The sequence below is a fragment of the Aptenodytes patagonicus genome, chromosome 4 (assembly GCF_965638725.1).
Source record: "Aptenodytes patagonicus chromosome 4, bAptPat1.pri.cur, whole genome shotgun sequence".
In the NCBI taxonomy this organism is placed as follows: Eukaryota; Metazoa; Chordata; class Aves; order Sphenisciformes; family Spheniscidae; genus Aptenodytes; species Aptenodytes patagonicus.
Genome location: NC_134952.1, coordinates 57108697 through 57397054, shown reverse-complemented (window position 1 = coordinate 57397054; position 288358 = coordinate 57108697). Strand labels below are relative to the sequence as shown.

Sequence of the window (288358 nt, the reverse complement as noted above, 5' to 3'; positions counted from 1 at the left end):
AGACAAATATGTTTAAATCTCACACAGCCCAAAGAAGTGGGGAAGTCTCTGCAGGTTTAGGTATGAATACAGCCCTTTCTTCAGCCAGGTGTTTTGGAATTAGAAGTTTCACTAAAATCACTGGCATAATGCCGGTTGCAAATAGTCTCTGTTTCTTCTCTGTACTGGTAAGGTACTACTCCCAGTGTATAAACAAACGGTGATTCATTAGCACAATGACATAGAACAACAGATGACCTTGCATATTATGAATGGCTTATTATTCTACTTCAGTTATGGTAATGAATCATTTCCCTCTTGCACTCCTCCCTTCACTTCTGCTTGAATACATTTCTTATTATTCAGAATTCTCTTCTTGAAAGAACAGTTGTCCCTGGAGGTCGAGAGGGGAAGGATCGTTACTCGTAGAAAGTACAGAGGAACACAACTCTGCTGAGTTATCAGGCAGCCTTCTGGTTATCAGTGCCTCTATTTACTGTTTTACATTGGACCATACTTTCCTCTTAACAGTTTGTGTCCTCCTGACATGAGATGTTTCACGTGTGCAAGCGTAAGTTCTACATGAAAATTCTTATTCTTTCTGTAGAGATCTCATTGAAATTTGGAGACTGGGTAAATGTAAATTCTGGGTGAGAACTTCAAGACTGTTCATTGGAAAATCCATTAGAATAAATCTCTTTTGTCAGTATTTAGAAAGCAGTTAGCATGTTTCAGTTTTCTTATTCTCCAGCCCACTTGAATACAGGGAAGCCTTGTTCTGAACTTGCTACCCCCACAAGCTCTTCATGTTTCTTAAAATACTTCAATATGCAGATTTCCTGAAGGGCTTCCACAAACTGGTACTTAGGAATCTCTGGAAGTTTTTTCTGGAACTTTGTTGCTTAGGTAAATCTTATAACCATAATCTTACATTTAAATAGTCCTTTTGGCACTTGGCCATTTGTCCCTGTTGCCTATCAGTGGTAAACACCTGAGTTGGCTGACTTTTAAATACTAAAACATTATGTTCTAGCTGAAGCTGTTAATGAAAAGACTACTGAAAAGACCGTTGGTGGAAGTTGGCAATTGCAACAGTCCTGTTCCTAGAAGTACAATGTCTGATATTAACAATGGCTTTGTAGGTCTGAACACTCCCTTTGGCAAAGGGATATGTGCGGTATACCACCCACTAAGTAATTTCTAAAGCATGGGTTTACACACCTAAACTGTTTACATACTGCTTGAATTTGAGGTGAGAAGAGTGGAGACTCACTGACATTCTTCAAATGTTTAATAACTTGCTGGAAAAGAAGGAAAATATTTCCGAGTCCATGGTGGATAAGACGAAAGTAACAGGCTTAAATTGTAGTAAAGGAGGTTTAAGCTAGACATCAGGAGAAAAAAAATCTTCCTAAAGATAAGGATGAATTAATCACAGAAATAGACTGCCTAGAGGTTTTAGACCCCCAGTCACTGAATGTTTTCTAAGAGCGTTTAGACAAACCTTGGCAGAGATGCAGCTGATCCTGCCTCAGGGCAGATAGATGGACCTAATAACCTCATGAGCTCTTTCCTAGCCTAAGCTCCCTAATTCCATCACTGCTCAAAGTCACACCAGAACTGTGTGGCAAAACAGGGAACCACACCTTCTGCACCAACTCCTGCTACCATTACAGCCACGTTTCATGGCTTGAAAAGTCCAAATGTGCTTATTTACTTTGATCAAGATACTGTGTTACTGCTTACTTTCCTAGTGCTTGCATTCCCCCTGGGCAGAAAGTGACTTTTAGTCAAAAGGCCAACATAATTTGTCACTTATATCCTGCATAGTGTCTGTGCAGCTGGAGTCAGGAATAGTACATCTGCATGGGTAAAGGTAGACAAAGATCTTTCCTTACTGGTGCACCAGATATACCAGTTATGAGCTGCAATAGCAATAGGCAAAGAGAAAGTTGTGACCTCTGCTTCTGCAGATACAGCAGTCCTAATATTTCATACAAGTATGGATTGTAGTCAGTTGTCCACACCAGAAATGAAGTAATGGCCAAGGGGCTATGTAGGTCAGCACCATACTTCATGATGGCAGCATGGATTTGGTCACTGTATCTTTTATACAGGCTTCCCAAACAATGAGGACACATGAGTTGTCATCAGGCCAACTTAAAAAATTTTTAGATTCTAAATAAAATGGTTATCCTGACTTCCTTTGTCTAGCTGACTCTTCTCAGTATTCTCATGACTAATTAAAAAAAGCCAAACCCACAATTTAACAAAAATAATAAAGCACATAATAACATGGCTATACAAAATAAGTTCTATAAGATTTGATAATGGTGCAGCTCCACTCAAACTTTCCTGAGATAGGATCCAGCCAAAGGGTTTCTCTGAGTTCTTCACTGATCCTCATTCATATTTTTGCATTTCTGTTTACTTCATATTGATTTTTATGATACTGCAACTACAAGCATGTAAACCCTGAGAAGAATGAAGTGCATCTGAAATGAAATACACTGCTGTTGTATTTTAATTACTGGTAATAAAAATTATAATGATTTGTTGTAACTGTGGGTGAGTATCTGTCTATAAAAGATCATAATTGCCTACTATAATGCAAAAATTAGAAGGAAAAAGTAGTTCCTCTTTTCTACATTTCATAAATATGAGGTAAAGGCTATGGATTTATGTTGTACATATTGAAACCATTTTTCCAGACTATCAGGATATCATTCTAAGCGGTTTAAACATGTGGCTACATAAATCTATGAAATTCTTCTGAGAGAAGATGAGATGTAACAATTTTTTACTTTTCAAATCTTGTGCAGCCTTTCCAAGCAAAAGAGTCTATTTAAATCAATAGGACTTCTTGCATTACAGGATTGCTGTGGAGAGAAGTACATGAAGAACCTGAGGAGAACAGACTAAAGAAATGCTACTTTAATTGCCAGCACTAGGTCCAAATTCACATTGCAGTGTTTTTGTCATCATCTAAAGGTTTCTATGATCATATGGAGAGCCTCTAGGCAGCTGCTGAACCTGAGATGTGTGACAGAGAGTTAGACCAGTGGGTGGACTCAGTCAGAAGAGTCTTATTCTGGTGATATGTATAGTTTCCTAAAATATCTGCATCACAGCTTAGAGTCAACAAATCCTTAAGAGAGAAATTCCAATGTGTTCAGATAAACAGACAAAAAGCAGACAATCCGTCCTAATGACATCTCATAATGATCAATAAAAGGCAGCCTTTGACTCTGCCATTTGTCTCTTTTTCTCATGAAAAGGGATTGATGGAAGAAATTACAGACCGGACTGAAAGTATTGACACCACCATGTTTGTTTCTGCAAGGTCATATCCACAGATATCTGAAGGAAGAAAAAAGTTAATTAAAAAAATGAATATGAGAGAAGTCCTGAAGGTGAAGCTAGGAAAGCCACTGAGGAATATAAGGCGAAATTATGAAGAGAACACAGAAATATCCCAAATTCTGCTTTGACTTGCACCCCAGAAAAGCAAAATGATTTAGTGGAATGTGAGTGGCAGGTTTGTCCCTAGAAGTAAAATTTATTTCATCTGAGAAAAACACATATAAATATTATGTAAGTGTTCAAGAAAGAATAGGAAGTTGTTTTGGTTTTTTTTCCTTTTTCCTTAAGCTGCCATTTTGTGCTCTGTAGCAAAGGAGTACCTTCAAAAGAGAAACATGCTCTAGCAAGCATGGAATCAGTTTAAAAGTGAACTTGAGTCATAGCTTCAGTTTTAATAGGGTTCTGATTTAAAGTAATTTGGCATTTGCTGTGTTTCCAGGTGAAATATAAATACAAAATGTTATGAGATGCAAAAAAAGATTGACCATAGGTGCGTCAACTAGATCTGCTACATTTTGGAGGTTTCACAGTGCTCACCCAACTCCCGCTTACAGCTAAGCAACACTTACTACATGCATTCCTTAAAGTAACTTGTCAAATATTCAAACTCTCCCTTTGGTTTTCAAATGCTCTGTACATTTTCCAACTTCTATGACCCAATCCATCAGTTCCCAAACCCGTGGTTTCATCCCTTTTGTACTTCCACTTTCATCACTCTTTTTTGTGGATTAAATATTCACCAAGTCACCTGACTCTTGTCAGATGAGGAGTTCATTAGTTATAGGATCAGTAGAGTATACAAACTCCAAATGCTGACCATGGTACAGGTAAACTGAAAAACTTCAGAAGATATGCATGACTCGGTGGATGACAATTGGAGAGGGTGCTGGGTTAGGAAACGAGCATGGCAGAGCAATGGCCAGCAGATCCATCCTCTTATCTTTCTCCCATGATGGAATGCAAGAAACTACAGCTCAGAAGAGGTTCATATAGAATATTTGGTCATATAGAGTATTTGTGGCTCTACCAAGCCTCTAGGAAGATAATCAAGATATCTAGGAAGATAACCAAGCGTTAATGTAGGAACATGAAATGTGTGGGGAAAAAAAAGCACATTATTGTGACAAAAGAATTGGAAAAATCTGAAGTAGATAAATATAGACTCAGCGCTGCAGTGGAATAATAGGTGTCATTCTAGGATGATGAACAGCTACTCGGGGTGCTGCTTAAGCTCAGAAAAATTAGAAGAAACTTGCATTGTTTGTCATATCCAAGAGGAGATCAAAGTATATGCTTGGATGTAATCCAATCAGCAATAAAATCATTACAGTTCTTTTTCTAGCAAATCCAGTCAATATGTCGATCATACAGATTAACACTCCTACGATAGCAGATGACAAAGATGCAGTTGATGAGTTCTATCAACAGCTCAAAGAGACAGTCATTAAAAATGAAGCAAAGCTATCACCCTTGCAACTGGGGACCTAACTGTGAAAGTTTGGCTGTTGGATGTATAAGCTCTCCAAAAGAAGTAGTGGGAAATGACTACTCGTCTTGGTTTACTGAATGAAAGAGCATCTGGTCGAACTTTGTTGCTTTCATGTTCATTCATTCTTCATTTAACACCTAAATTGAATGTCCAAGATATTTGTACAGATGGGTATGGCATCGTGACTAAGAGCCAAGTGATGCTGAAGGATGAACAGGTAGCAAGCAAAGAACACCCTGAGTCGGAAGAACAATTGTTGGCTTTTAGAACATCAAAAGACAGATATTCAGCAGCCCATTGCTTCTTGTCTAGCGGCAGAAAAATCTATGGGATGTCTGTCCAGAAGAGGTTGGTGGTATTGGCACGGAGGAGTAGTCAGTTAACCCAAATGGGCTATGGAATAAGACTGCCAAGTACAAGCTACTGATAAACACATCCTGATAAGTCAGTATTGGGCTCTGAACATCTGTGAACAGCAGCAAGTAACCATGAATAGTGGGTTTTTTTCATTAGAACAGTGTGTAAAACGGTAACATATGCTGCCCAGAATTTTTCAACTTGTATAGAGAATTTGCTTTGAGAGAAGCTCTGAAAGGATTTGCAAACTAAAAAGGAATGGCATGTCCCACCCCCCCACGCCCCAGGGAACAAGTCAGATGTGCCGATGAGATAACAAGGCAAGCTGCAGTCCTAGATAATAGGCAGCAAATGCTGGAGTTAGTGAAAACCACGAGTGAAAACCACATTAAGGACCTTAATGTGGGAGGGAATGAAATGCCTATACACTGACTCAGTTACCACAGATAGGATGCAAGCAAACATTACCTAGTGATCAACTGCAGAAGCAATAGATAAATTCAGTTATCTGGAAACTTTTATATCCAACCATGAAGATACTCAAAGGAAGTGGAGGCAGAATTCCAGTTCAGCTGTATCTTCTGACAGAGAAAAACATGAGAAACCTTAGAAACATTTGGAAAGTACAAAGGTTCAACAGGTGAAAAGCTTATTTTTTTTCAATACTGGCATGTAGAAGCAAATTGTAGGAAACTAAGCCTGACCACAGAAAGAAAGCTGAAATGTGTAGGCTTTATGCATATTGTAGATAGAAAAGAATAAAAATGCTTGTTATAAATATTGAAAGATAGAAATAGTCTCCTGTAAGAAATCAGCAGGAGCAACTTAGGTATCTTGGTGCTTAAGACATAAAGAAGAGAGAATGAGAGATTTACAAAGGAGGGAATGACTGTGCTTTGTACCAGATGGGAACAACTAGAATGATATGGAAAGGTGGGGTGTACTGTACTGTACTCTGCATTTCAACAATGCATTCTCTCAAGAAGGCTTCTAAAAATTCTGTCAAATATGTTCCCAGCTAAATCCATTGCTTTTTCTTTTACTGTTCAATCTGAGTTGACCAGTCCTGAATTCCCTTGCATTTTTTTGAGCCCCTCAGTGGCTTACTTTCAATGCCACCTTAAAAACTGCTGTTTACAGATCTTCTTTGATCAAGATCATATAGTGGCCTGTAAGCAAATGAATGTAAGAAAAGCAACTTATTGCCACTTTGGTCATTTGGAACAGTAAAAGGGTAGTGACTGTTCTATTTAAGACTTTTTTCAACGCATTTTAAGTCCAAGGTAATGAAGAAAACAAAAGCAGATAAAAAGCTTATTCTTCACCTAATTTTCTTCCCATTGTACATGGATCAATACTTTGTTAGCTTAACCTGTGTTCCAGGCATATCTTCTAGAACATTAGCAAAAGCACCGCCACCAGCAGTATCTGCACATAATTTCTGTAGATCTCATTCCAAATTACTTAGGCTGGTACTAGAAGGAAGTATTAATGTCATTAGTGTGCAGTATCCACCTTTTGGCAACTGTCCTCCCTAAGAAGATCAGGTTAGTTATATGCTACGTGACTCTAATGAAGTAGTACTGAGAGACAAACAGTAGTTAGCCTTAATATGGATAAACCTTCTGTAATTTTAGATCTTTGAAATCCAGTTATTCTGTACTTTTTACCTCACTACTTTCACAGCCTTTCTATATTGCCCACTTGTATTTTTCTGAGTCATGCCTACAGTAATTGAAAACTAGTTTTGCTTATTTGATGGAAAATCTAGACAGATTGAAATACAGCACATAGTGTCTCTGCTCTCTGCTGCTCTTATGTCCAAACTTTGAACAACAGCCGTGCAGTTTATCATGCTCATTACCTTTTTACTGTGTCTACTGCCATGCAGTTCTTTTCTTCAAGACTTAGTACTTTAGAAGAAAATGTAGGTTATCTAACAGTTTCCTGGGCCATTTTCAAATACTATGTTGCAAAATACTGTACGTAAGTGCAAGGAACCACAAAGATATCTGCACTCAGAACAACAGATTTGATAGGATAACTGAACTATTTAGTACTTTTTTCCCTTTTTTTCCCCCCAAAAAAACCCCTCCCCAAACCACCTATCCTACTTCTGATTCCTGCAGTATCTCCATCCACCCTTTCTATCTTTTATATATTTAGTTGTACCATTTCCCTCCTTTGATGCACAGAGCGATCAAGTTAAACTGGACAGTATGTAATCAAGATAATGTTGGACTTTGTTCATTGTTTCAGTTAAAGCTGACCCCATATTCATCGCTTATGGTCTTATTTAGACCATTACTGTTATTTTTCTTTAATACAAACTGTGCTCTCATGCTGTGAGGAAGAAATTTGGAGATTGGCATTCTCCCTTTCAATCCTTGTTTTCTACATTCTAAATTGCAGGTTTTGTGCTGATATTACAGAAATAGTTGGAGAAGGCTTCATGGACTCCAGAACCTAATGCAGGAGATGATTAATTCTCTGCCCCTTCCTCTTCCATTTATAATTTTTACAGTCTGTGAAATTCAATGCAGCTTTGCAGTCATGCTAATGGTGTTCAGCCTCCCCTCTTGTGTATTTTATAGGAAAAAACCCCAACTGCTTTTTCTGGATTTACTCTTAAACAATTAAGAACAGCGTAAGACCAGAAAAGGGAAAAAAAGATGATGTTTGATGAGCAGATCAAATGCACAAAATGATAACTTGGGGTTTATCCAAAGGACATTTTCCTTTACCCAGACATGCTTTTTCTCCTTGTTGCTGTCATGATTGATTAGTGAAGCAGCAAACAATCCATGTAATTATTCACCAACTGCAGACCATCTGGAGTTAGGAATTTGCAGTCTCTTTCTAGAAATGTATCTGCACTGGGTTTGCTGTATGCTTTTGAGCCTAGTACTTAATCACCACATGTGGGAGGTGTTAACTAGGGAATTGCCTTTCCAGTCTAACTACATTATCATTTATATTGTGCTGTAAATGTCTATAACATTTAAGATGCTCTACAAAGGGTTAGAAGTGCAACACACATAACAGCTTGTACCCCAAAGAGCACAGAGTTGAAGTGCGCAAGTGGGTACCATAAAATAAAAGGCAAATGATGAGGGGAGAGTGGCTGCTAGAGAGGTAAAGGAACAGATGTCAGAAATTTTTTGGAGGAGGAGGTGAGTGAGGAGGAGGGAAGCTGTTCCCATGTGAAAGATGATCTAAAATGGGGAGTGGGCGAAGGAAACAATTTGGAGTTTCTTACAAGCATGTCTGCTGTCCTATCAAGAAGTGTTTGCGCTTTTGAAAGCATAGCTAAATTTGACAGGAAAAATAAACATTTTAAACATGCTAGCGTAAAAAGAAACGTAAAAACCCTGCCCATTGCATGTTCTAGACATACTATGTATTACAAAAGTAACTCTTTCACCAAAATAATGCATGTCTTACAACCAGAATCTCTCCAAAATCTCTTCTCCTCCAGAGACCAGGCAAAACAACCCAGCCTGAAGAAAGACCTGAAGGTCAACAACTTGGACGGGAAGGTCAACAGTCTGGCTTTGTGGACATGAGGCAGGAAGGCAGAAGGCTTGTTCCTCAGCTGGGAATAACGCAGTGGGTGCCAGACTGTGGCCATTTTATAGTTAAACCAGGGATTGCCCACATCTTTCACTGTGGTGCTTCACATATGCCCAGTGATGACTGGGAATGACACACCTTAGCGATATGGTGTTTTTGGTTGAGACTTTAGAAATTTATTGTTTCAAGATCCAGCAGAGAGAGTTCTATCATTATTGTTGAAGCTACAAATATGTGTTCATAAGGAATCATTAAATATGAAAAGACATCTGTGTTTGGGATAATGTCTCTTGGCTGGGGGAACATCCATACTGCTTCATGCGCTAGTTAGTTTCTGCAGGGCTAGTTTCTACAGCTCTTATGACACATATAGTGAGACTATTGTCTGTATAGGCTGACGTAACAAAAGCCAACTCATTTATCAGTATTTCTGTACAATATTTGGCCCTCCTTCCAGGACACAACAACAACTTTATTTTAAAGAGGGGAAATGGATAGATTTGTTGCATATGCAGTTTTCCTCCAAAGGCATGCCACAATGCAAACATATGGGCTGCATCTCTTTATGCTAATTAACATTATAATGCCATGGCCTGTTCTCTGGTAGAGACAGGGGCATGTCAGAGCTTATAACTGTATGACTAAGGTCTTCTCCTGGTACAATCTGTCCTTGCTACTTACAGAAAATGGACCTTGTCCTGCTGCTGAGCCATGCTGTGGCAGTGTCTGGGGGAGCACTAATTGGTATGGACCAAGTTCATGCCAGGCAGCATGCTAACAATTAAACAACATAAACGGTCGTGATCTAGTGCTGAAATTCATGCTCTGTTTAGACACATGGTACACTTGTACAGACATAATAACAGCATCTAGCTAATTCAGAACCATTTTTAGACAGCAGATAATGACTAGAAAGCCTCCCTAACACACCTGACTTTCTCTGGTTTCTCACAAACTCTGAGGAATAGGAGCCACCAAGCAGGCTGGAATGCTCCATCTATTGGGATGTCAGCTACTACCCATATTTTGCCCCACTGATTGTGTCTGGTTCTTTCATTCATTCACAGTGATGCACTTTAATCTTATCCTTAAATAATTTGTCATCACTTCCCAGTTTATAGCATCTTGAGTTTGTTCTTAACAATCTCCATCCTATATGAAATTAATTAAAAATAGTCATTAATATTAATTTCAGATCCCTGTGGAATCAGTCTTGATGCTGGGCCACAGATAGTTACTTAGTGAGCTGATTTTTGTAACCAGCTGCATACGGCAAATGAAGGGGCAGGAAAATTAGGTGAGGAATGATTCTCTCTACTGATCCTGTAATTAAGAAAAGGTGAGAGGCAGTAAATATCACCAAAGTTGTCATCTAGACTTAGCAATGTTTTACATTCTATCACACTTATTCCCATTCTGTCTCTCTGAGCAGGCAGCTGCTAGACTTAACTACAGTAATATAATGTCAGAAAACAGACGCAAAATATTTTGATCTGGGGACTGCAGAGCTGTGGGTGGTGTAAACCGTGGCCTCCTTGTAGATCAGAGACGAACCAGGAAGAACTTTTAGAAGAGTGAGAAGCTAAACTATGCTGTTACCAAATTAATGTGCTATTCTTGCTTAACTCAATGGGATGTTCATCATAGTTTCCAGTGGAGTCAGAATTTCCTTCTCGGTACTTAAAACTCTAACAGGTTAACAGAAAAAGACTCAAAAAATCACTTGCTGTACATTTTTGGAGACTAGATATATATAGTTGGTGTATCCCATTTAGCCACATCCCAGCTGCATATTGGCTAAGACTCAAGCATTCATTAGGTTCTCCACTCCTTGGTGCCTTGATTTCTACTAAGAGGGAATATTGGCATATGGAATGGATAGAAATCCTGGTCTGCTCTGAGCTTGTCTCTAGGCTGGATGATTACAGGACGCCTGAGAACATCATGGTACATATCCATACATCACTTTAGATGCAGCCTAAGAAAATCTCTGTCTTCAGAATGAAAGAGGTAGATACCAATACATGGAGGAGCCCATGTACTTGCAATAACAATTCAGTCTTTCTACCTGGAGATACTGCTGTTTCATAAATGGTCTAATAATGCTCATTGTCTTAGATGTCACAGAAAGTTATTCATTCAACACATTAGGAAAGTGCTTTAACCAGGCTGAAGAGGGAATAGTAGAATGACGTGCAGTAGAAAGATAGTGGGAACCATCTTGTTTGATTCAGACCATTCTTCCTTTGTAATTCATACTATTTTTTCATTAAATTAACATAGGTCCAGCACGAAAAGGAAAGAGGGGAAAGAGAAGGGGAAGCAGAAAGAAAGGAGAGTCTCTGCCTTGGTCTGCCAGGTGAGAGGAGTCCCACCTCTATTACTTACCCCTCTGGGATGTTTCTTCCCTAATGCATTTAAAAGTCCCATATGCTAGGGAAACGGACTGCTGTTGGTGCCATATCTGGGTTGTGTATCTGCCAAGTTGTAAGAAAAGGGATTTTATAACCAGCTCTACCAAAAACATGTTTTAGAGGAAACCTTCATTACAAGTAAATGAGGTAATGAGGGGGAAATGCCCTCATGTTTTCCAGAAGCACCCAGCACAGTCTTTAAAGCAAATCCCATAACTTGATCTTATTCATAAAGGAGAATTTTTCTTCCCAGCACACAGTAGTATCCCTGGGAAGAAAGAAGAGTTTGTGATCTGACCTGGAGTCAGTAGGTCTATACTGCACCTTTTGTGTACCCAGTGAGCTATACGGTCACCTTGGCAAGCCATGATGAAGCTGTATGACCACTGACATTTTGTCTGTGCGGTCTCTTGTAGGAGTCTGTAGTTTTCTGTGCCATGCTGATCCAGACACATCAGAGATGATTTCATGAATAAGGGGGCAAGGAAGGTAAGGAAAGGTTTTTAAATTGGGACATTCTCCTGCTACAGTCTAAACCAAGAGTAGTTATCAAATTAATTCATAAACACCACCAGCCACTGGCAGTTCTTTGCTGCTTCCAGATTAAACAGAATTCAGACCAGTGATCAAGAGGCGAAGGGTCTCTCACTTATTAACAACCCCATGAGCCATCAGTTTCCTAAGAGCACTAGGTTTTATAGGAGTGTTAGGAAATGTGCAGTAGTTGTGGCATAGTGTATGCTTAAAATGTTAATGACCTTTCTAGCTTAAATGTCTTTGAGTTACTATAATTAGACAGCAGAAGACTTTTTAAAGATGCGTTCCTGGAGCAAGTTAAGCACTGTTTCTGTTACGTGTCATTCTTCAAAGACAGCATCTGAAATGCATATCTGAGGTGTAGCATCTGAACAGTTTAGTTTAACCCAGATTGCACTGTAGCAGCCTTCCCTGAATTTATAAGGCTGCATTAGAATGAGCAGTGCCCAGGATAACCTGAGTCAATGAAAAGCAATTTAATTTAGTTTATGGAAGAGGCACATTGTGTCTTTCTCCTCCCCCCCCAAAGTACATTAAATGAAAATCTTTCTTATGTATTGAATGAATGTTTTCAGGATTGTGTATCATACTGTGATCTATAAAATCTTGTGTAAATTTGTATATTTGGGTCACTGTGTATTTGGTCTACGATGCAAAGATGAGCTGAGCATAAATGAATACACTTCTCTAAACATACATAAAGACAACTATTTAATTCACTGAAATAAAAAAAAAATAGGAACAAAATAGCTGAAGCACAACTGGTATAAACAGGATGGCTATGATAATCTATGTGTATATGCTTTTACTCTTTGCAGTTCAGTAACACCTCCAATGCCATATATACAGGGCACACACTAGGAAATCCTGTCACTACTGCACAGAGTTTGGCTCTTTGGTGACATGGCACAGTGAAATATCCAGGGCTAGTGTCTAAAAACACAGAAGGGTTGTGTCCTGTGCCATGTGCTGATTTGAATTTCACACTGATGCCAAGGGCCAGTGTATGATGTGATACATTATATGTTGGTAATGTGGAAAGTGATGACATCCCAGAGACACCCTAACCTCTCAAGCCAAAGAGTGACCTCATTAGGCCACAGAGGAAGACTTTGAAAAGACTTCTGCATCCAGGATCAGAGTCAAGATAGATACATGAGACATGTTATTTAACATAATAGTAAATACTGTCTTTGAATACTGTGCATGAATCAAGACAACAAAGGGCGGGGCTGTACCTCACCATACAGGCATATGGCACAGCACAAATCAGTGTTCACAGCAGAGGTCACTAGCAGAAACCATCCTTTGCCAAAGGTACAGAAGCTGTGTGGTTTAGTCTCCTTTGAACTATAAATACTCAGAAATTGCACCAGGATGTATGTTGCACTTTTATTTCATGTTTCTATTTAATCTCATCTTTCAAGTCTATTTCCTAGATTCTGTTTTTCATGTTAAGGTTTCTGCTAGCAGTTTGAATCTTCTTGAGGTGTAGATGTTAAAATCAAATGCCTGAGTGTGGAGGACAGCATTTGTTATTCTCTGCTTTGGACTGTATGTATTAACATTTAACAGCAAAACTTAAGCGTACGGGATGCAGCACTATTAAGAGTTTTAGTTCTTCTGGCCTTAGAGGGCATCTGTACTTCATTTTTTGCTACCAAGGCAACAGTTTAGCTTCAGGCAACAACTCATAAAGTACCTGTATATGCTAATAAGAGATCAAGCTTCTTCAGAAAATAAAACTATGTCACCCTGTGATTAGTTGTAAGATTGAATTAATACCAGAATTGCAAAACTAAACATAATCTCTGTAACACCAAATTTACTTCTGTCTCTAATAAACTGAGTTAATGTTTGAGAGACAAATTAAAAACCAACAAGCTTACCTTCTCTAGCAGTAGAAAAAAGGTCAGGAGGAAAGTGAGATTTATTCAAACAGATGTCCATACTTTTCTTATAAGTAGGCTTAGAGGGACAACATATCACAGCTGTATTCAATGTTTGTTCATCAGAAATTATCTCACAATTCAGAGTACTTAATTCCAGGTGTTATTAACATCTGTACATACTATAAACAACTAATATATAGTTTAATGGTACCTTCTGCTGTTTGGAATTGTTATGGATTAAGTTTGATCAGCCATTTTGGAAGACATACAAGTTTCATGCATCAGATATGTCTGGCCTGATTCTCCATTCTGCTGTGAAATTCATGGATTGAAAATGCCAAAAAACTGTACAGTGTGCTGGGAAAAGATAAATGAGTTAAATAAGAAATAATGGGCTGGAATACTGCACTGTGTACGTGCATGAAAAAGATAGCATTACTTATTGGGGGAAACAAATCCCAATAGGTATTTACTAATGAAATTGGTTTGTGAGTCAGTCAGAGCTTTCATTGCTAGCATGCCATACAGCCACACTGCTCATGAGTCTCAAATGTTTTTCTTTTCCATTTTATTTGTGAAGGTGACCTTCCAAAGCACTCCTGTGTGTCCTGTGCAGGACTTAAGCAATATCTGAGAGATGCTGTGGGCAGCCCCTAGGGAAGACTGAGTACTGGGGGGAGCGCAACAATGGTGTGTTCAGTGGTGGTGGTATGGGGCTACTTGTTGTGGGATGTGGAAGGATCCTGGTGCCGTGACAAAACCCCAGGCAGTGTGCTGGTGGGGACTGTGAGCTAGTGCTGTGCGCTGGCTGGATTCTGGAGGCAGGAGGCTGGAAGGCCAGGGCACAGCAGGGCTGCGGGCCATGCAAGATCACAGTGTAACATGGAGAGCTGCAGGGAGCACTGGGAGGCTGGACTGCAGGGAATGGGGAAATAAGACCGAGATGTAGCCTTATGGTTGACCTGCAGGAAGGTACTTGAAATTCCTGTTTGGCTTCCATTAAGGAAAATATTTCCCAACCCTGCTTTAAAGAGTGTATTTCCATGGCTAGACAGAAGTATTAATGAAGAGCTTTCAAATTTCTGAAGCCTAGTTATATCATTCTAATAGCCATCAAAGGTTATATTAGCAGCTATTCTGTGTGAAGAAGCAACTCTCAGTAAAAGAAGGCCATAATACAAACAAACTCACATCCACCCCAAATTACACATGAGCAGAGCAGTGACATCCTCTTAGCATTAGCAAGTACGTCAAAGTTGGAAGGCTTCTTGTGAGTGCAGATTTGGTAGAGCTTCTTATGAAAAAGGCCTTTAAGCCATCACACCAAGTGTGGTGGTACAGTCAATTCCTAAGTCAATGACCCCCTGGCCTCTTACACAATAATTGCAGTGCCACTGCCTTCTCCTCTTTTAACCCAGCTGCTGCTTCCTTTTGCATACTTCTGCCTGCATATTCCATGGAAGAAGGTCTTTGTGATTTGTATTTTTCATATATTATTTCAGGTAGAGCTAAGGCAAAGATAGCAGTCATAAAATGAAAGAACATTGCTGTATATATGTGTATATATACATATATATAATATTTTCTTTTTAGACACTGTATTGAGCTACTGTTGTCTAGAACTAGTATTCAGCTTAATGGCTCCCACCCTTTCTTACTTTGCCCCATGTCTTCTGTGATGAAAGTGCAAATTCTTTCAGAGACAAGCAATATTCCCATCAATAAAACAATTGGGACAACTCTTCAGTATGCCCAATTCTTACCCTGGTTTACTGGCCACTAGAAAAAAAACAGGAAGACGTGTCTGGGTCATCCCCTTTGGAGCTCTTTTCCCATCCTGTTTTATCTAAGAAACCTGAGTAGAGCTTTGTAGGAGTAGGTAGACAAATATAATAAAACTTAATAGCACAGATACAACAGGGACAGATAATGCAGAGTGTGGGCTGAATGTTCATGCTCCCTTTCTTCTTTGTGGGAAAATCTTTACAGTCACCAAATAGCAGAAAGGTACTAAGAAAGTTCAACAGCAAAAGGGAAGCAACCAACTTTTGAAAATATACTTGAAATTTATAATTATGTTCAACCAGCATCTCAGTATACATACTCATCCTGGGAGCCCTACCATATTACTTTCTGAATAATCATCCATCTCGGCCCGACCGCTACAGAAGGATCCAAACCCTGAATAATTCACCTTCCCTCCACATTAGAGTCTGTGCTAATGTTTTCATCATGATGTTTATATGAGAACATCTGTATAGAAGATCCACTGTTCTCCTCATCTGGGATTTCCCATGCAGAACCTTCTTTAGTCAATTCAGCTTACAAACATATTTTCCAACTCAGTAACAGAAGCCTATCCTAATTTGGTTTGTGTTTCCTTCTGGTCAAAGAACAGTTTTAGGACAGATATTCATTAAAGACTCTTTGCACCAAATACTGTCTCCATTCCATCAGACACAACTCTGTGGACCATACTATGCGACAATTTTTTTCAGATTCCTTCTGCTGTCCTTCCAACCTTTCCTTCTTTTTAGAGTCGAGTTTAAGCACCACCTTTTATAAGTACTCCATGAAGTCCCAGACACTCTCTGTGTACTCTGGTAAACAGAAAGTATCCCACTTTTTAATCTCTGAAATGAATTCCGGATTCTTAGGTTTGATTCTTCTAAAAATTCTCATAGTCACTGAGTCCTACACAAAATTTTAACAGGAAGCACGTGACTAGTATAATTTACAATGCCCTTTGGTCCTTGACAAAACGTGACTACAGTAGAGAGATCATCAAAACATTTGCCTGTGTTTATTTCTGTTTTACCCCACAGTAACTAGATTAGAGGAATTTGTCTTTCTTGTTAGATCCATCTCTGTAGCCAAATCAGTTGTTCCAGACACGACCGCTCTGAGGATCATAAGCAATGATTCAATTAACCTTCCTTTGAAAAGTTTGTTGGTAGCATTTGAAATTAACCTATAACAGCTAAATTTGGCTGTTTCTCTTTATCCTATTCTAGTTTTGACTTCTAATGAGTCAGAAGTGGCTCTCCTAAAAAGAACCTATGGATTCTAGATGAAGAAATACTAAAGTATTTATTTTTCCTCTTTTTGGGAAATACATATTTCACCTACCTCTTATCACAAATCCTTTGCCAAAGAAAATAATGCTTTCATTTCAGTAGGAAAAAGAAGATAGCTTCAAAGAGGGGACATGAAGTTGACTACCAGAAGAAAGCTAATTATTGAAATAAACAAAAAAGGTCCTTGTTCAGAAGCCAAAGTTTTTTATAATATGTTCTATTGAGTAGGCTTGGCTTGGGGGTTTTGTGGTTGCTTACTCTGTCTTGATTACAAGACTCTGGACAATATGCATATATTATATATAATGTATTTATACCTCATTTTTTAACTGAAGGGGGATGATCTTCCTCATTTAGTTCTTTATGTATATATTCCTCTTAATATATAGTAATACATCTGTTGTTTTGGGGTTTTTTTCCAAGAATTAAAATTTTCCATAATGTTAAGCAAGTGTCTTGTTGTTTTTTGCATCATTGTCCAGTTCAGAATTGGACCAGTGCTGAGAAGTCCTGTTTAGAGATGAGAAGAGTATCGAATTTTGGCCATGAAGGTTTTAGTAATTTCAGTTGCTACTGATTTGCATGCAGAGACAAGATTACTAGAGAAATGAAAATTTGACATTCATCTCCTCATATAAACAGAATGATTTATTCTTTAAATCAAAGTAACCTACTTGGTTACTTTTAAAGTCTTTTTTCATCTTTTTTTGGCATTGATTGAGGTGGGTTTTTTCTTTAGCAAAGGTATTTTACGTCCAGTGAGTTCAAATTTACTCAGTCCTGACCTTAGAAACTGCAATTTCTGCCTAGAAAATTGTATTTCTGAAAATAAAGGTTGACTGCCAGTAGAAACCATGGGTAAATCTTAACAGATGGCAATACGTGCTGCAATTTTATGAAATTTCTGCCCATGACTGTATATACAACTTATTCTGCATAGTTGGTGGGATCTGTGCAATTTAGTATGAATATACATTATGTGGGATTAGTTCTGCCTAAAAAGAAGAGCTTGTGTGGACTGACATGGTGACGCAAATGCATGTTTTCTTACATGTGTCTGAACCTTGGGCAAAACTCCACTAAGCCTGATATTCAATACAAGCAGTGTAAGCGTACAATGCTTCCTGACATGGCCCTAGTGATAGCGGCTGGCATGTCTCTGAGATGATTCATGTACACATGTACATGAGCTGAGCCTGTTGCAAAGGTAATTTATACTGAGATATATATACAGATGGACAGAAGCATCTGTGGAAGATTTGGTCAAAAGAGAGCAAGTAAAGACCAACACATAATTTGGTACTGAGTTATTTGCCCTTTTTAAGGAATATGACTTGTTCTGTGCCACTAGGATTCTGTTGTGTTCTGTGTCCCCAACACAACGTTGGGGTAGTATAAAATTACCTTATGTGGCCTCTGAAAAGATTCTTTTGCAACAACTTTGCTACCTGATTCATTGGCAAGATCCTACTCTACCAGGTATTGTGGCAGCTGGACCAGAACAACCATGTTTCACTCGCTTTTGTTCTTTGGGAATGATTTCTGGCTGGCCATGGAAAGAGTTGGGTCTGAATTGCCAAGCTAAAATATAATCAGTCTTGAACTCCAGAGGAAGCTTGGGTGGATTTTCAGAATATTCTCAGTTCAGCAGAGCCAAGTGTGTCAAACTTTTTTGTTTCATGAAATATGAGGGAACACTGAATACAGAAAAACAGGTATTAGTTGAAAATAGCATGAAAATTGTAATGTGTATGGAGGAGAAAACGTTTAAAGTGTTTAAATAACCCCTCCGCAAACTAAATAGTTGCTGACTAGCATAAAAGAGTTAATTACAGCTTGCTTTCCAGTAAGTAAGACCTTTCGAATACCTGCAGGTGTCCAGTAGATTCTTTTGTATCAGCTAGCCATAAGGGGTAACATGATCCTCCACCATTTCCTTTTGAGTGGAAGTAGACACATTTTGTAAGGTAATATAGAAGATGAATAGCTAGATCTTTACTGAAAAGAAAACGAACACCACGCTGAAAAGCCTTTCAACTTTTTGGAAGTTCAAACTGGGTTTCAGCAGGGCTCTAATCTGCCTTTGAACTCAAACTAAAACACTCAAATCAGAGCCGCTTTGTATGTTTGGATCATTTCTTCACAACTGAGTTTTGGCCCCATCCTGTTGGAAATCCCCATGCCCTGTTGCTCTCTGCCTGGCGAGGTCAGGCATGGGATCCTCACTGCCAGATATGGCAGTCAACCTTTTCTTGGCAGCTCTCAGTAAAAGCTAGCTACCAGCTGTTTCCTGTGACTGAATGAAGCTGCTGCTTTCATTTGGGCTTTAATGCCTTTTATCAAGAGTTTTCTTTTTATTAAAAAGACTACTATAGCAGTGCATGTAAAAAATTCAAAAAGCTTTAAGTAAGGAAGAGACTTCAAATGTTCGGTGTCTCAGTGTCATAATGAGAACAACAATGGCCAATGCATTCAGAGGCTACTCTGAGGTAATGCTTTTGCTGTTCTACTAGTGGGCCCATTAAATCATTTGCAGGGGACTGCATTCCCTCCGCTGTATCCTCACTTGCACTTTTGGAGAAAGAAGGGGTTGGGTGAAAGAGGCCCTCCTCCCCCTCAGTTACACTTTTCATGCTGAGATATCTCTGAATAACCTTTCATTTGTAGACATTTCTGACCACAAGAAACTCTTCTTGAATCCTTAGATGTCCAGTGTTCTTAGAAAATGGGTTAATAGCACTAACTAAAATGCTGCCAGTACACTTTGGTTCAAATATATATTCAGATATAGCATTGCTAAATTGGACTATAAGACTCAGTTTGAGAGCCTTCTATCAGCAAATGGCTCGATGTAGAAATCATGGACCTAAAAGCTACAAAAGGTAATTTTATCAGTCATTAAGCACTTCTAGGAAGTGATCACATAATAAAAAACTGTAGCAATGCTAGGATAGCAATCCTACGTAACAGTGTGGAAAACTATTAAATTTCCTTATGAAAAGTGCAAACTGAAAGCCAAAAACAGAGGTGCTCTTTTACTTTGGGGGTTTGCTATCCTTCTGCATTGATTTTTTGGCCTTTGTTCAGACAAGATACTATTAATTATCTTGTCTTATCTGTAAAGTATATACTGAAATACAGAAGGTTGCAGAAGCACTTCTTAAAATACAACATTTTATGTAATTAATAAGCTAGACTTACACATGCTAATGCTGTGTGTATACATATATAGGTATATATATCATATATATGGTATATATATCATATCATATACTATGATATATGACATATCTATCATATCATATACTGTGAAACGCTTCAATAAAAATGGGACCTATGATCAATATCCCAGGTATGTTCCCTTTATTGACCTAAATAGCTACCATGAAAAATCTCCAGACAAATCTACAGCAATGCTCCCCTTTTTGAATGTCACGGTACCATCTAAAGACAGGAAACCTATGAGTAACCAGGACCTGACCCACAGAAGGCATCTAAACAAAGAGTCATACAAAGTTCTCTGCTCGAGGGTAGGAGGGCTCTGCAGAGGGACCTGGACAGGCTGGATCGATGGGCCCAGACCAATTGTATGAGGTTCAGCAAGGCCAAGTGCCGGGTCCTGCACTTCGGCCACAACAACCCCATGCAGCGCTACGGGCTTGGGGAAGAGTGGCTGGAAAGCTGCCTGGCAGAAAAGGACCTGGGGGTGCTGGTTGACAGCCGGCTGAACATGAGCCGGCAGTGTGCCCAGGTGGCCAAGAAGGCCAATGGCATCCTGGCCTGTATCAGAAATAGTGTGGCCAGCAGGAGTAGGGAAGTGATCGTGCCCTTGTACTTGGCCCTGGTAAGGCCGCACCTCGAATACTGTGTTCAGTTTTGGGCCCCTCACTACAAGAAGGACGTTGAGGTGCAGGAGCGTGTCCAGAGAAGGGCAACGAGGCTGGTGAGGGGTCTGGAGAACAAGTCTGATGAGGAGCAGCTGAGGGAACTGGGGTTGTTTAGCCTGGAGAAAAGGAGGCTGAGGGGAGACCTCATCGCTCTCTACAACTACCTGAAAGGAGGTTGTAGCGAGGTGGGTGCTGGTCTCTTCTCCCAAGTAACAAGCGATAGGACGAGAGGAAATGGCCTCAAGTTGTGCCAGGGGAGGTTTAGATTGGACGTGAGGAAAAATTTCTTTACTGGAAGAGTGGTTAAACATTGGAACAGGCTGCCCAGGGAAGTGGTGGAGTCCCCATCCCTGGAGGTATTTAAAAGACGAGTAGATGAGGCACTTAGGGACATGGTTTAGTGGACATGGTGGAGTTGGGTCGACGGTTGGACTCGATGATCTTAGAGGTCTTTTCCAACCTCAATGATTCTATGATTCTATGATCTAGCTGATTCTTTAATGTAAATACAATGATCTGTAGATTACAACATCAGAAGCGGTCACAGAGACTCCAGCTTGTCTTCCTCCGTAACACTGGTCTTAGAATTTCCCCAAACTTATTGCTATTAGAACCAAAGCATAATTTTTATGAAAACCTCAACTCCTTTTTCAAAAACTGCCAGCCATGGAAAATTCACCACAACCCTTGAGAAGTTGTTCCAGTGCTTAACTATCATCACTTACAGAAAAAGCACTTTATTCCCCATCTAGACCAGTCCATCTGCACCTTTTAGACAGTTACAGTCATGTCTGCTAATCCAAAGGGCCTTTTACTCCTCATGTTATTATTCACAGAGAGGGGTTAAATTGCTTCTTAACCTTTTCCATTGTAAGCTAAATAGACTAAGCTTTTAGTTTTTCACTGATGCAGGACTTTTTGCAATCCTTTAAGCATTCTCATGGCTCTTCTCTACATTTTTTGTATCATTTTCATTATCCTCCTTGAATTGTCAATACCAGAATTGGAGATAATCAGCCCATAACTGCAGCAGGAAAGCCAAATGAAGGGGTTATGCAAGCTTTCTGCTCCTACGAGGTTCTCCTTTTTACTGATCCATTATTTTGCACCTGGTGATGCTTTTTGACAGAGGGAAGTTAGAAATACGGAGCTTTGTGTTTCTGTCTGGAAGATGTCCCTCTTCCATTATACTGAAGGCTCTCAATGTGCCTGAACCACTACTTAGTGCTGCGTGCTTTGCTCATAAAATGAGATAGGGAGTCACAGGCTTTTGCAAATGGAAGCCACCAACAGAGAAGGACCCATTTCTGGCATGTCTTAAAGAAGCAGTTGTTTTAGGCACTGACGATTCCTCTTTTTCTTTTCCCGTTAAAAAGCCTGATGACAAATATGAATTAGGCACTGTCGTGGTTTAACCCCAGCCGGCAACTAAGCACCACACAGCCACTCATTCACTCCCCTTCCGGCGGGATGGGGGAGAGAATCAGAAGACTAAAAGTGAGAAAACTCGTGGGTAGGAGATAAAGACAGTTTAATAGGTAAAGCAAAAGCCGTGTACGCACAAGCAAAGCAAAATGAGGAATTCATTCACTACTTCTCATCGGCAGGCGGGTGTTCAGCCATCTCCAGGAAAGCAGGGCTCCATCATGCGTAATGGTTACTCGAGAAGACAAATGCCATCACTCCAAACGTCCCCCCCTTCCTTCTTCTTCCCCTAGCTTTATATGCTGAGCATGACGTCATACGATATGGAATATCCCTTTGGTCAGTTGGGGTCAGCTGTCCCGGCCATGTCCCCTCCCAACTTCTTGTGCACCCCCAGCCTACTTGCTGGTGGGTGGTGTGAAAAGCAGAAAAGGCCTTGACTCTGTGTAAGCACTGCTCAGCAATAATGAAAACATCCCTGTATTATAGAATCATAGAATAGTTTGGGTTGGAAGGGACCTCTAAAGGTCATCTAGTCCAACCCCCCTGCAATGAGCAGGGACATCTTCAACTAGATCAGGTTGCTCAGAGCCGCGTCCAACCTGACCTGGAATGTTTCCATGGATGGGGCATCTACCACCTCTCTGGGCAACCTGTGCCAGTGCTTCACCACCATCATCGTAAAAAATTTCTTCCTTATATCTCATCTAAACCTACCCTCTTTCAGTTTAAAGCCATTCCCCCTTGTCCTGTCGCAACCGGCCCTGCTAAGAAGTTTGTCCCCTTCTTTCTTATAGGCCCCCTTTAAGTACTGAAAGACTGCAATAAGGTCTTCCCAGAGCCTTCTCTTGTCCAGGCTGAACAACCCCAACTCTCTCAGCCTTTCTTCATAGGAGAGGTGTTCCATCCCTCTGATCATCTTTGTGGTCCTCTTCTGGACCCGCTCCAACAGGTCCATGTCTTTCTTATGCTGAGGGCTCCAGAGCTGGACGCAGGACTCCAGGTGGGGTCTCAGCAGAGCAGAGTAGAGGGGCAGAATCACCTCCCTTGACCTGCTGGCCACGCTGCTTTTGATGCAGCCCAGGATACAGTTGGCCTTCTGGGCTGTGAGTGCACATTGTTGGCTCATGTCAACACTATGTATTATGTATTATCAACACTGTTTCCAGCACAAATCCCAAACATAGCCCCATACTAGCTACTATGAAAAAAATTAACTCTATCCCAGCCACAACCAGCACAGGCACCTAAGGATCTGATGGAGCTTTGATATGGTCTGACACCAAGCAGTGCATTGCAATAATGTGAAAGGTTGAGCTTGAAAGCAGACGGTGAAGAACACACGCTGGAGCCAGCCTCGGTTCACCCCACCATGCAGGGGGGCAGCTGACCAGGCGTGCCAGACACAAACATCCAGCATGCCTGCCGTGTAGGGAGCTTGCCACTAGATGCATCGTGAGGTCGGCTGGGGTTGCCTTTCAGCCCCAGCTGGGCGTATGTCTCTCAAGGTTATAAGTCAAACATAGATTCCTAAACATGCATCTCATATGCACAAGCTTGAAGGCCAGTAATGCTAATGAAAAGTCAACAGCTGTTAACAGATAAACCTCACACATTTAGAAACAAGGATAACAAACCCATACTGTGCACTGCCATGTTCTGGTAATTGGCCTTGGCGATGAGCTGTACTATTATCCTGGAGCAGCCTATATACTTGTCCGTTTCAAATTGTGCTGATGCTTTGCAAATTCAGAGCTTTTGGAAACGTTCTCGAAGCTGGAGCAGAGCCTGTGGTTTGAAAGGAGGCAGTGGGAAGCTAAACAAGAGATGGAATAAAGTAGATTTTTGGTTCACTTGGCAGTTTATTTTTGTTTGTTGGTTGATTCACCCTTTTTTTTTGGAGCCCTTTTGCCTTAGTTACTTTTTTGTACCTCCTACAATGTGGCATCTTCACAAACATAAGACAAATTGTTAAGGATAACACAGCAAAGAGAGTGTGTGTGTGTGTGTGTGTGGTTTTAAACAAGTTCCAGAATCTTACCTTTAACTTTCCTTCTATGGTTTTCTGTAGAACCACAATTGTTTAAGCAATATTTGGGAAATGTTAACTTGTGTTATTTGGGAAGAAGCCACGAAAATAATCTGATGCATCTAGAGCACAAATAGGAAGTCCAATACTCCTCTGCAGTTAAACTGGGCTGAGGTGATGGTCTAAGAAAAAGCGTTTAAAAACCCTAGGGAGATATTCCCTGCAGTAAAAGTGACTAACACTAAGTTTGGGGAACGAGGCTGAAATGAAAATCAAGAGGATAGGTTCAGTCTCCTAAGAGGATAGTACTCAGGAGTTGAAATTAATTCAAATAAACTGATCAGGTGGGAATTAATTATAAAGAGAAAGGGATATAGATCATACTTATGAAGGGTTATGGCTGTATAAGCTATTTAGAAGTTTCTATTCCTCTTTCTAATAGGGAGGGAATAGGTGAAACTGGCAAGAGAATTGCTAGAATGAAGCCATTTGGAAAGGGAGAGAGATACAAAAATCATTCTTCAGCTTTTATCACAGAAATTGGCAAAAAGTCTGGGAAAGTGTCATTGTAAATAACCTGAAAGCTCCAGAGTAGATTGTTTTTCTCATGGACTTATGGATTTTAGAACTTCCTTTCATCCTTTCAGTTTTTGGTCATCCCATAAGCATTTTGGTTTCTGGTTTCCCTGTTATGACATTCTTACCACATCTGAGAAGGAGCTTTTAATAATGAGTTTTCTCTTGAATTTTGCAAAGATGGTCTTTGAAGAAATATTAAAAAAAAAGTCAATGTAGGTGTCTGACTGCAGTAAATGAAAGAAATTGTGATATGAGAGAGGCACATGCAGACAGAGGAAGCATGTAGCACAACCACCCTCCTTCTGTATGTCCAATTTGTCATTCTGATGCTAGATGTCTTTTAAGAAGGATGTTTATTAGGAATAAATCTCATTCTCCTTTCCACATCCACAGCAAAAACAATGTGTTTACATTCTGTTGCTTGCATCTGTGTGCTGAATGGGCCTGAATGAGCATTACTGAACTAGTGCATAACCTTTGGGAGCTCTTGCTGTAAAGAAAGACAGGCCTTTAACTTTTACATTGTAAAGACAGCCTGAGTGTGAGTTTAGGACGAGTTTCATGAGGTGGGTTCTGCCTGCACAGAGCAGAAGCAGGCTCTGCAAAGGTGAGTGTGGGGAAAAGCCAAAGCAGCTACTGCTGCTGCTGCTGCAGAAATCTTGAGGTGATCCGTGTGCATTGGATTCAGTCCACCGTGGAAGGGCCCCCAGTTCACCCCATTCCCTGTCTGTGGAGGAGGGCTCCTTGGACTCTCTTGCCACGTGGAAATCTTGCTGGACTTACCATTGAGGACTCTGCACACAACTTTTTTTAAAAAGTCCCTATTAAACAAAAATGCAGACAGTGGGAGTGAGGATGAGGAGACTGGGAACAAAAGACCTGAAATACCTTCAACATGTTAATTTTTTTTTTGTTGCAGTTCAAATTGCAGAAAAGCTGTTGTCTTTTTTTTTTTCAGAATTGATTGTTGTTTTTTTAAAAATGAGTGAGCTTCTGCAGAAAACTACCTGCATGCATAAAACCCATTAGCACTGCTAATGTAGGTGCCTTATTGGCAGCCTCAGTGGGAGGGTCTAACGGGAGGGCAGAGCTGCAGACTCAGTCTGACCATGGTTCTTCCTCAGATGTTGTCTGTGCTGCTTGTGTTGTACCCACCTGATGAACAGCATTCTCCAGTACTTTCAAACCAACCCCTCCAAAAACACCGTGTTTAAGTCTAAAAATTACATGGAATTAAATACAACCAAATTCCAGCACTGTACAAAATATACGTTCTCACAATTATAACCCAAACTGTTCCAGATGTATATAAAGTTTGATTTTAAGTGGCTATAACTTCAAGAAAGTTGATACGGTTTGGTTTGTTATGGTATTTTAGAAAACAAATACAAAATGTTTATTTAACTTTAAGCAGCTCTGAAACTTGCCTACTGTAACCCATAATCCTCTGATATTTTTAGAGAAATGTTTTTAGACCAGACACCATGAATGCAATAGATTCTACGTAGCCTTCTGTGGTTTCTTAGCATAAAAATAATCTAGGACTAAACAAACAGTAAGGGAAAAAAAACCACCCCAAAACCACAGAACAGAACTATTTCTACAACTTGAAGAATTGTGTCATGACGTTAAAAAAGCTCATGCTTTCATTTTTACTTGTCATATGGAACTTTTCTTAGCGAGGATCATCTAACACTACTAGAACTAATGTGCCATCTTGCCTGTATGATATTAAAATATCCCTGAGTAGCTAAGTACAGCTGCTTCTCACAGAGATTCACAAAAAAACCCAAGTGGATCCTTTATCCAGCTTACATTTTAAAAAGGCTGGACTTGCTCCCTTGAATAACAAGAAGAGTATCTAGCAAAATAGGACAAAAATTTATGAAAACACTCTCATTGCCTATAATGCCAAAAATCTGGAGATGCCATCAATAACTCTGTCATCACTGACATGAATCAACAATTCAGAATATTAAAAGATACATTTTATACATTTCTGATCATCAGTCTTCTGTGCCCTATTACATATTTTTCCTTTCTTGAAGTTTTTTGTTCTTTTCCCCCCTGCTTCGCAGCTCTCAGAAATGATCCAGTCATCATAACATGCACCTTTTTTTTTTTCTTTTCCCAAAACCTGCATTTCTACTACAACTCTTCTGGATCCCTGTATCTGTATAATTGGCTGGAAGTCTCATTTTTCATTTACGAAAGCAAAATAATGTTTCTGCGCATTATGGTTATCAAAGTTGTCTTAAGAATATAAAACCCAAAGGCTATGAGTCCAAAAAGAATGTTAAAAAAAAATTCCAAAGTTCAAGAATTCTCATGTTTTTAAGCCAACCTTTGCATGTTAGGCACCTTTTACTCATGTTTTGAATGTTCGTATTTAGTGGTACTGCACTCAGCAAAATTAAAGGTTGTCAGAGGAGCAGCCCTATGAGTAAATATGGGAAAAATGGAATGCAGAAACATATAGCTAGAGTTATATCAACCCTGGGACCTGGAAAGGAGTTTCTTTTTTCCCCTCTAGATTTCTGTTTGGGAAACTCCATCCTCCAGAAAAAACAGGTGTAGAAACAGAAGGCACTCTATGCAGAAAAAATTGCTTTCTAACCTAATACAACTATTGGTGAATTTAAAAGCTACCAAAGTTGTGGATCAGTACATACTAATACAAAAGGAAATTCAATTATATATACTCCAAAAAGGGAGTGGAAAATTTTCCTTTGAAAAGAGAAAATATGAACAACTTTATCAAATATGTAGAACTGAGAAACTGTTTCAATACTGTCTCATCACAGCCTATCTGCATGGTATAATATGCATCTATAAATAACCTCACTTATACTGCTATTGTATCTTGCCTATTTATGTTGAAATCTCCCTAGAATAGCCACACAGTTTTTCTGGTTCACTGTCTAAACCATGCATGATTTCATCTTTCAGTAACATTCACTGGAAACACACGTTTTCAGTATAAAATTGGCCTAATGTACCTCTTCCATGCATGGAAGAAAAATATAATTACAGACTTCAGGTCTATCATATGGAATGCAGTGAAACATTTTAATTTCAATTAAAATATATTGGAATGCAATTGTAAATTAGGTATAAATGCAAATTAAAGGTATATAAGAAACCTTAGGTAGGATGATTATACAGTAGCATGTTCCAATTTTTACATGGTTACGTGTTCATGGTATAGTTAGCAGAGGGCTGTAACACGGTAGCTGATTAAGCTGCCAGTACTTCAGTACAGTGTCACGTATCCCAAAGAACTGTAAGGTACTTCACAAGCTACTAAGATTCAAAAACCTAAGGAAATATACTTGCCCCTGGCAAGACAGAAGGCAGTGAGTGGCCATGCAGCACAGGCACAATGCTTCTTATTCCAATGCTTACAATGTCGTGCACAACGTCAAAAGCCTTTCGTTTTGATTTCCGTGGCACAATTTTTTTTCCTCATAATTAGCTCCACTGGCTATTTAAAATTTTAGCTTGATTTACTCTGGCACAGAACCAGACTCAACACAGATTTGACTGAACAATTACTCCCTTAGTTACCCATCTGGATTACAACAGTGTAAAACACCAGCCGAATATGGATCAATACTATACTCAAGTCCATTCTGATGCCCAGCCTGACGACACAATGTATTGATTGAGCAGAAAACATTGACAAAATAAAGCAATTCATGTTTGGATGGGTTTAATGGATTAAATCTTGGAATAAAATTTCCAGTGTCTTTCCTCTCATCACTCTCAAACAACTCACTTGTGCGTCTTTTCTGTGGAATAGGCTCAGAGTCTCCAAAGTGTTTAGGTGCTAAAGTCATCGTGAGAAAACACAGTGGGCCTCTGGGCCCTGGAGCTCTTTCCTGGGCTCTTCCTATCCATAACCAAACATCTACACATAAAATATTAGAAACCCAAATAAAACACTTCCAGTAGTCATATTTTGATTATGCCTAACTGAAAATGTACCACTGTAAGTTTGATCTGCAGAACCAAAGTCCAGCTCTTGTCAGGTCAACATTTGGTTTACTAATTATTTTTTTAAGAAAATGTTCACATCAAGTTCTTAGAATGGTTTTAGGCAGTAGAACAGGAATTCCAATGTACTCTGGAATACTGGTGAGGCATGTAAATACCATTAGTAATGCTCTTACACTTACACAATGTATTAAACTTAAATTCAAAAGAACATACAAATAAATCATAAGTTTGTTTATTATGAAATTACTTGTTGACAAAGCTTAGAATCGTGTAATTTTTTACCTATTTTTTTCTCAGCTGATCATGGCATTCACATCCTTTGAGTTTGAAGTGGCACACAAAATTGTCCCAAAGCGTTTAACACTGTTTATAGGACAAGGAAAAAGAAAAAAAACCAAGATACTTGATCTGACACTGTTATTCTGTGCTTGTTTTTAATACTTGTGCATCTTCCAAGAAACAAGGACAACAATTATTCACAATTTGGAGAGGGTGATGGCAAAATCCACCCTCAGTATCTCTTAAGATTTGACCACATACTTTCAGTTCTACTAGCATTGCCTGTCTTCGGCTGTGTTGGAGCAGGCTAGCTCCATGACATACCCTGCAGTCCTGCCTCTATCACCAAGCTCCTTTCAGTTACTGCCTGCTGCTTGCACCTGGGTTTCCTCCTCAGGTAGTCAGGGTGCGAAAGGCTGGGAAGAGGGTGTGAGTCTGAACATCATATTGGGTCAGCACACTGTTTGCCCTTGCAGACCTGGTGGCTGGGGAATAGCCTGGTTCCAATAGGAGAGAGGGAGATTTTAGTCTGTTTATACAAAGGCTGACATTTTTAGGACAAAGTAGCATCAAGTTAGGAAGGAGAGGGATGCAGAGATACTAAGAGGCAAGGACTGAATGAATTACCAAAAAGCAACTAAGAAAGGATGACAATTATTATCTCCTATTACTGAGAGATTATAATGGCCTAAAGACAAAGATTAAAAGAAAATGTTCACAGACATCTTTCCTTGGTGTGATGGTGATTCTGCTGCATAGATCTTACTGAGTCTAGTAGGAGTTAGGCAGCTCTGGGGTGTGGAGCTCTTTGAAGCAGTATTTTACCGGCTCTCTTGAAATATGTATAGAAACGTATGCTACAGAAATCTTGCTCTTGTTATATAATTTTAGTGTTAAAATTTAGCAGTCACCCTTCTACCAAATGCAATGTGACTGACTGTTCTTTGATGCCTACAGACCATCAGACAGACCAATGCACTCAGGGGCTTTGCGTGAAGAATTCCCTGGCCACAGATACTTCTGTAATTACTGCCCTGCTGTAAAATGAGATTGTGCACACCTGTCTGACATGTGAGCCACACAATCTTCTTTGACTTTTCTAGGCCCTGATGAAAAGAGAGACACATACTGCTACAGTTCCCATATCTAAAGGATTAATGAGGTTATTTAGTAAGTGTTACACAAGTTATGATTGATCTGGAAAAGTAGCATAGAAGTATCACCTTATTTTGCAAGGAACAGGGTAGGGCAGGAGCCTGGCTTGCATTTACAAATATTATCTTTATTGTGTTGGAAATTTTATTTCAGTTGGAAATACATTGATGTGATAAGAAAAAAAAGGGAAAACTCTGACCTCATTAACAGTTGTAGCGTGGTTGCCTTCATTATGAAAAGGAGGTGACTAAGGGAGGTATGACAGGTCTCAAACGATATATCGTTCAGAGAAAGCAGGTAGGCAGTGATTACTCACTATTTCTTACAGTTCAAGGCTTCTGCTACACTCACACAATCAAGTGACTTCAGGAGGTAGTTGTGCAGGCAATGCAGAGTGAATTGGTGCAGCTTGTTAATTCATGATGTTGTGAAGACAAAGAGTGCCAAAGAAAGGACTAGGCATTCCTATGGGAGACAGGTCAGTCAATGGCTATTCAAAGTTTTTTCAGGTGCAGTTTTCAGCTTGGGAAGTTCTTAAACGACTGGTTAGGAAGGTGGTTGAGTATTTAAAAGAATGGATCGTTTCATAACTGTTCTTCTCGCATTTCTTCCCTAGATAAGTGCTAATAGCCACTGGCAAAGAGTGGATAGTGGAGCCGGAGGGATTTGCAGCCAAATGTAGCTGCCTTTATGTCCCTTTTTCCTGAACTTTGTGGTTTTCCATAACATAAGCTGTTCATAACACTGAGAAATTACTCATTTTTGTGGCATTTTCTTGGCTTTTACCATCTGATGGGATTCTCATTTAGACCAGCACATGGGTTCTCATTTTGCCTATGCACTGGCATTTGTGATGAGGTAGAGGGACTGTCCTGTCAAAATCACTCTTACCTTGAGCAACTGTTGGATACTTGCAGTTCTAGAGTAAGTCTTCTCATAGAGTGAGAGCTGTGTTTAGTAGCAGGAAACACTGACTCAGATTAAAAAAGCCCACCTTAAGTGGGCTTAAATACCAAACTTTCTGCAGACACTGTGATTTTTAAATTTGTGCTATAAACTGGAGTCATTTCGTCATCACTTCTAATCCAGGAAGGACTTCAGGATTCCTTCCTGTGATGGTGAATCGCTAGTGATGGATACATTTTCTAGTGCTGTAACTACGTTGCTAGAGTGGATAGAATATTTTTCCCCACTTCTAAGGACAGCTCCATTTGCAGCTTAAAGAACTCTTTCAAAATGAACTGAATCACTTGGTAGTTAATAATAGCCTGGCAGTAGGTAGTAGATTTTAGAATGAGCAATGGCAGAAAAACTGAAGGGAAACTTGTTTTCACCTATAGGGCTTTCTGCTCCCTGCTCCTTAATTTAGGTACAGAAAATTAAATGTTGACTGACCATGAAAATGTATGGTACAAGCTAAATATTGGGTGCAGGCTGGACAGAAGATACGTTAAGTACTTACTTCCTGGAAGGTCGATTTTTAGTAAATATGCATGCTTAAATATGAAAGTTAATTCCTCAGCATCATATACTTTAATGCGTGGCTGACCTTCCTCAAAGCTCCAAAAGCAGCTCTGGGTAGCTTTATTAGGTACATGTTCCCCAGCTTCAAGGTTTAACGTGAACCCAGCAAATGATCAATCTATGTAGTTACATCAGTTTTGCATGGCCATTAAGCGTTAAATGGATACAAGTGACTATAACTCATTTGCTGCCCAATTTATACACCCTGTATACAAAGTCTTTTACTGCATTTCTGTCACCACTGTATTTCTCCAAGCTTATGCTTATATTTCACCAATTTCAACAACATGCCAATAGAACGGAGCAGAATGGAATTCTATTTGATGTTGTGCCTGAAAGTCTGGAGAGACATTATATTAGAAAGCCACGGAAGAAAATCAATGCAGTGATCGGTAACTATACAGATTAATTAAGGCCAGAGGCAAGGGATTAAGCCCAGCACAATCCTTTATGCAGTCTGATTGCAAACACAGTTGTAAGCAAACTTCTCTAAGAGTGCTCAAAGTTGAAGGTCACGTTGTGTGGCATTGACAAGGCTTTTCCCCCCAGAATTTCAGAGAGGACTCAAATTTCTCTCAGTCTCTGTATGTAATAAGGTACTGGTGACACTGTGGCCATGTGCATGAAACCTTCAGTGTTCCCTGTGCTGCTGTGATGTGGAATGGCATGTCATTTGTTTGGTCATTTTCTCCAGATTGGCAATTGCATTTTAGATTTTTTTTTCCCCCAGATTTGTATCATGATAAATCATTGTTATCAATGCACAGATTCCTTATGAGGGGACCTTTGCCTGCTGGAGCAAGTTCTACATTATTACTTGTCTGTATGACTTCCTATGATAATTAGAAGAATAGTGCTAATTAAGTAGTACTGAAAGTGTCAGAGGGATTGATTTGGTTCTGCCTTGGACTGTAATCAACATAATCTCTTCTTCTGCACCCTACATGGAATGTCCTACTCTCATCTTGTTGCTCAGATGTGGCAAAACTACTTGCAGCATTGTAGCCCAACGACCAGTAATATTTTTAGTTAAGGTAGCAAACTTTTGAGGTTAGAAGCTTTTTTTTAAATTAAAACCAAAAAAGAGTTGAAGACTTTTCCCAACTTCAGTCCCTTTGAAGCAATGCTCAGTTGGCAGAGTGGCCAGAGTCACTAGAGTAAGGAAAAACACATATGGTGAGAACATGAAAATTCTGATAAAGCAAGTAAAATCCCAGCTGCAAACACATGGCAAACCCTTCATTACTGACCCGATCATCTTCATTTCATGGAAAACACCAACTGCTGCAAATCTAGTTAATTAAAGTGCGTAAAGTCATCTATTGTTATAATCCCATCACAACTAGGAGTAACTCCTCTTTGGTGCTCTGTATATGTAACATATTCAATGTGTCACTGAAAATGATGTATCTCAAAGCAAATGCAGTTCCTTAATGCTTGAAATGCAGCTTTCCAGAACTGTGTTCTCTGCTGAAGGTTTTCCGTAATCGTGGAACCAAGATCTCTGATTTGAAGAACTTTATCAGCACATCCTTGTGCAACTTTAGTGCATTGCTCACCCTCCATATAAAGTAGAAGCACTTCTATCTTTACACATCCCACATCTACTGTAGCTCCAAAATATCTCCCATTTACAGAGCTTCTGTAACAATTACTCTTTGTACAGTGTTTTCCAGGTCAAACAGTTCTTTTTAAATAATTGATTAGCTCTGTTTTGGTTATACAGTTATTCATGACCTACTCTCAGTTTCCTCTGATTTTTTTCACTATTTGTAGTGCTTACCCAGGTAGTCCCAGTAAAAACCTATGGTTTCTTTGGGAATCACTCACCTTTACTGTGCTTTTTTATTTGTTATCATAGCTAGTCACCTAAATCTTATAGGATTATTTTTATTTTCTGATTAGGTAGTTGACACTTTTTATGCAAGTGTTTCACAAATGAGCTCTGCTGTGAAAGATGGGGATATAATTACGCTACTGTAACTATGGGGAGGCTAATAGTCACAAGCATTTAATTAGCATCCAGAAGTAGCTTGAATGCTTCAAAAGAAGTAATTATTGCATAGCTTACTCCAAACAAAATACATCCTTTTGTTAAAAATGCATTAGCAAATTGAGGATTAGATTTGTGCTTTTGGGGGGGAGGTTAGGGTTGTCAGTCAGACCTGTGATAGACACTGGTATCACAACATTACTGTGTTGCCCAGTGACGTCTGAGGACAACACAGAGAGTACTGAACAAATTGTACCTGCAGCACAGAAGGTGCCAGAAACCACTCTCAGCTTAACTGAGTGCATAAACCCAGAAATGCTTGAATATACGGGAAAGGAGCAGCATAAATAAAATGTTATTTCCTAAGAGAGAAAGTGGAATAGATCAAACAGACTTCGAGTGAGAAAGAAACAATCATACTGTGGAATCTCCCAGGAAAAGAAAGGGAATTTAGCTTCCCAAGATTGTTCCAGTATATGGTGTTAAACTTCTATTACAGAACATTGTTTTACCCAGCTCTTTTCACAAGTGAAGCAGCTCTCTAGCTTCTTAGGATCCAGTCTGACTGATCTAGAAATACCCGTCTCTCGCGCTCTGTCTTTTTTTAATTACACAACGTGCTTGGCAGTAGTCATCTTCATTTACAATAGCTCACTGGAGACCAAGCACCATTAACATCCCTTTGTGGTTTGATTCCAGGAGCTTGTGTCTGTCAGTTTGGTTATATAGACTTTGCTGTCACTTTTGCAGTTTTGTCTGTCTGCCCCTTTGCCTTTCCAGTCTCCAGCCACTAAGGAGCCTCTGGACTTCAGAATTAATTTTGCCATGCCCCATTAAACACAGTTATTTTATCAGTCTTGTAATGTTTTTACTGAGTCTGTTTGCAGCTGATGTAGAAGGATCTCTTCAGATACTTGCTGATTATGTCCCGATAGCTTTTGTTGGTTTGTTTAAGTCTTAATTGTAAAGTTCTAATGTTGGGCCGTGCATACGGTGCAGGGCAGCTCAGGGCTGTGTCAGGACAGCAGGCTGCAGGGCCTGTGCCCAGCTGGGGTGGTGTGGCCTTTGCAGCCAGGGAGCGCAGCTTTCTCCCGAGTCTGTCCCCAGCCACAGTAACCAGTGCATGTGTGCACCTGAGTATCTCTGTGTAAGGCTTAAAGGGCATGTGCTGTTCCTAATAGAGTGAAGGGCCCTTTTATGCTATGGAAAACACAGATTTTGCAACATTAGGGACTTGTCAGAACTGTGAGGATGAGACCCAATTTGCGTGTTCATCCACATAAATGTGCATGTATTTTCTACTTGCATGTACAATAACGGATACTGTAAAAGTGAAGCTATTTCATGGCTTCCTTTGGAAGGTACCATCTGCTTCAATGTAATATTAAACATTCAGGACTCTATTTATAAACAAGAAGAGGTGTAGACTTCAAAGCTGGATTTGCTCATCCCAGCGCTATGGCCACCTCACAAGCTATATATATATATTTAATATGATACAGATCTACAGACCAAGCCCTGTATGTTTAAGTGAAGGAACAGAATGTGAAAGTGAAGGCTTATACACCCTCCTCCCCAAGCTTAAACTAGAAGCAATCAGTGGGCGATAATTCTTCTTATCATTCTACTTTCATTAAATAATCAGCAGCATGTGAAAATATATTAGAGAAATAGAAATTGCATAGCTGCTTTGCTATGATACAGATGTATTTATAAATAGATACTGCAAAAGAATACCTATTATATTGATCTAACAGTTTAGCTTTAGTCTTGCCACTAGAAATTGTTTACTGGTCAAAAGATAAAATTGGTTGTCCATGACACGTTTGCACATATGGTATTCGGATTTGATCCAGTTTCTGCCTGAACCAAGTAGCCAAACCCAGGCATATGAAAGAGTGCAGAGAGGTTTGTGGCTATCTGTCTGAGCTAACCCATGGAGCAAAGCAAGCCAGGGTTTATCTGTTTTCTACATGAAGGCAAGAGAGGAAACCACTTAAAGCCAATACTTATCAGTTGAGTAGTTTTGGTTTTGTATTATGTCTTTGTATTCAAATGATAAATTGTTCTGTGAAGCAAGGACCTTTAAAGGACACAGTCGTGGTGTTTGCTTCCCTACTTTGGGAAACAGCCCGCCAGGTTACAAAGTGGTTTACAGTTAAAGGCAGGTTAACATATCCACTGAAATAGTTAGCAAATTCTTTAATGTTTTTTAGTAATAATGATGATTTCATTACTGAATTCTCAGAATCTACTTTTGTTTTTTTATACACTAGCTTTGAATTGGGAAACATAGTGTTTCAAATATGATCCAAAGAAAAATGAGTAACTTGTAAGATAGGTTTACAAATAAAAAGTTGAATCTTTCATAACCATGCTCTCACGGTTGCCAGGAGTATCATCTGCCAGCAGTATTGGTTTCAACCATCTTTAGTCAGACAGAACTCCTGGATCCATTTGAAAAGTTTAAGCTGTCTTTATTATAAGTTCAAATGGGTTGCAGATGTGAAAAAAACCCACCTTTTTGATACACCCACAAATAAACTTGAGATGAAATCTAAGTGCAAACAAATGGAGTACTTTTTGTGATAGAGAATATGAAAGCACAACTAGCCGAATTGTAAATTGATTTATTTTCGGAACTTATGTTTGACATTCTGGGCTGACAATGAAAAGTCATTTTGACATTTCACATTGAAAAGCTACATTCACTTCCTGCCATGGTTGGCTTACACTGCCATCGATGTGTACTGCATTTTCCCCCAGGAGGCAAGGTACAGTGCAGACTTTCTGCTCCAAACCTCCCTCTCATTAGACCCATGAATTTGGGCCTTTATGTGGATTTGGGACAGGAAATGACATAGAACTTCTTTGTTAAAATATTATGTTTTGATGGGTGTTTCATCAGAAACATTACATGGATGTTTAATCAAAAGTTTACAGGGGAGAGGAGGAGAAGGCTATAAACTTACTCATGTGTGTGCTTGTTTTGTATGTCATTGGATTGCAAACCAGAGAAGAACAGATCTGTGTTCCTAGGAGTTCAAATGTTTAGTAATGCAGAATTTAATCATTAAGATGGGGTAGCCTCTCCAAACTGCATATATTCTGTTTGTCCTGACTGAACCATGATATTTGACCAGGAACACATCCAGCTGTAAAACTGATTTCCTTCAGCATGTAAATAAGGTGTGTATCTTAAAGACAATTGTGACATGATTAAAGACTATAAAATCACTGCTAAATGTGAAGATAATTGCCACCAAGCTAGAAGATAGAAATACCCGTAGCCTGAAACACTTCAGACTTACTTTCCATACATTTGAAAGCACAGGTTATTTATTTATCTCCTATTTTATATGCCAGAATCGTGCATGTGCATATGTTTATAGGTATGTACTTGTCTGTTTATAAAGAATGAAAATTATTTATTGCCACTAAAATGTACATAAATAAAGATGAGATCCCTGCTCAGTGACTCATAGGTTTTATCCTGCAAGGTTTTGAATGCACAGAAGAGATGATGAGTGTCTCAAAGTCCCTCCTATTGAATCAGTGGGAAGGGATTTTTTTTACCTGTCTTGGAATTGGCTCAGGATGTAGCAGATCCTAATAGGAAAGACATTAAGAGTCATTCAATTCCACAGGTGTATTAAGTCTGTAGATGCATTGGCTGAGGAATAAACCTTTGCACAGGTTGTTTTTTATTTGTCTGGTGGTAGACATTAGTGAGACAAGGTAGGTGGTTGACTGGATTGTTACAAATAATTTCTGAAGGAGATTTGAGTCTGCTGAGTGAGAACCGGGTACAGAAATTTTTTGGAAGAACATTCTGCATACTATACATAATTTTGGGAGAGGGTTAGAAATGCTCTTTTATTGAAAAAATAAAAAGCAACAAAGAAAATGTTGATTGCATTCGGATAAGACATTTGTACTGCCTTTGCCTTGTCATTGCTAGAACCAGTGGAGAGACAGAATGTTTAGACTTGAGACATTTATACTAGAAAGAAAACAAATGCATGGATGTATAATTAAAAAAAAAAACGTCTACAGAAGGCAGATAGAAAAATTTCAATTCGCCGGGCCAAGGGGTGAGCAGGGTTCACTGTAACTGAACAATTGTAAATGCAGAACTGACGGAAAGACTGTTCTTTCCATGTAAATATTTAGACTATTGGATTCAGTGGTGGAAGCTACATTTGGGGTCAGCCTCTTTATCTGGTTACAGAAAAGAATCTTCTAAAGTACCTGGAAAACAAGTATATCCAGAGTTATAATATTAAATGCACAGAAAGTACATAATCATCAACTCTCAAGTTTCAGAGAACCAATGAATTTCAAATAATTAAATTTTGGGAGGGAATTTTTTCTGGAGACATGTCTCAGAAATCGTCCACTGTGTACTTTTTTGTCTGTATTAATAGCAAAATACTAAACTAGATGGACAACAACAGTATGTCTTGATTTCTCATGGCCCAATGTTTTGAAGTAGATGCGTGCCTTAATGTTTTTAAGTACTTGGGAGTCGAAGACTCTAGTGAGATTTTCTAAGCTGCTGAAGCATCCAATTAATACCAAAATCAACAAAAGTAAAAGCGGTTTTCTGCAAGTCTTAATGTTACGGCTCTGGGAATACCTAAAACCAGATTAAAAGCTGATGTAAATTACCAAAATACTATAAATTGGCCACGATTCCTGCTAGAGCTTATAAATTACTATTTTTTTGGTCATGGTCCTATTGTATCTAGATTTAAGCCTAAGGTATCCACATCCATACAAATATCATGCATCATTTTACTCGATTCAGCCCTTTTCAAATGCTGCATGAAATCCTTTCCCCTTTCTGAGGCCCAGGGAAAACCTCTGACACCAGTAGACAAGGAATTTACCCAGTTCATTAGTGCAGGATTGCTACTGAATGTGTAAGTTCTATTAAAAAAAAAAAAAATTTAGCTCTACCATGGAGAGCATTTCATTCATCTCACCTGCAAACTTAAATCAGGGACTAGCAGCTCAACTTCATGGGCAGAAAGCTCAGTTTCCTCGGGGTAGAAGGGAGAAATTGGTACCTAGGTAAAATTCTGGGGTTAAGGGACTGTATCGATGCTGTGGTCTTCTCCAGTGCTACTACCAGAGCGAGCCTTGCTCCCTTCCAGACTTAGACATATACATGCAGACGTAAATATCACATGTAGGTAGAGATACATGCAAAAGGTTTTGTGTAATTTGTTTGTATACCCAGCCTTTTCTCTTTTAATCGATACTTGATCACGAGGCAGATATTACAAAAGTTGTATGGCTGTAAATAATGATCAACTCATCTCAGTTCCACAATGATTACACTTCTAGGGTCTATGTACGGAAAGCATGTATAATTCCTCTCTATAATCACTTTTCCTTGCATCCATAGCTATCCTTTTTTCAAGTTTTGGCAGCTGGGTAGCTGGTAGTAATTTAAAATGAGGACTAAGAAGGAATCCCATGTACAAAGAGACCTTGAGTAAGATTTAAATCTGAAACACAAGCAGAATGATGAATAATTCTGGCCATCTATAATTTCTTATTTTAAAATTAAATCAGTTGCTAATTCGGTTTGACATAATAGGCCCAATCTTACCTTCCTTATTTATCCCATAGATGTGAAATGTGAAATCTGAGTAGCAATGAATGGAGAAAGGCTAAGTTCTAGGTGAGATATTGTGCAGTGTTTCAGTCTATCTTTACCTGAAAGAGATGGTTATGGGCCTTCCATGAAATAACACAGATTTATGAACACTCTGTACTTGGATTTATAACTTTATTCATGTTTATAAACCATATTAATCAATAAGCATATTTATGAACCATATTAATTCATAAAAATGTTTCCTTGCTCCATCATGTAATATGTTCAGCTCTCACTCATGGTTTGTTTGATCAGTTGAGAGTCACTAGCATGGGAGTGGACTATAGCAGATGCACATTTGGTTTAGTTTTATAGCTGCACGCTCTCTGATATACATGCTCCATTAAAAAATCCTGATTGCTAGAGTTACAATACCATCTGATCCTGACAATTATTTTTGCAAACACTGGCCCTTGAAGCCAGTCAGCCTCCTCTGTCCTACCCTTTCTGGCTGCCGAGTCCCTGTTCTTTGCAAAATGTTGACAAAACACTGGTGCTACTGAGTGTCTATTTAATTTTTGACTGATTTTCCTGCTGCGTGAGATCACTGGCAACTGCTAGAACACACTCTTGCTTTCTCAAACTTTGTGTTTATTTCCCTGAAGATCTTGCCATCTGCTGTGCTCAGCTGCCCAAATAAGTAAAATTTTCCATGTCTTATATTTTTTTTCCTGAAAACATTATCTGTTCCCTCGATCTTTCCAGTTTTCGTCAGGTTCTTTATGATCAGTTCATCTCTAAATAACATGTATAATAACAGGCCGTGTTACCACAAACAGGAGTATTGATTTTGGCAGAAGGACAGAGGTTGCTGAAGCAACGTTCAGTAAGTAGCATTCCAGATCCTATCTAGACATCAGCCAACAGATCTGTGGGCAACAGATTCATATATGATGCTCTTCGTGCAGTGTATATTTTGTTGGCCTTACTTAGCATTTACACTTTGTTCCAACTTGCTTACTGTTGCCAACCCCAAGTGTTCAAAATCATGAAATTGGCTTGAAAGCGATAATGCTTTAAGCAATAATACATTTAGAAGTTCTTAACCCAGAGTGCTTGCACTTTTAAGCATTTTCCTGTAGCTAGCAGGAAATGTGCTTTCTTGCAGGGCGGGCAGAAGTGACAGCAGATATTCACACAAAATACTGTGACCCCCTCTGAGCTGAGAAAACATCAGATATCTCACTTTTGAGAACTCCTTCATGCTGGCTGAGTGGCTGAGTTACTCTTGATTTATACTACCATAAGTAAATGAGAATGCTGCATAAGTAACTTATAAAATGACTGTGTGCAACAAAAATAATGTATTTTTTCACCTGTTAGAACTTTTATGATCACTGCCCCTCCCTACTGGTTCTGTATTATTTCTCTTTAAGAATCAAGTAAACAAAAGCTCTTGGAGATGGAAGGGCATGCTGTGCAATTAAATAGAGAACTGAAGCAGTGAAGACATCCATGCTGCCAGACTGGTTAGTTCTTATGTTAATTGGTTTATGCCTATCATCTGTACTGCTCTGTGATATCACAAGATCAGTCTGAGCATACCCTGGGTCAGCCTGAGCCTCGCTAGAAGTCATCACATTATCAAATGGGAATTGGGCTCGACTGTATGGAAGTACTCTCTTCCTTTGCCTTGAAATGTGTTCAGAAATAGAAATGTGGCAAAAAAAAAAAAAAGACCCCAAAAGCTTGAATACCTCAGAGTCAGCTCTTTGAAAACTAGAACTGGGACACAGAGCAGAGATTTCTTGTGAATTTTAACTCCAAATCTATTTTGTCTATAGCTTCACCAAGCAAGCTCTTCACATTCTTATATCCAGGTCCTCATTTATTTTTCTCTCTTAGGTGATTTCTAGTGGGATGAGAGTGGGAGGTTGAGGGAAAGAGCAGAATGAAGAATGAATGAGTGTTGTTCGCATGCGGATCCCGGGGACTCCCATAAAATCTAAAAAAGAAACAGTGGAGGAGGATGTGACTGGCTGCTGAAAGCTCTGTGGGCTACATCCTGCCTGTGGCTAGGCCAGAACTTGCACACCCTTTTTGTTTGTTTTCTTTTGTGTGTCCGCTAGGTCCTGAGACCACGCTTGCCACAACGGCGTATCTATCTAATACAAAAAGAGAGACCGTGCCTTGGCACCACATCCTTACTGTCGGTACACACGTACTGTGCACGCTTGGTTTGCTAATTATCTGCTTTATACAGATAGGAAGCTAATGTGAACTAGCACGATGTTACAAGGACAAACTTTCACTGTGGGAACCATGTTAGGGTTTTTTCTCCAACACAATCTGAATTTTTGTCCCACAGTGCAGTGTTTTTCCCCAGCTCTGTAAAAATTCTCTGAAATGTCTTTATATCACTTCATGTAGTTCAGCAGAGTGTAAAATAACCTCTTGGCATTTGCTTTAGTTCTGTCACATTCTGTTTACAAATTCAAAAGGACCTAACATAAATAGCTGTCAACACTTACATATTACTGTGATTCACTGACTTCACCACAAGAATTTTGGTACAGCGGCAGAAAGAGCATCAGCATAAAAATCTTATCTTGAAAGCCACTGCAGTTGTTCATCTCTCTCTCAGTGAGTGTGCACAGTGAATCTAATTGTGCTACTTGAGATGTAATTACACAGTTGCCAGAAGAGGACATCAAAATGGTACCTCAGCATTAGTGTGTGGGCCTGAACCACTCAGAGTGAAGGGCTTTCTTTTTCTTGTTCTGCTACAATAGGTACTGCTTTGATCATCTAGATTTAAAAACTCATGTAAATAAGGGGAAAAGGGAGAAAAGAGAAAAAAGAGAAGAAATCAGTAAAATCAAAGCGTGTATGTCTCTTCTTCTGTAACTTTTGTTTAGTCATAGGTCAAAATTTCTAAAATTCTATTGAATTTTGGGGGGGGATAAATTCTGACAGAATACTACTATGCAATTTTCAGGCCCGAGGAGTGCAACTTTAAGGAAAGACTATTTGGGGTCTCTTGTTTGTAATAGCTATTTAATATCTAGCCATAGACTAGGAAAGACTTGCAGCACTGATAGCTAGCTGCCTACCTGTGGTCCTGTGGCCTATGAAATCTCAAACCTTTCATGTGAAAAGCCATGAGCACACAGCAAACATTGCAGACCGGGATTTAAATCATGTCCGCTGTGCCACGGGAAAGGAGAAGCAGAGAGACTTGTTGATCCACTCTTGCATAACTGTGTGGTGGACAAATACGCACCTGGCATGTGTAAGATTTTGAAAAAGCACTAAGCTCCAGGCTTTCCTTTTCAATTCTTGAAATAAAAAATGTAGAAACGCTGGAGGAGAGTTTGTATTGCAAAATGTCAAACAACTAACTCATTTGTGGCTACAGGAGGTCTATGCAGGCAGGACTGTGATGTGCCCAGCTAGTTCAGTTTAGCCTTACTGTCTGGAAATGCAGTCCTGGGGACCTCAGTTTGACACCCCACCTAAGAGGCCTGGTTTCTCTGAGACCACCATGTTACCTCACTTTTGTGCTGGCTCAGGGGGCTCTGAATTGCACAAGGACTATTCTGGGCAGCAGAAATATCCTAGGAGACATATTTAGCTCTTGTGAAAGCTTGTGGAGCTTCACTGAAATAAATGGACTAATTGACAAGTAAGGTAAAACCACTGGCTTTAGTGGTTTTCATGCACAGGCTGAATGGACTGAGTGTTGTCTTCTCTTTTTTTTTTTTTTTTAACAAAATTGTAAACAAGGTGCATTGTAGGGCACAGTTCTGGCTAAAATGTTCCATCTAGCTAGTCCGATTGATGAAATTCATCTGGCAATCAAATGGATAACTGGATAAAGTTGAGCAAAGTAATGATGGACTATGAGCAATAACTTGTACTAGTATCACTAGAAGGATGTCCCATTGTGTCAGTGCCATGAAGCAGTCAGGTAAGAGACTTTGTCACTGGGCTTTTAAGAGAAACAGTTCTGTGTTTTCATGTATGGCATATTTTACTTGCCTACAGGTACTCAGTGTGGAGTATTTAGGAAAAAGACTCACATAGTGAGCAGGTTGGATTGATAAATTTGCTGGCATGAAATGCCATAAAGAACTTTCTGAATTAATTGGAGGTGGCAGGATGATACAGGGCATCCAGCATTCAAATATGTGATTCCTAGAAATGAGAAGCTGCCATGGATTCTAGCTCTTTGGATAGAAACTAAATTTTTATGCAAAGAAACAAGGCATGAGCTGTCGAAACTGCTGCACTGTTTTCTTGCTGCCTGGTCTGGGTGACCAGCGCTCCAAGAGAAAGCTCCATCAGTGGGGGATGAAGTTTCTTTCTGGCAATGGCTGGTGAGAGCGGAGTGGAGTTTTTCTCTTTATTCTCTCTGACCCCTCTTTGCAGGGCGCTAAGACCGTCTGCCAGAACTTTAATTATGCTCAGGTTTACTGTGGCTTAAACAAATTAAATGATGAAAACATATAGGTGTATCAGAAGAAATCCTGACTGCAGTGCCTTGGGAGTCTCAGCAGCTTTGTCTTGGTCAATGCAGGGTTAAGTGGTGTGACTTTGGCGAGCTGCTACCCTTTTGTTCTCTAGCTGTAGCTAGTCACTATGTTATTTTTACTGGAATACAGTTCTTCATTTTCAGGCTATTAAAAAGATCTGATTAAAAAAAAAAACCAAACATTAACAAAAATGTACAAACACAGGGTTCACATTTTATGGGAATTTTGCTTTGGTTGCACTTGAAGCCATGCTCTCTTCCACTTGTACACATTCTGTTGTATACATTGTATATTCCAGTATGACTGGTACACCCACAGAAAGCTAATTTTAAGTGCTTGATATTCTCAACAAAAGTGAATTCATAAATAGTGTGCATTACCAGTATTTGTGCAAATTGTTTTACACTTGACTGTGTTTCTGAGTGTATTTCCTAGCCACTAAAGCCCTTAGGACCGTCTAGTCTAACCTTCTGCATAACAAGGCCAATGGTTTCTACACCAAGTTCAGTATCTTGCAATTGAAGCAGACAGCATCTTTTTATAGACATCCAGACTTGATTTAAAAGCTCCAAGTGTCACAGCATATTCCAGGGCAAGCAATTCCAATGGTTAATTACCCGCACTGTTAAAAATGTGTGTCTTGTCTCCAGTTTGAATTTTGCTAAGTTCAGCTTCCAGGCTCTGCATCTTTGAATGTGAAATGTGAAACTCTCTTGTTGTTGATTACTTATATAGCTTATCCGCACAAGAAAAGGAAACGATTCTCTGCGGTTGGTGTGTAGGGTGGACAGAAGGGTGTTAGCATTCCTGCCCTTCTGCACAAGCAATTATGAAAGATGCCAAGCGGTGGCTTTTAAAGCCCTAAAAGGATAAGCCCTAGCAGGAAGAGGCAGGAGCAATAGGAGAGGCCTTGAATTAAAATAAATATATACTTTTAGTCTAGCATAAAGTAAGTGAAAGGCTAGAAAGCATCCGTTTACTGCTAAATACCAAGAAATTACAAACCTTCTCTCTTCTTCCTCCCTCATTTGGGCATTCAGCATACTCTTAGGAGAAAGTCAATGTAATTCTTTTAGCATTAATTCATATAAGTTTTCCTGTATAATCTTCATGTAATGTGAACATTATATATGAATGATACACAAAATATGCAGAACTTTAGAGTAAAAGGCTGGTGTCTGTCCCTAGTGGCTCAGCAGCTTCTTCCTCAGCTTTGTGCTAATATTTATTTCATTGGCCTGCCTGATTAACTTTATCCAACGTCTCTGCAGTGTCTCCCCACCAATCTTTTGATTATTGCCAAGGCTTAGCAGTTTCTGGAGTGATATTGTACAGCTTGTCTGGGAAATCTCAATGCAGATGGAAGCTGGCTCCTATGTGTGTTACTGTTGGCAGTGACTATATATTTAGAGCAGTATTAGCAATTTATTTTTTTCTTAATGGGAAAACAATAGATTTACTAAGTTCACCTCTGTTTGTGAGTGACATAGTCAGATTTTACCCTAATGTATTTAGGTAGATACTCAAAGACAGTGGCCAGAGAAAGCTTGAAGTCATGCAAAGTACACGCTCTGATGGGGAAAAATTGGAGACCACTTGCAGTAATGGAGTTTAAGATTAAGAATCTCCAGAATACTTTGGAAAGTGTTTCTGGACACTGTGAGAGTATATTCTGGGAATGCTGTGAAATGGCTCCTTCCTGGGAAAGAACCACTGGAAAATGTCGCATCAGGGACTTATCCATCCCTCCCTATCACTCCGTGCCATGGGCTACAACAGAGCTAAGAAGATGAGGGGAAAGAGAAAAAGGGAGGGAGGAGAGGGAGGGGGGGAGAGAGAGAGAGAAGGGCCAGTATTGGGTATTACAAAGGTTCTTCTAGGAGAAAGGGAGTGTGTGTGGTACTGCAAGGTGCAATCTACATCATTAAGAGGAAACATGCTGTTATAAAACTTTTCTGAAATGTTGTTCCATGTACTTCTGAAATGAGGGGGGAGGGGGAATAAAAAATCCAGAATAAAAAGAGAGAAAAGAAGAAAGGAAAACAAAGGAGGAAAATTTTGAGGACACCGAAATGGAAGGAGGTGAACCAATCATTCCCCACTGCATATTCTCCATCTGAGCCCATGAATATGCAAGTGAATATCTGAGCAAACATTATCACTGACACAAATTCCCTTCCACAGCATATTTGTGTTGCCATGCGTATGAATAATTGCATTAGTAAGGCAGAAGGTCTGGTTCCCATATTTTACATGCATCTATATTTTATCTGTGGCCATGCTTTGCACTCTAATTATATGGTGCTGGAAACATCCATTCGTCTTGTTTCTTTTCAGTATGAACAAGACCTTTTTTCCAGGTGACCCAGCGCCTAAAAGAAATTGGAGCAAGAATAAAAGGTGTCAGCTCAAGCTAAGTCTGGACAAGACAGAGGCAAAAGGAAAGCATTTTAGTGAAGTGACGGAGGTCAGGTCATCTGCCATCTGGTAGGATCTCAGCGTATCGGTAGACCGTGTTTAATTGTATATCTGCATAGCAGCAATCACTTTCTTCTGTCTTATCTCCTGCCCCTTTCTCTTTGATGTAAGCTTCATTACTAAAAGAGGTGGACACATAGATGAGATGACATGACTACATCCTCTAGCACCCTGTTTCCCAACTGGGGGGAACATGACGCAAGCACATGGTGCTAACGCTCTCTGTGACTCTCGTGTTCGGCACCAGTCACAGTGTCAGGGCTGCTCCCAGTCTTCAAGTCTCCAGGGACCGACGTATTGCAATGGCATCCAGATCCTCCACTGGTATAGTTGTGATCAGCCCTCTGCCAGCTGACGTATTTAAGTGGAAAACTCCTGAGAATCTGCCAGAGCATGCGTCTCCTGGGCTACTCAATTTTGGAAGTCTCACCAATTCCACTCTGAGGTCAGGATAAGCCCTTGTTAATTTTTAACTCAGAGCAAACCCATTTTTGCAGATATTAGATGAATTCACTACTGAGCAGAAGGCCAGCACTGTAGTACTTAAATATCACTTAAGCCTTATCTGAAGATTTTAATGGGACTTATTTGGTATATGATCTTGGCCTGGCCTCGGCAGAAGGGTTATTTTCACCCGAAATGAACTACTGAGGGCTGACAACACCCTTTGGAAGACGACCAGCAAGAAGTCATTACTCTTGGGATAGCTGTGAACTCCAGGAGAGTGAGAGAAATATTTCCTTCTTAGGCAGAAAGCAGTGTCATATAAAGCAACTAACACAAGTGCTGGGCTTATTGGCAATGCTAAGATAGCAAGAGTAACTGAAAAATATTTACTTACACTCAATAAGCAACATCTTCATAGTTTTGAGTAATGTTAATGTCTGTTCCTTGCTTATGGTTTAAATTATTTTCACAAACCATTAAAGTCAAGATGATGAAATCGTCCCATCCTGTAGAGCACATCTATTTATAGAATGGATGTGCCCTGTACCAATAAGGATCTTTTAAAAGGAAAATATATTAGCTGAGTGCTTTTCAGCTACGTTCTCCAGTCCTGTGCACTTGATTGTCATCATCTAGAGCCATACCAGCCTCTGGGTAGCACTTTTTTAGCAATTCAGAAGATTTATGTGTCTGTTTGCTGTGCTGAATGCCATTCTTTGAATAAGCACAGAGCACTGAAACTTTCTTTTGAGGAGTGAGGGAGGAGGAGGAAAGATTAAAGCAGCTCATGTGCTTCTTACATAAAACTTGAGAAGTTGAAAAGCAATTTGATTAAAATATGATTGAAAGGATGTTCTGTGGCATGTCTGAGGCCGATGTTTTTAAATTATATGTGTGCATGGGGAAGAAGGGGGGAGTTTGGTTGTTGATATTTCTGTTGGTTTTTTAAGGATATTAACACCTAATCTTGCAAGCTGCCCTGCAGGAAAGGCTTGTGGGACTAGTAGGGCACTGCAACAGTGAAGGACTCCCTTTGCAGCAGTTCGTTAAGACAGCAGCCCTGAATTTGCATCCTTGATTGAGAATGTTTGTAGTCAATTAGAAACCTGGTTCTGCCTTACATTAGGGCTCCTCTTCATCACCCCGGGAATATAAAATGGATTTTAAGTGAGTGTAAGTGTAACTTATAACCATTATAAAGCAGCTTTGTATCTTACAGTGGTTTAAAGCCTTGGGGTAAATGAGAATCTGGATTCCCAATGTATAAATTATGGCCAGTCTGACTGAAAATTAATTGAAGATTTTTATATTTTGTAATGCTCCCACTAAGCCAACTTGAATAAGGTAGTTACATTTAATTCAGTATAGCAATTGTATTCATTAGAGCTCCTTAAACTGTATGGTAATCTCTGGGTTACAGTGTTTTGCTTTGTAAATATCTGGGAATTTTACAGACACACATTCAGAGATCAGGTTGTTCTGGCCTTTTTTTCCATTCCAAAGTTCCTAGGAAGAGACATAGCACAGGAGGTCAGTATGGAAAACACATTCTAGTCCATTGTTCCTTTTCATATTCACTATGCTTCTTTAAATCATGTATCACAAGACACTTTATATTCTGAGAGTTTTTGGCAATTAAATTCAAGTTTTCAGTGTTTGTTCCTTGGGTATTAACTTATTGTGATTAATTATCTCACCCCTAAGACCAGTTATGGTCTGTTTGTTACCATTGAGCCCTCAGTTGGCACTGATGGCACTTGAATAAATCATTTACTCCAGGATGTGTTCTATGTATGTTACCTTTAAAGTAGGAGGGATTTAATCTATGCTGTTTTCTGGCAATAAAGGCAGCAAAAATAAATAAGTCGTGGCATCTATGAAAACAAATAAGACTCTATTCTTGCAAAAACAATTACACACATTCCTCTTTGTTCTTGTGTCTCTGACAACGGCACTGCTCCTGGAAAAAGGAGGCAGAAAAGCATCCTGGGTATTAAACATACTGAGTATCACATCTGACTTCAGGATCTCTTCAGCTGCTCCTGCCACTAGTAGTTTTTAATACCACATGAGAGTTAAATTAGCTATATATTAGATACATGTTCATTTTGTATTATAAGTATCTTGTTATTTTGCTGTTCGCATTTCCTTCAAATACTGTTCCTTTCTCTCTAAACAGGCATCGGTCTGTCATGTTTGCTACTGCAAGAACATCTTAAAAAAGGAGCAAGCTTTCCTTCCATTCCTTTCTTAATTTATATCTTCTGGAAGATTTTAATATTCAGTGGGATAGCATCTTAAGGCCCATTGCGAAATCTGTATTCTGTAGTCTCCCATTAAAAGCAACGTCTAATTAAGAACCAAAACCTGCAGGATGAACTCTCTGGGAGCGGATGACTAATTCTTGATAGCAGGACTGTGGTTTTAAGCTGTTGCCAGCATCTTGAGAACAGTTCGATGCTGGAAGCTGCTCCCAAGGGTCCTTTCTTGCAGTTTCACAAAGTACTGGCATAGGCGAAGCAGACGAGGTAGATGCTCCTCGTCGCTCTGCAGAGGCTTGGGGATGTGCAGACCAGTAGGGGGAGATGAGGGGATGTCTTTCCACTTCTGGGAGCCTTGGCACTGTTGCCTGCCTTCAGATACATCTATTTGTTCTACACTAAGGCATTTCCACTGCACAAACTTGCAGTGCTTAATTAAAACTATAATTTTAAACATATTTAGGCAAATCAGTGCAGTGTTCTACTGGATACTTAAGTTGAGTTACATCTGCTGCTTGCACCAGTAAATTTATAGGGACCAACTACTACTGCAGGTCAAGTTTTAAACCAATGCACATTTATCCACACTGTTGGGCTCTGCCTGGGCTACTGGCCCTGCAGCTGGATGCAATAGGGCAACTGGGACTGTGGCCCAGCTGTGCAGGAGCTAAGGCTTGGCTAATTTCCTCTAATAGCAGATGTGTCAGGCAACTCCACCAGTTGCTCTTGGCAGTCTGCAGTGCCATTTGGCTGTAGTTTTGCTTCTGACTCTCTTGCTTTTCATTCTTGTTTGCTTAGTCTTGATCCCTGGTTCCCGTCTCCTTTGTGTTATGCTCTTATACCTCACCTTCTTCCAGCCCTGACTTATAACAGGGACTCTTTGGTCTTCAAACTTCTGGCTCTATGACTTTCTGACTATGCTCTTCAGTTTGGTATGACTCTTTGTGTCTCTGGTGTCTTGATTTATTCTCATGCTGGCTTCAGTACTTGTCTCCAATCTTATTTCTAACCTGGTCTTCACCTTTGGGCTTACTAGGGTAGTCTGGTGAAAGCATATGCCTCTTAAGAAATCTGAAACTGCAGTGTAGGAAACTTGCATTACCTGGCTTCTCGGCAGTATTGGAAAGGGGGCAGATGTGGAAGTCCCTTGCATGTCTTCTCTTGAGTCTGCATACTGCTAGGGATTACAGGCATGACTTGTGGATCAGTTTTGCACCAGAGGCTTAGTTTGAATGCAAATATTCATTCGCAGCCTTAGATGACCATAGCTGTACTTCTTTTATATTGAAACCTGTTGTAAGCAGGCCAGTTTTGGCAGGGGGTATAACTATTTCCAGGGTTCAAGGTTATTTTCTTTTACTTGTGTTCTTTTCTTTTACTATCATCTGTTGACTTTTCAAATGTCATTCAAGCTCTGTATAATTGCTCATGGCACCATTTGTTACTGTTCTCCATGTTGATTCAGCATCTTGGAATTTGGAGTTAACCTGCTTTCCCTCTCCAGTATTCCAGGTGCCATTGCTTGCATTTTATTCCAGCACAATTCATTTTGATATAATCTGTTCCATGACTCTCTGTAGAATTATCTATTTTGCTTTGCTTTCTAAACCAGGCACAGTATCATTAACAGTGTGTATAAATTCTGCTAAAAGCTTCAGGACCAAATCCAGAACCTGTATAAATAGCTGAGCCAAAAGACGAACAGATGCATGCAAGGGGAAAACATGCAAAGCTCCAGAGAGGCTGACGATGCAACAGGTTAAGTGCCTGCAGTGGATGCATGAAGACCACACGTGGGGAAAGGAGAGAATACATTTGGTGATGGATTATGTGGCTATGTTTTGCCATCTGAACTTTCCATCCCTTTGCAAGCATAGCCAGAAAGCGTTCGGATGATACAAAGAATTGTTACCTGCTACAGGCCCTTTATCTAGCTCCCCCTTGTGTACTGAGGTAGAATAAGTGTGGGAAACCATTTGTCAAGAAAATCCTCAGACGGGCCCCCTTGATGGTGATCTAAATTGGTACATGGTCCTTTGTATAGGCTTTCTATGCTGGGGTGAATTTCCTTTCTTGGATATGATGGAGCCAAATGGCATGTGGAGTACTGATAAATTACATTGGCTTTCCAGGGCTAGTATACGGCACTTGCTATCAAATTTATTTTGGTCAGATGTAGACGAATGTAGTTCTTTTGGAAGTTTTAGGTGCTTGTAGTCAGCACTGTGAGTGTGGGCTGTAGCAGAACATTGATTCCACTACGGAGCATCTCCTGAAGACGCGCTGTCAACATAGACTAGTACGTGGTGGTTTTAATCTTGTAGACAGCTATGTTATAGAGATTATGGCCTAGGCAATGGACTTAGATGCACAGATGTGAAGAATCCCCATTAGTTTTTATACTGAAGGGAAGTAAACTGAAATAATTGCAAATCTCTCTTAAAAGAAAAATCAGGAAAATAATCAGTTAAGGCAGCACCAATATCCAGACTAACCTCGTTGCACATATTTTCCATGCAGCCATCATAATACTCGAGCACTCTCTCACTCGCCTTTACTTCCAAGATACTGTCAAACTTACATTTATTACATGTGAAGCCAGAACTTCCAGGGGCTAAAAGCTAATGTGTGTAGGACAGACTCCCTGTAGTTAAACAGTTTTTTTCTAATAATAATGATTAAAATTTTAAACGCTATCTCTTACAATCAATACTTTAAAACAGTATCTTAATTGGTTGAGTCAGTGTGCAAACATATGGTTACATTTCTAGAAGATAATCTTCATCTCGCTGCTGAAATAAAGTCCAAGCAACTTAATCGCTAATTTTTCATGAGACCTACGACAAAGTTTGGAATCTGTTAGTCTGTACGTCTTTATGAAACTCTGGCTTAAAATTACTGCCTTCTCATTGTATGGGCATTTATTCCTCCCTCCACTTCAGCTGGATGCTGCTGCTTTCTGGAGCTGCTGGGTGCTTAAAAGAATTGTCATGTCTCAGCTAAAATGGAAAAGAATCGCTCATCTGAGGCAAAGAGGTGGGGACTGACTTATTTCAGACTTGAAAAAATTCTCTCTCCCCCAGCACTCACAGACCTTGTCTCCAAAATCTGTAATCAGAAATGACTGCTCCTCAGAAGATCAGAGCTTCCAATGTATCATGCTGGGCTTCTATTCTACTAGGGGATGAAATGACTAACGACGCTACTAGGCATTGGTGATGCAAGAGGTCAAGTGTGTTAGAATTTTCCCAGAATTCACGGACTGTGTTCTTTCCATTCAAAGATGTGATCTTCATGTTCTCCTCCTACTGTTAAATGAGAAAAAGGAATCTAGTAGGACTCGAATCCCATGAAAAAGAAATCCCTCTATAGTAAAGGAGGTCTTTGTGAGGAAAAAGCTGAAGGACCACCTGTGTAGATTGGGAAAAAGGACCAATTTAAGTAATAAGAAAGTTATACAACCTTTACTACTAACATAGGTCTGAAATACAGAATTTTTCTAGTCTGTTACCATTACAAGAGAACAAAGGTGTTCGGGGATTTCTCTCTCTTCCTTTTCCTCCCTCATAGCAAGGATAAGGATTTTGCAAATGCTCCTGAAACAAGTCATGGGGTTAAGACTGCACCACACCATGACAGAGTAGTCATGAGGTCTTATACCTGTGATCTGAACCTTGGCTGTATCATACCTTGCAGAAGTGGCACGATACGTGGTATTTGGCAGCGGTACTCACCTTTGTCTTATGAAAGCTTATCTGAAAACTCCTAAAGAAGAAATTACCTGAAATGGGGATTCTACCTTGGAAAGGAAGGCTAAATGCATTCAACAGATGCGTAATCAAGACCCTCCACAAGATAAAATGAAAGAACTTTACCTAGCCTGGATGGCATATTATAATTGAAAACTTAGAAGCAAAGGAAAACTGTTAAAAAAAAGACCTAGATAGCTTTCAGAATTAATACAAACATGCTGGAGTTGTGACACTGAATGTCCTTATATAGCAGCAACAATAATCATACTTTCTTGTTAAAAAATCAGAGCTGAAGTCTTGCCCTGTGACTAATGGGGGAGCAAGTGCAAGCTGGAGAGACCCAGAGTCTCTGTTATTCCAGCCTGTCAAGAAGAATCCAGATGACTCATGCAAACAGCCTGCAGTCACAGAAGAACGGATCCAAACTGGTCCTCCGCGTCTCACGAAGTTGTGGCCCACAAGGTGTAGGCAATACCTGAATTTACTGGCCATACTGCATTCCTAACATGCTGCTTCTCCTTCCGTGTCCAAGCACCGAGTGCCGCTAAGCAGCGCTTCCTGGCAGTGGGGGATGAAGATGTAGGGTTTTTTCTGTCCAGATTCTTCTGTGCACTCGGTGCTTCATGAAGTATGCCTAACATATGGGGAGCCTTCTGCATACTTGTCATGGGCTTCAGGATTTGTTTGGGCATATATAAAATACCCTTGCTTGAGCACTAGCTCTGTTTCACATTCTTGTGTTACCGTCGCGATAGGAATCTCAGATGGGAACTTTGTTACCCAGCTAGTTTGTGCTCATGGGACAAAAGGATGGTCACACCACATGGAGCTCACCACGGTTGTCGGAACAAGCTGAGAACTCATGCTGTTGTACTGAATGTCAGTCGCATACAATGTCTTCCCATGTTCAGTGAAAATACCACAAGGACAGCCAACAAAATGTCCCCTAAAAATGTCAGGCAAATCAAAGCAGAGAATATGTGTCATAACTGCCATCTTATTTTCTTTGTGGCTTTCTAAAGCAATAGTATCTGCTAAGCAAGCAACTTGTACATCACCCTGGAGGGAAATGGGAAGCCGGGTTAGGTGTCTGTTGATTCTTGGCTCATCTACACAGAAGGTATTCAACAACAACTCTGTAAACATCCCTCTTCCAGAATAGGTGTGCCCTATTTTCCTCTTTAATTAAAACTCACAGCTTTAAACTAAACCGGAACAGCTTAGCCTTATTCTGGAAATCAGTCATGAAATTAGTCAGGAATAGCTCCTCCTGAACAACTGCATGTATAAACAAGCCCTAAACAACATTTATGTTGTCTGAACGACGGGGGACACCGTCACAGATGTGATTTACTTTCCAATCCCCAAAGAAAGATGAAGTAAGAGTTGTCGTCTTCCAACTGGGGACAACAAACACTTCACACCCCACGCTTGACCGTTGCGTTTGTCCTTGCCGGACAGTTTGAGGAGACGGTGGGGCTGGACAGGCCCCAGCAGCAAGGCCGAGTGCTGCAACCTGTGCCGGCCTTTTCGGCAAGTTGACCAGCGCCAGATGCGCCGGGCAAGATACACAGCTAGGGGAGATGGGTTTTTTTTGTTTTCTTTTATCTGTAATGGAGAGTCTCTTACCCGGCAGGTATATTAGCAACCCCCCAGACTGAAGGATGTTATTTAAGCAGTTTCCCTTTCGTGCAGGCCAGCCCCGGCTGTGCGTGTGTGGGTGCCTGTGCCTGCGTGTGACCGCGGCGGGGGACGCCCCCCCCCCCTCTCGGGGCAGGCACCCCCTCGGGGCAGGCGGCTGGAGCCGCCGGGGCTCGGCGGCTGCCCGCGCCCCCGGCACGAGCGCGGGGCGGCCCGGCACGCAGGCGCGGCCACCGGGCGCGGTTCCCCGGCGTGCGGCCGCCGCAGCCACCGTGAGTGACAAGTGGCGGCCGCCCCCGCGGCCACACGCGGGCTCCCCCGCTCCGCCTACGGCCCCGCGGTACCTCCGCGCCTGCCGAGCCGCGGCCCCGCGGGGAAGCGCGGCGGGGCGCCGCGCGGCGCGGCCCCACCGGTCCCCACGGCGCGGGTGGGCGCACGCGGTGCACCTGGGCGGCGCGGCGGCGCGGAGCGGGGCTACCTGACAGTGATTGGCAGCTCGGCGGCAGCCAATGGCGGCGCGGGGGAGCGGGAGCCGGGAGGGCGGGGCCGGGCGGCGCGGCGGGGCGGGGGGGCTGCGCCGCGGAGCGTGTGCAGCGCCGCGGGGCCGCGGCCGGTGTCGGTGCGAGTGAGGGGAGAGACCCTGCGAGGGGCGGCGGGGAAGAGACGGATCCGGATCCCGATCCAGTGCGGCGGCGGCCGGTGGCGGCGGCGGCGGGAGGAGCCGGAGCAGCCGGCGGCGCGCCGCGGAGGAAGGAAGCGCAGGGCTGGCCGCTGCGTGTGCAACCTGGCTGTTCCTGCTGCCCGCGTCCACTCGCGGCTTTTCCTGCCGGCGCTGCCTGACAGCCGCCCGCCGCGGGTGTTGTCGCCGGGGTCTTTGGCGGGGGGGGGGAAGAGCGAGCCGTCCTAAACAACCCGGAGGCGTGATTGAAAGCGAGCAATAATTAACTGGAGGAGGAAGAGGAGGAGGAGGACGGGGGTGGAGGAAGACGAAGGAGGAAGGCACCGCGCGGCAGAGCCCAGCCGAGCCGAGCCAGCGAGCGGCGGCGGGACGCGGCAACTTCGGCCGCAGCGGAGAAGCCGGAGCCCTGACCGCAGCGGCGGCCGCCGCCTCAGCCCGCGCCTGCCCTGCCCGAGGGGGGAGAGCCCCGCCGCCTCCCCGGCCGCCGGACATGTCGGAGCATAAGGCCGTTGATCCCAAGTTATCGACGACGGACAGGGTGGTGAAAGGTGGGTGCTGCGCCCCCGCCGCCCTTTCGGCCGGGTCGTCCCCCCGTGCCCCCGGCTGGGATCGCGTCCGTCCCCCCCTTCCCCGCCCCGGGCAGGTACCGCGGGGCTGCGGCGGCACGGCCGCTGGAAGCGGTGGGCTCGGCCCGGGGGCTTGCGCCGGGCCCCAGTGGAGGGTTTGCGGCTTCCCTCGCCTGCCCGCCCGGCGCTACATTGCAGCATTTCCCCCCCTTCCTCCCCCCCGCCGCCTCCCCCTCTCCGCCTTGAAGGCGCTGCACAGGGCTGGCGTGAGAGAGAGGGGGAGCCCCAGCTTCCTCACCCGCCCCGGTGCCTGGGGGAGAGGGGGGCAGGGCTCGGCTCCCTCCCCCAGCCCGCCTGCTCCTCCGGGCATCCCCCCTTCCTCCTTCTTCGGACTGCGCTCCCCGGAGCCCCCCCGCAGGCTGCGCCGCTTGTCACTGCCCTTCGGCTCCCCGCATGCAGCAGGATGCCTGGAAACCTCCCCGCGCCGACAGCCGGGGCTCCGCTCCCCCCCCCCCCCCAGACCAAAACCCCCTGCCGGGGGACCCGCTGCGCTGCCCGGGCTCCCCCCCTCCCCCCCTCCCTGCAGGGCCGCCCCCGCGGCACCCGCGGCGGGGATGCCGGGCGAGGGGGGGACGTGGCCGTGGGCGCAGGGGGGCGGCGGGGCGCGGGCCGCGGGCGCTGTGGGAGGCGGCGAAGGCTGCTTCCTCCTCCTCCTCCTCCATCGCCGTCTCTTATGGACGGCCCGGCCTGCGTGGATGTGAAGTTATCCAGCAGGCGTACCGTGGCCGTGCACCCGCGTGTGCGTGCAGATGTGCGTGGGGGTGCTCGGCACAAACACATCGGCTCCATGATTTTTGCTCGGTTTCGGAGGTATGCGTGTACTGCGAGCCTCGGCCATATAAACAAATTAGAGTTTGGCTTAACAACACATTGTGCCCTGCAGTACAGACCAAGGTCTTATTTACTGGGGTAGTGCCTGATTTAAATTGCACATGTGCATTTCTCGGTACGTACGAAGTGCGTGTGTATTTAGTGGTTTGGTTTTTTTGGTGTCCGTCCCCCCGCCACTGGCCACATAGCTGGATACACTCGGATACAGCGTATTTCATCCGGTGAGGTTATAACCTGTATACCAATACAGAGCGTTATGGTGGAAGGCACAAACCCTAGATGCAGTATGCATCCTTCCAGAAACCAGGAGGCTGGAAATTGAAATGGCCTTGGAATATATACACTTTCGGATTTACATAAGTGTACACCAAAACTAAACATTCAATGTAAATATTATTCAGAGAGGCATGTTATTTATATTTATATTTACACTTACCTTCATAGAATCGTAGAATGGTTTGGGTTGGAAGGGACCTTAAAGATCATCTAGTTCCAACCGCCCTGCCATGGGCAGGGACACCTTCCACTAGACCAGGTTGCTCAAAGCCCCGTCCAATCTGGCCTTGAACACTTCCAGGGATGGGGCATCCACAGCTTCTCTGGACAACCTGTTCCAGTGCCTCACCACCCTCATAGTGAAGAGTTTCTTCCTTATATCTAATCTAATTCTACCCTCTTTCAGTTTAAAACCATTACTCCTTGTCCTATCACTACATGCCCTTGTAACAAGTCCCTCTCCAGCTTTCCTGCAGGCCCCCTTCAGGTACTGGAAGGCTGCAATAAGGTCTCCCCAGAGCCTTCTCTTCTCCAGGCTGAACAACCCCAACTCTCTCAGCGTGTCTTCATAGGAGAGGTGCTCCAGCCCTCTGGTCATCTTCGTGGCCCTCCTCTGGACTCGCTCCAACACGTCCGTGTCCTTCTTATGTTGGGGGCCCCAGAGCTGGATGCAGTACTCCAGGTGAGGTCTCACGAGAGCCGAGTAGAGGGCCAGAATCACCTCCCTCGACCTGCTGGTCACACTTCTTTTGATGCAGCCCAGAATACGGTTGGCTTTCTGGGCTGCAAGCACACATCGCTGGGTCATGTTGAGCTTCTCATCAACCAACACCCCCAAGTCCATCTCCTCAGGACTGCTCTTAATCCATTCTCCGCCCAGCCTGTGTGTGTGCTTGGGATTGCCCCGACCCATGTGCAGGACCTTGCACTTGGCCTTGTTGAACCTCATGAGGTTTGCACGGGCCCACCTCTCAAGCCTTCTTATGCCTTTTCCCCTCTTACTTAATTATTTTTTCCATCCAAATGAAATTGTAGATCTTCAGATGTTGTAAGAAACGTAGTTACAAGCATGATAAGAATTTTTAAAAAATGACTTGGGAATTTAGCTTTACCTTCTAATATCTGGAATATTTACTGCTTGTTTAAGTAGTCAGTCTGTTACATCACACCAAGAGTAGGCTTTAGAAGCCTGAAACAGCTCTATTTAGCTGATGCTTATCTTCTGTAGAAACAACAAATGACCATCCTATTGGGAAGACTTCTTCACGATTATGGGGTGGGTAACTTTTTTTTTTTTTTTTTTTAAATCTGCCTTGGTCCTAACACATGACCAAATGTCCTGATCTTTGCTGTGGCAGAACTTCCACTGGCTTAAGTCGATGTTCATCATGAATAGGAATTATCTCTATATTTACAAAACCCTCAATGGTTTCAGCGCACCTTAATGTGTTTTGTCAGTAATTGCTCTCTGCATTTTTCACACATACAAAGTCTCAAACATCTGAAAGCACCAGATCTAAGAAAACTTAGCAGTATGTATAGTTAAATATTTTTATAATGCAACTAAAACAAAAATCAACTTTGTTAAACTGAGTTAAAGTATTGAACAAAAAGAACAAAACACATGCTGCTTAGGTGTCCATCTCACCTGGTAACTGCTGTCTCATAACGTCAGTGTTTTACTGGAGATGTGAAGATTTGTTTAACTGGTTCAGTCCTTTGTTAAATATTGAAATCCTTTTAAGGTCTTAAAATAGCATGTGAAGAGAGTAGTACACAGTAAACTGATTCTTAATAGGATTATTCTTTGCTGTATCATGGGTACTTCACACTGCCTTCGTATAGACTGTAAGGAAATCAAGTAAGAAAACAATTGGTGGTAATAATAATAGAGATAGGAAAAGATTTCTTTGTTGTTTCTTTCCTATAGGACATGATTTGTACCTTCTTGAGATAAACAAAAGAAATAGGCTTGCAATGTTAAATGAATAAGGAATAATTAAAAAAAATAAAAAGGCACCTTGTAAGCACCTATGCAAGTAGTTGGAGAGCCTTGGTATTTTAGAGAGGGAAAACAGATATTCTGATATTGTCGAGATATAACCCGTGAAAACAACTTTTTATTTTTTTTAAGTTAGAATATCATATAAAACCTTACTTGGAAAGGAAATGTTTTTAGCATGTGGATGTAGGCTCTGGATTAAACTCTCTTCTGTTTGCAATGTGGGTTTTTTTTGCTTGTTTTTATTGTGTTTGGTTGGCTTCTTTTTTTTTTTTTTTTAAACCCTTTTGATTTGCTGGTGCATGACAGGAGATGTCTCCTTCTAACAACAATTCTGGGCTGGCTGGTGAAAATCCTGGCTCGGCACCGTTACGTAACGGCGGGGTGGGTTTGCGGAGGCTACAGTTCCAGCAGCTTCGTGCAGATTGCTTGTGGCAGAGACCTGTCTCTTCAGGGGGTTGCTGTTGGCTTTTTCTTTTGTCTTCTCATGTTTCAAATCCTCAAATATACTGAGAAGTGGGGTATTTCCATAGGCGAGGACTTCTTCTCACACTCATTTTGCTTTGCTTATTGAATTGTCTGAACTGTGCTTAAACTGATTTGAATCAAAAATAAAACATGCTTTTGAGAGAAGGGGAAAAAGGGTCAGGAGCCCCTAATGCTTATAAGGTCCTGGTCTTCTCCCACCTCTCTTATGTAGCTTGTGCACAATTGCATTTGACGCTTGGAGTGAAATTTTTGGATATGACACTGTCGTGCAATGAGCAGTGTGAAGAAGAAATTCAAGTCTGTGTGTAATGTTAAGTTTTCAGAAGTAAATTAACTCTTGGTAAAGTCGGCAAAATTGTGTTCTGTTGAGTTAAAGGGAAAGAAGATCCTATGTTTGAATCCAGAGGATGCAGTTACAGTTTGAGAAGTACTTTTTTGATTTACTCTTGTGCTCTCCTTAAGATGGCACGTATGTTATGATGCAAATTAGACAATTCACCTTTACTCTCTGGATTTTGTGAGCCTGTAGAGGAGCAACGCTTTGAATGGACTGTTGACTGCAAATAAGATAACCTGTACATTCAGAGGTTTGCAGGATCAAGGCTCAGGACAAGATACTGTTGCAGCAAATGCTGACTTGATGTATTTACAAGTTGAAATTCCTTGCTTTTCTGTTAGAGGTATGATGCAGCCTTCACCTGGACAGAACTGTCTCTAAGTTCTTGTTCTCCTTCAGGACTGAGAAAGCTACTCCTTATCCACACTGATTTTTAACTCCTGAGACTTGCCAGCAAGAGTATGGGCTTGGTTGTTCTTGTGAAGGTAGGAATACCTGTCCAGTAAAAACTGGACTGAGGATACTAGCTCATTCCTCATGGGTCACATAACAGCTGTCTGATGTCAACAGCTTTTGGTCACTACTGACATTAGCAAGATTTGAACCCCACTGACCTGGAGGGAAAAGCTGTGTATCGTGTTACTTGACCTCCTCAAAATATTCAGTGTTGCATTACTGCCTTCTAGAAATACTGCTCTAAAGCAGAGTAATCATAAATAAAAACCTTGAGAGTGAACTGGAGTAGTCGTACAAAGAAGTAAAGGCAGTATTTCTTGGAAATCTTGCTGTTAGCTAGGTACAATGATTGTTTTGATTCTTCTGGGCAGGTCAGATGGTTATGTGCTTTTGAGTGGTTTGTTTGTGGGGTTTTTTTTTGCCCTCCCCCTTTTTTTTTTCTTTGAAGGAAAGTGGAGTTTTAATGAAATCCTTCCATCTCAGCTGTTTAGATGGGCTGCTGCCATGGCTCGTGAACCTTGGTGTTGGCAATCTCCTTTCCTCTTGTGTGTTGTGTGCGGAGGTGTACACAGTTATATCAACAATTGACAACACCCAAAAAAACTATACACCGGTCTCTGCTGTCTCTGAATTTCAAACCGTGTCATTGTTAATGGTCTTCTAATGTTCAGGCTGTCGGTTGTTGGTAATATAATATGAATGTCAGCTCATGATCAATATGTTAGCCATCAGCGTTAATTTCAGATTCATGAAAGGTAAAATCGCTGTCAGTGATGGGAATTAGCAATGAAGTTTAGAGTTTCCGTTAGTCCAGGGAGACTTGTGTGTACTCGCCAAAGGCTTGTGCTCCAGGCTGGAATCCAGCATCGGTGTATTGCAGAAGCCTCCCTCTGTCTGTGAATCAAATGCAATTTTTCCAGCATAGGTGTATACTGCAAGGCTGGGCTGCCCTTCTGTGGTTTTTGAGTAATTGTGTGATGACCTGAATGTCAGTAGCATTGGTGAATTTGTTATGTATTTTGGTGTAAATTTGAGTGTTAGGAAATGTATGACAAGGACCAGTGTTACTTGGATAGTTATAGCTGTCTAATGACAGTAGATTAAATGGTTATGTGCCCCTCTTCTGAGGGTGCTGAAGATTCAGTATCTGCCTGATCCTCATGAAGGAAAGGAAGGAGTTGCTTTGTAGCTGTTCCTATTGGCATAGGAAAGCTGACTCTATTTTTCTTTTAATTAATTTATCCTTGTAGTACTTAGGAATGTATTCGCTTGCTCTGGGGAAGCCTGCATCTGGGTTTAAGGAGTGTTATTTACTAGAGAATCCAGCTTCAACTATGTCAGAAAGGTGGCACTGGTACAGCTGGGGATTATCTGTTCTCCTCCATCCACTTTCACCTTCATTTGAAGGGATGGGTGTTCCTCCACCTCAGCTTTGGTAGCTCTGTAATCACAGATCCCTTGGTACCTTCACGAAACAAGCCATATGAGATGCAGCTGAGAGCAGAAAACAACTGAATATGCTTGCATAGGCTTTGTGGTTACTTAGGAAAGAAAATTAGTTATTTTCTTATATGTAACCGCTTTGTTCTTATCTCGTGGTCAAAACTAAGTTGATACTTGTAAGACCAGTGGATTCTGTCAGCTGGATGCTGCTTGGGTATCGCAGTCTTTGTGTGTTTCTTACACTGCACAAACCCATATGTATGTGTGATCGGTGTATAACACTTGTAAAGGATTGTGAATGTAGTAACGAGAAACTGAAACAAAACCAAAGTACAGTGCTTGACAGTTATGCTTGTGTAATAAAGCTGGTGATTTATTTTGATTTGTGGACTCACTGAGCCTCTTAGTCATTAAGATCATTTTGTAAATAAGGCCTTTAGCGAAACAAGTCTTTTGCTGTATAGGCAGAGGGAAAAAATCGTGCTCACGCTGAAGGGCGCCTTTCTGATGTAGTTATTGCTGCACTGCATAGGTGGGAGGCTTTTCTCATGCTCTGTGTTATGGAGATGGCTTGCTGAGTGTGCCGAGTCTCAAGACTGATGTAAGGTGAGGACAAAATTGCCTTATTTACGTGTTAAAAAACTTTTGTATGCTTCTGAATTCCACATTGGCTAAAGCTGTCTTCTGTTACCTGCTCTGTTTGGCTGAGCCTAGCAAGAGAGCTGGTGCTTTTGATACCCCTGGTGGTGGTGAGAAACTTGAAAGAGTAGTTCATGCTGGATGTTATCAGCATTTAACTTAGTTGGAAAATATGAGCCAGTTGAGGTCATTTTCCATAGGGGATGTTGTAGAGAACAGTTGTTTCCTCTCTGCTATCCATTCCCAAATTGAATGGTATCTACTTCCATTGCGTGCATCCCACTTAGAGATGATAAGTGTTGAATGGTTATGCTTGCTTTTCTGTGCAGGTCATGACAGGAAGATCAAATGCAAAATATATTCACCTTTGATTATATAACTTGATATTTTAAATTATTTTTTTGTAGTTCCATGACTTCCAGAACTCTCACATTCCTTCCCATCTGGTATTTCTAAAGGGATTTTCTGTCAAAAGTCATTTTGGGTAATGTCAATAAATAGGTACCTGTAGCTTGGATAGTCCAAACTCATCATCTTCTTTTTTTTTTTTTTTTTTTAGTTTCTTCTATTTTACTGAATGGCTCCTACTTAAAGTACAAAAGCAGAACTATAACTTAAATTTGGTACTCCATTTAAATATGAATATTAATTAGTCCAAGGCTTCCCAGTAATGTTGAAGCAGCATGTTATGGGGGATAGTTCCCTCTTTATAGCTTTAAAGAATATGGAGAAAAGTACTTCCTTAAGAGTATTTTAAGATACAAAGATACTGCTTAACACTTTTCTCAAGCGTGCCATAAAAGAAGCCACAAGTTTCTGAAGTAAAAGCCACTTCAAATCATCTTCATGAAAAGGTGCCTTCTTATATTCTTTTGTATGTGGTTTCACGAGTCAAATGCAAGTTACAATTGCATAATGTTTCTTTAGCTGAACACTTAAATAATTTCCTGCTCTGATAATCAGTCATTTACCTTGACTTTCCCCCATAAAAGATCATTTTATGGCTACTCAATCAATAATGGTGGAAAGTATCATCCCAGTTCTGAAAAATATTACAGTGTATGTGCAGCTTGGTTCACGTAAGTGCATGGCTTATTGAGCAATCTGCCACTCAGATTGTAGATTCAGGTGTATTATTGCTGGAGGTTGTACCCCAGGTACCTTCTTGTGGTTTTTCTTTAATTATTGAATGGAGGAAGAGATGGAAGATCGTATGTGGAGAAACAAGGAGACAATAAGTGCTATGATGGTAAATTTTACTTTTAAAGATAAAAATCTGAACTACTTATTCCTACCCTACTTACTCCTCCACCAGAAAGCTGCTACTGTTGATATAACACCTCCAGAGTAGTACCTCCTTGACAGTCATTTACGTGCATTTTAAACTGACTATGATTTCTATTTTTATAAGCGAGGTTAGGCATGTTAACGTTGATATGGCAACACTGCGGTATGAGGAGAACATAACTGTCTTATTTAAGAATGAATTATGATGCCAGCACAATCTCCAACTAATTTCCAACTAATACCATTTATGTTTGGAGCTGGAGAGGCGAAGGAGCAGAGTGGTAAGGCATGAGAGGTCAAAAATGGTGGTTTTAGTTATAAATGAATTCCTGGGTGTCTGGGGGTTGCATGTGCTTAAGGCGTGGATGGCAATCTTTCCTTTTAGGGTGTGTTTCATGAAGTTTTTGAAAACATTTAGTTTGAGCATTATCTACCACTTAAACCTCTTTCTACTTAGAGATAAAGCTGTGCCGTACTGAACTTCTGTTGCAGCTTCCTTTTGTTTTCAGTGATTTTTTTTTTTTTTAAATATTTTCTCCCTCTTGTGTTTCAATATACCCTTTCTTTTCCTGTCTATTCCCTTCCTGCATTTCTGCAAACTCTTCTCTCCTTATTGCTCTCATACTTATTGCTAAGTATGTCGAGCAGCCTAAGTGCTGCCTGGTAGCTGTGATTTGGGTGCATGTACCTAATGCAAGGGGTTCACTGAACACTGAGTCTTTCCTTTGGTGCATCTATAGGCATCTGTAGGTGCCTGGGGAAGCATGTAAGAATAGGGGAAGTATATTCTGCCTCTTCCTCAGACTTCTGTTGTAATTCTGCAGCCAGATGCTGACTCCGTAGCTTTCTTTTCAGTGAATAGCTCCACTATCAGTGTGCTGCTCCAGCTCTACCCCACTTGTCACAGGAGGATGTCTCTATTTTGCAGTTCAGCTGCTGCTTGCAGGTTGCTTAGCAGTAACGTTGAAAACTCACAGCGTGACTGTTAGTTTTAACTCATGTAGCTTGCAAAAAGCTCTGAGGGCTAGCATAGATGGTGGTGTTTTTGGTTAACTTTAGAAGAGAGGTGGTAGAAGCACTCATGCTTTGGTGTCTTTGCAACCAGACACAAGTTAATTAGCAACGGAAGGGAAGATTTGGTGAAGCTGGTAATACTTGCTTGAAAAAAACCTGAGGTTCACCACAGATGAGTGAACTTCAAACCCCCCACCTTAAACTCTAAGCATAAAAGGTGCAGAACCTAGTCTGCATAGAGATTGTACAAAATCTTTGAGGTAAAGAAAGGCAAAACTATGCTAAAATATGGTTGCGTTAAATCTTCCGATAGTAATAGCTATTTTTCTATCTTTCAGATAGGCATATATGGCTTAATAAAATAATTTAAGTCTGATGCATTACAGGGCTTTTAAAATTGAGAAGTGCAGTAATGGGATTAAACATATACTGATGGAGACAGGTATCAGTATAACAATGCCAGTATTTTACACCATATTCTTTTTCTCTTTTAGAGGCATGCAGCTTAGGCATTTTATTGCATCAGATTCATGTTGGCCAAAATGCTTTCCTTGAGTCATCCTGACTGTTGCACAAAGCAGAGCTGATGGAGTGGAGTGAAAAAGTATAACTAACCTGCTAGGGAGCAAATTCTGCTATAATGTTGGCTCTGATACTTGCTAATTATACAAAAAATTCAAGCCTGCACAGTGTTGCCACAAGAAAGGAAGTGCACTTCGAAATTCTGATTGGAATGGTGAAAATAACATGTGTTAATAATGGGTTACACAGATGTGATGCTGCAGACAGTCTTTAACACTCACTCTGGGCATTGTTCAATAGGCTTAATTAACAGAATCCAAACTACAGGTTTTTGGCCTAATTTAGTGTGTGATTAGATTTTAATTTTTAATTTAAGCTTTTGTGAGTGTCTTTGAAGGTAGGTTGTCTTTTTTTTTTTTTTTTTTTAACTTGCTGATAGTGACAGTTTAGTAATTGTGTGGCCGGATAAAGCAAAGTTCCTGAGTTGTTCATGTTTTGAAGTAACCATCATTTGGAAAGAAATCCCTTGCGGTCTAGATAGATAGCCCAAAATGAGAAAAAGAGGCTCAGCTTCTAACATGTTTTCCATTGCTGTGTTTGGTTATAAGTACATGTTTAACAATTATTGCTCTCTTTCTTTGGATAGGGATGCTTCGTTTTTATCATTCTTTTGCTGTGGCTGTATTTGTTACTTGTTATTGAGTCCCAGACTGGTTCCTATGAAGATGGGTGTATGCTGTGTATGATTAGATGGTAGTCTTTCTGAAGTGTTTGGAATTCCTCTGGAGGTGTTTTTCTGTCCTGAAGTGGAGAAACTGGTAAAATGAATGGTAGCTTTCTTAATAAATTAGTGATTTCTTTGGTAACTGGGGAAAAAAAAGCCATGCGGGAGCTTGTGACTTCTTTCTGGTCTATAGTTCTATATGGGTGATTTTGGAGGGGAAGACACAGGGCTAGAGAGGAACATGTACTCTTGTATTTTCTCTAGAAATGACATGAAATTACTTGAAATAGTATGTTCCAGGTTCTGTGGAGATTTTCTGTGGGAAGACATGCTAGCTTTTTCTCCATCTGTCAAGGAGTAATGCTCCAGTAGAGACAGTTGTATCTGAAAATTCTTTCTGCATCTATATATGTGGGTTTTTTCTACTTTAACCTTTTCTTTGCATTCGTATATTTGAATCCTTATGAAAAATCTGATTTGGTTCACATATAGTAAGTTAACAAAACAATTACAAGCTTCTAGATGGGGAAGCCCACCCTGTTGTTGGCTCCAGAGAAAAGATGTTTCTCATCTTTTTTTGATGATGTTTTTGTCATCCACTTTGGACTTGAGATAGTTTTACTCAGCACACCTCTTTTCAACAACAAGTTTGGGATTTCTTAGCTGAATTCTGCTTTTATTACTGGAAAAGACAATTTTAGTAATTTAATACCTTTTATTTACCATCATTTTTCAATCAGTTTAACATAATTGATAATTTGAATGCAGAACCATTCATACAAAATCCCTTCCTATCCCACCCAAACACAAGAAAACAACCCATGAACAGAAATTAAAAAAAAAAAAATCAAACAGAATTTAAATAATTTTTTAGTCTTTTTTCCATGATGCATGCCAAGTTTCGGTTTGATGTAGATTACAATGGTCATACTGTGTTACAATCTTTGAAAAAGTGCAACTGGTCATTAGCTGCAATGACACGAACAGCTGTAGTATTTTATGATAACAGCTGGGAACAATCTAGTTCTCTTCAGTAACTTTCTTTTATTGTTCCTTTCATGCCATTTTTAAAATGAGAAAGCGAGATTATTGTATTTGTTCTCTATTTTACACTAGGGATTTCTTCATAGACAGTGGTGGTAATTAGGTATCAAAATACGGGGTTGCTGTTTGTGACTTGGAACATTTCCCTCTGCAGGACCTGTTGTGTAACCCGCTGAAATCTGCGGGAGTTGGAGTCTTCATTAACTTGAGTAAACTGTGAATCAAGTCGTCATCCGAGGACTTATAATTTTGTCCTTCCTTTGCAGTGCGTGATTTCTCTTTGGTTTAAACTGCTTTGTTATATCTGATCTTACGCAGCTTAGGACAGGGCAGCATTAGCTCTTATTTTAACACTGAGCAAAGTGCGCTTCTACTTTGCAATGCGCTCATTTAGCGAGTGAAAAGGGACTTGTCTGTTTGTAGGTGGCTTGCTTCCCAAGAATGAGTTTGCTGTTCTGTTGCTGTGTCTTCAGAAGTGTAGTCTAAAATGTTTTCCGTGTATGTATGTATGGTTGTTTTTATCATTGGAAAAACAAGTAGGAGCCTTTCTCATGTATAAATTTTTTTCTGTGTCCCCTTACAAATGAGTTTTCTTCAGTAATGAACACATCTGGGTTGCCTTAAATAAAATCTGTTTAACTTATTTTTCTGGTGTAATAGAGTAAGTCTTAACATTAAAATCACACTGGTAGTACTAAAGATGTACATCCCAGATCTGCATAGGAGCATTATTTTCTTCCCTGAGAGACATGCTGTTCCGTGTCTCATAAGTGGTTCTGTCTGTGGTTACTAGAGCAGAGCCTAATGGTGTAACAAGGTATATTGGGCCGTACAGCTGGGGAGTTTGGGAAGAAGAAATGAAGAGCACAGTGGGCAAAGGTATGTGTTTTCAGTGCAGTAAAGTGTTACTTAGGGAATTCTATCTAGTTTAGAAATCAAAAGCAGAGAGCTGTTTTAGGAGTGCTTTGCCTAATGAGCTGTATTGGCTCAGGTGAATATCTTAGAGGTGTCTGTGCAGCAGGGTGGGAAGCCATGCGGTAGCTACAAGGGAGCTTGACTCTATCAACAAGCAGAGAACTGGCAAAGGCAGGTGGTGAAATTTTTAGTTACTCACGTACTCTGTGTATAACCCTAAGTTTGGTTTAGATTATCAGTGGATGATCTTTCTGCATCTTTTTTTAAGAAAAGTTTCCTGAAATAGTGCTTATAGTTTCTGTTAACTGTAACGACTTTTAACTTGTTTGTCCTTACGTTATCAGTAATAAGGAGGGGAAAATGACTTTAAGATGCTATCTTTTGAGCATACTGAGATGAGGTTACTTTTGGTAGAAGGAGGAAAGGAGGAGTGAACTCAAAAAAACTGTATTTGTGCTACAAAAGGGGATGAACCTGCATTCATTTCAGTTGAGAGATTAGTTTTAGCTTCTGGGCTGTTGACTACCTTCACAGGTATGGGGTTTTTGTCTTTATCATTTAACCACCTGCTCGCCACTCCACTGGAGAAATAGTGTATCCTTAATTTTTATGAATGATGTGTCAAAGAGCCTTTTTCAATCACTCACAACTAAAAAGTATGAGCTCTGACAACTTCACAGAAGCACAGAATGGTTGAGGCTGGAAGGGACCTCTGGAGGTCATCTGGTCCAGCCCCAGCTCTCTCAGCCTTTCCTCATAGAAGAGATGCCTCAGTCCCTTAAATCATCTTAGTGGCCCTTTGCTGGAGACGCTGCAGTTGCTCCAGATCTCACAGTTTCTGTGTGAAATCTAAATGTAAATAAAAGTTAATTTATACATACAAAGAACTTGCACATTAGGGAGTAGCACACCCTTATCCTTTTTAACAAGGTACTACTGCTTCCCTGGAGCTCTGAATCTCAGGTGACACCTACCTCACATGTAAATACTATCTGTTTACCACACAGATGATGAGGGATATCAGTGTCATTGACAAAAGTCTTAAATGCGTGTGAATTTTTTGTACAGTATTAATCTCACATCTTGTATCCTATTGTCACAGACAATACTTCACTGTAGGATATTGTTTGTATAACCTAGGCTAATCTTAGAAGTACTGCCAGTCAGAAAGTTACTTTGCAGATATCTTTTTGATTATAATCCAGTTGCTATGGCTTCTGAATGTGTGTTAGACTCTTCCCCTCTCCCCCCCATGCCATTTATGGGAGTTGAAGGAGACAGAGGTTTTTGTAGGTCATCTTGCAGAATTTGCTAACAGTCTCCTGGGCTGCATTAGGAGGAGTGTTGCCAGCAGGTCAAGGGAGGTGATCCTTCCCTTCTCCTCAGCACTGGTGAAGCCGTACCTGGAGTGCTGGGTCCAGTTCTGGGCTCCCCAGTACAAGAGGGAAATGGACATACTGGAGACAGTCCAGCGCAGGACCACAAAGATGACTATGGGACTGGAGTGTCTTTCATATGAGGAGAGGCTGAGAGAGCTGGGGCAATTCAGCCGGGAGAAGGCAAGGCTCAGGAGGATCTCATCCATGTATATAAATACCTGGTGGGAGGAAATGAAGAAGGGGGAGCCAGGCTCTTCTCAGTAGTGCCCAGTGACAGGGCAAGAGGGTAATGGGCACAAATTGACAGCTCTCACAGTAAGTTAATTTTCTGGTTTTCAAACACTGGCAGAGGTTGCCCAGGGAGGTTGTGGAGTCTTCATCCTTGGAGAAGTTCAGAAGCTGTCTGGATGTGGCCCTGGGCAGCTGGCTGTAGGTGGCCCTGCTTGAGCAGGGGCGTTGGACCAGATGATCTCCAGAAGTCCCCTTCTAACCTCAACCATTCTGTGATCATTTTTAACTGAACTCTTTTAAATGGATAGTTAAAATGCTGTTTATCAGTTCACAGACCTTTTGACTAAACATGAAATATAGGAATCTCCCTTTAAAAATGAAAGGTTATGTCTGCTAATGAAGTATTCTACAGGAACAATGCTTTGTGTGATTATGAGGATCTACCATACAAATACTTATTTTGAAATAGCAGCAAGATACGTTGCATTGGGAAATTATATATATATATTTTTTTTAATTGACACATCCATATGTAGCTGGTAGTGTTGCTGGCAAAACATTTGCACAGATCACAGATCACTCGTGACAAGTTTCAGAATCTCCTGAGCATGTATAGCTCTGGAGCTTAGTGTACCTTGAAAGCAGGGACAGATAGTATGCCACTGTACTTTGCTTTGGGCAACTGTAAGAAAAATGGAAAAAAGCTTTTATATAAATCTTTCATAGTTATTACCAACATTTCTGACATGACCATCAGAAAGGTCCATTTTCTAATTACTGGAAGGAGGTGGTTATCTTTTACTAGTCCTTGGTTCATCTGATTAAAACTGAGGGTGATGGCAATTGTCTTTCAGTTCTAATACTCTCTGGCATATCTTTTTCTTTGCTGCTTTCTCATGCTTTTTTATTTCCCTCTGAAGATGCACATTGCCCTGTAAAGCTGACTAGGAAATACCTGAATATTGCATGTGTAAAAGTAAAATGAAACCTGTGATAAGAGAATCTCTTGATGTGGGTGACAGGGAATGAAAATAAGCATTTGGAAGAGTTTGAGTGTGACAAAAGTATGCTGTCTGCTTCAGAAAAGTCAGTAGAGCTACCACACTAGAAGTTTTGAGCAAGTTCTCTAGGTGGGATCAGCTTCACGGATAATTAATCTGGATAATGGAGATAATTTTTTTTGGTAGTGAAAATGCAGCTTCCAGGGTTACTCAGTTGACTAGATACATTTGAGGACGGACAGATACTGTAATTTAAAGTGTGAATTGCCTCGGTGCTTATATAGATCATACTGTATAATAAAAACCTGGGGCAACATACATCCCTATGAAAGAAGTTTAAATGCATTTACTGTCTTTCCAACATACTGAACAACAACTGGGAAGAGGACTTGCTAGTGCAGCTAATAAATGTTTGGCCTAATTATTTGTAATTAGAAAAGTGTTTGTCAAAAGATCTCTTGTTCTGGAGAATTTCTGGTTGCAAAAAGGCAAGTAGAGCGTTGAAGAGTTGCCTTAAAGATACTTAAAAAAAGGAAAGAAAAAGACAGGCTGAACATAGGTATCATGATGCGGAAGGATGTTCCTAACTAAACACACCAAAGGAGCTGTGAAGAGGTGCTTTGAATAGATGGAAATGAAGAGCAAACGAGAAAGCCCAACAACCTGCAGGCCCTGTTATTAATAGCATATGTTCACCTACCTGAAGCATGAATGGCTATTCCAGAAATATCTCTTCCAGCTGTGCTGCAGGGCGTTTCTTCCTAAGCGGCTCTGACAGTTACGTCATCGTCTCCTGCTCAGGTACAGGCCATGCAAAGAGAAAGCTTTTTAGCACGGTGGGGACCTGTCATAGTCGCAAATAGGTTACCAGAGGAAATTGTTTCTATGGATTATATTCACGAAAAACTTCTTGAGAGTCACCATGGAGGAAAAGTTATTGTATAGCTATTAAAATATATCTTTATTTATGAGGGAAGATATATGATGCTGGGATTTGTCGTTGAGAATCCAGTGTATCCTGATGCTCTGATATATTGGGCAAGATTGAAAGCTGACCAGTTTGTGCCATGTTTTATCTGAACCAATGATGCAAGCTGCTTCTAATAAATAATTTTATCAGCAAATATTAACAAATTACCATGGTTTTGTAAGGCTTCTAAAACTTTTGCCTGAGGCTTTAATATAACAAAACTGGCAAAACTAAACCCTGGTTCTACCATGATTCCCAGAAAATAAAGGGCTGTGTGAGGGCAGTGGATTCTTCCCGTGCCTTGATACAGGGCCAGAATTTTAATGGCCTCCCTAAAGGTTTAGCAGAAACACTTTTGGCTTCAAAAATGCAGGTTTTATCTTTGTTCAAAGATAACTGGTGGCAGTAATAATACTTTTCCTAATGTGCAGAGCAGGTGAGTGAACTTGAAGAGTCAGTGAGATCAGGTGGCCTGTCTAGGCAGAGGATACTACAAAATCCTTTCACAACTGTATTTTAACTGCAGAGTAAATTACCTTTGCCTGAGTTTATATTAATCTAGTACCATGGATTATTTTGGTGAAAACCATTCCTTTCAAAGTGTTCTCCTTCCCTCTCAAGCATCAGTCTTTTAGAAAAGCTACCTTTTTTAAAATCATAACAGAGCATTTCTAAACAGTAGTCTATAAACATGGGAATAATATGTGGCAACCATTTCATTGCTGGAGTCCTTGTTGGAAGCAATGCTTTTTTCTTTTTTTTTTTTTCCCCTTCACCTTCTGGACATGCAAAATCCGTATTTCTTGAGGAGTATCTGCCAGGCTTTGTCAGATTTATTTTAAGTGAGGTGAGTCCTCTGAAAGTTTCAGGGTAGTAGGGACCTGGAGAGGAGCAGGCTGGGTTAGCTCTGAAACTTTCCGTGCTGTAGGAGGCTGAGAAAGTAACAGGCTGCCTTTATTGCTGGTGTGATACACAACAGCAATCAGAAAGGATGCTGCTTGGAGCTAGGGAAAAACACAAGTGGAGTTCGAATTACCTTTCCTTTTCTGCATCAGCATCTGTATGAAGCTTATCCTTATGCCTTCTGTCTGCTTTGCCGCCATACTACTAACAATGTGAATATTTTCTACAAACCTAGGAGGCCCTGCTTTTGCATTTTTGAGTTAAAGGAGAAAGTGACTCTTGTACTAGCTTGCACTGGAACACTCTACTTGGGAATTGTGCTATTTAGCGTAAACTTTACATTTAAGTAATTCAAAGGAGAAATCTTCTCATTTGGTATTAACCTTCACTAGCGAGGAGTGCCAAGTATGATAAATGGGCCAAAGAGGATAGTTATTTATTTATTCATGTTTGTGTATCTGCTGCACTGTAGAAGTCTTCATCGAGGGGCTGTTTTCTCTTGAAAGAAACCACCAGAAGAAAACAGGTCTGTATAGGTGATGTGTTTGTACGTGGCAGGACTGTAGTATCCTACAAACCTCTTACTGAGATCAACAGGTGCTTGGAACCTTTATTTCAGAACTGAAAATAGAAAAAGTTTGGATGTTTGCTATTGAACAGTAAATACCGGGCATGCTACTAGTTTGTTTCTGAGAGAACAGCATCCCCAGTCTTTGTATTTGTACCTGTTTCTGGTTCACTGGCGTTGCAGCAGAAGAGGCAGTATTTGAACCAGAAACAGTGTGTAAGGGAAAGGTAAGTGTTAAAAGCTTTCTACTTGAAACCCCACCAATTCCCTTTTCAGCCTTTAACTTCCTGTTTAGATGGGGAAATAACTGTGGGTACTTGTGTGGCCAGGTAGGTCTTGCAGAGGCAGTAGCGTTAATATTTTGTGCTATGTACTGGCTAGATTTTGAAGCTTTAGAAAACTTTTTGCCTTTTTTCATTTCAGAAGTGTCTGAGGTCCCAGGTTGCTAAATCTTACTGAAAATGAATAAATTTGTTCCTGAGTTAACCCAAATGAATGCCTTTCGATTCTTTTTTAAAAACAAACAAAAATCAACAAACACCTTAGAAAATTGTATGCGTCTGTACATGACTTTTTTTTTTCTTTTCTACTTTATATGCAAATTTGGACTCTTCATGCAAAAGAGGACATTTCCTGCTTTGGTGACCTAGCTGCTGTAAAATCTGTGTTAATATGGCCTGTCTAATGTCATACCCTTCTTCTATACCAAGAAAATTCTGATGACTGGAATGCATGTCGTCAACTTCTGTAATCGGGGTACTTGAAATATTTACAATACTGTGATTACTGTAAAACTTCTTATATACACACACACACTGTAGCTGCCTTACATATGTTTGCCTTTCAAGTTTACGTCCTGGCTTGTCCCCTATTCTTGTTTTTTGCTTTTTAACCTAAGGTGTTTGGCAGAAATGAATGAATACAAACTTCTTTATCTCCCATCTGGGATTTGCCATGCAGACACTTATAAAATATCCTAGTGAACTGAGCCGGAGGAAGGAGCAATTGTGCAAAGTTTGAAGCTTTTCATAGGCCAAAACCAAACCCTCAAGTGTCTACTGAAGCTGCCAAATTCTGTATCAGGGGGTTGTCTGTCGAGAGACTCAAACCTTTTCATGGATCCAGTGAATGGAATCGAGCAGCAGGGGGATAAATCCTGGAAAGGATTTGCTGGAAAGGCCTCTGTGTTTGGAAGGCCACCTCAAATGGCCAGGACCAACCTATGAATAACTGCCCACCTGTGTTACTTTCAGTAGGTACGAGACGCAGAGGAGTTTCAGTGTAAGACTCGTCAGTCCGATACATTTCTTTTCTATCGTGTGCAAAAGCTGTGAACAGTTGGTGCCATCCTTGGTTAAAAAAACCGGTGCTTTGTAGAAGCAACTTCTACTTCTTGTTTCAGACCCTGATAGTCAGTCCAATGGGAAATAATAAGGTAGGCCAAAACTATTATGGCCGTAATATTTCCTGCCTGACGAGCAAGTTCACAGAAAACCTTCTAAACCCTGACTACAGACTCATTTAATTGAATCTTATATTTTAAACTGGGCATATCTTGGATTGAGTCCAGGGCATGAAACCGGAGAGGATTTGGTGGCACTAACAGACAATGTTCTCCTGTAACTAGATTGCCAGGCATCTGTTGCCTGCCCAGGAGGAGGCAGTGTGAAAGAATGTGCCCACCCAGCAATAGGCAAAGAAACTTCCCTCTTGGATTGCTCCTTGCTGAGGATCTCATAGAATCTTTTATGCTGGAGCCTAGTGCTCCAAAATGAGGCTTTTGTAAGTGGTTGTGCTCCTCTGGCACAAGGGAAGTACCCACAGCAAGAGGATATGGATTTTGCTTTATTGCTAGGCTGAAATTGTGGAATCAAGTCCCTCTTTTTTCACTGGGATGGAGGGTGGATCTTATGCTCTGTGCACCTGTGTAAGACGTATTTATCTTTGACCTTTCCTTTTCTCAGGCAATCTATTGGCTGTTTAAAATCTGGGTGGCCTGACGTAACTCCTACCGAAGCGAAGCTCTCTTTTTTTGCTTGCCACTCTCTGCGGAAAGATGAAGAGTTCAGACCTCACATTGCAGATGCTGGTGGTTGTTGTTTAATTCGGTTCAGGTTCTCCAGCAAGAAGGATGATGTAGGAAGTAGTAGTGAAGAAAAAACAAATATTGATAGAAACAAATCATGCCCGCTTATGTGGCCATGTAGTTTTTGTCTTCCTTCAGAGCTGAGGGCTTCTCTGTCTGTGCCTGGCTGACTCACCTGGCCTGCACTGCCGGGCTGTGCAGTCTGTCTTCCCTAACAGGTTTTAATATTTTTTTTCACCTCTGTCTGAGAATTTTCCATTTTGCAGGGTTTTTTTTTTTTTTTTAGGAGTTCGGTCTCCTCCCCCAACGGTCATCTCTTGTATGTTGATGTACATAAATGACCTCAAGGTTTTCTTAAAAGAATAGTGGAAGCAAGCCCACTAGTCCTCCCAGGAGGAAAGCACAGTGAGGTCAGTCGTATTCCTTTTGCTTCCCTTTTGGTTTTGTTCACTCCTATGCCTTGTAAAACAGCCAGGAAGATTTGTCATGAATCACCTTTAATTTCCTCTTGTGCAGAATATAATCCAATACAGACTTCTATTTTTCTTACAATAAATCTACCAGAAATTGTTTGGGGTTTTTTAAAGCCTTAAAACAAAATACAAACCCAAATAACCACCCCAAAAACCCACCCAGGTGTTACAAACATATCTCAGGCATAACTTCACTCAGATCATTTCATTATTGGTCTCATTTGTTTGATCTCCATGTAGTTAATGGTTATTGACTTATGGGATGCGTAACTAAGGTTCACCTTGCCTGTATAGCCTTTGGTTATTTTGACTTGTGTTTAAAAAAAAACTATTATAAATTTAAATGACTGTTACGAACATCTTTATTCACATCTGGTAAATGGTCTGTGGACCATTATTCAGGTTTTCAGGTGTTGGAGGGTTTTATTGGGGGGAAACATCATGACATTAGCAAAATTGCTGCAGGGAGGGATAATCTACAGAAAGGGGGAAGAGCAGAAAGCAGGGGCAATACAATATTTTGTTCTCTACCAACTTATTTTCTTTCCTGATGGTTTTCACTTGAGCCCAGGCCAAGAAGGGGGAATGTTACTTGGGTGGGGTTTTTTGGTGTGGTTTTGTTTTTTTTTTTTTCTGGTTACTGTTGAGTGTTAGCATTCTCCTTCTGTTCTCAATGTGAGTTACCGAAAGTAGAAATGGATCAGGTGGCCCCAGTGGGAGTTAACACATGTGCTGAGATCCACAGCAAATTTTTTTCTCTCTGAAAATGCACTGTGAGTTACTGGAGTTTGTTGCATGACATTACACACCAAGGTAAATGACAACAAAAATGTTATTTCGCTGTGCTGGTACTCTTGGTAACATGCAAACTGTGGTTTTTTTCCATTCTTTGAGACACAGAGAAGAAAACTTGCCTCTCTGAGTCCACAGCTGCTCTGTGACTTTCACGTGGTCTTGCAGGAAGCCAGCAGCAGAGTCAAGAATGGTATTTTAGTCTCCTGATTTGGAATCCAGTGCCCCAATCTGTTATATCAATATTGCTCTCAAAATAGTGCCACCTGGTGCTACCTGTGTGATGAAAGCATTTGGTCTGGCATACACAGCTGTGTTCTTGTACTGCTTTGCCATTTGCTTAAGTTAGAGCATGTATATTCCTGCCCCTCCCTCCCCAGGTACACGATCCTTCTCTCCACAACTGGGATTCCAGAACAAAAGCAAGGATTAATCTTTAAATGAGAATATGAATTGTTACTGTGAAGCCTGGACTTTAAATACAGCCAGTTGTCCTTGTGTTTTCAGTAGCAAATCTCTTCTCTGTCTTCTCCAGAGCAGTCACAGCTTTTCCTTTCCCTCTCATTTGTTAACTGGAATATTTGCCACCTTTTAATAACTTAACTTGAATTGTTATGGATGGAAAGTAGTCAAGCTCCTCGCAGCACAATATTTAAAGGTTTACTGTGTATATTAAGAGTCTGTTGCTTTCACAGCACCTTTTGGTTTTGATTCCTCTCTCCGATCTAACTTCATCAAAATCCAGAGTCTGTCTGGCAGTGAGAAGTAAATGTGAAAGGCCACGATGTCTCATTCGGACAATGACTCAGGTGTGCAGTCACTTAACTTTCCAAAGGCTTTGCTGTAGCAAACAGCGTGTGCATCGCTCTGGTATATCCTCAGACCTTGAGGATGTTCTTGGGTACTCAGCCAAATACAGATTATCATGACCCTTGAAAACTGGTTGGACCCAGTATACTTTGCAGTACTTTGTTTTTATATAGCAATGACTAATTCAGACAAATACTCTCTTAAAATTTTAGACAGAAAAGGTCTTATTTTCTCCAATATATACGTTCCTAAGGCAAAGTGATTATTCTATAAAATCTGAATCTCCTGTGGTGATTTTTCTCCCCCAAGAAAATCTGTGAAATTCATAGAAGAGCTGTGTATAGAGAATATATTGCTCTCAGCTTCTCAGAGGGAGAAAGTGTTGTTACAAATTGAAGGCGTAATAAATTTACAGCATTAGGGAGGGTAACTAAGAAATAATTTTTGATGTTTTAACCTTGAGCGGGTGGCAACAATTAAAAAAGCGGTTTTGCGATTCAAGCAAAAATTGACATTGCTATTCATAGTGGCTCGTGACTTGTGTGTTTAATGAAAAGAAGGACCATGAAGATTCATCCTGTCTGTTTGCAGAACAGCTCATTCTGTGGGTTAGAGATGCTGGCTTGCAGGAGGGATGTCGTTGTCTGGGGAAGAAACCCCGTCCCATTTTATCTTTCCTTCCACTTTTGTCCCTTGCCTCTTCCCTCCCCCCCCTTTTTTTTTTCTTTTTAACTGAACGGTGTTGATTTATGACATGGTCTGAAAGACAATGAAAACCAAGTGTCTTGACAGGTTGGCATTCTTTGAGATCTGGTGCCAGAAGGCTTTTGGAAAAATACCTAACTCTAGCACGTACAGGAAGTCAGATCAAGTATTATATGGGAGACTGCTTTCATTTTGGTCATTACAAAGGAAGAACAAATAATATTCTTGTAAGAGTGTTCTAGCTCAGGTGGGCTGTCAGGAAATTTGTTCTTCTGGGGACACTTGTACTCAAAAGTAAAAAAGGCATGTTGTGTAGTTCTAGGATGGGATTCCCTATGTATACATTGCTTTTAAACTACGGTTATTTTTATACATAACCTGGCTTTCCATCTAAACTCACAATCAGCTGAAAGCAAGCTGAAGGGGATATTTGTGGATATTTGTCTAAATCACTCCTAGTCATATAGAAGTTTTTCAGTATTTCATACCAGAGCTGTATTCCTAAGCCTTCATGTACTGGACTGGCCATGAGTGGAAATGGACCACTCTCTTCAGTCTTGTCTAATAAAGTTAAAGTATTTGCTTTAGCTGTATGGAGACTATGTTTTGCCTTTAATTCAACTAATGCAATAGCCAATGAAAGCTATCAGGTGGATGGATATCTGTGCAAGAAGCAGCGGTCTGGCTGCTGAGCGTGCAGAGCAGTGGCTAGGTAGGATGGCTTAGTACAGCCCTGGTGTCTCACCTGTGCTTCTTGCAAGAAAGCCTCTTCAGGGAAGGGCGACAAGCTTACAGTTGAGTCTTCTCAGTTCACAGGCTTATTGTCGAGCCAGCTTATTAAAGTGGCAAATGCAGACATTTCCCCCCCCCCCCGCCCCGTTATTCGCTAACGCTGGTTTGCAGTATGGCTGAAGAGCCAGTTCCTTCTAATGCGTAGCACATGAGTCGGCTGCGGTGCTCCCTGTATCGGCAGTCAGTCCTGTCTTAATGTATCAATCAGATAAGCATAACAGTTTATAGAGGGGTGAGGAAATTCACTTAAGGACTGGTAAATACTGTTTGCCTTATCTCTATTAACCTAAACAGTTTCTCTAAATGGCTGGTGGTAAATGATCTTGACTAAGTTCTATGAAAATAAAGTATTTAATTTTGAATTAGTTCAAGAGGCCAGCCAGAGTTTACTTGTCTGTGATGGTAAGTTCTCAGATAAATCACAAAATCATGTACGGGTGGTCTTGAGACAGGCTAATTAAATATATTAGGAATCTTAAACTCAAATTGAAATACCAAGATTTCTCTTCCTTAGTTTTTTATTCTTAAAATGTTAGCTATTTTTTTCCAGAATTATATAATCTGGTGTCTTACAGAAGTTTTTATAAGAAATTGTAAAAGTTTCAGCATGCCCTCAGAATGATTAGAAGAACAATTTAAGTGTAGTGCTTTTGCAAACATCTGCAAGAGGCTGGAGTTTGTTACTTTGTCATTTTGTAGAAGCGGGGATGGGATCAAAAGGCTTTTTCCTGCTGACATCTCATTTGCTGCCCCATGGTCAGCTGAAAGAGTAATGAAGAGGCATGGTGTCTTGGCTGTGAGGGAGATACAACCCTTGACACTTTCTTGCAAAGGCTAGATGATGACCTGTTTTCTCAGGGTCTTGCCTAAAGCCAAGTACAGAACGCTTGTTCAGTAACTTAATGATGTATTTTTGATAGTGTTTCTAGGTCTTGTTCAGCTCATGATGTCTTGCTGATTAATATAAAAGTTACAGTTCTTTTTAAACTTTGTCATCCTTTTGCTTTACCTTTGTGGTATAAGACACTAGAAACATCTCTGAAATCTATTTTCTCTTTCTTTGCTTGACCTGTGAAATCCTTTTGATTTTATAATTTGTAAAAAAGTATGTTTTAAAACAAATTCTGCTGCCATCTATCCTTCTGGGCAATATGGAGGGTGACTGCCCAGGGTTTGTGAATGACTCAGTACCAGTCACCTCTGCTTGCTGAGGATGTCTTGGTTGCTGTTGACGTCCATGTGAGAGGAGGAGGTGCTGCTGGTGGCCTGCTTCCTTCTGTAGTTACCCACCATCCAGACAGAGCAGCTTCAGCATTTCTGGTGCTGTTGCCACGATCCCCGTAATGTAATGGAGGTCAGGGGACTTCTCACCTAAGAGTGGGAAGGGCCTGTGGTCCTCTGTGTGGTGTAGGATTCTTCAAAGCCTCTGTGCCAGTTTAAAATGTCTTTCTTTCTGTAGAAGGGGGAAAGAAAAGAGAAGCTGAGAGTCTTCTGATCCTCCTTTTTCCTTTCCAACATGAAAAAGCTCATTAGCTGATTGCTAAAACTTAGAGCAGTTTCATCTGTGATGCAAGGCAAAAGTCACAATAACTAATTAACTAACTAAAGCCACTGTTAAATATCTATTCTAAAATGAAGAATTGTAAGACCATTTTGTAGAACATCTGAGATCACATCTGGAGGCTATAACGTATAGCTATGGATGTGCTTGTCCCTTAACTTCTTTAAAAGGTTTCTTTGGGTTGAACATTTCAGCTTTTTAAATGACTGTCCTGGTTTTGGCTGGGATAGAGTTAATGTCCTTCCTAGTAGCTGGTATAGTGCTGGGTTTTGGATTTAGGATGAGAATAACATTGATAACACAGTGATGTTTTAGTTGTTGCTAGGTAGTACTTACACTGGCCAATGACTTTTTAGTTTCCCATGCTCTACCGACTGAGAAGGCTGGAGGTGCACAAGAAGCCGGGAGGGGGCACAGCCAGGACAGCTGACCCAAACCAGCCAAAGGGACATTCCACACCATGTGACGTCATGCTCAGTACATAAACTGGGGAAAGCTGGCTGGGGGGGCCGCTGCTCGGGGACTGGCTGGGCATCGGTCAGCGGGTGGTGAGCAATTGCATTGTGCATCACTTGCTTTGTATATTCTTTTTTATTATTATTATTATTTTATTTCAATTATTAAACTGTTCTTACCTCAACGCATGAGTTTTCTCACTTCTACTCTTCCAATTCTGTTCCCCATCCCACTGGGGGAGCGGGAGGAGTGAGCAAGCAGCTGTGTGGTGCTCAGTTGCTGGCTGAGGTTAAACCACAACAATGACCAAACACAGTATATGAACTATGATATTCTCCAAAGATGAAGTGTAAGAAAGAGTCATAAGCATTTTCTAAAATGAGTAAAGGAGTAAGTAGACTTGCTTTAATGTAGATTTGCCTTTCAAATCCAACATTCTGTGTTTTTTGTATTCAGACAGAAATCTCTCCCCTGTGCTGGAAAGTCCTGAAGTGATGCAGAGCTGCGCTTGCATGGGAACATTTGTCTCTGGCTAGGGAAGTTTCCTTGCAAATCTCCTTACCAGTGTTGTTCTAGCAGAACTTTTCTCTAGCTGTGTACAGAGCGTTGGCTCTTGCGACTTTTAAAAACAATCCTTACTGCTTATGAATGCAGCAGTGAGAATGAGGCCTCTGAAAATGTATCCAAATCCATATTTGTGGGTGGGAGCATGTGAGGTTTATGGTGGGCTTTTTTTAATCTGATGTCTTGAGACAAGCAGCTGCAGTGCCTCTAGCATCACTCAAAGGGCTGCAAAATTGAATTAACCAGACATGCTTCTTTTACTGATATTTAGAAACCAATGGCAACCCTGCCACTGGCCGTGGTCAGCTGAGTTTCACCCAGCTGGAAATCCCAGTGCTGTTCTCTGTTTGTAGTGGAGAAAGCTGAGCCACTGGCCAGACCATTGCCTGTTGACCTTCTGTGGTGATTTCCACCTTCCCTGTGGAAGGCTTCCTGGCTCATTGAGGGCTGAGGCATTTGGTCCCTTTGTTCGTAGGAATCTTCTGTAATCTTGAACATCCTGACTTAGAGGTTAAAGAGTGGAAGAATATAGACCCGGGCTTCCAGGCTGAGCGTTTTTACATCCATCTCTCTTCTTTGGGACCCAAATAATGCAGGCTGAACAAAAGTTACATTAGGCCCAATGATTTGTGCCTCATTAGAATTATCAGTTTTTAAATATAGAGTCTATATGTAATTCATATGTTGGAAATATAGCAAGGGAAACTACAGAACTCGTAAGTGGAAGAACCAGAAATGAAAACAGTTAGCCATTCACAAAAAGCTGACCAAAGCACTGTTTTCTACTGGAATTACAATGCTAGGAAATCTTCTCATAGTCTCTGTTTTAGTCACTGACTCTCTTTCCTTTGAAGTCCAGAAAAAATAATGACAGTACTTGTATGTCTAGAGGTGCAGTATGAATACATTTCATATAATATTTTAAAATCTGCTAGGTTTTCTGTGGTAACATGTCAGGTGGGTTTTTTTGACACTGTATATAAAGACAATTAGAGAGTTGATCGCTAAAGCTTAGAAGACGTGAATCTGATGGATAAAATGCCTGTCTTACTCCTTTACTTATTTCTGTATCTAATTGTTTCAAGATCTATTGGGGTGTGCTAACAGCAAAACAGAAACAAGTATGTTTATCCCAGGCTAATGTAGCATCAGCTAAATATACAATATTTTGTAATCTTCCAGACTAGCATGAAAAGCACAAAACTCCTGAAAGGCTGGAGGATGCATGGCAGGCGTGGGATGGCGGCCGCCTTCCTCTGCATCCCAGCACTCCCTGCTAGTCCCACAGTGGGGTGGGAGGCTCCCCCAGGGACGGCACGTCGGCTGTGGAGCACTGCCGAGCTGCTCCCAGGCATCTCCCACCCTTCTCTGGAGACGGGTGTGCTCTGGTCAGAAGGCTAGGCAGAGGCTTTTCCCACACCTGGGTGGGGATGGTGCTTCCTCGCTCGTTTTTCTTTTAAATGTGGAGATATTTGCCCAGGTCACAGAGTTGAAACTAGACCGTGTCTCTTGGTACACGGCCCCATGTCTTCTTGAGCTGCGGCTATGCAGCTTTAGTTACGGTATGGAAGCAAAAGTAAGGGAGGGAGAGTTGGTGCTCATGTGCAGTGTAATGCAGCATACTGGTCGTCAGCGCCACCAGTAAGGTAGGTGTGTTTTGCCTTAGGTATTTATGCCAGGAGGTGTCAAGCTGAAGGCTGTACCCCCCAGGGGAGGGAGCAGGACGGTGACAGTGGCGTATGGGTCTGCTGGCAGCACAGCAGAAGGCTCTTAATGCTCTTGAGGATATTTCCAGCTACCTGATCTGCTGAACGTTTTGTCTTTTGGCCTCTCAGATTAATGCAGATGCTAACCTACTCTCAGAGCAGTTTTGGGTATTATTAGTTTCAGATTTGTGAAACCTTTCTGCTCGATAAATTTTTACTATGTGCATTTCACAACTGGGGTGTAAAGACCAGGCTCAGATAGTGACAGCCCGAGGGAGCCTTGGCGTGAAGCATGTAATGAATGAAAAACTTGGCTTGATCCAAAAGGTGGGGTTTGCATTTCTTTCGGGGTGGCTCTTTTGTTGTTCAGTCTGCATAAATATCAGATCTCACCTTTACTGTGCTCAATAAAACCTGAATAATTCATGCAACTCTGACTAGTGGTTAACAAGAAGAAGAAGCAGTGCTCTTACAATTTTTGTGATTGCTGAGATGGCTGCTTGTTAAGAATTAAAATGAAGTTTTTAAAAACTGAGAGTAGAAAAATTATTTGAACTGGAAGCATGCTATCGTTAGATATTTTTTCTTTTTTGCAAGCGAACTTGTAAACCTTGTTAAACAGAAGCATAGTGATAAGAAATAGAAACCATTGAAAAGGAAGACGGTATTCATGTGTTTCCTGTTTTATCATTATTTTGTGTTTAACTTAATTTGGCAGTGGCAAGATTCACATGACCTAAAACATCCTTTTGAAGCAAATTTGCCAACTTGTATGACTGTGCTTATTAGTTCTGCATTTTGAAGAAATCCTGAGTGTGTTCGTGAAGAAGCTTACTTTCATTATGATACAATATATTGTGAATTATGAAATACTGCTTTATTTTACTTCACTTACAGGAAATGAAGTATGGATGACCTTAAGTTATTTAGTTAGTAGGTGGTCCTTGTACTTTTTGGTATTTGATTTATAGAAAAAACATGTATGAACTGAGTGTGGGAAACGTACATTTCTCTTTTTGTATGAATAAACAACACTGTTTTAATTGCTACCCTAAGGAGTAGGATTTAGTTTATAAATGTATCCCTCCTTTTAGAATGTAACAGATATATTACTGTTCTCCCTTGGTCACTCTTGCATGAAACAGGAAAAAAGATGCAAAGCTTTCCTTCAAGCTACAAAATAGCTACACTGTATAAAAGCTGTGGAAAGCCCCACTTGTGAAGTTGATGTTTTCTGTTGCGAACATTTTCATTAAGCAGTCTCCAAAACTACGCAGAAGGTCTAGTGGTGAGGTAGAAGAAGGAGGAGATGAATTGTGCTGGGACTCCTCCAACGCGGTGAGATCAAGGCAGCTTCCCAGGCCCACGTACATGTCCCAGTTACACCATGACTCCATCTCGGGATGAGAAATGATGTCTAGCATCTTTTTCCCTTTCCCAGGCTCTCTTCCATTGTATTTTCCAACATGAGGAAGCTTGTGAGCGGTGTTTGGTGGGGCGTCTGGCTGCTGTGCAGCCTTGCCCTGGCTGGGGGTGCTGAACCCTGGGTGGGCTGCAGAAAGTACCTGCAGCTGGGCTTCCTCACAAGCTCTCCTCATTGAAGAAGAGGTGCCCAAGTGTGTCCCATGCAGGAAATGAAGGGTGTGAGGGGGTTTCCAGGTAATGTGCTGAGCTAAGGGAAGGGATATTGCTCATCATCATCTTGTTTTAAACCCAGAAGCAAATCTAGGAGGTTGTAGAGTTAAGAAATGCTGCCAATAATGGGCATTGGAAAGAAGAGCTGAGCATTCGCGTGCAGAACAGAGCAACAGGAAGATATGTGTAGCTCCTGAAAAGGCTGGCACTTGTCCTACTGAAGCGATCTGTATAATGTTACAGTAGACTGCTGACGCTACAGAATTTTGATACATTAAACTGCAGTTTGTTTATATAGATTTTTCTCTAAGGTTCAGTAATTCCAACTGAACATGTAGGTCTTTAATTAAACAAAATTATTTTAATCTCTGTTTACAAAGCTTGCATGGTGTTCAGGCTGAAGAGTGGTTGCTATTTTGGGACTTAAACAGTAAGTTGTTTTTTTGTGTAACTTTGCAAACATGAAATAGGTCCACAGTCAAGTGAATAGTCTTCTAATCTACATAAATGTGTTCCTGCTTTGTTTGAAGTACATGGATCATTTAGCATAGTTTTATTACCTGTGTCTTTTATGTGCTTGGGAAGTGTGGGTGGCTTTTGTTTTGGTTTGTTGGGGTTTTTTTCCCCATTTAGGGGAGCACATGGTTTCAGGAGAGTTGCCTTACATCTGAAAACTTGGCAAGGAGTCTGTAGCTCATATAGTTAGTTCCATTCCTAAATAGTGACTTCTCTTCCAGATATCTTTTTGGTTCCTGCTTAATTACATACTTTTGGCAACAAGAATGTTTCTTTAGGACAGTAAATAGGTATATGCATATAAAAATAGGCCCTGTTCAAACTCTGACCACCAAACTAAATGTTAGCATTTAGAAGTCTGTCAACAGACTCAGTGAGGAAAGAAGCGTTCACAGTGATGAGATGAGATTAGCTTGGTTAAAGCAGATGCTGAAGAAATTATTTCTTTCCATTGCCTGGATGATGACAGGCAATGCTGCAGTCCGCTGAGAAATTAGGCTGAAATGTTGAGCTAGGCTCGGTTGTTTGCTGTCAGACTATTAAGTTAATTCCTGGAGGAGGCTGGCTTAAGTTGTTTACTAGTCGATATTCTCATTATTCATCATCCATTTGTTACTGTCTAAGAGGATAATTTGAGCATTTTTGGAAGACAAAGCGGGAAGGGATTTTAAACAGTTAGGAGGACAGATTTAGAATTTCAGATGATGAATTGGAAAAATGGTCTGAAATCGATGAGGTGAAATTTAATAAAGACAACCGTAAAGTGTTACACTTGGGAGAAATCAAATGCACAAATATAAATGGGCTAGGCAGCATGCTGGCCAGGAAGGACCCAGGAATTGCAGTGGATCGCAAACTGAATTTGTCAGGGGTGGTGTGCATAACGCTGAGATTTCATTAGGGCTGTACAGGTGATGAAACACGTCAGATAAATAGCAGAGGAGGTAATTATTCTTCTGTGCTTAGCACTGTGCTTTTAGCCTCTGTTTTAGACTTCGTATTAAAGAAGGATGTGATAGATAAAGGGGACAGGGTCTCAATGGCACCAACAAGGCTAGGACACGAGGTTTGAACAATTCAGCTTTTGGGGAAAATCTGAAGGCTTTGAGTTTCTTTAGCCTAGAAAACAGAAAGATTGGGGAATGTCTAAATCTTCAGTGATATGAAAAGATGGTGTAAGGAAGATGGAGAACAACTATTCTTCATTTCTGCTGAGGCTAAAATAAATTATTTTAATTTGCAGTGGTGGAGCTTTAGAATACACAGGATGGAAATTTTCCAGTACTGAACATGTTTTAAGAGCTGAAAGAAATTCTCCAGAGACTTACAAGAGATAGATGAAACATTGACACCATTGCAAAGATGCAGAAATAAAAGCTGGCCTAGTTAGGTAACCCCCTCTGTCCCCTAGCCGTGGTGTACAGCATAGGAAAGGAGATAGTAGCTGGACTCTGAAAGCAACGGAGCAGAAAGTTAACCCCGTTGAGAGCCTGTCAGCTCAGCCTTAGAGCTGCGCTGACGTAGCCAGGGATATCTGGTTCTGTTCATGTAGCTGCCTGGGATGCTTCTGCAGAAAAATTATGCTGCGTGTGGTAGACGTGGCCTAAAGATGCCAGAGTCTGTCCTGGAGGCAGGGACTGGTATTAGTCAGGGCTTCTCAGCTTTTCTAGTCCATATCCAATTTTTCCTATTAAAAATTCTTGTCTTATTACAGTATGTGGTTCTTGGAGTGGGGAAGGGTCTTCCTGCCTCACTTGTTCTCTGCAGTGTTTCAACAGTGAGTTACACCTCGCAAGTTGGGAAGAACAGGCTTAAATGATTGCTGGGGGCTATTTTTTGAGTTCTGGTTTTCTGTCATTCACTGTTAAAATGATCAGCTCTTTGTGTAATTCAAGACTGCAATTGATTGAGCCTGAAACCCTAGAACTATCTCATTCAGTTTCTTTTCTCTGTACACTAGCTTCTTTCAGGATAGCATCTTTCATCTACCTAATATTAACACTAGTAATATTGCTTTTAAGATGTTGTTGACATCTACTTATACTCTTATATACATATATATATACAAAGATTATGTGAACTTTTCTCTCCAGTACCCTCTGAACTCTGTTTGATAAGCTAATGTGACGCATACTTAGCTCTATACTCATTGAGGTCAATCCCAAGTTACCTGGGAAAAAATATTCTTCTTTATTTCTTTCTAATTATTTGGATTCTTTAGTCTTGGGATTTCAGGTTGTTGGGATTTGTGTCGTCTTTTTAGCTTTGGTAAAGCTGCATGCAACTATGCAATAAATAGACGTTCTGTAGCGAGTCGTAGTTTTATTGCTTCCTTTTTTATTTCTGAAAAGTACAGCATGTACTTCTGGATTCCCTCTGTGTGTGAATGCTTTAATTGGATAGTTTTCATGTTCTCCAAATAGTACCAGGTGATTATTTCTTGGATGTTTTTCAGTTTTATCTAAAGGTGCATTTCAAAGTTAGGAAAATGAATACATGAGGGTTAGCTTGTGACTTTAAAACAAGTCTCGGATTCTTAAGAAGCCTTTAGTTTAGCAGGCTCAGAAGCAGGTAAAATAACAGAGCGGGCTGTAGCATACACATCTGAGTCAACGCAGGGTTAGCTTCTCGGCCAGGTGGATTTGCCTACAAGAGAATCTGTGCTACAAGGGCTAAACTTGTTCTTGTACCTGAGCTAATGCGTTGAGAAGTGGCTTGGGAGTCTCTGCAGCGCTGACCTACCTGAGTCTCGGGCACGTTCTCCAGCCCCATAGCTGTGGTACAGGGAAAAGCAGTCTTTCCTTTGCTCTGTATTTGGCAGGACTACTTCTGTTTTTTGAGCCAGCTGGACTACGTTAACTAATGTGTTTGGAGAATTATTAGGTGGTAGCTGGAGTCAAAACGTTTTTCTTTTCCTGTCCGGATCTATCCAGCTGCACGGAGCACTGGACTCAGATAAATTGTTTACTTGCCTTTTGCTGTGACTTGTAGTAGGAGCTGCTTGCACTGATGAATAAGAGGTGATTTATTTTTTTTCCTCTCCTTCTCTCTCCCTCTTTCTCTCTCCCTCTTTTTCTGTCTTCCACCCCCCACTGGCCTTAAACAACAGAGCAGTAAAGAATTAGTTGAGCTTGAACATCGGGGGGGGGGGAATCCTGCTTACAGATCCTAATGACTTTTTCCTTTTTAAATATGCTTGCTATTTTTGAAATTAATGTCTTAACTCTTGCACACAAAAGGGGGGGATGAGGCAATTTCAGGGAAAAGTTGTGGAGCTCTAGTTCGGGGTTTTAGTGGAGATTGGCTTCTGAGCTCAGTGAAGTCACTTTTAACTTAGGTGCTATTGCAAATGAGAAGAATGCTTATTTTTGTAAATTAAGGAGGGAAGATTAATCTGAGCCTTCTGTGAAGTGATTTTATTCTTGAGGGTGGAGGAAAGTACATAAAAGTGAAATGATGATACTTTTTCAGACAACAGATTGGCTTTTTAACTCTGATTACGTAATTTGCAGAGGCTAAAATTTTGGAACGCTGATATTTGTGTCAGTTTGTCACTTTATAAGGGCCTGATTTTCAAAGTGCTACAAACATGGAATTCGTGCCTTTCTACACTATTTTATTTTGGTCAAGTGAAAGCGTACAAAGCCAAAACATTGGCTTTCACATTGAGGCCATTGACCATTTATATCAGTCTCAGGGAAGTCGAGTTAAAATGTCACATATAGAAGGGACACACATACCAGGTGATTTACAGGAGATGATTATTATAATTCAGCACAGTGTAATTTCCAGGCTGCTGCTGTTAATTCCTCATTCAGGTGCTTCTTGAGGAGCTGAAGCATTTCATTTGGAAAACCTTTTTCTTTGGGCGACTGCACCTGGTGGTGTTCAGACTTGGTGACTTCTGGCATGAAATGAAGACTATTCTTAATCCTTACAGTTTCTCTTTTTTGGGGTCTCTATATCTCCATTGCGGATCTGATGCAACACTTGATGCAGTTGCCTCTTTAGCCGGCTTAAGGATTATGTTGGAAGTCTACCTGATTTCTCAGAGTAAAATTAATAGTGTAAAGATTTTCCCAGGTAGTCCCTAGATCTGTTTTGTGGCAGTCGTTGAGATGCAGATTAAATGATAAAGTGACAGTAGTCTTCTAATGAGCTTTCAGTGCATTTTGTCAGCAGCGGGGCTGGTTTCACTCGAACTGACTCCTTCTTCATTTAGCAGCTTGCATTAGCCTAGTCTGTTTTAATTTCATTTCCTTCCCTGACAGAATACTTACAGAAGTTTCTCATGCCATCTTTTCTCAAGTGAAAATAGCTTTGTTAATTGGCTAACATCACCGTTAGAGTTCCCTTTGCTTCTGGTCAGTTCTCTTTCTTCAGTGTGTGAAAATATTAGCCTCGCTGTTCACCATAGTATAGAAATGTTTTTTCAGAAAAACCTCAAATATTTAGACAGCTGTTTCCTTTATTCAGTACAGCACTAAAGAGGATATTTTTACTACCCTGACACTGTGTTCTTAAACTAACTTATTAATTCATTTGGCTTGTTGTTTTGCCTTCTCTGTGCTAAGACAATTGGTTTATGATAGTCTGTTCTCTTATTTCTCTGTGGCGCTTTCTGCTCTCACTGTATGAGGCGCAGCAGGTATTTCATCAAGGGATTTGGCATGTGTAATATCAAATGGTGTCGGAGATGGGACTTGACTTCCTGGAAACCTAAAGTAATAATTTTCAGTTGTAAATTCAGGCTTCGTAAATATTTTATGTGTATCTGAAATAGGCTTGTTGCACTCAACTGAGACTAGTGTTCTCTTACCAGCCTAGGCAGAGCTCAGCGTGGGTTTCCGCACACCAGCACTTCTGAAAATCACCCCCAAAACACACCAAATGCTTTCCATGCCAAGTGAAAGTTATTTGTTATTTATCATCTGATAGGATTTTATGTACCAGCAGTACCTGCTACTTTTGCAGGATGCAAATACTACTTAAATATGCCACATAACTTTAACATACTGATTTAAACTTAATACTTACTTCAGACATGCTTTGTGTTTTTAGCTGGTGCATCTTTGCACATCCTAGAGTCAGACAAATCTGAGGCACCTCCTGGTAGAGGTTTGCTGAACTCCTTTGCAAATGGGATTTATTGTTACTCCCACTTTGGACATAATGTACTTAATGACAATTTGTAGTCACCAAAGCAGTTGCATAGGGTTTTGGTTTGTTGTTTTTGTTTTTTTTTTTAACCTGTAGTTCTATGTAGGCTAAATAATTCTCTACAGCATGCATTCTAGGCTTTCTGAATTACTAAAACTTCATATTTTGAGAGAAATTTCCCCATGTTTACAATTCTATAGAACTTTCAAAATACTCTTTATGGCACACAGAGCTAGCATTTGAAATGTATGCAATGCTGGGAAAACAGTACAGCACTCCCCAAAACAAGGCTTTCGCAGTCTACAGCTTTCTGTGTTGCGAGGTTGTGAAGCATGGAGTGATGTTACTCAGCATGCAATATCTCTGTTTGCCAGAGATTGTTCTGAATAGCAGATTCGTATGACAGAAGCACATTTATATGAGTATAACCTTGTATATGTTCATGTTCTTTTCCACTTCTTGGATGATTTTAAGAACAGTGGCAAATTTGGATAATGGGCTTTGCAGAGTTACCGCATGGCAGAGGTGTTCTCCCAGTGGTTCTCTCCTTTTTGTAAGAAACTTAACTGTTGATGTCTGAAGATGAAGAAACAGTACCTTTTAAAATATTTTTTTAAAGTCGTCTTCATTTCTTGTTTTCCTCAGAATTCCTTAACTATCCCTGTTTTCCCCAGGTAACTATTTATAGCCAGTATCTCTGTTACTGGGAGGACTCAGCTGGCAGGGCTTGGGGGGGATTCCTGGAGGTGACATCATCTTGTCTGCACAGCAGTCTCCTGCTGGCACGGCAAGGAGGGAAAAACCCTTTACCACAGATGAGATAAGAGAACTTGCAAAATGCCTTTTATAGAGAATATGTGCAAAGGTGTAATATCCTACCTGCTTCTTACTGCCTGAAGAAATAATGTCTCAAAAGTCTTGTTGCGAGCTTGGTCTTGAATTTTCAAACTGTCCACCCACTCTTTTCTGTCCTTGAAGACTCCTTTGTATTTCTTTTCAAGTGGAACTTAAAAGCTTTTTGAAGCAAACAGAGGAGAGGAGAGATTTTAATTTCTTTGTCTTTCAAGTGGTGGAACACGAATTGGGTGGAACTTGAGAAGCTTTGTTCTGACAATAAATGTGCCTTCAGTGGTAGGTAGGGCTAAGGGGGATACGTGTTTTATTGTCTTTTTGTCCTCTTGGATACTCAGCATTCCCTCCTTTTACATATCCAATGATTAGACAGTATCATCAGGAGAAGTGACTGTACATGCATCACATACGTAGCTTATTTGCCACCTATATTTTTTATGAGGAAGAAAAAGCCTTTCTATGGGGAAAGAGGGAAATCAACATTTTCTCCTAGTCATGGTATGCAATAAAATATTTTTTGACAAGAGGTACGTATGGACCTCATCATCTGGGAAAGTCCAAGTACCTGAGGAGGGAGAATAAACCTTCTTGTCTCATCTTGCAGATAAGGATTTGGAGTGGACATGGGTGCTTTTTTTTTTTTTTTTTTAGATAGTTCTAAAACCCCAAATGGCATGCATGGGACCCAGCTTTCTGCATTTGAGGTTTGCCTTTGCTGCAGCCCTGAGCCCAGGTAACAGAGCTAAGCAGAGAGGCAGTGACCACATAGCAAAAGCAGCACTCAGGCCCCCCAGAACGATTTTTGATTTGCAGCATGGCAGGGCTGGAGCAGCAGCTGATGAGCTGTTGAAACTTGAGCAACTGTATCCCCACTTCACTTGCCAGAGTGCCAGAACATTTGAACTCCAACCCACCTTCCCCTTCATTGTCCCACAGTGGTCCAGCAAACTCAAGTTTAAGGCAGTGCTTGCTCTAGAGATTTTAGTTGTGGTGAATCAGGTTAGGGATAAAGCTGTAGCTAAAATGCAGAGGAAACAAGTCCTTTTTAAAATAATATACCTACAGTGACCTGTGCGTTTCAGAAATGTTTGTGTGAGAAGAAAGTAGTTTGGGAGAGGTGCTTTTTTAAAAACAAACTGTTCATTGATATGATTGATGTTATGACATTTATTGTTGCTGGCAGGACCAGAAGAGTATAGATATGTATCAAATGGAGGTATTTAGGAAGTTACTTAAAATGGCAAGTATGACTCCTTGCTTCCCTCCCCATTTTGGTTCCATTTGTACAATGCTTGTAATCAGGATGTGTTTGCAAACTTGAAAATACTGGGTATGTTAGGTTTTGTTTACTTTAAAATGACTGATTCTTGCATCTTGATTCTTGTGCAAGTCTCCAAAACAGACAGCTAAAGGTGTGTAGGGGAAGAGGTGATCAATGCAGCAGCTGGAGGTCTCCTGCTCCTGTCTTTCCCTTACAAAACCAAGAGGGGAAGAAAGCCGATTTCCTGGCCAAAAAATATACTGAGGTTTTCCATAGGCAAAAACATTTCAGCCTCAGCTGTCGAAAACTGATCCTGAGATACCACTGATAATGTGCTCTTCTGTGAGAAGCTTGAACCCCGTCGCAGGTGACAGCTGACCTACTTACTCAAGCCTGGTTGAAGAGCAGTGGCCAGCCCTGGTGCCCGCGAGGGACGGGGACGTGCGGCCGCCCCGTGGGGACCCTGCCCCAGCCGTCTGCCCTACAAGCAATTTTCTGCCTCCTCCGTGTAATTAGTGGCAGTGTTTAAACCAGCACACTGGCAACAGTTTGGCGCTTTTAATAAAAGCCCTTACCCAAGGGAGGAGAGATAAAAGGGGCAAGGTTTGCAAAATGCCTCGGTGGTTTAAGCTTGTGTGAGAGGAAGGTGTCTGGTGGCTGAGTGGTTGTAGAAGGAAGGAAAGCTTACTGTGTAGATGATACCACTTAACGGAGTGACTTGCATATCCTTTAAAATATATATCTCTTTAAAATGTCGGAATAAAAAACTCATTTTGCTTCATCCCTTTTTAAACTCTTCAAAATAAGATTTAGTTGCTTAAGGTGAAGTGTGTGTTCAGACTCTTGTACTACCAGTCACAATTAACTCTCCTCTCTTACTTTGCTAATTGCTTCAAAGGACATATTAATTCCCATCAAATGTTAGCAGAGACCTATCACTCTGGGATCCTAATTTACTTGGTTTTGGAATTGCAGTGGGAGCGAGGGAGAAGGACCAAGTGCGCACATCAGTAGGAGTTTTGTTATTGCTACTTGTATGCCAGTCGTTTAAGTCAAGTGAAATTGGAAATGTGTTGCATGCCTTGCACTCTCTCTGGCAGCCATCCCGAGGAAGGAAAACAATTAGTTCCTCTTCATATCACTGGGCCGTGAGTGTGTGCTTGGGGCTGAGTGCATGTTGGAGTGCTTTCTTCAGCCAGGGCCATTAGTCATACTGTGCAGCTCAGTCATTTTCTCTGTGAAGAACTGATGTTTTTATGAACCTTAAAATAAAGGGAATAATGGCTGCGTACAGTGCAGCTTCTTAGAAGTTTTTCAGTTAGGCTTTTATCCTATTTCTGTGAGAAGAGGTAAAGAAGCAAAGAGACAAGAGACAAATGCAAGTGCCCAAAGCACAGCTTTTACCGGTGCGAAGGCCAGCGTTCCCTAGCTGGGGCTTGCGAATGTGTGGGAACCAGGTGATACTGCTTTCCAGTAAAACAAAGATCTCTCCTTGTGCATCCCTCTATTTATTTATTTTTAAAATAGACCCCGAAGTGTATATGCAAATAGATCTGAAATCTTTGCTTCTTTAAAAAATTCTGCTAGGGGCCCTTTTGTCCTTGATGGCAATTTTGTGGAGTCAAAATTTTGTGGGTTTGACCAACTTGAAAACAATATTAACATAAGGCAGAAGAGAAACATATTTGTCAGTTAGAAAAGGAAAAGAAAGAGGGCTAAATATTTTTGACACCCATTAAAGGCAGCTCTTCACAGTAGTTGTTTGAGTTAATGAAGACGTTGGGTCATGTAAAGCAGCTCATGTTGGTGTCTAGGTGCAAGCTGCTGGTCTGGGCTCCTCCAAATTCAGTCTTGATATGGCATATTAATTTCTGACTGTTCAAAGGGTAGATCCCAAGTTTGGAGATAGTACATAGAGGATTTAAATTTCCCAGTTATTAAAGTAATGGTGTGGAGGGTTTTGTTTGCTTCCTCCCCCCCTTCGCATGATGTTGGGGATTGAATGATGATGGGAAAACCAGAATAAAACAGATAGTAATGATCAGCTTACCTGAGAATTAAGGTTGCTTTTTCATTGCTGTATCAGTTTTGGTGTGAAGGTTCATATTTTGCCTTTATTTTAAAACAAACATCTGCATGTTGTATCAGGACTTCAGGATTGTATTTTGTGGATGAGAAGTACATCACAGGCAGCAGCTCAGATGTGATACTTGTTTGGTAGTACTGCTTCCTTTATTTTGGTTGACTTTCCTGTTTAGCTGCCAGGCTCTGACAACATGGGAACAAACTGAGAAATGTTCACGCTGTGGGTTAACTTAACGCTGGCAGTCCTCTGGTTCCCCGGGTTGCCATGACTCCGGTAAGTGCGTTCCATCTCCTGAATGCCAAGACGCTCAAACGTCCAACACGGTGTAGACAAAGCTGCAGCAGAATTTGCTTTAAGCATCAGAAGGTGGCCAGCTACAGAATAATTCTTGAGGATGAATTTGTTTGCAGTGGGTTCCCAGTGGGTCCACACCCCATGGCCTCGAGCTGTCCTGGTGCCAGGAGCCAGTGGCATTGTGGTAGGTGTGGCAGGCCATATACTCCTGGTTCAAGATCAGTTAAAGATGGTAAGTCAGTGGTTGCATCTAGGTTTTTCTTGCCAGCACCTCTGACTTGTCTCAGCCCCCAGAGCAAAATGCAGGAATGGAAAGTAATTGAGCCGGTGAGGTTTAAGAGGTGAAGCACAAAGTCCTAACCAGTCCTGTCTCATTCAGTTACCCAGAAGCTGCCATTTTCTTCTGTGGAAGTTGAATGCCATGTGTAATATCCAATATATGTATTTATGGGAGGTGGGGGAGGAATCCTTGGGTGACCCAGGCTGTCGCATCCACATCGTTCGCATCTCTAATATCCTTCTTCACAGTGGTGTCGTGTCATGAGGTCTGTATGGCTCTGAATTCAGTGTTTGACTACTCCAAATTCCTTGTACACAGCGCAGCATTGAAAACCCATAAGCTGTACAATTGTTATATCTTAATATCACTTTTCAACCTCCTTCCTCCCATCCTATTTCTTTGAAAAGTAAGGGATATTTTTTCAGTAGAGCTGTTGATTATGTATAATGTTGATTATGTATTGTATAATGTGGATGCAAATAGTTAATAGTACTAAGTAAGCTTTTACATATTATTCCTAATATGTAGGAATACTGTACCATTTGCGATACTGAAATACAGTAGCTAATTTCTGACCCTCAGACATCTTTGTAGAGTTGGAATTCTTTTTTTTTTTTTTTTGGGTGTATGTGCATCAAGCCTGCTTTTGGTCAAATAATAGCTATATTTGAAGTCCTGTAGTCACTGTCAAGGCTCTGGCTTCTAATTTTCCACATCCTGTAATATTACATCAACCTTGCAATTTGTGCTGGAAGGTGAAGAACCTATGTGAAATTTCTGGTAATTATTAGCCCACACATTTTGGGCCATCAGGAGTAGCCTTCCCACCTTTCAATAAGTATCTTACTACAGTTTTGAGCATATTTCTGAGCATATACTAATCTGTAAAGAATATTATTCTAATAAAGAATTAAAAAAGAAGAATAATATTCTAACTGCAACTAAGCTACCTCTATTTAAGAAGTTTATTATTATTCTTTAATGAGTTTTGTTTTGGTTTTAGTATCTTGCCAAATTCAATAACTAGCAGTTGACAGTGTCTTAAAGAGCAGAGCAATACATATTAAGTATTTTCTCTCTAGTTGGGCAAAATTGGACTTTTGAGTGCAGACAGGGAAAGGTTGGGAGCACCTCTGTAACGGTATTAGCGCATGTGGCCCTTCTGAGATTACGTTTTGGGGTCATTACGACAGTGGCTTCATTGACAGTAAAAACAACTATAGGGAATGATGCTGGAGTTTTAGTACAACTATTTTTGTATTTGAGGATTTGCAAATATAGCACTGTACGCCTACAGTATTCAAAGAAAAAAATACGTTCTGGAATTTTTGCAAAGCACCAGGTTTTATTTCCCTGAGGAGCAAGCACCGTTTCAGAGCACACTGTAGTGCAAAAGGGGATGTCAGAGAGCAGTGCTGCTGCTGCTTGCAACAGCATCCTTGAAAAACCTGCACAGCTGAACTACCAGCAGTTAAAAATTGGCAGAGGTGGGGGGAGAGAGGATATTGCTTACCTTGACAAGGACATGAACATTGTCTAACAGTGCCACCCAGTGATGTCTACCATAACAGCACGGGGAGAGCAAGGCACTCAGTGTCTGTGGGAAGGGGGGCAGGCTGAGGGGGCTAAGCCCCGTGGACACAAAACACTAAGCCGCGTGCAGTATCAGTTTTACTGGTGCTTAAGCTATCTTCTGTGACTTGCGTATTTGCAATGAGGGAAATAAAGCTACCTGTTGATGAGATACATCTGCTTCCAGCTTGAGGGGGTGCCTTATTTAAATACGCACATGTGGGATTAAGCTTTGTAGCTAGGTCTCAGGAAAGATGATTTTTGGAGTGTACAAAATGCATTTAGTTTCATATGCCTTGTTTGTGTGTGGTGGTATTAAGCAGACAGTGCAGTCCTTTTGCTGTAAGTGTGGTAAGAGCTCGGTCTAGCTCTTTGATGTGTTTGTAGTCCATGTGTACTAAGAACACAATCATTTTGAGACTGGGCTCAGTGGCCCAATATGGCAGTAATTGAGCATAACCTGGCTGTAGAATCAAATCACCACTGAGTATTTCTGACTGACCTAAACTATAGATCAGTCTTTTGCAAACATGCTTATCTTTTGTGTTGAAATAAAAAAAAAACAAAAACAAACCACAAAACCAAAGGTCGTTTCTGAAGTCTTATGAGAAAGGAGAGAGACTGTAAAATACCAGCTTTAACTGGCATCAGTCCTTCTCTGTCTTCTGCTGTGTCTTCGCAGATACTATGCTGGAGAACAGCGAAATTGAGAAAGCTGGAGCTCAACTTGCAAGTGCTGAGTCCACGGTTGGAATTAGGCAGAATTGTAATTTTTAAGCTCTGAAAGCCACCCGGAGAGGTGGAAAGGTGACTGGGCTCTGCACTGGGGGGGCATAGCATTTTAAAACTGTAGCAGCAGCTATTGCATTTTTTTAGGAAGGTAATACAGACAAATCAGAGTGTTTTCACAAACAGACCATTTGTATTCAAAACTGTAAGTAGAGATTACATGAAGTAAAAGATTAATGTGTATTTAAAAGAAAAAAGACACTTAACAGTGCGGTTGTGGTCCGAAACTAAAAGGATGGTTTCTATTATTATTCAGCACTTCTTGAATTTCAAGCCAGATATAGTCAGTAAAAGTCACTGCAAGGCTACAGAAAGATGAGCCGCCTTCTTTTATGGTTTACACTTTTTAATAGTATCTGGCTCCAAAGCATTTTGGAAGAAATGGAAGAAAGTGTTCTGAGTACTGATAATATCGCTGGCTAACTTTTTATTATTTTGCATACTTTAATATATGAAATTAATTTGTTATTGCTTCAAACTGTAAAAGGTTAACGTGCATTTTAACATCACAAGTAGGAGTTGAATGTTCATGTGTCATGGTTCCTAGAAATACTTTGAGGAAAAGAGGGATAAAGTGGATACTTACCTTTCTCCAGAGGTTACTGGTAAAGTTGCCAATAAGTATGTAAGCTAGCAGTGCTATTTCAGAAAAATGTGTTTGATTTTTGGGTGTGTGTGTTGATAACGTTAAAACAGATGAAACAAATACTCTTGAAAAAGGGAGTGGTTTTTCTTTTTTTTTTTTTTTTCCTTGATGATATATAGAGAGTTCTTTAAAAACTCTCAAAACTGGTGTCTGAAGGCAGGTGCCTTTATGTAGACCAGGCTTTTCTGCATCCAATAAAATGTTGGCACTGGCACCTGATCTCTGAAAACTGCTTCTTTATAAGACAGGACTAAATCCTCAATTTTGTTTTGTAAGCTATGCAGAGTGAAAGTAAAAATTGCTTGTAGGCCTTCTTAAACTCTCCTATGTTTTGAATTTCTGGATGGTGGTCAAGACCTAAAGGGATGTCTTTCCTACTCTTGTCTTTGAAAATCTGCAGGTATAAGCTGAGTTTGGCTTTTGTGCTGTCTACTTGGAATTAGCTGAGTCCATTGATAAGTGGAGTGTCACTCTACAAGTTTATTATCCTACCTTGGGACTAATGGGGTTGGGGCCGTGCATGTGCATGAACTCCTCTTGTGTTCATAGGGAGTAGTGGTACCACAGAGAGCTCCCCAGCCAAATGGGTTCAAAGCTCTGCCTGAATGTGAGGCTGCCTAATCTACTGGAAGTGTGTGATGAGACTGGCACTGTTTGACTTGCAGAGGGCTGCTGTGAACTTTCATACGCTCCAATAAGCAGAATTTGACAATTTTCATTTAGTGCTCTTCTCTTGCTTGCAGTTGTGTTAGGGTGGAAGAGAAGGAAGAGCGTTAAAGATATGTATTACTTGGAAATCCAAAGGGATAACTGGGAGTGGCTCTTCAGTTTGGGACTTGGCTATCAGGTTTTTCCTTTATGAAATAAAATCTTAAACTAAGTAAGTGCTAATTGTATTCTTGCCTATATAAGCCATTTTACTGGGGATGAAATTAAGTGGAGTAGTTACTACTACTACTACTACTAGATGTTAAAACTTGCAGATTGATTATTCACTCTTTTAACTTGGGCAATATAACTTGATGTATCAACTAGCAGTATTACTGCTAAACTTCCCCATTTGACCTCATCTTGATAGCAGCTCTGTTTTTAACCCCTATTAAACTTAGCAGTGGCTCCAAGAACTGGCTTTCGTAGTTTTTTACTTAAAGTTAATGAAAAAGTGTCATGACTTTTGCATTTCAATAATCAACTTCCAAAAAAACGCACTGCTGAGCCTTTTTGGGATGATGGGATCTCTTCTATACCATCTATACCATCACTGGTTCCTCTTGACTTAAACATTTGTTTCTAATGATAGTCGATGTTGAATCTTTGGTGTATGGATGTTCTGTGGCATTTTGCATTAGTAAAGTCTGAAAAACACACCATCTAGGACATATTGGCAGTCCACTCTTTCATGTCAAAAACTTGGACCTGTTACTTGCAAAGGAAGATGTATTGAGCCATCTACTTTGAGACACGTTATAACTACTGTTCCTGTGTGACAGTCAAAGATCTAGTACTGGTTTCTCCATAGCAGGGCTGTTACTCTGTATGCTTTCTGGAGTCCAGTAGTGTCTATACATGTGCAAACATCATGAGTGCTTTTCTGCAGTAAAGATAGTTGTTCTTCTGTTTCTTTTTTTTAATGAGGTGTGCGCGATGGTGTATTAAAATTTAAAAATATTTCCCCAGCTCACACAAATGATAGCTCTTTCTGCTGGGAGAAAAAAGATACAAGTGATCTCTTAGTAATGTATTTTTTCAGAATAGTCTTTCACAGGATCAAACATTTAGACTTCACTTAGTCTCACTGTCTGAATTCTGGTGCTTAGCTTTATTTTGGCATTTGTTCTAATATGTTCCGTAACTAAAGTTAACCAGATTTTTTCCCCTTGGTTTCTTGATGTCAGATTTGCAGTAACATGCTGTGCATGTACCGGGACATGTGTGTGTGTAGGTGTTCTGGTCTGTGTTAGTTCTTTACTCAGATAGTTGTTAGCACTATTTAAGTATTTGCTTTCCTAGCTTAGATTTGCTTGTTCCTGTTGGGTTTGAAAAAAGTAGTCTGGTGCCATCTGTTAGTTTCAGACTGCTATATAGCTTGACCTTTGTAATCCTTGTCAGATGTAGCACAGTGCCACCTTTGCTGGAAAGTATTTCACAAGGGAGGCTTTCTCTCCTCCTTACCCATTTAAAAACAAACCTGTACGATTTCACTGTTTTGTGGGGTTTAATTATTATTGTATGTTTTGCAAAGGTTTTTCCCACGGAAGAGGCTTGATCAGTGTATAGGCTCCAAAATTGTATCTGCTTACTGTTTGCTGCTGCATGCAGGGCATCATTTTGGTCTGTTATTTCTTTTCGTTCACAGGACTCTTCAGTATCTGAGACTATATAGGAAACTTGTTCAGTTTGTTCTGCAGAAGTATGGTTTGTTTTCCTTAAATTGGTAAACCGCTAACCTTTTAACCCTCAACCCAAAACGTGGAAAAGCTTTTATTAAAAGTCTGTGTGCAGTCTTCCTACTGTAAAGTGAAGGGAAAAAACCCCAGGGTATTAAAGGAATATGTGAATTGTGTAAGCAGAAATTCTCAATTTTGATCAATTTCTGTTTTCTGTATTGCCATCTTAAGGGACTGATCTCAGTCTTATTGAAAGGTCCAACAAAATTTCAGTTCAGAAAGTGAACTCTCAAATCAGAAGTCTGTGATGCAGATTCAAATACATGCCAGCATTTAAAACTTAGTTACACTTAGAATTAATTATGATATTTATGATGATGATGATACTACAGTAGCTAAGAAAAAAAGCAAGTAGAAAAGTCCAGCAAAAGAAATTAGTCTTAAGATGCCTGTGTTTTCAAATAGGACATGTTTGGGAACTTAAAATGCTTATACATGGGACAAACCCATTGGCATTCATAGTCTTTAAATACTTGACAGTGCTCTTCCCTAAACCAAAGTTGTTCAGTGTGCTTTAAACTATTTAATGCATCTTAGTGATAAAAAAGGAAGATTGCAACAAAACAAAGCAAAACTACCCCCATTAAAACCACCAACCCCCCCACCCTCAACCAACTGCTCTCTCAGAAACATGGCTGTACGTTTTTACGTCCAGTGCAAAGCTTTTTATCCTTTCCAGTCAAATAGCAGAACATTGGATATGTTTTTCGTTTATTAAGATTTTTAAGCTCACATCTGTTAAAATGTTCTTTGTTTTCATAGCTAAGTTTTTTTTTGTCAGTATGTTTTAAATTATCACATTTCTTTCACTAATTGAGCTGGGAATTAGCAAGACACACAGTTAATTGTGCATTTCTAAGCAAATGTGTAAGCCTCTGACTAGTACTTAGTTCCTTTACCATTAGTTTATTTTAGAGGAATTAGGTTGAATAAAATTGTATGGTAATTTTTCTTGCTGAACTGCTTGTCAGAAATGTGTTGACCTGTGTATTAGTTAATCAAATTCTTGGGCAAATTAATTGAAGAAGTTAATAATAATAATTTAGAAAGTCTTATGCACCAAGCATATGATGTCTTAATGGCATTTAAGACATGTCTATATGCATGAAACCGTCTATATGCAGTTTCATATAGGCCTGAAGAATATCCCGCATTTGGGGATCAGCCAAGGTGATGTTTACACCTTGGGGATCACCAAGGTGATGTGTAAATGTAACAAAAATGTGTATCAGTGGAAGAAGAGAGAAGTTCCAAAATGTAGACTTAAATACAAGTTGGAAGCAGTCTAGTTTATAGATACATATCTGTACAAAAATGCTGGTCTTGAGATGATAAAGCCTCCCTGCATCTGCATGTTAAATCGCAGAAATAACCTGCGTGATAAAAGTAGCACTAATTGTCCTCCTCTTAAGCCAAATGAGTTTTGTGAAGTGGAAGTGCCTAATACATAGCAGGGTTTCATAATGGCAACAGTTGCAAGAGTATCTCTGAGGATAATATATTATCAATAGAAAAAAAAATTGCAATGATTAGAAAAATATTCTGGCTTTTTGAGCCGGAAGAGACCTGCTTGCTCAAAAAGCAAGAGCCTCACTCGACAAAATGGATTCCTTTAAAGGAAGCACTGTAAGGTAAGTGATGTGTAAAGGTACACGCGGCATAATGTTATTTAAACCACATTGTAAAATTATTCATACTTTTGTTCATGCTTTTATACCTAATATTAGAAAACATATATTTTTCAGTGAAACTGTATGTCAACAGTCTTCAGCCTTATATTTAGTAGAGAGGTTACTGTGTAATAATCCTTTCCTAAATATTTATCTGAAATAACTTTTGGATAGGAATTTTTAATATACACACACACACAAAATTCAGAGTCTATTGTGTGTGTATTTTACTATAAATTATTAAAATCATATATATGAAATACATATAAAATGATATAAATTATAAAGATTTTTTTTATATAGTGGCCACTGCGTAATGCTGATACAGCGACCACTGTGTAAGAGCTGCCTGTGCTGGGCAGTATTGCCGAAACCCAAACCATAACTGCGAATGTTGATCTCCGAAGGAAGTCTTGCCTCCAAGACATCAGGAGCTGACGTCCTCTCCCTGCCAAAGCAGTGCTGCCTTATCGCCGTTAGGGCTCTTCCCTGTGTTTCTGCATGTGTAAATACTTGGTTGCTAGTCCTCTGGGAAGCCGCGTATGTGAACTTTATGGCTTGATGGCAAAAGCAGAGCACTGTACGTATGGCACCACTACCAAAATTAGCAAAGCAGTAATGGCAACTGACAGGGAATCAGGAGCGATTATTTTAAAATCGCAAGAGGAGGAATTACAGGACCAGGAAGGACCTCTCCTGGAGAACTGAATCCACTCATCTGTCACCTCCAGTGCTCTTGCAACCCTCTCCAGAAATGGTTCAAACTCCATTTTAACACCGTTGAGATTTGTTTCTCTCTACCTGGATTCAAAGACTCTGTGAGACCTTTGCAGCGCTCGTGTCTGGCAAGCTTCTTATTTATGGCCCAATTTATACCCACTTGTTCTCTGGTCAGCACTGTCCACCGGCTTCCCTCCAGCCCGTCTTTCCCCTTTAATGTTCTGATGTCTCTACAGCAGGCAACCATCTCCCTCCCTTCCCCCCGCTTTCATTTTGCGTAGCAGAAGGAGGTAAACCCTTTTAGCTTCTCAGAAAACAGACCCAGGGTTGCTGTGATCATCTTCGCAGCCCTGCTCTGCACCTGTTAGGGTATGAATTTATTTCTTGATCGCAGGTGGCCAGAGCTGTATATGGTGCTCCTGGCGATCGCTCACCAGAGCCTTCCCAATTACCGTGTTTCAAATTTGCCTCATACGTTCCAGGGTTGTACATATTAAATAATTTGTGCTGTTGACTGCATTTCTTTCCCCTCTTAAATGTATTTAGAAACAGAAAGACTGAATGTATGTAGCTTATTTAAGCAAGGAATAACCTGATGGTGAGGGTCTGGAACCAGGGCACGTTTTGAAACTACAAAGCTTGAGAAATAGAAATATAAAACTTGGACTAATGAAATGAAAAATTTTAGTGGAGTCTTTCAGCAAAAAAGCAGAAGACCTTCAAACCTCTGCTGGTAAACAGATATCAGTGACAAGAATAGTTTAAAAAGTTATTGCTTGATATTTTTCAAGTTGGACTGTGCAAAACATCCTAAATAAGAACAAAATCCTGCCCTGTCAGGAGAATGCTCTGGGTGATGCAATCAGCATCTCCTCTTTTAACCTCAATATTTCTGTAATATACCATTGATACTCACTTCAGAAAATCATGTACAGAAGCAGCCTGAAATAAATAGACTGCAGTGGAAACAGCCTAAAAATGGTCTTGGATGTGATACACCAAGTCTCTAAGTGCAGTAACAAGCTTGAGGGGAATCATCAGTTGGTTCTTTGCACATCAAAAAATGCTGTGTTGCAATTTTGGTGTTCAGAATATAGTACTGGAGACCTTGAGAACTTGCCTTTGGTACTGTGGGAATACACACCTCAATTTTTTTTGTCAAGCTTTTGTTTCCCCCTCCTTTCTTGGGGCGAGGGGGGCGTATTTGGAAAGCAAACAAAACTTTCTATTTTTAGTACTTGATGTTGTCATGAGAGAACAAAAAATCATGAAATTCAAAGTAATTCTTACCTGCTAAATGCCTAACCTAGCAAAGACTACAGAAATGGTACCTCTAGACTCTATGTAATTGCTATCACTGTGGCTGTGATGCAGTTGTTACTTTTACAAAAATCTTTTGAACGTGGCATGAACTCTTAGAGGTGAGGGGGAGAAATTTAACAGCAAGGCAAATGTTTGCAAAATTAACACCCAAAGTTATACAGATAGGAATTAGGTAGGGATTCCTAGCATGGGAATATGCTGAACCCCTGATCCTGAAACTTGGGGTGGGGGCACTGGATTGCTTATGGTTTGTCGTAGATGCCTGCGTAGGGATGGGACTATAAAAACCTGCTTCAAACTACATGATTGGAAATGGCAATCTCAAACCTCGTAAGACTTTCACACTGGTTGTGTGGACTGTGTGTGTTGGGAGCTGTGGCATGCGGCTCAGAGGGCTGAGTAATTCTCTGCAGTGAAAAGGTAAAATGCAATAGTATCTTCGTACTCCATTTCTGAAGAAACACTTTAGGAATACAAACTGGAAGGTGACCTAATGTTTTTTGTTCATCTAAGTTATCACACACTGACCTTGTGATTTCAACACAGAATTTACAGTGGCAGGAATTCTACTTCATAAATGGTGACAAATCTCCTTTTAATTAATCTAGATATTTTTCTCTGAGGGTTAATAAGTCATTTCTAGTTAGTCTAGTAGAAAGCTTGCTTGACAGTTCTGTTCTTTGTTTGCAGAATATTGTGCCCACAACAAATACTTCATGCAAACTTCTCTCGTGTAGCAGCCAAATGTAATCTACAGGACCAAAGATTGCATGTGTAAATTCAGTTCAGTTTTGCAGTTAGGAGCTGTAAGTCCACAATTTGCTCATGTAATTGTCTACTTTCAACAGGTAATACCCTTCATCTAGGGAATCATTTTTAAAGAAATCTGAGAGACTCTTGCAGCTTCTTGCAGGTTTTCGTCATGAGTGAGTCATTCAGGTGGTGTGGTTCCTCCCCACCACAGGACCAGTGAAAAATCTTGGTTTTTGGTCTAAACCTGCAATGAGATGTGTCAAAACAACTTCCTTCCTTTTCATCTTTGCCCTGGAAACTCTAAGCTCAACATCTAATACAAACTGGGTGGAATTTTCAGTTGGTGCTTGTGGCAGAAAGTGCAATTTTAGAAACACTAAAGTATTTCTGGATTCATTTTGATTTTATGCAGTGGTTTATCTCTTGTGGAGAGATGATATTTCAGAAGTTGAGGAGAACTTAATGTTAGCGTTTAGAAAGAAATGAAATATTTTGATATAAAATCTCAATTGGTTCAAGTTTTCTTAGTCTAAACAAAATATTATTTAACCCAAATCAGGCTCCATAAATTCCTAGTTTGCCTTATTTCCTATGTAACACTGTCATAGGAGGTAAGCTTCAATGAAGTGCTGGTGAACCAGAGGTTGTTTGCTGCCATGATGCGCTCTCAGCCAGTTCTGAAAATTTTTACAGCTGGGAAAATGAGCAGGAGAAAGCAAGAAGACTGATGTTTGATGGCATTTAATTGAAAAAAAAAAAAAAAAAAAAAAAAAAATTGGCAATCTACAGAAGTAAGCTGTTTCTAGTATAATTACTCTTCAGTAATTATCTCTCAACCCATTACCAGCTTCTGTTTGATGGGGGGAGGACAGAGTTTGCCATTTTTCAGCTCATAGGCCTCTCCTGCTCTCTCCCCACAGCATCTTCCGAGCTAGCTCCCCATCCTCAAATAACTTCCATACCTGTGCGTCCCGCAGCCTTGCAGTCATGTTGTTTTTATCCATCGCTCTCTGGCTGGCCGAGGAGCCCTGAGCAGCAGGCAGGGTCAGCTGGCAACCGGCATCTCGAGGAGCTCATCTCCACTGATGTTGCTCTAACTGGCAGCCAGCCACAGTAAGCTGCTGTGCAGCAGCCCGGTGCAGCTTTTGGACTTGGGACGGTGCAGCTGCGGTCTCAGGTAGCAGAGGAAACAGAGTGGTGCTTTCAGACCTGTTATGAAAGAGCAAACTCTGGTTACTGCTCTTCAGAGTTAAGCAGAAACCTTTGCTTCGTACACCTGAATCAGCATCTTGGGAGGGCTTGTTGCATCCATTCCAGTTTTGCATCTTTTTGTTGCTCCTTCCCAACCCTGACAGAAGAGATGCAGTAAATGGGGGAGGCAGCTGAAGTAAGGCTGCAGAGGAGAGGGTCTGGGAGCCCCGAGGAGGGAGGGTGGTATTCTAATATGGGCTGGTTCTTGCAGCAGCAGTGTAGGAGATGTAGACTGGAAGGCAAGGAGGTAGCCTGCTATCAAAGTAGTAACAAAAGGGAACTGATAGGATCATCTCATTCTTCATTCACCCTTAATTAAATATTGCTTGTGTAAATATGTATGTAATAGATGACGAAAGTTGTTGCAAGCTGACTAAAAATTCTTTCTCTAGCTAGGATTTTCCATAACCCCTTCTACAAGAGGTTTTTAGTTGTAATTTCTGTTTCTTACAGTGGTAGAGGTGTTAACACTTTTTTTCCTGAATAGGGCTTTGGGTAGTCTGTTGTGATTGTGGCATTCTAATAAAGCTGATGTGATTTTAGTATCTTTTTGTTAATTAAAATAGAAGATGTACAGGTACATTACAAATGCAAGTTGTGTTGCCCTTACGATGTTGCAGATTTATGATTGTATTGGAGTGAGTGGGAACAAGCTACTGAAATTATTTATTTACGGTCATAACAGGAAAGAAGATGGCTCTTCGCTTCAACAGTATTGGTCCCTGTCTTTAATCTTTAATTAACTCTCTGAATTTGACTAGATCTGCAAATAGCAGATGGTGAAGTGTTGCCAAATTGCTGCTCATCATGTGCTTCTCACATAGATAATTTGTAAGAATATAAGTATAAAGAAAATATATCAAAAAAAGTCCTCAGCACAGTATTCCCTGATAGCAGGGGGTTGTGTTCGTTTTTCTTTTGGCAGTTAAGTTTTACAGTGAGCAAGAGATTAAATAAAGCATTTGCACAAAAGAACACTTTCATGATCGATTTTTGAGAACAAGCAAATGTGCAGCTATTCCAAAACTTTGCATTGTACTAAACCAAACGAGTAATTGATCTTTAACTGTGTGATGTTCAAATGAAATGGATAGTGATCTACAGATCAAGTATTTTGCTTATTTCTGGTGCTAATAAATGATGCCTTTTGTTACTTGCAGTGGTGCTTCTGAACTCTGACTGGGTTGTAGTAGTTGAACACTAAAAGGGAAATAAGGGTTCATTAAATGCAAGAGTCCCCTTTGGGTTTGGGGGGGAGCATGGTGACTCCAATTTTACCCGGAAGAAATACACAAAATTTCTCCTGTCAGCTCTGAGGAAAGCTGGAATTGTAGACTATTGACTTGACAGCAACTATAAAAGCTCTCCTTAGTTACTGAATATCTGTTATTACCTTTAAAAGAAAAAATATAACCACAAATTTAAAAGTAAAATTGAAATATAGAGAAAACTTGCTGTTTGGCCAGTCATTCATCTCCTGATTTAAAATTGAAATACAGAGAAAACTTGCTGTTTGGCCAGTCATTCATCTCCTGATTTAAAGGTATTTCATATGCAAGGCTGTTTTTGCATTTTGTTTTTAAGGCATTAGTCTGTAGATGGTACAATCTTCAACTTTAATATTACGCTTGCTGTAATTCAAATAGGATTGCAGCTGTGGGGTTACATCAGCAGGTCTTTTTAAGGCAGTGATTTGAAGCTTAATGGTGTGGGCTTGACCGTATTGCTTCTGAAGATGGCCTCACCATCCTCTTACTTAGGTGTCATTTAGAGTCCCGCAACTGGGAGATGCGTATGTGAAAACTTGCAAGGTGGGGGAGGAAATTGCTTCTGTCCTTTAAGAATTTATTTGGTTGTAGAAGCTTTTTCTACCAGAAGAAGAAGAAATTAGCCCAGATTTTTATCCCAGGAGCAGAGCCTTACAGCATTCAAACAGTTTAACAAGCGCACAGCTGAGCAAAATATGTCCGTAGAAGCAACAGACTTCAGGGAAAGACTTGGGGAAGGAGGGAGGAGAAAGAGAGTAGGGTTTTTTAATCCATTATCTGTACTCTTTGGCAATATTTTATTAATGGTTTTTTGTGGCTTCTTAACTTTCAATTCCATTATAATTAAGTTTGCATTTAGACTGTACCCATTATCTCTAACTGATATTTGTCATGCTGTCGGGGTTTTATACTTGTTTTTGCTGTCTAGTAATAGACATGTGGAAAGCTACATCTTGAGTATATGGGTTGAAAATGAAGGCATTAATTTTGCCTTCTTCGCAGATCAGTCTGTCAAATCACTTAAAAAAATCTGTTTCCAAAGAAGCTAGTCACTTTGAGCAATGTTCTAATGTGCTTGTAGTGGGGGGAAGAAGGGATTCCTGAAAGGGAAAAACTAAAATATGTTTTGCTGAGCGTGGTTCAGGAGGTTGGTTGACTTGAATCAGATTAAACCTCAGAGCTCAGATGGCGTCAGTTGTGTTGGTGGGAGGCTGGTGGAAGTTGACAGTTTCTCCTGCTATAGGTATATATGCATATGGGTATATATATGCATGTGGGTAGTGTGGTTGCCATCTTCTTCAAAAGAAATTCACAGAAAGAGCCGTAGATAGGAGAAAAAGCTTCTCATTTCTGAGTACTGTCATGTAAGCATTCAAACCAAATAGCTGGACAGCCCAGCTTTTACATTTAGAGGTTTACATGTATTCCTATCATGTTGTATATAACCAGAGGATGGACTGTGACCGGTGGGGGTTTTGTTTTGGTTTGGTTTGCTCTGCTGACTCAAATCTTTTGACTTACTATATTGCTGAAACTGTGTGATGGTAGCAGCTAGAGGCCTTAGCTGAAAAGGAGAGGCTATTTTATGAGGTATGTGTGGAGACTTGGGGCTGGATTCATCTTGCCTTGTGTCTCCGCCTCAGCTAATCGCCTTCGTCTCCTTTTCTAGGCAGTGGAGAGCAACATGCATGTGGGGCACAAATCCAACCTATTTAAGATTCATACTGTAGAATGAGCTCAATCATGCTGTCAAAATGCTGGTAAAGGGAGTCTAAAGGTACTAGGTTAGTCATGCACATCTGTAGGTAATCATATGTTAGGGATGAGCTTTGCCCGGATAATCTTGCAGTTGAAGTCTCTGCTCTGGGAGCATGTTCCACTTTAGGACAGTGTCTCAGCATTTGTGACGTTGATGGAAAATTCAAGGGGACTTGAAAAGGTGTTTAATGTAGTTCTGTCTGGGATGGTCACTGAGGTGGTTTCATGATCTGGGTTCTGGTTTGCCTAGGTTCCCAGACAAAATGCAGAGTAGGCAAGCAAAGAGTACAGGAAAGTGGTGAAATTTGCTTGCAGTCATGGAGCAGGTTCATGACAGGGCCAGAAATGTTTAGAGAATATGAGAGCCAGTCCTCTGGACTTGAACTAACTGTTAGGTTCATCTAACAAAGTATAAAGAAATAGGTTGGTCTAGCTTTGATGTTCAGTATATCAGGTCATCTCTGGAAGTCTAAATATGACCTGACTATAATTTTATGGCTGGGTCAGGCAGAGCTAGAGGAGTTCTTTTTTCATCCTGTTTTTTTAGTATACTGCATGTAAAGAGGTCTTCAGTAAAATAAGGGAGGTCCAACATGTTGAGAAAAAACCCTGACGTGCATCCCCCTAGTCCTCTCTTCTAAGTAAAAGATCTCAGACCAAAACATGACTTCCTCTGTTTTGTATTTTACTTGGAAATGAATGTATCTGATATATTCATCTGAGTTTCAGTTGCTTTCTCCTGAGTGCTGTGAAAAGACGGTTATGCTTCTTATGCTAATCTATAGATTAGATGCATAATGTCCTATATTTTGTCTCCCAATAGAGAAAACAGACAACTCTTGCAACTGTTAGACATAAACCAAAACTGGAAATGTGCTTTTGCAAGAAAATCATGGGGACAGCAAGAAGCTAAACGAATTTACAGTGACGAAAGCATGTTGAAACCAATGTGCAACTGTAATTTTTAAAACCTGACACTTAATTTCTGCTTTGTAAATCCCTGTCTTTAATGGGGGATAACAAGAGATTTAAGAGATAGGAAGACTTCTTGGTTGCATATTCAGGCGTAGTTGGGGGTTTGGGATAAAACCTCATTTTCTCTTAGCCTGCCTTTCATACTAGTCCCAAAAAATCTGACAAGGAAAAAGAAAAGTGAGAAAAAATATGGCTGGAATTAACACTATGTAGATGAAGTATGGTTTTTGTGCTTTTGTGATTTGTTACATGATCTAAAGTCAATTTTGAATGATAATGTTTAGCGATAGTTTCTGATAGAAGTTGGTTGTCATAATCCCTTGTACGTGGGAGTGTTACAGGAGGACATGGGAGGGGAAGAGACCCCCTGGCAAAGTCAAGCCCTGATGTCAGGCTGCAGGAGGTAGCAGACAGACCTGTCTGCACAGCAGAACTGCGTAAAGAACCAGAGATAATCCACTTCTCTTTCTCTTTAGCCCTGGCCTTCAAACCAGCATGAGTGTTTTAATACTTTGACTCCAGTATGGTCTTACAGTGGCAGGAGAGAGGTGGGTAGTAGTTTATTGCAATTCCTGTTACCCTTTAAGCTTGCGGTTGTATGTTTGTAACCCTGCTGGGTTGCACACAATGGCTTTATCTTGGCAACTGCTTTGTTTGCTGTAAAGCAGATAAAAAGCTGTATAATCCTCGTGGCTGGCACTTGCAGAAGATTTTTAAAGTAGATGTGAAGTTGCTGCCCGAGTGAGCGCTACCATCGCATGGCGTTCCCCCAGGCAGTGCGTTCTCCCCTTCCCTGGCTGCTGCGTTCAGAGGGGGAGGTGGGCATACCATTCCTCAGTCTTGCACTGATTTCCAGCGGTGGCCAAATGAAGGGCACATGCAGGGATTCATTTTATTGATTGTGAACAAGCACTGTACTCGGAATTTGTTCTTCCTTCTTCCTCCTTTTTCCAGTGACAGTAATGTCAGTGTTCAAAGGAATGAAGTTTCTAATAGCTTCTTGCAGCTGGCTCTTCCATTTAAAGAGATGTTTGTGGCATATGGACAGCAATATTAAATATGAATAGGAAGGCCAGTGATTGTAACTGTGGAAGAGCAAGGATATCAGAGGGACCAAGTTTGTAAAGGCTAAGTATTCAAGTGGTGAAGCTCTTCCATCGTGTGTGTGTGCATTTGTGTCTTTCAGTTCTGTGAATACAGTGTTAAAGTGAAAGGTTTTGGTAGACCACGTCTCATCCTCTTGATAACTCCCTGAAATCAAAATGTTAGGAAATTAGGGCAGTAGGGAATATACAGCTCAGTGAAATGGTCTCATACATCTTTTAGTTAGAAGAGAAAAAAGAAGTCTTCCTCAAATCCAGTCTTTGAATTTCTAATCGAGGTCTTTCACTGCATCTCTTGCATTCTGCTACAAGCAGGAATTTCTGTTAAAATCAGAAAAGACATAAGAAACTGAAAAAACACTAAGAAAATCACAGAAGGAAGACTTTTTTTTCAGGAAATTATTAAAAAAATATATTAACTAACTGGTAATTCACACTGGTTGCTCATATTTGGTTGCCTCTACCTTCCATCCCACATTACCATTATCTTCCCGTTTTAAGTATTTCAGGAAATCTATGCTAATGAAAGATGCTATATGGCTACAATACAGAGATGGTATTATGAATAGAAATTCATGTTTCTGTGTTTAAAGCCAGTTTCTAGCTACTAGACGTGATAAGCAGTGGTGAGGTGGACCCCAGCCCTCCAATGTTGGCGCCTCGTATTTTCTTCTGAAATGTTTAATAATGTGTAGTATGAAGAGACGTGTGTAACAGCAGGAACAGTTAGGATACTTCACTGTATAGGGGAATAATAATCACTCCCTTGATTTACCCTCCCCCCCGCCCCCACCGCCCGTAAGCTTTGTAATCCTAGCATCCAGACTTACGCAGACACTTAGCAGATATTTACTTATGTGCCCAAAATTTGCCTTTTCTCAGTTGATCTGAGACCTCCTTTTCTTCTGGCTTAGTTGCTACAGCACGTAATACGCACCTTTTGCTTTGTGCTTCAGGAAGACCTCTTACTGCTATGCAGATTGTCATTTCACATAATATTTTGATACCCAGATTTTTGTTTGTACCTGCTCTTTATTACATTAAAAAAGTATCAGCTGCTGAAACTGATGGGCACAGAGATAAATCCATTATTATCTTTTGCTGTAACTACGTATTGCGTGAAACCAAGATATGCTGACTTGGAAGTTTTATTCCTGACTTCTGTGGCTGTTGATTTCGTCTTCCATCTGTTAGATCTTAGACATTAATCTAAGCTTCAGCCATGTACTTCAAGTTTATGAGAAATTCCTCTTTTATTAATCTTCAGTAACTTAATTGCAAGCCCTGCACCATCTCCACGTTAGGCATAAGCTGCTGTTAGATTTCTTTTCTAGTGTAAGCACCCAACTGTTTCACTGCTTTTCCTCTCTCCTCTTACCTACTACCTTGCTCAAATGTGTAAAGTCTCACCAGGTCTCCCAATCTGTTTTGTTAACTTTTTTCAAAATAAATCCCCATGCTTTAGAGGTCATCAGAGCAGGAGGCCCACTGGGTTATTAATTCATCTTGCAGTGAGACTGCAGTAGCTAGTAGACTTGAAATTTTATGAAATGGGATGGAAGATCTGTTGGCAAAAGCCAAAAATGTGTATTGTAAGCATAGAAAAAGCTTTTTCTTGCATTGAAATGACATTTAAACAATCTTACTCCAGTTTTCTAAGTAGTACGGTTCAGTACTTATCCTGAAGTTGAAGTTCCTTATTTTGCATTCCCTTTGAGCCAAGTCCCTGATAATAGATCAAATTGTCATTCTTAATGGCGTCAAGAGCAATAAAATAAGGACGAAGTGTGATGTGTTGTAACAGTGTGAAACTGGAATCAGGTCTGTTACTGCGAGAGACGTAATGGCACATAGCTCGTTTCTGCACGCAGGCTGCATCACCTCAGGATAATGATCTCTGTGATGAGACAAAGTGTTTCTGAGGGAGACTGCCAAAAATGAAGAGTATGAGTAAGACAGTGGGTTTTTTTTTCCCCTGCAGAAAAGCACTGTGTTCCATAGCCCTAAATGTCAAATTAAATGGTAACTTCCAAGTATAAATACACTTTGGAATAGGCAGTATCAACTGTGGAAAGCTGGAAACTTGTAATACTTATTGGAAAAATAAGATGAGACTTCTGCTCCCTGTCGTGTTGGCTGTATAAATGATCTGGAAGAGCAGGTGAACAGTGAGGTAATTAAGTACTAATTTATTCAGGGTAGTTAAGGGCCAGCTCTAAAGGATTGTGCAACTACCTTTACAATCCTGCTTAAGTAAGCCACAAAATTGTAAATGAAGTTCGATGTAGAGAAATGTGAGTGCGCACATGGGAATGGGAAACATAAGAAAATTACAGTTCTACCATGCTAGGCTCTGACCTGGCTTTTGTCACTTAGTTGTTGCTCCGGGATCATCTTCCTGTGGGTAACTCTGGGAAGGTAGGAGCTTGATGCTCAGTAGGGCTAAGTAGTGCACAGCAAATCAAATGGCAGGTATCACTAGGGGAAAGATGAAGAACAAGTCATAAGACATCATTGTACAGTGGTGTGCCTACATCTTAAATGTTCGGAGCAGTTCTGGACTAACACGCAGCGTAGTTAAGCGATAGTACTGTCTACCACAGGCTGTTCTGAATGCTGTGGTAAGCTATGATGAAAGTTTGCAAGAATTCAAAAAGTGTATTAAGAATTTGAGAGGAAGAAATCCACTGAGAGCAAGTGCAAAAAACATCTGGCCCAGAAATTCCTCAACTCCAGGTGTTTCCATTCCTCTATTTTTGAAAGTAGGAGTTAATCCTAATCTAACAAAAAAATTTGGTTGTATTATGATGATGATGATGATGCTTGTTTATATAAATATAGTGAGGTGTTAGATATCTGTTTTGCTATGTTAGCACACCCCCCCCCCCAACCCCAAACAAACAAAAAAAAACCCAAACCAAAAAAAACCCCAAAACCCAAGTATCCCCATACCGTGACAGCTATAAAGCCCTGCTGACAGATATGTGATGTTACAAATGCTTGTTCCTAAGATGAAGAGAAGTATTCTAATTGGAAATGCTTATATTAGGGGGGGAAAAAAATGTTAGGAATTTTCTTGGTGGAGTCAAGGGTGAATGTTGCCTGACTTCTGTGGCAAACCTTGGAGTGCTGAGCTAATGTGCTTAGTGCTAAGCTACCAGATGTTCAGGGGTTATTTGCAATTCTGGAAAAGAGTAAGCCTTTCCTTGGGCCTAAGGCTTCACAAAAAGGAAGTAAGGGAAGGAAAAAACATCAACAGTGTAGGGGCAAAGGCAGGCAATACATACTGTCTATGCATTATGTATAAACTTATCTTTAAAGAGCTGCTCGGTATTTACACCAAAATAACTGTTTGGAAATAGTGCCTTGCCTGTTACTGCTGCAGGAGAGGTTGTTTGTTGTTTCTGGATGTGGTTTTAGTTTGTCTTTTTGTATTTTGAATTAACTATATCTGCCTATTATTCAGAGAAACATGCCTGCCCCTATTCAGTCCTTGCCTCATAGATGCGTTTATTCTGTGCTTGTGGTTTGCTATTAGGGTTTTTCCAATATGTGCTTCTGAACACTGGAAGGTGAGGGAGAGAATGTGGTTCAAGTATTGTGTTTGAAATGTCATTTCTCAAGTAACCAAGTAGAGTTAAATCGTGTGGATGGCAGACTTCATATCTTAGTGCTGGAAAAAGAAAACAAAAGGCAGTGTGATTGCATGTCCTGGTTCATTTTGAATTCTAGAGGTAAGGATTTTAAGCTCTCTCTGTTAACATATGCATATTTAAGTATATATTTTGCTTTTTGATAGTCTTTTTTTTCCCTGTAGCAAGATTTTCGCAGTGAATACATCTTCATACATTTTCCAGCAAAACACAATACAGAAGTGTGCTGAAGTTAGTTCAACTGAGTGAACTGTTGGTGTTTTACACAATACAGCTCTCCCGCACACTATGAGAAGTAATGTGTCACTACTAGTTTATAGACCTGGTGCACTGGGAAGCAAGCCTTTTGCTTTTGTGCTGAAATATGTCTATTTGTAACACAAATCAATTACAGCAACTTCAAAATTAGTTAGATTTATGTGAGCATTGCTGGAGTTGTGATTTCAGTATGTTGATCTCGTTATTGGGGAATCCCACGGAGAAGAGCGAATTTGAACGCAGCCCAATGTGCATCCCAAAAATTTTAGGGTGAAGTTTGAGGAAAGAGGGACAGCTGTGGAAACTAGATAACTTCTCTTTTGCAGGATCTCTGCCAAGGCCCATGATTTGTAGAGGAAGGCATAATATGTTTTATCTACGCTGTGGCATTATAAAATAAAACACAGCCTCTCATATGGAAAAGATGGATATGTAATGTTTTCTTTCCGTTCTCTGGGACTCTGTGAACCTCAGAAAACCCATTCATCATCCCCCTACCTTGCATTTGCTGTAAGGAACAACATTTTCTTCTTGCCTGCTGGATTAGCCCAAACAAATTCCGACCCGCCCCCCCCCCCCCCCCCCCCCCCCGGCCCCCTCCCCCTTGAAAACACGGCTTCATACATAGCTTCTAGCTGGGAAATGTTCTGGGATTCCATTTGGAAGGTTTTAAGCAGGCGGGGGGGGGGGGGGGAACAGGCAAATAACTCACTTGACATCTGCTGCTAAAGTTGACGTGCGTAAATGTGTCAGATCACTTTGGCTGCCTGCAGAAGAGGGAAATACTAAAACCATAAATTCAGTACTGTTTTGTTTGTCCTGTCAGCTGAGGTTGCCGATTCAAGTGATGATTACTGGTTAAGAGTTTGTGATTCAATTTACAGATCTCCCTGTGTATCTGCCTCTGACTATAGGCAGGGTAGTTTCTGAGAGTCATACTACCAACATATGAAGTGTAAGCGTAAGACTCAAGTAATTTAGAAATAGCATTTTTTAAGACTGAGCATTTATAAGTAGGAGTTTTTTCCCCAAAGGAGTTAAATCAGAAGCTATTATGTTTGACCATAAAGCTTTAAATGTACAATTTATCCTTTTGAATTTGCCATTAAGTATTCATTTTAATATTTAAATATCTTTAAATGATTAGGACAGCGACACGGGTTTTAAGATCTTCAGATAATGAAAAAAGACTATGCTGTGATTCTTTAATGCATCCCACAGGACACAACTGTAAAACAGGTTTGAGTTTGAACTCGAAGGCCTAAAAAGTGTGATAACTGCTCTCATGCAGCTGAGTCTCTTGGTTTTCAGGTTGACAGGCTTTCTATAAGGTTAAGTCTATAAAGGGTAACATCAAAATGTGGGTCTGAAAGAGCCTGATGATGATGCAGGTTTTGCCAAAGCACATTGTGGGACGGTGCCTCAGGGAGAAAATGGCAGCAATGGAAGAGTCAAAAAATAATATTACTAAAAATTAATACGATTATTTAGCTTATAAGGTGTAATTCTGACATGCTATACTGAACTAGCATGAGTAAGGATGGAAACTATAACATTATTTGCATCTAGGGGAGCAGGGGTAGTTTGGGACAAATCTTCTAGATGCATGTTACTGCTTTTTGGGTGATGGTGCCATCAGTCCAGCAATCTTTGAGATTATAGTTAGTCTAATCTTTAAACAAAGAAAAATGTGAAAGTTATTCTGTGACAACAACATGATCGACAATGATAAAACTTGAGAAACTGGAGTTTGAGCTTGCTGACTTGCCTGCATCTGGATAAGGGATGGATACTTCGCTGCTTTGGGAAATTCCCAGAGGCAGTCTTGGACTTTGTTAATACATGTTCAAGAAATTAAGCACAAAGGATTTTGTTTCTTGTGTGCTAAATCCTACTTAGTAAACATTAGTATCTTTATGTTCTTAATGCTAAGATTAATATAATTCTTAGAAAAGCCTTTGTGTCATACGAATGTAATATATAATACATTTGTACTTGCCTTTCACTTACATGACAGAAGGGCAGGATTTTCTACTGTTTATCAAGTTGCTGAGCAATTTGAGACTGCTTGATTCTGCAGAAAATGATTCAGTTGAAGTGCACTTAATTTAATCTCCTCTGTTTCACTGAGTATTTGATGAAAGGTAATTGAAAATGCCTCAACTTGTGCTTCAGAAAGTTGTACTTGTAGTTAAACCAGACTTTGGTTTGCTCTTTTTTTTTTCTGCTCCCTCTTAAAGGTCAATGGATCTTATTTGTAATGTGAATTATGCTGGAAAGTGAGCCATTTATGGACTCAGTCCAGAGCTGATGGAGCAGCCAGTTAAATGTGCATCTAAAACATAGTTGTTGCATTATTCTCTGTCTTACAGTGGGAACACTGAATTGGTAATCCAAGCAAGTTATTGCTGGCCACGAGGTGGCCAATAATTGATTTAATATCTGATGAGTTCTAGATTTTTCTAACAAGTCTCTTTTTGTTCATTTGTGAAAGTAACTTGGAAAGGGTGACGGGAATACATGAAAGGTTGGGGTTGGTTTTGCTGCTTATTTAACAGACAATAGTTTGCTGGAAGGCTGATGAGGGTGCTGGTTCTGTAAGGCAAGTTCTTTACCAGTTATCATCCCAGCCATTACAATCACCTTGACAGTGGCAGGAGTAAAAAAGGCAACCCTCTCTGTCTCACTTGCATGTCCCCAGTTTTTCTTTTTAAATAAAGGGAAAAATGGTTTCCTCTTCTTTTTTTTTGTTCTCGGTGCTTTTTTACTGACTCTCTAATCCAGTGCAGGGTGTTCTGCATTTTCCCCACCAAGACAATGCTAGAAATACTACCCTATCTTCAACAGAGTAAATTTCCTCCCTGTCTTTCACCATCTTTTTTGTTAGAAAATAAAGTTGTCTCTTTCTTCTCTAACAAAATGGTGATGATTTTGTTAAAGTCTGTTCTTTAAAGCTATTCAGGAAAACAAAATGTTTCTTAAAAAAGAAAGATCAGATGTGGTTTACGAGCAGAGCAGTCAAAGAGATTAACAAAGTTTGAAGGAGATAGGGGAAGGAAAAAACTTCTAAGCAAATAATGACTCTAATTAAATCTACTATTTTGTACTTTAAATGAAATCTGAAATAACTTGCTATTTGTGAGGTGAAAGATATTCCACAATCTTTGCGATATCGCTGCTGCTGCGCATTACTTCTGGGGGCATTAGCGAAGAAGTAATACAGTAGATAATTGTGGGGTTTCACTTCATACCTTAAAACGAGACAGAGGGAAGTCTGTGGCTGCACGGCATAAACCCTTGTTAATTCAAGCATTCAATAAAATTATTTGGAAAACGGTTCAAGAAGCTGAAGCCTACCACTTCTGGTCAGGATCTTGAGATGGAGTATACCGATGAGCTTCTGTGTCAAGGAGTTTCCACAACTCTTGGCAGGTCTCTGGGAAAGCAAACTAAGTAACGATTGCGTGGCTCAGGTAGGGCTGAAATTATTCCAACAGTAGCTTCTCTTCACCTGATGTACCAAGTCAGGAGATGATGTAGCATGATCGGTGTATTTCATGAGAGTGGCAGGGCAAGCACGTCGGAAAATGAACATACATAGTTCTGTTGGAGGAAGACTGTTGGACAAGCTTTTGCCATGATTTGTAGTACCAAAATACCTTCTTTTTAGCGTAGTAACCTTTCCTAGCAGAGAGGTAATATAAACAAAGGTTCTGTGCATGTGGTGTGAGGCATGCATGGTTAAATGAGCTACTTTGAGCTGAAGGAGACTGTGCTGTGCCTTGTTTGCTTTGACGGAAACCTCCTTACTGGTTCTGCAGGCTGTGGTAGAAGGAAATCAGCTGTGCTGAAATGAAGAGCAAAAACCCAAACTCTATGGAGCTTGAAGATACATTGAACTGAATTGCAATACTTAGGTATTCAAAGATGGATTAATTCTTGGATATGCTTCTCCAAGTAGGAAAAAACCCCAACCAAAACCCCACCACCAACTTTTTTTCATAGACTCCAACAGATTAGGTGGCCACCAATGGGTGGTAGACAGAATGCATAGAACTAGTTACACTTGGAGTGCTAGCTGGATTTTGGAGAGTAATAACTCCCCACCCCCCACCCAAACCACAGTAGTTTATGGCATTGTAATAAAAAGATGTAAATTAGACTTCAGTGTTCAGAAGATACACAGTGACATGTTTTCAAAACCAAATTAGATGCCAATCACTTAGGCCTTTGCAGCTCCCGTTGAGATTTTGCACGTTGGATGACAGGAATTAGTTCTGTTAAGTAGGTCTCATGCAATACAGTACAAGCATCATGAAAAATACAGCTTGCTTTATGGTAAAGTACAATTGAGATGGTTAATCATATTTTTAGTATGTTTCAGTGTATGAGAGAGAGGGGGAGAAAGCAGAGTAAGAGAGGCAGATTCTGCAGTCTTTTTAGACACATGCTACTGGGAAAGTGTGAAGTGAATGGTAAAAGATATGCTTTCCTCCATGTCAGAACTGGAACCAGATTAATGGGCTGGGGAGCGTTCTGGTCTGAAATAGAGCCTTTTTTTGTTCTGACACCTACAACGTAGTCTACAAGGAGCTGGTTTTAACAAGTATAGAAAAATGCTTTTGTGTATCCAGTCATAACATGCTCCGGGGGAAAAACAAAGTTATTCCTAATGCAAAGGTGGTTATTGATCTCTATTGACTCTATTTATAAATTTATTTATCTTTAAGCTATTTTCTTTTTATACTGGAATATTTTATCTTTTCGGGATGGGCATACAATGTATTAATAATGCAACTCAGCTGCATTTACAAGGAAATACTGTAGGCCATTCTGGAGGGCTGTAGTTAAGTCAGGAAAAGCAGCCATGCCACTCTACTTAGTATCTGTTACATTACAAATATGAAAAAGCTATAAAAAAGTGTGGAAGAAAGTTTAAATATTGTTTCGGCTCTCCAGTGGTATTCCAGAGGAACAATTAGCAGAATGGGAGGGCTGGGAACTGCTATCATCTTTCTTATTTGTTCTGTGCTGGAAAGCTTATTTAAAAAAATAGATTAGTAAATTGGAAACAAAGGTATTCTGTACCTTTTTGATTGTGTTTTGGAGACCTTCATAACAGGGCAAGCATTTTTATACCTGATCAAAAATTACTCCTTAGGGTAAAGAGGAGACAAGCATCTGTCCCTCAGTTGAGCACTTACCTGCAATGTCTGCCTGGGTTTAATTTGTTTGTACAGGCACTTTTTGTGAAACGGGGAGGGCTTTTGAAAGGCTCACCTTCTCCCTTGAGTTTTCTGGTGGTGAAAGAGGGTACTTCAATACTTCGAACCTGGAGCTACCCACTGGCTGCCCATAGGACACGAGAGACTCTTTTGTGTTCTCCTCTCAGAGCAATACTGCTTCTGGAGATAATGGCTTTGCTGAAGATACTCTTTGAACAGAGGTGAGGTTGCTGTAGTGATTTGGGTCAAAATGAAGGTAGCCTATACTGAGGAGTTTCTTTCGGTATGCACTTTGGGTATAATACACATAATTTTAGAAGGATCCAAATTGTCTGGGGTACTCACAGCCCCAAGATGCATTTCTTTTTACCCATTCCTTCAAAAACTTGTTCAAATGGAATAGTATTTCTGGTGGTAATGTGCTTTTTGTGGTTTGTGCTTGAATTTGTATTGATCGAGAGTTAGTATAGTTTGGAAGCCTTGCAGCTATTTGGTGTGTTTGCTAGATAGGATCCTTGAGGCTTTTGGGAGCATGTAGGTTAGTGTCCATTGAATTACCCTTTGAATTCAGCTGGAATCTCTCATTTGAGGTGGTGAGACTTTAAGACGTATACTTCCCCCGAACTTTTACAAAATTGGTTTAATTTCTTAGGGTGGCACTCTCCGAAATGACCAATTGTTCACATCTGCACAATGTAACGTTACCTGTCAGCAAACATAGAGAAGCATTTTTGATTTTTCAGCTGTGCGTGATGTGGGTGGGTTTTTTGGTGTGAAGAGGAAATTCAAGTTGCTATAGCCTTTGGCACTTCTCTCTAGTTCTGTATAGCTTTCATAGATAAAATCTGTAATCTGTATAGGTTTTAATTGTGTGCATGAACACGCATGCAAACACAGGCACACGGGTATATAAATTCACTACAATTTCTGTAATCGTAATTCACTCCTTTACTATTAAACATATAAGAGTGTGTAACAAGGGCATCAGCAGTATGTCTTGATACCACTATGGTGTACATTATTTCCTCAATAGATTGTCTGTTAAATATGAAACATATTAATGTGTTTTGTTTAGAATAATTGTGCACAGATAGGTATTATAAATACTTCATGTCTGGGTGCAATCTCTGTCTACCTTAAAGGTACTTCTGCATTCGCTGCAGATGGTGCAGGGTAACAGAAGTTAAAAATCACTTCAAGAAGCACAGTCATTGTAATTTTTGCAGTTATTTTTAATTGTGCAAAGCTGAAGGTATTTAAAAAAAACCCCAAACCACAAAACCTCTTGATTTTGAAAATGTGTAGGGCAAATTGCTCAGTTTGGGATACCTCTGTACATTTTAAAGGTGCTTCCTTTTGTTACACTGTTCCCTGTAGTAACTGTTGCCTTGGTCATAGCATATCCAGGGAAGTAGTGATGAGGTACTGGCTATGCAAATCTTCATGTACCTTTCAGGGCAGTTAGGCATATATTTTGACTCCATCTTCCAGTTAATGATATTATGTACCCTTTTTCAATGTTATTCTTGCATATGGTCAAAACTAGGCAAGCTTTGCCCTTTCTCTGAACAACAAACCACTTTGCAAAGGCATTCATCCTCTTACCAAGGAGAGAACCATAGCAAGCCTTTGACAGAGATGGTTTGAAGTGCTTGTCTTGCGAGTAAATACCAGACATCTGCAGGATCCCCATTGGAGGCTCAGCTGAGAGATGTAGCAAATATTTTGCTCATTCTGTGATGTTTTCACCCAGCCTAGTCAGGGTTGCATCGGGGCATTAGTCAGCACGCAGCATTGCCTCAGAGATTTTGCTGCACATGTATTATCAAATCACAGGTCGAGCTTACAACATAGTGAGGCCGTGCCAGGGGTTTTCAATATGTGATACATCAGAAGTTTGCCTTTAAAACAGAGTGAAAGAAGGGACAATTCCAAAACCTAACTATTTCTAAATTTTGGGTGCCTTGGGAATTACCAGGTTCTATGTTGGTATTTTTACTCCGTTTGATTTTAGAGGCCAGCTGTACACCAGAGGTCTTGGAGATTGTTTTGTGTAGGAGAAATAAGAAGTGTGTGAGGGGTAATTTTGTTGATTATTGTTTCCTAAGGCATTATTAAAACTGCATGAGTACGTATAAATGTAAAAGAGATTAATCAAACAGTAGAAAGTCCTCTGTGTGTGGTTACAGATCTGTTTCAGGAGGTGTTGAGCACCTAAACTCTTTTCCCTACTTTTTTTTTTTCCTGCTTGTTTTCCCACTGCTTATTCAGGCTGTGAAGTTTTCTTTTCCCCTGAGCTTCTCTGACCTTCTTGCTGCCTCTCTTGCACCAGTGGGGAGTTCTGCATGAAGCAAGAACCAGTGAATTCTCTGGCCTCGTGCCACCTTGTGCCCCCTCATTTGAGTTGTGAAGTATGTCTTTTTATCTGCGGGTCTTTATTATACGCTTAATGCAAACCCATTGTTCAGTGTGGGAGGTAACTGCAGTCTTGGAAAGATGCTTCTTTCATTTACAAGTAGCAGGAACTAGCCCCTTGATATTTGAATAAAAGCACTAACAACCCCATGTTCCACTTAAGTCAGTTGTTTTCCTTGAGTCAAGATGACACGCAGAAATGAAGTAATGCATCTCACAAAACAGAACAGTGCAGCACTCTCTGAGAGAAAAAACAACCAGCACGTTCATGGATTGTATGTGCTGGATGGCTTCTTGGTGCTAGGTTGTGATTATGGCTTGCTTCTCTAGGTCCTGCTTTGCTTCATTATGGTAATAATGTAGTAGGCCAGCTGTATTAGTTAGATCAGTAATGTCAGTAGAATGAAATTTCAGATAGATAAATTCCTGTTTCTTGCTAAGGTCATTTAATCAAAAAATTCTGACGAACCTTACAGGTAAGCTCATCTCTTGGTAATACAGTGAGCGAATGGTCTTGAGAGATTAAGAACCAGTGAAAATGTGTAGGCTAGTTTTATCATTTGCAATCCATTGCTGAATGGACCTGGTTTTATATTTCCATGAGAAATAGCATCTGTGGCTTCTCCTCTGGCTAATGGTGCTTACTTTCATGTATAAGCAGAAATCTTACAGCAGACCTGACTTGAGATCTTTGCTAGAGCACTTGAGTCCTGTTTGCCACTTTTGGTTTTTACTGTTCCTTACGTGGAAAACATCTGAATTTTATTTGTCCTAACATTCATTATTAATAATAACTTCTGTAAATGCATGCACACTGCAATCCTGCCATGCTGCAGCAGTAACTTGTACAGTTGTCCCTCCATTCTTCTCCCCCCTTAATCTTGTAGCCGTACCTGCATCCCAGGCTAATTAAAACTTTTCAGTTCAAGGAGGAGTAAAACTTCTCACCTTCTGGGAAGGTGCACTAACACTCTATTACTTCTTCCTGGAGGAAAAGACAATTTCCTCAGCTTCACTTGAAAACTTAATGGCTTAGCATAAAAAAAATTTTCAGACTCCTTACGACCAGAGAAAAGTTGCTCATGCAGGAGGGGAATGCTGCCGTCAATATTCCTGACCCTAGGACAGATGAGGCCATTTTTTTATGCCCAGCGACCAACAAATGTCAAATGTGGAAGCGGTCTTTGGAGCAGAAGGCATGGGTTTAGTTTCCCTGCTGCCTGGTGCCTGCATCTGCCTAGGTTGCAGTGTCACATTTCCTCTCCTCCCGTCTGATCCAGGGCTTTTAAGTCATCTTTGGAAAAGTATTTTGGGCTTGGTCAGGGTGGGGGAGAGGACCTCCAAACCTCAGCTTGGACAGGTCTATAGCTGACACGTTCACCCAGCGAAGAGGAGATGAGCTAAGGTCTCTCAGCCACAGCAGTTCACTGAGTGAAGTGAGCTCTGGCTGATTGAAATCTCTTTTGATCTTGGTTGAAATAATAGTGACCTGTTCTGCACTAAGGGATTTGAGACCTGAGGTGTGACCGAAAGGGCCTCCCTCCACCTTGCCGTTAGCAGATGAAAGAATCCTCTCTTCTTGGTTTCTCTCTGATAACTGTGCTCGTTAGCTGGCTCTTTTGGAAAGGGTGCTAGAAGTCCTGTTGTGCTGTGCTGGTCTCCAGGCAGGCATCCTTCACAGAGCCACTGTGCCCAACACGCCGGTGGATGACAGAACTGAGCGCCTCAGTGCTGAGGTCTCTCTGTGGGTGTAGTCATCGGCAAGTGAAGATTAGATTGCTTGCACACAGCAGACCTGGGAATAAAGCACAGGTCTCCGATTCTCTTATAGCCTCATAAAGCTGCTTTTTTAAACTCCAATGATCTGCTTAACAACAGGATGTTTCAGAGAGTATCAGCAAAATGGTAAGTTCAGACAGATTTATTTTTGTGCAACATGTTTATTACGCAGCAATTGAGATTTGAGGGAAGATATGGTTTACAAAAAATATAAAAGCATTTTTAATAAATAAAAGGAGGATTTGGATTAAATATCCTTTTAAATACAGGACTAGAAGCTTATACTGAGGGCTTCGAAACTCTATTGTGGTCACGTGTACCCAGATCCAGAACAACAGTTAAAAAAAAAAAGCCTATTAAAGTACATAATGGTCCAATCAACAGCAATTTTCTTTTTAAATTTTTTTTTACACTTTTTTTTTTTACAATCCTGCATGTGTTATTTTTAAAATAGAAACAACTTTCTACAGCAGTCCAGCTTAGTTGATGGAAATAAATACGCTTTGGAGATGAGTCCAAGGCAGAATTTCCATGTGGACGCTCCGTAGTGTAAGCACCGGTAGAGACAAGCCATGAAAACCGAACAAAAATACCAGGGCTGATTCACAGCCACGTTACTTCAGATTAATGCCCGTGTCACTGGGTTTGGTTTGGTAAGTTTTATTTAGACATCGAGAGCAGGCTGAACCCCGTTTCAAAGCTCACAGTGTGATCCGTTAATGCTGGATTAGAAAGAACATTTGTTTAATGGCATTACAGTGGCATAGCGCGGTGGTGAATGTGGTCCATCATCTTTAGCACTGATCTATGTGAACTGTAATAACATCACAAGAAAACTAGTTCTTTGAGCATGTTGGAAGAAGAAAAAGTCGTCGTTGGGAATCGGTTCATACAATGTACTGGAAGAGTTTCAATTCTTTTCATCGGGAGTGAAAGGCACCGTCACTTACAGGGCCCGTGGAGGGCTTACGTAGCCTTTGCCTTCTGCTCGCGCCCTTTCTGAAAATGAAGGGCTGAATTTCCCTACTAAATGTTCTAGTTTAAACTGAGGTATTAGTTTGAACTGGCAAGCAGTATCTCCGATATCAGGCAAGACGAAACAAATTGTGCTGAGCATGTGCTGAGTTGATTAAAGGAGAAGCCAGTCATTTAAACTGTCTTTGGGTATTCAGTAAAGACTGTGGTGGTTTTGGTTTTTTTTTTTTTTAATATGACTGTGTAACATGATGTGTATGTCTAAATAGTCCCTAAATTCTAATCTAGACAAAGCCAAACCATGCTGTGAAGACTGTTGGTGTCTAGCAGAGGAAAAAAAACTATAAAAAATGACGTACCTTTTTATGTTGCTTTTTTTCCAGGTATATGACCTGACCCCTAAACAAGAAAGGGCTTTATTGGATCAGTAATAGGTGTAACCTGGCACAAATTAGTTTTCTAATATAATCGGATGCATTTTTTTATGCCTATCCTGTGTTTCCTGTCTATTGATTATGGCTGAACAAGCAGAATTCAGTTTTAGTGCAATTCTGAAATGATGTTTTTCACATTAATATGTGTAGAGCTTGGCCAGTTCCTCATGCAGCATAAACCAGCATGAGTCAGTATAGGTTCACTTGTGCAGAAATATGCTGATTTAAAACTTCTGTCAAAGGCAAAAATGCTACTAAAACAAGCAAAGCCGTTCGGGAGTAAAAAACAAAACAAAACCCAAAACAAAAGAAAAAAAAAACCTATCAACTGCTGTTTCCAACTACTTTTTAAGGTTAATTTGGCTCCTGCTGCACTTAGTCTATACACTTATTTATATTTGTAAGGCTGTACTCTTTAATTTATACAGCTTTGGCCTTGTCTGACTGATTTATGAAGGGCTGGTGTAGATCTGCTACTTACTGCATGTCTCATGACCAGCAAAATAATAAACCAGGTTAACATTTACAGATCAGCATGATTTTTTTATTTAGTTCACATGGAATAGTTCAGACATTAATGTTTTAAATGTTCTTCACATCCTGATATTTACCGAAGTAAGGTGTTTGGGTTTTTTGTTTGTTTGTTTTCCCCAGGGTTTGCTTTTTAAAAAAATTTAAATAAACTAAAACTCACACGATTCAAAGATGCTACTTGCAAGTCCTTTGGTCAGCATTAGCAGCTTAGAGCGTGGAAGGTGCAGGCAGCAAACCACCAAGCTCTGTTAGCGTCCCTATCCCCTTGTCTTTGCCATGTAGGCTGCAGGCTCTTTGGGCAAGGTATTGATTGCTAGATGTCAAAACATCCTAAATTTGAAATGTAAGTTGTTTTGGTTTTTTTTTTTTATTAAGGGTTACTTTGTAATGCTAGCAGAAATTTCCATTTTCTCTGCCCGGTGAATAGCTTCTTGACTTTCCTGTAGCAGCAAGAGGTGAGCTGGTGTTTCTTGTTCCAGGAAGCAACTTCTGCAGGCTGACATTTAAGCAGAGCAACTTCTGTAATGTAACATTTAAGCAGTGTTAGAAAACAGAGTATCTGCAAATAAATGTTGCTTTACTTGCACTTCCTCATCTTTCCTTCTAGGACTGGTTTTAACAAATTTGTGTGATTAATGCCAGACTGTGCACAGTGGTCAATTTTTGGAAGCTAAGTCTTTGTTGTATTTAAAACTTGTCCTGATGGAGCAGCTTTGGAAAAGGAAAGGATGTTTGCTTTTCTGCCCTTTTGCGTGTCACTGGCAATTTTGAGGTAGACCTCAAAGCTAAGCTGACTTCTGACCAAACTTGGTAACGGTACCCTGTTATGCTCAAAAGGTGTGAGAGGGTCTTAACTAAGACTTCAGTTTCTAGGTGAGGAGTGGTCTGCAGTGCTCCTTTTAGCTACGTTGCCAGATAAAAGACTGAAATTTGGTAGTGTCAGCTGACTGAAGTAGGTTGAACCAGAAAGTCAGAAGAAAATGGTGCCATAAATCTGTATTGACACCTGAAGGTTATTTGGGTCCTAGAATCGATTATTTTTTTCCCAACAGATTGAAATAACTTAACATGCTTCCAATTAGGAACAATAGTGAAGTCTTACCGTAGAAAAGAAATTATCCATCACTCAAGTATTTTGGGGGATGGAAGAGTGCGCCTGATTCCTTATCTAAGTCTTGGAAGACCTTTGGTATTTTCCATTGTTACAAGTTTTTTTTTTTTTTTCCCCCTGACTTTGTTTTCTCCAAATGAATTGTTCCTATAAAGGAATTTAAACTCTGGATAATTATTGTTCTCTGTTCCAAAAGCTAATAAAAACAAAACTCAACAGTATGCAGTTGGAGGCCTATGGAAAAACTTGGGTGTAACACATGAAGTAGAAAAACAAACTTTGCTGATGAGGCCAGGAAGCTACGATCACATTTTCCAGTTTTAGCTGTATGTGTTGGTCCTAACTGGGAATGTTTCCTGTTGAACTGATTTTTTCCTCTCTATTTTATTTTGTAATAAACCGTGGACAGGAGGGGATAATAAATGTCAAAGATACTCGTGTATGATCTCGAACACAGGGAAAGGATATATTTTCGTAATATTTTATAGGGATGCATGTTGCTTTGTGCTCAATAAGACTGGTAGGATTTATTTGCTTATTCCAGTAGTTGGCCAAAAGATACTCTGGGAATGCTGTTAGTAAATAACCACATACCCTACAATTTGATATTTCAAATAGACTCGTTTTTTTGAATTCTGAGACTTTTCTTTCAGGCAACTCTTTTAAAGTGTACCTCCTTCCCTTCCCCTTTCCAACCTGTACCTCTTCCAAGGTTCTCAGGCTATGCTTTCTGATGTGTCTGTTGCCTGTAAATGTTCTTCAGTAATAGTTTTGATGTCCTTATTTTTTTCAGATTTTTCTGAGAAACTGAAAAACATTTTTATTGCTGATTGTTTGATAATGATCGAATATTAGGGTTAGATTTGGCTGGTTATGGTAATCCAAATTTATGTGTGTTACTGATATCAATGCTTTAATTTATTATAAGAGTGTTCAGAATGGTTGGGATGGGTACATGTCAATCAATTCACCAGACGAAAATCAAACCACCAAGGGAATCTTGTGTGTTTATCCAGGCCTTTGTGTGTTTTGCTACTCTTCATTTGAGCCCAGAGTAAGAATAATGTGCTGCTGCTCTAACCCTTTTGAAGAACTCCTTTATGTGAATTCTTCTTTAGGGTTTTTAAGGTTTCCTGTGGTGAATATAAAGAACATCAAATCCTATATTGGTGGGTGGGTTTTTTTAGTGGATTTTTTTTTTTTTGGGGGGGGGGCGACTTAAGGTGGCATAGCTACTTATGGTTGTTCTTTTCAACTAGAATTTGACCTGAGTTTATGAGGAGACTGGTTATGTTCTTTTAAAGAGTTGAAGAAAAGTGTTGCTATATACTTTTCTTATTGTTAGGTACTGTATATTCTGGAGAAGGCCAGTAATGTAATGAAAAGACCGTACCAATTCCTGAAGTGGTGGGAGGGGGTAGTACTATGACCTTTAATTCTTTGAGAATGGGTAACTTTCTTGGAAAGACACCGTTAGGAATTCAGATTTGAGAACACTGAAATACTCTCTTACCTCAGCCGGGTAATTCGACAGAAATGACAGGATTTCAGCCCTGTTCTGTGGTTCCAAGTTAATAGTAACTTTCGGTGCCCTTCCTCTCTGCTGTGCCACTCATCTGTTTGCAGAAAGGTCCCTGTGGGCCCATTGAAATGACTGAGACAGTTGAGACAAGATTATCCTGTCAAAAATGTATCTGCGTCGTTGGGAGGTAACGAAATAGCTGCCAGCACAACGTGCAGTCCCTGCTTCGTAGCTGGTCGGATGCAACCTTCTCCTGTGAAGTAGCAGGGTGCTACAGGGGGGTGAGACTTAATCTTCCCTTTGCAAGTTTGAGGCTCAAATCCTGCAAAAGTGTTTTGTGTCAAGAATTTTCTTCCCGTAGGTATCACAGAGTTATGCTACTTGAGGACTGCTTGTGGTGTGCTTGAACGGGTTGTCTGTGTCCCTCACAGCATCCTTCTGGACAAATTGTGGGACAAACAGGTTTACAGTGCGCTGGGTGAAGAACTGGCTGAAGGGCAGAGCTCAAAGGATTGTAGTGAATGGGGCTACATCTGGCTGGTGACCGGTCACCAGTGGTGTTCCTCAAGGTTCAATTCTAGGGCCAGTGCTGTTCAATGTATTTATCAGTGATCTGGATGCAGGAGTTGAATGCACCATTAGCAAGTTTGCTGATGGTACCAAACTGGGAGGTGCTGTTGACTCTCTTGAGGGAGGACAGGAGGCCTTGCAGAGGGATCTAGAGAGATTGGAGCATTGGGCTATGATTAATGGGATGAAATTTAACAAGACCAAATGCCGGATTCTGCACCTAGGATGGAGTAATGTCAGGCACAAGTATAAATCGGGAGAGGAGTGCCTGGAGAGCAGCCCTGCAGAAAGGGATCTGGGGGTGCTGGTCGACAGCAGGCTCAACATGAGTCAGCAGTGTGCCCTGGCAGCCAGGAGGGCAAACCGCATCCTGGGGTGCATCAAACGCAGCATAACCAGCCGGTCAAAAGAGGTGATTATCCCTCTGTATTCAGCATTGGTGCGGCCTCACCTTGAGTACAGTGTGCAGTTCTGGGCCCCACGATTTAAGAAGGATGCTAAGATCCTTGAATGCGTCCAGAGAGGGCAACAAAGCTGGTGAAAGGGCTGGAAGGCATGCCCTGTGAGGAGCGGCTGAGGACTTTGGGCTTGTCTAGTTTGGAGAAAAGGAGGCTGAGGGGCGACTTCACTGCTCTCTACAGCTTCCTGAGGAGGGGAAGTGGAGAGGGAGGTGCTGAGCTCTTCTCCCTGGTGTCCAGTGATAGGACGCGTGGGAATGGTTCAAAGCTGCACCAGGGGAGATTTAGACTGGATATTAGGAAGCATTTCTTTACCGAGAGGGTGGTCAAACACTGGAACAGGCTTCCTAGAGAGGTGGTCGATGCCCTAAGCCTGTCAGTGTTTAAGAGGCATTTGGACAATGCCCTTAACAACATGCTTTAACTTTTGGTCAGCCCTGAATTGGTCAGGCAGTTGGACCAGATGATCATTGTGGTCCCTTCCAACTGAAATAGTCTATTCTATTCTAGTCTGTTATTTTCCTCCATATTTCTCTTCAGCTTCAGGTGGGGCATTTCACGTGAGGAGTGAAGGGGTGAACCATACTGATTAGAAGGCCACATCAAGTGCCTTAGCATCTGGAAACAGCTTGGCAATATGTTGGGGACACTACATGACTGACATAGCCCTTCCTTTTACAAACTCCTTCCTAGCATAGCCTCTGTCCAAAGTTAGGTGAGCTTCTCCAAGGCAATTCCGTCTTTGCTGTTGTGTTCTCCAGTTATGATTGAAATGTCAGAAGATACTAAAAATAGTCACCAGAGCTGGGATATCTAATGAAGTGTCTTTGTTATTTTCTTTTTTATTTTTTTATTACGAGCCTTCATACATCAAGAAATGATGCTAGCAAGGCTCATCTGAGTCTTCTGTGAAGCGGTTTCCTTGCCAACCTGTAGTACCTTCTGGTGATGACACCAAGGACTGGAATTGGTTAATGACTTCAACAGCAATTAAGCAGCTCTGTTGTGGTGGGTTTTGTTGCCCCCAACTGTTCTTTGAGAAAAATGCTCCCCCCGTCATGTTACGTGAAGAGGAGTCAGTGATCTTGGGTAAATACTGACCATTTTTACCACAACTGACTGCCAAGTCTATTGATAATGATTATTTCTGGGTCGCAGGTGTTACTGCCTCTTCTCAAGTGGCCTGTTTTCCATGCTGCCAGCTGAGATATCTGTCAAAGGAACTCTTTTCTTTCTGTTTTCTCTCTAAATTTGTTATATGCGGGCTTTGTTGAGGAATGACCCTCTTGTCTGTTCCCGATTTGGTTTACAGGTGGTGTTACTCTAAGGTGACTTAACGCAACAGCACCTTCTTTTTAATGGACTGTTTCTTTATGCAGTATTGACTACCTCACTCAGTGCAACCCTCAGCTTTCTGTGAGGCAACATACCTTGTTCCTGAGTGACCTTGATTTAATTACATCTTTAAATAAATACAGCTCTTTTGAGTACTTCTGATTATACTGCAAAAACTCTTGGCCCTGGGGAAAATTAATGCTAAATTTCTATAGGAATCCTCCTAGTTTCTTATTATTTTATACTGTAGTTTTATTTTTCAGATTTTAATTTCCAACACTTTAACCATATCAGCAGTTGCTGAGTTTTGTCAAATTGCTTAGTGAAAATCTGGTGAGCAGATTTAGTTTAAAAAAAAAAAAAAATAATCCTCAAATGCATAATGTCTTAAAATGGCACATGGAAGTTTGATCTTTTAGGAAGGGGTTGCTGATTCCGGTGATGTTTCCAAATCAGGAATAGCTACGAGGCAGGCTTTACATCGCATGTGCCTACTCTTAATGAAAGGAGCTAACGTAAAATGAAACCTGGTAGTTTTTGTTAGAAAATAAAAGAATATGAGTTCCACTGAGAAAATTTTGGTTTGAGTCTTACGCTGTCATATAAATAGTTGGATTTTTTTTTTACCAGGTAGAGGCATATTTTCCTGTCTAAAATTCAAGTGGACAAAAAACTAGTAAGAAATTGCACACATTATGAATGCTATAGTACAATTTTTTATATCGAAAAGAAATTTTGTCTTCTAAATAACTCGCCCTGCTATATACTACTCCTAAAAAATACCTGCTAAGAAAAAAAGGTGTAGGTTGAAAAAAGATCCCAGTGATCCAATGTGTTTGAATGGTGAATCTGTCGCCAGATAACTTGTGCATGGAGATGAAAGCATCGTCCACGTGCCGCCTGAGGAAGTCTGTGAAGGGGGATATTTGCTGCATGAGAATTCCATGTCCTGCGTGGCTGAGCATTTTTGGCAGCGCCCTTTCCCTTTCCTGCCGCTTTGGTGAGCCCTGCGTTGCCTGGGAGGTTTTGCTCTGTTCCCCTTAGCAGCTGTGGATGGCAGTGACTCATCCTCTTGTTCCTGTCTGTCACCTGCAGTAAGTAGTGTTCTTGAAAAAAAAAATTCATCATTCTTTCCCTTTTGGTTCATAGTAACCCTGTAAGCCAGAAATTTGTAGGCAACTGCACAGGAACATGCTCAGCATTATGTACTGTTAAACTATTGCCATTAGGTCAAAAAGTTGATCTTTGGCTGCTTCTTTATATACTGGACCGTAGCTTTGGTCAGACATGGCAAGGTGCGGAAATGCAGAACTCTGATTAAATAGTGAATACTCCAGTACAAATGTTGTTATTGTTCAGCAGGAATGCCCAAGAATATGCCATGTGTTGAACCCCATTGTAAAATGGGGGTAGATTTTCAAAGTCAGCCAGCAAAAAGTGTTAGTTGGCTATTAAAAATGTTCCTGGCTTTCAAAAATACAGTTTTGTTGGAGTTTCTGCGATGGGAAAAATATTATGTATCCTGAGTCTGAAGATTATGAATAAGTAGGTGTAAAAAAATAAAGCTGCAGTGACCTGACTTTTTTGCACATGTAGAGTAACTGTTGACCTGTTTAATAACTTGTGCTCTAGCCACTGCTATAGTGCAAATGTTTCTCAAAATGCAGAATTGCAAATTGCCATCAGAGAAATGCAATGCATTGGGTTATTGAGATGATGATAGTTATTGGTGTGGTTTCCCTACAAATGAAGAGGAAAGCATTTATTTTTCATAAATGTATGGTGTGCTATAAACATAGTTACATACACGCATACAACATAAGTTATATGAAATTACAGGACAAGCGTTACAGAAGGAGATAATTTGCAAGGAACTTGAATATTGATGAAAGATAGTTTTTCTTATGGGCAGCCTCCTCTGAGAGTATTAATTTAGTGTACAGCTTCATTTTTAAATTAATATATAAACAAAATAATGCTTGCTTTGCCACATGCGTGTATTTTATTTATGTGTGCGCACACGGTCCACTCTAATTAAGCACAGCTCTTTATGGTTTATTTATTTGTTCTAGAGAGGCTGCCTAATATTTGAGAGAAACGGTAACGATGTGTCTGACCTTTGCAGTGGCTGTTATTGGTAAGATGGGTTTTGCAGGAGCCTGCAAGAACAGTAAAATAGCAGGTTGATCTTTTTCTCCATTTGCTGGAACATGCTCAAGAGACCTGATAGCACAAGGAAAAAAAAACCAAACCAGTAGGTGATTAAAGAGTATTTTCTTGTGTTTTCAGATCTCGGGAGGATGCTACTGACAGGCTGAGGTAAAGGGTTGAAAACTTTGTTTCTTTGCTTTTTGTTGTGGTCTGTGTTTTATTACCAAACTACCAGGGTAGTATTTCACATGGTGAATAGTTGTTTGTTTGGGTTTTTTAATGCCAATACAGAGAAATAAATGTAAATGGAGGTGGAGACCAGTCCAGGTTTTAAGTTTTACAGAGTATGGATAAGTGTGCATGACTTTCTTGCGTGGTGGTCTTGTAGTGGGATTTGTCACTAAACTTCCTAAAAATACATGCAGTATGTACATGCAAATTTTATTGCCTTTCCCTTTATGGCCTTTGCTTAATTCAGATTCCCTCCTCTTCTTACAAAAACATCCCCTGAGCCTGTGCTGTTGCAAGGAGCTTGGTGCTGGCAGTTCAACCCACCACTCCTTCCTCCCTCCGCCTCTCCCTGGTGGGCTCCTCTCCCAGCTCCATGCTCTTCCCCGTTGTGCGTGCTGTGTGCGCTGTTGCTGTCTGATGAGGATCACCGTTTTATTTCTGATAAAAGCAAAACCACTGGGAGAGGAAGTTATTTGTTGCAAGCGCTAATAGCATAGGTTTAAAAAAAGCAGAAAAAGAAAGCAGGTATGGAGAAGCTGATGGATACATGTGCATTCAGATGGTAATGTTGCTATATATAAAGCAATGGAAATTAAATGTTTGTTATATTTATAGAAGGATTTTGGTTGATCCAGGCATTTGTGGGTGATACCAGTAAAGAACGATGTTTAACTGACTTCCACATGAAGATGACCATTTTTTACGTTGTTCTTCTGTGGAAGCTCTGTGTATATATACGTACAAAATTAATATTCTCATAATGGAAGATGCAATTTGTGCTCTATTCAGTTGCTCCTGTTTTTGCTAATTAATCATTAATCATCTGCTATTGGAACAGTATATTTTTTCTTTAATTAGCCACTGGTACATGTTTGTTAGAAAATCTGCCTGTACAGCTCTTACAGTGCTGCAGTGTATGCCGTATTTTTCTCTTAATCAGTAGGTAACACTTCATAGCTTTTGTTTGCTTGCTTGCTTGCTTGTCTGTTTTGCTCTATCTTTATAAATGTAAAAATCTCCTTATACATGCATATATGGTAGTTAACTCAAAGTAATAGTATGCTGCATCGGTTTTTACACCATAATACTTTTGGGGAGGAACAGAGGTGGTTGTCTTGCAAAGGAATGCAAGCTAATGGTACATTCTTCTTCCAGCCAAGCTGATTGGAGATAAGTATCAACTTTTCCCTCTCCTCCTTCCTCCATGCAGGATCATTAGGACTAGCTTGCCTTCTGGGATTTTGGTTTTGGGTGGTTGTGGGTTTTTTTTTGTTTTTTTTTTTTTGTTTTTTTTTTTTTGCAGAAGGAGAATGGAGGCTTGGAGAACTGCTGAGTTCTCATTCACCTTCCTTTTTCTTGCAACGGTTATCTTTTTCTGTGTTGCATAATGAATTGTCTATAGCTCATGTCTTGCTTTTGAGGGTCTGCTGCAGATATATGTGAAAGAGTGACAAAGCATATAACCTCATTTTTGTGAGTGTCATGAGATAGGCTTAACTGCAGTATCTGTGAAAAGTGGGGTGAGGTTTTGGTCTTTAACAGCCTACCTCGTATCAGAGAAGTACCATTCAAAACATAAACTACTTTAAAGCAGTCTAGGAGTTCTTGTTGATTGAGTGAGAAGATCATCACGAATCTGTGGCAGGGCTTTCCAGAGCTGAGGGCTGTGTTTTAACTTCATTGTTGGTTGTAGGTGTCATTGCTTAAGGAGAATCCCGGTGGTATCAGGGATGTCATAAACTTTCACATTCTCCCTGTTTTTGTCCCACATTTAGAGCAGTTGGGCTTCAGTGTATTGCAAAGACCCTCATTCATTAGTCCACATTAGACTATTTCAATGAATACTGGAGCTAGGGCAGCAAAAAGGAAAAAAAAAAAATTGAGTGCCCCCCCCCCCCCCCCAAAAAAAAAAAAAGCATTTTCTGAAGATGTTTGTGTTTATAATATCTGTGGAAAATAATAAACAATTTCACTTTGTGCAGTTATCTGCTCTGTTACTTCTGGTAGTGTAAGTGAAGAGTTCTTGGCTTGGGCTTTAAATGACGCGTGTGATTTGTGGGCTGTTTCTGAAGTACACTGATTGTGAAATGAGAAGAAAATTGAAGCTAGCAGATACATTGATCTGCTGCCTTAGGGTTTCATGTCTCATGATGTGGCAGAGCTGCCAGTAAGACACTCTGCGGGAGACAAGGCCCTTTGGCAGGGACGGGGTTGCACTGTAGATGTGGCCAGCCGAGACCGGCCCTGCGGCCACCTCCTCTCCCCGCTCGGAGCTCCCGAATAACCTGACCCTCCCACAGCTGTGGCAGGGATCAGTATAATTACCCTGTGGCTGGTGAGGCAGGCGGTGCCTAATGCCACTCTGATGGAACTGCGAGGGAAAAGGGGGTTAAGCTGGGATAACGCTCCAGCCTCATCCTGGCAGCTGACAGCATCACCTCCGAGCCTTCTTGCTCCAGCTGGCTCCAGGAGAGCAAGAGCAGGAGCATCTGAAGTTTGCTGTACGCCTCAGACCTTACGTGACGGCAGTATGCAGCTCGCTAGTCGCTGCCATGTTGCTAGGGCAACCCGCCTATTTATTCATTTATTTCCAACTTCAGTCTGATACATCCTCTGCCCTGCCTTTGCTGGAGTGGTCTGTTTGGCACTCAGGCGCACTTTGATGGGCTTTGAATGTATCTTGCGTAGCTAACTATTACTTATACAGGGAAGACATCTTCCATCCCCCTACGCCAAGTCGTTAGAGAGAGGTCTGTCGTTAGAGAGAGGTCTGTCTTGGATTTTAGCATTTTAATTGGAGTGTATCTATGCATGTCCATGCACGGAAATTAAATATTGCACTTGTTTGTGCATTTTATGTCCTTAACAGAAGGGAGCGTTATAGCAATAGTTCTCTAGTGCTACTAGAGCAGTTTAAGCTCCATTCCCATCTTTCCCTGATATTCCCCTGCCTTTTGGGGGGCTTGTTTGAACGTATCTACCTGTAAATATGGCCTAAATCTTCCTCTCAATTTTTATAAGCATGAATTAGTTGTTCTTGCACGTGTGAGTAACGTAGCCTGCAGAATACATGCTTTAATGGTATCTTTGATAATCTATGTAAAATTTAAACCACAAATTATAAGAGACAGTAGAAAATTCATGTTAACCCTGTTTTGCAGCAGAGATGTCTTTTGAAATGTGTCATTATTGGTAATAGAGGCTTTACTGTAAAAAGTGACAAGATATTTTTTCGTTTTTTTCCACTCAGCTGTCCCATTTCCTCCAAGTCATCGGCTCACAGCTAAGGAAGTGTTTGATAATGATGGAAAACCCCGTGTGGATATCTTAAAGGCACACCTTATGAAAGAAGGAAGACTGGAAGAGAGTGTTGCTTTGAGAATAATAACAGAGGGAGCTTCAATTCTCCGCCAGGAAAAAAATTTGCTGGACATAGATGCACCAGTCACAGGTTAGTATGGAGTTATGATGATGGGGGGGGATGGTTGCTGTTTTGGGACATGTTAAGTAATGCATTAGTGTATGTGGCTTCCTAAGGAGCTGAAAGGAAGCTTGAAAATCATTTGTTCTCTCCGATACTCGAGTCTGTCTGCTACCACCAGGATAATGGAGGCCATCAAGCAGCTTGTAAATTAGAGGAAAGGATCACATTTGCTGAGCCGTTTCTGTTTCTAAGGCAGAGAACATTTTTAGTCCTTAGGAGAAGATTCAAGAACTTTTTTAAACTTGAAAAGTGATCTGGCCTTTTGCACCAGATATTAATTCCATAATTTTATAGATGTCATTTACCACAGTAGCACTGTTCAGACATACAGACAGCGTTGGGCTCTGAAGGAACAATGGTGTCAGAGTAAATGGAAATTTTAATTAAATGCTAAGGAAAATAACGAGTGCAGCAAAAAGGAAAAAAAATTAGCAGAATCCCAGTTTGTGTTGCCTGAGGGATTAATGAATTGTGTTGGTTGCAGAACCCATCGTGCCCTTGACTATCAAACACTACCACCCACTCATTAATCCTCAGGAAATGCCTTATACTTTGAATTTCCTTCTCTAATTGTCTCCTGCCTCTGACTGCATTCTGAACGTATGAATGCATTTGCTTGCTCTAATGTGCCTCCTCCCCTGTTTTGTTGTTGTTTTCGGATACAAATGCATTTTTGGCAAGAAATCAATCTACGGCATAGAAAGTTAGCTGTGGGGCAAAAGATAACTAATTCCAGCCAGCTTAAACTATGAAACCAAACTATAAAACTTGGTTTAAGAAGGCAGGTCCTTTTGTTACTTTTGTTTCTGGAGACCCCTGACAAAAGTAAAAGAAATAGGTTCATCTGCTGCAGAAGAAGGGTTACCAGTCTTTATTATCAGTACTGGTAGCATTCACCAAAAACTACACAGAAGTAGCAAAACCTTCATTTTCAGGAAACGTTCTTTGAAACTGAAGAGCATGCACAAGTTATTAAAGCTTGTAATTTTAAAAATGACATCCAAATAGGGGATTGTAGCTTGACCTGGAGAGGCAATGTGTATCATCTTTTACGTAATAATTAGCTTGTCACGCTGCTGTACAATTCTGATGGAAAAGATGTCAATCATGTTGCAGCTCATGGATGAATAAATGAAACAGGACGAATAAAAGGTTCCTCTGAGTAGACTGAGAATAAAGTTCTACAGACATTTTCTTAAATGCTTTTGAAGATATCAGAATTGTTCTGAATTATATTTTGGAGATTAATCTCCTGAAGGTTACCCCATTGTGTAACACTGGTATAATTTAAGTCTTTGATTCTTTTTTCAGTTGAGCCTACATCTTGCTTTGTTCCTGCTTTTAAAATTATTCTCACGCAGTGATTGTGATACTGCAGCATTCTTCAGGGTGGCTGGTAGCTACCCTTTTAAGCTAGCGTAGAAAAGCTGGACTCCTAGTGCTTGTTAGCGGGGTGGCTGAGAAGTGCTAATGTTCTGTATGAACAAACATGAAAGCTGGAGTTATGAAAGTGATCATCAAAAGAAGGAAAAAAATAAATTGTGAGGCGGAGGTTGGGAAAGCTTGTGAGGCATGTTGTTGTGGGCCTGACAATTTTCTTTGTATGATTAGTATGACAGCAGGTGACTGGATAAAGAGAGTATCAGTTGACCGATGATGTGGTGGAAGTGCAAGGTATACAGGCAATCAAGAAATAATTGTGGAGTAGAGGAAAGCTTTTTTCAAATGTATGGAAGAACAAACATAAACCACTGATAGAGTGGAGAAGAAAATAAATTTTAAATTTTAGACATGGCAAGCAGTCTTGTTGAAAAATGACAGTCATAAATCATTAATATGGGATCCTTTGTGGGAGAGGCATTCATCTTTTAGAAACATATCCCTGTAGCTGGTAAATGAGATGGTGATCATCAAAAAGAAGAGAGATAGAAGAGCATAACTGTTGAAGTAAGAGCACTGTGGATTAGTACAGTGCTCTACCTGGTAAATGTTAAAGAACATGAAAAGTTTTTTCATAAAGCCTTGTGGAGCCATCCCTCAGTTTGAAATTTCTCTTTTGTTTATTTTAAGGGGTGAGATAATTGTCCTCAGAAAAAATATCAGAGTTCTGTTTATAAGCAAATTCATGTGAAATAAAGTGGGTACGTAGAAGACCTAGATTTGAGGGAGAAGATGATTTGTATAATGGGGGGAAGGCATGCAAAGAGCCTTAATATGGAATGCACAATCCATTATTTTACATTTACATATAAAACTTACTCTGTGTCTGTGGTTAGCTGGAAGCACCGATGTGATTGTCATTTTGAGTTAATACATTTTGTTTTCAAATGTGGCAAGGTTATAAGCCTTTTGAAGTATTGCTGATTAATTCATTGCGACCTTAGCTCAAATTCTCATTGTTTGCTACATACATACACACATGAATGCATAGTTTGCTACAGTTCTGGCTTATAACCAAGGTGAACTATTCCTGCAGTTGTTACACAGAGCTGCTGTTTGCTGGGTATGGATCTGAACAGAGCCTGAACTAAGAAGAGACTCCAAGTCCTTTGCTATCAGGAGTCTTCTTGTATCTGGGAAGTGTTAAGCAACTTTGTCTTGACTTGTGAATGTGAGTTGGGAAGGACGTAGAGAATTGGGTCAAAAAAAAGTGAGTGTATTCAGGGGAAGGCTGAAAGTAGGGATGAAAAGTGATGACAGGGGCTGCTCAACAGACGACAAGGAGGTGGTTGAGACTGGACACTTGAAGACAAGAATATGTAATAGAGGTGAAAAGCTTGGGAGACAAGGAAATGGCCAAGGGACTGAGTCAGAGGTTGACAGAGGATGGCTGGGCAGGCAAAGTAGGAAGATGAGCAGGAGGTTGACAGGATATTGGGACTAGCTGGGCAAGGCACCTGATCTGGGAGGTGAAGGACCACATGGTGGAGTGGGCCTGGCTGCAGCGTGACAGCTGTGGTAGAAGCAGTTACTAGTACAGACCTGTCTCATGACTGGCAGCAGTGAGGGGCTGGCACAAGGGTCGTGGGGTCATCTGTGTTTCCAGTGTGGGGAAGAAGCAAGCCAGGCACCCTGGGCTACCAGGATGCTTTCCAGTTGCCTGCAGCACCATGGGGAATGTCCATGCCAGCTTTCACCCACCAGGGAATGGGCAGATGGCAAGGGGACAGGGAGCCACCTTCCACAGATGGATTGTTCAAACTTCATCTACACTCTCTTCTCTTGGAGGCATGTGGTCTTCGTCTTAAGCTTGTGGATTTAATGAGGTTGATCTACCACTAGACTACAGCTGTTCAGTGTTCAGAGGAAAGATGTCTCTATGGCAGCCTTAGAATTTCCAGGCCTGTTTTATGTTCATAACAGTATAATGACGCATGGAGAAATTGGCTCATTTTTAATTGTATTTTTCTAGAAGGCTGAGGAAGTATATCTCTGAACCTCCTGATGGCAATATTTACTGAAGTTATGCTCCAAAGAACAGTTGGGAATGCCAGATTTCGAATTGCTTGGGTAGCTTTATTATATAGGTTCATTACTATACAGAGCGATTCTGGGCAAGTGACGTACACTACCCTTTGGATGATGACTGACTAATTACCTGCTTGTTTTTATGGGCCCTCACTTCCAGATCTAATATCTGCTGTTCTTAAGTACTGAATGCTCTTAACTGCCTGCCATGTGTCCCTTTGACTTCAGTGCATGGGTAACTTTCTCTGTGAATGAGTATACGTGTATGCCTCTGTATATCATAGAATTATCTATAAAATGATAAATTATTTGGGTTTTTGAATGAGTTATGTCAGAAAAACAAGTTTAGGTAAAGCCTTTGATGGCAATGTTGCCTTGCTTGACTCCCAGTCTGTAAAATGGACCCTTTAGCTCACCTATGTTTGCAAGACAGTAATTCAGACGTCTTTTGGAGCGATGAGATACTGCTATATTGAGTGGTGTTGAAAGTATGTGAGCAAGCTGATCATGCTGTCTTCAGAGTAAGGTTTGTAGAAGTTTTGTCACTAAAGCATATTTCACACAAGTGAAGAGAACACAACTTGAAAGTTGCTCACTGCATGAGTATGGTTCATTCTGTCCACTGCATGGAAAAGAGCAGAAAGTGATTTTATAATTAAGGAATTTGTAGCATAATGCATATGCAAGAGAGGTTGTACTTGAAACCTTTATTCTGCCATATCCTAAACATGGAGTTCTTTTTTTTTTGCCAACATTTGTGGTGTTCACTTTAATTACTAGGTGTATGATTTATTGACACTAATGAGCCTCAGTTTACTGGTTCTTGTCAAAGCAACCAAACCTGCACTTTTGGAACATGATAAATTGTTGTTTTGCAACATCTGCAAAAATTACCAGCTACAAGAGGGGCTGGGATTAAAATACAAGAACCCAAAGGTCATATTGCAGCATTTGATTTCCACAGCAAAGTAGCTGATGACAACAGCCAGTTCCAGCTTCACAGCCAGATCTAATTTTGAAGTTGGCCCTGTTCTGAGCAGAGCAGGTTGCACTAGATGACCTTCCCACCTTAACTTTTCTGTGATTTTAATTATACCTCCTTAAATGACACACGTAACTACAGGGTAGACCTAGAACTCTAAGTGATATGTTTGTCTAATATGTATCATTGTGTGTCTTTGCTTTTACCTTTTGGATTATGTTTCTTGAGGATATTGTTAGATTTACAGATACTGAATGAAAATAGCATGATATCTCTTGCACATATGACTGTACAAGTGCATAAGCTTGTGAAAGATGTGTGTTGGTGTTTTTAAGGTAAGTCTTTTTTCCCTGTTGATATCTATTTTAAAAGTAATTAATATGTGCTCTGTTTCTTCTTGTAACATATGACAGCTCTCGTTTTGTGTACTCAGTGTGTACTCTTTTTGGTTAGTCTCTGCCTGTTGTTATTAACAAGAGTTTCCTCTAGTAAACTGAGATCACAAAAGCCTAAGTCATACGCATCTATAAATATGTGCTTTTTGCATATGGTGCTTATATGTAACATATGAACATTACCCAGGCAGCTGCCTGCGTACAGATGTTCTCGATCCTGTTTGCATGGGTGCCACTACCAGCAGTGGCAATGACAACAGTTTCTGGCCTGGTGACAATTGCCAGGCCATGTGCAGGCACAGGGGGCAGGGTCTGTCAGTCCCTCATTTAGAAAAAATGGAAAATAGGTAAAACAAGCATATGCTCTTGTTCTAAACCTTCACATGCTTCATTGAGAAAGCCCTGACTCTGCTATCCTGTGTTCAAAGCTTTCTGAAATGCCAGGTGCTTATTGTTGCAGTGTAGAAACTTTTATAAAAGAAGGGGAAAGTGTCTCAGTCTCTGCAGATCTTTTCCTTGGCCATGCTGTTTTCCTCTGCTAGTCCTGGTTTTTGCAGCTCCCACGTTTACGGATGTGGTAGGTGCAAGGAAACCACTATTGCTGGCAGAGCCTTCCTTGCTATTCCCTTAGCATCGCATACTGTAAGGTAGGGTGCGTGTGTATTTCCAAGAGGTATGTAAGTGCTAACCTTGTGCATGCTAAGGGGGAATACACCCACTTGCAGTTTCATTGTAGTGTCTTTGGGTAAAAAATTCCATTGGCTTGGTTGAATGTCGCAGCAGTATGGATATATAACTTAAATACTTGAATCGCTTGTAATGTTTGCATTGTAGTGAGCATGCTGAGAGTTTTTGCAATTTGAACTCTAAATTGATGGGGGGGAGAGGTTGTAGGCATCTGGGGATAGCCTGTGTAGGAACAACTGTGGCAACTCTGGTGACCTTCGGAAACCTTTGGTGCATTATAGGTCCATAAAAACTATAGAGGGAAAGCCCTTTCCTGCCAGCATGTGCCTTTATGATCTTTGAGGCTTCCAGATATTCTCTGGGTACATTATTCCATGGAATGGTAGGGTCTCCTGGGCCTGAACATTTCCTCGTGTTCCACATACATTTTTCCTTTGCCCAATTTCTCTCATTTGGTAGCGTAAAATAATATTAGTAGGTTGCTAGTGCTGTGCAAGTTAAACTTTGTAAACATCGAGAACTAATAGCTGAAGTGATCAATGCTAAGGCAAGCTAATAAAAGTATTTATGCCCACTTTAGAGTAAAAAAGGCAATAATGTTTAAAATTGCATCGAACTGTAGCACGCATGTAAATGATCTGATGCAATTGGAGAGTCAAACTAAAACAGTTCTTTCTGATTTTTACCTTTGAAGCAGTTTAAGATAGAATTCTAGCGTGGAAAATAAACAAGATTACTTATTAGGGGCCTGCAAGTACTGCAAGATCTTACATTAGCACAACATCAAAGTTTGTCTGAAATTAGCATTTCAGTAAAAGCAATTTTAGTTAAAACTTCTCTATTTCACACTGTCGTGGTTTAATTTCAGTCGGCAACTAAGCACCACGCAGCCGCTCGCTCACTCCCCCCCACCCGGTGGGATGGGGGAGAGAATTGGAAGAGCACAAGTTAGAAAAACTCGTGGGTTGAGATAAAAACAGTTTAATAATTGAAATAAAATGATAATAATAATATGATAATAATAACAATAATACACAAAACAAGTGATGCACAGTACAATTGCTCACCACCCGCCGACCGATGCCCAGCCAGTCCCCGAGCAGCGGCCCCCCCGGCCAGCTTTCCCCAGTTTATGTACTGAGCATGACGTCACATGGTATGGAATGTCCCTTTGGCCAGTTTGGCTGTGCCCCCTCCCAGCTTCTTGTGCACCTTCAGCCTTCTCAGTCGGTAGAGCATGGGAAGCTGAAAAGTCCTTGGCTAGTGTAAGCATTACCTAGCAACAACTAAAACATCGGTGCGTTATCAACTTTGTTCTCATCCTAAATCCAAAACACTGTACCAGCTACTAGAAAGGAAATTAACTCTATCCCTGCCGAAACCAGGACACACACTTAAGTAATTTAATCTATAATCTAAACCTAATGTACCATGATTACTGTTGAGGAAACAAGTGAATTTCCAGGACACTGCTATAACTAAAATACTTACTTACGTGTCGTGAAAAAAGCATTTATATGATCAACTTGTAAAACTTCATCCTGAGTGGCTGGTGTCTTCAGACTCCCAAGTCTAAAAGCTTTAATGCTGGTTTGGAGTCTAGGTGCCTGCAGCTTCTGAGGGTAAGTTTTCCCTTCTCTGCCATAATGCATTCATTAAAGTTATCTTTAAAAAGCGTCTTTAATATTGTTTGTGATACTAAAATTAAGTGATGGGGTCTGCCCTCCGAACAGGGTGCTGGTTACAGTATGACACTTTTTTCTGTATCTCAGCCAAGTAGTGGTATCTTTCAGTTGTGAGTAACTTCTTTAGCTGCTTTAACTGTATTGCTAGTCATTCTGAACACATGCTGGTATTTTGTTCATTCTAGCCTTAAAATGCGTGAGAGTCCCAAATGTCCTGGTATAACTACATCAGTTTGAGTTTCTGTGTTATACTGGTATACATTCCCTGTGTGGCCCAGTAACGCCTGAGAACTGGACACATTTCAGCAAATTATTCTCACTCTCAGAATAAATTGCCTGCAGTTAATTCTCCTTCATCATAGGAAAATTAACTTTGGCTGCAGTGAGGTAAATGTTAGTTTGAAATAAAGTTTGACTTGTTTCTTTCTTAAATATCAATTCACAATCTCATTTGCATAAATATTATGACATTTCAACAGAACAGGTTGAAACCGTGGAAGAGGAGGAAAGGGAAAGGATCAACAGCACCATCTACTCTTGCATCCTTCTTGAAAGCAAATGATAGTCCAATTCTTTTTACGTGCTGGTATAAGGCAGATGTGTTCTCTGACTTAATAAATGAATTAGACTTTATGAAGAACTATTTGCCATAATTTTAAAAAATGTGTTAGATATACTCTTTTCTCAATGTACGCATGAGCACAGTTTGCTGTTGCAACAATTATTTCCTTTTACATATCACTGTTGAATGTTATTAAAATACAGAGAACCTGCATGTTAAACTCCTGTTAAAAATAATTTATGATATAAACATACTGTTGAACAGCTAAAGTGAACTTGATTGGATCCTTTAATTGGATTGCTGATTAAAACTGACACTGCTCCAGCTATTTTGCATGCTTTATTGAGAACTCATAATACATCAAATCACTTGTGGCTTAAAAACTGGGACTTCTGAAAAAAGGTGAAGATGTAAGGCTCTATGTATTCAAATTTTTTTTGATCTGTTCCTTCCATAAATGCTTCTGTTGGTTCCAGATATGGATTGAAATATGCCTGCCTGCATCCCTGGGAGAACAAAGTGATTGCATCTTGTAGCTTAATTGAGCTGCTTCAGACATTAGCATCTGACATTTTGGCAGAGCTGATGTTTTCTAGTAGCAGCTGCTTAAATCTATCATTATTGCCAAGACAGTGGATGCTACAGACCGTATTCTTTACAGCTACCTCACTTGTTCTTATAAATAATACATCTGTAGTTAACTTGCTTTGGTGCAAAAATCTTAGTCAAATAAGCCAAAGTGAAATCATGGAATCTGAGATGCCCTTCAGATATGGAGCTTAATTTGATGCTGTGAAATGGAGGATCAAATACGTATTGGGCTTCAAGTCAGCACAGAAATTGCATTGATTAAAAAAAGACAACCACCAGCAAAAATACAAAACCTACTGCTTGCAAATACCTAAGTCTTTTTAGGACTTTGTTCTTACCATCTTTTATTTAGCATGTGGGTGCTGCTTCATCGTGTAAATACTGACGACTCAGTATAGCATGTTAGCATTTCTTCTAGGGCTATTCCAAGAAGACATAGTACCTCACAGCAGTGGTGTTTATTGTAGCTTCTCAAAGATTCTGAAACTTGTAAATCAGGTTTTCTATTTGCTTTGCAATTATGTAGTCAGTGGCACAACTTGAGTTAGAACTGGGTAGTTCTCGGTCTTTGACACTTGGATTCTTTCTTGAAAATAACCGTGATGTTTGCACTGTGTAATCCTCATTAGAAAGAAAGAGATCCTTTGTTCTTGCCTTTTGTGTTCTCTTAGCCTTGCCTAGTTATTCCTTCTTTTGATTCTGGCCTCAGGTTAATTTAACTCAATCTTAGGTCATAGTTTATATTGGCAAGGGGTGTGGGAATGCAGTGGGATCACTGCTGAAATCGCAGCCACCCACGTTCCTTCCTCCCCCATTTTGGATGGAGGAGCTTCTGAAATGAGTAAGACCTAGAAGGGGGCAGAGGGAAATTCCAGTATATGGAATTCCCCCCTAGCAAAACAAAAATCTACCAGTCACGCACGAATTGGCGTTCCCCACTTTGTGTGTGTGTGAAATAATAGAGGATCATGATTTATATGTGCATGAGGCTGGAAGGGGGATTGTTTCTGTCTTAGTCACACTGTACCTGCAACAGCTGTAGAACAGCCATAGTGTAGAAATCAAGCCGGGAACAGCTATGGGAGAGAAGAAAAGGAACTGGAGGAGTGCGAGGGGGTGGACTAATAGCAAGACAGAGACAAACAGCATTTTTGTCAGCTGATCATTGCCACCTGGAGGTACCACTGTGTTCATCTGATTTGGGAATCACTGTACAGATGTGTGTCCCTGTTGTTTAGAGTCCGGTTGTGCTTTTTGGAGCTAACACTAGCCATCTCTTGCCTTCATCTGTGCTTTACGTTTGCGTGTCTAACCTTTCACCAAAACCTGACTGTGAAGCACTGGCAAGTGCAAAGGAGATAACTAGCAGGTTCGTTCTTAAGAGATATTGTAAACATTACCTGTCATCACTTAGGAAGAGCATAACTCGGAGAGCGTTAGAAGTTGGAAATCATGCTTATAGAGGGATGTTATTCTGGGATGGGTTTTTCTACTTCTTCCTGCCTTTATATAATTTTTCATTAGCATTTTAATTATTCTAAAAAATACTACTGGAGCTGAGACAGATACTTCATCTATTTGGTTTTCTGCAGTTTATTTAGATAAAACATTTATAGAATAATTTCCAAGTGAATATAATATCCTCTGTGAAAATTTTGCCTTTTTAAATAAAAAAAATCTGCTATAGTTCAAAACATTTTAATTAGTTTAAAAAAATCTCCTATTTTAAAATTGTCTTTAAACTCTATAAAATCTATGCTCTTTAAATAAATGCACCAATTGTGAAGATTAATTGTGCTGAACAAGAGCGTGTTTTCAATCTGCAGTTGATTTTGGAAAGTCTTGGTAGGTGTCACAGGGGATTGTGGCAATAGTGTATGTGACTTGTACTGGTAGTGTGTCAAGACATAACATCATCTTCATTATGTCATTATGTGCCTTTTTTAGGGCATCAAATCATTAAATGGTGAGTTTCAAATTTTTCCTTGGTGCTGTCTCCAGAGCGACTGTGTTGGCTTCTGCTTCTCTCTTCTCTTAGGTTTGGGCATCTAAATTGAGTTGAAATTCGTGTATTGATACCACTCGGGATGCTAATTACTTCCTGAGAATATATTCTTGAGAAATGAGGAGGATCTTGCTTCTCATCCTCTGACAAAGATTCAGCAAGAATTAAATTTTCAAGAGGAAGCTAAGTTCTATGCTGTTTTGTCATTCCCTTTCTTTATTGCGTAAATAATCCCTTGAGCTCAGCAGTTGTGTTGAACCTTGTGGATTGCTTGGTTTAAGTCAGCATTGTTCCTTTTTGTGAGATTTTTGGATCCAGCTATGTCATCATCTTTAAAGCAGGCAACCCAAGGACACAATGGCAGTGGATTAAGCTCCAATTTAAGAGCCTGTAGCTAAGAATCAAAACCAGTCTTTTGGTGCTCAGCACAAGGGAAGGCGCTGCAGAGAATACTTCTGGCTCATTAGGTGTATCAGCATCATTGCTTTCAGATGTTACTTCTGAAAGTTGCCATGTTGCATATTTGACAGTCACTCTTACTCCCCCTTCTTCTTCCAAATCTACCTCTGCTAGAAATTCTACCTTTACAAGTGGAAAACACCACAAAAGGATTGCTTCAGTCAAAATAGGTTGAATTCAGAAATCAAAATGAACTGCTTGTGAGAGTTCACTGCTGGAGTTTAACCAGCCAGACCAAAAAGATTTTTTTTCTGAATAATCAAGGAGACAAAATAGAGTGAACTGTGTCAGATTTATTCTTTATTAACCTGTATTAACACTTTTAACTATCATTTTTAATCTATAACCTTAAACAAAGAAAACAACCCACAACACATTTCAGCTCATCGTTCATGCGTGTTCTCTTCTGTGTTCGGTGCCCTCTGTACATACAGCCCAGGAGCTACAGGGTGGCAACGTGGGTTGGGGGCATTGCTGGTGGCCACAGAAATCAATCCTGTGACTTCAGCCTTTTGATGAAGTGGCAGTGCAAGAACACTTCCATTTTCTTTCCCTTTGGCTTGCTTTCTGTCATGGGCAATAGTTGGAGCTGTCTAGAACAATAAATTATGAAAGCTAATGTTGCTTCTTTGTTCCACTTCATTTCCTTTGGCTCTTATCAGACTTAAGAGGGAAAAAGCTAGCCTCAGCGCAGATACACAATTAAAAGTAAAGAGAAGTAGACCTAAGAGCTGTTTGTGAGATCAGCCTACATACTTAAAACTAGGAGTTTTTTCTCCAAATAATGTCAAAAACTCCAGTTGAAAGGGTAAAACTCCTTTGAGGAGAAACACATCTTTAGATTCTGAACAAGTAAGAAAATATGTGACTCTAAACTGCAGTTAATTATTGGAGCATATGACAGGTGATAGCCATTTCACCAAAATTTTACTTGAAATGAGATTAGCATGGTAAGCCAGTGTTGAGGTGAGACTAGATTACTCTCTAAGTACAATAAAGCAGTCATTGTTAAGGATTTGAGGGTGGTTTGTATGTTTTACTTGTTATTTTAATGATTGATTGCAGCAGATTAAAAATAGGTTTGTAGTCTACTGATTCTCTTAGAATTACTTGGGTTTGGGGGGGTTTTGGTTTGGGGTTTTTTTTGTTTTGTTTTTATTAAGGCATCTGCTACTGGAGATAACTTGCTCATTATAGTGGAAAAACTTAACCTCTGTGTTTGTTTGGAAATTATTTATGGCCAAAACCACCTCTTAATATAGAAGGCCAGCATCGAATGTAATTAAATCCTGTGTAAATCAGTAGTCCCTCTTTGGAAATCCAATGGCATTGCACCTAGACTTTATTGTAAAATTAGTGAAGAAGCATTAAGGAGATGTGTGGGGAGAGGACACCAAGCATGGTGCAGAATACTTCTGTGGCTCCCTGAATCCTGGTTGAGGGAACAAATGTATCCTCAGTAAACTGATGATTTTAGCAATGCAAAATGACTTTCAGATCGTTGGCGCCAGTCTAGGTGTTCAAAAGTGCTTCTGCTTTTTGTAGTATAGAGGCTTGAGGCTTCAGAATACGAAGACTACATCAAATGCACGATCTCCTCCTGAAGGCATGAGCTGTTTAAAATGTAACTGGTTGAAGATGCCATCTGGTGGTATGCGTTTGGTATGTCCGGCTGCTTCCTGATGTACCTGCCATCAAAGCCATATATTCTTCAATGTGCAAGAGAGAAAGAATAACCATTATGGTAAGGCCAGGACGCAAAGGTCTCCAGTTGTTGCTATAGGCACAGGCCAGAAGACTACCACAAGTATGGGAGAGAAGATAAGCATAAGCAATTAATGCAAGTCAGCCTTTTATTTTGAAGTCTGATTTTCTTTTTCTAAATAAGCATTTGGGAAAAATTTCAGGTTATCTTACTTGGGGAGGCAGTGAAAAATAAACTGGATTTGTGTTGAATTGAGGTGGCAATGAAATGATGATCTGCCACCTTTGCTTGGTGCAGATTTTATGGCAGAAGGAAATGCATTTCAATTGCATAAGCAAAAATTTTAAGTTTTTACATTAGTTGATCAAACCTTGTGCTGTGTGTGTTCTAAAACCTCGAGGGCTGCATTTTTTTTTAATCTGTAAGAATATCACAAATATGAATATCATCTTTCCTAGTTTTTATGTAAAGCCTTTTGCTTTGAGAAGAGCTTTTAAGGTCTAACATTAATTGAATGGGTAAAGGTTAAAACTTTGTAGCAGTAGCAGTTATTCAGTGTGTTATTGAAGCTAAATTACTCGCTTAAGCTAGTTTAAACAAAATCAAAGCATTAGTCTGCCAAAAGACATTTATCTTCTCTTACATTTGCAGGTTCTTTTGCTCTTATTTCATCACACACTTTCCCTAGGCATCAGTGACTTATTCTCCAAACTAAAGCTTTTTTTTCAGTATAGGGTTTCATTCAGTAATGAAGATAACTTTATTTTTATGTTCTTCCTACATTAAGCCCTTTCCTAAAAATCACAGAGTAATTTAGGTTGGCCAGTATCTTGGGAAGTTGCACGGTCCTGTTCAAAGCAGGGCCAGCTTTAAAGATGGATCAGGACTAAATTCTGCCGCTTCTTTTCTCAACTAATCCATGTTCCTTCCAACTTGCACATATTACTCCTTCCCTCTTAACACCATGTTTCTGAACGGACCTCCTACTGTTCCAACTGTGTAGTGAGGGAGGGAGGTTAACTCCTCACAAAAGTCATCATATTCTGCAAGCATCAAGACTATCCCTCCTAATGTCTGCCCCTATTTTATCAATTATCCACGTTGTTTGTTTTGCTCCAAGAACTCCAGTGACTCATCTGAGCTCAGACCGTTTCATGCTAGGCCTCTGAAACATTTCTTTGACTCTTCATAGAAGGAGGACCATATGCAGTTCCTTTTCCCTTCCCCCCCCCCCCCCCCCCCCCCCTTGGTGACTTTATTCTTGAAAAATCTGACCTTGGAAGAGTTGTTCTCTGAGCACTGAGTTGTCTGTCTTTTCTCAAGACCAAATCCTTTCTCATGTGCTTCCTGGGACAGGCAGTGTTGACATTTGAGCTATCATTAATAGTTATTACTCTGCAGTGCCTGACTGATGATTATTCCCCATGAAGCTTACGGAAGTGTATGGAGGACAGCATGGTGTTCACAGAGGCCGTTATGAGTGCCTGCAGCTGTCTCATCTGTACCCTCCTTGACCACCTACCCTCTGTCTGCCTTTGGACTCACAAAGTATTGCTTATGCAAGACTCTGAAGAGAGAGTAATAATGAAGAGGATCCATCCACCTGATGTGTCATTGTCCCAACTGAAACCTTGGCCTCAGTGATAGATAATATTTAAAATATGATTTTTGTGTCCTCAGGAGTACCTGGGCACAGAATCTGACTGGCAAAAAAATCTGACTGGTACCTTTATTGCATTCTGAGGTGACCCAAATCTCTTCAAACTTTTGGAAGTGAAGTGTTTGGTTCAACTCCTGTTAGTATTTTGGGTTATGGTGGTATAAAAAAAAAGACCTCTCCAAAGTATCTATCTACAGGAAAAGCATGGGGAAAGGTATTTCAGTAAGAAGGGTATGTTTCTAGTTGCAAGAAATTAATTCATATTGACAAGAATTTTGTGGAAAATACAGATGCTAATGGTTAGAATTTCTGATTCGGTGTCTGTTCTGCTGCATTTTCCATTTTTTCTTGTGAACTAGAAACCTTTTCCAGCAAATAAGTATTTGTTCTAGAGAGTATACCGTATGTGATCTCAAAGCACAATTGTTACAGCTGATAAACATGCTGTGTGGGTGCTGTATCAGTTGTGAGGCCCTGGTGTATTTGCATGCATACAGGGAATCGTGTAATTAACCACATTAAACAGAATAACACACAGCCTCCCCATTGTTCCTCTTTATGGGTGTAATTAGATGCTGAGAGTACTATAGCAGGAAATAGGAACAGTTTCCTCCTGCCACCCCTCAAACAAGTTTTCAGTTCCAATTAAAATAAATTACATTTTCAACCAGAAGAGATTACTCACATGATATCTATGTCATTTAGAAACAGCCACGGAAAGCCTGGTGTAAAGGTAAATACTAGAAAGGAGAAAGCGGAAGAGAATAATTTAGAAATCCTAACCAGTAGGAATTCCAAAGCTGATTGTTTGAATTGCTCAGTTATGCTCCAATGAGAAATTTCTACTAGAGGTTGAGTAACGGGGAGGGGGGGGGAAGCCTCCTCATAAGACTTTGGATACTAGAGATTTCTTTAGTTAAACTATATGATGTACTTTGACTGAAGAGTAAAGTTTTATAGTTTTATATATTAAAAAAACCACCTTTATCTTGTGAGACTACTTAAGGAAGAAGTAATATACGACACTTTCTGCCCAGCACCTTCAAATTTGATCCATCAGATGTTCCAAGAGTGCATCCTTTCCTGCACTTCTGTGTCAACAGGACTTGTAAAACAAACAGAAGAGAAGAAAACCCTTCATCACGATGCAGTTAGGTGGAAAGATAGGTTTTTTTTTTTTTTTTTTTCCTGAAACACCGTGTGTTTCATGTCACAAATAAAACAGTTGTTTGGTTTTGAAAGTATCAATAAGAAATGAGAAGAAATACCACATAGTGAAAATCACATGAAAAAGGAAAAGCCTAGTCTTTTGGCCTATGATGAAGTTTAAAACTAAGATTATATTTGCATTCTTGATTAATAAACTATGTAAGGGAAACCAGCGATCTACTTAGTAAATGTTGTCCAGGATAGGAGCCTTTTATCCTCAGGAAGAAGATAAGGTGGTGCGAGAAAGATTATTTGAGAGATGAGAAATTCCTAATTCTCTATTATCATCATACACTTCCAGTGACTTAAATCTTTTGATAGACATTATGACAAACGATGGCTGTCCTTTTAGCTTAATCATGCAGAAAAACTTATTCTACATTGCAGGAAAAATGCTTTCTCCTGTCCTTTCCTTAAGTATTGTGGCTGTTTAAGATGGTTTGAACATAGTTGTGAAGAAACATATAATTAGTATATTAATATCACTGCTTTCCATGTGTGGAAAGTCTTCATTTCAGTGGCTCCTTAATCTGGGTCTCCATGGTACCTGCTATGTGCATTACTTTAATACATAATTAAATCATGAGGGGGATGTGGTCTGGGGAAGATTCTTGGATCAAACACAAGGGAGCAGGTATATTTTTAAAATATTGCACAGGTCTATATTTTTCAGTAGTTTCTTATTCTGCAGATGCAGTCAAGCTGTGTGAGCATGTCTAGTGGAGGAGGCTTTTGACAATGCCAGTGCCTGATGGTCTTTCATGGTTATCCCTCCTTGCTTTCTTCTCCATTGCATAAATACTCTTTTGAAGCCATTTGTGCAATGCATCTTTGAGTCCAAATTCAGTAGTGTTTGATACTTCTTGCAGGAGAGAGAACTCTATCCTCCAAAAAATAACATGTAATCTGCAGCCTCACAAGTACAGTATTTCAAAGGTTATGGCTGATATACCGAGTATGTTGATTTAAGATACAGAAAAGCAGGAAATTTTAATGCAACCCTATTTTTGGATAGAAAAAGCAGGGAGTTGGAGAAACGAACTGTTTGACCCATGCTTGTTACTTTGGGGTTTGGAGCAACCTCACCTTTCTGTGAGTTTTTAGAACGGCTTATTTTGTGAAGTTTAGTATAAAGATGATAATGTAGTTCTGGACTGAAAATCTGAGCTGCATTTGGAAGATTTGATAGTGGTTCATGTCTCTGCAATTGTGTGGTAAACTTTGAAGTAAAAGCATTGCGCTGACAATTCAATTGGAAAATTAACTACACAATATGGAAGATAGCTCATTCTCCTCCCACTTCTTCCCCATCCTTTCATCTACAAAAATAGTGTAATTCCTGGCAATCTTCTTCTTTTCTCTGCAATTTTCCAGTGTCCTTGATGATATTGGAAAAAGTACAAGTCTTAATTGCTTCCTTTTTTCAGATATGTGAAGAGATTGCTCTTCATATTATTTTTTTTAGTATGTGCTGTTGCTTTTTTGGGTTTAAAGTTAAAATGCTGAGACAGTTTTGTAAAATTGGCTGTAATAGTAAATTTGGCTCATTACATAAGGAATTTAGAGCATGTTCTTGTACTGTCACTGCTGTTGGTTTTCCAGCCACATAACTGCAAATATCCTTTTTGGCCTGACCCAACCACTGAATTATTATAATAATACCATTATACGTATTGTTGGTTGAAGAGAGCGAAAGAAGTCCTGCAGAAGATGTTTCCTCAGGTGAGCAGAGTTGGGCATCTAGATCCTCCATCTTCCTTTCACCTCCTGAAATGCGGAGCCAGTGTAAGTGACCCTTTCCTCCAGCGTGGCTGTTGACCTTTCGAGCGGCGTTTGGCTGGCTGGGGGCTGTTCTGTGGCAGCTGGCTGTCCTGCCCCCCTGGGCTCGGGAGCTCCCCTGGACCCATGTTCAGCTGTTCCAGCATGCCAAGCCCACTGAAATCTAACCTGGCAAAAATTATGTAATTAAATATAGTGCTTGGTTTTTTGCTGGCTTAGTATGCTGAAGCAGTTCATTTTGCTCGAGGATGTCCGAGACAGGAGCCGGAGCAAGGGAGTGAAGGGGACTGCAATGGCCAGGAGCATGATTAGCTGAGACTGCCATGAACCCTCAGGCTGAAATTACATTTGCTTGTTAGGGAAGCTGAAGGTACTCTGTCATTTCTTTGAAATAAAGTATTTTCATGAATGCTCAGGAAAGAATAAATACCAGTACATGGTAAAGTCAAGTCAAATGTATAATCTGGGCATGTTTAATATGCACAGCCAAAGCATGTAATGCTTTTTTCATTTTCTTATGGTATGATATTTAAATTATAGGAGAAATGCAACATTTCTTGAAAAGTAATTTGCTGTAGTCCTTATATTGCTACTATATGGAAAATCTGATATGACTACTGCAGGATAATCCTAGACTCAATATTTGAGTCATCCTGTGTCAAATGAGCTATGATGCTTTTGTCATCAGTACAGCATGATGCTTCATTGCTATGATTTCTATCTGGTAAATATGCCTAAATTATACTTGTGAAATTTACTCAAAAGATGAAAAGGTTGTATTTGTTTTCATTGAAATAATTCTCTGTGGAACCAGTGTAAGGGGGGTCACCTGTTCACTTCTAGGCTTAAAGAGAATCTGAAATCCGTATATGTGTATGAACACACAAGATACAAAGCTTACAGTTATTTTGAGCTGGGTTTCATGAACTTTTGTGTATATGTGCACACATACTGCACTCTATCCTGGTGAAGCATCAGTGTATACATTTAACATAGATTTTAAAGATATTTGAGGTGTTTACAGTAAATAAGCTAACATTCTTCTTCAAAAGTAGCAATATTGCTTGTGCCAGTGCTCAAAATTATGGCTTGGTTTGCAATTGTGTTTGTTACTTATATACTAAATACTAGCTGATTATATACTAGATGTATCTCTTGGTGAGGGATGCCCGTACCCTGTTTTGCTGCAGCCTTCCTAGGGTTTTGAATTCTATCCTTGCAAGTTTCATTGTGTTCTACTCCAGAGAATATCAGTTGAAAAGTAATTTCTGATGCCTTAGCATCCATTTGCTACTATTTCTCCTTTTCAATCATAAAGTCTGTTTATAAAGATTTTTTTGTCTCTGGTGATAAATGGTCTTCTGCTTGCTCTTGGTTGTATCCTCTTTATGCCATCCTTAAAGAAGCCAGCTAACCTCCTATAAGGAAAGCCAATGTGTATTTAACTTTGTATTTAGTTCTGCTGGGAAGCTTTTAGCTGTATTCCTCATCCAGGCTATGGAGACCTGAAGTGGTGATTTTTTGATGTTGTCTCCTCCTCCCTCTGTATTTTCCTTTTGTAGAATCTTAAGTGGTTGATGTGGTGTTCCCAGTCTTCCTGGGACAGGCACCCAACGTTACATCTGTTTCTATTTCATGTTTGGGTGAAGACTGCTTGAACACTGGGGCTGAGAGCTACTTAAGTCTGCTTAATTTTTTTTTTTTAAATCACATTTTGTTTCACCAGAACCTCTTGCTGAAAGTATGGTGGGGGGAGGGAAGCTAAACTTCTTGTTCTGGGGAGAACTTACCACACTCTCTCAGGTGTTCTCTTCTTAGATTAGAAAACAGTCACTCTCAAACAAGAAAATCTAAATCACTCAGAAATTTCTGTTTCTTAAAGCATCATGCAATATGTTTTTGGAGCAATTTGCGTTGTGCTAAGCCGTCTCATATTGAAAGCACAGCAGCACCTTTGCTTTGTCAAAAGCCCGGTGCAAGTTCTTGTCCAGTCATCTTCCTCCGCATCTCTTTCCCGCATCAGCTTTCAAAGCCATCCGTGACCACCTGTTCACTCCTCTCTCTGCTTTCTCAACACATCTGGCCTTGGCTGTTCCCATTGTTTCTCTTTGCTCTTTCTGGAGCTCCCGTCCTCTGTCGGTCCCTTCCTTTCCTCAGAAATACATGGAATCAGTGCGAGTTTTTGCTTTATCTTGGCTGTTCTTTAAATGCTGTGTCTAAGGGCTGATATATAGTTAATGCAGAACTTCCTCTGAAAATTTTTTAGATTGGTGAAACTGAGCTGCAGATTTTTAATACCAGCGTGCCTGTTCTTTATCAGCTGTCGTGGTTCATATGTGAGATTCAAAACACCAGGGTCACCGTGCAGAAGGGTGAGATCTTTCACCTACAAAGTAAGCTCAAAAGTCTGAAGTCAGGAGCAAGGCAGTAACCCCTGCCCAGCCCCGGAAAGTCAGATTTGCCCTTTAGTTTCCCTTTGAAGTCTGGGGAATGTCTTGGAGTCAGAATGGAGGCCAGATGGCCGAGACACCCTTTCTCTGGATGCAGGCAGGCGCCTTGTGAAGCCGCAAGGCATATGACACCCCTCCAACTGCTGGAGAAAAGTTCCTGCCACCATCTATGGCTTGTCCCTTCTCTTGCAAGGCAGCTAGTCATATCTGCAGCAAAGCAAATTCAATTTTTATTTTTTTTTATTTTTTGCAAAGGTCCATTACAAACAGAGTTGAAAGGACTTGCATTTTTAAAAGAAAGAAGAAAACCCATTTTAGTTCTGTCTTTAATCCAGATCACTTCAATAGACTCATTTACAGTGAATCTCAAAGTTGCCTTAGCACCTGTTGAATATCCATCTGCAGGAAGGAAACAAAGTTTGTTTGAAAACAAGCTGTTTGAATTGACTCCTGGGGTGTGAGGAAATGTCGAGATGCATTAGTTAATCTCAAGTATGTTTGTTAAAAGATTTTAATAAATTATGGAAAAAGATGCAGCATTGCTTTAAAAAAAAAAAAAAGGCAAAATCTTAATGTAAGGAAGAATGTCTGTCTCTTCCCTCAAGGAAAATGGGGTCTGCTTTAGATGTCTCTGAGTTGGGGGTGATTGTGGTTTGGTTTGTTTTTTTTTTTTTTTTAAAAGTTCATTAGAAGTATTTCTGTTTGCAAAGGAGATTAAATTTATTACAGTTCTCATCTTGGACTTTTCTTATGAGTTGTGCAGCTTTGGAATTTAAACAGATAAACGACATTAGCCCCTGGTTGGATTTGAAGCTTTTAGCTCTTTTTTTGTGTCTCGTATCCCATAGCATGAAATACAGTTTGTCTGCATTTGGTAACGCTAGTAGTAATACTACAGTGAGTGCTGGAATACTGCTATGTAGTGATTTTAGACACTACATCCGGGGTAGACTGCCATAACAGATGTGACATTACTGAAGTACCTAATATAATATCTCATTTAAAGGGATATTAAGTGGCCTTTTTTCCTCTGGAATTGGATATTAAAAGACCTCCTTTTGCTCTGGAATCAGGCATGTGTGTTCTCTGCTCCCAACTTAGGAAGAATCAACTTCTAATTCATTTACTGAGGATGGCTTTTGAAATAAGAATGGCAGCGAGCGGTTCTCAAAGGAGACATAAAGCTTGGCCCTCTGCTTAACGGATGACTGCTGTTAATCCTGAGTGATGATTCTTGCTGTAGTTAATATTTCATAACTAGGCAGAGTATTTGCTGAAGGGAGTTTTAATATAGTGGCTCTGGTCTTGGGAACACCTTAAGGGCTCTGTACCCACGTGCGCTCTGACAGAGCGGAGCACAAATCTTCTCTCCTCTGTGTCACTGCTCACGTTTGCAGAGCTTTCAGCTGTGCTTTTATTTGCTTATTAACATTTTGTTCCAAATATTTTGTCCAGCAAGCACCTTTTAGGTGTCTCCTAATTTTGTAATAGCGTACGTGCAAGTAAGGTTGAAGTAGGTATCCTTTAGATTACTTGTTGTCCTAAGGTACGGTACAGCCTTCCTGCTTTGGTGTTTCTAGAAGTCAGAGAAAGCTATACTGAGTTCTGTTTAATCTTTTATTCGGTGAGGTAGCTACAGTATGTAGCAATAAATATCACAGAGAACTAGGCGTTAACACTGTTCCGGTTCCTACATTCGTAGCAACTTTTTCTGGAATCTAATGTGCCTTTTCCATTCCTTATTTTATTTGTTAGCTCATTATATATTGCTTGGGCAGACCCATTACCCTTGGCAGCTGTTTGCTGTTCTTAGCATAAGCAGCTCATAGGCAGCCGCTGGTTTTTGCTTCGCAACAATATCGACTGTGGAAGTGACAACTTGTATGGTCCCTAACACAGTTTGGGGTGGCTGTACTTCTGTACTACTGAACATCTTGCTTGTAATGATATTTTTGTCACTGGATTGTCTCCAGAAGGAGAAGAAAACAGTTATTTCTGCTAGGCTGAGTTAAGCCTGTGGTAGCTGGATTGAGCTGTAAGCTCCAGAGGTTGTAGAGGGTACGATGGCTGATCGCTGTTGTGATTGTGCCAGTTACGCTGCATCTTCACACTACAGTTTCTGGGGAAGGGCAAAAGGACGGGTACGTAGTAATTGCTGGGAAACTTTATTGGTTAATAAACTAATTGGAAGTTCTCTAAGGAAAGCTACTTCTAAAGAGCAAAACATTATTTGTGCAGTTGACCGGGGAAGAACATGGGTCAATGTGTTTATTCCTTCGTCTAAACATGCCTAGTGGTATTGCTCTTTGGCGTGTTGCTATCACCCTTCCTTAACATTGGTGTCAAGCGCAGTCAGAGATTGCAAATGGTATTTCACAATGTTCGGTATAGTCACTTCAGAACAGATGAACCCTCAGTGGTATTTAACCACTATTTTTGATTATGTTTGTTATAGTGTGTATGCATCTCTCTAAATATATAGATTTTATTAGTTCTGTTCATTTGGGCTGCTGTTTCTTACCAGCAGAGATGAGGAAGAGCTAAAGAATGACCTGATTCAGATGCTGCGATGGAAACGCATTCGAAAGAAACGCACACTTCTGGGAACAGCAGGACAAGTTTGCTCTATAGAGTGGCTAGATACGTTGCTCTAATCTTTGTGCCCAAGTCTTAACCCATATTTTAAAAAACCTTGAAAATTGTGTGGTATGGCCTTTTATATTTTCTTGGAGCATGTGGAGGTTTGATGCTTTATTCTTTGGAAAGGTATATTAATTTGATTTGTCAGCAAGGTTTTGGCAATAGCTGGCTCACATGGAGGGTAAGGGTGTAACGGGAACAGGACATGGATGAAACGTGTAGTTTGCTTATTTACTATTCAGAGGAGCACAGTGTCAAACAAGTGATACAAATAATAATGGTAGCGTTCCAGAAAGCAGAAGATTTCCGGGGTTAAAAAGGTAAATTGGAATGGATTATGAACTCCCAGGAAACAACACCCAAGCAAATGGTAGGATTTGAAGACTGAGTTAACTTCCTTGTACCTCTCACCCCCCACACCGAGGATTTTTGTATAATCATAGAATCATAGAATCATTTAGGTCGGAAAAGACCGCTAAGATCATCGAGTCCAACCGTCAACCCAACACCACCATGCCCACTAAACCATGTCCCTAAGTGCCTCATCTACTCATCTTTTAAATACCTCCAGGGATGGGGACTCCACCACTTCCCTGGGCAGCCTCTTCCAATGTTTAACCACTCTTTCAGTCAAGAAATTTTTCCTCACGTCCAATCTAAACCTCCCCTGGCGCAACTTGAGGCCATTTCCTCTCGTCCTATCGCTTGTTACTTGGGAGAAGAGACCGACACCCACCTCGCTACAACCTCCTTTCAGGTAGTTGTAGAGAGCGATGAGGTCTCCCCTCAGCCTCCTCTTCTCCAGGCTAAACAACCCCAGTTCCCTCAGCCGCTCCTCATAAGACTTGTTCTCCAGACCCCTCACCAGCCTCGTTGCCCTTCTCTGGACACGCTCCAGCACCTCGACGTCCTTCTTGTAGTGAGGGGCCCAAAACTGAACACAGTATTCGAGGTGCGGCCTCACCAGTGCCGAGTACAGGGGCACGATCACTTCCCTCCTCCTGCTGGCCACACTAGTTCTGATACAGGCCAGGATGCCATTGGCCTTCTTGATGGTGTATGCTGTGGGCTGTCTGTAGCCAAAGGCTTTTAGAAAGTACTCTGACTAGGTCTGTGTTTCATCCTACTGAAATGGAAAAGGATTTCCAAGGGACAGAATCAGGCAGATGTTAAAAGGTTTTGAAAAGCTCCCCGTTCATACATGCTGACTCGATTAATGAGGCACTTCCCAGCTCAGAGCATAATTTTTATACGCTGTTTATGTTTTTCAACTAAAAAAAAAAGTTAGTTCCCTTTTTAATTCCTCCTCTTTGATATAACTATTCCATTTACCTGTTCAAACTTCAGTATTGACTATTCCTTATGAATTTTAAATTAATTTAGAGCCTCCATATATATTTTCTAGGTATCTGCTCCAGCAAGAAGTCAGTGATGCTGATGTGAAAGGATCCATCAAATTTCTGCAGAAGTTTAAGGCACTGCAGAAAAACACACTAAATTGAAACAAAATTATAAAACCAAGAACTCCTTGATCACTAGATACCATAGTAACTAGAAAGTGTGTATGTAATGTATTTTTAAAAACACAGAGAATATTGTTGTTATACATGTACATCCTAAGTAAGTGGAAGTACTGTGCAAAAGTACTTTTTTAAAATTTTTTTTTATTTTTAATGAAGTTGCTTCCACGCAGGTGGTCAGCATCTAAAACCTGTAGAGCAGATGGTTCTCTCCAGGAGAGTGACATGCAGAATTGCAGAATGCAATCTAATGGTGCCAGACCATACAGGACAATCTGCTGCCTAAGCTTGCCTTAAAAGCAGAACAGGAACAACCCAGAATTCACAGATGAAAAATAGTCACAGGTCAAAGTGGGGCAGAACATAATTTACTGGATTATTTCTTGGGGAACACAAAGAAATATTTGAATAGCAGCAGGTGAGAATGGATTTCAAATATATAATTGTGCTTGAGGTTAATTCCCTGCTTTTACCTATTGAGTTGCTAAACAGTACAGTGGGAAAAGACGACTGCTTTTAAAAGCCATGGCCTCTTTCCTTTGATAAACCCATAAATACGTGGTTTGCTGAGCACCTGGCATGGCAATAGATGTAGAAGAAATAGTTCTGTTCCTGGCCTTACAGCAAGCCCTGTAAATCTTGCATTCTCTGCTTTCTCCCCTTCTCTGAAGGCAGCGTCCAGTCATTTTTGCAGTCACACATTCGTTTGAGGGATTTCTTTCCTCTCCTTTCTGTTATGCTCTTTAAACTGCAGAATTTCCTGCAGATAATGTAACTGTACCTTGTATCAAAATGGTGGTGGTTCCCTTCTCAACGTGAAAGCATCTTTTTCTTTGGCCTTTGAGGAAATTTCCTGTCTCTTTAGCAGACATACAAGCACAACTTGAAAGGCCTCTACATAAGAAATTGGGGCTTGCTTCCATGAGCTGCTTCTTTCATTTCCTTCAGCACATCTGCATCTTTCTTGCCCTTGGGAGGCTTACAATGTCTTGTCTGAGAGGAGGGATGGGTTTGCATCTCAGAGAATAGGCTACAAAGGCAGGCAAGTGTTAATTTAATATCTCTGTAGCAAGTAGCTAGGTTTGATAAAAGTCTGGCAGCAGATGGAAACTCAACTAGGAATGAAAATGAGAAGGAATGTGTCTTGCAGCATCCCTGGCTGGAGAGGACTCTTGAAGGGGTGCATTACATCAGTTCTTCACATGATTAATGGCTGTTGTTCCATCCTAAAATTTAAGATGAGTGAGGTGGTTTTCCTTTTGAATTAATTCTGTTTGCAGCAATAAAAATTCTGCTGTGTAACAGAGTACTTTGGTCTATGCAGTTGTCCTTTTCAAGCAGCCGATAGTTGAAAGAGTATAATTAATTTATAAGCACATTGCCTTCTACTTGGGATGTTTTTTCGTATTTTGCTTTTATGCTTCCTTTTGCTCATGTACGTGTGCGACTGTCAAAAAGAAATCCAAGTTTTTATTGTCTTGTTTAGAACAAGAATTTTCCCTTGCTCCTATGCTGAAACATCCAAAAGAGAGCAGGTACCGATATATTTTCTTCCAGGGTTAACTCTGGGCCCTCTCTGCTATCTTTCAGTGCTACATGGGACTCTTATCAAAGCTTTGCTGATGGTGTCCTCCTTACCTGACTGTAGGTGACTCTAGCAAAAGGCAGGTGGTTGTGGGGCTAAATGCAATGCTGAAACACAAGCCTCCTCCTTGGGGGCTTTTTGTGCGTGCACTGAGATGACCGGTTTCTCCTTTTGAAAAGACCTTTAACTTCTGCACTGGAGTGGGGCTCCACGTTGCACACCCTCTCTGGCTTGGACTGATGAGCGGGCTTCATTTTATCTGTATATCCACTGCAGAGGAAGGTTGTTGCTAGGTGTTTGGATGTGCCACTATGTCAGCGAGATAGCAGAAATGGAGATGAAGCGATAGGGGTTAGTGTCCCTGATGTGATGTATACACACAGCTGACATGGAGCAGTTAATTCGGAGAAGGAGAGTCCTGATGATCAGTTAACATATATGCTAGAATCTCTTCTAAGAATCAAATTTGGTCATGTATTTAGTACCACCTGAATTTACTGTAATATTGAATTATTTTAATCTCTATCATCTGAGGGTTCATTATTGTAAATTATTATTTAATAAAAGAAGTAGTGAGCCATGCTAATCAGATTGCAGTACCATTATCCCAAGCTCTGTGCAGTCATCTAGTAAAAGACAGATTCTGTTTCACAAATCAACCTGCCCCACTAGTTCTTGTCCCCTCTGTTGTTGTAGGTTTTTGTTGTTGGTTGGGTTTTTTTGCTTATGTATAATAACTGATGCTAAGTAATCAATGTAAGTATTTGAGCTAAAGAGCATTTGGGACAAAATTCTTTTTGTACCACATTACCCACCAAATTTTGGTGCAGGTGCATTGGATAAAAGGAAATGACACTGTTTATATATTGCAGTTTTTGTTACCAGCCCAGAGTGAAGATACCCATTTTTTTAATCTAAACAATGTTTAATCCTTCTAAAAAAAGGATTATAAAGTCTTCTCTTTTACTTTGTGTTGCTCTTGCTCTTGAATGTGTTTTTGAAGCGACTTTGGCCTTTGCTTTGAACTTATGATTGTGTGGGCATTGGGGAAGTAGTGTTGTATGGTCTGGCTTTGCTTGTTCCAAAGGAGAGTAAGAGTGTTTGTCATTTCGTATGACTTGACATCTTTTCTCAGGGTATAAAGAGAGGGAGAGAGGAGGAGAATAGAAGATGGAAAGAGGTAGCACGTGTACCTGATACATGGTCTGTCAACACTTCTTGAGAAGCAACAGAAATTGTGCTTTGAAAGTCATGAAGGACAAGAAAAGGGGGTTCAAGCCTTCATGTTTTCTGTGTCTTTCATTTGTGTTAAATAACAGTTGGTGGTGGTGTTGCACTTACATAACAAAATAAAGTCCATGTGTCACTTAATGAGTCCAGTCTCAGTAAGACCCTTGACCCTGTCTCCCACTCCTCTGAAAGAGTGGCCCTTGTGTCTCAACTGAGTCCTGTGAACTTCGAGTTTCTACCTGAGTTTGGATGTTAATGCCCAGACGTTCAGACAGAACAGTGAGGGGCTGTTCGGTTCAGCTGGGTGTATTGGGTTTGTATCATGCTAAATACATTTCTAGAGCAGTAATAGTTAAGCAATTTTTTTGGGGTTCGGCTGCAAGACTGTAGTAATGTGTGGTGCTGATCATGTCACAGAAGAGGAAACTCTGCTTTTAGATTGTTACATGAAAGAGAAGGATAAACATGCAGTAGTATGGAGCCAGCGAAAAGACAGATATTTAGCATGTGTGAGACAATTTAATTTCATGTTTTCTGTAAAATCTTTTTTAAGCACTTTTGCCATGATTTTTGCAACATTTTTGATATACAAATGTTTCCACTGTCTCAATCGGATTTTAGATCTAGAGGTGCAATATGGGCAGTATCATGAAGATGATGTGAAGATTATAGTATGGACCTTATGACCATTTTGGTTCTAAGGATATGTGAGGCAACTTTTGAAAGGTAGGCTGGTACAGCCAAGGAAGTGAAGAAAGAGAAATGTTGAAGGGAGACCAGGTCAAAGAACTGTATATGGAGATTATAGAAATCTTAAAAATTGAATTAAAGGAGAAATTAGTTCCAGCTCTTTATCCCTAGACACATACCGTAGTATGAAGCTACTGGAACGACTGACAGTGCATAACTGAGCTTCCCATTTTTAATGTGCATCTTCAAACAAACTTTTTGTTTAAAAGAGGCCATTACTGAAGATGGTGACTTTTACTTGCATCCAAATAGGTTAGATTTCTGTAGGGAAATTGAGCATCTGCAAACTAGGTTGAGAGAAACAAAAGAATAGAGCAAGTTCAGTTTTATTTCTATATAAAATGTTATATAATATAAAATCAAGTATATATGAAGAAAAAGGGATGAGGATATTTTATTTTAAATTCAGGTTTTCATTATCTAAAATCGGATTCTTTATATAAACTAAGTGTTCTTTTAATTTTTTTTTTTTTTTTTAAGAAAGGGAGGAGTGGGGAACCTAACAATGATGTCTTTCAACAAAATGCATGTATTTAAAATTGACTTGAGGGATTTCTGAATGTCATGGAAAAATAGGCTTGCTCTTTTTAGAGTATTGGTTTACATCGTTCTCTCATCCAAATTGCTAGTGCACACTGTGTTATTGCATTAGGATACGTACACCAAATATTTATGACTAGTCTCTTGAAACTGAAACAATAAAACATGTTGTTCTTGGAAAACTATCTAAGGAGCATACAAATGGTTGGTTGATTTGCCATTGCTAACACATGCTTTGAGGAGTATGATTTAGATCGTAGATGTCTAGTTGAGATTGCAGGGATGCCCCAGAATATCAGTAGCTTGTCACTAGGGCAGGATGCCCCTTTACGTGGTACAGCTATAGGTAAGGGTTTTTTGAGAGACAGGCGTGATATTTGCTGAAAACAGTAACTGAAATGCCAGCGGAAGAATCCCTTGTCCACGACTTTACTTGTGGTAAAGGGCCAGTATGCCTAATTGCACATTCCCCAGCAAGTCTAACCAAACAACGGGGTTTAAAATAGCATTGTGTTACCTATGGAAAGCGTTCAGGTTTTTTGACAAGAGTATTGCAATGTCTTTGTACTAAATGGTATGGAGCAGGTGCCTCTTGTAAGTTCTGTATTTCAGTGCGAGCTTGTTTCTAGAAGGGTTAAACTTCTTCTAAGGTGTGAGCTCAGCATTATGGGTGGATGCTTACCACTGCTGAGAGATCGTCTGTGCTGTGGGGTGGCTCTCGCTGCAGAGTGGAGGTGAAGGGAGAGTCTCTGCAATTCCTTGCCTGGGTGTCGATGTCAAGAAAAACAAACCAACCCATAATTCCTCTCTCAAATCACCTATGAAGGTGTCTGACTGTTGTGTAGCTGCTGCTTTTGCCAAATAGGTAATGGATCATTGCTGGCAAACGGTACTCTCCCTTGCCATGCTAATTGTGGGCAGTACTTGGCTGTTGTGCAGATGATTGCCCTGTTTCTGTGTGGTGGCCGTGTCATGCCAGATGGCTGATGTGCCGCTAGGGAACTTGACCTGCAGCTTTGGCAGTAATGTCTGCAGCAATGTCTCTTGTCTGGAGTTTCACCAAAAAGAAAATAAGGTTAAAAGGGACAACCAGCTGTTGAGAGTTGTAGTCATCTTCCTGGGCAAAGCCTCTCCCCTGTGATAAGTGCCGATTGGCAGGATCACAGTATGTGTCAAACCTTGGGTGATCTGGAGCACATGGGTTACAAACACTTGGGATGACCAAGGACTTTTCTCTGCAGATATTAAAAGAGCCTGCCCCGAGGTGTTGCAGCAGCATGCAAACAGGATACCACCTTGCAGGGCGTTTGGAAGAAGTATGTGGCTTTTGCTGTCCGTCTGGACTTTTGCCAGCTGAACTTTGGCCATCCTAATGAACCATTAGCTGATGAACCATTAGCAACCAACTGGATGCATGCATATTGAGTCTTTGGGTAGGAGCTTTGCCCTACTGCTACGAGCGTGCTGTCAGTGCACCTTTTAGATCTTGCCAGTCTTCAAGGTACAATCAATGATTTTGCATGTGGTTTCTATCAGTAAAACTGAGGTAAAGCAAGCTGTTAGTATTTTCTGGGAGCATGTATACATATAACTCATGGCAGGCATATAAGAAAAAAGAGGAACTTCTTTATTGTGCTTCAGTGTAGCTGCTGTGGTTCACCAGAATTAATATATGCTGCTAAAGTTTTCCTAAGGCTTGCTTTGGTTTGGGTGTTCCCCCCCCCCCCCCCCCCGAATGTATGGTACTTAGTCTGTAGTACCATAGCTTGTAAAGCTTGTTATTGAGCCAAGATGTGATGACAGTAGCATGCTGTTTTCAGAGACAAAGGGAACTGATGGTCAGTAATTAGAAGGCTTGTGGCTGCCAGTTGTTATGCACCTGAGATATAACAGCTGTACAATGCTTCTAGAACAAATGAGAGGAGGTATTTTCTAAGGGCTCGAGGGGCAAAATTTTAGGGATTTCTAAGATGTTTAGAACATCCTGTGAAAAATGCTTTCTCTTAGATAACACTCACCAAGGACATGTTATCACAGAATAGTTGAGGTTGGAAAGGAACTCTGGAGATTATCTGGTCCAATCCCCCTGCTCAAGCAGGTCCACCTAGTTGCCCAGGACTGTGTCCAGACAGCTTTTGAACATCTCCGAGGTTGGAGACTCCACAATCTCCCTGGGCAACTTGTGCCAGTGCTCAGTCACCCTCACAGGGAAAATGTGTTCCCTGATGTTCAGAGGGGATGTCCTGTGTTTCAGTTTGTGTCCATTGCCTCTTGTCCTGTCACTGGGCACCACTGAAAAGAGCCTCCTTTTCTCCAAGCTGAAGAGTCCCAACTCTCTCAGCCTTTCCTCATAGGACAAATGCTCAGCCCCTTAATGACCTGTGCAGCCCTTTGTTGGACTGTCTCTGGTATGTCCATGTCTCTCTCTTGTGCTGGGGAGCCCAGAACCGGACCCAGCACTCCAGGTGTGGCCTCACCAGTGCTGAGTAGAGGGGAAGGATCACCTTCCTTGACCAGGGAACCATTAGCCTTCGTTGCAGCAAGGGTACATTGCTGGCTTATGACAGCCTCTGTGAGAGGCTGTCATAAATTGTTTATTTGCGGTTTTAATTTGTGTCATGATGTGTAGTTGTTCTTTCTGGTTGTATTCACATTTGTGGATCTAAGGCTGTAACTTAAGGCACGGTGTTTGATTAGTAAATGTATTGGCAGTTCTGCAGGCAGTGCGATACTGACTCCTGCAGTCCTGACCTGCGGGACCAAACAGCATGTATGGAAGAAAGCTAAACGAAGCCAAGTAATGCACAGCCACATAGCCATGGGCACAGTCAGCTGTGTTGTCATGTGACTGGGAGAGCCGTGGCACCTAAAAGGAACGAGGGAGAAGGCAAAACTGTCTCGTAATGCCCTGTAAAAGCAATTTATGCATCTGCAATTCCACCTTCTGTTCCCTACAGTATGATTAAAGCTTGCTGTGCATAGGTGTTTTTTCATGGTGACATTAGGTACTGGAGGTTAACCACCTTTGTGGCTTGTAAATAGCTGTGTGAATTACAGGTTTCTTACCTAGAGTTTCACAATTGATGCTACCTCTTACAGGTTTTATCCTGATGATAAGTCCTTGTTAAGGCATGTATTGAGGGGAGGGTAACCCAGCAATTTTGCACTGACTACTTGATTGTATTGTCTGCTTTCAGTGAACACATTTGTGTGATCTGATTTTTCTTTTGTTGTTTGGACACAGTTGGCATCTCAACCAAGGATGGGATGCTGAGGGCAATGTTGGTCACAGGTTGCAGTTAGGGAGGAAAGGTGTATAAGTAGGAGTTTGGCCGTTGGCTTGGTCCATTACAAAGCTGTCTACAGCATTCCTGTTAAGTATGAAATGATTGCCCTTTCAACATGTACTGGGGGAGATGCAGGGAGGTTGATCAGAAAGAAGAGGGGAGCTAGGCAAGAAAAGTGAGCAGGCGTAGTGGCTGATAGATTACATTTTGCAAATTGACTGCTCCATTCTCCCCAGATGCAAGTGCAGCTGCCGGTCTGCATGTGCAGATGTTGGAGACGGGAGATAGCTCTGAGGAAGGGAAACAGCAATAGGAAAGGCTGCTAGGTCACATCCTTCCAAGCTGGAACTTAGCACTGGGAATAACAATTAATTCCAGGAGAATATCACAGGATACCATAACTTAGGATAAAGATACTCTCTTTGTAATATTGCGGTCAGTTTGTTCTAGGGCTGACTGGCTGCATGAGAGCTTGGGTGTAGGCTGGGCATCTAGGTCATCTGATCATCACTGAGGTCACCAGGCTTGCGATTCTCACCAAAACTCTGTCAACCTTGTAATGCTAAGGTGAGGTGGCCTGAGCGCTGCTGAAGGAAGTACCTCTTTCCAGAAGGCTTGGAGGTTGATCAGGAGACAAATTGTATATAATATTTTCATTAACTATCTTGGCATAAGAGAGTGGGTATGTGCTAATAAATTTTGCTGGGGACACTCTGTGGGAGGCACTGTCAAGTAGAGAAGGACTGGAAATGAGGGAAGAACTGGCATGTATTAAAGGTCGCAGTAGTGGAAATGGGATGAAATCCTTAGGTTTTCAAACTCTCAGAAGCTGAGAGTTTCTGTTGTAAGCAGGTTGCTCATCAGCTTGTCTGTGGAGGAGAAAGTCCTGGCTTTGATAGTTAATTGCAGAATGGCTGTAAGGGTGAAAAAGACAAATTCAGTCCTATCTTAAAAGGCATTTCGAATAAACACAGAGAAGTGTTGAGCTGATTTTCATCACTGTGTGGGTCAAACCCTGGTGAAACTTGTCTGGAATAACACATGTATTTCTGATTGTATTCAAGATGAAATTAAACAGAAGCAGGTATAGAGAAAATGCTCCAAGGATGCAGGGTGCAGAAGTGGTGGAATGGGACAGACTGAAAACAAAAGGTTGAGGGGGAAAAGCTGGAGGGAAGATGACCTATTTTCTTTAAAAGTCAGCGTTGGTACAAGAATGGATGGTCACCTATTAATAAAGATAAGAAGTCAGCTGGGAGTTAAAAGAAAAGTTTCTCATCTTCAGAGCAAAAATGTTCTGGAAGGATTCCACTAGAATTAGTAAGGACAAAGAATGAATTAACTTAAAATTGAACTGGGGTGGGTTTTTTGGGGGGTTTTTTTGGTTGTTTTTTTTTTTTTTTAAGGATTCATAAGCAGAATTATCAAGATGTGAGGACTGTGGGCTTTGATCGCCTTCAAACCTATATTGCAGTGCCTCTGAAAATCATAATTAAGTGTTTATGTGTGTGTTTAACACGGTGTCTTGACCGATTAAAGGTGGGGAATTTTTTTTATTTTGAAGTATTTAATCTGTATCTGTGCTGGTGGCTTGAACTGGTACTGCTGTAGGAAAAAGTATCTGAATTCTGATGAGAGGCATAGATCATCGACTGAACTGTTCTTAGAGCATGAATGAATTCTTCCTGTGGTATGGTATCACTGGAAGGTCTTTAGGTTTTTTCCTCTGAGGACTTCAGAAGGCAATCTTAGGGCAGAAGTAGCCACATGGTTTTTTTTATTAACACATGAGCCAGAATCCCAGTTGGCAGTTTCTTTTAAGATTTCATATTGCAGTATAAAAATGGAAGTGTATGCAGATTATGAAAACTAAATTCAAAAGCCCCTCTTTAAAGTAGCTGTAAAATAGCTTTAGAGTAGGGTGAGGAAAGGACCTATTGGAGAACAACAATAAATCTTGAAAGCAAAGAAAATTTGCTTCAGTATCTTGAAAATTCAGAAGCACAAGTCTGTTCTTGTAAACACTTCCAGTTGTAGGTGCTGGTGGGAGTTGGTGCTTCTGCCTGATTTACAGGGGTTCACTGGACACAGAACAGAATTAAGAAAAACAGAAGAGTCAAAGACCTATCTATTTCATTAAATAGTATTTCCTTTTCAAAACACTGCTGGCATACTTAGAGGTTTGAAATTTTATTCTATTGTAAATTGTAGTTTAAGCCATTGGAGGTATTACAGCAGAAGTCCAAAAGGAATTTTGTCAGATTTTGCAGCGTGGAGGCTGTAAAGATCAGACCAGACATCTCTCGCTACACTTAATCTCTGCAGTACAGCATTGGTACAAGTGACAGGGACATTAAATTATGGCATCTGGGATAACTTGAGCTGTAGAGTCGTCTTTAGGCTTCATTATCTCATTCCCATTTCACTTGTGTAGTATGAACTAGGGAGCCCCCACTAATGCTGTCAAAATTACAGCATAGACAACGTACACATCCGTGCCCGAGCTTGTAATTGTAAGAACTGCAATTTCAGATAGCCCCAAAAAAGGACACAAAGGTACAAACTAGGTGTGAATTTATAGTTCCGTTGCTGTTCCTGAAATCTTGCTGCCTGTCCAGGCCTCTCCCCCTGGCAGAGCCAGCAGTGTAGGCTGCTTGTCAGTGCAACCCTGACATTCTACAGTTGGCTCTTCATGAGGTTTGTCTCATTATATGAGCTCCTGAGTCAAAACCCTGGGTTATGATTTTGCTGAATTGCTGATTATGTAGTTCAGCACATGAAGTTGCTGGGGACTGTGCTTGAATTCATCACATGCTGAATGTTTTGGTGTGGGTTTTGGTTTTTTTTTTTTCATTGAGAGTTTGCGTTAGCCTTGTGTATCTCAAATTGATATGCAGAGTTGATAGGTATTTAACAGGAATCCAGCTGTTGTGAAAAGATTGTTATGATGTCCCACTTGAAGCCCCCCTGTGCCTGGTGCTGCATGCCTTGGAAGAACCAACCCCCAGGGAAATTAAGTGGCCGTGAGTTTGAATCCTGGAATGAGGGGGAGAGAGTGCAAGGCTTCAGCATGGAGCCATATGTTGAAGTAGGAGAAAACCAGAACATTGCTCTTTGAAAAGCGGTACAGTCCATCTTTTGCACTGCATGTGGCAAGATTCCTGCAGAGAAAGGAGGTAATACTGTGGTCTCTAATTGAAGATGATGATAACACATGGAAAGAAGGCTGAATTCTGGTACTGAATGCTTGACTTTGCAACCTTAAAGTGTTCTTTTAACTCTTTTACCGCGCCTACAATTTAGTACTGTTTGGGTTCATGTAGACAAGGGAAGATTTTTTTTTTTTTTTTTAATTTTAATGAGGTAAAGAAAAATAATAATGAAGTTCTATACTTTCACTTCAAATGGAAGGGGAAAAGCTAATATTAAAAGAGGAGGTCAATTGCTTTATTTTTATTTACTCTTGTATCTTTTGGCAATACATATCCAGTGAAGGAACACTAGTGCATTGTCAGCAGAAAAGGAGAGCATCCTGAACATCATAAGTCACCAATATTTGGCACCTGTGACATGGCTGAGCGGGCCGGATAACTGGAGTGGGCACTCTGCAAATTGAGCACATGGGCAGTAGTGCTGGCAGCCAAACCTCTATCCCATCACTTAAGAATATCGAGTATGCTGGGAAAAGGAGGCCAGGCTGGGGGGACAGGAGACTCTGTTGGGAATGTCCATCTGTTCTCCCTGCTGATGAGGTTACATGCCTGTGATTTCTTGGCCGGAGAAACTTGAGTAAATAAATAAAATAAAAAAAAAGCTTTTGTGACTAATAACAGCAACTTGTGCCAGAAGAGGATGCTATCAATTTGGGAGTTGGAAAAAAAAGAAAAAAAGATGTCTTTCCTGTGGATCATTCAACATCAGTGTGAAACGATTTTTGCTTTTCCCCATTAAGATCTTTTAACACTTTGGTATCTTATTCAAACCAATAATTGCATGTTTTGGATCTGCTGATGCACTTGTTCTTACAGCTACTCTTCCCATGTGGGAAATGCGGTGCTATTAACATAACCTCCCGCTGAGGATATAAACCTTGCTATTACGTGTTGCAGGACTGAATTGCAGGGAGCTGATTTGAAGGAGATGTAGATTCATTGCTGCAAAAGTGTGCTGTGCTCTTTTTTTTAATTTTAGCGCCACATGTCTGTCATGAACCAGAAAGATGCAGAGTTGTCATAGCTGGAAAGGTAGTCAGCTTTCTGCAACCCATGCAGTAGTGTGTACAGAGTAAATTACAGTTCCGGTAGCTAATTTGGTAAGCGAGTTTGGTAAGATGGAAAATAGAGGACAAATTCCATTATAAGATTGCTTACTTTTAATTAAGAGAAATTACTTTTAATTAAGAGTAGTAAGAAGATAGACACTGATATTTTCGAAGCATTTTCATTAGTTTTATAAGGTTTCCAAAGTCATTGCATGTTTCTAGACTCTGTCTGAACGTTAATGAAAACAGGTTTAAGTTATTTTCTCCTCTTGTGACTCTCAGCACCGTAAGGCCACAGAGACTTTTTTTTTTACACTAATACTAGGGAAGAAGAAATGTTTTCTCTTGTACTCACACTTTTCTTGTTGCTTATGGTGGCCTGTCTAGTCATCTGTTTGGAGTCATGAGGCAACATGCTATCTTTTGTGACCTTTTGTTGAATCTAATTTTTGTTTTGGAAAGCCAGCATGGCCTACCCAGCCCTCTTTATGAGTCCATCCAGAAGTGATTTGTTGTGTGAAGACATGGTTTAAGTCTTAGAAGTGAACAAGGAATTGCTGAAACTTCTTTATGCTTCTGGGGGTTTATAGTTAGAGAATATCATCAGGTGAGGAATAGCTCTTTTTATTTACAGCTCTTTTTTTTTTTTTTTCTTTAATGTAGGAGAGTTTAGTATATAATAATTTGTATTGTGTGAATGTCTTTATGTTTTGGCATGATCCTGATGATGGAGAAATGTCAATATCTGTTGCATCTGGTGACTTAATAATTTTCTTTCCTGAGAGAGTATGTAAGGAATACTCTTGAAGAATAAGCCCTGGTGCAGTATACCATATAGTTATTTTACTTGTATGTAAGTGCGAAGAAATGAATGCCTCCAGAAACATGTGGAGGCATTTAATTATCAGAACCATTTGTTGTTATTATTTCATTTGCTCCTAAGGAAAATAGCAAGAAAAAAAAAAGCCAAAACCCTCCTGGGAAACCAAAAGCTTTTAAGATGTGTTTTGTGGTTGATGTTTCATGCTTGTTAACTCCAGGATTTGGTTTCAAAACCCTTTTAATAAAGATGCTAATGGGATTCTTCTCCATCTTACAGAATGTGTGATAGGAGATTTTTGTATGAGAGCAATGTGAGCTGCAAAGGGCAACATACCATTCAGTAACACTGTCCAGATTTCCATAAAGCTGGTGTTACAGGGGTAGTATTTCATGACAGGGGGAACCAGTCTTCTTCAGGCGTTGTTTATATGCTTGTTTGCTGCTTGCCAGTTTGCTGGCAGCCTGCTGTGGGCCATGTGTTTAAACTTGAGTTTGTTCGTTAAAAGCCAAAGTATGGGTAGGAATGAAACCAAAACATCCCCCCTCACCAAACACTCCAGCTAGATGCCTCCCTCAGCATGGCTCGCCTCACCTGCCGAGTGAAAGCTCGCACCTGGAAACCTTTTTCTTCCTACTTGCAGTTGCAGTGATCTGCTGTAGAGAAACCAGAAGTCATTTACATTAGCATGGACACCTGCATTAGCTTGATTGCACAGCCTGGAGCTTCACCTGGGTAATTTACCTTGTTTTTCAGGGAGTTTCCCTATTCCTGTAGTTCAGCTGCTGTTAATCTCTAATATGGCTTGGACGTCCATCCATGGACTAGAGAGTCTGAGGCATAATGGCCAGAGAAAGGAGATTTGAGGAGATTACTTCCTATGAACTCTTCATTTAGTTGTACAGTCTCCTGGTCCCTCTTTGGTTTGTAACAACTCATCTTGGCTAGTACTTCATCCACATACTTAATCCTATGTGGATTATGCCACTGATGATGTTAAGGCTTCACTTTATGGAAATAAAGTCTTACCTTATGGGTCTTTCATTTCCTTTATTTCAAATCTATAGATGTTGTTTCTTATAGCGTCTCAGGTCCTTCTGGGAGTTTTAGTCATCCTCAGTGTAATCATTACTATTCCAAGTAAAATAATGTTGCTGTTCTAAAGTTAGTTTATTATGCTACACAGTAGATTTTATTTTGAGCTGTGGACTTCTGCTCTCTAAACAAAAGTTGACTTAAGTGACTATAGTCTTGGATTTGGTGGATTTTTTCTCTTCATTTTGCTCTCTTTTGCTGTCACCCTGCCAAAGGTAAACCCTTGAGATGAACAGGTGAGGTGAAGGATAAAGATCTAATGATACTTGTTGGAAAATAGTTGTAAAAATAGGTTGTACTCTGGATGTATTCCTTAATTCTTGTTCATGCCCAGGCAGCTTGAAAACAGGTTTTGTTTAGATTTTGTGATTTCTGGTTTATGTTGTTTCTTTTCAACTGGGAATGCTATAAATCGTTTTCAAATAACGTGTCTGACTATCAGATGTGTTCCCGTGCCTGTAGTATTAACATCAGGCATGCCCTCTCTACACCTATACAGCAGGAACCGTTTCCCCCGAAGGTGCAGAGAAACAGAATTAGGTTTGAATGGAAAAATCAAATAAAGCCCAATTGAGGAGAGAGAAAGAACTGATATGAGTTTCTGAGGTGAGGGTTGAGCGTATTGTATTGTGGGCTGTAAAACTGCTTAATTTAGTGACTAATGTAACTGTGGCTACTCAGCATAGCGTGGTGCCTACCCCTGCACTCTATTGACACTGTCCTTTACAGTCCTTAACAATGAATTTGAAGTGCTGCCAGCAGGTATTACCTTACTTTATTGTAGAATATCCACCTAACGTTTGACAGCTGTTCTGCGTTGTCAGTACTATGCATTGAGAAACTAAGGGCACAAAATCTTTCTGAAGAAGTATTTTTATCTTTTTAAACAAAAAATAAAGGAGATGCAGATAGTTCCTGGGAAGGAATACCACCTACTGTAAGCCATCAGCCGTTCTTCAGCGATACCTGAACCTCCTGTCTGTCTGTTCTGGTCCTTGCTCAGCCCAGCAGCACGAGGCAGGATGACCTGGCTCCACACCAGTTGGTGCAGTGCCATCGTTAATGTATCACCTGTGATGCTAACTTTGCAGAAGCAGGCTGCAGTGAAAGTGGGGCTGATGCCTTCATGATGGTGAGGCCTTCATGCTGACTCTTACATGGGACGCCTGATTCATACCGAATCAGAGTCTGAGCTGATGCAGCTGCTCTTGATAGGTAAAGTACAAAAATTGGAGGACCCCAGCAGAGTTTAAAGGCTTGGAGAGATGATTAAACTTTAATGATGTTTTGCAGCCTCATATGCTTTTTTTTTTCTGTTGTGAAGCTGCTATTTTCCACTTTGTTTTCCTGATGGTTTTCAGTGGAAACAATGGCATGCTTCTCTTTTGTTTTGTTTTCTGTTGAAATAAACTTCTCTCTAATAATACAAAGAAAGTGATGAGGGAGAATTTTTTTTTTTATCTGGGATGCAAAATTGGTATATGACTCATGCTTATGGGTAGCATTAGACTGATGATTACAGAGGACATTTTCTGTTAAAAAAGTATTGAACTAAGCATGAAACTTGATTCTGACTTTGAATACACACTGGTTTTGTTTACTCATTCCTTTCAGAATGGCAGATTTTTTCTGGCTTACATCATTTAAAAAATAAAGCACGGTAGTGGATTATTAGATGATGGCTGTTGTCTCAGAATTCTCTTTAGGAATTAATTTTTTTCACATCTGCACTTCATTTATTCTTGGCCTGTCACTTAAGTATGGACCTGTTCCTGCCTTGAGACTGAGAATTGATTCTGAGTGTCCCAGGTTTTGATGCAGTCCAAGTTTCAGGACAAGCAGGGGCCTTGAAAGCCGTGCTCCCTTCCTTCCCTCCTGCCGTGGCTCTGCCATCTTTGTCCTGATGTATTGAAAAACAGGGTGAAACGAAGCACAAGGGAAAGAGCAAAATAAAAGTAGGAATTAAGACAGTTATAAAGCACATATTTAGAGCAATTTTAACAGAGTGCCTGTACTTTATTTCAGAAGTGTATCGATACTTTTGCATGATCGTATTTTTTTTCCTTAGCGTTGCTCTTTCTGTAATTTTTTGCAAAGTCTGCATCTGCCACACTGAACCCCTCACTGTCTCCATTCCTGAACAGTCAGGGCAACAACAGACAACTAAACTGTGTGATTAAATAAATATATTTTCCCTTCATTCGTATTTAGGCAGCCCTTTTCCTCCTGTAATGATTACCTAAGCAGAAGAAGGAAACCTTTTTGCTTGTGTTATTTTATATGTATTTTGCTCAAGATACACACGGCCTTGGAAGAAAAATGTAGTCTTTTTTTTTTTTTTTCTTCCCCCTCCTGAATGCAGAAAATTACCATTCTGTGTGCAGAATGATCACTCTGTTTGTGACAGAAGTTTGAGGGACAGGTAAAGTGACCTCCTCCAGCTCATAAGGTGCTCCTCTTGCACCTTGCACTTTCCTCTCTTCTCCCATCACTTAAACCATTTCTCTTGTTTGAGGAATGTATCCTTCAGCAATTCCAAAATGTGAATTTTCGGTTTCTAGAGGTTTACTGAATTGAAATGCATTTTAAAAACCAAGATGCACTCTTGTATGAAATAGCGTTCTGTTTTTTACAAATGCTAACAAAATTACTTCATGCTGGTTAGCAACCCAAAAACTGTGTCAGTCAATAATGAGTATTAGAATACTGTACATAAGAATGATGGAAAACTACAATGAGGCTACAGGGAATAGAAATGGTCTTTTAAGTTGCCCAATAAACTCTTTTACTGTTGCAATTTACAACGGAGAAATATTTCCTGATATCCCAGCAAACTAAAGTAGCAAAAGAGGCTGGTGCTGATTCTTCTACTAAATTCTTAGTTCAACAGAAAAGCCGAGTTTTGCAGCATACAGCTTGCTTGCATTGTCACTAGTTGAGTTTTAAATGTTGCAGTCTCTTTCCTGCTGTAATAATGATTTACATCTTTCTAGTTAATGAGCCTAGGTCATTAGAACATCCATGTTCAACGGCTGCCTTGAAAAGCACAGCAGTCCTGTGGTCCACTGATAAGTTATCATAAATGATGGTTCTTTACCCTTTTACTTCAAAAGGAACTTCCCAGAAATACTGTTATTGTAGGTGGCAAATAAAAACCTCTGACCAAGACAGAACCTCAGTCTGAAAAAGTATTTTGGCTAGTCAGGTGTGAAATAATCCCACAAATCATTAATATGAATGATCAACAGAAAGAAGACAGGGTTAGTCCAGTTCTTAATGACTATATCTCGTAATGCCTCTTCAGGGGTGTGAGATTCTCTCGACATTTCACAACACCATCTTCTATGCCTGAAAGGACACCATAATTAAAGGCAGGCAAGTAAGGTAATCATATTTACTAACTTTGAGTACCAAACCCACCCAGAAAACAAGCAGTAAGTGTTTCTTTGGGTATTTTTTTTTCTCTTTTGCAAATATTTGTGGAAGTTTTTTTTCTGAAGAGAGACAATAGTCTGTAAATGAGATCTATGTGAGTCAGTTTGTCAGTGGATAAAGATTTTATTGTGAAGGAACTGCTGAATCCTAATAAGTTTCTTGGGTATAAACTGCCCACCAATTTCTTTAAATGGCAAAAATTATGTTCTTTAGTTGAGATAATTTTATATAAGATAGCTATTTGTATTCAGTTATGTACAACAAGCCAGCCAAGGAACAATCTTGAGACAAGGAGTACAGTGAATATTAAGAATCATTGATCCAGTGCAAATCACACCTGATCCTTATTGTTTACCCATGCTACTGATGGCTCACTAAGAATGTGCAATTTAAACAGTTTGTTTTTAGCAGAGATATGAATACCTGTAGTAGAAATTTATTGTAACAATTTTTGCAGGGAAAAAAGTGAAAACTGCTTTCTTGACTTTTGCAAGATTTGTGCCTGGTGCAGAAGCCTTGTTAAACTGCAGAAGTCTGTTGTGGCTTTGTTCTTTCGATTGCCTTATTGCTGCTGTTTGTTTGTAAGGGTAGATCAACGAGAAGGGCTCAAAGAAGGTCCTGAGTCCTTGCCTGCTGAAGCTCAGGACTGGAAGCTGCTCCTTGCTGAGCTTGGGAGGGACAGCTCCGACTCCCTACGTTGGAGGAGGATCTTCTAGACCCTGCCCAGGTCCTGGGATCCCCTGTAGCTGCGTACTTGGTTTGTCGGTCCTTGATGGAATAGATGACAGTAATGTTGTCCACGGCAAGTTTCTAATCCTCAGTCCTCAAAGAGAAATTGTCAAAACAGCTCCAGTGTTTTAGATCTTTTTTTATGTGGTCCAGTTTCAGTGAGTCTTTTAAATAAGACTTTACTCAAAGCTGAACAGGAGTTTGAAATGAACCAAGATGACTTTTTTCATTTATTTAGTTCTTAAAATAGTCTTTTAGACTTCAATAATTCTTAAACAAAGTACTAACATTTATGAAAGGTGACACTGTCTGTTCTTCTTAGCAATAGTTGTAGAGATTAATTTCATCTTTTGTAGTCTTGGTAAGATGCTATTCCAGAGAACGTATACTTATCCTCACTATCCGTGTTTTCATACCTAACTGGTATTGTTATGTAGCATTTTACTTTCTTTGGTGGAAAACCTCAAATATTTCCTAGCTCTACATGCATTCTTTTGAGTTAAGAGAAATAATATTTTTTTGGATTGTGTTTTAGAATTGTGTGTTTTCCGAGACTGCATGAAAAAGGAGAAAAATGGGTTGAAAGCTCCTTCTTTTCGACTTCCATTTTTTCATAGCAGATTCATCAGCTCTGCTTCCTGCGATGCATAGATATCCCTGCTTTTCTTGGACACCAAAAAGACAGACTCACAATTACTTTCTTTTGTGGGTGATGATCTTCTGAAACCTGATTACCTTACTTGTATGTTTTCTGAAGATAAGATCCTATCTGTGCTGACTCATATTTTTAGTCATGATGATGTGTCTTCCGTTTTTATAAGAAGCCTCTGTTGGTTTGTGTTTGGGTTTTTTTTTCTTTTGGTCGCATGCTTTTCAGCTTTCTAGCAGGCTATTTACAGTAGCTAGACCATTGTCAGTTGAAGGTCTTTAATGAATTTTCTCTATGAAGTTCAGTGACATAAATATTTCAATTTGAAATATATATACAAACAAGAAAATCATACAAAATTTTCAGGGAAAATATAGGTTATAAAACTTTTAGAGTACATGAAAACTTTTGGGTGTAATAAATACAGGTTTATGACCCAAGAGGTATTTTTTTTTTTATTACTTGGCCAGATACAAGAGGCTAAAAAAGAGACTGCCAAGCAATTTCTGCAGTTTCAGTTAAGCACAGCCAAGCTTTAACAAACGTATGAATACATTAGGATTTTATTATTTTTATGTGCCTGTAAGGTTTCTGCCTTGCAATCACTTCAACTAACCATGCTATTGCAATCCAGAGGGAGTAGCAAGCAGCCTGAAAAGTCACTGAAGTGCAAATAGTGCATTTTTTTCTTAGCACACATTTTTCACTTGACAGTAACAAATCCACAAGAGAACTGTTTCCCTTGAATTGCCGGACTGCCGAGAGCCAAATTTGACCAATCAGTTGTACTAACCAGTACAGGGGAGAAGCAGCAGCAGAAACCTGTGCTTCATAAAGGAATCTATAATGAAGACAAAAGATTTTGTTTCATAAAATGAAGGCAGCATGTTCTTGGGAATAAGACTGCTTGCGTGCTTGCAAGCAAGGAATAGAATAGCCAGAATTATGCATAAAAGAAGTAATATAAATTCCATCATGAAAATGTGTCTTCAATGTAGAAGACAGCAGGTCAGCTATTCTTCTCCTGTAAGGGAGCCAGTTAGTTAAGCTACCTACACATTATAGAAAATAAAGGGAATTAGACATAAATAAAGTCGTGAATGAAATAGTAAATAAAGGAAAGCTGAGTGGACCCACTTTTTGTAGTGAAGGTCTATTGAACCCAAGTTGGAGTTATGATTTCTTGCCAGGTGCTGGGATCCAAACTTTCTGGCTGACACCATGTGAGTGGTGGTTCTATCAGCGCTCTCAGATAATAACTACCAATTTTGACTCTCTTGAAAATGTCTCTTAGTTATTTTTTTTTTATTAGCGACAATGTAAAATTTAAGCATCTGGAAGTATCAATTGACCCATAAAGGCTTCTAAACTCGGGGTAGATGCAGACAAAAACATTGTTGCTCAATAAAGACAATGGAGTCTTGTGTGTTGGCTGTTTTCCTTACCAGTGACAGCAATTTTATTGCAAGAAAATTTGTAGAAATGCTGGGTTTAGTGCATTTGCCCTGAATGTGTGAGAAAATCAACTCCTTTCATTTGGCATTTGGTTGTTTTGGGTTTTTTTTGTAGTACTAGTTTTTGTTTTGTTTTAATGGATGTTCAGCGTCCCATGATGATTCACTGTTTTAGTTGATGATTTCATTGTTCTAGTGAAGGATTATGGTCAGAGTGACTCCCGTAGTTGCCTTGATAGGGGCCTGTGGTTTTGAGCACTTCCTTGGGTTTTTGCTTGACTTTGAGCAGAGATTGCACATCTTCGTTGAGCAGAAGCGTGTGCTGCGGAGGTCAGCTTGCCACCAGCCCGCATGGGGTGGAACCTCACAGCCTGTAAGAGGTGGTAGAAAGTGGCATTTCCTTCTGAAATGTAGTGTTAATGAGGGGTCACAAACACCCCACAGATTAATAATACTCTAGATATAGAGAGTTTCAAGTAAAAGAAATACTCTGTAGCTGTGAGCATTTCCAAGTTTTTCCTTTTGCCAAACAATTTTTCACCATAAATGTTTTCGCAGTCCTTGTTTTCTACAGCTGTGAGCTGAATTCAAAGCTACAGGAAGTGCATGCTAAAGAAATGGAGAGATGAGAAAAATAAATGCAATTGTTTTAATATCATGAAAAGGTTGGGGGTTTTTTGTGCAGGACAAAAGTAAAATAAACTATGGCTGGATTTGGGGTTAGTATTGTAGTAGTTGTAGTTGGAAAGAACGTTTTCTGGAATGAATTAAACTGATAATGTATTTGATCTTAGCCAAAAGTAGACAATGTTCTTTTTGAAAAATGAGTCATTCTGCAGAGCAAGAGAGTTAGAGGAAAGTTATTCTGAAAGAAGGGCTTAACTTCATTCACTGCATGAACATAGCGTTGTGTTAAAAAAAATATCACCAGTACCCAACTTGCAATGAATAGAAACAGGGAAACGGTCATCTTTTAGTGCCCCATTAAAGCATTATTTTGCTGTATGCTCTGACAGGATAGTGTTACGTACAATATTCAAAGGAATATGTGCATTGTGGTCTAAAATAATGATCACAGCTCTGGTTATCCCAGTGTGTTATGGAAGTACAGCTGATATTAGCCCAGTAAGGTTCTGAACAATAAGTGTCTCCTGCTAAAATACAGATTTGCCTTTTTGCATTGGAAGTAATAGTCATTTAGCAGTACTCTGCTCCTTAAATGCGTAATGTCCTACAGAGCTGGAGTATTATGCTTGTATCTAGTAGTAGTTCATACACCAACCTCCCAAGAAGGGCAAGCACAAGGGACATTGTTTCAGAAGTTACTTCAGTTATTCAAAAAAAGAAAAGAAAAAAGTTTTTTTTCTTGTCTGTCATATTTCTTATTTTTCTGTCACCTAATTATTAAAACTAACAGATGTAAGAGATTGAACTTTCTCCTTGAACTAGGAGGACTTGAAATTTAGACTGTTTATACTGCCCCAGTGCTGAGAGAAGAGTATGAGCTATGGCATTAATACAGACACGTAAATCTGGAGAAAGAGAGTTCAATCGGTGTTTCCCAGTCTTTGAGAATAGCTAAGAAACTTTACTTGCAACCCAGATGAAATACCAATTCACTTGTCAAATAGCTTTTTCTTGGTCAGTATGACTTCACAAAATGCAAATTTAGGAAGTAACTTATTTATCTACTTCATAGCAGCTTGGAAATCCCTGTAACAGAAGGTCTGTAACAACAGAAGACAAGGTTGTGTTAACTGAGTGGAGCAGAACCGAATTTGGCCTGATTGAAGTCAATGCCAGTAGTCACCCAGTGAAGCTGTGTATCTTCAGCTCTTTGAAGTCAAGGACTAAGTAAGCAGGAAGAAAATGGACATTGCATAGCAGTAAGTTGGCCCAAACGCTTCCTGGTTTGAGTATTGCAGCAGTCAGCAGAGGAGTAGCGTTCAAAGCCAGGCGCTTATCTTTAAAGTCACATCGGATACAAAGCTTTATTTCATACTGGTATGGCAGTCTTTTGGTACACCCATACAGGTTGGCTACTCCGCCATCAGTAATGCACACCTACAGCTGCAGTATTGTATTTCGGAAAAACCTATCTTTGAGGGGTTTTATGCTTTTTTTTTTTTTGTCAGAAACTTTGCATGGTTTTGCATTAAAGGATGGTAATTGTTTCTTGCGTTGTGTGGCACCGTTATGTCCTGGTGATGAGATTTGCTCCTTTTGAATTGTTCTCTCAGAAAAGATCTGGTGTTTGAGAGAATCAGTTGGTGGTCTCACCTTTTGTATTTTCTGTTAAAAGCACGTCCTTATTAATGATGTTTTTTTAAGAGGAAATGCATTGTATTTGCAGATACTTCCTTTATTATACATGCTTCCCTTAAGTGGATATACATTATATTTTAAAACAAAACTTCATAAGGTCACATAAACACTGTTTCATATTTAGATTATGTATATGTCCAGGATTATGGTGTTCCATATTCTTTGAAACCAGATAATCTGGGAAGTGCAGTGGAAGAAGTAATCACATAGCTCCCATCAGAATTAATGAACTGTAGCTAGATCCTCTGAACTTCCTGAAAATTTTGTCCTTGCAATATAAAAAGCTGGCTCAGGAGTTTATTTGATACCTGTACATGTAACTTTTATTGAAATCCCAAATCTTTGAGATTATGTTTCTCATCTGAAACTGTAGCTGGGGGTGTTTTCAGGCTGTGTATATTCTGATTGCATGATTTGCATTTGTATGATCTGTTTGGCTGAGGCTGATTCAAGCAGTGGAGGCCTTTATCCTGCAAGTGCAAAAAGTAAGGTGATGGAGATCCTTGGATGGAGATACTGAATTCACATACACTTAATTAACATATCAAATTTAACCTAATCAAATGCCAATGAAATCCTGTTTGGCTGATTGGTAAGATATTAAATATTTATTTACCTCCACTTGGAATGTTTGGTCTGTAATTATTAAAAATATATCTGATAACTCTAGATTAGAAACCTGAAAGGATATCATATTTGAGATTACTGATAGACTACAGACCAGAAGAGTGCCATAAATGCCAATTCAGTATAATAGATTTTTTCCCATTTTTTTCACCTGATATTCTCTTTGCAAGCTATTTTTCGATGGCGACCTTTTCTTCTTACCTCTGTTTCTGAATAGCACTATCTCTGTTACCTCCCAGAACAACTTTCTGCATGTGATGTGGTTGGTGGCTGTCTGCCAAAAGAATGTTTTTCCCCTGTCCCTCCCCTCCTCTGACTTTGTTTTTGTTTTTTTTTTTCCCCTCCTCAGTCAGCCATTGGGAAAATAATTCTTGATATAGTGGGAGAGACTGGTTAGTTTGCTTGAGGAGCGTGGTGTAGGAACTAGCCCAAATCTTCCTGGGTGCCACCCCTAATGCTACCCAGAGTCCTGTCTAAATTGCATGCACTCCTTATATGCCTAACAGCAAGGTTATACAAAGAAACATAACTAAGGCTATTCTGTTCATCAATGTGACTTCTTTGTGTTCATTTTCATAGTTGTCATTAAGTGCTAGCAGTTTTTTTCTGGAACTAGATGATATTTAAGGTCCCTTCCAACCCAAACCATTCTATGATTCTATGATTCATGTTGATTTAGGATCAGCATATGAATTTAACCACCTACTCGAGGTCATGTTTAGGTATATGTTTTCAGCAAGAGGAAATTAATGTGGTCAACTCCTCCTGGCACTGCCTCCCCTAACTAATTGTCATATGAGCTTTTACCAGGACTTAAATTACTATGGAGAGCTTTCTCTTAAAAGCACTTTCCTCAAAGGTTAATCATTTTTCACCGAGAATTAGATTTGTATAAGACTTTGGTTATGAAATTTAGATTCTATAATTTTAAAAAGTCGTCTTATGTGGCTTGAGCTAGAATTGGGAAACTTGCACGTTATTTGCTTTCCTTATCTCTATACCCATATACTAGCACATGAACACCTGTAGTACAGCAAGGTTATATTAAAATAATAGCTCAAGCCCATTAAAGACATGGGTGCAAAAGCTGAGGTTAAAGCTCAATAGGTCTTCACTGCTGGTTCTTTTCGCTCACGGCTCTGAATATAGACCATTAAGCCCAAATGCTGAACTTCACATAATTCCTTTGAAGCTAATTGTGCTGGCTCCTTCCACTCAGGGTGCATGCAAGTATTCACGTCCATACTGCTGGTGGCTTATTAAGAGACCAGGAATTTGAGAAATAGTATTTTTATTTTCCCTTAACATCTGTCTCTGGGAAATACAGGCAGAGTGCTATAGATCCAAAGGTAATGAACAAATGCATTTGTTTGTGTCAAGCAAATGTTTGTTGTCCACTGATAAGACAAATTGTTGTGCTGAAGGAAGTAGGATGCTTTTTGTCATAGAGTAATGCTTCTGATTCTTAATAAAACACTGATTGGGGGATGGGATGGAGCATAAAACAGGTCTGCGATGGCACAGAATGAGGAAACTGTGACAACAAATGTTATCCTTAGGTGAAAATGGAAAATATATATTACAAGCCAACATGAACGTCCGGTGTTTGTGGTTAGGTTTTTAGATGCTAGGCATTCATACTGAAGCTCGACATGCTAATGCTGCTACCCATAAAATCTTGTAAATTGTTGGGTGCTTGGAAGGTAATTGGATTGCAGTCTGTTAGGGTAATACTGCTCTAAAATTCTACAGTAAGAGCAGCAAACAAGGATACTATCCATCAAGCCCTTGTAAATACCGAGGGCTTCTTTGGGCTTTATATAACTATTGCTATATCCATGTAATACCAGTGCCTTTGTTTTAACTTTACTGGGGTTTGGATTTGCACTGCTTGAGAGAAATACTAACTGTAAAGAAACCTGGTCCTAAGAGTTGAATTAAATCATCAACAAGAAAAATTATCACGTTAAATTGTGAAGGACCAGCTACAAGCTACTTCTAATGGCAAATTGCTGACTCTGGAAAAATATTGTAGAGCAAAAACCTAATGGAGGTCTCTTCAACCAGATTAGTGAGAAAGATGTAACACTGAGTAATTCTAATAACGAACCTGTATGTTATAGATGGACAATATTACAGTCCAGTCTATGCAAATAAAAGCTATTCCCAGAAAAAAACACAGCATTGAATTTTACGCTGCTTTTTTCTGCGGAGCTGAGCATATTTGAGCTTCTCTTCAAAAGCCCTTTTCCCATTTTGCTTTGTTTCACCTTCCCTAAACTTCATTTGGAGCATCGTGTGTAAAGCCAGGCTGTGCCTACTTCTTGTGTAGGACCTTCCTTCCTCATTGAAAGGGCTCTCTTCTTCTGGTGCGTTGAATTGGATGGAGCAATATGAGGATGTGTTGTTCCCTCTCTGGCTATCCCTGCTCTCCCACTGACTGAACTTGTGACCTTATAAATTATTAAACTTCCCCAGGCCTTTGCTTTTTACATCTGTAAAACTGAGGATAAGAGAATTTCCCTATTGGTATAAATAACCTTGATCTAAGGATATGAGCTGGAAATCCTGCCCCAGACACCAATGAAGCACTTTCCTCACAAGTAATCCTTCTGATGGGGTTATTTGTGGAATAAGCATTGCTCCCTGATAGTGAGGGTGCATTAACAGGAGATAATGACAACGTGTTTGCTTTGGTGCCCACTTAGTCTCCTGAAAAATTCAGCTAGGGTAGGAGTGTGGAGGGAAGGGATTTTTCTCTGCCAGCAAAGGTTTTACAGTACTTGGTAGAGGCTGTTCCCTGAGACTCTGTTTCTTCTGGTATCTCTTATATATATGAAGGCGCTCCTCTGCTGGCCAGGCTTATGTACATGGTTTTTATTTTGTTTTGAGACACTGCAAATAATTTTGTGATACAAAAAGTAAGTTTGTGGAGCTATTTTTAAAAACTTTGTGCTGAAGATATTTTTGTAGCCTTAACATCTTGAAGGGCTTGCTGCCACATGGTTTAGGGGTGGGGGTTGTTTTTGTGTCCTCCTTCACCAGAGAGTATTAATGACTGTTGTCCTGAAGGTCTTTTCTGATGTGATGTTTCCCCTTCCCCACTCTTTTTCACTCTACCTCTTCAAATCAAGTGTCATTAATTTGTTCTAGCCTTCAGGGGATGGTGGGAGAAAACTAACTCCTATTACAAGGAGTGAGCGTGGGTTGATCTTTACAGACACCAGTGTTTCAAGTGTTGGCAGAGTAGAACACAGTATAGCATCCCCGTGTGTTGCACAGAAAACAGCTTTTCCCAAGATACTTCTCTCTTCTCTCTTTTTTTTTTTTTCCCCTCCCCTCAGTACAAAGAAGGAAAGTCGGCAACTGAACATTGTCAAATGTGGCGTTGGTGGTCCATTTGCAGTTTCCTTTGCTGTACCTGTATGGCTAATGGTTTCTGGCTTTATCTTTGAAGCAGGCTTCTCTACAAAAATACGTAATTGCAGTTTTTTGTTAATGCCATTTCACTCTGGTAGTCTAAACTCATCAATTTGCATGAAGTGATTGAAGGGAAAAGAGAGATGAAAGCCTATTATAATCATGTTAGATAACCAGATATGAATATGAATGAGATCATGCTTCTTTTGGAAACACAGAGCTGTGTTGTTCAATACACTTAGTATAACAAACATTCATATGAAAGCCCGTTATGTTGAGTCTAGTAGATATTTTCTTAGGATAAATTACCTAGTGAGCTGTCTAAATGATTCCGACATTAATTTGAGTAAGTAACGAAGTCTGCAAGTTCTTTAAACATCTCACTTATAAACAGAAACAGAACTGCATGACTATAAAACAATGTATGTAACTTAACCACTGAGTTTGTGTCTTGAGTAGTGCTTTAGTGAGCAGCTACAAATAAAAATTTTGGGAGTTTCTTTTATTTTGTACTTTTCCTTCCTCCTTGTTCTACAAAGAGTAAGGAAGAAAATAGCTCAATCTTTAGCAATTAAAAAAAAAATAATGCATGGAACAAAACTGTGATGTTTCGAACATTTCATACTGCTGTGACAATATACAATGTTCCTCAGAAACACGTACACTTGGAAACAAAGCTCATTCAAGCTCAAAGATTGTGTAATAGAAGACAGGTGACTCTTATATGTGACTTTGTTCTTAAATCTTGGGAAAAACGAGAGCCTTCTGGTTAATCGTTGAGCCTTTCAGGAGCAATGCAGTAGTTTTTCTTGAAGCACCTGAGAATTTCATGCATATAGCTCTTGCAAGTGTTTTCCCTCATATTTATCGGTTGGCTAAGGAAGCCCAGCCTTTGACTCCTCAGCTACAGAAGTTTGTCTAGTTGTTTTTGCTTTGCCTTTGTGTGTCCACTGTTGCTTGTTAAGTACTCCTTCCTCACTTGGCTTCTTCATTCAGCCTTTGGTAACTTTTCATTGCTCCAAACTACTTCCCTGGAGAAATGGCTGGGACATACTTCTCATTGGGGTATGCAGCCTCTTTACCATCTTATCCTGTAGACCTGGACAAAGGAGCATCCACGAGTCAGCTCAGACACGCACAGGTTTACACAGTGCGCTTGTCCCTTTTTCGGTAAGGCTTTGTTAGTATTGGGTGTCCTTGGAAAGCGGTAAGCTCTTGGAAGCATGTGTGAACTAGTGGAATGGTAAGCTAAACATTTTGCTAAACATCAAGCTACCAGCTTATTAACAGCTAAACACTTCCTAAATGTTGTACAAAGCAAACCGCTTTGCAATTTGCAGTCTGCATTCTGCAGTGTAACCCAGTAGGGTGTTTTTCTCCCTTAGGTTTTGCAGTATTGCATGCTGCTTTGCTGAAGCACAGTCCTTTGGAGCTCAGTGCAAAGCCATCCCTAGCTCAGTGAACGTAGAGAACAAGTTGTCAAGCGATGGATAATATTCCCTACACAGTGTTAGTTTCTTCTTTAAAAGGTGTCTTTGTTTCATTATTGTTACTTGTCATATACGTATGAGTTTGCAGATGTTGCTTCTGAAGCTGATGATGGAGCGTTGCATATCTGCTCCTAATCCCTGATGACGTTTGAAGATGGGAATATAATCTTGTGATACATGGAATGTAAATTCACTTGAAACATTAATGGTATTTTACTATCAGAATGTAATGTTACACCAATTAAGTATATACATGATAAATGAGAAAATAAGTGCAGCATATCCAAACTGTTGCAGATAGAAAATTTTTGAATTGACAGTGTTTAATGTACTATGAATATAAATTTTGTTCTTAATATCCAGCTGGAGTGGGAAACCACACAGAATAATCTCTGGACTGAGTTTCTATGTAGTGAAGAGCATTTAGTTATCTGAAAGAAGGTATCTGAAGAGCATTTACAGACTTTTTATTTGTGCCAATAATCATTGCAATCTAAATCACTACTCTACCGCTTTGTCTTCTATAAATAAGCTGGCAATACCACTGCTGAGCTTTGGGTTTCCTTCACTGCTAGTACAACTTGAACTTAATGGTTCCTGTTTCAATATTGCTTACTCCTTTGACATAAATCAGAGGGAGATCCTCGCAGTGAAGCCATCAGAAACACAATTTAATTTGTATTTAGGATGACAATTTCTGAAAACAAACAAACAAACAAAAATTTCTCCCTTCTCTCCCCCATGTCCAATTTCTGTTTTTATAATAAAATGGTATTTTATAGACAGTTACATTGGGAAAGTTCTGGTGCTATAGTGTAAGATGGTGTAGTGGATCAAAGTACCCATCATAACAAGTAGGAAAAGCTGCTCAGAAACATGATTTCTCAGTAATTGCATGGCCAGTCCTGTGAACTTGAATCTTTTGGAGGGGCCCATGTCTGAAAACTTCCTCAACAGAGATAAATTTTGAAGGAGTCCACAAACAACCAGTGTTTCTTAAACCTTCTGGTTGCACCAATGAATTCAGTAGGGGATCAGTTTAAAGCAGCTAAAAAACTTCTGTACATAGCGTGTTGTGCAGTTCTGGAGCTTGCTGCCCTGAGAGGTTAGGTAGGTAGACACTATTGACAGGCTCAGATAGATGAATTCACGGACAACAAGTTTGGTGCCTGAACTGACCCCTGGAAATGGTAAGTCAGTGGAAACACTGTTTTGTTGTTGCCCAGCTGTCAATTTAAGGATATAAAGAAAGTTGAAAAGCACTGGATACATTAAGCAGTCTTTTTAGGGAAAAAAATATGCTGTCGGATTATTTAGTTACCATAAATTGATGAGTGTAAAAAGGCCGTGACTTGATGGCACTTTTGGGAGACCAGTGATATAGGAAAATATGTGAATTTCTAACAGAAGACATACCACCCAATAATCCTCCTTTTGATAAATTAGTTTTGCATGAACACAGCTGCTTTTAAGGTTAATCCCACACACATACAAACTGTGTTTTGTGTTCCCTGTGTTCATACTTTAAATCCATAAGTACGTTGATCCTGGAGATCTTCATTAAGAATTGAATTTCCCGCTTCACTGTGCTGGGCTTTATTTTGTCGTTATTTGATGGAAAAACGTTCCTATCTCGTTGAATGTGTTGTTCGATGGCAAGTACTCCAGTACCAAAAGAGGGCCTGCACAAGTATAAAAAAGGAGATTTTTGGCAAAATTAAAAGGAGTGACAGATCCAATGGTAGTGCTTGTACAAGAGTAAACATGAATATATAATAATTAGCGTGCTTTCAAAATTTTTTTTCTGTAACGTGAAGGGGGAAGGTAGTGAACTTAAAAAAAGAGCTTTGTAGAGGCAGCATGGAGTGGACGTGGAACGTCTCCTGTGGGCTCTTGGTGGGACAGTGCTGCAAGGCTCTTTGTTAGTGTTGGGAAGCTGCAAGACAAAACGTGAAGGGTATGGCAGAGTTATTGGCTGATGGATGTTTCTGCCGTGATGAATGGAAATATAATGCTGGATCTCTTCTGCCCCCACCTAATGAAAGATAAAGCATTGATCTGGCTGCCTCGGAAATCTTCCAGTTTTGAGATTCGTAAGAGTTGGAAAAGAAAGGTGGCAGAACTATAGCTTTAGAAGCAGTTGCTTTCAAACTACAAATGGAGTATAGTACTGTATACATACAAATTTCCCTTTAATTTATTTGTAAATAAGGCCATCCATCAGAATGTGGGTACACGGGCTTTACGATGTAAGGACGTTTCAGGTCTATACACACAAACCTGGAAAGTATAAGATCCTTAAGCTATTCCAGGCAAAACACTAATTGGATTAACTGTATGTAACATCATGATCTTTCAGTAGGAATTCTGGGATCTGACCATAATAAATTAAATCTCAGTGTTAACTCTTAATTTTGAGTGTCTTCTCTTCCTCCCACTGCTTTTACCTGCTGATTTTAAGCTTCTCTTTTGGAACTACTTTAATTGCTTGGCAAGGTTGGGTCTGAGGGCTTTTTAGCTTTCCATGTTTTTGTTTTTTTTTTTTTTTTCTGGATATGTTTCTGCATCTGTTGTCAAGTATAGAAAGAGTAGGCTGCTGCACGCAGAGTGCCTGGAATATCCATCGAGTCTCAATTCTCAAGTCCAGTTCAGAATTTTGCAAGTCATGGGATTGCAGGGCTGTGCACTTCTTATTTCTGTCCTCTTCACTGGTTTGCTCTCTGCTTTTCTGACTTGTGACAAATTCATGGGCATACAGCTACTTGGAGAAAGCTTTCTAACCTTCTTGGTTTCTCTGTAATGGCCTAAATGTATTTTCCTGTTTGCACATGTCCGTGTAACAGGAAAAAAAAAAAAAAAATTGTTGCTTTGTGCTTTAGTGAAAGAGCAAAAGTTAAATCCATTTAAAAATCTTTCAATCTTGTTCAACTTCAGGTTTTTGCAGTTGGAGCAAATGGGGGTGGGCGATAATTGGTAGAGCTGTACAGTTATATAACTAAAAGCTTTTCTGCTGGAAGTTAGGAGAGCAGATTGCTTGGCCATCAATATGCGACACGTGTTCTTAATCTTCCCACAGTGTCCATGCAGAGGAGTACAGTCAAGCAGTGTGTATTGGTTTGGTAGATTAACGTGTTCAAATAAGAATGCTACCAAAAAATATCCTTTGGGGTACTTTTATTTTAGAGAAAAAGGGGTGGTGTTATACCACTTGAGGATTTAAATAGTATTTATTTAGCATAATTAATGGCAGATAGTATTCTTAGATAGAAATTGTATCTGTTGATGGCTTTCAACATGAAGGTTGTAATCTAAAACTCTTGGGGGGGGGAAATCAACTAGGAAAAAGAGATTATACAATGTAGCACAGTGGTGATAAGAGTACTATATGCTATTTTATGGGGAAAATACCCTGTTACTATCTCAGAAGAATGCTCAGCTAGCCAGCACTCGTGAATTGTGTCACCAATTTCACATAAATATTCATGAAAGCAGTGACTGGGACATCAGTGTTTTTTCTTTACCCGAGGAGGGGTTGTTTGGTTTGTTTTCGTTTGGGTGGGGATTTTTTTTTGGTTTTTGTTTTTAGTTTTTGGATGGAATGACAATATTATATTGATCCTATTGTTAGTGTATACATTCAGAGAAAAGTGATGCAAGAAAAAATGTAATGTGACACTGGACTGATATGAAAGACGTATGAACACTGTTTGCACTGCGAGTTTGTTGGATTTGGTGTGACAGCTGTTCTATATAGTCCTTTTGTACCTATGTGGGGATGTGACTTCAGCTTCTCCACAGCATGCAATAAATGTGAGGTTTGTTTATCTGCAATAGAACAAGACCTCTGTATCAACTTCCAGATAAAAGCTCAAATAAGAGCACTGCTTGAATACAAAAGCTTGAACCATTACATCAGAGAGAGCATCTGAAGTCTTCTGAATTTAGTGTTAACAGTAAATAAGAAGCTGTGCTGCTGTTGCAAGATAAGGTCTATCTTGGACCCTTGGTTTATTCAGTTTCTTCGTAATCACTCTTCCAGTTTGCAAATCAGATTTTTTTTTTTTGAGTCGTTGAAGGGAGAACCAGTCTAAACTGACCTCAGTAACAGTCAAGGCTGTTAACATTTTCTTTGTGAAGGATCGTTGCCAGAAAAGGTCTGGGCTTGGCCCTAAACTGGGGGGTTCTCCCCCTCCCTTAGGTAGAGGAAACAAAGCAAGGAAAAAGGAAGCAGGTTTTGGCACAGCACTGTTAATTAAGCTTCCATGGGGGCCTCCAAAAGCATGGCCTGCCTTCCTGCAGATGCTTAGAATCACCCACCACGGAGTTTGCATTTTCACAAGGTAGCAGAGCCAATCTCTTAACTCTAAGGCACAAAAAGGGGCATCCCTACTTAGCCCCAGCTGCACATCACTTGTGCTCTGTCTGTCATGTTTATTGGGAGCTGCTCTTTCTAGAGAAGCCGCTTGTTAGATTGACTTCATTGTAATGAAGTGAAGCAAATCATAATTATATGAGGTTAAATAAAGTGGTAGAGGTTAAAGCATGAAAAATCAGTGTCCTCTCGTGTAAGACATGCTTTGGGAAAGCAAGCAGGCCATTTTTCTATACAGAAACCAGAAGTCAGAAATTTGTCAGTTTAACCAGTGGCATACGCCGGACAGGTACACTTTGCATTTTATGGAAATCCTGTTGGTGTTCGTCTGGGTTTAAGACTAGGAGAAGTAGAGGAGCGATGTCGAAAGAAAGAGTAACCTTGCTTGAACGTGTTCTCTTTTTCAGGACGATTTTGGTTTGTCTTACTACTATTACCAGTACTGTGTGCTCTGCTGGGCAGTAGGAGGAATGGATAGATACCTATGAAAATAATTATAGGTCAAATTTGCCTGATGGCTCTCCTTTAATTAGTTGGTAGCCTTTTGCACGCACATATATGGATGCATGTCATAGAAAAAGAGCTTCTGCTGAGCAGCTGCCAGCTCTCGCTGGTCGTTTAACTAGAGGATGATGCACAAAATTCTCATAACACATTTCTTATGAGACAGTGACTTCAGAATGCCTGTGCCTAAGATGATCTTCGCATGGTGAATCTGAATATGGCTCTTTTTCTCTTCTAGTTTGTGGAGACATCCATGGTCAGTTCTTTGACTTGATGAAACTGTTTGAAGTGGGAGGTTCTCCTGCCAACACACGGTATCTCTTCCTGGGGGACTACGTGGACAGAGGGTACTTCAGCATTGAAGTAAGTTTCTTATTTCTACTTTTGGCTGCGAAACTGCTTGCAGCCTATTGTGTATATTTAGCATCGTAATTTAACCAGTTCAGGAACACTGAAGGTCTTCACAGATACCACTTATGAGCAAAAGAAGCCCACGTTAATGTCACTGTTGGTGTTTTCATAAAGGTTGCTTGGTATCCAGCCAAATCCCACTATATCTGTGCTGGAAAGCTGATGGAGAATGGACCTTGGTGCTAACTAGTGGCCATCCAAAAATAGCACAGAACGCAGTCTGCTCTGCAGCTTGCACAAGCTAAATAGGATGAATAGACATGAGTTATTAGAAAAGAGACATAACAGAAAAACTAAATGAACAACTCATAGTTTAGTTTGACTTTTAGGTTTATTTGATCTGAGTCTCCTGGATGCGGAATTTTATGAAAATGGAAGGACTAGATAGAGGGTAAATGGGACAAAAAGCCAGCAGATAACATGCTGTGCTGGAGAGAATGAATGAGTTCTCTTTAGATATGGCATGCAGGAGTGCATGATCTCTGGCTTTTGATGCAGCACTTGAATCCACAGGGAAGTGATGCACATGTGCCCTGTTGAAGGTGCTGAGACCTGGTGAAGACTCCAGTATCAGGCAGTAGAATGTGGAGACCAAATGACAGCATCTTTAGCTGGCTTGTGAAGGAAACAGTGTCCTGTCCAACCTGCCCGCCTTTGACTAGAAGCGAGTCAAATACCAAGCACAAATCCTTTGTTCAGTGCTCATAAAACAAACTGGAATTTTTCTTCTGTTCTGTGTTGCTGCTTGGTTATGCAAACTGACAGATGAGGTGCACAATTATCAAATAAAACCTAATCTGGATTTGTTCATCCAGGTCATAGTTGATCTAGTCACTGAACGGTCAGTCAGAAACCCTTGCAGCAGCTTTTGAGCTACAGCTTGACTCTTTTCTCTGAAAAGTTGGGAATTTTGAGAGTCAAGGGAGAATACCCATTATCTGTTAGAAGCAATATAGTTCCTGTGATACATGGCTGTGTGTCTGTGACTAGGTAAGATGGCAGCATGTGAGAACTCATATACTTGGTGTTTCACTTTACATACCACATCTTAGTACACTGTTGCCATATTGATATAAAAATATGTAATCCCAAACAGCTGAGTTATTTATAATGTGTTTATAAAATGGATCATCTTGCCAGTTTTATATTTATAGTATGAAGAGAAGTTTCTTTAAAATAAAATTCTGTAAAACTACTTTTGCTTTATTAGTTCACTTTAAAACTTAATTTAAAATGTTAACAGAATTTTTGGGAGGTGGCACATTTTCCAAATAGAAATATGCTGTTCCAAGTGCAAATGCTCTAAAACCTTAAGAATTGCAAGGTTCTTTTGCCCATCTGCCAAAAATCAATATAGTTAGGATTTAGTCTCATACTGAAGTCAGCACTTTGATCGTGATTTTTCTGAGCCACGTGTGCCTGTTTCCTCCCTTCTCTGATCCACGGTGAGCTGTAAGCTAAATCATCACTGTGTGGATTACCATGCTGGATCGCTTGGGGCAGGTTGGGAGTGTGGGGGGTGGCTTCACAGGCTTAAATTGTTGTGCAGCTCAGTCTTGAACTACCGTTTTTCAGTTGCGATAACCTAGTTCATATCTCCTGTAGACTTCAACTGAGCCAAGCTGTATCTGGAAGAGGAGAGTTTTGTCTTCATTTCTATATATGTTTTTAATATAAGCAATAGAACAAGTGGATTTGCTTCAGCTTTCAAGTGCTTGTCTGACAGTTTGCCAAAATCTACTCCAGGGCTATTACCTATTAAAGACAATAGCAAGCCATATCACACAAAGCAAAATAGCTTATGGGTGGGGAATAAGCCCCTTAAAATTAGTCATTTAGCAACATGCACATACATATTTAGCAAATTATATTCTGAATTTAGTTTTTCCATTCTGGAACACTACTTTTTCACTGGAAGCAGTACTGGCTTCTGCCAGTGCCAAGGAAATACCTGAGCTGTCGCTTATATTATTCCTTTTTGTATGTAAGGTTTTCAAATTACTACTTTTTTGGTCACATAACTGATTTTCCCCACCTGTCACCTTGATTAAAGAATGCCTTTGAAAGGAAAGGCAGGTTTCTGTTTCGTAAGTGTATTTGGATGTAGAGCTATGCATTCAGGCATGAACTCAGCACAGTAAGTAGTGACAAGGAAAGGAAAATGGTGAAGAATGCAACTTGGCATGTTGAGGGGGATGCTTTTGGCAGAGAAGGGGCCCTAAGCACATCTAGCAGGCACCAGCTCTTGCCAGTTCTTTGTGCTGGAGAAGTCATGGTGGTAAACAGTCCTAGTCTGATCTCAGTGCATATTTCTACGACATCAGTCACACAGTGATCTTTATTCCATTGATCTGTTGGCTCCCCTTTCTGCTATGTAGACATGAGATTATTGCAGTTCTGGGGTCTTTCCAAAAGAATTAAGTAGCTGGTCCAAGGTACTAATCACGAGTAATATAAGCTTTTAAAACATCCCTTCGATTGCTGTGTGATATCTAGTGTAAAAGTGACACCATTGAGCCTAGACCTAGCTGAGTTCTAGTAGTGGGCGAGATAATCCTTGTCTGTGGGCTGCAAAGCATTTGGGATTCTTCTGGATGAAAGGTACTATATAATGTAAGTTATTATCATTAAGAACAGAGGAAGAAATTGCATAAGGTAGGTGGAAGGCATTTGATAATGCAGAGGGAAAAAGAGAAAAGTATTTGTATAAGGCACTCAGCAGAAATGACAGTCCTTGCCCCACGAAGCTTTTGGTCTAGGGGCTCAATCCTTCACGTGTGTGTTCCGTTTTTACCAGAGTTAGCTCAACTGTTTGAAGGGAGGGTGTTTTGTGTCTTTAAAATTAGTTCTAAGCAAGGTGCCGCAGGATGAGACATTAATAAAGGAATTACCATGTAAAACAAAAAAAGTCAAAATTGTAGATAGGATGAGATGAGGTTTCTCAGCACAGACCAAATCTTTATCCCATAGCTGCAGTCTCTTTTCCATTTGATCTTCTGGCAGAGCCTGAGCATTTTCTCACTTAGAATAACAAATTTCTGCAAGTTGCAATATCTGATACGGCACACTTGTTTCATTGGTTCTGTAACTGATAACGTTTCCCTGTTGTGCTTGTGCACTGTTCCAGAGTTTTGACTCCGGAGTAGAAACCCCCCAGTTCTTGCTTTCAAATAAGTTTTATGGTCATGGAGAAAAGAAACCCAAATGATCAAAACAGAGGGCTATTTTGAAATCCAAAGAATAGTTAGAGCATAAGTGGTTCTGCAGGAATGGGCTGTAAGGAAGAATGACTAGTCTTTACCTGAGTCTGAAAACTCCCTTTTGAAAGGCAGACATAAATGCCATGCGGTGTAGAGGGGAGTATACATATACTGTTTTTCATCACAGTCTTGGAAAAATTACAATCAGAGTAAATACCCACTATAATGCATTAATAATATTATGTAAATCAACTGTTAGAATTATTTTCCTGCTCAATCCCACATAAAAACATACAGGCTTAAATGTCTAATTGAATATCATAAGGTACATATTGATCATTTTTGACAGAGCAGATAGTTAAGATATGGAGAATTAAACCAACATTCAAAATGAACAAAACCGGAGTTGCGTTTTAAGGTTCAAAACATTCATACATCTTCATTTCCTGAATGCAAAGACTGAAATTCCCGAAGGAGAAACTGGTTTTGTGGTATTTCTAGCAAGAACGAAGTGAGGTGTTTGGAGTGAGTCTGGAATTTGACCATCGGACTTTGCATCAATTTAAAATAGCATTTGGTGCTTGAGATGCTTCTGAATTCAGTGAACGGTTCAGAATTATTAACTGGTCTCTTCCAAGAAAAGAATTACGTGTAAATAAATTTGTGTTAGTAAACTGTGGGTGAAGTGAACGCTGGTGCAGCCATGTGTTTGTCATCCCTCAAGTCTCTGTGCACTTTCTAGGACTTCATTGGAAGAATAAACACCTTTCAGTTTCCTCCATTGCTCTAGTGTGTTAATGTTTCCCAATAAACAGCTTGATTTTAAAATAGTTTTGTCTGGTCAGGAATGGTTTACCGGTGAAGTCAGTCGTTTTTTTCACTTCTCTCAGAGCAAAGAAAATCCTAATACCTTAATTATCCTAAATTTCCTTGCCCTTTTCTTCTATGTAACAGTAGCAAATATGTTTCTCTGTAGCAAGAATTTGCACTTGTAAGATCTCATTTTTGTTGGGCAGTGCTCCTCAGAGCTGGGAATATTCAGTAATTCGGCAAATTCAGATTATTTTTGTATATATTAGCTTCGCAGACTGGACTGTCTGTTTGTCAGGGCCGTCCTTGCAGCTTGTCTGGTCCTGTGCCAACTCTTCCCAGAGTGAGTCCCCAGCATGCCCAGAACCCCTTTTGGCTGCAGGGAGAGAACATGGGACGGTGCCCTAGAGGTCACTCGCACCATTTCCCCCACACTGCTTCCATCTCTCCGTGGGACCCATCTCCACAGAAAACAGCTGGGGCCAAGACATGAGGTCCAACGAGGAGAGCTAGGAGCCCAGCGCTTGGGTACCTGTTTGGAAAGTACTAGGTGTAAGAATTAGAGCAACATTTAAGAAAAAGAATTTTCTAGTCTCTGGTTGAAAAAGAGGTCCTTACTTTTTGCACGTTTTGAGGTCCTTCCAAGGGCTGAAATGGGAGTAATGTGGTCTAAACACTAGAAAAGAGTATAAGGCAAGTAGCAACATTTTGCAGGTGATCACTTTTGATAAAATCTGGGAGACTAGCTAGAAGAGAGTCTTGCAATAATTGAAGTCTAGAGGTGCTAAAGTACCATACAGGTGTCAAAACAAGATCTTAAAGCAGCTTGGGAATGTGACACCCATCTACAAGAAGGGCCGGAAGGAGGATCCGGGGAACTACAGGCCTGTCAGCCTGACCTCGGTGCCGGGGAAGATTATGGAGCAGTTCATCTTGAGGGCACTCACAAGGCATGTGCAGGACAACCAGGGGATCAGGCCTGGCCAGCACGGGTTCATGAGAGGCAGGTCCTGCTTGACCAACCTGATCTCCTTCTATGACCAGGTGACCCGCCTAGTGGATGAGGGAAAGGCTGTGGATGTGGTCTACCTGGACTTCAGTAAGGCCTTTGACACGATTTCCCACAGCGTTCTCCTGGAGAAACTGGCGGCTCACGGCTTAGACAGGTGGACTCTGCGCTGGGTCAAAAACTGGCTGGACGGCCGGGCCCAGAGAGTTGTGGTGAATGGAGTTACATCCAGTTGGCGGCCGGTCACGAGCGGTGTTCCCCAGGGCTCAGTACTGGGGCCGGTCTTGTTCAGTATCTTTATTGACGATCTGGATGAGGGGATTGAGTGCACCCTCAGTAAGTTTGCAGATGACACCAAGTTGGGCGGGAGTGTTGATCTGCTCGAGGGTAGGAAGGCTCTGCAGAGGGACCTGGACAGGCTGGATCGATGGGCCGAGGCCAATTGTATGAGGTTCAGCAAGGCCAAGTGCCGGGTCCTGCACTTCGGCCACAACAACCCCATGCAGCGCTACAGGCTTGGGGAAGAGTGGCTGGAAAGCTGCCTGTGGGAAAAGGACCTGGGGGTGCTGGTCAACAGCCGGCTGAACATGAGCCGGCAGTGTGCCCAGGTGGCCAAGAAGGCCAATGGCATCCTGGCCTGTATCAGAAATAGTGTGGCCAGCAGGAGGAGGGAAGTGATCGTGCCCCTGTACTCGGCACTGGTGAGGCCACACCTCGAATACTGTGTTCAGTTTTGGGCCCCTCACTACAAGAAGGACGTCGAGGTGCTGGAGCGTGTCCAGAGAAGGGCAATGAGGCTGGTGAGGGGTCTGGAGAACAAGTCTTATGAGGAGCGGCTGAGGGAACTGGGGTTGTTTAGCCTGGAGAAAAGGAGGCTGAGGGGAGACCTCATCGCTCTCTACAACTACCTGAAAGGAGGCTGTAGCGAGGTGGGTGTCGGTCTCTTCTCCCAAGTAACTAGCGATAGGACGAGAGGAAATGGCCTCAAGTTGCGCCAGGGGAGGTTTAGATTGGACATGAGGAAAAATTTCTTTACTGAAGGAGTGGTTAAACATTGGAAGAGGCTGCCCAGGGAAGTGGTGGAGTCCCCATCCCTGGAGGTATTTAAAAGACGTGTAGATGAGGCGCTTAGGGACATGGTTTAGTGGGCATGGTGGTGTTGGGTCGATGGTTGGACTCGATGATCTTAGAGGTCTTTTCCAGCCTCAATGATTCTATGATTCAACAGATGTTTTAAAAAACAAACAAACAAACAAAAAAACCCAACCCACCAGAAGTTGAATGATCAAAATGAGATTCTTGAACAACATTTTAGAAACAGCTGAGACCCTGACCACAAGGAATGGATTCACTGTTACTCCACGAGAAGTCTTATTTCCACAGCAGTAGCCTTTTTAATTTTTAAATACACAACCTGTATGTACATGAGCGCTGGTTTTAGAAACACAAAAAACAGGTAAAATAATAGCACATTGGCAAAAAAAGTTGTGGCAAAGACTGTTAAGTTGTCACTGAAGATCTAGTTGATCAAGTAGCACTACCTTGTTATCCCTGTTCTGCAATAGAGCCAGAAGAGAAGAGATCATCTTTTATGGCCTGAAAGTTGGGGAAAAAAGAATGAAATCCTGGTTGTAGTGAAGACAATACAATTTTTTCTTTATTTTCAGTAGTGTTCAGAGTTTTCTTTCCCTGTGCTCAAGGGATGGTAGTTCAGAAATGGCAATAACTTGCGTCTCTTATGAGTATTATGGTTACAGATGCAATGTATCTTTATTTGTCTCTAAAATAAAGCCCTAGTAAATAGTCATACCAGTAGTGTAAATGCAGTTGCGTGTGTAAAAATGTACATGGTTTCCATTGGGATCGTTACTCCATTTTAGAAAGCTCTACCTGTACTAGGTACTATGATGGTATAATTATTTCAATGCAGTTAAAGTAGTGCAATTTTTATATTTAGGTGAGCTGTTAGTTACGGAATGAAGGAGCTATGCCAATATACTGTTCCACAGTTCACAGAGCATCAGTAGTGACCTTAGCAACGTGTGGCTCAAATTATCCTTTTGAGTATGAATTACCTTGTGTTTCATTAATTTCATCTACTTAATTTCATCTACTGGGGGAGTGCCCAATGCCATCAGTCATTTGGAGGGAGAGTTCATCTTTTGTTACCCATACAAAGCCACACAGCTAACAGAGTGAGCTGCATCTCTTTCTCCCTGGCATGATCAGTGCAAGAGCACTCACAGAAGTGAGTGCACTGTGTTACAGGTGTTGCTGTGGTTGCAATCTAGTGGCAATGGTAATGATGTTTTCAAGGTTCCTTGTTTTGAGCACATAACTTGAGATGTGTGCAAGAGGTCTGGGGCTTTTGGTTTTCCTTTTCAGGAGGTGCTGAGGTGTCAAATTGTGCAAAGGCTCAAATTCAGCATGCGACAGTGGAGTTAAATCCCAAGTCCGTTTTGAAAATATGTGCCTTTGGCTTACACAGTGCTTAAATGCACAGACCTTTTCTTTCCTGATGCTGAGGCTGCCAGAGCCTCAGCAGGAAAACAGTTTGACTATAGGAGCTGGGAGGTGGGCAGATTACGTCTTTGTTACAAACTTAACATATCTGCTGTTTAAACAGCTGAAAGACACTAAGCAAGTGAGCAGGGGTGCAGTTTGAGGGCTGGCATTTAAGAGATGTAACCTTTTTTTTTCTTGATAGTATGAAGGGAGACAGGCCAAAAATACCTTAGAGATGTACAGATTGCCAGGTCACTGCTGTACGTTTTACGTAGAATTACTGCAGAGCTGATGTGTGACATACTCATGATGAAAAAGTTGGAGGGGAAAAAAAGATATTTTAAAATTTTGCTATTGAGAAGCAGTATTACCAAATAATTGAAGATTGTAAGCTCAGATTTTCAACAAGGGCAAATTATCATAAATCTTTTGACTTCAGTAAGAATTATGATATGCAAAGCAGAGTTAAAAAAAATAAAAACAGTATGTTTGCTCATGATATGTTGTTTGGACATAAGTTTTTTTGTATGTAAATGACTGTGTAAGTTGAAAAGCCATAAAAAATTGTCACCCTCATATTTGCTGTTTAGTTTTCATGGGGAAAAAAAAATCTGCTAATTAGTTTTTGTTTACTGTTACGATATTACATCACTGGACTACTGAACAGGAAAGGTATTTTAAAATTCCCTAAAATTTCTCCTTTAAAAAAGGAGAAAATTAAAGGAGTTATCTAAACAAAATAAGACTTCGATATGGTACCATTGAAAACAACACTAAATGTGAATGGTGGGCTTACATTACTTGAATAGTGGCAGGGAAACACAGAACTTTCTGGACTGCGTTGATTCTCTGTTATCTTCTCGGTCTGGTTCTCATGAGTGCTTCAAAGGAAGCATAGAAAAAAGAAAAAAAAAAATCTATGATAAGCAAATGTGAAGAGATCTACCTGTAAGCAAGTACCAAATGCCAAAAAGATAACTTCCAGCTTTCCTTATTTTCCCTGCTTCCCAAATCTGGGGGATATTTTAAGCACCTAGTGCTCATTTCAGTCTTGCCAAGGCTTTATGAAAATGAAAAACTTAGTTATAAGGGAAATGTAAATCACTCCTTTTTTTTTTTTTTTTTTTTTTTTTAAATAAAGCACTTCATCAAAGCACTAATCATTGTGCTTTACTAAATTATAAGGTGCTTTGGCAGGATTAGAAGCTCTAAGGTAACTTAGATACAACTTTAAAAGCTGGAACTTTTCTTGCATGGATGGAGGTGTCACTTTAAACTTCTTGTCTCACAACATTTACATCAAATTTTTGCATTAGCCAGTAAGTTCAAAGAAGTGGAAGGTTCTGGGAATTCTTGGAGGAATGAAGAAGTAATCATCAAAGAGACGGAGAATTGCGCTGGTGATGTGGAGAAGTGCAGGCTTTCTTCCCCACTGAAGTGAAATCCTCAAACCCAAGTCTCCTCTCTCTGTGCAAACTCCAGCAAGCTTTCCCCAGGCACACCCTTTGTGGTTGTTATGGGCCACAGCAGATAATTCCTGTGACCTAACACCATAATTTCACGCTGGATTACATCAGCGTGATCTACCTGGTGTTCTGACGTCTCTTCCCGCTTCCTGCAGTGGCAATAGCGACTGGGAGGCGGAAGAGGTGGCGTGAGGTGGGAGGCCTTCCATGTGTTTCCAAGGGGGAGAATTAATTTTGCAAGTCCTGGAGGATGCTGCCTGTCCTTTCTGCTCTTTTTACCTGGCTTTAGACCCTCTGAGAGGAAGAGCAGACATTACTGAATGCAGGCAGAGCATCCAGATGTTTACATGTAATAAATTCAAGACAAAGGGTAGTAGTATAAAACCCCTGCTGCTACGTAATTATCTATGGATAGTGTGAGGTTTAGCACAAACATAAAAATGTTGCATCTTTCTTCCTTTTTTTTTTTTAACATGAGGACTGTGTAGCAAATGAGGGAGCAGAAATCAAAATGTTGAGACATGAATAACGTAATTATTCTGTTTATCAAGACATTCTGAATTGTAGAAGGGAATTCATACTGTACAAATTTAGAGGCATTACATTGACGAAAATGCTGATTTTGCTCTAAGCAGAAACCGTGGTTAGGAGTACATTCTGTATTTCCAATCTATTGATTATTAAGGTAAATAAAGTAAATAATCTTTGTCAACAGAATGAAGGGGAGTGTTAGGAGGTAGTTGCAAATGAAAGTGGGGGTTTTTTGACACCTTTTCTTTCTCGTGCAACAGTTCTGCAGTTCATGGATCTTTAAGAAAGGACGGGTTGGAGGAGAAACTGTTCAGACAGTTTTCTAGCTCATGTTTTTTGAGAGGCCATTGTGGTCTGTACGGCATTCTTGCAGACAGTGGGCTCATCTCGTGGGATGAATGGGTCTTATTTCCTTGGAGCCATGAGTTTGTCAGTCAGGTACCTGAGCAGGGTCATCCTGCACAAAGGATAAATCTTCCATGAAGTTTGCAAGTTTACTCATTTGTCAAGAGTCTCATAATGCTTTGGCATAATTGCTGTGTCAGTTTTGTTTTCAAAACAACTGTTTTAATCAGATGGTTTTGAGAGGTCTGAGCAGAGATTAGCCTCTCCAAGTCTTCTTTTTTTATCTTTAAAAACATGTCCAGAAGAAATGTCATCTCAAATAGAAATCTTCTGGAACGATAAAAGGCTTTATAGAAGCTTTGTAGTAACTTCATTTAATGCAAGAGCTTTGTGGAATTTTTTCTCTGTTGTTTGTACAATACAATGTTAAGTGAAAAATGAACAAGCATTCATGTAAAAACTGTGTAATTCTGGAAGCTGAGGTATTTCCTGAAGTGTGGGTTAAATTGTTCTAGGGCAACTTTTCCTTAGGCCAGGAAATGTGGATCTTCTGGTGAAATTGTTTCCACGGTGGGTTTCTGCCTAACCTGCCAGGTGGAGAGTGCGCACTTCATTTTAGAGATGCACAGCAGTTACTTCTTGATAGCTGGGGCCACTGAAGGCAATGCACGGCTGAACAGAGAGATACCACTTAGCAAAAGTGTAAAACTTTATCAGAATATACTGATACTAGTTTCAGCCAGTCCAGGTTGAAGTGCAGAGAAACATTTGCATGTACTGTATGAAGAGTGAAGTTAACCCATTGAAAATAAATGTTTCACACAGAATACTTTTTCTTCTGCTAGTTTTTTTGGTGGAGGGGAACATAAGTGGTTGAATTACATCATTAATTACAAATTATATTTTTCTTTCTTGTTTCTGATTCGCAGTGTGTGCTGTACTTGTGGGCCTTGAAAATCCTTTACCCCAAAACACTGTTTTTACTTCGTGGGAATCATGAATGTAGACATTTAACAGAGTATTTCACATTTAAGCAAGAATGTAAGTCTACCTTACCCTTTCTCCTCTTAACTGCCTTTTCAACAACTCAATTTGTTATTTTGTGAGTATTTGATAGTGGTTTACCATCAGTAATTTTAAATGTACTTTTCATGTTAACTGTCATTAATTTTAAATTGTAATTGCTGTTCCCTGAGAGGGTAGTCACCTTGCAGGGGCTGAAGAGGGTGTCTCAGTGGTGGAGAAAGGAAGGGGTTAGACCCGCTGCAGCGGGTAGTGACCGACCACCCGTACAAACCCAGGGGTGTTGTCACTTGGTGCTGCAGGTATCGAGACACTTCAGCTTGCCATGGCCTGGGAAGCAGCCCGGGGCTACTGCGGGGCCATCTGGGCCAGGATGCTCTCGGTGAACCCGTGCTGCTGCCGCTTTTTGCAGCAGCTGCCGGTTTGCTGCCCTACGCAGCAGCCTGGCAGTCAAAACCTGCCGGCACGCCAACTCTGGCACCACTGCGACAGGTCCCTGACTGCTAGTGGAGGTGGCATCTCACTGGGTGTCATCTGCAGCAGGAGAAAAATGCAAGGAATTTTTATGTTTGGTTTTTTTCCTTTAAGTATAGCATTTTCACATTTACCCTGTAAGCAGGCTTAAACTTCTTGGTATGCTCTTTTTATAAGAATTCCTTTCTGTGTTGCAAGAAAGGATAGAATGGCACATAAAAGCTCATTAGATGTAGACCTTCACCTGCACAATGAAGCTTTTATTTTTTTCTGTGGCACTGTAAGCTGAAGCTATTGCCATACGTCTCTGTTCCCTTTTTAGCATCGGGGATAAAGGAAATGTTAATTGGCTCAAAGGCTTCATGGTTTACTGAGTTTAATATGCGTATTGGTAAATTAACATTTCAGCTTCATTGTACCACCTCGTTCATTTCATAATGGCATTTCTGTAAATAATTCATTATAAGGGACTGGGCTAAAGTTCTGACTGCTTCATAGAGAGTATATTGAGTGATAATGCAGTAGATGGTAACCATTCAGCAGACTTTTTAAGACTTGCTGTATAGATTTCATGGCAGACTATAATGGTATATGAAATTGTTTATTTACAGTTTTTTAGAAAAATATAATAAACTTGGCAGAACTTTTATTAGTTTCACCTCAGAATCGGATTTTTCCAGCAGTGAATAACAATAATCCTAAAGAATTTTTTGCATGAGGCAAGCTTTGGTACAGTCCTCAGTGCAAGAGAGAGCAGTGAGAGCAAGACTGAGATATTAAGCAGCATCCTAATTTCTTTTTTCCTCTTAAATATTGATGGCACTTTCTGATACCATCTTAATTTTTAAAAGGTAAAATCAAATATTCAGAACGCGTATATGATGCCTGCATGGATGCCTTCGACTGCCTTCCCTTGGCTGCTCTGATGAACCAACAATTCCTGTGTGTACATGGTGGCTTGTCTCCAGAGATCAACACCTTAGATGACATCAGAAAAGTAAGTCTGAATAGTGCTCAGGTCTAATAAGTGAACAGTTAATCGCCAGCAACTAAAACTTGAATCCTTTCTCACTGTCGTTCATTTGTGTAAGATGCTCGTATGTCATTTTGACATTCATGTTGACATTATCACCTTTTAAAGGTCTTTTTAAATAGAACATAAAAGGAATTGCTGCAATTAGTCATATTTTGTTGAGGTGAGGAAATCACCAGCATCCAGTAAAACAAAGAATTTATCATCTTTGTGTTCTAAAAAAAAAGGTGTTAGGTATATAAGTATTTAGGAGCGAATGAATACATAGCATTAATTTCTTTTAAGTATTATCTACTAGCACAATGTAAGCACACCATCTGATGATTCCTTGTGCCTTGTTAGGCATTCTGCGCTTTCTTGGAGAAGAGATAAAAATAGCTGTAGAAAAACCTTACAATACTTAAAACATATAATAAAAAAGTATGGTGTGATTGCAATGAATATAGTCAAAACAACATTATTATTTTAAAAAGAGTAAAGAGCTTCATTCTCAATAGGTCCTGCCATATTTTTAATAGTACTGCACTTGAGTGCCTAGCAAATTGTCTAAGCGAGGCTTAGTAAGTTGATGCTTGTGTGGTATACTCTTGTGTTCTGAGAAGTTTCTTATAAATCTCATGAAAGTTCAGAGAACAATGTCAAACAGTTTCTTTATGTAATCCAGTGTTGTTGCATGTTATCAAGGATTAATTTTTTTTAGGTGTTTTGTAAAAGAGATCTCAGTTGATATTTCTGAAAGGAGGTATTTAAAAATATTTACAAATTACTGAATGTAAAGTTTTGTTTCTGAGGTAAAGGTTCACTATCTCATTAAGCAAAAATATTCTCTGCCTAAAAATTAGCTGGCTTTGCAACAATGTAATGGCAGAGTAAAGCTGTTTAGCTCTCAGATTCTAGATTAGGGTCATTACCACCTTCATTCCCCTCCCCGCCCGCCCCCCCCCCCCCCCCCCCCCCCCCCCAAGGTTTATTCATCTTTTGGCAATCAGCAGGAATTGGTTTTGCATATTTATGAATTGTTATTTAATTTAAATGAATTATAGTTACAAAGCATTAATTGTAGAGGGCTGAAATAAGTTAGAAGTGTAGGTATGCTATGAATATTTCATGACGAAGACACAAAGGTAAAATTGTAGAGGTCTCTTATTAAAACTTTTTAACTGTGTTGAAAACATAAAAAACCAATTCTTTCTCTTTTAATTTTTTTTTTTTTTTGGGGGGGGGGGGGGGGGGGGAAGGTATGTTAGGTATGCTACTAAATCATTACTTGATCTTTCCGGTCAGAGTAGAGAATATTTTGAACTGTAAGCCTGATTTGTACACCCATCTTAACAAGGGGTGTTTTTATATTAAAGAGTTCTTGCAGAGGAATACTGATTTTTAATATTTCCCTATTTTGCTATACTTTGTCTTATTTGCAGTATGATTCTATATAATTTGAATTTTTTAATACCAATAGGCAGAAAGAAGAGTTTTTAGCTGCTTGATTAGGGTTAAGGTTATGAAAGCAACAAGAATGTCATGGCAAGATGCTGTAATGCAGAGATGTTGTCTTGGTATTTAAATACATTTTCTTGTGAAAATGTATTTAAATCAAAATGGGAACTTGCTTTGAAATAACTACTGTATTTTTTCTTGAGGTGCCTCACTCACGTAAACTGAGTGCCATGATGTTTGAAAAATCATGAAATACAGAAATACCATCTTCTCTCTTGTCCACTGAAATGCTTGCAAAAACCAGTAGAAAAAGGAAAAAAAAATTGCACACAAAAATTCACGTAGAATGGGAATCCATTGTATCTCTTAATTTTCGGTTATATCTGTTCCTTCTCCTCTTTGTCAGTGTTAGCAAGGAGTGTTTTACTGTTATTCAAAATCCATTGCTTTAAAGCTGAGAGCAACCCCAAGCTGAAAAATAGATTGCTTTGGGTCTTTGTTTGCCAACCCATGGAGTGAAAAATAGTAACTTTGCTTCAGTGTTTCTGTGATACATAGTTGAAAGAAGTTAGTATTTCTTTGTCTCCTATTTTTCTTAGTTAGATCGATTCAAGGAACCACCTGCATATGGACCTATGTGTGACATCCTGTGGTCAGACCCATTGGAGGACTTTGGAAACGAGAAGACTCAGGAACACTTCACTCACAACACAGTCAGGGGGTGCTCGTACTTCTACAGGTGGATATTACTACTTTGAATGGGTTTCTGCATGTGAACTTCTGGTTTTGCAGTATAAATGTTTGCTTGAAGTTCGTGGCACTACTTAGGTAATTGGGCCTTTTTTTCTGCAGGCGTGCCTTGTTTTCAGGTAAATTCATGTTTGATTTTTTTGTATCTTGCTTTCACCCACAACTGGGAAACCCTAAAATGACTTAATTTTATTCACGAAAGCCTGTGTATTTTGCTTATTTCTGTTCTTGTAAGTTAGGGAATGAATGTGTCACTTTTAAAAAGGGGTAGGTAACTACATTTCTAGTTTGGAAATTAGAACTTAATTTTGAATGAAAGACGCCAGCATTAGAAAACTCACTACCTATTGCTCTGCAGGGTAGGTAGAAGTTGTGATTTCCCCCACACAGGTACCTTTTTTTTCCTCTCAGTTTTATCAAACTTTTGTTTATGTTTGGGAATAGCTCTTCCCAAGAAATTCAGGATTTGAACAGCTTTGGTTAAATGGGACTTGCTAAGAGCTGAAACGCAGACAAGTGCCTGTCACATTCTTCCAGAAACATGTATGGACTGAAATGCAAAGACATCAAGTTGTAATTCATCTTTGAAAGGATTTCTTTCTATTGATGTTTGTTAGTAAAATATAACTGTGAGAACATTCCTGAAAAAAGTCATAGTAATGGGGATAGAAGGACATCTAAAGCAAATCTGTGGGTTAGTTTGTGACTATTTAAAGGAAGCTTTCTTCTCTGTTTCTTTTCTGCTTAGTGATAATTGTCCTTTAAGCATGGGGGTCTTTTGTGTCTCTCTCTGTGTAAAGAGTCAGAGGACTGACTCTCCTGTACATTAAAGAGGCAGATTTCCTTGGGTGCCAGGGGATGTCCCACTGTCCCCTCTTTGGCAATGCACAGGGAGACCAAAGCACGCAACGAACGGTTCCCTTTCCCCAGTTCTGCCTGGGTGCTGACTGCTGCCTTTCTCCGTGTCCAGTGATAGGCGGCTTGGTTTGTAGATCAAGTCCTATGGACACCAGGCAGAAAACACCCTGTTAGGTGTGCTTGAGCTGGTGATGAAGAACCTCTCAAGCACTACTTCCATTCTCTCTTCATCTTAGGACGGGCCTGTGTTACCTCATGAACAGCGGTGGTGATTACATTGTACCCTCCTCTGACAGTGTGGGGATTTTGGCTTTTTTTTGTTTTGTTTTGTTTTTTACGGTAGTTAAGAACAACTTACAAGGACACTAGAGTAACAAAACTGGCAGGGGAGGAGGTTAAATGGCAAAATAAGCAATGTATCCAGTGAAATCTTAACTAAAAAATTAATTTTTATTCAGGAGAAATGTGAAGATGCTGTTGAAATGTTAAGAGGTTGTTGAACCTTTTGAAGGGAGCGGTTCTGCTTCAGCCCATGCTAGTGACACGCAAGTCTAAGTTTTCCCAACAAGCTCAGCAGAAGTGAGGAATCCAGCTCTTTTAGTTATCTTAGAAAATCTCACCTTGAATGTAGCTGACCCATAGCTGTTTAGTAACACGTGGAAAGTAAATCAATGGCTTCTACCAGTAACCAGGAGACAGAGCCGCTAGAATCAACCTCCTTGTTGGCAGCGTTAGCAGGAAGGTAACAGATGGTTTGACTTTTAGAAATTAGTTTTCCTAGTCCTTTCTTTGAGCCGTAATTGCTGCAGTGTGGGGATGGGCTGAGAACAAAGCGGTTTGCACTGCAGCCTGGGCTGCCGGCACGCACCTTTTGTGGGCAAGTCATACGGCGCCTTCAGATTGATAACATCTGGAAGGTGCTTGATAAATGTGTTTGGTCTCATTATGAAAGAAGGTGTCAAACTGTTGCAAACAAGTGCAGAAATGGGCTTATGACTCTGAGGGCTAAAATCATTCCTCTTCCTCTCAGCAGCACCAAACGCTGGCGCATGCCTGGGACTCCCAGGCACTGCTCTCTGCAAACAGTGAGTAATAGCGGTTTCCCCTCGTGAAGTGGAAAAAGTGAAAAGACTTGCAAACATGCCTTGTGCTTAGATACAGGGCTTATAAATACTGGAACAACTTTTAGATTTTTAGGGTTTTTTTTCCCAGAGCTCTGTTTCTTGCAATTACCATAAAATTTCCCTAAAATATATATCAGTTTTCTCCTGAAAATATATCAGATCTAGTCTGTGTCCTAACTCATATTCAGAAAAGTGCGTATTTCAGGAAAAGAGGAAATATTTGGAAGATACCTAATTGTCAGGTCATGTGTAAGGGACATGTAACTGCTTAATGACACGAGCAGACGACTAGCTTGGAGTCACGTTACCTGAGATTATATAAAGGCAAGTGTTACTCTTAAAAGAAGTGCCTAGTTGCTCTGGAAGGTCACTAATTGCTTATCTAATGATAATCCCAGGCCAAAAAAAGTATCCATCAGTGTGCAACATCTAATTTTGCTTGCCTTTTCTAGTTACTTCCTGAGAAAAGGAGCGAATTTCCCTAAACGCCAGCTCAGCTTGTAAAGGAAGGACTGAATTATGTAGTCCTCCTTCAAGAATGTCTGTTGATAGGATGGACTTTGTTTATTCTTCAGTGAATAAAACTTCTTAGTTTCTTCAGTCATTTCCAGAAAGGAAAGTTAAAAGATAGCAGTGGGCATTTTGAACGAAGGTCAGGAAGATTTCAGGCACACACGTGAGCCAGGGGAATGATTTCTAGATGATTAAGATCTCTTAATCAATTGCAGGAAATAACTGTAATAAATAACTTTCATTTTATCGGACATGTTCATTATAATGGCAAGTTTCAAGTAACTTTTCTCTGATTTAAAGTTATTTCCTATAACAAAATGCTATGAGGAAACTAACAGTAATGTGGCTTTCTAACTGTGTACATTCAACATGTTAACGGGACTTTCCAGCTCAGTAGTACATGAAATCTTCTCCATTCAGCCAAAACTCATTTGTGAAATGTTGAGCCATTTGTATGAGGTAAATACACATGAGAAAGTATAGACTGTAGCTTACAGTAGTCTGACAAGCTTCTCACTGCATTTCTTAGGTGATCGCCTATTGAATTTCAAACTTATCAAGTTTTTCTTCAAGAAATTTCCTTTTGTGTGAGAGTTCTTGAAACTGTTACGGCTAGCACTGTAAAATGTCAGATCTTGAAACCACAGGCCTAACCTGTCATTTAGCGATGTTAAGAATAGTCAGCTTAATTTTCAAGGGTGCTAAGAGTCAACCCTTAATGCATGCCTTTTGCATCCAGCAGCATTTCACAGTGTAGATTGTCAAAATTTATGGATCCCTGGAAATAGCAGTAACACAATGCCACAGTGAAAAGTAACTGTGATATTTAAGTAATTATTGGAAATTTATTAAAGTTCTCTGTACCTTAAAGTGAACAAAGAGCAATAGTGATAAGATTTCATTTCCCCTTTCTGAAATTTAAGGTTGTATGTCCTTCGCAGTCGTGGTCACATTTGATGCAATTTCATGAAAAAGTACAAATAATTAATGGAGTGCTAGTTGTGTAAATTGTTTTCTAATTATGAGTTAAGTGAAGTTGGGTTTTTTCATCCTTACCCAAAATAATGTCATATTCAGGGAATGTTATGAACAAGAGGGAATTAATTTATCCCTGAGTGATTCCCCCCCCCCCCAATTTTTCAGCTGATCCAGCTGGTAAAGAAGTTTTCCTCTCTGTTTATCAGATTATCTAGTTTTGCCTTGAATTCATTTAATGAATATTTATTTGTACTTAGCTGGTTGTACTGGTCTTGCCAATGACCCATTGCACTTATTTCATGGACCAGTGCTCAGGCATTTCTATAAGAAGGTATCTGACTTGGCAAGATATACTGCTACTTATTGTCTTGAGAATGGCTTCTTTCAGTGATCAGAAAGCTTGAAGAAGTCAGCTGGACTTTTTTTTTCTCTCTGAAAATAATGTTAACTTACGGGGAGAGAGCCACTAAGTAGGTTTAGGCAATTGTTGAGGCATGGGGAAAACTCTCTCCTTTCTAAGCCACGCTAGGATGAGGAATGTCATCATTTCCCTAAGATTTACTGGATGGATGAAGAATTAAAATGTCTTTTCATTGCATTCGGACAAAGTTACTATGAGCATGCATGGTCCTAACTGTGAAAAATTGTGATTGGATCCACGCCCAGCTTGTTTCATTTCCTTTGTGTCAAAGCTCTGGTAAAGAACATCAGGAGTTTGGTTGTACCACGGAGTTAATTTGCAGTGTCTTATGCTATGTAAAAGTATATCAGGGGCTTCCTATCAGGAGTAAGCACATGTGCAAGCTTAACACTCGCTTTCTGGGATCATTTATATGTATAAGACTTGGTTAATTGCTGACTGATAACAGGAGCATGAGAGTGGTGTGAGCCTGGCCAAAGTCAATGGATGGCCTCAGAAGTCAAGTAGAGAGTATCTACTCAGAAATGCTCTGCAGGCATGGTGCTGCAGCCCCTTGGGTTTTCTTAGTGAGTTTAATGTGAGTTCTTAAGGAATGCTGAGCTTTATAAAGCTGTTTGGCTGTTGACTACGTTGTTTTATTTTTTCAAAAGCAACAAAAAACCAAAGGCAGAAATGGTTAGCAGTGGCAAGAGTAATCAGCATTGCAGACTCCTCTAAGAACTTTGTTAGCCATCCTTGGACAGCAGTGAAATGATTCGATGTTACAAATGCTCTGGGGTAGAATAATAATTTTTGGCCCTGCCAGCACATCATTTCAGTGGTTTACTTTACATGCATGTTAAGTTTGTGAGTATGCAAAGACTAGAAAAATGTCTGCTAAAAGCTTTTGAAGACTGTAGCATGTTTCACCTCAGGGTGCGAGGCACAGTTGCATGAATGTTTTTTTGCAGTAGCAGCATTTTAAACAGATTCTTTTGCCCACTTTTCCATTCTTCCTTCTCCCAGGCCAGCAGCTTTTTGCTACCCTCACATTATCTGCCCAGCTGTATTGGTAGACTTGCTCGTGTGCTCCATCAGACCTGGGAACACATCTAATTTTATAAAGAATGACTCTGCAAAAAAGATATGTGTTTATTTGTTCTAATCCCATGCAGTTCCCTGCTTCACTTCTCAGTGCAGCTCTGCAGACAGCACAGCTAAAGGCAAGAAAAAGCAGGTGGAAAGAGATGTGCTGGGAGCTGCCTAGGACAGCAGAGCAGAAAAAGCAGTTGCCTTTGGAGACTGAAGTGTGAAGTCAATGGGTTTTGCTGAAAACCTGTTTTTATATGTGCATGCAATCTTAGGGAAGCTGTTAGGCTAAATTTGAATGTCCTCTTTTTAAAGAAATGTTTACACCTCTGCTTTAACGCTATGATGAAGGATATGAAAAAAAATAGATTAAATTCATCCAGTTTTTCCAGATATTGGTGGAAGAGCAATTTGAAAACATCTGCCATTTTGGTTCATGTTAGCAAAGTACTGCTTCTCTTTCAAAACTGCATAGAAGTAATCAGTGATCATGCAGAAGAGACTTCAGAAGTAGTAAACTATGCATGAGGCATTTTAATGAAAAAAGGGTGACAAAGTAGGGAATATCACAGTCACATACTCCATGGAGAATAACATCTCTCTAGCTTAGCGGTGGGGTATTTTGTTTTCTCCATGAGTCACCGCTCTTCCGTGATTCAGCATGACACATGAAGCACAGGCAGAAGGCTGGGCTGTTCTGGAAAAGCCTGTTGCGTGGGGGGTTTCTGTTTGTTTGTTTTCCCTCTTGGCCAACTGCTTTATTTCTGGCTCATCTGAATTACAGTCTGGGCTCTGCAAAGCAGGGCAAGGAGGAGAGTGTTTCTGGAAGGGTAGCGATCAGAAAAACTAGCAGGGAATTTGATTACAAGATGGTAATTTTCATTAGGAAAAAAATTTCCAAGCAGAAGTCTTTTCTGTAAAAGCTTGTTTCTGATAACTTTTGCCATAATCTCTGTTTTGTTGGCATTTTGCAGGACTTCCTGCTGTTTACCTTGAGAGCATGTATTTTTGTGTTGAGGAATATTGTTTCATACGAAACTGCATTTGGGCAGGAGCAAACTGATGTTAAAGTGCTGGAAATTAAAGCCCTGTATTTATTGTCATAATAATAATAACTGGTACAGCATATGTAATAGCTGCATATAGTGAAAACTTTGCTTCTCCCCATCCCCTGCTTCAACAAGTAGCCAAAGAAAAATGTCTGAGAGTTGCTTTGCCTTTTTCAAAATAAAATATCCAGATAGACTGCTCATGGGTTGTAGTTGTCTGGGTAATACGAGTGCTTGCTCATTACAGATACCATGCTATTCACTTAGAAGAAAAGATGGCAGCCAGATTTTTTTGTGTGTGTATTTGCATGGAGCATTCATTATGTGGCCTTTCTAGGTGTAGGCCCTGTAGAATCAGCCAAATTCTGCTAGTAGAAGTCCATTTTCCATGGATTTATGAAGAATAAGATAATTAAGGAATTAAAAAAAAAAACCCAACCTTTTGTATGTTGAAATGGAAAGAAGAACCTATCATGTCTATTTAGGAGCATTTTTTACCACTTCATTATATCTTCTTTAAAAGCAGTACTTAACACTGGATGAGAAGAATACTATGGAAAAAAAAGTAATAGGCTAGACATTTTGAGCAGCTGCACTGATAATGAACATAATCAACTACCAGATTTTTCATTATAGACCCCAGTTTTCAGAAGTTAATGTAAAAATTTCTAAACAAGACGAACCATAAGTCTACACTGAGTCACAATTAATTATGAAAAGAAATGTATGCAAATTAGTCACTCGCAGAGGTGATCAGCTCTGGTGCAGGCACGTTCCGCAGTGGAGCAGGGGATCGCAGCGTACAGGGGCGTTTCCTGAGCCGGGGAAACCCCAGGGGAGTGCAGAGACCCATCAGGAGCCGGCAGCTCTTATGAGGGCGGGCTGATGAGGCGTGGGCAGGGCCAGCAGTAATGGCGGCCACCCCCCACTTCTACAACAGGCCGCCCCAGGGAGCGCTGGCCACCAGGAGCGCTGCCAACAGGATGGGCAAACAGGGCGTGGCATGTCAGCTAGGGCGTGGCGTGGCAGTTTGCATGGGAGGGTGCCTTTTTGAAGGAGGGACATTCCACTGGCTGAATGGGAGACCTGAAGTACGCATAACCCAACAACCGGGCACTGTTCTGTGACGATAGGCAAAGGTCAAGAGCACTCATCCTACCCGACCCTCAAGGCAGAATGGTGGGCACTCGTCTGAGGGTAAAGGCTGCGGCTCCAGCTGGGGGGTCTGCACCACCTACCCCAGCGGCGGCCGATGCCTCCACCCAGACAGAGCTGCTGAAGGGAGAGGCTGCGGTGCAGACCTCAGGCTGCAGGGAGTGCCCAGACCTCTCTCCGGGGGTAGGGACAGGCGGCAGACCTGCCTGCAAAAGGTGTGCCCAGGTGGAGGACCTCCTGCAGCAGGTGGCTGAGCTGCAGGAGGCAGTGAGAAGGCTGCGTAACATCAGGGAGGTGGAGAATGAGTTAGATAGCTGGTTCCAAGCGCAGTCTGCAGTGGACCCATGACCAAACAGCCAAAAACTCCCCCACCGGCACACACAGAAGGGAGGGGGGCCACCGTTCGGGTGGTTGCAACAGCAAGGACCAGCAGGAGGAAGAGACTTCCCCCGAAGCCTGAGGTGCCCTTGCAGAACCACTTCACCGCTCTGCAGACTGAAGAGGAAAGACCTGTCACGCCAGGAGAGATGCTGGAGCTGAGTAATGCAGCCCGATCTGCCCCCCGTATAACAACGGGTGCCACTAAGAAAAGGTGATGGGTGGTAGTAGTAGGCAACTCTCTTCTGAGAGGTACAGAGGCACCCATTTGCCAACCTGACACGCTCTCTAGAGAGGTGTGCTGCTTACCGGGGGCTCATATCAGAGATGTCACCAAGAGACTACCAAGTCTCATACAGTCCACTGATTATTATCCACCGCTGTTGTTTCACATGGGCACCAGTGACACAGCCAGGAGCAGTCTGAGGACTATCAAGAAGGATTACAGAGCCCTGGGAGTGGTGGTAAGGGACTCTGAAGCACAAGTAGTTCTTTTCATCAGTCCTCCCAGTCAAAGGGAGGGGGTTTGAAAGGGCTAGTTGAATCTGGTGAAGCAGCAAATGGTTACAGGACTGGTGCCCCAGCCAGGGGTTCAGCTACTTAGACCATGGGACTCGCTTTGATAAACCTGGTCTACTGGGGGCTGATGGGGTCCATCTGTCAGAGAAGGGGAAGAGCATCTTCGGTCATAGGCTTGCCAAGCTGGTGAAGAGGGCTTTTAAACTAAAGTTGCCGGGCAAGAGGAACCTCAATCCATCCCACTCCTACCAGTTTGATGCCAGGGCCAGCAATAGATGCCCAGAGCCTGGAGAAGGAACACAGGTCAGCAGGAGAGCACCTAAAGAGCAGCACAAAGGAACTCCAACCACTCCAAGCCAGTAAGTCATCCTCATCAGGGGCCCAACTTAAATGCCTTTATACAAACACATGTAGCATGGGGAATAAACAAGAGCTGTTAGAGACATGCACTCCTGCAGGCCTATGATCTTACTGGCATCACGGAGACGTGGTGGGATGGCTTCTATGACTGGAGTGTTGGAACGGAAGGATACAGGCTCTTTAGGAAGGACAGGCAGGGGAGACAATGAGGGGGTGTTGCCCTCTATGTCAATGACCAGCTGGAGTGCATGGTCACCCGCCTGGTGATGGATGAGGAGCTGACCGAGAGCTTATGGGTCAGGATTAAAGGGAGGGCAGGGACAGGTGACATTTTAGTGGGGATCTGCTACCGGCCACCCAACCAGGAAGACCGAGTGGATGAGGCCCTCTATAGACAGATAGGAGCAGCCTCAGGATCACAAGCCCTGGTCCTCATGGAGGACTTCAACCGCCCTGATATTTGTTGGAGGGACAACACAGCAGGGCATAAGCAATCCAGGAGGTTCCTGGAATGCATTGATGATAACTTCCTTCTCCAAGTGATAGAGGAGCCAATGAGGAGAGGTGCTATGCTGAACCTTGTTCTCACCAACAAGGAGGGGCTGGTGGGGAATGTGAAGCTCAAGGGCAGCCCTGGCTGCAGTGACCATGAAATGGTGGAGTTCAAGATCCTTAGGGCACTGAGGAGGGTGCACGGCAAGCTCACAACCCTGGACTTCAGGAGAGCAGACTTTGGCCTCTTCAGGGATCTGCTTGGCAGAGTGCCATGGGACAAAGCCCTGGAGGGAAGAGGGGCCCAAGAAAGCTGGATAATATTCAAGGATCACTTCCTCCAAGCTCAGGAGCGATGCATCCCAACAAAGAGGAAGTCCGTCAAAAACGCCAGGAGGCCTGCATGGATGAACAAGGAGCTCCTGGACAAACTCAAACACAAAACAGAAGCCTACAGAGGGTGGAAGCAAGGACAGGTAGCCTGGGAGGAATACAGAGAAATTGTCCAAGCGACCAGGGATCAGGTTAGGAAAGCTAAACCCCTGATAGAATTAAATCTGGCCAGGGACATCAAGGACAACAAGAAAAGATTCTATAGGTACATCGGGGATAAAAGGAAGACAAGGGAAGATCTGGGCCCTCTCCGGAACGAAATGGGAGACCTGGTTACCTAGGACACGGGGAAGGCAGAGGTACTCAATGACTTTTTTGCCTTGGTCTTTACTGGCAAGTGCTTGAGCCTCACCACCCAAGCCGCAGAAGGGAAAGGCGGGGACTGGGAGAATGAAGAGCCGCCCACTGTGGGAGAACATCAGGTTCGAGACCATCTAAGGCACCTGAAGGTGCAGAATTCCATGGGACCCGATGAGATCCATCCACGGGTCCTGAAGGAACTGGCGGATGAAGTTGCTAAGCCACTCTCCATCATATTTGAGAAGTCATGGCAGTCCGGTGAAGTTCCCACTGACTGGAAAAGGGGAAACGTAACCCCCCATTTTTAAAAAGGGAAAAAAGGAAGACCCAGGGAACTACAGGCCAGTCAGTCTCACGTCTGTACCTGGGAAGATCATGGAACAGATCCTCCTGGAAGCTATGCTAAGGCATATGGAAAATAAGGAGGTGATTGGCGACAGCCAACATGGCTTCACTAAGGGCAAATCGTGCCTGACAAATTTGGTGGCCTTCTACGATGGAGTTACAGTGTTGGTGGATAAGGGAAGAGCAACTGATGTCATTTACCTGGACTTGTGCAAAGCATTTGACACTGTCCTGCACAACATCCTGGTCTCTAAACTGGAGAGACATGGATTTGATGGATGGACCACTCGCTGGATAAGGAATTAGCTGAATGGTCACACTCAAAAGAGTTGCGGTCAACGGCTCGATGTCCAAGTGGAGACCAGTGACAAGTGATGGTCCTCAGGGGTCAGTATTGGGACCAGTGCTGTTTAACATCTTTGTCGGCGACATGGACAGTGGGATTGAGTGCACACTCAGCAAGTTTGCCGACAACACCAAGCTGTGTGGTGCGGTCAACACGCTGGAGAGAAGGGATGCCATCCAGAGGGACCTTGACAGGCTTGAGAGGTGGGGCCATGCGAACCTCATGAGGTTCAACAAGGCCAAGTGCAAGGTCCTGCACATGGGTCGGGGCAATCCCAAGCACAAATACAGGTTGGGCAGAGAATGGGTTGAGAGCAGCCCTGCTGAGAAGGACTTGGGGGTACTGGTGGATGAAAAGCTGGACATGAGCCAGCAATGTGCCCTTGCAGCCCAGGCGGCCAATCATATCCTGGGCTGCATCAAAAGAAGTGTGACCAGCAGGTCGAGGGAGGTGATTCTGGCCCTCTACTCGGCTCTCGTGAGACCTCACCTGGAGTACTGCATCCAGCTCTGGGGCCCCCAACATAAGAAGGACACGGACGTGTTGGAGCGAGTCCAGAGGAGGGCCACGAAGATGACCAGAGGGCTGGAGACAGGTTATGAAGACAGGCTGAGAGAGTTGGGGTTGTTCAGCCTGGAGAAGAGAAGGCTCTGGGGAGACCTTATTGCAGCCTTCCAGTACCTGAAGGGGGCCTGCAGGAAAGCTGGAGAGGGACTTGTTACAAGGGCATGTAGTGATAGGACAAGGAGTAATGGTTTTAAACTGAAAGAGGGTAGATTTAGATTAGATATAAGGAAGAAACTCTTCACTATGAGGGTGGTGAGGCACTGGAACAGGTTGCCCAGAGAAGCTGTGGATGCCCCATCCCTGGAAGTGTTCAAGGCCAGGTTGGACGGGGCTTTGAGCAACCTGGTCTAGTGGAAGGTGTCCCTGCCCATGGCAGGGCGGTTGGAACTAGATGATCTTTAAGGTCCCTTCCAACCCAAAGCATTCTACGATTAGTTCTCATTTGCCAGTGGTTTGAATGGCAGCCTATCAGCATTTGAGATCACTGCAGTTGCCAAAACGATACCCCACTAATTGAAATTATTTTATAATGGCAATCTTTTTAGACCGTTCCAAATACCAAACCTGTGACTGAGAATATATGCTAGATGGGTCAAGTCCAAAAACAGCAATATACCATTATACTGGATTTGTAGCCTCTAGCTGCAAATGACATTTCAGCTTCAAAATATTCAGGAAGGTTGGAAGCAAGCAGTAGTGTTTCTCTTGGGTAAACTGAAGGAAGATGATGCATTAGATTTTGCTTTTTTTTTTTGTGAATTTTCATCTCTTTCATGGATGAAGTTAGAAACTGATGGGGCTGTTAAGTGATTGCAAGTGAGCTCTGAAGGTGGTCCATGAAATCATGTCTGGGACAGCAGGTCTTTTGTATAATGTTTAGTTGAGATTTTGGGTTTTTTTAGCTTGCTCAGTATGTTTAGCAACAGCTTTTACTCAAGTATTTTGCATAACATTGTACTGTATGACTGCGTCTTGTCCCTAAGGTACTGCAAAACAGTGTGCTCTTGCCAGAGTCTTTGATAATACATACAGTCCCGTAACATAATACCTGTATGCAAGTTACACTTGGAGATTCAGAGACTCTGCAAGTTTGTGTTATTTACAGGCTCACTGCGAGCCCATCGTGCTGCAGAACCAGCACAGAAGTTATCATGGAGATGCCTTAGTGTCTTCCACAACACCTTGTATTTCCTTCTTTAAACCTTTCCGGGTGTTCTATTATTTGAACTATAGGAGAGTTGAATCAATAGTGGAAAATAAACATGATGAATGGATGTTAACGCAGGGTCTGTTTTGCTTTTTCTCCAACCATCGGGTGACATTTCAGAGCTGCTATGTGAAGTTTACACCTTTTGCCGCCAGTTTTGATTTTTTTTTTTTTTGAGCAACAATTTTGATTGTTGCTCTCCAACTTGCCCAGCAATGAGAAGAGGGAATTATAACATCTACATGTCACATCCTGGGCCTCAAATCCAGGAAAACCTGTCTCCTGGTCCTGGTCTCAGGTCAGACATTGCTCTGGGGCAGGCTGTGTTCAGAAGGCAGCCCAACTCTCCACCCGTGCCAGACCTGCCTCCACCACATTGGCTTTGGAGCTAGGGCACTTGGAGCTGGTCAGGCTCCAGTCAGATGGAGGGCTACGAGAGAGTAACAGCTCAAACTTCTGTGCCCAGCCAGCTTGTCTTGCTGCTGATGTGCAGGCAACCTCCAGTACTGGAAGTAAATTCAGATAGTGACAAGAGGTGGCAACACTTGGTTTCTCCCCAGGTTTAACGTTTTAAATGCAACTTCTTTAAGCTGCTAGCGAGAACGGAGCCAATACCATGCTGCATCCTTGCCAGTGAGGAACGTTAAGTTCAGAAGTGCCTTTCAGACGTAGGGTCACAGGGCTGCAGGGATGTGGATGAGGCCACCTGCTACCTTGCAGGAGTGCCCACTTCCCACCATGGTGAAAGGTCATGAAATACAAAGCAGTCAGCTGAACGATTGCTTGTTTCAAAGGTGGGAAATAAATCTGGATAAGGCAAAACAAATTGTATAGGACTGGCCCGAAGAGGGACAAAAGGGAAGAGCTCTAGGTATCATCTGAATAAAGACTCTTTCCTACCCCTTAGATGTTTTTAAGGGGCCTGGTAAGGTTTTGCCAGATGTCAAGTAATTTTTATTCCAACGTCACTTCTCCTTTACCCTCTTCCATGCGTGTGCTTTGTCCTGTTTTGCTCTTGCTACAGTTGGCTTTTGACAAGGGAAGCCAGGAAGTTTTGGCTTTCTTGGGTTCTGTATTAAATTGCTAACAACAGGAGGAGAGGTTTTGCTTCCTGTCTTGAAGTGATAGATGGCCATTGTGCTTGTTATCCTTGAATACAGGCATGGAGAGTCATCAACGGTTTAAAAGCAAGAAGAAAACAGTCATTACAGAAAAAACAAAACTTATCTTTGAAAGCAGCAAAATGGAGTCATTTTAAGTTCCGTAACATTTATTTAGGTGTAATTTTGAATAGCTTTTCTCTAATATTTCCCACTTGTGCTGTCAAAACTGCATACAGGTTATGCTATGTTTCTGCTTGTATGTGTTTTTCCTATGTGTTGAGTGTCTTAAACAGTAAGTGGGTTTCAGGGTGCTGAGGTTGTAAGAAATGGCTCCTCCGTTCTCCTTGAAAGCAGAACTGTCCATGTACAATGAAAAATATGATAGAGAAATTCTCACCATTTCACCTAATAATTTTGTTTTCACTCACACAGTAGAACACGTCTCGGAAAGATATATTTGGTGGGCATACTTTGGGTTTTCGGAAGTCACAGAATTTACATTTTAAGTTGCCAAGGGGAAGGATAATCCTTGTTTACTAAGGAGATGAAGTTCAGAAGATCAAACATTTTCAGTTCGGACATTGATTTGCCTTTCTTCTTTCTGTCTTTCTCCCTCTCTTTCCACACACCAGCTTATTATCTGGTGTCCATAAGCAGCCTGTGCATACTGTAGTTAGTGGGCGAGGAGGTTTTCTGTTGTGAGCAACCATTATATCACATTTTTCGCTTTCTGAGTACACTGAACGTTAAAGTATAATAAAAGAAATTACTTTCTTTCTGATAAGCAATAAGGTGATTGTTATTATGTAATGAATTGCATCTTTCCAGCATTCCTCTCACGCAGTTATGGGGTGGGAGAAAAAAAGGTGCTGCTTCTAGTGTTGTCTCTACTGAAATCTGCCTGCAGAGCTGGGGCTGATTTCATGAATGATGCATGTTGGATGAAACATTTTTTGAAAACCAGAGCTAAATGTGGCACTTCTGATAATGCCATAACAGGTGCTATTATTTTCTTCCAACAGTTACCCTGCTGTATGTGAATTCCTACAGCACAATAACTTGTTATCTATACTCCGAGCTCATGAAGCCCAGGATGCTGGGTAAGTATGTGTGGAGAGGGGGCACTAATAATGAATAATGGCTTACCGTTGTCAAACAGAACAAGGAAAGAAAGAACAACTGAGTGAGAATGAACTGGAAAACTTAAGTTGCAACAGCTCTCACTTTTTATTAATGCTATAAAAACATACACTGGCATTAGAATGTCTTTTACATGATTATAACTCAGTTACAGGACTTAATGAATCCTCATATATCCCACTTACTTAGCCTTAGAGATTTTAAGTGGCATAAAATGACCAAAAGTTATTTGGATGCCAAACTCGGGAAGGAAGACAAATTCAGCTCAGAAAAAGAAGCTTTACAAATGTGCCTGAGACTTCTGACACACTGATTGCCACCATGCCTGGGAAGTGATTTGGCTCACGAAGGCCAAAACTGTCATCTCTTAAGTCTTTCACACCTACCTGAAACTTCTGGGCCTACTGGTTTTATGCTTTATCAATAAAATAAACTTGTGGAACTCAATAGCCAAAAATGATTTATGCAGGAGTATCATTAATGAATTTAAGGAACTTATTAAGACACTGTGTGCAAAAATAAGCCAGGTCAAGCACTGGGTGGTGTTCATGTTTCCCTCATGAAACTATTGCCAGTGTAAAGATCGAATTTTTTATGCCGCTTTAAAAAATTATTAAAAAAAATCTATTCATTGAAATTTACCATACTTGTGAGATTTTAATGAAGGATTTGTAGCTGAATAAATAGCTTCACATATCTTGCATAAATTATTAATGTGTTTATTTGGAGGTAGAAACTTTACCCAACCTGAATAGTAATAAAAGATAAAGTAGCAAGATTGTAGGAATGAAGTCAATATTCACTATGTGTATAAAAAGCTATTCTGAATGTTTGAATTATCACATACTTAAAAACCTCAATGCAATTAAAAGCAAGCTATTACCTGCCAAACATAACTGGCATGAAATACCCAAGGGTAATGAAATTTCATTTTTATTGTATTGCTTTCCAATAAAGGGTGAAAAATAAAATTTTGTAGAAGGGATTGCATTGAAACTATACAGTGGTTTCAGTGCAACTGTTGTGGATGTTTGCCAAATTCTTCAGTTTCTTGTAGCTGAAGACTAAAGAGCACTATTTGGTGTTACTTGTGTCTTAGTAAGACAAAAGTACTGTCTGGTTGGTTTGCTTCCAATTACTTGGAGGTTTAATGCTTGACTGATTATATGTTGGTCCAATAAGCCTTTTATTTTTCATAAGGCTGCTGCCTTAGGTTAGGTTAGGTAATGAAAACACGCAAGCATCAACAAACTGGCTAATAGACTGGATGAGATTAGACACAGCACTGAAAATATTGGATGCCCTGTTTCCCCTCCCCTTCTCATACTTTCCATCTCCCCTGGCCTTGCCATCGCTTGCATGCCCAGAGAGGGCAGGCAGCTGGAGGGTCATGGAGGGCTTGCCTTCACCTGCAGTCCCATGGAGGGAAAGTCTGGGAAAGTCTTGGGGTGCACACACATAGAGGCCACCTAGCTCCCGGGACGGGCACTGGGCAAATTCATAACAAAAACCACCTCTGGCTCACTAAATTTCAGACGGAGACACAGCTTTCGAGCATGGTGTGGATCCCTGGCCATCCCAAATGGATATAATGAATAAGCCTGCAGGAAATATTTTTTTCCACGGCTTTAAAAAGCACATATGCATGTTTTTCTGTCTTGGCATTTGTTAACAGCCAGTGCAGTAACGTACGAGGTTTTTTGCACTATATTTGGTCAGTGACAAATATACATATAACATTAGGTAATAATTAGTATCTTCTCTTTCCTTTTAGGTATCGTATGTACAGGAAAAGCCAAACAACAGGCTTCCCTTCACTAATCACAATTTTTTCAGCACCAAACTATCTAGATGTATACAATAACAAAGGTAAGAATTTAATTCCTGTTAATATACAGTTGACTGTACTTCTCTTTACTCAAATATATTACATTGGTTTTCTTTTTCACTCCTTTCTCAATTTATCAGTTCATGCCCATTTTCTTCCTCTATTTATTAGTTCATGCCCATTCCATTTATTACATAATACAAATCTAATTAAATTTATTACAGGCAGATGTATGCCTCTGAACATAACTGTAGATTCTAATATGCTTTAGGATATTTCTGTATTTTGATTGCAAGTTATTAAGTAAATGTTACACGGGAAGCAAAACTGAAAACAGCTCTATCAACTAAGAGAAGTATATTAAGAAATGCTGTGGGTGAGATGTTCACAGCCCAGTGTTCCTTATAAGCAATTATTTGTCCCTTTGCTCCTTTCCAATAAAATTAATGGAGTTTGTATATGCAAACCCTCTAGCCAGCTAACAGTCTCTGACAGATCATCGGTGGATAAAGCATGGGATAGATATTGGCTGAGTTCCTTTATGTTTTGTGTTTTTTTAATCACTTGAAAACTATTATGTAGGAAATGAAATATCATTAGTCAAAAAAAAAAAAAGGTTACCACACAAATAAGTGGTCACTGATCACTCTATAAAGACTCCACTGAATACAAGTGTTTGCAGCTTCTCTGAGTTTATGAATTTATTGCATTCCCTGAAAACTTCTCTAATGAACTGGAAAGAAAAAAAAAACATGCTTCTAAAAATAAAGCATTCTAATAAACTTGTCCTCCTGTCTCTTGAAATGAGCAGTAACGTTTAGCTTTACTGGGAATAGGAGAAAGTAAAGTTATTTGTGTTCCTCTGAGAGCAAAACAAAATAATTTTTTCCTCAATGATATTTTTGAAAGTAGCTCCATTGCAAAGAGATCAATCTTTCTTGAGAAGAGACATTTTTAATTTGGATGCTTGCCTGCAAAGGAAGTAAGCAAATTTAAATTTTTTTTTAAACTTGCAAAAGAAAGCTTCTTCAGGCATCATTTTATATTATAAGACTTATAATCTGAAAGCTGTTACGCCATGAACTGTATGCAAGGGAAGGAAACACTTCACTGTTTGATAATGGGGTTTGTACACTTCAGTGTTCTCAATATGCCTGTTAACTTGCGGAAAAATTAATAAAAGCATTCTGCAAAAACAGAAAAAAGCAGAGCTGTCAGTAGCTATTTTTGTAAAAGTAAATAATATAGAGACCCTGCTAGCAACCAAAAAAGTGCAGGATGAAACAGGGAATGTGTTAATTTTCTTGGCAGCATTGTTGCTGTTGGTGGAAAAGTGTGTTTACTCTCTGGGTTGGCTGCTTTGGGTAGAAGGCAGACTGATGACAGGTCTGTACAAGTAAGGTGACAGAAAGTGGTCACTTTTTGTTTCTTAATGCATGGAGGCAGTGGGCGAACAATGTGAGATTTTTGTCATGAAGGCAAATGTTAAATGTAAAGCAATGATTTATAATATTCAAAATCTTGAATTTGAAACCACAGAGTTTGGGTGCTGAAGAGAAGTGCCTCTCCGTTATCTCCGTTTCGGAAGAGAGGGTCATTTCCCTTGTTCCAGGATGCTCTGCTGTGGCAGGCAGGTCTTAAAACTGGTGGAAAACCTTTTCTGGTGAAAGGCTGTAGGCCAGCTGCTGAGAGGCACTGGTTATTTGCGGTGAAGTTTGGGTGCACTGCTGGCGATATTTGCTCTGAGTGAGCTCAGGCAAATCAGCAGTGGTGCGAGATTGGCACCGGTGTGCCACTCTTTAATGTATGACCTATTGTAAATTTAGAGGCTGACCTTTAGCAGCTTTGTAATGAATTTCTGTTGGGTTTAACTGCCTCCTTTTCTCTCATTAGAAGTCTTGACGCATTATTTCATGTGACTGATTGCACTGGCCCTTGGCATTTAAAGTACATCATGCATAGTTTTTCATGCTGCATTGCTCATGCATTGTCATCTGGATAGCGTTTGGGTGCTTGCTTCCCTCTTCAAGAAAGAAAAACACCATCGTCCTCAATCAGTCCAAAACATGGCTACTTGTTGGCTTCCATGATTTGCGGCAGATGAATTAACTAAGAACACAGAGCTTCTGACTGACTGATTTCAGGAGGCGAAGGAAGGCTTTTTCCATCCAGAGGTGTTACAGGACAGTTGCTCTAGCTGACTCATTGTGCACTGGTGCAGAACCTGATTGATTTGTACAGATCATTTGGGGTTTTGGTTACTGTCAGTCCTTGGAAAAGGAGTTACTCTCCTACTAGTAAGTGCCTTCCTTTGTAGTATGCATTCTTAGTATGCTTCTGGTTGTCACTTAGCTAATAAAGTCACCCTAAATAAATTCCTGAGAGGCTCCATCTCCTAATGACATGAATGGGTCATTTTTAAATGCAGTGTCGTTTAAGATAAATACATTTTTCTAAAAAGCTGCAAGGGGATAGGAATACTCATTTTCTACCCCAGGTTGGCAGTTCTCATACCCGTTAAAGCAGATGTATTTTCCTGTACTTCTTCAAAGCACTTCAGAAGGAGTGGGCTTGGTTGCTAACTTTATCCAAGAGCTTATTCAATCCTCGCTGGAGAGCAGCCACTGGGATCAGATATGTCCTCAAAGAGCAGTAGGGAGGCAACATTCCTAGAGCAAAAGGAGGTTCGGCAGGAGTAGCTGAAGATAAGCTACCCAAACAAGTCCATGTTCAGCATATCTGCTGTTAATAATGCTGCTGTGGACCCCCTGCATGGGCTGTCTCACAGTACTGACCCACTGTGGGAATATCTTTTGGCTTTGCTCTGCTGGATTCTGGCACCGAAGGGAGTTTTCTGTATCCTTTTGGTTACTGGCCATTGCCTCGTGAAGGCTGCATGTGTAATTCGTCCATCATGTGGCTGCTGGTCCTGTCACAACCCCAGGCCACACACATGCACAACTTCGGGTGCCAAAGTTAGGTTTTTCAATTAGGAGGCTCCTGTCAGGGGTTGCCTGTGTAGTTAATGGAGACAGAAAGAGATGCTTTCAGGGGGCGATTCAGAGACTCAGAAACTGCCTAGATATGGGGAGCCTAGTGTCCCTCCTCTTTCCAAGACTTTCCTTCTTCATTATTGTTATTACTGCCTTCCATATCCATTATAATGGAGAGCATTGGCAAAGGGGAGGCATTTATACATATGGTTTTTGGCAACTTCTGAGCTTCTGTTCAGTGTCTTCATAGCTTTCACAAACATTTCTGCTCTCATTTATATTATTAAAAGGCATAAAGAAAAAGATACTTTAAGATTATTATTAAAACTTGTTACAAGAAATACCGGTGCATTGATGATTTTCTAGACTACTCCTTCTGGAGAGGATCAAAACTCCTCATGCAAGAAGATAAATGTTAATTGGATTGTGATAGTTACCTGTGACTTCAGGGCCTCGGAGGAAGGCTGTACTGATCAAGAAGCTCTGAGAAAGTTGTGTAAGTACAGGTTTACCCCTGGATTCAAGGGTGCCCATCACCAGGAGAAATTCGCTGTAGCAACAGAATGAGAGAGTGCCAAAAATTACTGCATTGTATCATCTGCTGGCCTTGTACCGTGTCTAAACTTTCATTCCTGCATTTAATATTTCTTAATGCCTTAATTAGTGCTTGCTGTAATGCTGTTTGTGCCACACAAAAAAAAAAAAATCAAGTGAAAGATTTTACAGAAGTTCTACAGAGGCAGGCAATTTATTTGTAAATCATTGGCAATACTTCATATTTTAGTGTCTGGCTGTCACTTCAGTAAGTGCATGCTTTTTGGCTGAGTGAACTATTTTAACTAGCTGTCTGAAGACAGACTATTAGTGGTGAGATAACCACCAGAGAATCCGAAGCTATTGAAAAAAAACCCCATGATGTCTCTTCCAACATGCTGCAATGTACATGTGGTGTTGCTGAAAGGAAAAGCAGATGATGAAGGAAAGAAACAAAGAAAGTATGCAGGGGAGTTTGGGATACTAGAAAAATCAAAACCAGCTGTACATCGGTATGCTTGTTAACTTACCAGATAAGTAATATATCAATGAAGCGTGTATAAAGTATCAGCATGTGCTATACCATAGATACACGTTAAGAAATGTACCTGATCCAAATGGGTCTAACAGGAAAATTATTTTCATATTGGAAAAAGGCAGAGTAATATACCTGGAAGACAAGGATGATCTTTGAGAAATAATAGCACTTTGGGAGAAAGAAAAGCAGCGTAACCTTCTGTTTGCCCTATCAGTTTTCTTTAATGCTTTATCTCTGCTGTTGTGATGAGGCCTTGTCATGGAAACAAAAGCTTTTAAAGAGGAGCTGTCAGAGTATCTAGGCCATCTCATTGCCAACGCAGAGAAGTTTGCCAGAAGTGATTTTTGCAGTCTGTTGATAAAATCTTGAACGCTATTGCACTGTTTCTTTGGAAGACGCAATTACACATGTAAAATAAAAATCTTCAGAATTCTGTAAGGGAAAATTTTCCCAACTGCAATTAGCCCCACTTCTGTACTGGATTATTTACATCATTACCTTGTATAGTAAATCATTTTTTCCTTTGATAATGTTTAAACTCCTTAAGCATTTTACTAACCTTTATCCCTGACCTGTCTTGGGCAGTGGTTACTTAGCAACTCTGCTGGAGCAGAAGGCACTGTTCCCAGTTGCACAGTTAATGCTGAAGTTAATTTGGCATTAAATCAGAAATTGAAATTCTTTCTCGGGTATGAAGAATTTGAGAGACCTTTCACTGCATTTATTTTCTAAACACAGGATGAGTTTTCTGAAAAAATTACAAGAAAATGAGTTAACTTGTGTGCTAAAATTATTTTGAGGTTGTTTATCTAAAAACATGTAGTTCATTCTGGGCTAGTATTTCTGCCATGCTCATTTTTTTCTTCTGATGGAAATGTTATCAATTAATTTATACTGAAAAATGATTCAGCAGATCTTGAAGCAGGATATGTAATGTCTTTGTGTAATTCTGAACTATCGGTCACACAGTTTAATGTTGTTCACGTTGCTTAAGGCCTTAATCCACCTCCCAACATGTAGGCTTTTAAAGCACCATTTGAGATGCCAGAGGGTTCTGAGACATCCACTCGGATCTGACAGGTATGACACAGGAGACAGGGGTGATCCGGGCTTATCTTTAACTGAGAGAGACCAAGGAGATACCCCAGGGGGTCTCAGATGGCACTAGGTGCTTATATTTGACCCTGAGAAGGTTAGAAGAGCTGTCTCCATTTCTAGCTGAAGGAAGGAGGTTTCTTACTGGCACATTTTTCACCACCCGTATTTCCAGCCGTAGGTACCCTATGTTAAATGCTTAAAGCTAAGCAGTACGAATGCCCTTTGCCTGCTGCGTTAGTGTTTCATTTCACTCTAATGCAATTTCGGCACCCGATATCTCAGTTTGCTAACATTGGAAAGAAGTATAATGTCATTTAGGATATCTGCACATCTTCACTTTACAAAACATTAGCTTCTAAAACTCATTTACAACAGCGAGTACCAAAATTAGGTTAAAATGTGTGTGGCTGTTAAGAATAATAAAATAAGATTCTTCCTCTGGTTGGTGATTATACACGATAAAACTGTGGCTGGTGGCTTGATCTGCTAGCATCTGTCTGAGTATACGTTTGGAAAGAAAACTATAGAGGTTGCAGCCTGGAATAATAAGCAAATGGTGGAGACAGTCAGGTTTTTCTCAGTTACGGGTTTCATAACCAAAGGAACCCATCCCACTTTCTTCTGTCTCCTCCATCAGCGACCACGTGGCCTGTAGTCATATAACCTTCAAAAGATTCCTGCACCTTCAGGGCAGCTGGGGTCTCCTGTAGCTACTTTGGCATCAAGTTAATGTGGACTAAGAAATGAAGCAGAGGTGAAACCCCCAAGCCTTCTCTGAGCCAACAGAGAGGAAAAAAAGAGCTATGACCAAAAGAAAGCAAGGGGCCAGAATAGCTCAGGGAAACTCCTGCTATTATCTGAGAATCATTTTCTTCTTGATCCAGGTGAAGTCGTCTTCTGACTACTAAGCAGTAGTCAGAACTGTGCAATCATAACAAAAGCCAGTTTGTTTAATGTTAAATATCATCTTCATTAGTTACCTAATAAAAATATTTTGTGTACGTTGTGCTTGTAACTGAAAGATTTTAAATTAAAAATTCAGAAAAGTATTTGTGATACTGGTAACTACCCGACTTTATTTTATTCTTTTAAGAGTAGGGATATTTTAGAAGACTTCTGTCTCTGTTATTACCCTGTTCTATTCTATAGTGTTATTTTTCTTCAGGTGGCTTTTGAAGTCATTTGTTGGGGAGCAGTACAGGTCATTTACAGAGGAGAATAGTTTTTAAAATACTGTTATCGGAACTTGCTTTTGTAAGATATTCAGGTATATAAATTAATAAGGTGGTGTGAAGATTTTTTTTTTTACTATAATCTCAAAATAAATTATCTGCCTTTAAAAAAAAATAAACCCAGCCAAAGCCATTTATATTTAATTTGGTGTTTTCCATCTGTTCTGCTTATGGTTCAGGCTTTTTTAGAGGCCAGTTTTAAAAGTTCCTTGTAAAAATGATTTATTCAACTTTCACAGAATTTAGAAATAGATTTAATGGATAAATTGAAGAAACAGTGGGAAGGGGAACCACCTCGGCTCACTAAGATGATGAATTTGAAGTTTTAGTCCTTCTAAATGAATCTTCACAACTATTAAGTGGTCCTTTTTGTGTGGTTTTGACTCATTTTTGCTGTAAAGCCACAAACTATTTATTTTTATTATGCAATTGTGTCACTGTAATAGAAAAGAATGAATTTCAATCTGCCATATGTAATTTCAGCCAAAAAGTGGTAGAAATATTAAGAGCATCGACACTAGTTTTCTCATTTTTGCTAATAGCAGTATTAAGCCATTTTTATTTTACTGAGCAGCAGAATGGCTGCCAACTGTCAGACGAAGATGGGCAAGAATCAAATGTGGTTTATTTAAATGGAGGGCATCTGCCTGGCAAAAGTTCGTGTAAATGTTAGTGAGCCATTTTCTGTGTCTATCAGCGAATAGACTTCAGAAACTCCCAGGTCACTCTGGACTCTGTCATCAGCCACAAAATGGAAGACATTTAGCAACCTATTAAATTTTTGTGGGAAGCAACAGTCTAGTGCATCCAAAAACAGTTTCTTGTCTGATTGACACACACTTTAGTCAATGGGAGGAAATTAATAATCAGAAGAAATTGTTCACCCCCTTCAGCCAACGTTGCAATATACTGCATTTCCTACGGTGCTGTGCCATATCACAGTCGTGCAACTTCATTGGTGGCTGTTAAGTGATAACCAGCCCTGGAACTACGTTCAGCCACAGGTCGGAAGGCTGGAGGGAAAGGGGAAAACAAAGTATGATATATCTCCTTGTCGAGGTTTAACCCCAGTCGGCAACTAAGCACCACACAGCTGCTTGCTCACCCTCCCCAGCCCTGGTGGGACAGGGGAGCGAATTGGAAGAGTAAAAGTAAGAGAACTCGTGGGTTGAGAATAAGAATAGTTTAATAATTGAAATAATAGAAGAAGAAGAATAAATTGTAATGGAAAGTAAAACGATGAGAGAGAGAGAGAAACAAAAACCCAGGGAAAGGAAGGGGGGGGGGGGGGGAGTGATGCAACCACTCACCACCCACTGACCGATGCCCAGCCAGTTCCTGAGCAGCGGTCACTGCCCCCCGGCCAACTCCCCTCAGCTTATATGCTAAGCATGACATCATATGGTATGGAATATCCCTTTGGCCAGTTTGGGTCAGCTGTCCTGGCTGTGCTCCCTCCCAGCTTCTTGTGCACCCCCAGCCTGCTCAGTCGGTAGAGCACGGGAAGCTGAAAAGTCCTTGACTTGGTATAAACACTGCTTAGCAACAACTGAAACATCGGTGTGTTATCACATTATTCTCACCCTAAATCCAAAACACAGCACTATGCCAGCTACTAGGAGGAAAACTAACTTTATCCCAGCCAAAACCAGGACACTTCTTCTCTATGTGTCTTTCTCGTGGTATATTTCTGACATACTTTTGGTTCGTGCTGTTTCATCATTTATGAAGGCATTATCGTGTGTGTTGCTTCCTTGATCCATTTTTCTTTGACTAAAGCTGAGGAGGACCATTCTGAAGGTCACAAGTTAATAGATCTCATCAGGATGGCTTAATTCCTAGCTTAAAAAGGCAAATTGAAGATGATTTATGTAAAGTTACATACATGTCTTCCAGTATGTGCAGTATATTGTCTGTAGCGTAAAAAGTATTTGATGGCAGCTCAACTACAGCTACAGAACTAGAACTGCTACAAGATCAGATGATGACCAGCAGGACGTAGTGAAGTCAGCGCTGTCTGCATGAGAGTAAGCATCTGAGCGGTGGTTGCATTCAGAGCTATATGTAAATGCTAGTAGTGAGATGACCAGCAAACTTCATGTAAAGTTCACTGAGCTGACTTTTAAAAACTGAAACCCCACCCTTATTTTTCTGGTAATAAAAATGTAAAGTGCCAGCACCTTTTACAGTGGATGGAAGCTTCAGCTTGTGTTGACTGTCTTAGTCTTAGTCCCACATTGATTAAAGATCCTGTCTGTAGTCTCCTGTAACTGTATCGTTTAAAAACTTTTATGTCTGTGTTCAGGATAGTTATGAGTCCCTTTGGTTTTAGGTGGTCATCTCAAAATTACCTTTTTCTCCATGAGCAAAAAAATACTTGCTCTTCTATTTCATAAATGGCTCCGTTCACATCCAACAGCAAACGTATTCTGTGCCTGTGCAATTTAGAAATTACTGAATTTCAGGAAACAGATTCTGTAAATTAAAATATACCCTAATTAGGTTACAGATACTGTTACCAGGTTGAGTCTTCAACTGCATTATTAAGATTTTACATTACATGTGTCTTTGCAAGAAGGCAGAAAAGAAAAAATTAAAAAAAAAAGGAGAAGGAAGGGATGAGATTTAGTGTTACTGTTTCCCAAGCTGAGGCAGTTGGCCCATAAAGTGAACGATAGAAACCCAACACTGGATGATTTTTATTGAAAGACCATATTATTGAAAGCTCTTCCACAATACATTCTTTTAAAGCCAACAAATAGACCTGTGATACAAACAGCTGCTGAACCCATCCCTGTTCTGTGTTCTTCCAGGCAGTCTCAATGAATGGCCTGAGGTCTGAGTAATCTACAAGCACCCTAATAACCACTTATTGATATAAAAAAGTTTAGAAGTGCATGAAAGTCTAGATTTGGTGTGGAATGTAGTGTTAGCATAGTGTTGGGCAAACTTCATGCTTTGGAAAATGAGTTTTGATAAGGGCAGTTATCTAGGCTTATTTTATTTCATCTGCCGCATTTTCAACATGATTACTTTGCTCCTCCCTAACCAAATTGATATTGTCCCTTTCTCTCCCACCTATGCACTCTGCCCTCTCTACCTAAGCCACATTCAGCCTTTCCCTCTTTCATCTGACTTTTGACTGCACTGGGCCTGGGTACAGCTATGGTCTGTTCTAGAAATAAATAGCTGTTTCTTACTGATATGCTTTGTAATACCTTGATTTACTTTGTTCTACTAATACTGCAAAAACAGGTTAAAGTTAATCAGGTCCTGTTTCAGATATGAACCTGAAGTCCATTAACACAAGTTAACATTGAACTTGACTTGGTGCTTTAAAAAGTGGCAATGGCATAAATATCTGTATTTCTGTCCATTAGCAAATGTAGTCTTTGTGTGTGTGTGTGTTGACAAGAATGTTATGAATTTTAAATGGTGCAAGACAAATCGTATTATTATTCATTCATACTATCAGGAGCACAGTCTCGTGTGCCTAGGGTTTGGAAAATGTGAGAAGAAAGTATCAGCTGTTGTACAATACTATGAATGAAATATGTTGAAAATCTTCATTGGAAGAGCAGCATTCAGACTCTGAGTGATAAACACTTTTCTTTGTTATCTCCAAAGTGTGGTTGTAAGGAGCTCAGGTAACTGTGCGAAATGGGTGGTTGTGGATAGTCCGCCTTGTTCCCTGCTGGTGGCAGATCCCAGAGCCTACGTTCATGACTACTCAGTTATTAATTCACTTACCAACCCATCTTAGTGCCAGGGAAAGCTGATGACAGTGCTTTCAGACTGGAAATGGCTTGCAACTTCTTTGAGGCTGTATCCTATCGTAACTAGCAGTCAAGTGCTGCCACTGGGTCAGGTGGTTGAAAGCTGGTGTGCAGCTCTGCCGGCTGTGCATGCTATGAGCATTACTGGTCTGGTAGCCAGTCACACACACGTGGCTGATGTCTCTCTTGATTCTTTCCTGTCTCCCTTCTAGCTGCAGTATTGAAATACGAGAACAACGTTATGAATATCAGACAGTTCAACTGCTCCCCTCATCCGTACTGGCTTCCAAACTTCATGGATGTGTTTACCTGGTCCTTACCATTTGTGGGTGAGAAAGGTATGTAAATTGGCTCTGTTTGTAGAAACTGCAACATGGCTTCTTAGTCACTGTGCATGTGGCCTCATTTATTTGAAATGGCAAGAATAATTTGAAGACAGATGACTTGCTTTCGAGGACAAATTTGAAGAAACAGGCCTCAGAGGGGCAAGCAATTACCAATGGTTAATCACACCTCTCATATGTTTTTATAATTTCCACTCTTTCCAGGCCATGATACCATTACGTTTCCGATGTAGAAACAGATTTTATGTCATTGCAGGCCAGAGGTGCATTCACTGAATAAAATTCTTACTATTTTTTCCTTTGTAAGCTCTTGAGCATTCCTATGGATATTGCTTACTGCTCAAGGGACATCACAACAGACTTCACTACATCATGGTTACATCCTTACCCAGCTGACCTTTCTGATAAAATGACGATGGGTTGCTTTTTCACCAGCAAACACAGAGCTGGTGATGCTAAGACCCAGTCTGGTTAGCTGTTCCTGGAGAGAGTAGAGAGATGGCAGGAAGAAGGAAAACCTGCTCCTCAGCCCCTTCTCTGCCCAGGGCGTACAGTGCCTCATCGCTGGCGAGAAGACTCTAAAGAACATAAATGATGTTTCATTGAAGCACAATGCTCTTGATGTTGCCTGAAGACAACTTCATGCTATGAATGGCAAGCACACAAAAGGCATGAAAACACTTTGGTCTAGCTTATTAAATGAATACATAATGCAAACTGCTTAAACCCTAAGTAATTTTATTCAAGGCCTGAGATGAAGCTTGCTTTGATCTGTCCATTATAGTATATTGCTGCAATAGCAATGACTGCCAGAAAACTATAATAAACTCTTAAAATCTGCTTGGAATAACAGTTCTCTCTTAATAAGCAACTGGAAGTACAGCCAGCTGTGGCTCTTACCTGCAGTCATGACCGGCTTTCTTTTCAGCTACTCTTTTGTACACTAGGAAAGCCGCTGGTGAGATGCCTGAGGTCTCTGTGAACGAAGCAGATAGGCAATAAAATAGGGATTAACAAAGAATAGACAGCTGTTTCCACTAATGGAGACATTACATAATCCATGCTGATGCGTGTTGCAGACTCTTCTGAAACAGATAAAGCGCTTTCATTTTTTTCGGCTGTAAACTCAGCCAGGACGTTTTTAGGATGGGCCTGTTCTCCATACACATTGCGGTTCTGTAAGATGGTCCGTAAGGTCATTTTTCCAGAGGTTTCCCATCGGTGGCCTCCTCAGGTGAGACTGCAGGATGCACAGCCAGATTTGCTGAGGTTCTGAGACCGTGAGCACTCCTTCATCTTTTTTCTTGGGTTTGGGGGTTTGGTTTTTTCCCTCTTCCGTGTCTTCCCAGTGGTCACTTACCAATTGCTTGGAACTTTTCGAGCCCTGAGAAGTGAAATCAGTGTTTTCCCTTTCTCTGCAAAACAAAACTCATGGATGTAAGAGTTGATGTTCTGCACAGCTTTTTATTTACTTCCTTTTTTTTTTTTATAGATTTTTTCCTTAAAGGCCAACCAAGGTAGGAAGCTGTTAGTTTCGCTGGTGGTTGTTAATGTGGAAAGTCTTTCCACTAATGCGGTCAAAGGAAAATATTAAATCCTTCACTAATGTAGGAAAAATTTAGCTGTGTCCCACCCTTCTAATGTGCTAAGCCATCATACTTGTCACAGAAGAGGATTTTAATAACCACTTGATTAAAAAATTTAAACTTTCAACCTGTGTATCTAGTGCAAGGCTAGACATGCCTGGTAACCCTTTTAATGATGCTTACTATATGTAGATGTAGTGGAGTTTTTCTCGGTCTGCTAATGATTTCACATTTTACCTTGTAACTTTGGCTTTTTTGATCTCTAGATTCCATTTCCTTGGTTGTCATTTTTGCTGGGTTTTCTTTTGGCTGTTCTTACTCTGTGTGCTCTCTGGTTAGTGTCTCACTGTTGCCTTTCCAGAAGGAGCTGGGACCAGATTGGGGTAGCCTGAGGCTGACCCTTCTGTGCCCGAGTTGCAAAGTAAGCGAGCTGAATATATTCTGAATTCACCAATAATGACATTTCTATTGAATATAGACTAGTTCCAGCTGGAAGGGACCTACAATGATCATCTAGTCTATTTGTCCTGGATTTCAAGAGACGCTGCCTCTTTGTAGACATCTTACAAGGGTTAATGTTTTGTTGAACTGAAAGTGCAGTGTCCAAAACCTGGATAAATAAATAAATATTCTGTGATCCCTCTTGCAGTAAGTTTTTCAACTGAAATGTCATTCTATTTGCTAAGCAGGGAATTCAAATCCTGCTGCAATGTAGCAGCAAGAGGAGAGTGGTTAGTTCTGCTGTCCAAGTTGAGTGAAAGGCAAAAATGTATTGAGGGGGAGAAAACAAAAGTTACCTAGTTCATTGACAATTGCAAAAAACGTAAACACGTTATTTTTTTAAGGTCTGTTTGTTGTGGTGTTCGTTATATTTGGAACAATTTTTATGGAAACCTGTACTTTTTATCAACTACGCAAGACACTTCAAGCTTATGTTACTACATGTGTAAAACAAGGTCCATGTTGTTTAAAAAGTGGGTGCCGTTTCTGTACTGAATTTTCATTAACACTGCTACAGCTAGAGTTTGCTCTCTGGCAGGCGAGGGAAGCTTAATATCAACATTTTGCATTTGTTTTCCATTTTAGTGACAGAGATGCTGGTAAATGTGCTGAACATCTGCTCAGATGATGAATTGGGAACAGAGGAAGATGGGTTTGATGGTAAGAGCCTCCTGCCCTTGGTTGAGATCGTTTGCCTTGAAACTACTTTAAAAGTTTATTTACTAACCCTGGGATAATTTTCTGGGTCCCGTTTAAGTTCTGTGCCGCTGAAAGCAACTGTTGTGCTAGATTCCAGTGGATTTGCTTACTGCATGCTTTGGAAAGAATTAATGGAACTCCTACCCTGTTCTAACCTTTTCCTTGGTCTCACTCTTTTGGTTAAAAAAACCCAAACCCACAAGGTATTTCCCTCCATGAAATCTGGGTTGTGTTGTTATGAAGGGGTCAGATGTTGATTTTATGCATAAGATCCCAGGGATTCCCAGAGGAAGTTTAATTATATCAATGAAATGATCTTCCTACAATGAAATAAGCTTCCTGCAGAGCTCCTTCCAAAATGTCGGTACTGCAACTTTGGAAGACTTGTTTTTGAAATATTTCATTAGTCGCCTCTTTTAATGCACTTGTGTATCTAAAAGGCTTTAAGAAGCAATATAATCAATAAAAATAAACATGCAAACACAGATAGAGAATATTCTGACCTGACATTTCTGCTAAGAAGAGAGGAATGGTCACTTCCGTTGTCACTTGGCTTGGAGTTTATATGACGATAAGTTGCCTTGTACCTGTTAGTTTGACTGTAAAGGACACTTTATATCTTGCAATTTGGGGATTCTTAGAAGTCAATTTATTTTCTTAGACATTATTTTCTGTTAGGCTGTGCAAGAGTAAATTGCAGCTCTCCAGAATGTCCCTTCTCAATTGAGCAAAACTGAAAAAAATCCTATGCATCCCTAATGTTCTTACTATGAACACTTTCAATGTTTAAAAAAAAAAATCTAGGAAAAGAACAGAAATATTAAAAATTAAAAAAGAACCTGGAAAAATCTAGCACTACCAAATATTCTCAAGATGCTTGTAGGTAGAATGAATGAACAGGGAGAATGAAGAACTTTCAAGTAAGACAAATATTTAATGAAGTTGTAATTAATATTTAAACCGCTCTCACAAAGTCTTTATTTTTAATCTTTGGAAGAGGAAGCTAGATCACGGGTTTTGACAACTGTTTCCTTTGCAACGGAGAGGAAGGGTATGGATGATAGCGCGTTGCTTTTACTCTGAAAAGCCAAATGGAATTCCCTGTTCTGCATCCGCCGCGGAGTGTGGACGTGAACAATTATCTTGCAGGACTTGGGACAAAGACGGAATTTATTGAAACCAGTAATCAGTGGAAAGAAGAAAACACCTGTTTGAATATTGTGCCCAATTTTTTTCTCATGAAATTCAAATAAGTAGCTACTGTGTAATTAAAGCAGCGTGTGAAACAGTACGGAGGCATACAATGAGTAAAAACTGTGTCAAATTAAATACAGTAGCAAGAAAACCATGTGCTTAAAATCCTTGGCTCAAGAAAGCACTTAAGCGCAGGCTGAAATCCCACTGAATGCAATGCCAAAGCAAAGGCTTTATGGGAAGGATTTTTAAATTAATTCAGCATTGGCCTAGTGCTTTCTTTTAAAGTTGTACTATAAACTTCCATTGAGCATAGACAGGCCAATGCCTATAGTCCTTTTCTAAAATTTTACTGCATCAGTGTTCCCATGCCCTAAGTTACAGTTCAGCAGCACATTTTCAAAAGCAGAGTCATAAATGACGAGGTGTTAGGGATCTTTGGGGGTGGCAGCCCTCTCTGGCTGCAGGAGGTCTCTGCATCTACTGCTTTTTTTCCGGAAGGAGGGTGAACCCCCCAGCTCCCCAGGAGTTTTACCGCCGCACTCCTCCAGATGTGGAGTTTGCAGCATTGCAGGTGTCTAAGCAGGGAGGCAGGCTGAAATCCTCCAGGCTTGCACGTGTGTGTACTGCATAATGATATCTAACAGCATTAAAATTTCCAGATGAGGAATAATTAAACCATTCCTGGTACTGTAATGCTAATGCTGTTGTCTAAATCTGCTTTCAGATTTTTTTTCTGTATGAATGCTTTCTCTGTGTAAAACATTATGTTAAGGAAGATATTAGAAATGTCGTCTTCTTTAGCATGTGTAGTTAAAACCAGAGCTGGCATATGTTCATGTCTGCTTTCTGGATAATCCCCTTAGAGCTGTGAAATGGGATCTGTGGCGCTGGTGCTGCAGCTTGCTGTGTGTGCACGCTTGTACCTCCAGCCCACTGGAAGCGGTGGGTTCGTGGGGATTGTACACATGGAAGAGACTCTGAAGGATCCAGGCATAAAAGTAAATTTGAGGTTTGATTTAAATTTAAATGGAGGCTGATATCTTTAATGATTTCCTGGTGCGTTCTGATTTATTATCTGTACAACACAGGAAAATCCTCGTTCTCTCAGAGATAGTTGAGTTCCCTCACTTTTCTTATTTTTTTTCCTTAGAGCCTTGCCTTTTGGGGGAGAAACTACAAGATGTATTTCATTTGTGTTCTTGATGAAACAGACTGGAATGATTATCAGCTTAAAACTGTTTCTGTAATGGCTGTATATTGACAGTCTTGTGGTGGTTCAACATTTCCACTATTCTTCAACAATTTCTGTCCAGCTTCCTTGGAGGACTGCAGTAGTACCGTCCTATTTGCCCACTGACATTTTTCTTTAGCAGTATTTCCCATAGAAGGAAATGCCTGATACCTGCAACAGCAGATGCATTTTGTTTGGTAGAATGATTCTTTAAAATCATTGCTTATTTTTGCATCATCAGTAGTTTTCAGGGCTCGCCGCTGATTTCCTTTCTCTCCTTGCAGTTTGAACATGCCCTGACCTGGGTTCCCACATGTAATGAGAATGATCCATCACTATGGTTTGCACTGATCATTCATTTGTTATCTTCTTTTATACTTTCTTGCCCTCTGTCTTCCCCTCTCACTTCCCCCTTCAAAAAAAAAGCCCCCTCAGTATTGCCTGACGTCACTGCATGGTGTTCTTGTGAGCCATTATTATTATTATTGGTTCTGAGTCATGCATGTTGCATCTAGCCATGAGCAGGATGCTGAACAGCATGTATTCCCTTTTTTTCCCCCCTCCTCCTTTTTGCTTAAGGAGACACATCATGGGGATCTGATCAATTTGTTGTAGGCAGTTTCTGTGTATGCTTAGTGGGAGAAAGCCTAAATAGGGAGAAAGCAATTGTAGTGCCCTTTAGCCCGTATCTCCCTGCTGGCCTGTATTGGCCTTTTGATTTCACTTGCTTTAAAAATGAGAATGTGATAGGTCAAGTTTTCTTATTTCTCATAGTTTCCTCTTGCTGTACTTTCTCTTCCCTGTTTGCTATGGTGGTTGCAATATAATCTGATCCAGCAAAAAATGTCTTGGGTGAATGTTAGCTCGTGTGCTGCATGGTTTGTGCATCAAACGTATTGCTTAGCAACAGGAGCTGCAAATACTTCTACCCAGCCAGCATATAGTCAGAGTCCTGTTTTATTTTAAGTAGTAACATTTCTGGCCTCATGCATTTGATTGAAAAACTAAGCTGCTAATTAAAAGGGTGCAATAATGTAATAGACAACTTGACACAAATGCACTGCTTGCTTTGTATGCATCTCTGTCATGGTTTGGCATAAAGACACTCCCAAATTCCCTGGATTAATTTTTGTATTGCCTTCAACGTTGTAGCTGACAGCCTTCTCATGGAAAAGCTGCCATCACAGTGCTAGCTGCAGCATTTATTCCTCGGTCGGAATACAGCTTCCCCAGTTCAGTGCTGTAGTCTGAGCCTAAAGAAAATTACCAAGTCAAACGTCTCCTGCCGATCAAAACCTGGTTCTGCTGTGAACAGTGGCATACGAAATTGCCACAGCTCTTCAGTGCAATAAACTGCACCTGGGGCAAGCTCTGCACCAAACAACACAGAGACTGATTGAGCAAAAGCAAAGGCCTCGTCGTTAAGTCTCAGTTACCAGTGCCTTGATAAGGGTGTTCATGATACTACCTAGGCAGATGAGAGAGCCTTAGCTTTTCAATGAGTTAATTTTTAACTAGGAGAGAAATGGAGGGGTTTTTTTCCCACTGGTTTATGTTCGTTCTTCCTCCAAACCAGCAAGGTTGGGCTGCAATGTATACCTAGTCTCCATGAGTTGGTGGCAGAGGGGCATTTTAATGTGATCTTTTCATTTATTTATTCATTAATTTATTTGGCCAGGTATGGTTGTTTCCATGCCCAAAGCATTTTTCGTAGTCATAGTACGGCACGTTGGTGTGCTCTGCCTCTGAACCAACCTAGCAGTGTGCACTAGATAACCAGTGCCCCCAAAACACGTCATGGTGCAGTTGTGCCTGGGCACCGAGTGCTGCACTTGTCTTGCTCTCAAACATAGTTGATTTTAAAATGCAGTACCTTGTACCATGGTGGTGTTTGGATTTGATAACTGTAAGCTGCTGGACCATTTGAACAAATGCATGCGTGCGGTAGATAGCACAGATTTTGGTAGAAGCAGCAGACATGTCTGTGATAGTAAGCTATTCTTTCAGATATCAGACGTGAATAAACCAGAAGAATTGGCTTGATTCCTGTAAGAAAAGAGGTGTCATCAGGCAGGCACACCTCATATAAACTGGGGAGGCTGCTTTTGAGAAGTGATTGAGCCTTATCAAAGCAGCTGCAATAATGTAGGAGAAAGTATGCGTGCAAGGGGTGGTAACACTGAGGCTAAGCTTTGCTGCCGATCTTCTGCCTGCATGTTGGTTTCCTGCAAAACCTACTAACAAGGCTTTAAGCTGAAAAGGTTTTTTTCTTTTTTTTCCCCATCGTTCTCAATCTGTTTCTTTCCTTTTGGATGTTCCCTGCCTAATTTGTTTCTTTTCTGTTTTTCAGACTTTACTTAAACATTGCGTTTCCATTGATGTTGTCAAATGTTCTGTATTATTTTTTTATTTTCATTCTACAAACATCACTGATCTTTTTCTTTCCCCCCCCTTTGGAATTCATAAGAAGATCCCATTTATGCACAGAAGAAAGGTATTCAATAAGTTGGAAGGCTTAAGTTTCTTTAATTTTCTTAATGCTTAATTAGATAATACATAAAATATTAGGATACCAGTGAGAGATTTGGGGTTGGCTCTTTTACTCAGTGTTGTTTTCCATGTGTTCAATCCTACATCTCGGAATATTTTCAGAGTTTATAGTCTTTTTTTTCATTGTTCCACTTCCTAATCTGAAGGGCTAAATTACATTTCACGTAAATCCTACATATCCAGCTTGCAAGATCTGTGTTTGGATGCCACAAATCTGAAATCCAATAGAACTTGTTAAATTACTGAAGTAAGATTCAAAGCTTTTATTCTATCTCCCAACTAATTTATCCACTTCAATTTTAAACTTTGCTGTGTTCATGATATTTTTTTTAAGTTCCTTCATGCGAATAGGGTTTGTTTAGATATTGAAAGAAAAGTAAAAATTTAAGAAGATATCAGGCAATGTTTGCAAAGGTTAAAATTAACCCTTTTACCCATAGTCAGTTCTCAGGTTATGACCCACTTACTTTTACATAAGTGTATGTTTGAATGTAGCTGAAATAATTCATAAGGATTTGCAATAATAGTGAATTTCAGAATACTAAACTGGAGTATTCACACTTGAAATATGAGTCTAAGATTTATCTATAAATAGTTAGGGAATAATATTTAGTAAACAGAGAATATTTTAAGTCATTTTCACAGATCTGTTACAAATTAGGAAATTCAGTGGAGACCAAAATCTTTTAAGTGTATTTTTTAGTAACCTTTTATGTGTATTGATGAGAAACAAAATACTCCCTTTAAGCCTGTTGTATTTTATGATTAAGTATTTTTTTTCCATTCTTATTTTATATTTAAGTGTAGGGCATTGTCTTTCATTCCAGTCATAAATTCTATTTCCAGTTTTCAGTTCTCAGCTCTTCTGGAAGTTAAACAGTGACTGAAAAAGTTGAATATACTTATAAGATCTACTAGAACAGTGTGGGTTTGTAATAAACAAGTAGGGATAGTGAAACTTGGGGGGGGGGGGGGGAAGACAAATTATGTTTAAGTGCTTTCAGGGTGAAAAAGGATGAAAACCATGTCTCGTATCTTGAGAGTACAATTCAGTGAGATAGTAGTAACTGAGGCAGGACTGTACCCCCTCTATTTCCTGAAGAACCCAACTGAATCATTGCTGTTTAATCTAAATTTTTCATTAAGCTGTTACGAATATATTATATTTAATTCAGTTACAGCTGAATTACAGCTGTTTCTCCCACTCTTTATTGTCTAGAATTAGACATTTATGCCTAAGACTTTATATCTTTATATTTTTTATATCTTTTCTTTATATTTTTATCTCTATATGTGGGAGATTTGAAAGCCATCATTCTAAGCATAGTTTCTTTCAGTTTGAACTTCAAGATACAGGCTCATAATTTCAAGACAGCCTAGGAGGACAGTTAGAAATGCCTGGAAATCATGCATTTAATAGCTGCCCCAAAAGATGGATGCATGCAAAAGTAGCATGCGTGATTGTAAGACATCTAGTTTACGCTCCTCAGCAGATGTACGAACATATCCCAGTACGTAAGCATACAGTTATCAACATTTGAGCACGCAGATTGTAATAGCTGTGGGCACGCAGGAGGTGGCTCGTGTGGACCCGTTTGTACACGGGCTGGTCAGGGACACACGACCCCACAAGCAGCTCCGCAGGATTCCCTGTTCATGGCTATTGAGCTTCCACTTTATCAAACTCACCCCTTGTACTGTTTGGGGTTAAACTTGATCTTGACCACAATGTTAAAAGTTGCAGTGAGATTCATCCTGAGTGTTTATGTCGTTATCTGTGATGTTTGTTCCTATGGTTGCTTAGCTTTCTTTTGAACAGCTCTAGGATTTGAGAGTCGAGTTTATTTTCAGTTTTGAAAGTTTTTTTGCAAAGGATGGCTACTTGTTTTGAAATTCAAGCGCAGGAAAAAAAGTGGACATCCTTTTCACCTTTTCTAAAATGTCAGAGTATCAGCCAGGCCACCTAGTGATCTAGTAATAACATGAAGCAATGCTTGGGTTTCCAGCTGTAGTCTCAAACTGTTAGAGTTTAATTGTAATTGAGAAATCTGCAGTAGGAAAGGTGACAGTGCCTGATAGTAGAGCCACGGGGCTGCCATCAGCAGAGATGCGTGGAGAAAACTGAAACTGAGAATTATCACAGAGTCGGCTCTGAGAAGTACCCAGCAAATCTCCTGCGTGGCAGCGCTGGACCTCTCCAGCACTGCCCGGAGCAGCTGGGACCACACGGAGCAGGAGCAGCCTGTGAAACGCTGGCGCCGCTGAAGCAGATGGGACTTTTGCCGTTGAGTTCAGCGTTTCATTATGAGCCTGTTTGGCTGAAGTCACTTTGCGCTCACAGTACAGCGAAGGAAGGTCTGCACAGCAAGGCCTTGTGGCTGTCTTCTGCAGCTTTTCACCTCTTGCATCCATCACCCACATTCGGCAATGCCTTGGTCCACTGCCTTGGCTCCCCGGGACTGTCCCCTCGGCTGCCATAACCAACTCCCTCATTTTTGGCCCTTTCTGCTATTTTAGCTTCCATGATGGACTCCACTTTATAAAATGGATCGATTTGCTAGCAATTGAAAATAGAAATTTTCATTTTTGTCCTTGAATTCTGGAGCAGCAAAGAAGGAAGCGTTACCTTGACGTAGTGCTTTTCAGGTTGCGCTTTTGAACCTCCGAGGCAGGAGTTGCCAGGCAGCATCCATACGAGCCAAGGTTACCTTTCGTTCAGAAACCTTTGGGAGAAATCTTCATGGTGTATGTGGTTATGATTGTGATAATTAAGTGAGACTGGTTTACTTAGTATAACATGGCATTTTCTTGGGGACGTGAGGGGTCCTTATTAAAAGAAATTCCTCGTTCTGATAACTTAGTACTATTTGCTTTTCTCATTCAGGTGGTTCTCTCTTGGATGCACAGATAATATTCTAGGTTTTGATGACATCCAAGTAACAAGTACACATGCAAACTTAGTCAAACTGTAGTCTCTGTTCCAGCATATTTTTTTTTTTAGGCAGATTATTGTGTGAGTTCACAAATTTCAAAGTAATCGTAATTTTGAGCAGGCCATAGCAACGATGAGAATAAAGTTGCATCTATGGAACTCTCTTAACCACTGCCAGCCGACACAATCCCTACCATTTCATGCTGGTTTTCAGGACTCTGCCTTTAGGTTTTATAACCATTTAAATACTTTTTAACTAGGGGTGGGAAAACCCTGACTGGACCCTCTTGGCCTTAAGCTTAACCCAATCACTTTTTTTAGAAAATTAAGTGAAAAGTGATTGTTTTTCACTTAAAATGATAAGATCATGAAATAGATTTTAACTCCATTGTTGTTTAACTTTTTTTTTTAGCTTTTTTTTTTTTAATGGTTTGGGCACTGCTCATGTTGAATATCTTTCTGGCATTTTGACTATTTTCTAAGAAACTTGTTTTTTAAAGAGTGTGGTCTCTGAAAATGTTTTTGAAATGGAAAATTAGTATACATTGATGGAAAAACATGCAGCTTTAATGTGTAGCAGGAAAAGGATCACATCTCTAAAGATACTAATAACTAAATTGTTCAAAAGTGACCAGCCTTGAGCTGTAAATAACAAAAAAAAAAAGTGTTTTCAGTTTTGACTACAAATGTGGCTTAGTTTGGCAAACCGTGGCATTAATATGGTGTTTCTTGTATTTAGAGTTCAGAATAGGGATGTATTGTTTACAAACCCCTGTAACTGTTTTAAATGTATTTTCCCTAGGAGCAACAGCTGCTGCTCGAAAGGAGGTTATAAGGAACAAGATAAGAGCAATAGGAAAAATGGCTAGAGTTTTCTCAGTGTTAAGGTAAGGTTTTTTGCTGTTTCAGATCTTTTTAATGTTAAAGGACATCTTTGAATGATTACTTAGAGCACTCTACTGTTAATCAAACAGCAAATTTGCTATTTTAATATACCACCCAACTGAGTTTTACTGGAACCTTTTAAAGATTGTTTTATTTATACAATATTGCTGTTTATTATGGCTCTGAATAATCTTCTTCCTCAGGGCTTTTGCTGAACGTAAAACAGACAAACAAACAAAAGACATCAGCAACAAAAATTGCAATTACCCTTTTTTTAAAGACTTTTGCTCACCAGGTGTACTAATTAACTCTTAGCCACTGTGAGGCAAGAGTTAACTGTGGAGAGAGGGTATGTGCCACATCATGTCTCATTAAAAAGGAAGCCAACTGTCCCATTTTGTCACCCACAATTGTTGCTATAGCCATGAGTAAAGATGATTGAAGATGAAAGCATTAGGGTCATTTAACTAAAAATCCAGGAAATCATTGTGCAGACAACAGCAGCTCGTTACCTTGGGCTGCACTCCCCCAAACACATGAACGTGAGTAGCTAATTGCTACCCAATGTTTAGAACTCTCCATTTGATGTCTCTGAGCAGAAGAGAAAACATGCTGTACTGTGATGTGCTGAATTCTAAATATAGAAAATACAGTTCTCCCTCCCTTTCAGCAGAGGGATTTTTTTTTTTCAGGAAATTGTATGTTGCTCTGCTGTAGTCAGTTTATGGCTATTATGGTTAGTGCAAAATCAAGGCATTTTAAAAAAATATATTGGTATGAGTGTACGATTGGTATAAAAAAAGGACATAAAAAGTTACTTGAAGAATACATTCAATTTCAGATGAAACTCTCAAACTTGCTTGATTTGAGACTCTTCTGCAGCGTGCAAGCAGTGGGCAGGTTGTCAGTGCAGCTTTGCACGGACACAGCAGTTGACCCACATGTTGCAGACTGCAGCAGCACAGCTTTAAGTAGCATACTGAGATGGAGGACTTTGTACCTGGGCTTCCCAAAGTGTTATATGTGAATTACTAGTGATGCACAAGCTACTTCAAAGTGGTACCCGTAAAAAAAGAAAAGTTGGCATCATGCCTTTTCCCTAAACAAGACAGAGGAGCAATCAAATGTTTCCACCTGCTCCCCTGTACGAAGTCTGGCAGAGAGCCTGGAGCTGACATTGCCACCACCTTCATAAAACAGCATGGCTATTTTTCTCTGATGATAGTTGAGCAAACAAAGTTTGGGAAACCTGAAACCTTGAACTGCAGCTTCTGGATCCGCTGTATTTTGTTGCAGAGCACCTTTTGAAATACAGGATTAATTTAACGGAAACCTGGAGTTAAATGTACAGAAAGGCCTGAAATTGGATACTCAGCTGATATATTTGGGTTTTGATAACTTGCAGATGATTGACATCACCTATATGTCAAAGACTTTTTCAAAGGGAACTGTGGGGCAGGAGCCTTCCACTGGTTTCAGGGGTGGAAGAAGGGTACAGCGTAATTCTTGCATGTGCCCTGTTTAAAGTGATGTGCGTAAGCCTCATAGCTTAGGGTTTTAGCACCGTTTGAAACTTTGAGCCCTCTTAAATTATTTCACGAAAATCAACATTTTGAGGGACTGATGGAAATCAGTCTTGATCGTTCCCTGGAAAGTGGTCAAATTCATCTCAGAGTTGTTCATGAGACAATTTTTTACCCCTACCATGTGCATCCCAACATCTCCAGAAGACCACAATGGACTGTATCTGGTAGAGGAGAAGCCAGTGGTTCACTCACTGAAGCTGCTGAGCCTTTTACAGTTCTTGGTTACTGATGGATCTTAAAACTTTGCAGAAGGACTGAAGATGAAGAGTATGTTTGTTCTCCCTTAGCTTTAACCAGCAAATACAGCACATCCTTACTGTGGTCAGAGGCGTAGTCGGCAAATAAACAGGTACCTCCAATGGGCAGTTTTGCTGACCAGTCTTCCGGGGGATGAGTGACGGTTCATCCCAGCCATCGTTGCCCCCCCAGGAGTACCTCTTCTTCTCTTTTGCTGGGAAGATTCTCTTTTGATTCTCCTCAGCTAGATGCCAGGCTTCTAGACAGCAAAATTTACATGAGGTTAATCTTGCAAATACTGTTCCTATAGAAAAGCCTGGCTTATTTTTTCTGTCTTGCCAGCACAATCCACATGTAACACACGAGTGTCTGATAATTGTCTGTAACCCCGCAAAGACTGTGGTGGCACCATCATCTAAACCAACCTATTTCAGAAACCTTTGAAGTTCCTGTTTGAGTCATTCATTGCTGTTTTATGCAATTTATTTCACTAATTTTTGAAAAGCATTTCCGAATGATCAGCACCTGATCTGACCACCTTCAAAGGACTTAGCTGACCATCTCTTCTCTGAGCTGGAGTGGCCACTGTCCTCGAGGATGTAACCTGAATGTAAAACTGAGATCATTTCAGCCACTTTAGTCTCAAAATTAGATATCAAAATAGTGTTGTATTGAGTTTCAAAGGTTATAAATGAGGTTTGCTGAGAATAGCCGTCATAGAAAGATTAGCTTAAGCTCAGTGAAGGACCTCACGATTCCCTGTTGTAGCCTCTCTCCGACTTTGTTTCTCAAGTCTGACTTTTCTTTGGATATATTTAGACAGGAGGGAGGTTGTTGTAGTTTAACCCCAGCTGGCAACTGAGCACCACACAGCCTCTCGCTCACTCCCCCCACCCCCCCGGTGGGATGGGGGAGAGAATCGGAAGAGTGAAAGTGAGAAAACTCGTGGGTTGAGAAAAAGGCAGTTTAATAATAAAATATTTAATCAGTTTATTTTCTTTTTTTTAAAATGGAAGTAAAGGACATCAAATAGAAAATAAGGAACACTGAAGGCTAAAAAATCTCAAAATTTGTGATACAGAGGTTTCTTGGGAATATGCAGTTTAAAGATAATAAAAATACAGTGAATAAACTTATCCTACGAAGGTGAAGCTAAAAGTGCCACTGTGGTTTAATTAAAAAAAAAGGAGATGAAATGGACTGAATTGAAAATGCAGATTATGCATTTGCTTGCAGAGGCAAATAATTGAGAGAAAGCAAAAACTTTGGTGTGTAACTCTTGATGATGAAAATACTGTGTTAATTCTGGAAATATTTGGCTCTTGCATTAGTTCTAATTGCTTAGGAAACTTGCAAGGAAAACGGTCACAATTTGATTTTGACTATTACACAAAAGTGTGTACAAGGAGAATCATTTTCAGACTAAAAATAGAACTTGGAGAGTATAAGTAGTAGGTAAACAAGAGTTGTTTGAAATATGTGAGTAATTCAGGGCACGTAGGTCTAAAGCAAATTGTAAGTAGTAGAATTGCTGAGAGACAGTTTTGATAGACAAAACCACATTATCCTCAAGTGAACGTGGAACTAAATTCTGTCTTCGTGCTTGCTTCCTCTAGCTTAATGTCATTATATATTTCAAAGTAAAGCACTTCAAAATAGGTTTCTCTTAAAGAATTGGGGTCAGTTTTGCTGCTGAGAAAGTATGTCATCACAGACAGCATTACAGTGCTCGCAGAAAGCTGTATTTAATGGCTTGTCTGGATAGAGCTGTTGTATTCCTCTTGCCATATATTAAAAACTGTATGTATTTGAAGACCAGCAAAACATATTTAGGTTTCCTAAAACATTTTTTCTTGAATCCAGTATCATTTTTAGCATACAAAACTATTAAGAACAGTCCTAGTAAGGGTGGCAGTGCATATTAATTTTAATGAGCTTTTAGCTGCTTTTTTTTAAGTGGTTGATGAACATTAATAATTCATGCACCTGACTGCTAGTGTAGACAAAAGCAAAACAACAATTTAAGTTGATTTTGGACCACATGGTGTAAGACACTTAAATGTATTGTCGGCAATAACTGCTCCTTTAGTCCTCCTCCTACCAAGTTTGTGGTTTTACATATATATATATTCAAACATATGTCATACGTTGTTTCATAGATGCAGGCTATAGTGTTCACTATAGGTGGGAGTCTATGTATGGTGTGGTGCAAAGGTGGACCACTGACATAGCAGTGAGGGGAACTGCACTGGTGCTGGTGTTATCACCGGATTGAGTCTGTCCTGGTAAGGAGATTGGAGATAAGCTACACCTGCCCTGCAATGATTTGGTTAAGGTGTCTAAAACGTGTTCTGTGTTTAAAAAAAAACCAAAAGACAATTATTTACTTATGGGGTTTTTTTCCTTCTGCAGAGAAGAGAGTGAAAGTGTGCTGACGCTGAAAGGTTTGACTCCAACAGGAATGCTGCCCAGTGGTGTGCTCTCTGGAGGAAAACAAACACTGCAAAGCGGTAAGCATGTTTGCCTGTGTGTGTCATTATGTGTAAAAAAACCAATTGGTTTTCAACTGCAGAACCCAAGAAAAGTAACCGCAGTCTTCTCAGAAAAAAATAAAGGACAGAATAAAACAGGCGGTTTGTTGTACTGGAGCATTTGTGAGCAGTTCATGTAAGGCCACTTCTCAAGACTTACTACGTACCACTAATTTTCAAAGAAAGAGGGGGGGAAAAAAGTCCCTGAAAATCAACTGTTCAGAATGGTAGATCAACATTGCATGTGAAGTGCTCTCTTTCCACAGTTTACAGCATCTTTTTGGTTGTTTTTTTTTAAGAGCAGCCTTTGATACACAGAGTACTGAAGGTTCCACTTAGATAATGACACTCAAACTCTGATTTTATCTGATTCGTTCTTCCTCATAGAGAATGGAAAATAGCTCTAGAATTAGATTTTCTCTCCTAGCAATTCTAGGTGACAGCATGAGAACAATATCACCCTGATTTAAGCCCAAGCGAAGGGTAGCTCTTACAAACACCGCATTTGCCTTGTACACAAACACAATACAGATCGTCAGTTCAGTTTTATACCAAGTGCTTCTTGTTACAGAAAATCTGTAAGTCTATAGTAGGGCTGCCTTTGATGAAATATTCCTTTTGGAATAAGGAGCTGTAAAGTATTTAATTTACTGCTGTAAGCTCTCCTTTTTTTCTGTGTGTATTGCTGTAGAGTATATTGCAGGCACACAAGAATGTCTCTCGCTTATTGAGGTTCTGTTGGCAGTAGATGTAAGAAATAGAAATGCTTTATAACCTTAACACAGTCTCAGCCTCTTGTTTTCCTGTTTCCTTCCTGGAGCATTCTTTCTCTGTATTTTTCCCTTTACTGTGTCTTTTACGTAGAAGATTCAGGTATACAGTGGTAAACCTTCTTTTCCCCTTTTTTCGCTTCCCTTTTTTCTTTTTGATGACTTGTGTGTTACAGACATCATAGTAACGTTCTGCTTTGAAAATGCTGCAATATGATTCCACAGGATGCCTTCCTCAATGGGGTTGTGATCTTCACTTAGGCTTTTCTCCGTATAGTTGCTTTATGTTTGTCAGAAAATTTGGTCCAAGGAAACTGCTATTGTTGCCCTGGCAAAATATTAGGAATTGAAATGAATTTGAGAAAATTGCCTAAAGTTCTTGTTATAATGGCTAAAAGGAAAATCTCCTCATACTGCAGTATTCTGGCTTAGTAAAACATTACTATACACAAGCTTCTGCATTAGTTAACACGTAGTACCCCATTCACCGAATAATCTGAAGTTTAGATCGTTTCTGTTCAGCACACGTTCATGTTACCGTATGTAAAGAAAGTAGTAGTAGTATGTTCTGTTGTGGAAGTATACGTTTTAGTCGTCTTCCCCCCCCCCCCCCCCCCAATGTGTCAGTGCTGGTTTGGATCTGGTTATTCATTTTAATTTCTCATCCTAGTTATCGTGTTTCCTTTTCTTTTAAGTTTGCATTGGTTTCATTCCTTGATTTTTGCCATCTCTCTTGCTCTGTAGCTTGAGAGGCATAGGCTTACCTTGGTGCATGTGGGTTAGCTCCTCTCATTTCCCCATGCAGCAAGATAATAGTATACATATTTTAGTATTAATCTCAATCCACATTTAACATCCTAACTACAAAAAAAAATTATTTGGGTTTTATGGAGGACCAAAAAAAGCTTTTACATAGGGGAAAATAAGACAAAAAAGAAGAGAGGAATTCCTAAAAACTTGGCTTCTTGAGCTATTCTCTAAACCAGAGAAGTTCTTGAAAATTGAAATTTCTTTTTAAATGTTTGAGCTGTACCATTGCTATATTGGGTTGCATTTGCTGATTTGCGTCAGCTTCTAAATCTCTGACTGTAGAAACAAATTCATGCCAAAGCTGATGGGTAGCATTCAGATGAAATTATGTCTTTAAGAACAATGAATGGTTTCAAAACAGTGGTAACATGGTATTCATAACACTGCAGCAACCTCCCCATTACAAACTTTTCTCTCTCTGAGCAGGCTTCACAATTTTGAAGGTCCAACAGCTTTCAGTCTTGTATCTATGTCCATTGATTTAAATAAAATATTAGAAGAATGCTGTTTTCAGACATTGGGTTGACAAAAAGGACGCTTACAGATGGAGCAGACTGGGCGAGATTGCAAAGCTGTCTGAGCAAACTCTGTCCCATGTTGTGGGGAGGTTTCTTTCAGTCAGGAGAGAGAAAAAAAATCATTCTGAGAAGTTGTATATGTGGCTTTTTTGCCTTGTACTGGCAGCTAATACTTTTCAAGCTGACATCGTAAGTGGTATGAATTTTGTGTGATGGCTTTATGCCATTTTTCATTCTCTTTTGACAGGGAAAATCAAACTGCTCTTATTCAAAGCTGGGAGAATTATACAATGACCTTTTTGGGTCAGATGTGCAATATGGAAGACATTTTCATTTTGTAGTTCTTTTGAGTCAAAAGAAAACTACTCAAATGTGTCTTTAAAAACTTTCATTTTGTGAAACTTCTGCTTCAAAACAAACTATGGCTTAATTCAATCTGCCAGTTACTGTTTTTGTGTAAGCATTTCTCTGTGTGTCTGTTTTGCCAAAATCCAGCACTTACAGTAACATTAGTGTTGTAGCTCCTTTGCTATTCACTGACTTGTTCTTAGAGTTAAAATCCTCTGCTCATTTTTCTCATTCGTTTTGCTACCCCTTTCTTCTCTTCAGCTACTGTTGAGGCTATTGAGGCTGATGAAGGTAAATTGGCCAGTCCCCTTTCTGTTGGTGCCACAACAGATAAGGGCTCTGCTGGGTGTATTCATTTTGCTGTAGCTTGTACAGATTGTGTGGGTGTTGGGCTAACAATCGTGGCTCGGTATTAACCAAAATGTAATTGCTTTAAAGGGGAAAATGTTTTTTGGTTTTTTTTCCGTTGCTGCTGTTGTGGTTTTTTTCTTTCTGAAAGTTACAATCATGTTGGAATTGCTGTATGTTGAACTAAGCACTGAGTAGTGCCACAGGAGGAGATCAGGGGACTTGGATTTCATGGGACATAACTCGGCAGCAGCTGGTAAATGCTCTGTGACACATAGTTCAAAAGCTTCGCACTGGAGGCTGGGTCTTGTCTCCGCCTCAAACCATCCTCAGCAATCTCTGGTCGAGGAAAACACACAGCTTTTTATAAATATTCTCTCTTTTTGTTGGGTTTTTTTTTCCCTTTTTCTTTTTTGCTTCAGTTTGTTTCCTTTCTTTTAGGTCACTAGTAAAAAATTTTTATTGGTCTTTTGTTACAGTTCAGCATGTTTCTGTTTCTCTTTAAAAGTAAAACAACATGAGACATTTGTCTGCAGGATGTCTGCTTCTTCTGGTAGTGGCAGTTTACACACTGGATATTTACATTAGAGCAACCATTAACATCAGCACCATTTTAGCTACAAATATAAAGTGACTGGCTGCCTCAGAAGATTTCTGAAAGTTTAGTATTGAAAACTATGGTGCTTTATTGACAGACCTCTAATTTAACCCTTAAGCAATTTTTAACGCTACGGTTAAAACCTAAGTAATCACGTATTGCAATGTAGATGCGCAATATTCATTCAGCATTATAAAGTTTTGGAAGAAGAATTTTCAGAATTCCCCTTTAAAACAAAATTCTTCAGTTGTATTTTGTTCTTGCCCCTCTTAAATTTTCTGTGGGTATTTTTTTTTTAGTTAAAAAAAAAAATCTGATGATTGCTGTCCGTTGGTAAGATGTGCCCTTTTGGCCAGTTGAATTTGTTTTTGATTTTTGTAAAGCAGTGAATAAAATTACAGAACAAACAAGTAAGAGAAAATACAACTGCTTTCTAAATAGCAGTGAGTAAGCTGCTATTTATGTTGGAATTATCTATTCCTATTGGCAATCTCTAATCTGCAGTGTGCATTCTCGTTGACAGTTTGGCTGTTTTCTGTGATTTTCTGTGACTATGTGTTGTGTTTTAGTATACTCTCAATGTAAACTGCTAATACTCGTTGTCTGACCAGCAACTACAGCAGAGCACCTTCCTCAGTATTACAGACGATAACGTGTCTGCTTGAAACACAATCGATTGAATGTGCCCCCATTCCAGCAACATGCACCCTTCAAGTTAATTCTTGATTTGCCATCCTCGCTAGTTAGACACCGTAACCGTAGTCGTTAATGACTAGTCTACGTAGACGAAGCTAAAGTTGGAGAAAATGTTTCGTCCTTTCTCAATTGTCCCTCTGCAGTTTGATTCAGGGCCTGATGATACAACTGGGCCGTGCTACTGGCAAGCCCCAGGACACAGCAAGTGTTTCAGCTTCAACACGGCTATCCGTTAAACTATTGCTTTAAGGGATTGGCCTGGGTGCTTGTTAGACATCTTCATTTTTGTGGTAGAAGATAAAGTAAAAAAAAAAAAAAAAACAAAAAAACCCTTGAAAAAACTCACTGTAGGGTCCGTTCTGTTTTCACTGCTCCATCCTTGCTCACTTGACTAATCACCATTATGTTGTTGTTGTTGTTTTTCTGAGTGGAAGTATAATAACGTGTTAAAACCCATGCACTTCACAAAGTTCCAATATAATGTTTGTGAAACTGGCTAAGGAACTAAATCCTGAGGCAAACAGGATCTATCCGTTTTCGCAGGAATGGTTGGCAAAAATATCAGCATAAAAACGCTTTTCTCGCTCCCCCCGAAAACGCAAGGAATGGTAGATTGGTACCAGGGATGTTCTGGGGTTTGTTCACTTTTCTTTTTAACAGAAGTTACCAGCTTGTCCAGAATCGGGACTGCATATTGGAGGGAAAGCAGGAGTACTTTGGGGTAAAGAGAAGATAAAGGGACGGAAGGAATATTGAATTTGATCTTTGAAACTCCCCTACCATTTTCTCCCCAGGGAGTTTGCAATTTCCTGGTACTAACACACCATTTCTGCTCTATGGCATGTTAAGATAGTGGCATAGCAAAAGCGCCAGTTCTGGAAGTGCAGTGCATTGATTTGGCACAGATAAGAGAAAAACACACAGAAGGCTATGACAAATTATCTACGGAGCTGTGACCTGCTGTTTGCCTACGGTGCTTTTTTCTCCTTTGCTTTAAATCTAAAGATCTTCAACTCTTCAATTAAAGAGAGAAAAAAAGAAAATAAAATAAAAGTCACACTCTACAAATACATTCCCCAGCCTGTGGCTGCCTTCTGAGGTCGGTGTGGCCTCGTCAACGTCGCTGCTGAAGGGCAGATCGAAACTCCTCAGGTTCAGTTGGAACTTTGGTCCTTTGTCAGTGCGTTTCCAAAGTTAAATTGTACAAATGTGCCAAAATGACAATATCCCTGGTCCATGTTGCACGGCAGTACCGCTGTTTGACTCAAGCTGCTTTCTAGAAGTCCAGGGACGTGTTGGGGAGGGTAACTGCCCCGAGCGATCAACAAGCAGCTCGCCTGTGTTGAGAACATAAGGCAACCTGTTGTAGGGTGGCCCCAGATCTCCCATAGCTTTAACGTATATCCCGCAAACTGGCCTCACCGCATGATCACCATCTGTAACTGGCCAGCACTTTTTCCCCTGGTCTTTGAAAGTCAAATGGCAGTTTTGCCTGATTAAGGATGTTACGGCAAGGCACGATGTCTTTAAGGCTGTAAGTGATGATGACAAATGCTAACTCCCCGGCTCATGGCTGTGCCCTAAGCATGGTTCCTAATTGCAAACTGTAGTTTCATGTCAGCTTCTTAGCGTTTTAAGCTGAACCCCAGTGGACAACAAAATATCGGAAGTTGATCTTGTTGAAAAAATTAGTTGTGTTGCAAGAGGCGGTGGTGGTTAACCCCCAGCTCTTTCTGAGTACGGTAAGGAGTCGGTCGTGTTGTCAGATCTTCTCATTGCCGCCTTCGCAAAGAAGGACTTTCGCACTCATTGCTAAGTTGGGGGAAAAGCTGCCGAGAGTTTTACCTTGCTAATTTTACTTTTTAATAATCCTTTATTTAGCTATCAAAGGATTTTCACCCCAGCATAAGATCACTAGCTTCGAAGAGGCCAAAGGCTTAGATCGAATTAATGAGCGAATGCCTCCGCGCAGAGACGTGCCATCCGATGCCAACCTTAACTCCATCAACAAGGCAATCTCCACAGAGACTAATGGCACGGACAGCAACGGCAGTAATAGCAGCAATATTCAGTGACCACTGTCCGGGAGGGGGGTTGAGCTGCAGGGCACGATGGGGTTGCTGCTCATCAGCAGTGGGATGTTCTTGCCTCTGATAATAGCTTACTTGCTCTGGGGGCCAGGTGTTGGATTCAGTTTACAAAAATCATCTACGAAGAGATCGTCAACTTTAATTTGGTGGGAGGGGGGGTGGGGGAGAGACACCTCCTTTGGATATGCCTTTAAAACGCTTGTAGAAAAATGAAAGCTCATGCTGGTATATACTGCAAAGTTAGGGGAATGAACATGTTTTCCTACTGCATTGGGAACGTCTAGATATGTTACTGAAAGGCCTTTTATTATGTTACTGGACATGAAAACTTTGTTTAATTTCTTACTAACTATTGTACGTTTACAGTTGCAGCACTAAACATGGACAACATCGAAACATTTTTAACAAAATGTACAAACTAAATAAGGACTATTTATTGATAATGTTTTGCTACTCTTGTCAGACAATGGCTATGACGTAAATTAGGCAGTCTTTAAAAATACAGAGAAAAAAAAAAAGAATGTTGGAAATTTGTTTAAAATGCCAAAAAAAAAAAGAGAGAGAGAGTGAGAGAGAGAGAGAGAGAGACAGTTTAATTTTGTACAGATTATGCTTACCTCAGGTTTCTTTAGTGTGCTTCAATGCCCTTCTTTAAATATAACACTTATCTCACTAATTTGGCAGCAATTATACTTTTCTTTGTTTTAAAAAAAAAAAACTGGAATAATGATGACATTTATCTTTTTTTGCTGTTTATATTTAGGGGGGTTTGGTTTGGGGGGTTTTCTGGGTTTTTTTGGTAAATCAAGTCTTGGTTGTGGCTTGCTGAATTTAAATATTTATGAGTGGTGCATTTTTAAGTATAGTGAACAAGACACCATATTAAGTGCAGTGAAAAGCATCTATATTCTGTAAAAATCTGCCTATGCATGTTTTTTAAGAAAAAAATGGCTGTATAGGCCTGTATGGGACTGTAATGCGCTTAGTGGTCTGACTTATACTGGAAATGTATGTATACTGGCGTACTTTATATTCTCTTAAAAAAAAATGCTTAATGCCTTTGAAATTTTGTAATCAAAAAAAAAGCTTTGAAAAATCTAAGGGGAAAGTATTCTTAAAGTTTTTAACATAAGCTTGTCAGTGCACATATAGATGGGTAGCATGTTTAGCAAACCTTGTGAAATTTAAATAAGTTTGTAGTTACATGTGAAATTCTAAATGCATGATAACTGTTAATGTCATAATGGTTTAGTCATTTTGTTCTGTTCTGTCATGTGCCACAAAATGTGTAATTTTTTCACTTTTTTCCCTTTGTATATCAGTTACGGGTTTCAACTGGTTCATTCTAAAAGAAAAAGAAACAAAACAAAACAGTCCATTGATATTTTTTAACAATTGTATAAGTGCCCAAGTAATTCACTACAGCCTACAGCCTTGCCTTTGTAATTTGACTTCGAAATGTTGGCAATCAAAGCATGCACTTGTAACAATGAAAGAAGCATTTTATATTACTACTCAATAAAAATGTGCATGAACTTAAGCACTCTTCCCTTTCTTGCTGGCTCAGTCGCAGAAGCACACGCAGGCACACGCACTTGTGTGCTTGTTGCTCTCTTTTGCTTTGGACAGGAGAAGACCGTCGGTGTAAGAGAAGAATGACTCGCTTCACGATTCAAGGTCAGTTCTTTACTAAGAAAAAAATGCATTTACTACCCAACTGTTTTAGGCTACTGAACATCCGCAGACTTCCCCCAAGTTCTGCTTAGAAAGTTGGGTTTTCACTAAAATGAGTAGGATGTATCCCACAAGTAGCGTGCGGAAGAAAACACGTGCCCTCTGTGTGCTTTCCCCCCTCATCTGGCGTGTTTGAAAAGGTCAGTCAGTATAATTTACAATGTTCCTTTAAGGAAAAAAAAAAATTCAGTGATTTCAGATTTCACATGCTCTCTCTTTTAGCCAGAGGTGAACTGTCAAAGCTCTGCCTTGTTCTCATTTTCTCCCTAACTGTGCTCAGCATCCTTCCACAGTCCGTCATCCTGCAAAGAACTGATGGACGATGCCAAATGGTGCAACGCTGTGGGTATTGCCTTTGTCCTCCTTTCAGTTAGCGTTATTAAATGTTGGCTCAGTGCCTGCTTTCTTATGTGTTTTTCCCACTTTAGCTCTTGTTAATTTTGGCAAAATATGACAGGTGGCAAAAATAAAGAGAATTCATAATATACAGGACTAGGAAGCTGGATCAATTTTAGATTTAAACTTTTATTTCAGATTGTATAGAAATATAGCACAAGGGAGACACGCAGAGTCTAACTATTCATCTGATCAGGGAAGCCGTTCATCTGGTTAATGAGCATGGTCTCTGCAAAAAGTAATGGTGAAAGTTTGAGTGACCACCTTACTTGCCAGTTCGGTCCTGCGTACGTGCTAGCTGAACGACTGTAGGTCACCTCAGGTAAGTTTTTCTGTAGAGACGTCTGAACTAGCGCTCAGCAGGCACTTTGTGCAACGTAGAGCAATACTGTTGGGCAGTGCAACGTGTGCTGTCTGGTTTCATTTAAGTTGGGCCCTGGCAGTTGCCCAAACCAATTTAACAGCAAGAAAGGGGTTTTTCCTCTCAGCAGTGACAGTGTGGCATAGACCTCTCAATTGGTAGACTTAACCCAAAAGATCCATGCTACAAATCAGTGGTGTGTTTGCAAATGCCTGCTGCAATTGCCGAAGAGCTTATGGGTAAGCGAGATAGCCCAGGCCGGGTAATGCATTAGGAAATGTACAGTGTCTGTCTGCTCAGTAAGGAGATTTTTGAACTTTTTATATCTTAGAAGAATGAAAAATGTCCTGAGCATGCAAAATAGCAGTGTCCCGTGTAGCCAGGTAAGACGGCCTGGCTCTTTCCTCGAGCGAGCCCTGTCGTCCTACCATGGGGCAGGTTCTGGACTGGCTCTGAGGGATAGTCTAGGCTGTACTCAGATGTTCCTAAAAGGACAAAAACAATTTTCCAAAGGTTATCTCTCCAGGGCATCCTATCTCTTCCAGCTAGCCTTCCTTTTTCCTGCTGCAGAAGGAGCCGTAGATGAATTTGGAAAAAAACCCTGGTGCCACTGAAGGCTGAGTTTTGGATTTCGTGGCCTCACTCAGTGACGTGCCATGCACTGGAGTATGTCTCCCAGTACAGGTTTCTTCCTTCTTACCAAATATGCTACTTTAATGCCAAGAATATCATTGGTGCCTACCTGAGGATTTATTGTATTTTTTTTAACCACTTTATTCCTATTGTGTGAGATAGTATATTGGATACATGTATTATATTTTCTGCACTATCATAATTTTCCTTTTCAACAGCTATTAAACACGAAGTCTATTAGCTCTTAGCATACATTTTCTGAAGAAGAGAACGTTGAAATTTTGTCCAGCGTTTCCCTCAAAATCGCAGTAGGTTTAACACTGCTTAAGCTTGTGCCAGAATTGCCAGCTGTCAGGCACAGATATAAATTCTTTCAGCATTTTCCTTGACACCCTTTTTTATTGCCAGAGGAGTTTTGTCTGGAGCCTCTGGAGGAGTTTGGGTATAATTTGCCTTTCTCCTGAGAACCTGGCCAGCGAAACTGAGGTCAGAAAGCAGGGCTAAAAATGGGCACCGAAAGATGCTGCTTGTTAGCACAGACCTGATCTCTATCCTTCCCTCACTTTAGCTTTGGTTTTTAGTGAAACAGTGGAGTTCAGAGTGTAAAAAATGAAAATTTAGGGACGCTTTCTAGGTTCAAACTGAATTTCCAATTTTAGTTCTTAGAAGTCAGTTTCCCTTCTTTTTTCAAGGTACTGTTGCTCAGATTAGTCAGATCCATGAATCTTCCCACTTCTTTTACAAAGAGAGGGATGTGAGAATCAGCTATTTCAAATGTTAAAAAACCCACAAGCACCAAAGCAACCATTTGGAAAATAGTTTGCAGATCACTTTCTTGGTTGCTTTTGGAAGGATGTTTGATTCTGCTAAAAATGGCCATTTTTGGCATGCAAGAGGATGAACTTTCTGATTCTTCAAAGATTTAGGAAAAAATATATCTAAGTTCATGTGTTCATATGTATATGTTCATATGTATGTGAAAACACAGAGGACTTGCAGCCACCTCCATGGGGGTCACAAAAAGGAGTTGATGGAGTTAGAGGTAGGGGATTTTTTTTTTTTTATTATTTTTATTTTTTTTGTCTTGCTGAGCCGACTTTGTGGTATCAAGCCTGGTAAGCATTATAAAATGTATGTTTTATAAGGATTTGATTTTTTTAATTTATTTTTTAAATAACTTGAGGGCAGTTTCAGTTTTATATGCGACACCATGTTTCATCAAGCTGACAGACAGCTGTGTGCTCTGGGCAGTATTCTGCTGTGGCACACGATTGCAAAGGGAAGGGCTGCCTTGGCTCTGTCATCCCTGTCAAAAGCTTGTTTTAGGTAAAGTAACTTGGCAAAGAATGTGCTAAAGGACTGATTTTGCTGCCAGTGGGAAGTCTGCAGGCATGGTGGCAGACATGACAGCGTCTGCTCCTTTGTGGAGTCCACTATTGGCCAACAACGCACTAGTTGCTCTGGGGTTCACCAAGGCCCCCTCTCCCTTTTGGGCTGAGCCTTGCATGGTCGTTTGCTGGAGGTTTGGGTCTGGGCACCCAGTTAGATGATAATTACAGCAGCAGGACTCGAGAAAGAGGTGGTTTCATACTTTAGCTATTACATCCCTGAGGCAATTGATGTAGACAACCATGGTGTGGTCGAGCAAGCCCATTTCTCTCGACATCTGGGTATTTAATAATCTCTTTTGCTTTGAATGAGCAGTTGAACGCTGTGACTTGGACTAATTTCACAGCATTTTAGGCCAGAGGAGCCTGTTAGGTTACAGAATCGAGACTCACTGAGGCCGGCAGGCACCGCTGAGATCGGCTCCTCCAACACAACTGCTTACACAGGGTCAGCTGGAGCAGGTTGCTCGGGGCCGTGTCCAGTCAGGTTTTGAGTATCTGCAAGGATGGAGACTCCATAACCTCTCTGGGCAACCTGTGCCAGTGCTTGACAGTTCTTACAGTAAAAAAGATTTTTCTTACATTTAAAAATTTCCTGTATTTCAGTTTGTGCCCACTGCCTCGTGTCCTGTTGCCAGGCCTCACTGAGAAGAGCCTGGTTTCATCTTTTTTACTCCCCCCATCAAGTATTTATACACCTTTTCTCCGGGCTGAGCAGTCCCAGCTCTCTCCATCTCTCCTCATAGGTCAGATGTTCCAGTCCCTTAATCACCTTCATGGTCTTTTGCTGGACTCACTCCAGTAAGTCCATGTCTGTCTTGTGCTGGGGAGCCCAGACCTGGACACGGTACTCCAGGTGTGTCTCACCGGTGCTGAGTAGAGGGGGGGAAGTTAAATTACCTGCCCTGGTTTCCTGTATATACCATTAAATTTCTACAACATATATTGATGCCAATACTTTAAGACAAGTGAAGACATTTCTGGCCTTGTGAGTCGAAGGGATAGGAGCCGTACCTCAGAAAACAGAAGAAGCAGAAGTACGTTGCAGTCGCAGAGCTGAGATGTACTAAGATACAGATCCAAGAAGGTAAGAGAAAATGAATGCCTCGCCAGTCTGAGAGGACAGTGGAAGACCGGAATAATATTTATTGCCAAATTTGGTAATAAATTTGATCAGCAAATTATCCAGGTAGGTATCAATTGCAAGAGAGAGGACTCTCTTCACTGTCTGTCCTGTACTGTGTCCCACCTACTGCTGATCCTCAGTGCTTCAGAAGGCGGCGAAGAAGTCATCAAAAAAGTCTGGCCAATCTGGTACTGAGGGAAATAGTCCCGTCCTGGATTCAGCAGGCAAGTGGCTGAAGCCCTGAAGCATGTGTTTTGTATACAGTCATTATTGTAGTGCAGATCTGCATGTGTTATCAGGACATCACATAAATGAGAGATCTTGTGCCTCCCTGGGGAGGGAGAAGTAACCTTCCGAGGAGGTTGCCTGAGGAGAAGGTAATTTGTTTATCTGTCACTTGGTGGTTTATTGGTTTCAGTACATATTTAATAAGCTTTGCACTCAGACTGCATTTTTCTAAAATGAGAAGAAAGTGCACTCTGAAGGGAATATGAGGCTGACACTGCTGCAGAGCTATTGTTTAGGCAAAAGACTGAGGAAGCCCTGCAGCCGTGGAGCAGGGCGCCAGAGAAAGGAAAGGAATGAGGAGTGGGGCTGGCAGGAGAGCTTGGGGTATTTATTTCATTCTTTTCTCAAGGTAGATAGAAGAGGCAGTGGTGGCAGTGCTGGCGGAGACCCGAGCACTTACGCTGCAAGACTGAGATGACGAGATACAGAAGCTGTACGATGTACCTTGGCTTTGGGTAGGCAATGACAGAAACTATTTAGGCTGATAAAATTCACCTTAGACTAGATGTGCACTTGAAGATGATGGTAGAGTTCAGGCTGTGACCTGAAGGCAGTCAGGCATAAAAGGAGAGTAGGGAACGGCATAGGAAATAAAGTTTTGGAGGGCAGGCCCATGATAAGGAGCGGGCTGAGGCTCACAGCCCTGGCAGAAGAAGCAGCACAGATTGCAGGATTGAATGCTGTATTGCATGCTGAAGAGTTGAGTCAGTTCAGCTTAAATGCAAGGATGCCTGTAACTGAGGGGTTTGGACCTGATACAAGGGAGTTGCCGTGAAGTCAGCTGGGATGACTAGCCAAAGCCTGGGCTCTCTACAGGATAAAATGGCAGGAATTCTGAGGACCTTAAATCTCAGCTTAAACTTGTAAGGCAGGGCTTGCAAACTAACCAGGTAATGGACACCTCAAACAGAGAAAAATGAAAAGCTAACAAGGAATGGAAAAATGACCTGACAGCCAAGTAAGTTAGGAATGGCCAGTAAAGTCTAGGAATATAGTGAAAATTGGCACAAGTCCAGCTAAGTTGTCTTTGCTGATCATGGTCGAAAAGCAGCAGAAAACTTTTCCAGACACTTGAATAGGAAGAGCAAGGTATAAATAAGTGGGAAATGATGCAATGAGGATAAGGGAGAGATTTAAAGTAGATGTATTGGCTAAAGGACCATGGAAGGAAAGCCAAGAATGAGATTTAAGGTATGGAAACAACTACAGGAATCGAGACAGATGCAAATTCAGAGCTTAATGCACTTATTCCAGGAAAATGCAATAGTTTCTTTCCTACAGTCGCAATAGAAAATACCACATTTGCTTACTCATCAAATGGCAATGCTCTTTAACAGCGCTCTGAATGGATGGTATATTTTGAAAATATGCTCAGAGAATATGTAAGTACAGAAGTGTATATAAATGAGGAGCAACCGCAAGGCCATTGGTCGGAGTGTAATCATATGCAAAGATTTAAAGTGAATCTCGAAGGAACCACTGACCAAAATACGTGTGAGAGGGGCTGTTTGCTACAGTGCTGTGTGGCAAATAGAAATAAGTTATGGATGTCAGGAATCTGTACATGAAAGTTAAGGTGGAAAGGAGCCAGCTGAAGGGAAGATAACAACTGTCGGTGTTGGGAGAGGAAGTTGGTGAAAAGGTTCCTCAGAGGTAGCAGATAGAAATTTGGCTAAGCAAGAAATGCTTGTGGCGTTGTAAGTTGTTCCCCCCTTCCCTTTTGCATCCATCTCTCTGTGCGCTCTCATCAGCTTTCAGTGGGAGGCTAGGATTACTGGGGGGACTGGGATTACTAGGGGGGATCGCTGCTGGAAGGAGCTCCCTTCCACACATTTCCCTTCCTATTCCTTTCCTCTCCGCTTTCTTCCCCTCTTGTCCCTTTTCCTTCTCTCTCCCTTGTTCTTTTGCTTTATCACAGCCACCTTTTTGCCGCTGGTTCCTTTTCCCAGATCCCCCGGGGCGCTGCCAGCTGCCTGCCTGCCGGGCAGGCGATCGCTGCTGCCAGCCCTGGCGTGCAGCACCCACCTGTTTAGTTACGGTAGAGAAAAAAATAATGGTCAGTTTTGCCTTCGCTATCTCCCAGCACAGAGCTTCTCTTGGCCCTTTCACCTCCACAGCTTTTTCTTATAAGGAGTGATTCATGCATGTGCTTTCGTATGGAAATAGATTTGCAAGACTTGCCAAACAATGCACCTCTTAAAAGCACAGCTGGGTGCTGACAAGGCAGTGTTTCCCTCAGTCCAGAAAGTTAAATCCAGAAATAACCTCTTGTCTCTAACAGCTCGATGACTCATGTGGGCTTCGGGGAGGGTGCAGGGATTCCCATCTGGGGGGGCTCCGGGAGGGCTCAGCTGCCAGGGAAGCAGCGCTGAGCTATCAGAGCCCACGTGAGGAGACGCCGTCCGGCTCCCGAGTCAGAGCAAATGGCTTCTATGTGGGACGAGAGTTAGAGGAGATGGGCAACGAGGGACTGGGGCAGGCACCTGAGGGCAGGGACTGAAGCAATGCTGGTGGGGCTGTCTGTTTCTCCCCCAAAGCGGGAGGAAAATGCCCTGGCTATGCCCATGGAGCAGGCTTTCATTTTCCTGTGCCCAGGAAGGGCTGGGGCACGAGTCTGCAAAACTCCCTGCCAGAAACACTGGGCGAGAGCTGCATGGCCCTCCCAAAAGGGTGTAAAAGCAGGCACGCTTGGCTCGGGCTCCCTGGGGATGTGTCTCTTCAGCTTCCCAAAGGGGAAAGGGGGGAAAGATGCCTGTGCTCACAGTCCTGATTCCCCCAGCTTCCTGGCCACGGTTCCCGCAGTGGCTGGGCTGGCAGCTCCTAAATGGTGTGTTTTCTGTTAAACCATCTAAGCCACCTCGTGGCTTGTCCAAAACTCAAGGGGGTTCATCCTTGTGAAAGAGTACCTCTGTGGCGGTCTTCCATAATGAATGAAAATATGTGCTAGGAAACCTACAGTAAATTATTCTGACTATTAAGATATAGATAGCTGTTAAAATAGATATCCACACGGTCGTTACAGCGCGCACGGTTACTCTGCACCGCCCAGGATTTCTTGTTGGGCTGGTCTTTGGCATCTTTGCTCCTGTGCCAGCCCTAGAGTATGAAGATTTAGGTAAAACTATCCATGGAAATACTTTATCTTTTTCCTCTTCCTATGGGTTGTGCTTTTATTGTTTTTAAACACAGTTAACCTGACTTAACCTTTGTATCTAGTGTGTCAAAATTACTCCCAGCTCCTCATGGCTTAATCAGGAGTGTGAATGTAGCATCAGCGCAGGCTCTGCCTGCAAGGAGAGAGAGGGAGAGAGAGAGAGAGATGTTAACTAACAACACAGGTGTTTTGAGGAGAAAATATGATCTTTTTTTCAGCATTGTAGATTGGACCTGCCTCATTACCCCATGGGCATCGAGAAACAAGATACAAAAGGGGGACGCTGCCATGTCTGCCTTTCTTCCCCCTCCGCCCCTGTGTCCACATGTCTAATTTGACCATCCGGGTTTCTTCACTGTGCTGTCCTAGAAAGACAGAGGGACTTTCTACCCCCTCCCTGGGAAAGCTGAAGCACGGAGGGGACCCAGCTATGGCTTAAAACCAGCAGCCAAAACCTCTCAGCCCAGGTGTGCAAGCATCAGCACTGACAGCACCCACAGCCCATCCCTCAGTGGGTGCAAACCCCACGGCACCAGGTCCATGGGGACTGGGGCCGGGAGGGATAGGTGCAGCTCACTAAGCCAAAATTTCTCGGGAACCAGAGCACAGCCCAGCAAACAGCACTTTTGAGCTAAAAAGTGCATGTCTGGGTAACGTTATTGTTATTTTTCTTGCTGTTCCTGGCCTGGCAGCCTTGCCTGTCCATACCCCACCTCCTTCAGCTGAATCAATAGGCTAGAGATGACTGTATACGTGGGGATGTGCTACGGAGGAGCTGAAGCCAGCAGCCGGTCGGGGAGCTCGCCTGCTCAGAGCGTGCTGCACATATTTGCAGAAAACCCAGACCTGCAGGAGCCTGGCAGAGCTGCTGCCCAGTCAGTCGCTGGGATTTACAGCAGGGTGATGGCAGCACGTTTATTAAGGTGAAAATATTCTACGCAGTTCGGTATGCTTTGCCAAACCATTATTAGGAGAAGAGAGTGATACAGCCCGGAGCAGCAGGACAAAAGGATATCTGGGCCATTCAGAGCTGGTAGGGAGTTTTAGGTAATATTATTAACTGTGTAATGCTTTTTTAGTGAAGCTTGTGGAAGAAAACCTTTGGATCTAATGGAATAACTGTCATTATTTCCTGGCTCAGAAATATTTCCAGTCTCCTGCGGTATCACATGTACTGGAGAGGTCTCGGGTATTGCCTGTTTGCAAGGGCAGTGAAAGGCCAAGGTTGGGGGAGTGGAGAGGAAGGAGAGAGGAATAGGAGAAAGTATGATTTTAATAGCAGACAGTACATTTTTTCCAAAATTCCATTTTATTTTTTTTCTTATTATCGCCAAGATTAATTAAGGATAATCCCTGAAATATGGATCATTTGAAAGAGATCAGCTGGGAACAAAGCTTTAGCAAAATTGTCAAAAGACTAAACATCAATTATCTATGTGCCACAGCTGAGGTGCAGTGAAAAACATATTCTGCTGAGCACTGAAAATTAAATTGTTATGCTCGTGTGAGCATTTGTATGTGTTAGAATAAAACCCTGGGGTTTTGTAATTGGCTCGGGTGCTAAACCCTTTGGGATGGCTGTTGCAGGGTGGGCTTGCTCGGTTATAGGCAGGCTGCTGCTCCGTCAGTAGATCACAGTGGCTACACCTGTAATGGCTGCTGGGGACTGTGGGATGCAATGGCTCAAAAATTACAGATGAAAAGCTCGGTGGGAAGCTGCATGTTGCTGTTGGACATGACCCTTTCCTAGAGCTGGCAGCATGCCTCACCGCTTCCCCAAGGAGCTCTCTTGCCTTCCCTCCTTTCCTGCAGGTTCCCCGGCAGGACACATGAGTCCTCCTCAATGCAAAGAAAACAAGGGGGGGAAAAAAATTCAGTGTGAAACATGTGACACCTCTCTTTCCATCCTGTAAAACTCTTTGATGTTACACAACATGGCACCGGCAGTCAGGAGCGATGGACAATGCAGGGAATCATTTATATTAATCATTAATATAAGTCGTGCTTTAAATTCAGCCCTGCTCTTTTCCAAAGTCTTCTGCTGGCGCCCCAGCCTTCCAGGCCTTCGGTGAGGACTTCGTCCTCTTCGAAAGCTGCCTCCATTCCGAGTGATGCGCAGGGTGGTTTGTTGGCTGCGTGGCTGCTTGCCGCCTCCCACAGCCCTCTCCCCTTTCCCTCCTGGAAAGCTGCAGTTTTGGAGAGCTGAGCTCCGAACAATGGAAGCTTGCCAGGTACATCCTTCAAGGGGGTCTCTATGGATGCCTTCCCTGAACTGAATTGCACCTCCTAAGAAGAAAGAGAGAATGGGAACTCCTTTCTTCTCCTCCATTTCCATGCCAGGCGATTCATTCAAACATCCAGCAAAAATATTCAGAAAGGCCAAACTATTTATGCTCACAGCCCTTAACCCTGCTGCGTGGCAGGCAGGGACACAGACCCCCGGTGAGGAGCTTGCAGTGTGGTTGCCTTCCACTGTGCGCGGGTTTGGAGCACACGTGCCTGTGCATTGCTATGTGTAAGCGAAACCTGTTGCCATGGTGACAGCGAGGCTTTCTAAATATGCCTGTGATGCCCAAAATTGCATGGGCGTTAACTGCCGAGGTGCGTGCAGGGTCCCTGCCGACACTAGAAACCTGCTGTTGGGGCTCACCAGAAGTGAAAGCGTTTGCGCTGGTGGGTGAACCCCCTGAACTAGTGGCGGTGTTAATTACAGGTTGCTGGGGTTTATCTTCCACAGCGCCCCGGCTGCTCCCCAGGACGCGCGGGCTGGCTCTGGGACCCTGCGTGCTGCAGCTGATAAGAAGCTGGACTGTATTTATCTTACAAGTGCAGGGAGGGATTTGCAGTGCACGTCAGTTTTCACTACCTGACGTGGCCGGGTTCCTTCTCGCTTAAAGCGATGTAGCTGTTCCAATGCTTATCTGTGTGTGGCTGAACGGAGGTAGGGCAAGATTAGACCTGATACAATTATCAGTCTTGTAATTACATGCAAAAGCCCCAGACACCCTCCTGGGTTTAGCGTACGAATCTAATAAGAGTCAGGCACACGGGAGTATTACAGGTTAAGGAAACCTGTTTGCCAGACCTTTGCCTGCACCTTTCAGTGAGATCTGTGGCGTGAAATGCAGTGATGGGTTTGAAGCCGCAGCACTTGTCGTGCATGTGTCCATTGGTCTGTGTGAGGTAGTGTCCCACTGAGGAGAGATGGGAGCTTCAGAGGCCAGGCACCCCGCGGTCCCCGTGATGCTCATCCCTCCTGAGCACAGGAGTGGCGTTTGCTCGCAGGAGGTGAGAGCTTTTCTGCGCCGCCTGCCCATCTGCACAGCCTCCAGGCTGAGCTGGAGGGTGTTGGAGTGGCAGGACATAAGGCCACGGTGCCCCCGGCTCCCTGGGCTTTCCCGGCTCTGGTCCCAGCTGTGCCGTGCTGGGGAGAGCCACATGAGGACCATGCACCCATTCTGCCCCATCTGTCTGCTCCAGCACTCCCAAAGAGACTTCGGTTTCAATGAGAATTAGGAAAATAACTGGGACCTTTTTTTTCCTAGTGCTGTAAATCATATAGAAAAACGTTATTCTGGACTGGTTGGTGACACCCCTCTCCTCAGTGCGGGCAGCTTCTCGGCTCCCCCCGGCTGATTTCAGTGCGAGGCTCCCCGCAGCATGCGGCAGGATATTAGGGTCCATCCCCCACCGACAAAAAGCTCCCTTCAGTTTTCAGAGCCGGCGAGGCAGCTCAGCGGGAGCCACACGCGCATCTTTGCAAGCTGTGGGAGATGCACGTGGGATGAGATGGAGCCGGAGCACAGGTGCGAGGTGAGGGTCCCCCTCAGCCTCATGGCAGGAGGAGGAGAAGGGAATACAGCAGAGGTCACAGCTCCTGTTCAACCTGCCTCCCAGAGCTTCTCAGTCTCTTGGAGCAGCTGAAACCTTCCTAATATTCAATTTCCTGAAAAAGGACAAATAGCTCATATTTGAGGTATGAGGCATGCGGAGAAAAAAAAAAAAGGCAAGGAGTGAGAAATACGATGCCACAAAACTTCCAGAAGCCACTGCAGCTAATACACAACAAACCTAGACGCAAAGGCAGAGAGGGAGGAAGGAAGCCTGTGGGGCAGCCCTGCAATGGGCAGCTGCTCGCTGGAAAAGCAGGGAGAGGAAAGGGGGGCCAGGCACACCAATTTTGCAGATGAAAAACAGTGTCTATACATAGAGAGGCCAGCAACAGGAATTATTCAGATGTTATAAGGCCATCGGGGACATCTTCCCTCGGCAGGTGCCCCTGTGCAGGACCGCCAGCTTCTGCACAGGGTCTGGTCTCCAGGTCAATCCGAGGTGCGCAGCCAAGTGTGGGGTGTGTGGGGCCGGCGCTGAGCCATAGCCAGTGGCATCCAAGGGGGCAGAGAGGAATTTGGTGGGAGGGAGGGAGGCTGGAGAATGGCACTGAGACTGCAACACCGCCTGGGAGCCACACATCACCCTGGTTTCCATTTCACAATAGAGGCGAGGAGGTGTCTTTTGGAGCTTGGAGGTGGTTGTGCTTTTTAAATACTGAGTGGAATGTGAAAAGTAAAATTGTTCCCAGTCCTACACCCTCGGAATGATTTATGTTGGTATTTAATCCTGCTTGTGTTTCCCTGCCCACCGCGTTCTGGTTTTCTCTGCGCTTTTGCAAGTGGTGGGAAAGCAGCGTGCTGCTAATTACAACCCAGGGCTGTTTGGACACAGAACAGGGGAGGGAGGTGAAGAGAAATAAATAAGTAAATGAAAAGTCCCACCATCACCATAAATCTGGGTCCCACTCTTTGCAAAGCCCACCAGTGTGTTTCCAGGGAGATTGCAAGTTATTGGTAGTGATCTGTCGAAGCCTGGCTGGCTCAAGGTTTGGCTGGTGGCGGTGCTTGCTCTCTGCCATGCGCACTACTGAGATGAGCCGAAATCTGCCGGCGCTGGGGGTGGCCAAGGCGTCACGTCCGCCCCAGCCCCGTGGGTGCAAAAGGAGGTTTTAGGGGCTGGCACTGGCTGCAGGGCAGGACAAGTGGCTGCTGCCACGATACTTGAGGAAGCATGGTGCTGTGCACGGTGTGTGCACCAGCAGAGACGTTTGCTTTCACGATGACCATTTCCTAAAAGCTCATTTTTAAAATTCCAGGCAGTGTTTGCGTTCACGTGCTGATGGACTGCACAGTCGTGTCCTTCATTAAAAACAAATACAAAGGCCACCTGGGTTGCCTCTGGGTGGGGGATGCAGGCCTTGATAATGGGAGTGTGAGGAGCGGGGAAGCAGTGGTGGACATGTGCATTGCCAGGACGCTCCTTTTGCCTCCTCCCCGTGCGCTCCTGGTGCCTTGGCCAGTGGGGCTGGCAGGAGGGAGCCAGCAGCAGATGCAGGCAGGGGCTGGTGCTGCCTGTGTGGTTCCCACTGCCAGTCAATGAATTAATAAAGCTTTTTGGCCTCTTATCCAAGCCACCATTTCAGTCAGTTTGTGCTCCCTGCAGCAAGTCGTCCATGACTGTTTTTATTCACTTTGCTTTCTGGCTCAAGGTCCGTCAGCAGGCTGCCTCAGCCCAAGGAAAATTCATGCAAACTATGCACAAAGCGGGGCCACGGTTGTTTCCGCTGCCCAATGCTCCGGCTTGCAAATTTGGCCGGCTGAGCTCTCTGCATCATCTCCTTGAGCCCATTGTCCTGGTGTCGTTCAAAGCAATTGCGCGGTGGCCTCCTGCCGGCAGGTTTTCTCCTCCCGGGGTGGGCTTTTTTGCTTTGTTTCAGGTTTTGTGGGGATTTTAGGGGGTTTTTGGCTGGTTTGGTTTTTCAACAGCCCAAAGGGCAGGAGGTGGTTTCAAATGAAAGCGAAGCTTTGTGGTGTGGCTCTTCGGACAGACGCAGGTGGCCTGGCAAACCCTGCAGCAACAGGGCAGCCTGTTGGGGGATGAATTAGGAAAAGATGCCCGGAGACAGCTCCAAGGCAGGAAGGCATACGTCCTTAAAATGCTTCTACTGCAAGGTCCCCCTGTCTTTCCTCAGGAGCCCCCGCTACGTAGACCAGCCGTGTGTCTGCCCATCCCGCTGGGGCTCTGCCCCTGGCCCCTCCGCAGCCCCAGTCCCCCTGCACCCTCCCTGGCTGGGACACCCAGGAGGGAGCTGATTTCGTTTAGCTGTTGAGCAGCTAGACCTCACGCCGGTGAAATCCATGAATTATTAAGAAGAAAGCCGAGCTTCATTAGGACACACGCAGCCGCACTGGTGCAGCCTTTCACAAATGAAGTTAATCTCTGCAAAAATTTATGCGGGATTTTTTGGCTCCTCGGCTCCCGTCATGCTGTGCTTGCTTCTCCTAGCTCCTCCCTTCGGCTGGCGATGGCGTAATGTGGTAACCAGAGAAATACCTAAAGATTAATTACTTTAATCCGTCCTCTGCTGAGACAGAGCCCTGGCGACTGCCTGCAGCACTTGTGCACAAGGTAGCATCGGCACAAGCGGCCGGTGGATGGGGGGAGAACACGTGCTCCTGACGTGCTTTCTGCAGGACGGCATCTGCTCCCTGCCTGTCTGTCGGGGAGCGCAGCCAGCCCTTCACAAGGTTTCTGGGACTAAGGGATTTATTATTCTGCCTCCCGTGCCTGGTAGCTCTTGTGGAAGTAGTCCATTTCTTTAACAGGGAGTTGCGCAAAAACTACAGTAGCTTTGGGAGCTGGCGCACTTTAGGGATGTGCTGGTGATGCCTGTTTCCATTTCTGCCTTCATGCCGGCTTCGGAGGCAGCCTGGGAGCTGGTACCCAGCTGCCTCCAGTGCCTCTGATGCCCTCTGAGGCCTGATGTCTCCTAATGGCTGTATAAACTGGTCTGCACAGGGATGAATTTAATCCCAAAACTTCTGACCGCAGTTGATGTAAATACCTGCTCTCATTTTAGTGATCACCAGGGACCTCCCGGCAGATGGGTGGATGAAGCAGATGCTTCCTATCAACTGTCTCAAAGTTTTCCCCAGGCGCATTTCCCTGCAGGAACATGGAGGAGCCAACCTGCAGCCCTAAGGCATCCTCCCCATCCCTCTGCATGGGAAGGGAAATCTGTTGCCTTCAGTTCATCTGTTTGGTTCGTAACAGCAGCGTTTCCACCTCTGATCTCTCCTCGTGTTGGCCTCTCCTCCCTGCATCCACCGGCGCGGTGCCGGCGGAAACTGCTGCCTGAGCCTGGGCAGCCAGGGCTGGCCGCTGCTGGGTCCCTGCTGCCGGGAGCCGTGCCCACCGCCCTGACAGCCCGAGGTGAAGCTGAAACTGAAATTTCTGAGTGCCGTGCAATGAGTAAAATATGAAGAGAAAAAAAAATCAGCCTGTGTTTGAAAATGAAGGTATTTCCTGGTTTGTTTTTTTTTTAATCTTCAGAAGAAAGACCATTGGGAAGTATTAGATCATTGCTTCTTCATCGGCCTTTGTCTTTTCAGAGAAAAAAGGTGTTAGTGCAGAGAAATGAAAGTCGGTGCTTGGAATTTTCAGCTGGAGATGGAGGAGCAAAGAGCCCAAATCCCTCCAATCTTTGACGCATGCAGTTATCCTTTCCAAAATCTCAGAGGGTTGAAAATACCAACATTTATGACCATTAAAGTTGTTCCTAATTACTTGTCTTCCATTAGGCATTAATAACGCGCTCATGGTTTGCTCTTCTGCAGTGTTCAACACAAGAAAATGTCACTTCTTGCTTTCCAGGCCCCATCTTTTCCCATTGCCTGGCAGCCCGGGGAGGTTGCCCTCGCCTCAGCTGTGCTACTACAGGATCTGGTTTCAAGGGTTTCCACGCGGTCACATGCACTGCAAACCCAGTACGTCTTCTCCCACTGCCTTCATCCTCCCCCCCATCCTCTCTCTCTTCCTCATCCTCCTATCTCTGATCATCTGGTCCCGCAGGTCTCGCTATGCAGGACAGACCCCCCACACACATCCAGCAGTGTGATCTGTGCATTTCCAAGCAGTTAAATATTCCTGGGTTCATGTCCAAGAGAGAATTAATATTTAAAAGAAAACAAATTTGCCTTGAAACCTGCAGATTTATATTCTAGGGCATACGAAGAAACTCAGGGATTTAGCTAACGTATGTGAAAAAAAAAAAAAACCAAGAAAAAAAGCCCTGCTGCAAGCAGTATTAGCTGCCAAAGCCATAATTGTGCAAAACTGGAAATCCCTTGCTCAGCTGAACCTAGCACATTGGTATAGCATCTTAAGTGAATTAGCTGGCATTGGAAAGCTAGCATTTCTTATAAATAATAAACCAAACATTTTTTTCAAGTCATCCTGACAGTTTTCTTGGAAATCTGCAAATATAATACTTACGTTACCCAGCCGTGTCATCTGGATCAGCATTTTGGTTTTCTGATGGGGAATTTGAAAAGGTAACATCTGTAAAGCAGTACAATTCCTATAGATTGTAAAATACTGTCTCTAATGCAGAAATAGATCAGCTATGAAGTGATAATTTAAAAAAACATTATACCTGTAATTTATGGATATGTTAATATTACATAGTAATTTATTCTGTTATTTTGCTGCTTTTCTTGTTGTTGTTTGGCTTTTATTTTTCCTTGTTAGTCTTCTATGCATAGAAAGGTTATTCAGCTGCGTGCCCAAGAGCTGGGATGCTGGTGCACGCCGTGGGTGGGACTGCCTGGTCTGTGCTATAGGGATGATCCCAATTGCCCCCGTAGGCTTGGGTGCATTTGTAAATGTTAAGACTAGATCAAAAAAGGAAGCATGGCGGTGTGATTGTCCTGTTTACTGAAGGAAAACTGTTTGGTATTCTCGTTCTTCCAAGTCTTTTTAGGCTGCAGCAGATAAGGAGCAAGGTCGTTCTGTTAGCATGACTTTTCTTAATGGAGATCCCTCTGCTTCTACCGCCCAGGCCTTTGGTACTCTCAGGTCCTGTCCGCAGTCAGAGGGTTTCAAATTTCGACACATTGTGTAGCGACAAACTTGCCTAAACCACCTCCTTTTGTGAGTCTCATGAAATCCAGAGAAAGACCTTTGTAGTGACCGGGTAGTCGACTGACGCCCATCCGACAGGCACAGCGGGATGACTGTGCATGCAAATGGGAAAGTGCTGATCAAAGCCATTTGGGAATATGTAACATCATTCCTGGCCCGGGTGTGGGAGGATTGGGCGTTACAGTGGCTGAAGAGTTATGCCCTGGGAGTGATTTCTCATAAGCATGGCTGTCGTCTGGAGTCTGTGGTTAAAAGTTTTTATGTACAATATGCCATTATGAAGCCACTTTGCGTCAGCATCAAAGACGGAGGCCGCTGGTGGTTTGATTCCTGTTCTCTGTCTGGTAGGAGAAATGTCCTCCAGGACATGCCCCATCCTGAGTAACTCCATGAACCCATCTCGCATGCCTGCATGTCTCAAACCACAGATAACAGGCCTGAAGAAGGAGGCACAGTAGAAAAACATCAAAAAGACCCATGGCGTGGCTCGGTCGGGCTCACTGGGTGGCTCTCTGATCTCTAATCTTCTAATCAAAAGCAGTCCCATGGCCAGATAAAGAGGTCCCGGGGCAATGTGGGGGTGACTGGTTTCCAGAGCCTGGGTAGAAGAACTGGTGAGGTTCAGGCACTGGGATCACTTTTAAATCTTGAGATGGGGAAAGCTAGCCATGGAAAGGGAGGACCCAGAGCAAAGCATCGGGGTTATCCTGTGTGGGTTGCTTAGTGGGGAAAGCTTGGGAGGACAGGCCTGGGACCCTCTGGGGGAAGAGGCAATGCCTGGGAAACAGCAAAACCCTACAGAGCAACATGTCTTTTGATCCCCAAAAGTACATAAAATAAGGGATATGTAAAAGCAAATACCCAAGAAACGCTGGAAAAGTTGATGTCTTTCTTCTCTGTTGTATTTCAAGGGGTGGCAGATAACACAGTGTGTTGAGGACCAGAGGATCTGTAAGCATGTCGGTGAAGACCTGGAAGCTCCTGTGGACTTCTAATGAGCAATGTTGAGTCTGGAAAAGCTACGAGATTACTAAATCTCAAGGCGTCTGTTCCCTCAGATAACATCGTAAAAGGTATGTACAGTTGGTGGCCATTTAACACAGATCTGATCACAAAATTCTTGTATAAGAAAATCCTTTGGGGTCTTAAAGGGGTTTCCAAGCATAGATGCTGAAGATGGGCATGTTCGCCCAACATACCAGCCAGGAACCTGAAATGGAAACAGAAATTTCAGTGGTCTTCTCCACACAGATAAACCCCAGTGTTGTTTTGTGTGGCTGGAGGGATTCGGAGTATTGCTGTCACTTTTTACCATTTTGCTAGAAAAAGGAAGGAAAATCAAGACTGTACATATTGAGGAAGCCAGCCATCGGAGGATCCTGAGGACAGACCTGTTCAGCTGTTACTGCTGGCAAACAAAGCATCCCACTGAATTGCAAAGGCCTGTGGAGGGAACAAGAAAATAAAATTAGTTCAGTGACAAGTATTATTGGGTCTGTTTTAGCTGTGTCAGGAGGGAAGCCGGTCTAGTGCTGGGATCTGCCTCAGCTCCTCTAAAAGACTGACATCCCCGACAGGAGAGACAACAGGTTACTTGACTTGCTACTCTAAGCCTTAAACCTAGCTATCATTCTCTTGTGTGGTGCCAGAGAAGAAAATAAGGGGTAGAAGAAGTGGAGGAGCAGGTCTCCCACTGGAGGAGATCGTACAGAGCCCTCTACTTTGCTAGAAGAGCTTAACGATAGCTGTTAGTAACCGTGAAAGGTTTAAATTTAATTCCATACCCACGTACATTGTCACCACTCAAATTAGAACAGCTATCCCACAGGGACGTGAGAAATCACAGGTTTTCAAAAATACATGGTAATTAAAACTATTAGGAAAATTAAACATTTTTATAAGCTCGGTTTCCCAGTTCTCCAGTGGGACTGTGGTGTTGGTAATTTAAGACTGGGGGGGGAGGGGGAAGAAGATGCAGGTATTTTGGAAAGTTAATTTGTGGCTGAAGTGAAGGAACCCATCCTGTGTTATGAAAATTGTCAGCAGCTGCAACTGAGGGAAGTAGAAACAGCTCTATCCCACTTGTCATACAACTGTCCATATGGAAACACTTATTTGGGAAGAAGTAATTGAGAGCTTTAAGACGGAAATCATTTCAGATTTGCCTCTGAATCAAAAGGTCTTTCCCCTTCAAGATTAAAATTTTACATTAAATATTAACAAAAGAATGAAAGCAATTTCTGCTGAGTGTTTATAGTGTGCCTGCGAAGCCGTCGGGAAAGCGTTTGCAAGGATTTGCAGTTGCAGGAGGGTGTGCGTACAGGGCAGGGGGCTCCCGGCCTCGTGGGAGGCAATCGGGCCCCTGCAGGGCTGAGATCTCAGCCACAAAGTCAGCGTGGCTCAAATAATTTGAAAATGAAATATCAGTTTCCAGAGCAAAGCATGAAAAAAACCTGGTTCGCCTCTTCGGAGGTTTGCAGTTAAAGCATTTTGGGGTTGAGCTCTCTGCACTGCTGAAAACCTGCTTATCGTTTTGCGCAGGGTCAATGCAGAGTTATGTCTGTGTCAGGATTCAATCTCCTTTCCTCTTCCTCCTAATGCTTTGACAAATAGGCAATTGTAAATAATTTAACACTGTAAATTGTCCAAGTCAGTGACTGCCTTTTAAGATAAAGAGTCTTTAAGTGCACTAATGTAATCCATACAGTAGTTTGAAGTTCTGGATAACAGATACCAGGTATGATTTTATTTCAGGGTGTTTCTGGCCAGAGTAGCCTGGCTACTGGAAAAAGTTGAAAAAAGCGTATTTCCACCTCTGCCTAGTTTTAGGGATGGCTGGATCTAGATTTGGTCCATCTTCCTCTCTAGGTACTCTTTGCCAATAAACTGCTCCCTGCGCGAGGGTGTTCCCCTGGCTTGCGGGTGCTGGAACGCTGCCCTGGGTGGTCCCACCACTTTCCTGCCGGCTCCCTCTCCCCTTAAACCTGTGCGTAGGCAGGGAGGACGATGCGCTCGAAAAACCGAAAGTAAGGGCAAAAAATCCGAGCACGCCGTCTGCCTAACACCTGGAGCAGAGACAGGCTTTCAGGTATTTAGAGCAAGGGTACAAACAAGTATTTATTTATTGCTTGAGAAACAACGCAGTGTTCCTCTGACTCGCTATCGATTTCCAAATCTGATTTAAATAAGCTCTTCCAGTGCATAAATCCAGACAAAATGTCATTCACCATATGTTTACTACTAAAACTTGGCGCTTACTTGCATCAAAGTAGTTTTCACACGCAGGCTGTTTGTTACAAAACCTTGGCGAAGCAGGTATAATTAGCATTGGCGCTTGAGGGGGAAAACTAGGGCTGAGAACGGAGAAAATAATTTCCTCGCTGCTGCAGAAGGAGTCGGCGCAGGGATTTGGATTAGAAATAGCCTTTCCTAGCTTCCCATTTTCTTCATGCAGACGACTAAATCTGCATCTTTTATTAATTTTTATAACAATTGGGCAAATACTACCTTGCTCATTTCTTAAAGAAAGTGCTTAAAATGCTTGTAAGACTAGCTTAGAAATATCCAAATAAATGGTCTTCCTACCTGAATGGCGATAACTACCTTGCAAGGAAGTTATATGATGAATTGCTGTATGTCATTTTGCATACAATTAAATTCTATCAACCAGAACATGAACCGCTTTCTGAATGCATCATTTATGCAAGCTTTATAAATGATCCACTCTTGTACTGCTGGCATAAGTTGCTCTGATGAAGCCACATAAAGAGCCTCAAACTGATAAGGAACTAGCACAAGATGGTTTTGTACAAAACTTCTCCAACCATTTACATATCACCACTAGGATTATTATCAAGTACTCAGAGATTTTGGACTTTCAAATGAAGTTTGAGAGCTCTAAGGAGGCAAAGATAACTGACCTTTTTCCTTTTTTTCACTTTAGTGTTTATACATGAGCAAATCAAATTATAGGCTGATTTTGATATTTTCTTGGCTGCAAAACAGACCTATCAAAAGATTAAATTCACGTGCAGGTATGCCCTTTTGGTTAAATTCCTAATAAATATGAACTTGAAATTTTGTCTGAAAGTGGCAAAAGTAAAAATTAAAAAACCCATGAGTTCTTTCTCCTAACACGTGGAATTTGATTTTTCTTTCCTCTTAGAAAACTGCTTTATGCATGCTAATGGGTCTTTCTAGCAAATCCAAAGATTGATTCTCTCAAAAGCACATAATTGTGCGCGCAAGGTCTTTGTCTTTATATTTCATTAAATATTACTTTTTAATTTGCTTTCTCCTATTGTAAAATCCTTCAAGTCCTTCTCTAGTAGAAGGGTGAGAGAGAGAGGCTGGGTAAGAGAGAAAGGAAAAATACTTCCTGAGGACTGCACTGCCCCTCCTCTGGGAAGCTTCGTTTGCTCTGGGTGTTTCATCTGCCGTCGCTGTTTTCATGGCTCACAAGTCCATGTTACCCTGGTCTCCCAGCTCAGCTGGTCTCATCTATCTTTCCCTCCAAACCTCCAGCTCCTGAGCACTGTATCGCTTACTCTGAAAGTCCTCCCCAAAGTCCCTCCCCAAATGCCCACAACTTTCTCTGACATAAGAACTTCTTTGCCATCCTCTGTGTTGCATTTCCAAAGCATCCCTACATTAAAGATCTGCATTTCTGGATGTCTGGTGGGAGACACCAAGTGGCCTAATTTCAAGGAAGCTCCAGCATTCTTAACTTCCAGGTGAATTTCACAGGCCTTGCCTGCCACTCCACGTAGCCGACTCCAGACCCCTTCATGCTGGGAACCCCAGATTCCTGTTCATCTCTCTGCTCACCTAGCCCATAGGGACGCTGGCTTCTTCCACGACCTCTCACGATCTCAAGTCTCCTTCCTTCACCCACAGCTGAGCCCCTCCAGCCAGTTCATGCAATGACCTCATCAAAGTGAGATGGGACACGGTGAGGAGCTCCTCAATACCTCGTATTGTTACTTTCCCCATCCCCAATTGAAAAATGCAATGGTTGACTACCAGGGATCTTTGCACCCTATGGCAATGAGAAAGTAAAGTTTCTGGATGCACTGAGTACAGCGTATAGGAATATGTTTAATTTCTAGGGACTTCAGTGGGATGGAAGCGAAATCAGTTAAAGGTGGCTCTGTAAAAACAGAAACAGGAGTGGGAGTGACAGAAGGGTGAAAGGAAATGCTGGCCTCCCAGTGACTACTTTTAATTTTACAAAGAAATTACATGTTTTATGTAATCCACAAAAGTAATTGGTTTTGAGGGAGCACGATGAGGCAAAATAAAAAGCATAATCCTCCACCTATTGTACGTCCTGTTTAGAGGCACTCAACCAAGATGTAAAATAAACAAATGTCATCTGCAGCACGTACTGTAGCTGTCCTTCAGCATGTGTTCAGGGAGTTAGAGCTCCTGGTCTTTGGTTTCAAAACATGTACCTGTGCGACGCGATGCCTACCTTGTGATATACCTTACGTCTTTAAATGTTACCATCATGTATTGGCTGCTCCCGTTGAATCTAGTGAGATGGCTCTTAGATAATACTCAGGTGGAGGAAAGGTATCGCAGCCCGGGGTTAACTGGTAGAGACTGGGAGTGCAGAAGGATGATGCAACTGGTGGGAAATATATGTACACGACATTGCTCAGTCAGGCATTTCCCTGGGTCTTAGTACAGTATCAGAGACAAATTAAACCAATTCTTCTAGTCCCCAAGTTGTGCTGGAAGCTGGAAGGTTATGGGTAAATGTTAGGAATATTACACATGCTGCTACTGTAATTTGGTGATAGAGACTACTATTTTAAAAACCCTTCTGGTACTAACCCTTTCACAAAAGCATTTTTAGTGTATCCAGAGAGCTACTTGTACCTTCAAAGAAAGCACGTTATCAGTCTTATTTTCATCATCATGCAAAAAAGAAGAAATAAAAGCTGGATAAATTATATTTTCATAAGGTTTGTTTCTCCATCATTTTGCATATGCCCTCTGGGGAATTTTCTGCAGCCTAGAAATAAACATCCTTGAAGGGCTAAAACCGAGCAGTGTGTAAGGATTACGCGGCAAATGGATCCGATGCTTTTAAGGCTTAGCCCATTGCTATGGCTGGTTTCCACACAGCACTTTCTGGGCTCGGTTATCTTTGCTTTGGGCTGATCCTACAATCATATGGGGAAGAGCCCGGACTTGTCCCATGAAGCGCACACTGTTTGCCCCAAATATTTCACCAGATGGGGAAAACGGGTGCTGCTGGAGGCGCCCCGTAGAGAGCAGGTTATGTCTGGGCTGTGTAGCCGGGCTCTCCTCCTGGGCGGGCACAGCAGTGGCCAGGCAGCTGGTGCCTCTCTGTTCCTGCTCCAGACGCACTTCTGCAGAGGCAGCTGAGGTTATTCAGCACCCCTGTTCCCTTCTTTCCACCCTCTTGACTGCTGTTTTGTTTTGTTTTGTTTTGTTTTTTCCTTTGAGGTATTGAAAGTGGCAAAGCTTTCACTGGCGCATTAGTGCCGCTTCAGGTGAGCGGTTAGCAGGTGAAAAAAAAACCTAAGTGCATGGGGAGGCACCTGGGACGTGGGTTATGCTGTCAGCATGGAGGCAGGTAATGGAAAACAGGAGGAAAATGGAAAACCACCTTCCTCTGCGTCAGGCCCTGAGGGGGGGGAAGGGCGGCTCCGCTTTCGCCTGTGCAGCCACCTCCTGCCATGCTGCTTTGGCGTCTTCAGCAGGGGCAGCCTGCGGAGGCTCCAGCTCAGGGTTGGGTTTTGCAGGGTGGTTTATACCCTCCTACCCGCAGCTCTGGTGCAGCGCTAGACCGAGCCCCCGGCAATCGTCACCATCCCGACATGCAGGTGCGAGGTGCTGTGTCAAGTGGCCGCTGGGACCTGAAATCTCGAGTGTCTGTCCCTGTACAAAGGCAAACCTCTGCTGGCTGGTGCTTCCCATGCATACCCATCACGCGAGGGCAACCAGGAGAGAGCATGGGGTGTGTGTCGGGACACACAGGCTGTTTGTGCGAGCACAAGGCACAAACAGGATTTCAAAGCCAGCAGAGAAAAGAAGGTCGGGAAAGACCGACCCCCAGTGTGCTTTTCCAGATTTTGGGGCTGGTCTGCAACTGTCAAGCCTCAAGAAAACATATCCATCGGACTCAGCTTTTGGGGTGATGGAGAGGACAGCACACCAAACGTGCCTTGAAAACGCCACTGCTGAAAGCTCGCTCTGCATTAGCCGAAGCAGTAACTGTACAGCCGAATAACCTTAACGAATGAGAGGAATAGCCTAAGGCAGGGCAGGCTGGCAACCTGTCGGTGTGAAAAGCAGATCGGATTGAACAAGCCTCCTCTAAGCCAGCTTGCACTGCCCCCAAATACCACTTTGGGATGAAGCGGTCGGGTGCGAGCCTCAGAGACGCTGTCAGGGCACGCCGTGCGCTGGCCGCTGATCTCAGTATTGGCTCTAACTTCTCTAGGAGGAGGAAAACGGCATTAGCTGCAGCTATGTTCAGCTACAGGAGATGCATATGTATGTTTTCATACACAGGTATCTTATGGAGAGACAGAGCTGCAGAGGTTGGGGAAGGGGGGAAAGAGTGAATTTAGAAAATGCACAAACCCTTAAATTTTAACAGAGGTATCAGTTTAAATATTGTATCTTTTTGAATCACTTCAAAAATAACAGCTCAGGAATGAACCAGAGAATAAAAGCCTAATCCAGAAAACAATTAGTTCCCCACATAAGCCCACTGGGACTATTACAGGAGATGGGCTGATTACAGGATGGCACTCTATGGAAATTAGAGTTTTATTCAGTCTCAAAGGGGAGGAATCGAAAGACATGGAAAATGTTTTTTAAAAGTGTGTCTTGTGATAAGAATTGGAAGTTTGGGAGCAAGGCAATTGATTTTCTTGAGAAATTGGCCAGTATTTTGGCAGGTGTAAGCTGAAATCGGTGAGAGGGTGCCGGATTCGGCCAGCACGGATGAGGCTGCAGCGTCTGATGGTGGTGTGCCTACCCTGGGGTGGCTTTCTTCTCCTGGCTGCTGCCAGCGTGGCTGAGCTGATGCGTCGTCCTCACTCAGGCTTTGGTCAGGTACTTTCATCTCTTGGGAGTGCTGTTTTGGTTATTCATCAAGATAGGGGGGGAGAGGGGGGAGGAGTTAAGTAAATCCTGACACCTTAGGACAACATTTCCCCAAGCGACAAAGTTGTTTAGAAAGGAAAATTAAATAAGATCAGGTTACAGATGATGCATTGAAATACAAATCTCTGTTGACTATCAAACATGCAGAGATGAAATTAACAATTTTACATCACCAGGGTCAAAGAAAGTTGAAAACAAAATAGAAAGTAGGTAGGGCAGGAACAGGGTAAAGGCCATGAAAATAAGAACTAACAACAGCCCTGTAGTAAGCGCGAATGAATGGAGATGACAGTAAACTGAATGGGATTAATTAGAAATGTAACTTTGCATACAATTAGGTTATTTGTTTGAAATGCTGGATACATGCATTTCAGCTTATTTCAGTTGCCATACCAACCCGATACAAGCATCACATAATCTTCTATCGCATTATTTTGGCTATGATTACATTATTTTACAACTTTGGTCGCTAGGAGAGCACAGTACCTTTCTGCACGCTTCAAACAATTCTCACTTTGCAGAGACATCCGCTTCTTGTTGCTGGCCTCTGAGATAGCTTATGGAATCATTAGCAATGCAAAAAAACCCAATTTATACATGTAGGAGTGAGTTGTACTGGGAAAACTCTCCATGAAAGGATGGCCGGGGTTTTCTCCTACTGCGGGGCTGGCAGGGGTGGCTCTTGTTGGAGAAGAGCCGGGAAGCGAGGAGGCAGCAGTCTGGGGGGCAGTCTTGGAGAGAGCTTTATTTGAGAGGTAACCTAAGCTGAGGAGCTTCTTGTGCTCTTGTTTTGATGAGTTCATATTACAGAGTACAAGTCGCATTTTATGCTATCAGATTCCTTTGCTGGAAAAGCTAATAAATGTGGAGTTATAACTCTAAAGTTGTTTCTAATATAACAGCATAAGCTGATTCCCAGTCATTGAACCGCACTTTTGCCCACAGAATTATCTAATATACCCAGAGCAAAGACAGCAGATAAGCTGTGGGGCAGCTGGCTGCCCTGTGCTTTACAGCACCAGGGCGTTGCAGAAAAGGAGTGGTTGCTATTTTAGGATATAACAACGGGCATTTCTTGGGGTGCAACACCCAGCAGAAAGCAGTGGCAGGCAAGGCTAAATATGATGGTTCATGTGTTGGAGATGGGTGTGCATCGCATCGAGGAGGTGTTGTTCTGGCACATGGCCTTACAGATGCATTTGGGTCCTGTGTCGATGGCTTGCAATGACAACTCTGGACAGGGGGAATACAGGAGAGAACGTGATTTCCTGCAAATACTGACTGCTGAAGAAGGCGGTGCCGGGAGAGAGGGGGCAAGGCTGGAGGGAGGTGTTCCTTTGCCTAGAAAAAGGACCAGCAATACTTCCCTACCTCTGATATCTCTGGAGCCTTTAATGCTTTGCAGCTTCTGGAGGAAAAGGCATTACAGGTCTGTGTGTGGATTGTGGTTACAATGGGTAATACAGAGGTCTGAAATGAATAGGAAGACGAGAAGAACACTGAAATATTTTCAAAGTGCGTTTAAAAGCCAGGAGCTGTTAGTAGGAGCAGGGCTTTTCTTTTCTTTTTGCTTTTAGATTTATTTATGATTACAGGGGCTCTCTGGGACGATTTTGTTCTTAAACCACACCCGGTAGTGTGAAATGGAAGAAAATTAGTTTGGTTTTTTTTCCCCCTCAATCTTCTTCCCTCCTGTGCCTTAAATTGAGATTGCAATTAAAACAAAAGCCCAGTTGCCCAAGAAACAAAACAGAAATTCACAGGGCGGCCTAAATATCAGCCTCATCTTGTTTTTTTTTAGTCCTCTCCTTTGAGAGTTACAGCGACTGGACAATACGGGCAGCAGTGCCAAGTTGGGAATTTGAGTAACAGTGTGTATGTCTTACAATGAAAACATGGAAGCAGTGTGTTTGTCTCTCCTTCTGATGGCCACACGTCTCCTCGGAGGTGCGGAGGGACAGAGATTATGGGCACAGACCTGCAGGAAGAGGGATTTGGTCTCCCAGACCGTGCTCCGCTTTAAAAAGCTGCTGAACTAACATTTCTCAGCGGTACGGGACCCTCCTCCCTCTGCTGCGAAATGTCAGGCTTTGGCATCTGCAGAGTACCTCGCTGCTTTGAAATGACAGCTTGGCTCTCCAAAGTGTCACCAGCGATCCAGTCCCCAATTAACAGCACGGGTTTGTGGGTTTCTGACACTGTTCTCTAAAGCTCCTGTGGGCTGCTGCAGCCTACAAGCCAGGGATCGTTTCTGCTTTGCAAGACTCAAACAGGAGGAAGGGAAAAAAGCTGGGAAGGAAAAGCTATGGTTTCATTATTCCATGCTAGCAGGAAACAGAATATATTCCCTTTAATACTAAAATGTGTCATTTGAGAAAAGATCCTGCTGTCTGATCAAGCTCTCCATTAGTTATTTTTGCATGTACATGCACAAATCCAGCAGCTAAGCCTACAGCACTGCTGTATATTGGAAACCAGAAAACGCTGCAGGGTGTTTCTAAAGAATAGCAATTTGGAGGTTGTGGGTGGTTTGTGGGTGTAATAGAAAAGGCTACATACCAAGGCAACTGAATTAGGCTTCTCTTTAGGCTGCTTACAGTCTCTATCAAGATTGTTAAGAACCTGATTCTGCCATCCTTATCCTCACCTACTAGCATTTGCTCCTGTGAGCAATTTTATTTACGTGCCACCTGTTGTATCTACGGCCCTAATGCAGAAGCTGAGCACCAGTGTGGCTGAACGCAAGTGGAAAAACACTGAGCCTTACCATACGTACTGATGCTCCCCGTATTTTTAGCAACTGCTGAAAGCTGAGATCAGCTGGTCACCAAACAATGGCACATGGGCGACACGCTGCCTGTGTCATCCCTCCACGTTGCTCACCATCCCAGAGGCTGCCAAGGCCACCACGGTCAGCATCAACAGAGGGTGCAAACCACGCAGTTGTTCTCTGCGCACCGCCGACTCATGTCATCCCCCTCCCCGCCATGCCGGAGCATCGGCTCCATGCCATGCCACCCCTGGGGGCTTTCCCCGGCTCCCACCCATGGTGGTCATCCACAGCCACCACCATCTCAGGACCCTCAGTAGCTCTTATCTTCCTGGTTGGGTTTTTTTGTTTTGTTTTATTTTGGGGGTTTTCTTTGTTGGGTTGGAGAGGTTGTTTTACAAAACTCCTTCCTCTTCCACCTGAGGCTCCTTGTTCTTGCTCAGCTTGAGGGATGCTACAAGACATCATCTGAGCTCCTTGCACATCGGGAAGGCAGACTGCTGCCAGGCTGCCAACTCGTACCCCATGGGCAGCCAGCCCGCTGCACAGGCAGCTGATTCCAGCCTTGCCTAATCTGGTTGATCAGTTACCGCGGAGGAAAAAAACCCAGTCTTTGTGCTCCCTTGAGCTAAAGTTTTGCCTGGCTTTTAACTGCAGTAACAGCATGCTTTATAGCCTTCGTGCTCCCGCTATGCATCAGTGCCAGAGTGGCGCAGAAGCCAGCTCAGCCCGAACCGTTATTTCAAGAGCACGCCTAGCAAGTTCCCCCAGTCATTTATAGCCCTTATTTTGCTACTGGAAAGTTAATCATTGGCTTGAAACTGTGCAAAAATGTTAAGGGAAAGAATCACAAGATCACAGGAAGAACTCTAATGTGTTTCCTAGTACGTCCCGTTCATTTGCCTCCGCAGATCGCAGCTCTAAATACCTCGGGGTGAAATGTGTCTGAGCATTTCAACACCTAGCAAATATTAACTACCTCAGAGCAGGCTTGAACAAGCAGGCTTGAGGGGTGCTTTTGTGCCGCAGCCTGCAAAGTCAGGAACCTGAGGTCTGTGGAAACAGTCACTTTTAAATTCTGCCCTTCATTTCTGTAATTTTGTGAAAGACCAGCACTGGATGGAGTAACGCCACAAAAGCACTCACAACACCCAAGGACCCTCCAGTGCTCGACAAGCATTACTTCATTAAGCTTTTTGATGTCCTTCCAAGGTAATTATGGCATTGTTACCCCTTCCTGCTTTTAGAAATGGGGAAATTAGGGATTCTCAGAGAGTAATGCAGAGCCAAGTGATTCGTGATGTCCGTCAGTTCTCTGCAGGTCCTCTCATCACTACCCAGCATTTCTGATCTGCAGTATGGAGGAGCCCACCTGCGTCCTCTAGCTAAGGAAGCTAAACACGCTGCTAGCTGAGCTGTTTGTAAAAACAGAGGCGGGGGGGGGGGAAAGAGTCTGTGTTCAGTAACACTGAACACTTTTCTTTCCAAAATCTACTTTTCCTGCTCAGAAGCGATATTGCGTTGACTGCCCATCGGAAGCAAACATGGTAACGTGAATGGCAGCCTCCACATGAGGAAGCTGAGCAGGTAGGATTAGTTATAGGTATGCTCTTTCTTATTTCCTTTAGGTCCTTCCCTAGCACTCATTACTGTCCTTCCCCGGGGAACAGTGGATAGTGGGCTGGATGGACTTCATCAATTTGTACTGGTTTTAGTGACCTATTTGGTCAAAGGAAATATGAAAACAAATCTGCAAAGACTTGAAATGTCCTTCTTGGTGGACCAAGGGGACTAGGCCTGTGGATCACACCTGATAATGAATTTGTCCTAGAGTAAAAAGCACAGTCTTTTTGTACCCTCTTTTTTTTTCCAAGTGATGTTTTCTAAAGCGGTATGCAGCTGGTTAAAAATGCGTATGGCAAAGAGAGAGAAAAATAAAATTCTGGTGTTTATGTAGAACGAGCAAGTGGAGAGTGTGGAAGTGCTGCATGCCTGTTGGTAATTTATCTGTGAGGTTGGGGGGGAGGGGCTGGTGGTTTTTAGAGAATATAATCTGGCCACCCATAGAGAACAAACTCAAACCCTGGTGGGCGGGCTTGTTTGCCTCACAGCAATGCAGTTGTGCTCTTTAAGGAGCAGCATCCCATAGGAATATAGCCTGCAAAGCAAAACAGGCTAGCCTTTTTCCTTCCTCAGATTT

At 41.1% G+C, this 288358-nt stretch overlaps 1 protein-coding gene across 2 annotated transcripts; it reads left to right on the top strand.

The window, feature by feature from the left end:
* The first annotated feature begins 54879 nt into the window (after positions 1 to 54879).
* On the top strand, positions 54880 to 258724 carry PPP3CA (protein phosphatase 3 catalytic subunit alpha). Of its 2 annotated transcripts, XM_076336809.1 has the most exons (14): positions 54880 to 55500; positions 136815 to 137015; positions 193657 to 193781; positions 204625 to 204736; positions 206044 to 206189; positions 208262 to 208401; positions 222611 to 222688; positions 224503 to 224597; positions 234940 to 235065; positions 237744 to 237818; positions 246570 to 246654; positions 250888 to 250985; positions 253714 to 253743; positions 256976 to 258724. In XM_076336809.1, exons 1-14 carry the CDS (start codon positions 55443 to 55445, stop codon positions 257167 to 257169), a joined length of 1563 nt encoding a protein of 520 aa, XP_076192924.1. In that variant the 5' UTR covers positions 54880 to 55442; the 3' UTR covers positions 257170 to 258724. The 2 variants fall into 2 exon arrangements, with proteins under 2 accessions (XP_076192924.1, XP_076192925.1); XM_076336810.1 differs by lacking the exon at positions 253714 to 253743 and having other exon boundaries at positions 54881 to 55500.
* Positions 258725 to 288358: the final 29634 nt, after the last annotated feature.

What these genes read in the sequence shown, in the direction of transcription:
- PPP3CA (XM_076336809.1), top strand. Translation starts at nt 55,443, where the DNA reads ATGTCGGAGCATAAGGCCGTTGATCCCAAGTTATCGACGACGGACAGG. An exon ending in AGAGTTTTCTCAGTGTTAAG is followed by an intron (nt 246,655 to 250,887) that starts GTAAGGTTTTTT and finishes TTCCTTCTGCAG; the next exon opens with AGAAGAGAGTGAAAGTGTGC. An exon ending in GGCTATTGAGGCTGATGAAG is followed by an intron (nt 253,744 to 256,975) that starts GTAAATTGGCCA and finishes TCCTTTATTTAG; the next exon opens with CTATCAAAGGATTTTCACCC.